The sequence below is a fragment of the Lynx rufus genome, unplaced genomic scaffold (genome assembly GCF_022079265.1).
Source record: "Lynx rufus isolate CCGP_SWC_20201006 ecotype Redwood Valley unplaced genomic scaffold, mLynRuf1.p SCAF_8, whole genome shotgun sequence".
Classification (NCBI taxonomy): Eukaryota; Metazoa; Chordata; class Mammalia; order Carnivora; family Felidae; genus Lynx; species Lynx rufus.
In genome coordinates, this window is record NW_025814896.1 from 133,191,709 (window position 1) to 133,474,313 (window position 282,605).

The 282,605-nt window shown below is 54.7% G+C and overlaps 2 protein-coding genes, 2 long non-coding RNA genes and 1 other non-coding gene across 8 annotated transcripts; 2 read left to right on the forward strand and 3 right to left on the reverse strand.

The window, feature by feature from the left end:
- Positions 1–24,651: 24,651 nt before the first annotated feature.
- Positions 24,652–29,858, reverse strand: LOC124503679 (uncharacterized). Of its 3 annotated transcripts, none has more exons than XR_006960238.1 (6): positions 29,478–29,858; positions 29,181–29,334; positions 28,832–28,942; positions 28,508–28,712; positions 27,552–28,211; positions 24,652–24,729 (listed from the first exon to the last, which is right to left on the reverse strand). It is a non-coding gene; the product is annotated as an uncharacterized LOC124503679 (long non-coding RNA). The 3 variants fall into 3 exon arrangements; XR_006960239.1 differs by lacking the exon at positions 24,652–24,729 and adding an exon at positions 26,560–26,655 and having other exon boundaries at positions 28,893–28,942; XR_006960237.1 differs by lacking the exon at positions 24,652–24,729 and adding an exon at positions 26,560–26,655.
- Positions 29,859–30,527: 669 nt separating this feature from the next.
- Positions 30,528–33,916, reverse strand: LOC124504132 (uncharacterized). Its single transcript, XR_006960312.1, has 3 exons — positions 32,997–33,916; positions 32,506–32,623; positions 30,528–30,624 (listed from the first exon to the last, which is right to left on the reverse strand). It is a non-coding gene; the product is annotated as an uncharacterized LOC124504132 (long non-coding RNA).
- A 66,692-nt stretch (positions 33,917–100,608) lies between these two features.
- Positions 100,609–107,763, forward strand: ODC1 (ornithine decarboxylase 1). The gene is made up of 12 exons (XM_047068678.1): positions 100,609–100,701; positions 103,114–103,239; positions 103,328–103,461; positions 103,746–103,919; positions 104,098–104,270; positions 104,536–104,670; positions 104,788–104,869; positions 105,054–105,137; positions 105,920–106,082; positions 106,163–106,275; positions 106,571–106,785; positions 107,284–107,763. Exons 3-12 carry the CDS (start codon positions 103,360–103,362, stop codon positions 107,426–107,428), a joined length of 1,386 nt encoding a protein of 461 aa, XP_046924634.1. The 5' UTR covers positions 100,609–100,701; positions 103,114–103,239; positions 103,328–103,359; the 3' UTR covers positions 107,429–107,763.
- Positions 102,035–102,169, forward strand: LOC124504478 (small nucleolar RNA SNORA42/SNORA80 family). Its single transcript, XR_006960451.1, has one exon. It is a non-coding gene; the product is annotated as a small nucleolar RNA SNORA42/SNORA80 family (small nucleolar RNA).
- A 9,597-nt stretch (positions 107,764–117,360) lies between the features above and the next one.
- HPCAL1 (hippocalcin like 1) lies at positions 117,361–222,475 on the reverse strand. Of its 2 annotated transcripts, XM_047069537.1 has the most exons (6): positions 198,872–199,182; positions 197,785–197,907; positions 141,752–141,837; positions 123,395–123,790; positions 120,922–121,027; positions 117,361–118,254 (listed from the first exon to the last, which is right to left on the reverse strand). In XM_047069537.1, the coding sequence occupies exons 4-6, from the start codon at positions 123,770–123,772 to the stop codon at positions 118,157–118,159; spliced, it is 582 nt and encodes a 193-aa protein (XP_046925493.1). In that variant the 5' UTR covers positions 123,773–123,790; positions 141,752–141,837; positions 197,785–197,907; positions 198,872–199,182; the 3' UTR covers positions 117,361–118,156. The 2 variants fall into 2 exon arrangements, with proteins under 2 accessions (XP_046925493.1, XP_046925494.1); XM_047069538.1 differs by lacking the exons at positions 197,785–197,907; positions 198,872–199,182 and adding an exon at positions 222,201–222,475.
- Positions 222,476–282,605: the final 60,130 nt, after the last annotated feature.

A 282,605-nucleotide genomic window follows, 5' to 3' on the forward strand; every position in this document is an offset into this window, starting at 1 on the left:
TCTCCAGGCATCCGTGGACGGACACGAGGCTCGCTTTCGATGTGAACGAGCCACGCCGCTGTGAACACGGGGAGCTGTTTGAGTCCCTGCTCTGAGCTCCTTTGAAGTCAACCGAGGGCGGCCGTGGCCCCAGCCGCCGGAGGACAGGGTGTCCCTGCCCTGCTCTGTCCATCACACCCGGGGCTCAGGCTTGCGGCTCAGGAACACCCCCCAGCTCCCTCCCTGAGCGCTCAGGTTGCCTCCTTCACACCTGATCAGCCGCGTCCTGCACCCCGGGTGCCTCCCTTTGCGCTGACTCATCGGTGCCCTTCAGCTCCAGGGTCAGGAACTTTGTCTACTGGATGGGTCCCTGTGGAAGCAGCCGCATCATCCGGGGGAGCAAGCGGCAGGGGGTTTAAATAATACTGACGGAAAAGGAGAGCAAAACCCACGCCAGGATTATGACACAAGGTGTGATGCGTTTGAAGGACACGGTCGACTTGCCCCGCCGAGTCAGACCCGATTTATTTGTCACATTCCTCAAATCGTGCAGACGAGGGGCGCCTGGGTGGCGCAGTCGGTTAAGCGTCCGACCTCAGCCAGGTCACGATCTCGCGGTCCGGGAGTTCGAGCCCCGCGTCGGGCTCTGGGCTGATGGCTCGGAGCCTGGAGCCTGTTTCCGATTCTGTGTCTCCCTCTCTCTCTGCCCCTCCCCCGTTCATGCTCTGTCTCTCTCTGTCCCAAAAATAAATAAACGTTGAAAAAAAAAATTTTTAAATCGTGCAGACGGCCCAATTCCTTGTCTCATGGGCGTTCGCCACCCCCGGCCAGGCTCCAGGGACTCGTGCCCTCCTTGTCACTGCTTGGATTTGAGTTCTTCTGGGAGCGAACACCGCAGACTCCACGGGAGCTGGCGAGCGAGAGGTAGTGAGTGGCGCATCAGACGGAAGGGGCAAGTCAGTCAGGCCCTGCTCCTGATCTGGAGTGCGGAGCTTAACGCAGCTCGGGAGCTGTGATGGAGTGTCCACACCCGCCAGGAGCGATGCCAGTTCCGTCCCTGTGCCCAGCCCTGCTACATCAGCAGGACGGGGCTGGGCCGGGCCCCGAGCCACCAGGCATAGGTGCCAGGACCCCGTTCCCCCTGAGTCTCTGCCTGGTCCTGCTAATTGCCCCTCGTCTAATTGCTGGAGAGTCACGTCGCCTAATTCCCCTGAGATCGACACCATAATTTCGTATCATAGCTGTGGTCGAGCCCGTCTCCTCGGCACACAAGAACTTGGGCCACGTTCTAACCACACCTGACACCGTTTGTTTGGATAACTTTCCTGCCACTATCCCTGGCGGGCTGTTGACCACAAGAGAAAGTCTGGACTTCAAGAACCAAACAGGCTCGGGGGCGCCCGGGTGGCTCAGTTGCTTAAGCGTCTAACTTTGGCTCAGGTCATGATCTCGTGGTTTGTGAGCCTGACCCCCGCGCCGGGCTCTGGGCTGACAGCTCGGGGCCTGGAGCCTGCTTCGGAGTCTGGGTCTCCCTTTCTCCCTGCTCCTCCCCTGCTCGAGCTCTGACTCTCTCTCTCTCTCTCTCTTTCAAAAATAAATAAACATTTATGTGCATATATGTTTAAAAAATAAAGGAGCCAAACAGGCTCGTTACAGGTGCACTTTGCTTTGCCTCTGAGCATCTCAGTGGAGAAATCTCGGAGCACCAGCAGGCTGCGGCCACACCGGCTCCCTGTTCGTGACTGTGGGTACCTGGGTGTGGGGTGGGGGGGCCCAGGTGAGCCTGCCAGGTGCAGGCCCCGGTTCCCCATGCACCGTCCTGCTGAAGGGAGGCTCCGGCCTCCAGCCTCCCATCAGATGGGCTGAGGTCCTCAGCTCTCTCCTCCGAACGAAGGAGACGTGCGCTTCCCCGACGGGACCGAGGCTCAGAGAGTAGGTGACTGGGCCAAGATGGTCCTAGGACCGGGGCTTGCAGAGCACAAGTGGGGGAGGGGCAGAGAGAGAAGGAGACACAGAATCCGAAGCGGGCTCCGGGTTCCGAGCTGTCAGCACAGAGCCCGACGCGGGGCTCGAACTCACAAACCGCGAGATCATGACCTGAGCCCAAGTCGGACGTCCAACGGACGGAGCCACCCAGGCGCCCTGGGATTTGCTATTTAAAGGCATCTCATGATTAATCTTTTCATAAAGAAAAGAACCAGCCCACTTTTCTGTTGGGGGTATCTGAATTTTCATAGGGGGGGTCTGCTTAACATAAGGTTTGCCAGTTGGAAGGAAGGGAGGGAGGGAGGGAGGGAGGGATGACAGGAGGGTATAGGATGCTTTAGTGAGATCTGAATTTCAGATAAACAACATACTTTTTTAATGTGAGTCTGTCCCGACTCCTGTGTGGGACACACTGAAATTCACATGGGACTGGGGACCCGTAGTGCATCTTCTGTTGGGGGTTGTGTCCCCTAAAATCCACACGTGGATGTCCTAACCTGCAGTACCTACGAGTGTGACCGTATTTGGAAATACGGTCACTCAGATGATCCGGTCAACACGAGGCTATTAGGGTGGCCCCAACTGTCCTCGTAAAGAGGGGAGATTGGGACACAGGCACGTACACGGGGCGAGCTCCGTGCGAAGATGAAGGCAGGCAGGCGTCCCCGTGATGCTTCCACGAGCCCAGGACCACCAAGGATTGCCAACAAACCACCAGCGGCGGGGGGAGAGGCCGGAACAGATCCCCGCCTTCGCAGCCTCGGAAGGTACCAAGGCCACTGACTTCCGGCCTCCAGAACCGTGACGATAAATCTCTGTTGTCGAGCCTCTCGGGGTGTGGTGCTGTGTCCTGGCGGCCCTGACGGGAGCCCCCCGCTTTGGAAAAGGGGGGCTTAGGCCCACGAAGGTGCTTCTGCTCCTCTCGTCCCTGCCTCCCTGGGCCCAGGGGGCTCCACCATGGTCCCCCCCCCCCCCCCCGCAGGCTCGCGTGGCTTTTGTGATCTTGCCCGTGGCCCTCGGGGGTAGTGGCAGGAGAGATCGAGTGCCTGAGGGAGGCTTGACTTACAAATCAGGCCGCAATAAGGGGTCCCCGGGCAGGGGGGAGTCCCAACACCTCAAAGCTGGGGTGTGACCAAGGCCGGGCTTCGTTCAAAGGGAAGCCGAGGCCGCCCCGGGGGCCTGCCGCAGGTGTAGTGTGTGGATGCCTCTCTTTCATGGCCTGGAGAATAAAGCGGCCGTGAAATCAGTGATGCCACATTATTGCTTCCTGGTCCCGCGGGTGGGGCTTCCTTCCCGTGACCAGCAGGCTCCCCCCCACCCCCCCCCAACCCCCCGTCACCGAGCCGCAGCTCTGTCGCTGGAAAAAGGCTGCAGACACGTGTATCCTGGACAGCTGGGCTTGGGAGTATTTCCTCTTCATTGTTTGAAGGACACTCAGGAGTAAATATGGAAAAAGCCACAGGGTGCACGCAGGCTGCCTGACCCTGGGGTCGCGGCGAGGCCTTGGGGAACGCGGCCTGCCCGCCACAGGCCCGGGACCCAGCCTCCAGCTTGCAAATGCCTGAGGACTGGCGTCCTACCCACTCGGGCCTTTTTGTCCCCACGGCCTATAGAGCTGTTGTTCCCGATGGAACAAGGGCAGTGTCATTTCAGGGGGCCTGGGGGCTCCCCACTGCCTCTGGTAATGTGGGGGCCTGGGGGACCCAGCTGGGGGGGCGGTCCCTGCCCGTCCACTACCCTCAGGACGGAGCAACCGTGTTGGATTTTTGCACAGCTTACTCTGGGGCTGGAGAAAGGGTTTGATTGCTAACGGTGGTTGGCTCTCTCCTCTCGGGGCGCCCGCCCTGCTCACCCACAGGGCACATAGCCCACCCCCCAGGCCCAGCACTACTGTGCACACATCAGGAGTCCCGTCAGAGGGGTCCCCCCAAACTGGCACAGAACCTGAGCTCCTTTAGGCTGTTGCATTGATCACTACCTCCTACAAGTTGCCAGCGGGTTTAAGTTCAAACGGAAGGAGAACCAGTTAAGTCAAAGAAATGCCAAGCGCCTCGGAAGGTAATGACTGCCTGTCGAGGGGGCCGTTCCAACAGAAAAGGGGCAAATGCATGACAGGAAACTATGTTCGTCATCACCGGGGCCGAAGGTGTGGGAACCAGTGGGCCTCCAGGGCCTTTCGAGCAGAGATTCTAAGAAACTTTATAACTGACTGAAGCACACGGGCCCCACGGGGCGCATTAGACACGGCGTGGAAGGACCTATGAGCCCAGCGTCTCCCCGACACCAGGGATCTCCAAACCACCACTGTTTCCTCTAGGCTTTGGTGTTGCAGACCCCACACCTCTCCTCCCCTTCTCCCAACAGGAATCCTAAATGCTAACACATGACTGCTGGAATAGACTGTACTTCCCAGCCTTCCTGGAGCTAGGTGTGGCCACGTCAGTCGGTTCTGGACAAGGGCAACACGGCAGAAGTGATAAATGCCACTTCTGGGAGTCACTGTTTCTTAAGAAGGGACCGTCCCTTCCAATCTCCTGCCTCTTCCCCAAAGGCTGGAATTTTAGCGCAGTGACCAGATTCCAGCAGCCATTTTGGGCTGTGAGGACAAAGGATACACGCCAGGGATGAGCCTCGGAACGCCCGTTAGAGCGCAGATCTCGGTGATTTTGTGGAGCTCCCAGCTGGTCTGGACTTCCGGAACGTTGGAGGATGCCACTTTGGATCTCTCTGCGTCGTGATGCCAAGTGGAATGACTAATACGTTCGGTCGACAACAATATCCACACCTTTGAATTTCCTTGCAGGGAGAGACTGCGTTGTACATTTCTTTGTATTCTTTTCAGCACGTGGCACATAGAACATGTTTTGATTTGATGTGATTTGATCCGACCTTTTCAAGTCCTGTTAGCCGGGGAGTGACAAAATCCGTGCGGCGACTTCCTGCCTTGTCCGATAACACTTCCCGTGTTCGTGCTAAAAAGTACCTCTTTTAGGCTCCAGACGGGCCCTTTTTGAGGGATGACGCGCTCCCCCTGGACCCAAGTGATGCCCATGACAGGTCTGGCTGATGTCACTTCTTAGATCCAGTCTTTCCAGACAGGAATTTCCCTCCAGTGGCTGCTGAACGAAGCCTTTGACAGAGGCCGAGTGCAGGCCCGAGGACGGGGGAGGAAAAACCTCCAGGAAGGAAGGGCTGGGGTCAGCTGTCCGGCTCAGGGCAGACCCTGGTGGTGGGGTAGGCCTTCCGGTATGTCATCGGGACCCTGGAGCTGGAGGGCCGCACCAGCCGGAAACCACCCTTGCTGGGGACACGTGCAATGGGAGGGGTGGCAGGGGACACAGTGTCAGGAATCGTGAGGCCGGCTGCCGGGGGGTGGGCTCTAGAAGTGGGCGAGAAGCGGTTCTTTTCTGACAGCGACAATTTCTTTCTGGTAGGGGTGGCAGGGGAACATTTGATATCTTCCTTTATGCACATCTGCATTGCTCTTAGGTTCTTACAGCCCGTTTGCTACTTCCGTCATTGAAAAGGAAACATTTAAGGAGCGCCTGGGTGGCTCAGTTAAGCGTCTGACTCTTGATTTCAGCTCAGGTCACGGTCTCCCGGTTCTTGAGATCAAGCCCCTCGTCCAGATGTGCGCGAACAGCACGGAGCCTGCTTGGGATTCCCTCCCTCTCTCTCTGCCTCTGCCCAACTCGCGCTCTCTGTCTCTCTCAAAATAGATCCACACTTTTAAAAAGCAACGGATGAAGAGAAACATTTAAAATCAATTCCTTTTTTTTACGTTTATGTATTTATTTTGAGAGAGGAGGGCGGGGTAGAGAGAGAGGGGGGGAGAGAGAATCCCAAGCAGGCTTCACCCTGTCAGCACAGAGCCCGATGTGAGGCTCGAACTCACGAACCGTGAAATCCCAACCTGGGAGGAGACCAAGAGCCAGACTCTTAACCGACTGAGCCCCCCGGGAGCCCCTAAAATCGATTCTTTAAAAAGAAGCCATTAGCAATGAAAGATAAAACCCAGGAACGCCCATTCGCAGCCTTCGTGGGGAATGGGACTCTTTGCCGACCGTGGGGTCAGCCGGACGAGGGGTCACGGGTGAGAGAAGCTTCGGGAATTCCAGATGCCGTGAGGGCACGGCTCTCGGGAGAATGTCAGAACGGAAGCAGGCAGCCAACGCTTCTGACTGAAAGGCGTTGGGACACCCCAGTCCTCCGGGGCTCCCGGTGGGTCCCCGGTGCCAGCACGCTCCCTTATCCCCCCGTGACCAGGAGCCCAGCCCCGCACTCAATCTGGTTTCCAGTTCTTTACTTCTCCAAAATAAAGAGTCTGGCAGCAGTGGTGGGCATGTGGTTTGGCTGGGGATGATGCCAGGTAGTGACAATGGTCAGGGAGCCCGGGAAGAGCTACGGGGACATCTAACGGAGAAAGCACTCGAGAGAATATCTCGATTTCCACACTCAGTGTGTTACTGGAACCGCTGAGCTGGGCTCCCATAAGAAGAGGCTGAAACCACAGAGCTTTGGGGCTGGCTTCGTGGGAAGGACCCCAAGTCAGGGTGGGGAGGGGGAGGGTGCCCCCGGGCCTTGAGACGGTACCCGGGTACCTCACCCAGGGTGTACTTCGCAGCTTTAAGAGCTAGATACCGTGTAAGACGCGACTCACACTGACCCTGGTGAGCCCCCGTAGCGTCTGCCCATTTCATAGATGAAGAAACTGAGGCTGACCAAGGTCCCACAGCCCACGAGTGGCCCAGCTGGGAACGGGCACCTCTGGGTCTCCAAAGCTGAGCCGTGTCTACCCCACCGGAAGTGCCTACTGAACTGATCCCAAAGTGCAGGGGATACTTAGGACAAATTATACTACGCTTCACGCATTTTCATTTACTTCTCCGGCACCCGCTAGGCGCCTGGCCTGGTGTGGAGCTCGTCAGAGGGGCCAGGGAAACGTCATGCCAAGTCTTCGTTCAGGAGCCGGCTGTCTGAGAAGCGAGGTGCACACGGAAGACGATGCCCAGAAGTGCTTCCGGAAGCAAGTCGGATTTGAGCTGAGCTTCCAGGCATGAGCAGGGCGGGAGTAGGGAAGACCAAAGGAAGAACTCTCCAGAAGGGAGAAATGGAATGAGCAACAAATCAGAGAGCGGCAAGCGTCGGGCATAACTGGGAGACAATAGCCCTGCCTGGCTGGAACAGCAAAGCTTGTGGTGGGGTCGGGAGGAGGCTCAATTTGGAAGCTGTAGTTACCCACGCGCAGCACAAATGAATCTTGAAGACGTTATTTCTTCACTAAGCAATGAAATACAGAAACGATAAGAAAAAACAAATGATACGTGAACGAAGAGCCTCATTGTTTACTCAGACAAAATCGTGTTTCTCCTTGAAATCCACCAATTAGGCAAAGATTTCTGTTGTTGTTAAAAGCTGGCTAGTAGCTCTCCATCTTCCCTGTTGTCATCTATTTGTGCAAACTAACCAGAAGATTCTATTTTTTTTTAATTTTTTTTAATGTTTATTTATTTTTGAGAGAGACAGAGACAGAATGCGAGTGGGTTAGGGACAGAGAGAGAGGGAGACACAGAATCCGAAGCAGGCTCCAGGCTCTGAGCTGTCAGCACCGAGCCCGACGCAGGGCTCGAACTCACGAGCTGTGAGATCGTGACCTGAGCTGAAGTTGGACGCTCGCTCAACCGACTGAGCCACCCAGGCGCCCCAAAGATTCTATATTTTTAATGACTGTGTTCAGACCTCTTCACTGGTACAGTTTTTAAATAGGTTAAAGAACTATGTTCCCCCAAGTTTTGATTTATTTTAATTAATTAATAAATCAATTAATTTTTATTTTAGAGAGAGAGAGAGACCATGAGCACAAGAGGGGCAGAGGGGGAGAGAGAATCTTAAGCAGGCTCCATGCTCGGTGCAGAGGCGGACATGGGGCTCGATCCCACGACCCTGGGATCATGACCTGAGCTGAAATCCAGAGTCAATGCACGACCGGCTGAGCCACTCAGGTTTTTAAAGCACTCGGATACGAAAGCTCTGTAGACACATTGCCAGGGGACCCTCCACCAAAAAAATCACACGACAGTCTCCTTTTCAAACGTAGTTTCCGAAATGCTCAACGGGACAACATGAAGCAATTTCTTCGAATTATTGGAACGCCACTTCTGCCCCGAAGGCCCAGAGGGTGTGCACGCCCGGGTGCGTGTGCCTGTGCAGCCGCGTCTTAGACACCTACCAGGCAAGTGCATCAGACAAAGGGGCAATAAATTGGGACACTTGTTTTTTGTTTGTTTTCAGCTCAATGGGCCTTTTAACTGTTCTGTCACAAGATCACGCTTAGATCTTCGGGGAACAAAAGATTTTCTGCACTCTTGTCATCGCAAAAGCTGGACGAGATCCTACTCTGTTTAAAGGTTTTATCTTTATCAAAGTAACCACCTGTATCTGCGTGCGTTTCTTTGCATTAACCTCGTTGCCTTCCTCAAGGACAAAAGGAGTGAGTTCCCTGCCTCACTCTCTTTGTAACCTGATCCCGAATTCTTTCTTTAAAAGCAAAATTCCAAGCCGAAGGCAGCTCCAGTAGCTCTCAGAGTTTTTCAATAAACACATTGTTTCAAAGAGGTCACTTACGGTTGAGAAAATGCCTTCCTTTAGGGGCTCATAAAAAAAAAAAAAAAGTAGTTCTTTGTGTAAGTCATTTATTGAAATGTGATCTTTTCCAGATATAGTAACAGTATCTGTGGTTTTATTCAATTGTACAGCATGCTTCCCACTGAATAAATGGTTTCATGATCGCTCAAATCTCCACTAGTGTTTTCTAGGCATTTTCCTGTTGGAAAATGTATTTGTTGGCGAAGGAATATATTTGTGTTGGTTGTCACCTGCTATTCCATTTTGTAGCCCATTTAAGTGTTTGCCTGCTGGTGATACCTCTTAGGCTTTTTTTCTTTAATGTTTTTATTTCTCTTTGAGAGAGAGAGAGAGAGACAGAGCACGAGCGGGGGAGGAGCAGAGACAGAGGGAGACACAGAACCTGAAGCAGGCTCCAGGCTCCGAGCCATCAGCACAGAGCCCGATGTGGGACTCGAACCCACCGACTGTGAGATCATGACCTGGGCCGAAGTCGGACACTTAACTCCAGGTCTGGAGGGGCCTGAAGCTTGGAAGCCTTCTTCCCATGACACGGAAGTGTGCCACCCTCCCGGAACGTGAATGTATTCATCAAGCCCCATCATTTAGGGGTTTTTAATGGAGGCTTCATTACATAGGTATGATTGATCGAATTGTTGGCCACCGGGACTGGAACTTAATCTCCAGCCCCTCTCCCTTCTCTGGAGGGATTGAAAGTTCAAACCCCCTAATAGTGGCTGGATCTTTCTGTTGACCAGAACCCACCTTGGAACTTTCTAGCACTTTTGAGACCCCTCACTAGCATATACACAAAACACACTCTTATCGCCCCAGAGATACCAGGGTTTTAGGAGATCTTTGCCAGGAACTGGGGACAAATACAGTACTTGGGCTTATGTATTAGGATTATTTTCAACTGTAAGATTTTTTTCCTGAATCATTTTAAAGTCGCTTCTCCATTTGAAGACAGTTACTTTGATTTTTTTTAACGTTTATTTATTTTTGAGAGACAGAGAGAGACAGAGTGCGAGCGGGGGAGGGGCAGAGAGAGAGGGAGCCACAGAATCCGAAGCAGGCTCCAGGCTCCGAGCTGCCGGCACAGAGCCCGACGCGGAGCTTGAACCCACGGACCGTGAGATCATGACCTGAGCTGACGTCAGATGCTCAACCGACTGAGCCACCCAGGCGCCCCTGAAGACAGTTACGTTAGTTAAAATCAGACGATGTGTAATCCATATATCCATAATGACTCTTCTGACTACGAGTGATCCGCAAAGGTCACACAATGCTAAAAAGAGACAAAATGTGATGCACAATGTGGGTGAGGGTTCCCTGGACTTTGCACGCAGGAATAACCTCCCAACAGTGTCAATTTGAGAAATGAATATTTGTAAATCTTACTCTCCTGGGATAACTGAGTCAGTGAGGATTCTCGAGGCTGAGTGATTCATCCCACAAGCATGGACGGGGAGCTTCCTGGGTTTCCGAGGCTATAAGAAGTGCAAAGAGACAGTTGCTCTGAAAGCACACAGTTCAGTCCTCAGCCCACCAGGGCAGACAATTCTACTCTCAGGTGTAAGTATCACAGGGTGATGGCCGATGTCAGGGCACCTACGTTAGTGGTGAGTCTCGGGAAAAGGGTCAAAGATAAACTTTGAGGAGGAGGTGATATGTGAGCTGAGTTCTGAAGGTCAAAGTGGAGATGACCAATGTTAGGACAAAAAGCTTCAGGAAATTCGAAGGAGTTGGGTGAGGCCCAGAAAGAAATTTCCTGAGGTTGAGCTGGGCGAAAGCGAAGTCAGCAGGAGGCCAGGTCACAGGTCTTGTGTGGGGGCCACGGCCTCTTGACTCTCCTCCTGGTGTATAATGGGAGCCAGTGAAGGGCTGAAGGGAGGTGTCAGGTAACATTTGAGTTTTAGGGGGATCTCTGTGACAGCAATCTGTAGGAAGATCTGGAGAGAAGACGACACCGGAGGCAGGGAGCCAGCCCGGGGGCGGGGGGGTGGGCACTGTAACTGTGGGGACAGCACCTCTGGAACGGGAGCTCCCTGGGGTCAGCCAAACTCAAGGTTGAGGGCCCGTCCTCCACAAGATGGACCTCACCTAAGACACCAACCACAAGCTCAGGGATCCCTAGGACCACCAACATTTTAGAGCCACTGGCTACAAATTTGGCAGTCCCCGTAGATCCCCTCGGGTTTGATAATTCCCTACAATGACTCACAGAACTCAGGCAAGGGTTATACTTTATGGTTACAGTTGTATTATAGCTAAAGATAAAAATTAAACCTGGCCAAAGGAAGAGGGTAGAGGGTATAGAAGTCCAGAGGGTTCGGAGTAAGGAGCCCCCACGGTCACTGGGGTTGTGGCATTCGACTGTGACATTGTCCACTGGGGACGCTCACTCGAGCTTTGGGGTCCGGCATTTTTACTGGGATCTAATTACCTAGGCACAATTGCTTGAACCATTGGCTTTGGGATTGACCTCAACCTCCGATTCCTCATCCTGCCCCTCAGGGCGGCTCTGATACCGTGTGGCTTAAGCCCCAACACTCTAATCACTCGGTTGGCCTTTGTGGTGTGGCCAGGCCCCCTCCTGAGTCATCTGTTACCATGAACTTTCAGGACTCCCTCATCACCATGAATAACAAGACACTCTCTTACTCAGAATCTCGAGGGCTTTGAGGCTCGTCCCAGGAGGTGGGACACAGCCACCGGTGCACAGGACACTGTGGGGATGTGTGGAGTCCGGGGCTGGGAGATGGGACGTGCCCGAAAAGGAAGGTGTCTGAGCGGTGGGGGGGTGGGGAGGATGGGGGGGGGGTTTGGTAAAAGGTGTCTATGGTCAGCAGAGGGGGTGGGACTCGGGAAACAGAATCCTTTTATCATTTTTTCCCTTATAGTCTGTGCTTTGGGGGTCTTGTTTAGGAAGCGTTTTCCAATCTCTAGGTTACATAGCTTTCCTATGACATTTTCCTTCTGCACGCATATCTCAGAAATACTGTGGGTTCAGTTCCACATTATTGCAAAAAAGCCAATATTGCAATAAAGTGAGTCAAACGAATTTTTTTGGCCTCCCAGTGAATATAAAAGTTATGTGTACCTTTTACTATGGTCTCTTCAGCATACAATAGCACTGTGTCTAAAAAACCAAAACAAAACAAAACAACGTGCAGACCTTAATTAAAAAGTACTCTATTGCCAAAATATGCTGGCCGTCATATGAGCTCCCAGTGAGTCATAACCACTGACCGCATAAACAGATCACTGATCGCCATACCGAATAGACTAATGGCGAGAAAGTCTGAAATATTTACCAACTATTTCGCGACCGGTATGTGACACAAAGGCACAACGCGAACAAATGTTGTTGGGAAAGTGGAGCCCAGAGACTCGACGCAGGGTTAACACCAAACTCCGATTCGTGAAGAACACGGTGTCTGCACAATAAAACGAGGTACGCCTGCATCAGGTTCGTAATTAAAGTGATTACTTCATCATGGAGTCTGCTATTTAAGACGTGCTCTGAGGTGCAAGAGCCCGCTTCATTTTACACGTATGAGGAGTCAGTTTCCCCTGGTTTCCACGGGGCCATCTTTACTGGACGGCGAGTGCCCGAGTGAGTATACCCGGAACCGTTTATGAACTCTCCATTCTGCTTATTCGTTTCCTCATCTATTCCTAACCTAGTATCAGACTGATTTTATTTCTGACTCTCTACTAAGACTAACAGAATCTGTTATGCTGAACTTGCACCGGCTGTGGGGCTGATGCCTCCAAGCTGGCTTTGCCCGGGACGGCCGGGTGGGAGGGGAAGAGGGGCCCCTGAGCCGTGTCCTTGGGGCAAGCCACCCACCTGCTCTGAGCTCCCTGAGCCCCTCTCTGCAGGCTATAGGCCTGGAGTGACTGGGGGACTTTGGTGCTAAAATGGCCCCAGGCAAACCAACACCAACTCCATCAGGAAACGAAGGAAGGAGGTCACTGTCGTTCCAAGAATCCCCTTCCCCAAGTTCCGGCTGGCCTGCGTGGCCTCTCTTCTCAAATACTCTGCCCGAGCTCCAGGGTAAGGAGTAAAGGTTTTTCCAGATGCAAGATCAAAGCTAAAAGCCAAAAGAGTATTAGGTTCCAGGGCAAGGACTTTCCAAACAATGAGGCTCCATTGTTTGCGTGTCTTCCAAGGTTGTGATAGCGAAGGCCCTTTTCTTTTTTCTCTGGACTGCCAGTCGAAACAGGACTAAGCAAAGAGCAGCACGAAGTACCCAGCAAATATGGATTCATGAACGAGCCATCGCGGGGACTGGACTGGGGTTGGGGGGGTGGGGGAGGCCAGCTCTGCCTTTAATGGCCGAGGAGGAGTCGGGCCCGAGGCGCCTCTCTATCTAGGTCCCAGGGTGCAGCGGTGCCAGATATAAGATGCCAGCCCAGACCGCTGACGAGAGGGCACGCTTGGAGGCCTGGGTGCCGTGGCCCGGCCCAGCCCCGTCCAGCCCAGCCCGCGCCCGCTCTGGGAGCCACTTTCCCACATGGGGAAGATCGCATGTGCAAGATGACAATCATAAACACAAAAAAATCAGGTGATCAGGCTTCTTGTGTTTATGAACCCGGGCAGAGGGCTGGTGAGCGCTCAGGAGACCCGGCCTGTCATCCCTCCCGCTGGGTGCCCAGTGGTGGTCTCTCAGTGCGCTCGCCAGACGACTCGTGTCCCTGGGCCGAGGTTCAAAGTGCCAGGAGGGTCACCCCAGGCCCCGGGGTCTCCTGCCTGGAGCGCAGCCCCCGTGGTGGAGAAGCAAAGCCGCGGGCAGATGCTCTGATGTTGCGTCGGCCTCCTCCCCCTGGAAACCAGCCAGCAGCCTCGGTCCGACCCTCAGGGTTGAGTGTCCTTCGAGAAGCCAGATCGTTCATTTTCTCTGCCAGCCCTCCGGATGTTTGACGGCCACTTCCTTCTCTATGTGTGTCCCATGTCCTCCACGTTAACACACCAGCCAGGCAGCAGGTGCTGGCGTTGACGAGGGCACTCACCCCCCTGCTTGGGACCAGTTGTGTAATTTGGAGAGATTTTAATAATTTAGGAAATCCCCCTCCCGATCCTCCTGTGTCTCCTCCTTGCACACTGCTGCTACCCCCAACATTCTGACACCAGAGGTGTGGGGTTCGTCCCGCATCGGGTGATTCCTCGACACCAGCCGGATGTCCTAGGATTGAACTCAAGTCTGACACCATCCACCTGGAGACAGCGTCAGATCCCACAGGTTAGGGGTCCAGTCCCACGGGACAGCCCCCGACCTCCCCCCAGCCAACTTCAGACGTCCATGGCAAGTCCCGATGGGCATCTGTGCTTCCGACCGTCTGGCTGTGAATTGCAGGTTCCCACGACCTCCTCCTTTGATTAATTTACTCGAGAGGCTCTCAGAACTCACGAAAACAGGGGCGCCTGGGTGTCTCTGTCGGTTGGGCGTCCGGCTTCGGCTCAGGTCACGATCTCATGGTCCGTGAGTTCGAGCCCCGCGTCGGGCTCTGTGCTGATGGCTCAGAGCCTGGAGCCCGCTTCGGATTCTGTGTCTCCCTCTCTCTCTGCCCCTCCCCTGCTCACACACACACATACACACACACACTCTCTCTCTCTCTCAAATGAATAAAAAAATTATTTAAAAAAAAGAACTCACGAAAACAGATGATTTACTGTTTACTCATTTTTTTCTAAAAGGATCGGACAAAGGAGACAGGTGAACTTCCAGTCGGAAGAGGTGGACAGGGCAGGGTTATGTGGGAAGGGGCTTCACTCCGTGCCCAGTGCACCCCCAGCACCTCCACGAGCCACCAGCCTGGAAGCCCTGGGTCCCCCGCACTTGAGGGCTTTTTAGAGAGGCTTCATCACCTAGGCATGACGGATCATTAACTCCATCCCAGCGCCTGTCCTCTCTACGGAGAACGGAGGGTGAGGTTGGAAATTCCAGCCTTTTAATCACGGCTTGGTCCTCTGGTGACCAGTCCCCTCCCGCAGCCCGCCGGGACTCAACTCGTTAGAACAAAGACACTGCTATTACCCAGGAAATTCCGAGGGATTTAGGAGCTCTGTGTCAGACTGCGGTCAAAGAGCAAATATTGGAACAGAAATGCTCCTAAATGCTCTTATCACTCAGGGCATCGCAAAGGTTTTAGGAGCTCTGGGCCGAGAACCAGGGGCAGAGACCAATATACGTATTTTCTATTATCTATGACGGGTGCAAAATAAAAACGTAGGGCCCTTGTTCAGAAATCATTACGTGTTTCAGAACGGCAGCAGCAGAGCGTTAAACCGACTCCGGGCCCTGTGTGACGGCCCATGACGACAGCCTCGTTGTGGTCACTCCCTCCCGGGTGGCCTCTGGGCTGTCAGTGCCCTCTCTAAAGGGCAGGGGTCAGGCTCACTGGGCCTGGGCAGGGTGGGCATCAGACCTGGTCAGGTCTCTCCCTTGTCCAGTGTTGCAGCCTCTGTGGTCAGAGATGAGCCACTGTCCCCAAGCCCTGCGGGCTGCCCAGAAATGCAGATTCCAGGCCCCCCCCCCCCAGTCCCCTGGGTCAGCATCTCTGGGTACGAGCTGAGGCCTCTGCCTTCTGAACCTTCTCCCCGGCTCGAGCTGCCGCAGTCAGGAGGGCTGAAAGTCACTGAGTCACTGCTGGCCCCGGGCCTTTTTCTGCAGCCTCTGGGAGGTGGGGTGGGGGTGGGGGGCGGGTGCGGGAGGCTGGACTGTTCGCAGAGTTGACTGTTAGCTAAATTTCTCATTCTTTTCCAGCCCCGTCGCCCCATCCTTGGCGCGAGCAAGCTCTTTCCGACCTTCTCCTTGCAAAAGCAGGCCTGACCTTACATCGCCCACCAGGAGGGAAGGAGAAGTGACAGGCGGGAACACTGCCCAGCTGCCCGAGGTAGGAGACGGAGGGGACTGGGGCTCCCTCAGAGCTCCTGCCACGGGTCCGGGGGGCCAGCGAATGAGCAAGGCCACCAAGGTCCAGGACAGCTAGCAAGGAGGCGTGGATTCCGGAACGTGCCTTGGAGGGAGGGCCCGGAGGGAGGAGACACCTGTTTGCAGCCGTAGCCATGAAGCTGGGCAGGGCCCCCCGACGACCGTGGCCTGTGACCGAGTCAGCTGCCGTCTGGCCTTCCTGCCAGGCCCTTCTCTTTTCTGGACCCCCCTCCCCATCCTGGTTCTCATTCTTAGTCCCCCACGCCAGCTTTCCTTTCGGCTTCAGCAGCTCAGGGCATGAAATCTGTCTCCTGGGGGCTCCTGGCGCTCACGGGCCACCCCCCCCCCCACCAGGAGGTCAGAGCCCGGTGCTCAGAGTTGAACCGAGGTCCATCCGGGGCCAAAGTGCAGAGTCAGAGGTGAGAGAGGTGCCTCAGGTGGCCGCAAATGCTGGCCTGTCTGCCTTGTTGGGAACGTTTGAGGAAGGACGCCGGTGGCTGCGACCCATGTCGCAGTATGATGTCATCGCACCCGGTTGTCTGGGGGGCATCGTTTCCAGTCTTTCGGGAGCAGAAACTGAGTCTTCCCACAGCAGGGGGTAAAGCATTTATAAGGCAGGAGGGGGACGTGCCCGAATTTCTGGGAGGAATGTTGCCTACGTACCTGTGAATGACTACAAAGCAAACCTTTAGGAACAGACGTTGTGGGGGGCAGTGGGGGGACGGAATGGCGCCGGGGACCAAGCCAGGAGGTCTGTGCCCCAAGGGGCTCTGCAGAGGGGGATGAGGTTCGTGTTTCCGGCTGTCCTCGGGGCCAGAGGTCTACACCCAGCACTTTAATCTGCCTCTGGTGACTGGGCCAGGCCGGGGACTCGCCCTTCCCAGAACAGGGGAGGTTGACAGGTGGCTCTCGGCCCTGAAGATGTGCAGGGAGTGACCCCAGCGGAGGCAGACAGCTCCGGACCCTGCGCGGACCGCCAGTAAGGCCACAGATGTGCTCCATGAAAGTGCCACGGGCCCGGGAGCCTGCAGGGCGCAACTCAGGGGTTCTCTGCGGACCCCAGACGACAGTCGAGCGGTGACACCCTGCCTGAACCCCAAACTCCTCGGCGAGCACCTGGGTAGTCAGGCAGCAAGGACCCAGGGAGCCTCCTTGGGCCTGACATTCATCACTTGTATGCGAAGGAGGCCCCAGCGTAGGTGTTAGCACACAGACCAGAGCAAGGGCGACAGAAAGCCTGCCTGCGTCCAGAACATTCCTGCTGAAACAGCAACAGCACGAGGCAAGGAGACGCATTCCAGAAATAGGAACCCCCCCCCCCCCACCACGGCCCCAGGGCTGCTGTTGGAGCAAAAGCGCACACAGCAGGCTCAGTCTGGATGCTTTTTGCTTTTTCCCTTTTTCGGTTGTTGTTTCTTGTATAAATATTCCGGTTCTTCATCAAAGCCCTGAGCGCTTATGTGTCTTGTCTTGCTCGGCCGTTTCTGAGCTGGCGAGACAGAGCCCGGTGTCCCCAGGTGAACTCAGGATTTCAAAACGATCTCCAGCCCTGATTTTTTCCCCGGTTCTTCCAGAGACGTCCTCCACTCGCACAATGTGTTCCTAAATCTTCATGATGGTGGGTGATTCGGGGGAAAGCCGCCCCACCCCCCCACCCCCCCGGCCACAGCAAGAATGGCAGTGGCCATGACGGAGGCCGCACACGGGAACCCCCTGGGTATTGAAAAAGCAACTGCAGGGCATGGGCCCCACCCCGGAGACCCTGATCTAGTGGGTGTGCAATCTGTTCCCTGGTGATTCCAACACAAGGCCTGGGCGGGGAAGCGCGCCCCGTCTTGCCACCAGATGCCAGCTGACCGGCGAGAGGCAGGAAGGGCCCTAGGTTCTTGCCAGCGGAGTGACTTTGGCAGAGGCCTTGGGTTCCCCACGTGTGAGCTGGGATAGCATCCTGCCCTGTCTCCCGGGGCCGTAGAGCACGTCAACTGATTTAAAGGCCGGGCCGACTGCCGGGCAGCCGCCAGGAAATGCCCTGCCTCTCCGAGGCGGTGCATCGCGGCTGGGCGTCTAAGGCCTTGGGAAGGACACCAAGCCCCCGTGGGCTGCAGACGCCAAGTGCGGCGTGGGCTCTGTGACCGCGCAGAGGATCCGCCAGGAGGCGGTGGGGGCCCTCGTTCCCGGGCTTCCGCGGGGAGCAAGGGCCGGCCCAGGTGGAACAGGGCAGGGACCGGGGACGGTTTGCAGGTGTTGGCCGCACGATGCCAGGAGGGACCCCAACGCGCTTCTGCGATTGGAGGTTTCCCCTGGGTCTGGAAAGAAAAGAAGTTACAGGGTGGTAGTTTGAGCGGAGGCCCCGGGGCCACACCGCCTGCATCAGAGTCCAAGCTTCCCCCTGGAGAAGCCACTTGAGCCTCAGTGTCTCCATCAGCGCAGAGGGCCTAGAGCCACTCCGGGGACCGGATGAGACAATCCAACCCGGTGCTGGCCTTTGACGTGTTATTATTATTGCTGCTGCCGGAGCCATGGTTGGGCCGCGACTGGCCCGTGACTTCAGGGGTGCAGCTCATTTCTTGTTCACAGCCGTCCTACGGTAGGTATTATACTCGCCCCTTTCCTAGGTGAGGCGACTGGGACTCGGGTTGAGTCACTCGCCTGAGGTGACAGAGCCCGTGGGCGGAGACAGAGCCAGAATTTGAACCCGCGTGTGTCTAACCCCGGAGACGCTGTTGCAGGTGCCTGGCCTCGTCCAAACAAGCACTTTTGAAGCCGTGCGAAAATGGGAGGGAAGAGAGGGCCCTGGGCAGCTGGGGGCGAGCAAGCAGCAGCTTGTCTGACAGAAGCCCCTGGGTCCCCCCTGCCCCAACAGGAGCACAGGGGACACCTGTGGGTGGGGGGCAAGGGAATGGGAGGCTCAGAGAAGCAGCGGCAGGGGATGAGGCTCTGGGGTCTCCTGAGCTCGTACCACGTGCTCAAAGGGCGAGTAAGGCGTTTGCTGAATCCTGAATCCGCACCCTCGGTGCGACTCTCCTGGAGACAGTCTACGATCTGTGACGGACGAGGGAACGACCAGGCCCTGTGTCCAGTCACCGGGAAAGACACAGAGGATTGCAACAGACAGAAGGGTTAGGAGGACGTGGGCTCTGGGACGGCTGGGTGCTTTCCGCCGTGGAGAGGCCCCAAGGGCACCCAGCACGCCCGCCCGCGTGCGACCCGGTCCCCAGGCCTCCGCAGGGCTGGGTCCCCGCTGGAAGCTCTCTCTCTCTCTGCATCGTCGCATGTCCAACACAGCTCTCCACGTCCCATCCACATTCTCCTCCGTGGTCCCCAGCTGGGATGGGGTCCGCCCCCCCGACCTTCCAGGGCTATCCGACCGCTTCGAGGGCCCGTCCGGGTCTGCGTCTTTGCCCTCCCGCTGACGAGACTGGAAAGGCAGCCGGAGGAACACGCGAGAGCAGCCATGTTCTGGGCCTCGCCTCCTGGGACTTGGGCGTTGGGTTGGGGCCATGGCCTGTGCCTACGTTATGAACGGGGGTGACAAGCAGGGCTGCAGGGGGGTTTCTGGAAACCCTTAAGTGTCTCTCCCAAGTGTGTTATTCCTGGTCAGTGGCATTGAACCTGGCTGTCCGTTCCTCTCGGAAGCTCCAAGCCTCACAGCCTGAGCTACCGTGGGCCCTCTTGTCTGCAACCGGGCACCCCAAGGAGACCCTCAAGAAGAGAGGGACTGGCGGTGGTTACCCTTGCCATCAGGGTCCCAGGCAGGGCAGACCCCGTTGGCATTTCAAGAGGGAAGCGTGACCCACAGAGGAGACACGGTGACCGAGCTCACGTCCTGGGCTCACCTGGAATGGAGGCCTCCGGAGCCCAGGGGAGGCCGGCCACGCGGCCACTGGGGTGAACCGTGTTGAAGCTGTGTGGGCCAGCGGCTCCTAATTGTGCCAAGAGTTGGAAGAAAGAAAGGACGGGCTCGAGACATGTTAACAGAATCAGAGAGCTTGTCTCTGTAGCCTTGGCTAATGTGACTCAAAACTGAGCACAGGCCGGAGGCACCTGGGTGGCTCAGCGGGTTGAGCGTCGGACCCTCGACTTCGGCTCAGGTCATGATCTCACGGCTCGTGAGTTCAAGTCCCACATCGGGCTCGGTGCTGACAGTGCAGAGCCTGCCTGGGATTCTCTCTCTCTCTCTCTCTCTCTCTCTCTCTCAAAATAAACTTAAAAAAAAAAAACAACTGAACAGAGTCTGACTTGAACACAGAGTGATTTCGTAGCCCTCCGGACGTCTTGAGGGAAAGTGTGGGAACCTTGGGAATTGCACGGGCACTTTTGGGAATGTTTGCTTTGCTGGGATGCCCAAGCCCCCAGAGCCCGAGAATCACCCCCCTCCCCCTGCCCCAGCTGATAAAGCTCCACCTTCTGTCTCCTCCTCACCCGCCCACTCTTGCTGCCTTTAGACAGCAAGAGGGTCACCAGGCAAGATGAGGGAGACCAGTCTTCAGGACACAGAAAGGGTACCAAACTCCTACCAAACCCCCCAACATGTGCCAATGTATTTAATCCCAGTCTCGAGGAGTATACGCGAGAACGGATTTGAGAATATTTAGACTAGGAAGAAAGAAATCGAATGCTAGATTGGGTTGATCTCATTAAATATAGTTGCACTTAGCAAAAATCTGGAGTCCGGGTGAGCCGGGTGAGGCTGTTGGCTCAGTGGTTGGCTGTTAACCTGGACCCGGTGTTGGCCCAAGATAAAGGACGTTGAGTTTTCCCACTAATGTGAAGCAAAGAGTCCAAACACATCAGGGGAATAAATGGTGGGCAGACTTGTCCTGTGCAGCCCCTCCCCCGCCCCCGCCATTCCCCCGAGGACACAGTCCCTTTACCTGAGTCTAGCTGTCAAAGTTAGCGGACCAGCATCTTTGAAGAGAGAGGAAGTCAATATCCCTCCTCCCGCCCCCTCCCCGGGGCTGCCGAGATAGCCCGGGATCTGTCCCCACTGAGATGGGCTCTCTGATTTCAGAGGGAATGTTGGGGTCCCTGAAGGGGCCAGGTGGGTGTGTCCCTGAGACAGGCAGCAGGACCCACATGGTCCTCAAAGGCTCTGCCCTGCAGAGGTCTTCAACCGATCACAGGGTTCCTGGGACCTAAGAAAGACTGTCGCTAATGTCCTCGTCGATTTGTACGACCAAAGAAACGTCCAGCTTGACAAGCAGAGACCTGGCCTGATTCATCATGGTGGAAAGTCAGGTGTTTCACCCGCTGCCCAGACCCGAGAGCCCTTGGAATCACCGAGGGGAGGTTCCCCGAGATGACACTACAGGTAAATGCCGCAAACTGCCCACACCCCCCTTCCCCAAGGGGGCCTATGGCCATAATGAGCAACCGTGGAGTGGACCAAGAAGAACCAAGACTTGGGGGGCATTGCCAGACGCTGGTCCTGAACTCTAACGACCAAGGACTAGTTAGTAGGGTCTGGTGACTATGGCGCACCGGTCCGGACACTGGTTCATGGGGGTCAGTAATAAAACAAATTTTTGAATGGTTCCGTTATACATGGACCAGCGGATCCAAGGCTCACAGGACAAGGATTGTCACAGCGGAAACCAGCTGAGTGGATGTCTCCTCTCCTCCTCTCCTCCTCCTCCTCCAAAGCTCCCTCTCCTTATAAAAAGTATCAAAGCCCTACCACGTGCCTACTGAACTCAGAGACACCGTTTTTATCATCAAGCCTCAAAAAAAGAGACAGTGATTTAAATTCTAGCACCCTGGGCTTTGCAGAGACCTAAGGGTCCTGGAGGATGACGGGATTCGTGTGAGCTCGATCAGGTGGTGACTCCAACGACCCCCCGCTCCTGTTCCCCGCCCCCCACCCCTGGGGCCTCTTTGCTGGAGCAAATAGCCAGCAGCGGCACCTTTGGGCAGTTATCGATGTGGGAAAGGCCCTCCTCCAACCCAGCAGGCAGAGGGCACGTTGTCACCTGGGGGGTCTGCGGTTTCCTGTCGCCGCAGGGTTGCTCCTTGGCTCCTTGCCATAGTTTAGTCCCCGAAGACTTGAATCCCTCGTTGTTGCAGACGACATCGGGCGGGACCATGACAATGAGGGCATCACCGACGATCGGGGAGCACAGAGTACCATCTGTACATGTCCGGAAGTCACCTGTGTGCCCGAGGGTATGACAACCCCCCCCCCCCCCCGCCTGAGCAAAGTCCCCTGTAAGATGAACTTTGTGCTCTACGGAGAAAGGGGCACAGAGCATGGTGAGTCCCTGCGGAGTTTGGAGACATCAGATACTGCATTCCCATGGGCTGCTCTGTTGCACTCAGTGAATGGCCACACCGTAGGCTTTGTGGCGAGGGCCAGCGAGGTCTTTCTAGCCGGTTCAGGCCTCAGTGCGGGGAGCTTGGGCCCTGATGGAGCCAGCGTGCCCTAAGTGTCCGTGACGGACCCGGAGGACCCAGGCCAGCCCCGATGAAGGAACCACAGCGCAGACGCCCCACTCCAGAGCAGAGCCCCACTTCGAACAGCAAATAACGGCTCTTCGTTGCAAAAGCAGATCCTAGGCTGACTGTGGCCATGGAAGACACCAAGTAATGGTGAACTTCAGCTAGACCCCTTGGACTGAATGTGGTCTCAGCCATCAAGCCAGAGACTGGGTGCGGCCATTCAATCGCCAGGGGAGGTCGTGTTTATGAGACCTGCCTTGGGAAGGTCCCAAAGGCACAGGTAAGTTGAACAAGCAGATGGTTCTTGTTCCTGTGCTCTGACTCCTGCTGCGTGACTGCCTGTGGCCGAGATGACGCCACGTCCTACAGGGGGGACGCCCTACGGCCAGTTGCGTCATTTCCCAGGGCCGCGGTACCAAGTACCTCAAACGAGGTGACTCAGAACAACCAGATTTATCATCTCACGGTTCTGGAGGGCAGAAGTCTGATGTCAAGAGGTTGGCAGAGCCGTGCTCCCTCTGAATCCTGTAGGGGGCGTCCTCCCTGGCCTCTACCGGCTTCTGGGGGCTGCTGGCAATCCTTGGCGATCCTTGACTTCCAGATGCATCCCTCCGGTCCCTGCCTCTGTCGTCGCGTGATGTGTGGATTATGGGTCACCTCCCATACTACTCCAGGGTGACCTCATCTTCCCTGACTACGTCAGTAATGACCTTATTTCCAAATGAGGTCACGTTCTGAAGCACCGGGCGTTGGAACGTCAATGTAGCTTTGGGGGGGAGGGGGACACAGTTCGGCCCAGGCCCCAGAGGACTCAGGAGGAGAAGTCTGAGCCCGGTTTAAGACTCGCTCTGCGTGGCCGGTGGGCTGTCCGCCGTAGGCCCGGCCCCGAAGGCAGCGAGACGGGGAAGTCCCAAGCAGCCTGGTGGGCCTCATCCACGGTGAGGCTGGCTGGATCCATCCAAGCTTGGCTCACTGGCCATCCGGAAACTGGGTATCCTGGCTAACGCTCCATGATAAATACCTTTCTGTTCAAACTAGCAAGAAGGGCCCGATCTGCTGCCTCAAAGAACACTATGATGCAAATACTCCTTTTGTGATTAGAGAAAAGCAATAAAAATGCAAACGATAGGCTTCCCAGGGGAAATGTGGCCAGGAGGCAGGGGACTCCTGTGGGGTCCTGGGGGAGGGTAAAGACAGCCATCTGTGAGCTGGTTTGTGCCTTGGCCCCACCGGGTCCAACCAAGCCCTGTATTTGGAGGGAGGGAAGGAGGGAGGGGAAGAGAGAGAGGACAAAACACACCCTTAGTACAGGCCTGGTTCTCTGAGCCTCTGGGAAGCTCAGCCCCTTACCTGTAGCACAGGGCAGTGAAACGGAGTTGAGATATTGGTCAACAGAACCCTCCCCAGGCGATGTTCTTGAAATTCACACACACACACACACACACACACACACACACACGACAGGGCAGATCTGGGTGTTGTGGTGTCTGAAACTTAATTTGGGGAGCCCCATTTCAGAAAAAAAAACCGCACATTAGGGGCATACCCCCGATGACTTCGTTAGCTTCCTGGGAAACGACGGGGTCAGGGGCCGTCCCGAAGGCAGAGAAGCACAGGGAAACACCCCTGTGTTTGGAAAGAGACCGCTGGGAAAATGCAGGATGGACCAGCAGGGCTCGGGGCAGCTGGAGACCAGGGACGGCCGAGAGGGCAGGACGGGGCCCAGAACGCGGGGCAGCACGGCCAGGAGGGGCTGGGCCAGGAAAGGCTGGACTGTGCGTCTGAGGGAGCCAGCCCGCTGGGTGAGCACAGGAGAAAATGATTGTGGCAGGAACGTCGTGAGTAAATTAGAGGGAAGACAGGCAGTGAGGCTGAGGGACGTTCCTAGCTGCACGGGAGGAGGTGAGCGCAGGTAGAGGCTGCATAATGTAGCCATTATATCCCTGGGAGGAGGGGAGGCTGGCCGTGGCCCCAGCGTTCTGGGCTGGAGAGTCGGGGAAGAAGGGACTTTGACCTGAGGGGGGACAGGTGGCATCAGAGAGTCTGCAGGAGGAGAGGAGAGGAGAGGGAGGGGGCAGGACCAAGGGGAGGAGGGTGTGCGCAGGAGAGAGGAGGGCGAGCCAGAAGAGCGTGCACACGCAGGTCAGGGTGTGGGGAGACCCCCGGGCCCACCCTGCCCTAACCAAGCCGTCGCAGACGCATCCACAAGCCCGTGAGGACCTTGACGTTATCCTACACCGTGTTGCAGATCTAAGAGGCTTAGGAGCTTGGAGCTTACGATTTACGACCACGAAGCCGTCAGGTGGCCTCCCTACTCCCAAATGCCTTCTCCCCCACCCTGCACGGCAGGGGTGGGCGTGGGGGGGCTCGTGCCCTCGGCTCGCTTTTTCAGAAGTGTCGTTTTGTCCTTATCATCCCCTTTCCCCGTCCATGTCCGTGCATCAGCGGTTATGGCCACAGAGCAGAGGACGCTTCCTGAGGCCTGGGCCGCCCAGCTGTGCCCCTGCTGGAGAAGGACGTCTCTCCCTCCTGGTGGCAAGGAGCCGTCTACACCCTGAGCTGGCCACGGGGCGTGGGCCGCCCGCTTCACAGGCTGGGCGGCCCAGCCTCACTCCGCGCTCCGGCCCTGTGGGATCTCTGTGATCGGTCCCTCCTCCCCCTCCACGCCCTCCGGGCCCCCCTGACTCACCAAGCTCCAGTGGGGTCCCCCTCTGTCCTGCCGTGCTGTCCTCAGGTGTGTGGAGACCCAGACCCCGGGAATTGGCTGTGGGGAAGGAAGTGTGTTCTTTGAAGTTGGAGGGAGGTTAGTAAGAAGGGATTAAGGGGAGGCGACTGGCCACCCCGCAGCGAACCTGGCCAGTGGATCTGTGTCTGAACCTAGTGACTCTGATCCTAGTGACAGGCCGGCCAGTGTCTGCGCGGGCTCAGCAGGAAGAACCGGGCGGCACAGCCCCGCCCTTCCATGATGCAGGTGGGGAGACTGAGGCCCGGAGCTGGAACCAGAACCCAGGGGGTTCTGGAACCCAGGGGGTTCCACCCCCCGGGGTCAGGCTGCCCAGCAGATCTGCCCCCGAGGTCCTGTGCCAAGAGTAAAGGAGAAGCCATACCCACACAGCTGAGAGACAGCAGAGCACAGCCCTGTGATCTCGAAAAATGGAGAAATCACTTACAGCAACGTTTTGCTTGCTAAGGGTCCACCTCTGAGATATCTGAGACTTCAGTTGGCTTACGGGTGCATAACCCCGGGGGAGGGCTCTTTCGTGAGAACCTGGCAGAGGGACGCTCTCCCCGCGCCCGGCCTCCCATGACCCGAGCCGCTGTGTTCTTTGTCCAGCTGGCACAAGGCACAGTTGGGTCCCTTGGGGTTTGCCCCAAGCCTGAAAGTCAGCCCAGGGCAAGAAGTACAAGCTTCCTCCTCCTGTCCCAGCCGCCCCACCTGGCCATGGCCTGGATACCATTACTTGAACGCTAATATAAGTGTGTTGTTTTAAGTTTATTTTGAGAGAGAGAGAGCGGAGGAGGAGGAGAGAGAGAGGGAGAGAGAATCCCAAGCAGGCTACAGGCTCAGCTCAGAGCCCAATGCGGGGCTCAAACTCATGAACCTTGAGATCCTGACCTGAGCCAAAACCAAGAATCAGACGCTTAACCGGCTGAGCTACCCAGGCGCCCCTGCTGGGTTGGGCGTTTTGGTTTGTTTTTTGTTTTTTGTTTTAATTTTTCTCCGGTCTCCCACCCGCTCTCTGTTTTTTTTTTTTTTTTTAACTGCATATAATATTCTGGGGACTCTCCCACAGCAATATACATTACCCAAAAGCAAAATTATTAATTCACTTGATTTAAGCCTAAATTTCTAGAGACGCTAAATTATCCATGGTGTCCGACACATGGTGAATCCCCATTGCTAGCTGAACATGTGCATAAAAATGCCACTTTGTCCCCGCATTTCACTACTTTCCGCCTCTCAGCCGTCTGGTCTCACGCCTCTGGCCTGGGCCAAGCAAGTCAGGCGGAAGAGATTTGGAGGCACTGGCCTGTAATGGAGAAGAGATCCTTCCAGGTGACAGTCCTATTTTCTAGTAGAGAGAGCAGGTGAGAGCCGGCTCTGCCCTGACACAGTGTAGACGCTGTTGGGAGTTTTATGTGCATTATTCCAGCAACCTACGTGATAAAGGCCTGACCGGGCAGAGGTGGCCTATTTTCCCCTATTTTCTCCACCTTCTTCCTTAGCAAAAAGACCCTGATTCTATCTGGACACATGGGTGCTGGAATAAAAACTACATTCTTCAGAATTCCTTGTTGCCGGGTGGGGCTGTGTGACAAATTCTGTCTGAAGGTCTATAAGCTAAAGCGTTGTGTGTAACTCCAAGAAGCGCCCTTTAAAGAGAGGCAGAGGACCCCACTGTGCTCCTTTTTTCTTTTTAATGTTTATTTGTTTCTGAGAGAGAGAGAGAGAGAGAGAGAGTGAGCAGGGGAGGGGCAGAGAGAGGGAGACACAGAATCCGAAGCAGGCTTCAGGCTCTGAGCCGTCAGCACAGAGCCCGACGTGGGGCTCGAACCCACGGACCGTGAGACCGTGACCTGAGCCGAAGCCGGACGCTTAACCGACGGAGCCACCCAGGCGCCCCTAAGCTGGAAATAAGACATGTGGCTGGAGCTTGGCAGCCATGTTGGGCCAGGAGGTGAGCACATCCTGCAAGGGTGGCGGAGATGGTAAGAAAGATAGGGACTATATCCCTACAGATTGTGACATCACTCAGTCAGCCCAGGACTGCTTACCTGTAGAACTTTACATGACAGAAAAAGAAATTTTTATCTTGTTAAAAAACCCAAAAGGCCATGGCAGGCCTTTTAGAGCCCTGGGCTCTTTCCATGGATAGCTCCCTACTATTAGGGAAGACTGTTAACATTTATTGAGTGCCCACCACTTGCCAGACGTATTATATACCTTCTTTAATTAAATTTAATGTAATTTAGCTTAATTTAATTTCCCCAACAACCCTGGAGTGTTAGTATTATTATCCCGTTCTACAGATGAAGAAACTAAGGCTCAAAGAGGCTGAGGGACTGGTTAAGTCACACAGCTAGTAAATGATAGGGTCTGACTACCCCGTTGCGTACCTCCCTGCCTCCCAAACTCGGGGTTCATTGGCCTGCGCCTTCGTCAAGAGGAATCCACCCGAGGAAGTGAAGTCACCGAAGGTGGCTTTGTCTTGTTTTCGGCCACCCTCACATTTGAGCTGAAGTTCCAGAAACCATACCATTCCCCAGGGGTGTGAAGGAAAACTGAAATCATGTTTTAATATCAGTAAATTATTTTCTTCACTTGCGGGGGGGAAAAAAAAATCCCGTCGTCAGCTATAATAAATCCAACTCAATTACCCTTATTATAGTGATTACTGTTCCTGCCACTCTAATTGGCTTCTCTCTGCGTTTTCATTAAGAACCTGCATCTTCAAAGGTTTATAGCTCAGACACATTTTGACTCGGAGCTGAAAGCCAGATGGGGAACCCAGGCGCCACGAGAGGGAAGAAAGCCCAGCCCCCACCCCTGGAGCCAGCCCTCTGGGCCTCGGACGGTGCCCTCACCTTTGCACGACTGGTCACTGCAGCCGTCTCGGCACGGACCTGAGTCGCGTTGGGATGGGTCCCTGGGCTTGTCGGGTGGCAGTGTGGCCACAGCCCGGCCAAGGCTGCGCTCCAGCTGGGATTCCGGAAGCTCATTTTGTTGGGACACCACTCCCCAGGGGACCCACCCGGGGCTGGGGGCGTAGGGTGGAAGGAGGTCAGGACGAGAAGTCAGACCTGGGTCATCGTCCTCCTTGCTGTCCTGTGGTGTTGGGCCAGGTGCTTGGCCTTTAGAACGCCTCATCTTCAAAGTGGATAATGGTTGACCTGAGGCTCAAATGAGATCGACCGTGGAAAGCACTTAGGGAAAAGTGCTGGGTGCGTGTGAATGTCTATGGTGGACCCTCAGAGCACCAGTCGCCTTCTCGCTTAGGTGGGGAGCTCGGACAGGCTGGTTTTCTGGACCGGGGAGGGGGAGACACACACTCAAGTCCTGCCCGCGCGTGTCAGGCCAGCGACACTGGCAGGGTGCCCCCTCGGGTGTACGGGCTCTCGGGTGGCCGAGGGACGACCGCGTGGCAGAGGGGAAGGGCGCTTTCCTTGGACGGCCCTGGGTTCCGATCCTGATGGCTCCACTGGCTCTCCAGGTGACTCCGGGCAAGTCCCCCGGTTTTCGCCGGTCTGAAATGCAGGTGATGACTGTGCGAGGTGCAGGCCAGCACAGGTTGGCCCTCCGCACAGCAGACCTACTGTTATTAGCAGTGGGTAAACTGGCAAGAGTCACAGAAACGGAGGAGCGGAGGGGACCTGGCTGGCAGTCTCATTGCGCAACGTTCCCCCGGCCCTGGTGACTGTTCCCGAGGGAAGAATAAACGCTATCCCGCTCGAGGGGAACAAGGCCCATCCAAGGGCGGCGTTTGGGGAGCTCACCTGGAGGCCCCTGCCTAGGGATCTCGACCGGGACCCCCAGTTCTCACCTCTGCCGGCCCCACCTGCCGCGTTCCCGCCGCTCACCCCCCAGCCAGCGTCACAGGGGTCATTATTGCTTTATTTCTTGCAGCAAGACAGAGCCAGCCTCGATTCGGGGGGCGCGCGGGGACAGGGGGCAGGGGGGTGGCCCCCGCAGAAGGCCCGGGTGAACGTCTGGGGAGGGCTCCTTCATGTGGCCAAGATGCGGGGTGACTGTGGGAGCAGGGAAGCCTGAACTCACTCTTGGTTCTCCCTTGGGCCCCATAACCCCTGCCCTGCTGTCCCTCCCCGTGACTGTGTCTCCCGCATGCTGAGGCCCGACCACGACAGACCGGGCTGCGGTACGCGGAGGGTGGGCCCAGGCTCAGCAGGTTGAATGCTGGCTTCACTCACTTGCGGGCGGGAGCAACTTCCTGGGCCTCTCCGGGCCTCAGTTTCCTCATCTGTAAAACGGTAACAAAACGAGGCCGTGCACCCGGGGGCCTGGCATGCGGCAGGTTCTCAACAAACACGGCAGCCTCCCAGGACCCGGTGACCACCCGCCCCTTTATCTAACAGGCCCGCGGGCCAGGCATCTGGGGCGAGGGGAGAGCCACAGCTCGCCGCCTTGCACCCCTCCCACCAGACCGGCTGCACCCACCCCTCCCACTCCAGTGCGTCCCCCGTCAAGGCTCTTGTCACCTGCACTGTCCGGCAAGCTCCTAATCAGTCTCTCTGCCTCCAGCTTCTCCCTTTCCCGTCCCTTCTATGGCCCACTGCCCCAGCCGCCCTCCGAAAATCTCTCCATTCAGAAGTCCTCAATGGTACTACTGTATGATTCCAAGTATGTGACATTCTGGAAAGTGCAGAACCACGGAAACAGAAAAAAGGTCAGTGGGTGCCAGGGGGTGGGGCGGGGCGGGACGAACGGAGCACAGAGGAGCTTTAGGGCAGTGAATACTCCGTAGGATGCTGTCGTGGTGGGTACGTGATACATACCCGGCTGCCAGATGCCTGGAAGGCACGACACCAAGAGTGGCTCTAAGCTTGACCTGTGCACTTGAGTTAATAATGCATCAACACTAGTTCATCAGTTGCAACAAACGTACGGTGCCAACGCCCTGCATTAATCAGAGGAGAAATCGGTGGGGCGGGGGGCGGCGGGAATTTGGGAACTCTACTCTTTGGGCCATGTTTTCGGTACGCTCAAGACCGCTCCAAAAAAAAAAAAGAAAAAAGACCACTCAGAAAAAAAATATATATTCTTTAAAAAAAAAAAAAAAAAAGAAACCTCCGTAGTTCTACACCCCTTAATTTCAACCCCTCGATTTGACATGGAGGCCCTCTGGGAATGGACTTCACCGCTACTCCAGGCTCCCACCACCCCATACAAACACCCCCTCAGTGTAGGGGTCTGTCTCCCCTGCGCCTTTGTTTCCACCCCCCCCTTCTGCCCACTCCCCCCGCGCTCCCCCTGCCGGCCCCTGTGGTCTCAAAGCCCCCTTCCCAGTTCCCCTGCAGCCTCTGCCCGGCCCCCACACCCCTTCCTCCCCGCCCCTCAGCCCCATTAGCTCACTCCCTCATCATTCATTTCTTCACCGACTCTTCGGTCAACAAACCTCAGTGGGGCACCCACGGGTGCCAGGCCACGTCTGCGGGCTGGGGACACAGCATAAACAAAACAGAAACATCCTTGCCTTGGTGGGTTCCATTCCAGGGGCCAGGCCCCCATGAAACACTGAGAAAGTGCCGCAGGGGAGAGACCGGGCAGAGCAGGGCAGGGGGCGGGTGCTGGGGACTGCCGGAGGGTGTGGCACTGAACAGACGGGTGAGGTGTGTGGGGGGGGGGGCGCCCCTGGCAGAGGGAGAGGCGTGGGGGCCCCAAGGCTGGCACGTCCCGGCCCCGCACCAACTCTCCCTGCCTCAAAACAAACGGAAGATGAGAAAACAGGCAACATGTTAACGATCCTGCCCCACCCACCCCCACGCATCCCTCCCTTTCCTCTCCCTTCCTAATTTCTAGAAGAGCCATCTACATTCTTGGTCGTCACCTCCCACCTCCCGACCCCCAACTCACCTCAGAACCTGTGCGCAAAGGTCCCTTCTAACTGGCAGGTCACGGCCGGTTAAGGAACAACCCCAAACCCTGCGGGGAATCGTGAATGTGTGAGATGGGGACCCTCCCCCCCCACCACCGAGGGGAAAGGATGCGGTCAGCAGAATGGGGGCGGGGGGGCTTGGGGGTTACAGGCCCGACCTCTGCCGGGCATTGTGGACCCAAATGGGAAATGGACAGGAGGTCCCTTCCCGCCACCTTCCAGGCCCCATCAGCAGAGCCCCACAGAGTGTGGACAAGACGGTTTGCAGGGTCCCCCTCCAGCATCACTGGAGCTGAGCGGAGCCGGGAGGGGCGGGGCTGGAGGGAGCCTAGAGACGACAGGTGCATCCCGGGCGCACCTGCTGGCACCTTTCACACCGACAGTGCTGATGGCCGACTTCTAAGAGCTGCCTGGGGCCGACAGCACCCTGAACACGCCCCCTCCCCCCACCCGACCATCTTACATCATCACCTGCTCCTCCCAGTCCGCCTCCTAAATTTCCGGGGGGGGGGATCCTTTCCTCCCCCTTTCTCACCTCCGGCTCCCCCTACCCAGGTCATTGCCACAGCGTAGTCTCTGTTCTGCCTCCACACCACCGCCCGGGGGGCCCAGTCACGTTGCAAAGCCATCAACGTGGACCCTTCTGGAAGGCCCCCTCAGCCCCAGTGCCCCGGCCCCACCGAGACAAAGCCCCTGCTCCTTCTCGGGGTGCGTGTGGCCGCCTGATGGGGCCCTGTGCGTCCCTCGGCCTCAGCTCTGGCCTTTCTCCAACAAGAGCACTTGCTCCTGGCTGCATCTCCGTCACGCTGTTCTTGCACGTGGGCCTTCGTTCCAGAAGCCCCTCGGTGCCCGGTCCGGCACCTCCTCCCCCCGCTCGGCTAAACGCCTACGCAGCGTTTAAGACTCGGACCCGGAGCGTCCCTCCAGCAGGGCCCGACCTCCCGCCTCCCTTCCCAGGTGCTCCAAGATGTGCCCTTTCACAGGAAGCAGAGTGGGGGGCAACCCTGATGGGGGCAGGTGTTCGTGGCTCTACACAGGAGGCGCCTGGGTGGGCCTCGTTCTTCTCCCCTCTGCTGAGCGCCCGCTGCCGGCCAGGCTTTGTGTGGTGCTGGGTTCAAACACTCGCTAGGAGACGGACACAGAGAACAACCCAAAGAGCGAGTCCCCCCTTCTCCAGCCCTTCCTTCTCTGGGCTCCCAGAGGGCGCTTTCCAAAGTCATTCGGACCAGGGACCTCCCCGCTCGAAGGAGCAATCCACTGCTCTCCGAGCCAGAGGCTCGGCGTTCAGGGCCCCTCATTATCTGGTTCTGCTCCTGTGTCCCAGCCTTGCCTCTGTGTGCCCATTGATGCGTGAGGCTGTTTCTCAAGCCAGGACTGCTCTGTCTCCCTCCCCCACCCACCGTGGGGGTCCTCGTGTGCCCTCAGGCCCCGAGGAAGGCGGCGGGGGGTGGGGGCGGGGGGGGGGTGGGCAGTAAAATGATGACCAGGATATGGCCCTGCTCTGGGGCCTCACAATCTAGGACCACAGCATTTCCCCTTATATTATCTTTTACTCAATGAACGAATGAGTGAGTTAATGAACGGGGTAAGCTGATGACTGAACTCAAAGACAGTGTCCCGGGAAGACAGGCAGGAAGACGTTAATGAGTCTGTAGGTCATGTACTGGGAGGTATTCCTGTCTGGGGGGGTGGATGGCATCCACCCATGAGATTTCTCCTGCAGGGAAGGTACGAATGCAGGTTGTAATGGATGGGATGTTGTGTCCCCCCACCCCCACCCCCCCCACCAAATTCATATGTGGGAGCCCTAGACCCCGATGTGACGGTATTAGGAGGTAGAACCTTTGGGAGTAATTAGGTTTAGAGAAGTCATGAGGGCGGGCCCCCCATGATGGGATTAGTGCCTTTAGGAGAAGAGGAAGACGGACCGTGGTTCTCGCTCCGCCATGTGAGGACAGCAAGAAGGCGGCCGGCCGTCGGCAAGCCAGGAAGAGGGCTCTCACTGCACCTGCTGGGACCTTGACTTTGGACTTGCCGCCATCGGCGCTGTGGGAAATAAACGTCTGCTGCCTAAGCCGTCCCGTCCGTGGCGTCTTGTTCTAACACGCCGAAAACACACGCGAAAGACCGAAATCACATCTGCGGTGCACCTGCGTGGCTAGTGGACAGAAGGCTCTGGGGGAGACAGCCCGCCTTGGGTGTGCCCCGTGCTTGCCGGTGCAGGCCTCGGCTCTGGGCCCTGGCCAGAAGTGACCGCGTGGGGCCTGCTGTCGAGAAGAGTCTCTGTGACCCGGGGACCAGAGACGTCACTGCGGCCACCACTCGGGCTCCCGGCTCTCCTCCCACACCCTCGCTGACCGATGCCCCCCCGGCCAGAGCAGCTCTGACCTCGAGCAAATCCTTCCCAAGGTTAACTCACATCTTCTTGGAGTCTGTCTGTTGAAGGACTTACATCTTTTTCATTTGGGAGGCAGAAAGGTACATGTCAGGGAATTTGGGGATTGTGGAGAGTTCCCCACGTAGCCAAGAATTCAGAGTTCGTCGCGGTTAACATCTTATGGTAGCTCTTTCCATTTTGTTCCCAGGATTTTCCTAAGGGCATTTGCCCCTAAAACGGTCCCATGTTGCCCATATAATTTTGTACGGCTTCATCTATTTGTTGGTTGTTTCTCTAACAGGCGGGTGTTTTCACATGTCATTAACTATCCCTCCGCTTGTGGATTTTGATTTTTCATTCATTCATCCAACAAACGTATGCTCAGAGTCCACCACATGCATTTCGGGCGCTGATAATGCAACAGGAAATAGAACAGATGCCCTTGAACGGGATGCCACCCGATGAGAAAGCTGGGTAGTAAATACGGCATTGGAAGGGAGACAAGTGTTCCGAAGGAGAAGTGCAAGGTGTTCTCTCGATGCAAACAGGAGGAACTGAGGTTAACACCGAGATCTGAAGCCTTTGTGGACGTATCTAAATCAAGCTGTGCTGGGAGGTAACATTTAAGGCAGAGTAGCATGTGCAAAGGTCCTGGGTCTGGGGAGTGTGTGAGACGTAAGGGAAACAAAAAGAAAAGCGTGGCCGGCACAGAAAAAGCCTGCACCCTCCTCCCCAGAATATCCCCGAAGGGATGGGTTTCTGCTCTTCTACACTCTCCTCCTACGACGCACCCACCCCAGGAAGCCCTGTCTGTCTACTCACCAGCCCCTCCTGGGACTGAAGACCAGAGATCTTTAGCCCACGTTGGGAAAATGGAAACAGGAAGACGTTGTTGGATATCCTCCCAGTGGGCTTCAGATTTAGGTCTCTGAGGAGTGGTCGAGCTGTAAATTCTGTACAAGACAGGCCAGGTCTTCTGTCTACCCGGAAGAGGAAGACAGCCCCGGATGCCTATCAGACTTCACCTTCAAAGTGTGGCAAACGCGCCCCCTTGGATCCTTGCCCGATCTGATGTTTATGTGAGGAGAGGAAATGCTTGGGTGTAACTTGCCAGAGGGATTGTGAAGTAGGAGGCAGCTCCCCGGGTTCCAGTGTCACTGTCTACACTTCCTTCTGGCACCAAAAGGGCAACCCCTGATGGGTTTCGTCACCCAGAGGGCCTGGCTTGGAAATCGCATGCTTTCTCCACATTAGCCACATCTGGACTCCCCTGACCCGCCTTTAACTGCATCCAAGCGGAAATTTTTTTTCAAGGACAGTCATCTCTCCCAGACGTTTTGGGGATTTAAAAAACAACAGCTGCGATCAGGATATCTGCCCTCCAGCTTAGAAGCCACTTCTGGGGGCTCCCCCCGCCCACACACAGCAGGCTCTCGGATCAGCGGGTTGACTTTGTGCTGTTTTGCTGGAAGGTGGGCGGTGGACACAGTGAGCTCCAAGCATGACGAGCCCTAGATTGTCCCTCCCACCCCCGTCCCCTGGCCTCCCCTTCTTCCTGTCTAATATAGTCCTGATTGTCTTCAGAGCAAGAGGGTGCTCCGTCCAACGAGAGAACCAAGGTTGGTTTAAGTAATCATGATAATCTGATTCCATTTGGATGCTTGGTTGGTTAAGGCTCCTCATAGCTAGGGCACGTCACGTGACCGCATCTTGGACAGTGAGATGCACAGAGTGGGTGGGGTGTCTGCTGGGAAACTTCGGTCTCCCTGATAAAACAGGCAGATATGACTTCACCTCTTCCCTCTTTTCTTGCCTTAAATATGGGTATGATGTCTAGAGTTATGGCAGCCATTTTATGACAATGAGATGATCAACATGAAGAAAAGTTGACACACATGAGGGGATATATAGAAAGAGCTTGGACTGTCCCCCTACCCCAAGGTCAGTCTTTGTAAATATTTATTTATTTTTGAGAGAGAGAGAGAGAGAGAGAGAGAGACAGAGTGTGAGTGGGGGAGGGGCAGAGAGAGAGGGAGACCCAGAATCCAAAGCGGCCTCCAGGCTCCAGGCTGTCAGCGCAGAGCCCCACGCGGGGCTCGAATCCACAAACCATGAGAACGTGACCTGAGCTGAAGTCAGACGCTAAACCGACTGAGCCACCCAGGTGCCCCCCGCAAAGGCATTCTTGAGCAGATGACCCAATACCCCCAACTGTCTACCCCTAGACTTCTGTTATATAAGAAAAATAAGTCCCTGTCTGTTAGGTCTCTACTATTTGCAGCTGAAAGCATCCCTAACTGATTCACTTGTATGTCTCACATCCCCTCAAATTCTCTAAAGCTGGTTCTGTAGCCGTTCCAGTTCTAGGATCTTTAACCCAAGCAAGTACGATATCTGTTGCGGCAGAAAGAATGCCATATGGTTCATTTCAAGGAGTTTTGTCTCCTTTTATAATTTTCTGAGATTTAGTGTAATACCAGTCGATTCATCTCTATACTTAGAAGAAGAAAATTTACCTAGAGTTCAAAATTCAAAGCCCAGAATCCATGTAAGGTAGGGACCCTACTAGCAGATCGCGAGCCCATCATCCTAGAACTCTAAAGGACCACCCACCGAGGATTAGTGTGAACCAGAAGAAAATCTTCCCCTCTTCCGCACTGTAGAGACTACAAGGAACGGTTTCTTGGCACTGAGGATATTGCGGGGCGGGGTGGTGGGGGGGGAAGCTCAGTTGTGGGAAGTTATAACCACATGCTAACCCTCGCGCAGATGGGTGGCCCAAACTCACATTACCTGAAAGGTCCAAAAAACTTCAAGAAGCAAGTGTACATGAAGGTGATTCTGGAGAGTGTTCTTAGTGTGTGGCAGAAGCAAGTGTAAACCCTTTCCAGAAGAAGTCATGTTCATCCCAATCTCAAAAAATTCCCACTAAGTGGTTTCCCAAAAACAGTAAGCACACTAAATAAAATAGAAAAAGCATGAAAGGATGGGAATGCAAGCTGGTGCAGCCACTCTGGAAAACAGGATGGAGGTTCCTCAAAAAACTAAAAATAGAACTACCCTACGACCCAGCAATTGCACTACTAGGAATTTATCCAAGGGATACAAGTGTGTTGTTTCGAAGGGACACATGCATCCCCATGTTTGTAGCAGCACTATCGACAATAGCCAAAGTACGGAAAGAGCCCAAATGTCCATCGATGGATGAATGGATAAAGAAGATGTGGTATATATATGCAATGGAGTATTACTCAGCAATCAAAAAGAATGAAATCTTGCCATTTGCAACTATGTGGATGGAACTGGAGGGTATTATGCTAAGCGAAATTAGCCAGTCAGAGAAAGACAAAAATCATATGACTTCACTCATGTGAGGACTTTAAGAGACAAAACAGAGGAACATAAGGGAAGGGAAACAAAAATAATATAAAAACAGGGAGGGGGACAAAACAGAAGAGACTCATAAATATGGAGGCCAAACAGAGGGTTACAGGAGGGGTCGTGGGAGGGGGAATGGACTAAATGGGTCAGGGGCATTACGGAATCTACTCCTGAAATCATTGTTGCACTATATGCTAACTAATTTGGATGTAAATTTTAAAAAATAAAAAATAAAATAAACTAAAAGCCTGAAAGGAAATAAGGCAACAAGAGCAAGAATAAGCAGAAAAAATAGCTAAGCTGACCCCCAAATACTTCATATATCGGAATAATAGGAAACAAATCATAAATCTGTTTATTATGTTATAAGAAATAAAATATAAGCTGAAAAATATCTGCAGGAAACAAAACTATATAAAAAAAACTGACCTGGCTGATTAAAAAAAAAATCAAATAGATCTTTTTTATAGACATGAAAACTGCAATAACTGAAATATAAAATTCAGGAAATGGATTTAATAGATTAAATATAGATAAAGAGAGAATCAGTGAACTGGAATATGGGTCAGAAGAAATGGTTGAATGAGAGCACAGAGAACCAAAAAGATGAAAATCATGAAAAAGAGGTTCAGGGATGGGCAGGACAGAGTGAGAATGTCCAGCCACATTTAGTTGTTAATTCCCAAAGGAAAAGCAAGAGAGAAGGGGGCTAGACTATTATTTGAAGAGATAATGTCTCAGAATTATTCGGAACCGATGAAAGATGTCAATCCACAGGTTTAAGAAGCCCTACAAATGCCAAGGAGGAAAAATAAAGAGTGAGGATGTTTGGACTCTGAGTGCTCGGCACAGCCCTGTCTCTTACAGGGTAGCCCAAAGACATGTCCAAAGGGCTGATCTCAGCCCACCCTGGGACACGGTAGGGGGTGAACCAAGCAAGTGCATGTGCAATAATGGCCTCTGTGAAGTTCATTCCTTCTTTTCTGGCACAGGTGTGCTGAGCACCAGGATCAGAATGACAGATGAGGTGTTATCCCTCCTGATCTGCCTTCTGTTTGTTATGTACTGTACAAGAGAGATGCAGGAAATGATGGAAACCCCATTCCTCCAAGGCTGGATTGATTTATTATTAAGAATTCTAGCATAAATTCCTTGTTTACCCCACCCGGCCCTTTAGCTTAGTCCCCACGTCCTCCTGTGTAGTGTCTTGCACTTAGGATCTGATAGCAAACACTCTGGGAACTCTCGTCCAGCAAAGCGCATGGAAAAAAATTCCATCTTGTAAATTTTGGAATATCAACACTTATGTCTCATTTTCAGGTGGGGAATCTGAGGCCAGAGAAGGTCAAGGACACACAAGGGAGGTCTGAGGTAAGGCCAACCTGGGCCAGGGTCACCCGACGCCCAGTTCAAGGTCCCATCCGCCATTTGCCTGCCCACTTCTTGGAGAACACGGAGGCAGGTTATTTCATTCTCGGGGATGGCACTCAACAACTGTTCGTGATAGCATGTGACAGAGCGTGTGAAAAAGAACGTTCTTAAAGCTTCCCATGGTGACATAGAAATATAGATGCGGGCACCCTAAATCAAAACAACCCAGTTACATAACTGCGACAGCAAATGGTGAATCATTGCCGTGTAATGGAAAAATCAGATTGGTCACTAGGAAAAGTAAAAGGATCACTGTGGTGAGTCACCGGGCCCACCCTCCCGTTGAGTCTCCAAAACGCTACACCTACCGGTTGATTCAGAGTCTGGGCTTTGTCTTCCTTTCTTCCACATCAATGTTTCGATATTTCACAATGGAACTTTGCAAGTGATGTGAATTTCTAAAGAAGGCTGGGCCGAAGTCCCACACACTGTCTCTGGACTGTTCTAACGGGTGGGCTCCACACCTACACCCAGGAGAGATGACAGCCTAAAATGGAATAATAACTAATATTATCAAGTGCCTGCCATGTTCCAAAATGGCACTTGGGCTCTTGAAATTCGTTATACTGATTCATCCTCGTTACAACTCTTTGAGATAGGCATCATCCCCATTTCACAGATGAGAGAGCTGAGGCTAGGGATTAGGAACATGCCCAGAGTCTCGTAGTTAGCAGGAAATGACAGAGGGAAGAATCATCCCAGGAAAATCCTTTCTAAGACCTACCCACTTTCTACCAGAATAGAACGTCTCCTCTGGGCTTTTGTGACCTAAGAGAAAGGTGGGCCCCCAGGTGGTGGGAGAGGAGACAATGAATGGAATGACCCTACTCTCCTGCTGCCCCCAGTGACTATGCACTGGGTAGGATCTTCCCCTTTTTAGTAGATCATAAGAGTTGACGTGGGACAAGGGCAAATACAGCTCTTGGAAGAAGCCTTTTGTTCAAAGGAGAGCAAGGCTTCAATTTCTCGGTCACTTCCTTGGTAGACCATGTGGAAAGTTCTGGAAGGCAGCCTTTTACTCAACACTGACAAGGAGCACTTTGAGGGAGGTCTGGCCTGTGCTGCGTAGTGGAAACTCGCCCAGAATAGCATTTTCCAAAGCACTGTTCACTCGATAGGCCGGGCGTGGAGAATGCCTCTTCTGCCGAAGTTCCGGCTAAGCTGCATGAAAACACGCTATTTGGATGGCCTGAAAAAATGATTCACTTATTTGTGTATGTTACTGCTGTGACCCACTTCCTCAGCCACTTCTCCTTTCAGTATTTAAATTAGTCAGCTGAGCAGTTGCCCCAGAGCCTCAGGGACTCAGTGCAAAAGGGCCAGACCTTCTGCCTCCAGCTGTAGAGAAGTCTCTCCCACCCTCGGAGGGTCTGGGGATGTTGAACGTCCCTGGCCTCATCCCACACACTTCCAGAAATCGATTCCAGGTGGACTGGAGACTAAATAGGAAAGGGGAAACAACAAAGCCTCTAGAAGAGAGAATAGGGGGGCATCCTCACGGTCTTGGGATTAGCAAAGATTTCTTTCTTTTTTTAAAAAAATTTATTTACATCCAAGTTAGTTCACGTATGATGTGATATTGGTTTCAGGAGCAGAATTTAGTGATTCATCACTTACATACAACACCCAGCGCTCATCCCGACAAGTGTCCTCCTTAATGCCCATCTCCTTTCTAGCCCATCCCCCCCCCACCTCCCTCCAGCAACCCTCAGTTTGTTCTCCGTATTTAAGAGTCTCTTATGGTTTGCCTCTCTCTTTGTTTTTATCTTATTTTTCCTTCCCTTCTCCCCTATGTTTATCTGTCTTATTTCTTAAGTTCTACATGTGAGTGAAATCATATGATATTTATCTTTCTCTGACTTATTTCGCTTAGCGTAATATGCTCTAGTCCCACCCATGTTGTTGCAAGTGGCAAGATTTCATTCTTTGTGATCACTGAGTAATATTTCACTGTGTATATACACCATATGTTCTTTTTTTTTTAATTTTTTTTCAACGTTTATTTATTTTTGGGACAGAGAGAGACAGAGCATGAACGGGGGAGGCGCAGAGAGAGAGGGAGACACAGAATCGGAAGCAGGCTCCAGGCTCTGAGCCATCAGCCCAGAGCCCGACGCGGGGCTCGAACTCACGGACCGCGAGATCGTGACCTGGCTGAGGTCGGACGCTTAACCGACTGCGCCACCCAGGCGCCCCAACACCATATGTTCTTTATCCACCCATCCGTTGATGGACATTCGGGCTCTTTCCATACTTTGGCTATTGTCGATAGTGCTGCTATAAACATTGGGGTGCATGTGCCCCTTTGAATCAGCATTTTTGGATCCTTTGGATAAATACCTAGATTAACAAAGATTTCTTAGGCAAAGCACAGAAAGTGCTAACCATAAAGAGAAGAAACTAGTGAGTAGGACTTTACGAAAATTAAGAACTGACATTCATCAGTTAAGTTGCCATTCACCATTGTGAGAGGGTAAAGGCCAGCCACAGGGTAGAAGTTACCGGCCATACATACTTCTGAGAAAATACATGTACTCGGAATATATTTTTTAAATCCTCACAAACCACTAATAATCAGACAAGCCAACAGAAAAATGGTCAAAGGACTTGAACGGGGTCTTCACCAAAGACTAAATCCAATGGCCAGTAGGCAAATGAAATTGTGTTCTACTTCATCAGCCATGGGCACATGCAACAAAACCAGAATGTGGGGGGCGCCTGGGTGGCTCGGTAAGTTAAGCATCAGACTCAAGAGCTCATGGTTGATGAGTTTGAGCCCTGCATCAGGCTCCATGCTGACAGTGTGGAGCCTGCTTGGGATTCTTTCTCTCTCCCTCTCTTTTTCTGCCTCTCCCCTGCTCTCTCTCTCTCTCTCTCTCTCTCTCAAAAATAAACATTAAAAAAAACCCCACAATATGGCACTGCACACCCAACATGGCGGCTACTTGGCTAAGACAGACAATACCTGGTGTTGGCAACAAGGCAGGACGGCCAGAACTGTCATCACTGCTGGTGGGAGGTGAAAATGGGCACGATCACTCTGGGGAGTGGTTTAGCCCCATCTACTGACGCTAAACAGAAGCTGGCCACTGGTCCGGCAATTCCGCTCCAAGGACATGCCCACAGCAGCGTACCCACATGTCCACAGAAGGGAGGAAGAGTACTCACCGGAGTCAAGCTGCAAGTCACCCCAACGTCTGCCCCAGAGCTGAAGTGTATTCCAGTGATGCAATAGGGCACGCAATCAGACCAAATTGCCGATTCTCCTACTGGTGTGTGCGAGGACACGAGTGTGCAGCTGGGCCCCGGACAGCGTAGTGCGTGTTGTTAACACATACGGAGTTCGGAGACAATGAGGAGGGCTCTGCCACGTAAGAAGTCAGAAGGCAGGTTACCCTTGGGGGAGTTAGTGACTGGACGGGGCACAAGGTGGCTTCTGGAATATTCTGTCTCTTGCTCCAGGCGTCAGTTTCACCTTGTGAAAGTGCATTGAGTTGTTCACTTGGAATTTGTGCTTTTGTGATACAGGGTACAGTCGGTGAAACTTTTTCTTAAAAAATGTGAAAGCGAAGAGGTCAAGGCCTCTCTTTTCTTCCAGGAGACTTCTCCCGCTGTTTATGAATTTGCCCACCCCCTCACCTCTGCCACGACCCTTGCACTCTGGGTTTCAAGGATTACATCCAGGAATGGCCTGTGACTCCTCTGTGCGTGTAACTGTGCAGGCTGACTCTGGGGCCTCTGCCCAGAATACAGGACACGTGCTTGCTTTTCCTGCTGGAGAAGGATCTGGTGACAGTAAAATGACAGCTTCTCTCACCAAAGCAAACAGCAAGTTTTGCCTCACATTGGATTACACACACACACACACACACACACACACACACACACACTTGCTGATTAAGCAAGAGCTGCGGGCCCATTCTAGAACTTTTAGAAAATACAGAAAAGAATAAAGGAGGAAATACAAATCATTTGTGATTGAAAAAAATTTTTTAGAAAGGGGGGGCCTGGGTGGCTCAGTCGATTGGGTGTCCAGCTTCAGCTCAGGTCGTGATCTCACGGTTTGTGGGTTCAAGCCCCCCGTCAGGCTCTGTGCTGATGGCTCGGAGCCTGGAGCCTGCTTCGGGTTCTCTGTCTCCCTCTCTCTCTGGCCCTCCCCGGCTCATGCTCTGTCTCTGTCTCTCAAAAATAAATAAACATTGAAAAACAAAATTTTTTAAATTATCTATTGGATTATCTATTTAATTATCTATTGGACCCTATTGCCCAAACACAAAAGAACTTATCATTTTGGTACGTACTCTTTCAGTCTTTCTCTTCTTTTCTTTTTTTTTAGGTTTATTTATTTTGAAAGGGAGGGAGGGGCAGAGAGAGAGAGAGAGAGGGAGAGAGAGAGACGCCCAAGCAGGCTCTGAGCTGTCAGCACAGAGCCCAGCATGGGGCTCAATCTCATGAACCATGAGATCATGACCGGAGCCGAAATCAAGAGTCAGATGCTCAACCGACGGAGCCACCCAGGTGCTCCTCGTGACTACATTTTTTAACAGCTTCATTGAGATATAATTCACATACGATGAAAGTCACCTGCCCTCACTGCACAATTCAAAACTTTTCAGTAAACTTACAGAGCTGTGCAACCACCAAGCATAGGGCATTTCCATCACCTCAAAGGATCTCTCGTGTCCGTTTGCTATCACTCCCCCCTTCTACTCCTGTCCCCCAGGCAGCCGCGATCTGCTTACCGTCTTTTCCGGACATTTCGTATAAATGGAATTATACCGTCTGGCGTCTTCTGAATCTGGTGTATTGCACTTAGCATAACGTTTTGAGGTTCACCCATGTTGTAAGCAGGAATCAGCAGTTCGTTCCCTTTTATTGTTGAATATTATCACCCCCACGTATGGACAGAGAACGTTGGGGTTCGAAGAGCATTTAGATTTTCTCCATTTGGGCCATTGTGAATAACGCCGCCGTGAACATTCATGTAACACTTTTGGTACAGCCGTATCTTTTCATTTCTCTCGAGCACATTTTCACGGGGGAAATCCTGGGCTGTGTGGGAAAATTGTGTGTAACTTTTTAAGAGACCAACAAGCAGTTCTTTTGAGGAAGCGTTTCCAGTTTATGGTCCCAGCGGCCACATACACTTGTATTTACCGCAGGTTTTGAAAACTGTAGCCATTCTAGTCATCGTGAAGTGATATCTCAGCGTGAAGCAGTTTTAATCCGCGTTCCCCTAACGCCTCACGAGCTGTTTGTGTATCTTTTTTGGTGAAGCGTCTCCTCAAATATTTTGCCGATTTTCAAATTGGGTTGTTTCGTCTTTTTGTTGAGTTGGGAGACTTCCTTTATGTGTTCCGGGTCCGCGCCCCATGTCAGGTGTAGGATTGACAAACGCTTTCTCCCAGCCTGTGGCTTGTCTTTTCATCTTCCTAGTGGCATCTTTTGAAGCACAAAAGTTTTTGATTTTGAGGAAGTCAGTCCAGCAGGTTTTTTCTTTGGCTACCTGTGCTTTTTGGTGTTGTATCTAAGAACTATTTGCCCAGCCCAAGATCACAAAGGTTTTATCCTATGTTTATTCCTAAAAAATTGTTTTAGAATTTTTTTTAGTGTTTATTTTTGAGATAGAGAGAAAGACAGAGTGTGAGCAGGGGAGGGGCAGGGAGAGAGGGAGACACGGAATCCGAAGCAGGCTCCAGGCTCCGAGCTGTCAGCACAGAGCCCGACTCGGGGCTCGAACTCACAAACTGTGCGATCATGACCTGAGCGGAAGTTAGACGCGTAACTGACTGAGCCACCCAGGTGCCCCTATTCCTAAAATTTTTATAGTTGAAGCTCTTATACTTATGTCTAGGATCTATTTTGAATTATTTTCTGTGCATGATGTGAAGTAAGGATCTAAATTCATCTTTTGGCACGTGGATATACCATTTTTCCAGCGCCATTTGTTGAAAAACCGATCTTTCCCACCATTGAATTTCTTTAGCATCTTCGCTGAAAATCAATTGACCACAAATGTAAGAGTTTATTTCTGGGTTCCTGGTTCCGTTCCACTGTTCTCTCTATGTATGTGTGCAAGTCCTATACCGTCTTAATCATCGTAACTTATTTGTAATAAGTTTTAAAATCAGGAAGCGTGAGTCCTCCGAACTTTTCTTTTTCAAAACAGTTTTGGCTAGTCTGGGCTCTTTCCAGAATATAAACTTTAGGATTAGCTTGTCAATTTCTGCAAAACTGGCCTGCTGGGATTTTGATAGGGACTGCATTGTGCATACAGTTCCCTTCGAAGAGAATTGCCAACTTACCAACACTGGGCCCTCCAACCTGTGAACATAGACCATCTTCCCGTTCATTGAAATCTTTAGTTTCTTTCAGGGGTGTGTTTGGTGTATAGGACTTGTGCGTCTTTTGTTTGATTTATTCCCAAATATTTTATGATTTTTGATGCCATTGTGAGTCACATTGCTTTTGTAGATTTATTTATTTATTTATTTATTTATTTATTTATTTTCTACATTTTATTTATTTTTGAGAGACAGAGAGAGACAGAGCATAAGTGGGGGATGGGCAGAGAGAGGAGGCACAGAATCCAAAGCAGACTCCAGACTCTGAACTGTCAGCACAGAGCCCGACGCAGGGCTCGAATCCACGAGCAGTGAGATCGTGACCTGAGCCGAAGTCGGACGCTCAACTGACTGAGCCACTCAAGCGCCCCTGGAATTTTTCTATTTTCTAAAGTTTATTTATTTATTTTGAGAGAGAGTGTGTGAGAGGGGCAGAGAGAGAGGGAGAGAGAGAGAGAATCCCAAGCGGGCCCCACACTGTCAGCGCAGAGCCCCTTGTGGGGCTCGAACTCCCAAACCATGAGATCATGACCTGAGCTGAAACCAACAGTCGGATGCTTAACCAATGAGCCATCCAGGCACCCTACTTTTATAATTTTATTGTTGGATTGTTTATATTTATTTATTATTTTGAGTGTGTGTGTGTGTGTGTGAGAGAGAGAGAGAGAGAGAGAGAGAGAGAAAGTGCACACACACACACGCCTGAGTAGGGAAAGGGCAGAGAGAATCCCAAGCAGGCTCCACACTGTCAGCACAGAGCCCAACACGGGGCTCAAACTTGCAAACCGTGAGATCATGACCTGAGCTGAAACCAAGAGCCGGACTCCTAATCGACTGAGCCACCCAGGCATCCCTCATTATTGGATTGTTAATGGATCTTTGTCATTGAGCTTTAAGCTGTCACCTTGCTTGTTTATAACTTCTAGTAGTGTGCGTGAGCGTGTGTATGTGCTTTTGTTAGGATTTTCTGTCTTCACAGTCGTGTTGTCTGCTTATGCAGACAGTTTTGCTTTTCTCCTTCTGATCTAGATGCCTTTTGTTTCATTTTCTTGCTTGATTGCACTGGACAAAACCTCCAGTAGAAAGATGAATACAATGGTGAGAGTGAGCATTCTTGCCTTGTTACCAACCTCAGGGAGAAAGCCTTTGACCATGAATCATCATGTTAGCTATAGGCTTTGGTAAAGTAGGTTGAGAGCGTTTCCTTCTGTTACTACTTGCTGAGAGCTTTTATCATGAATGAGTATTAGATTTTTTCAAATACATTTCTCTGTTCCTACTGATTGTGTGGTTTTAGTTTTTATTCTACTGATACAATGTGTTACATTAATTGATTTTTTCTTGCATTCCTGCGATACATCCCAGTCGGTCATGGTGTATAATTCTTTTTATACGTTGTTGGGTTAAGTTTACTAGAACTTTTTTTGAGAATTTTTGTACCTGTATTCATAAGAAATATTGGTCTGTAGTTTTATTTTCTTGTGATGTCCTTGTCTGGTTTTGACATCAGGGTTAATTCTGGCCTCACAGAATAAGTTGTTAAATCTTCCCTCCTCTTCTATTTTCTGGAAGAGTTTGTGGCAGATGGGTGTTATTTCTTCTTTAAATGTGAAGCCCTCTGGGCCTGGCCTTTTCTTCGTGGGAGGTTTTTCAAATTACAAATTCACTTTCTTTGCTGGTACAAGTCTATTTAGGTGATCTCTTTCTTCTTGAGTCAGTTTTGGTCGTTTGTGTTTCTAGAAATTTGTGTTTGTCCTTTCCCTCTTAACTGTCTGTTGGCATAACATTTTCCATGGTATTCCCTTACACTATTATAATTTTGGTGGAGTCTGTAGTGATGTCCCCTCTTTCATTCTTGATTCTGGTAAGTTGTAACACTTCCCTTTTTCTCTTGGTCGGCTCAGCAAATGATCAATGTTGTCGACCGTTTCAAAGATTAAGTGTTGGTTTCATATCTGTTCCTTTTGTCTTTATTTCATAGAGTCCACTTTAATCCTCACTTGATGTATATACAAATATATATTTTTCTTTTTCTTTTTAAAGTAAGCTCCTTACCCAGTGCAGAGCTCAACACAGGGCCAGACTCACAACCCCAAGATCAAGACTTGAGCCGAGATCTAGAGTTAGATGCTTAACCGACTGAGCCACCCAGGTGCCCCTGATGTGTGTGTGTGTGTGTGTGTGTGTGTGTGTGTGTGTATGTACACATATATATATATATATGTGTGTGTGTATTTGCATTAATATATTAATGTATATTTATACAGACATTTATATATATATGAAGTTTATTTTTGAGAGAGAGAGCTAGCATGTGCACGCGTAAGCACTCGAGTGGGGCAGGAGCAGAGAGAGAGAGGGAGAGAAAGAATCTCAAGCAGGCTTCAAGCTGTCAGTGCAGACCCAGACTTGGGGCTCGATCCCGTGAACCATGAGATCATGACCTGAGCCAAAATCAGGAGTCGGATGCTTAACTGACTGAGCCACCCAGACATCCCACTGATGCACGTATTTGTAAATGTAGTTTGATTTGTACAGTTTTGTTTCCCGTTCTTTTCCTTAACATTGTCACAAATCTTTGCCCATCATTAAACATTCCTTGAAACTCAGTTTTTGTGGGTGCTTAATATTATACTGTGCTAGTCAGTGATTGCCCTACTGCTGGACATTTGAACGCTTTTCTAGTTTCTCGTGACCTTGAACAAGGCCTAGATGAACATCTTTCCACTTCCATCTAATTATTATTTTTTAATGTTTATTTATTTTTGAGAGAGAGAGAAAGAGAGAGCCAGAGCACAAGCGAGGGAGGGGCAGGGAGAGAGCAGGCTCCAGGCTCCGAGCTGTCAGCACAGAGCCCGATGAGGGGCTCAAACTCACGGACCACCAGATCATGACCTGAGCCAAAATTGGCACACCCAGGTGCCGCAACATCTAAATATTTTATGAGGGTAGTTTCTCAGGAGTAGATTTCCTGGGTCAAAGCAGGTGACTACTAATTCCTTTCTGGAAGGTCTTCACCAAGTTATGCTCTCTTGTCTGCGACGAGAGCATTTACGTGACTGCACTTCTGTTAACAAGTGTTTAAGTAGGAGTCCCGGCCCTGGTTTTCTGGGGGCTCAGTGACAGTGGGGACCCTGAGGGCTGCAGCAGGCCTGAATCTGAGCATAGCCTCCTCAAGCCGCTTTAGGTTGGGGGTGAGTGGAGAGAAGGAGAAAGCCGTCCTCTCCCAGGTCTGGTCTCAGGGCCTGCAGACCGGTGCTTGCTGGCCACGCTGAATCAGCACTTCCCAGAGATTTTTCTACCTCGGTTTCTGCAGTGGGAATCTGGAGCTGGTTCGTGACTCCTAAAAGCCACGTGGCTCCCTCAGGGTCAGGGCCTGGGTCAGCCATTCAGATCAGCACACGCTTGGTAAGCACCACACATCGGCCACCAGAGCGATTTGAGCACGATGAGGTTGGTTCACCCCACACCCGGCAAGTCGCCATTGGTCTGCAAGGAAGGAACAAACCAGAAATTCTTTAGCCTGGTGTTCCACGGCCGTCCGTAGACGGCCCCAACTGAACTTTCCAGCTCTGTTCTTTTTTCATTCATTTAGGCAACAAATAGGAGTACCTACTATGTGCCAGGCACTTTTCTAAGTACTGGGACACAGCAGTGGTGAAAACACGAAGCCTGCCCTCGGGGGGGTTCCGGTGCCCTTGGCCCTCCCAGCACCTGGCTCTCCCCCACACACCTGTGCCGTAACCACGCCAGCCGTCGGCTCGTACAGAACGCGGAGAGGCATTCTCTCGCCACAGCTCCACCCCGCCTTGCTAGAACGTCTCCTGCCGCCTTGTTGTAAAGCTCTGCCCACCCAACCAGGCCCTTCAGACTCACCTCTTCAAGAGCAGCTCTCCCCGGGGCGCCTGGGAGGCTCAGTCGCTCACGCATCCGACTCTTGATTTCGGCTCAGGTCACGACGTCATGGTTCGTGCGTTCAAGCCCCACGTCAGGCTCTGTGCTGACAGCACGAAGCCTGCTTGGGATTCTCTCTCTCCTTCTCTCTCTGCCCCTCCCCTGCTCACGCTCACTCTCTCTCTCTCTCTCTCAACAACAAATAAATAAACTTAGAAAAAAAAAGAAAGAGCCACCTTCCCTGGCTGTGTCTGGGCCCAGTCCTTGGCTTGCACTAGGTCATTAATAATGTTTATGAATTCAAGAGTGCTAGGTTGTGGGCCAGCTCCCGACGGTGCCGTGGACCTCCTGAACACAGGGCTGCCTTCATCCGTCCCCTGTCTTTGGTGCCTCCTCACTGTCCGAGGGGGCCCAGCAGGAGGGGTGCAGGTGGGTAGGTCACAGGGGCCAGCGTGGGACAGCAGGAGCCTTGCTGGACATCAGCTGTGTGCCTCCCGCAGGGCTATGCATCCTCTTGGGGCTTTGGGGTGCTGCTCTGTAAGACAGAGGGCTCAGGCTAGATGGCGAGTCCCCAGAGAGTAGCGACGGTCCCTCCTCTGAGAATTTTGTTACAGGTCGGATTCCGGGTTCTAGCCCCGGAGGCCCTGATCCGGGGGGCTGTGGCAGGGCCCAGGAATCTGTGTTCTCAGTGGACTGGGAAAGCACTGGGCGAAGTGAGCGGCGAGGGCTCCACAGCTCCCCGAGTCTCTTGGATCTAAATTCGGTAACTCAACTCGGAGGTTCTGGGAAAGTCCCCGGTTAAATCTGCTCCTCGGGACTTCTGCCATTTTTCTTCCTTTGAAGACGGGGCCCACTGCTGGGCTGGGCAGGTGACCGGCTTGCCCAGGTGTGGGGGAACCAGGCCAGCCAGAGGCTGTGTGCAGCCCTCCGCTTCACCAGACCTAGTGCCCGTGTGTGACAACGGTCCCTCAGAGTCCTGCCGTGCCCAGAGTCCCAGCCTGGGAATCTCTTCTGCGGTGGCCCCTCAGCTCTGGCGGCCACAGAGGTCTACGAGCCACAGGCACCGTGCAGGGGTGGACGATGGGCAGCCACCACACCTGACGTGCCGCCTCACTGAGCCTCGGTTTCCTCTTCTGTTCCGCGGGGTCCCCTGCCGGCCTGCCTCGTAGGTGATGCTCATGGGAGGGTCTTAGGGGGCCCTGGGGGAACAATATTCTGCATCAGCCCTGGAGCTGAGCCTACAGGGAGAAAGGCAAGGGGAGCGGGGGCAGGAATCGGGGGCGGGGGCAAGTAGAGGTTGCATCCCCAGCAGCCATGAGGCCAAGGCCTGAGCCAGGAGCCGGGCCCGGCGGTGGGCATGCAGGGACGGGGCTGGTAGCAGCGGTCCTCGGTGCCCGTCCCTGACGCCCGGCCCTGGGTAAGGCTGCCTGCTTCCACGGCTGCTGAAGGCCCAGGGCCCATCCAGGGCAGTGGCTCCTAGAGGCCAGGTTTCCTCCCTCTTCCAGAGCCCTGGGGAATCTAGGGACCCACCTGGGAACACGACGCCTTAGGAAACCCGCGCTGGCCAGAAAGGGGGCTCAAAATGGGCAAGGCCACCCCGGGACTCTGGCCAGCTTCCTCTGATCAGCTGCAGGTTTATGCAAACTGCTGGGTGAACCTGTACATCGTCGCGTCCATTTTACAGAGAAGCAAACGGAGGCAAAGGTGGGAAGAGCCCAGAGTCACAGAGCCTGTCAGTGCATGTCGGGGATTTGAACCCTGGCTCGAGAAAGAGAAGAGCTCTAGAAAGAGAAGAGAGAACTCTAAACTGGAGTCACTGTTGGGGCGCCTGGGGGGCTCGGTCGGTTGAGCGTCCGACTTCGGCTCAGGTCACGATCTCACAGTCCGGGAGCTCGAGCCCCGCGTCGGGCTCTGTGCTGACAGCTCGGAGCCTGGAACCCGCTTCGGATTCTGTGTCTCCCTCTCTCTGACCCTCCCCCGTTCATGCTCTGTCTCTCTCTGTCTCAAAAATAAATAAACGTTAAAAAAAATGAAATAAAATGGAGTCACTATTTCAAGCTTGAAGGGCGAGACAGCAAGCAAACCCTCCTAACTGGCCTGCCCTGCACAGCTTTCCAGGTGCTTCCGTATCTAATCTTCATTTCTTAGCTACAACAGTCCTATGAGGGGGACGTTAGTATCCCCATCTGGCAGATGAGGAAACTGAGGCTCAGGGGAGCACGTGTCCTGCCTGGGGTCACCTAGCTGGGGAGGTTGGAGGCAGAACTGGAGCCTCGAGCTTTCGGACACCATCTCCACTGCCTCCGTTCAGAACCTTCCAGTGACTGAGTAGGGGCGAGGGTGGTGTGGGTGCCGGAGTTGCCTGTGCCCTTCCACTTTACAGGCAGGGAAACTGAGGCTCGGAAGTACATGCCAACCCGCCCAAGGTCGCTCAACCAGCCGGTCGGCCCAAGCCCAGCAGTTCTTCCTAGACCCGGGCCCCCCTGCGAGTCGCCTTCTCCACTTGGCCCAGCGGGTCCTGAGGCGTCCCGAGGTCTACCCGCCAGCCAACCGGGGGACGGGGGACCAGACCCCTGGCGAGTGCGGAGCAGCGCGCGTTCCGGCCGGGAGGGCGGCCGCTGAGCCCGGCACAGAGCACAGCCATTTGGTACTTTCGGTTTTTCGCAAATCCTGAAACATCACCTTCTAATTGCTTAATTTTCTGCATTCGTTCATTTATTTAGACTAGCCTGGGGCTCTCCCGCCTGGCGTATTAGAGAACTTCTTACTTTTTAATAATAATACTTAGCATTTATATAGTGCGTTTCATGTTCAAAGTGCTTTACAGAGTTCACTAATTAATCGGAACGCTAACTGCCGCCCTGGGCAGGTTTGACCAAGTTCTCAGGCTCCTAATTGCGAAGGGAGGGTAACTCTTCCTGCCGCCCGACCCCCGGTTCCCTCTCTGGACCTCCACTTCCAGCCGCAGCCGCGATTCTGGACCTCTGGTCACAGCTCGGCCCCCGCGTGCTGGGCCGGGCCTGGGCTGGGGACACAGAGCGGGGTCAGACACGCCGCCCCCTCTGGGAGCCCTCCGACAGGGAAGGACACAGACTGTGTGCAGGTGACCTAGTGCTGGGGTGGACGCCACAGGGGAGAGAAGCCAAGAGACCCCTGGAGGGGGGCCCAAAGGACACACAGTGCCTCACTGGGCCTCCCAGAGCGGGGGTCCTGCAAGGAGGGGGGCTTGAAGAAAGACAAGGAGAGCTCCGTGCAGGCGGGGCAGGAAGGACATCCGAGGCAGAGGGAATAGCCTATGCAAAGAGGTGGCGTGGAGAAGCAGGGGTTCCGTGTGGACACGGGAGGGGAGGGGCAGGTGGGCCCGGAGGCCAGGGGCCCGGCTGCAGAGGCATTCGGAAGAGCTGTGGTCTTATGCACAGATAGTGAGCTCTCGCTGTGATTCGGCTCTTTCTGGGTTATTCCACGGTTTGCAGTGAAGCTGAGTCAAGGACAGGAGCCACATGGAGAGGCCTGCCCTGGGGCAGATGGGAGGAAGGGCAGGCCCAAGGGCGGTGTGGGGGGAGGGGGCCAGGAAGGGGTGCCTGCAGGTTTCCTCCCAGCGTAGCAATAGTGAGTTGAGATGTTGCCTGGGAAGCAATCTGTGGGTCCAGGGCTTGGGGAAGATTAGGAGAGAGGTCTGAAAAAAGGCCAGACTTGGAAGTCACTGGGGTCCAGGTGGCATCTGAGACCTGGGGGTATCTGGGCTCTCTGGGAACACCGGTCTTTCAGGGGCGCATCGAGGAGAAGGGCTGGCGTGGGCGGCCGGACAGAGAGGTGCCGCTGAAGCCCGAGGGGGAGAATCTCAGGCCAGCAATGGTGCGGCAAGGCCAGAGAGTAGGCCTGGGGACCGGGGGAGCCCTGTGTCGGGGGGGCGGAGCACGCAGATGAGGAAGGGCCGGCAGGTGCGTGTGCGGGGGGTGTGAAGGGAAGGGGTGGCCGCGCAGTGGCCGATGGGAGAAAGGGCCACAGGAGGTCTCCGGACTGGGGAAACTGATGACGTGAGAGTGTCCAGAAAAGACGAAGGAGGCTGGCTGACGAGGGGGACAGCCCAGAGGGGTGTCTGTCTTCACCTTGCCGGGCCGTGTGAGGACGCATGCCGGGCGGGCGCGCAGGAGCGGAGGGGGTTCCTCGGTGGAGGACGGGACGGATCTCTCCATGTGGCAGAAGGACCCGGCCCTGGCCTCGAGGCCGCGGCCACCTCTCCGGACCTGTCCCAGCCCTCTTCCTGCAGAACTGGCGGGAGCTCAGGGTGGGGGACGGGTTTGCCCCCCTGGGGAGCCTTGGGCATCTTGGGGACTGCTGTGCCCATGGAGGGCTCCAGCGTTCCTCCTGGGGGTGCCGTGACAGCCCATCTGTGGCTCCTGCCCTCCCCAGAGTCTCCCACATGGACAGGGCCCAGTGTGGGCTCACGTTCCGTCCCGGCCTGGCCCAGTGCCAGGGACCTCACTTTTCAGGAGTCTTCGAAGGAGGCGGACCCGGCCCTACTCCTCCTGGTCAACTCTTCGGGTGCATCAAGCAACAGGGCTCAGGGGGCCTGCCCTTATTCCCACTTCCCCGTCCACATCCAGCACGAGGGTCAGAGACCAGGCCTGGACCCCAAATCTGTGGGCCCAGAGGGGTGCGGCGCCCCAGACCCCACTTCCCGCTAGCCACAAGGCGCCCACAGTTGGATGCACCCGCGCCTGAAGCAGGCTCGGGCGTCTCATCCGAGAAGACCAGGGAGAGAGCAGAGAAGCGTGAGGGCAGGCCAGACAGCAGGGCCCGGGAGCTGGAGGCGAAGTCTCACACGGTGGGGGCAAAGGCAGGGCCTCTGCCCCGCGTCGTGTCTCCGTCTGATGGTCTGTCTTCGCCGACAGCGAAGTGGGGCCGGGAAGGAGGAGGCACTGTCTCCTGCGGCCTGGGGTGCTGCCAGGTCTGCGGCAACCGGGAGACGTTACTGCCCCGGAGGGAGGGAGGAGCGCGCCGGTTCTCAGTCTCCACTCAGGGTTCTGACTAAGGGGGTGCTCAGCGCCCGGGCCCGGCAGCCTCCTGGGTTCGCAAGTCCTCGGGGCTGGGAAGGAGAGGAAAGTTAATTGAACAGCTAATAGGTAACAGGCCCCGTGCCAAATAATAATAATTAACTTTTACTGAGCGCTGTGCTCGGCGCTCCCCGAAGCTCTTCACACGAATGATCTCAGTTAAGGTTCACCGCAGCCCCGGGAGGGAGGTGTCCCTGGTGTTGCCCCCACTTTACAGATGGGAAAACTGAGGCAGACCGAAGTTCAGGCACGTTGGCAGCCGCAGCACCGGGACCAAAGCCAGCACCAGGCACCGTGCTGGGTGACCCCCTTGCCGGCCCTGCTCTTGGATGCTATTGTCCACCCGTGCAGATGGGGCACCGAGTCTTGGGGTGCCCAGAGGATATGGTGTGTGTGTGTGTGTGTGTGCAGTGTGTGTGGTTGTGCGATGTGGGGGACGGTGTGTGCCTGGTGTGTGCGTGTGATATGCACGGTGTGGGTGTGTGTATGCTTGTGGCCAGAGAACTTTCTCCTCCCGCAGTTGTGGCTTCTTCATTAGCAAAACGAGCACCTATTGCAGAGAAATCTGTCGCGTCCACGACTAAGTACGACCCCCTTCCAACACGAAGAGCTCTACTGGCCAGAAAAGAGAAAGAGTCACCGTAGAGCGTTGTGAGCGAGCGATCCGTACACGTGCGAACTCGATAGGAGTTAGCCCAGCTCAAAAAGTTAACTGTATCTGCAGTATAAAGATATCCAAATTAAATCATCGTGACCTAGTGATTTTTTTTTTTTTTTACCTTACCGTTGGCAGCCTTTCCCAAAATGTAAACTGAAATCCACACCACTTTATAGAAAAAAGGCACCAGCGCCATATTTGGCGATTCTCTCCACGAAGTCCCTGGGGCCCAGCTCCCACCCCTGCTGGTGTAAGAGACTTCGGGGGAGGGCCTGGCCATTTTGAGTGACTCTGAGACCGAGGCGCCCCAGGGCATAGCAGTGCTGTGCGTGATTTTCATTTATTCACGTTATGATGCGTACGAATTCAATCCGCATACACCGGGCACTTTCTGCCCGGCCGTGTTGGGCGCTCAGAATCTTGGGGGGCCAGGATGGTGTAGAAGAGCATCCCTATTGTAGTGACCAGTGTAGACCGGCTGGGGCGCTTGGGCCTCACTCGGGCGCCCCTGGTCTCCCGATTCTGCCCCCACTGGCAGTGCTGAGGACCTTCTCCGGGCGCCCAGAGAAACGTGCAAACCAGGCAGCTTGGGGGAACAGCTAGGAGGGACAGTCCCGGGGCCCCGGTTTCCCCATATGCACCTGCAGCCACACCTCCCTCCAGCCGTCCTTCCCTTCCTTCTCCAGGCGCCTGGCCCTGATCTCCAGGCTCCCGGCTGGGCCGGATTCTCACTTGTATAGTAAGGAATTCTGGCACAATGACTAAATGCTGTCGCCTAAATGGGTTTGTCAAACAAATCAGAATCCTTGAGTTTTGCCCTCGGAAAGTCCCCTTGACGTTATGCAATCCACGCTAAGGTGGTCTGAACAGGTGGCTAGCCTGCCCTTGCTTGAACGCCTCCCATGATGGGGACCTCACTACAGGTAAGGCAGCCCCTTCTACTTCTCAATGGCTCTTATTGGAGACTTCTTAAATTTTCCCCTTAGTGGTTGATACACGTACATCTTCGGGGCAGCCCGGACAATCTCTATCCTTTTCTACGGAACTTTCCAGCTGCCCGAAAACTAGGACTCACGTGGGCCGACCAGAGCTGCAGTCACTTCTACGTGGAGTGTCATTCATGCCCCCGCCTGCGTGGGCCCAGAACCCGTCGTCTACGCCTGTCCCTTCCACCGAGGGCGCCCAGGCCCCCGCTCCAGCCCCCAGCCCTCCTGGGCTCAAAGCCTGCTCACTGCTCCACAAGAGGTCTTCTGTCTCCTCTTTAAGACCAGACACATCTTTTTTAGTTCATAGAGTTTGCCAGAGGGTCCATTAAGGTGACCACCGCTGTGAGCCCTTTGCTGGCAGAGGGAGGTGGTGGGGCTCAAGAGAGTGAGAGATGAGATCCCAGCGCTGTCCCGCCCACCGGCCAAGGGATCTTAGGCGCAGATCCAGGGGTTCCTGGCCAAGGGGTCGACTCGCCAGGCCGAGTGCCTGATGGAGGCCGCATCTTCCCGGAGACGCGCTCCCTCCCGTAGCCCAGGGGACGCGGCCCTCACACCAGCTCCAGCCTCGCGTGGGGACTCAGAGCATCTCTGAGCCTCACTTCCCTCGTCTGTAAGACCGCGTGAACGGTGACCCCGAGGAGGTACCCCGAAATGTTTGAGCGAATGAACCAAGGAACAAACGGTACCCATCGCACCAGGCCATTGTGAAGACTCACGGGGACAGTACAGGTGCTTACGTCGCACTAGGCACCCGGTCGGTACTCAGTATATGATCATTTCCTTCCCTCGCCTCCTTCTCTAGGTCAAAACCAGGAAACCCTGCTGCCTCTCCGGCCCGTTACACGCACACGCTCTGCTTTTCGGGTCTGCCTAGCGTTTCTTTCTCTTTCTACGCCGCGCTGGGGGCCAGGACCCACCCAGCCGCGCGGCCGGTCCAAGGCTAAGGTGAGCGGCGGCTGCACGGGGGGGGGGGGGGGAGGCTGATGGGTGGCGTGGCTGAGGTTCCGCGCCCGCCCGGCCGGCTGTCTGGGCGACGGGCCCCGCCCCTCCCACCCTCTCTCTCAGGGGAGGCGATTACAGGCCGTCGATAGAAGAGGAAAGTTAGTCAGTCGCCCTGCCAGCCAGCAGCCGCAGCAGCCCTGTTACATCACAGCCCGCTCAGCCGCCTGCCTGTCACCCACCCAGCACGCTGGACAACGCCCCAGCCCCGGCCCCGGCCCGTGAGGCATCATGACGGTAACTCCCTCCTGCCTCCCTACACAGCTGGCGGGCCCCGTCTTGCCTTGGCATCGTCGGCTCCTATTCTCACCACCATCATTATGGGGAGTGTGGCATGAGCAGCCTCTGTGTCTCCTGGGGTGAGGCGGCTCAGAATGCTTGCCCAGGGCTCTGTGGGATCCGGGCTTCGGTCCCAACTCACCGACCAGGGGACAGCTTCAGATGGCCGTTGGCCTAAATGATGCCAAAGGACCGCGGAGGGATTGCAATTGGGTTTGGGAGTCCGCTCGGCCACTGACCAGCTGTAACCCTGAGCGCATCTCTGAGTCTGTTTCCTGAGCTGTGAAACCGGGATAGTGATGTAAGGGCACCTGCTTCACACGGCGTTTCAAGTTAAATGAGAGAACGCTATGGAGCCCTTGTCACCGTGCGCCCGAGGCAGAACCAGGGCTTGTTTATGAAACGGGTCCCAGGACTGCTGAAATAACACTCGATATTCTTTTCTTCTGCTATTCGCCGAGTGGCCAAACGTAAATGCTCTTTCCCATGGCATACGGTCATGTGGAGAACAGATAGAAAAAAAAAAAAAGGCGTAATTTTGAATTAAAAAAAATAATCAAGTTGAGGGGGGGACAGTTGGTGGCAAGAAGGATAAAACAAAGATGGCACCTGTTCAAGCGAGGCGAGGGGCACGCGGGGGTCCTTACTCCCTTCTGTTGACTTGGTGTGGGGTTTGGTATTTTTTCATAACAAAACGGTTAAATAAAAATCAGTCTGTGAGTCCGGCCGACGCTTGGGTTGCTTCAGCACACTCACGTCGACTGAGACGGGACAGATTGAGTGACGGTTTTTCTACTGAGGACTGATTCTGTGGCCGGCTGGGGAGTCGAAGATGAGGAACGGAGGCCCCACCCCCCCCCCCCGGTGTTCCCGCGTGATGGAAGAAAGACACGTCGGCAGGTCATTTATTCGAGATGAGCATGCAAGGGGGCCTTCCTAAGGAATGAGGTCTGCTGTAGGCCTGAGGCCAAGCTCAAGGCAAGGAAGAGCGTTTCAGCAGCGAGGACAGCCTGAGCGAACATGCAGGGTGCACAGTGGGGCCCAAGCAGTTCTGGGGAGAGTGTCTTGTGACGCCATGCGCAACAGATAACAAAACCAGGCAGGTGGCGGGCAGCAGGCGATAGCTGTGGCCGGCTGTGTCTCTGGGCACTCGTCTGGAGACAGAAGAGCCTTGGGGCTTCTGCCAGGTAGGAGAAGGACTTGGAGCAAGAGGTGTTTCAGAAAGTTCATTTCACAAGCATGAGGAGAAGATTCAGGGGACCCAGGGACCGGCCGGGAGGCTCCTGCGAGGGGCTGATAACACACGAGCGGAAAATCAGCAGGGCTAGGCTTTGATCGGAAGGAGGTGGGGGTGTCGCTCTGGACCCCCGCCCCCCTTGATTCTGGCCAGGATGATTTGCAGAATCTGAACACTGGGGAGGAAGGCATGGGGGGGGGGGTGGACCACAGGCCCAAATTCAGCTCCCGAGGGACCTACCATTGATATTTCCTAGTGCGTCAAGTTCAGCCATGGCTGGAAACGGAGGCCGGCAACGTGAGCGGGGAGGTGACGGCCAAGGCTGCTGGGTCCCTCAAGAGGAATCTCGCAAGTGGGAAGGGTGTGGGTCACGTCAAGGGCATCTCAACATAAAGGGTGAGTGGGACAGGAAGGAGGGTCATGGGAACCAAGAGGGAGAGAGGGTCTGGGAGCAGTCTCCGTGTTGGATGGGGGTCAGCAAGACACGACATTTGCTCGTCGCCGGAGACTTCCGCCGGGGTCGAGCAGGCACTACAGCCGAAGCACCACGGATCGAGTAGCACGCAGCAGGCCAGGTCCTAGACATCCTGATGGAGTAAGTGAATCGTGCAAAGAAGGAGGAAGTGGGAGGGAGCTGGGATATTTGGGGTGGGCTAAGTTTCTCGGATACAGCCTCATCCTCCTGCAGGGGACTCGTCCTGACCACAGGCACGCCCACGAGGCCAATGCCAGCCTGGACCCAATCGCACAGCCTTGGACTGTTCACACCACAGACCCCCGTGACCCAGAGGAGGCGCGTAGAAAGTGTCCGAAGACCCGGCTTCTGATCAGAGCTCCGCCAGTCCTCAGTTTTCTCCTCAGTGAAATGGGCACAAACGTGTTGGGTCATTCCCACGCTCGGGCAAGGTCACACACGTGGGTATTTCTGCATATGGTAGAATACGTGTGTGAGTAAGGGGAGCGTGACTCTCACTTGACGGTGCTGGCCTCCGTCCATGCGGGGTTCTGCCGTACTTCCTCCCCTGAGTAAGTCTTAGTGCGTCAAGGGCCAGTCCCCGTGATCCCACCGCGAAAAGCCACCGTGGTCTGCCTGGGGTTGTAGCTCACCACCAGCTCCCGGGGCCTCGTTTGCCACGCGGGTGTCCTCAGAGCTCGCCCGAGTCCGCGGCTCTGTCCCACGTTCTGCAAAGGTAAACACGGCTTAGCCTTGACGGTGCCCTGAATGGCTTCCAGGTGAATCAGTGGGACGATGAACACATCCTGTTAAGTAATCACCCTCTCTCCCGGGGGTTCCCCTCTTTCCAGGATGTGATCTATAGAAAGCCTGCTGTCTCTGCATGCGCCCTTTCTCAGCGTCATCGCCTGGGTTGCGCAAATAGCCCGTGAGCAGTGCAGACACGGGCCAGCTGCTGAGGTAGATGCTTCCAGTGAGGGCTGATGTGGGGCCCGGCGCAGGTCGGACACAGGTTCCCGAAGCTGCCGCTGGTGGCTGTCACCCAGGGCCCGCGTTCGGCAAGCAAACATTCTTCTATGGTTATTTGGGTCTCGAAGGGCCAGCCCAGGGGAAAGGAAGACGCTGTCTCTTAACCGAAGAGTCAGGCTGTTTCCAGGATGAGACCACCTGCTTCCTTGCAATTGAAGGGTTTAGCACAAGCCTTAGGGTCTTAGGAGGGTGACTCCTGATGAGCTGGATCCGGCAGACAGATGCAGACGGATCCTCTGAGCACCTACTGTATGCTCACGAGGGGTTCTCTTACCCCGTCGTGAAATGATAGTGTCTTAGGGTCAGAAAGGACTTGTACAGCCATCGGGTCCGAGCTGCCCTCCTAACGTGCTTGAATAATCTCTCTAGCGGTTCAGCCAGGAAGGGGATCAACCCCTGCTTTGTTAAATCCTTTAGGGCTAGGGGGCTCCCTGCCTTAGGAAGCGGTCAGTACCGTCTTAACAACAGCTCGCACCGATAGGTTTTCTTCTTGTAAGGATTTTAGCAAATCCTTAGTAAATCACCCAGGATTTAGTAAATCACCCCAGGAGGTCCGACCGGTCTTGCGTTGAGCCCTCACCCACCCGCCAGCCCTCCAGATATTTAAACACAAACCTGTGCCTGCTGCTTTCTAGCGTCTATCTATTAAATTATGGCCATCCTAGTGGGTGTGAAGCGGTATGTATGACATTGTGGTTTCGATTTCCACTTACCCAGTGGCTAATTATGCTGAACCTCTTTTCATGCGCTTACTAGCCATTCATGTATCTTCTGCAGAGAAACGGCTATTCAAAGCATTGGCCAATTTTTAAAATTCGATTATTTATCTTTCTATTGTCGAGCCGTAAGAACTCTTTATATATTCTGGGCACTAGACCCTTATAAAATATATGATTTGCGAATATTTTCTGTCCTTCTGTGGGTTTTTTTTTTTTTTTTAACTTTCTTTTTTTTTTTTTAATGTTTATTTTATTTTTGGGACAGAGAGAGACAGAGCATGAACGGGGGAGGGGCAGAGAGAGAGGGAGACACAGAATCGGAAGCAGGCTCCAGGCTCTGAGCTGTCAGCCCAGAGCCCGACGCGGGGCTCGAACTCACGGACCACGAGATCGTGACCTGGCTGAAGTCGGACGCTTAACCGACTGCGCCACCCAGGCGCCCCTTTTTTTACTTTCTTGATAGTATCCTTGGACACACAAAAATCCTACTTTATTTTTCCAGCTCTATTGATGTATGGTCGGCAATTAAATCGTAAGATATTTAAAGAGTACAACATGATGATTTGAAAAAGAAATTTTAATTTTTTAGTGCTGTATTTTTTTTTAAAGTAATCTCTACTCCCAATGTGGGCCTTGAACTCACAACCCTGAGATCAAGAGCTACACGCTCCACCAAGTGAGCCAGCCAGGAACCTCCCCCCGGCAAATTTTAATTTTGACGAAATTTAATTAATTAATTAATTTATTTATTTATTTTTGCCTCGTGTTTTGGTGTTACGTTTAAGAAGCCATTGCCTAATCTAAGCTCACGAAGATTTATATCTTTTTTTAGAAGAGTTTTTAAAAGAGTTTTATAGCTTCAACTCTTACATTTAAAAAGCTTTGATCGTTTTGAGTGATTTTCTGTATGTGGTGTGAGATAGGGGTCCAACTTCTTGCTTTCACATTAGCTATCCATCTGTGTCAGCACCATTTGTTGAAAAGACTATTCCTTCCCCCATGGAATTGTCTCGGAACCATTATTAAAAACCAATTGCTGGGGCACCTGGGTGGCTCAGTCGGTTGAGCGTCCAACTTCAGCTCAGGTCATGATCTCACGGTTTGTGACTTCGAGCCCTGCATGGGGCTCTGTGCTGATGGCTCAGAGCCTGGAGCCTGCTTTGGATTCTGTGTCTCCCTCTCTGTCTGGCCCTCTCCTGCTTGCACTCTGTCTCTCTCTTTCAAAAATAAACATTAAAACAAATTAAAAAAAAAAGAACGTCAATTGCTAATGTACATAAGTTTATTTCTAGATTCTCAGTTTTATTCCATTGATACATCTGTCCTTATGCTAGAGCCACACTAGTAGCTTTGTGGTAAGCTTTGAAATTGGGAAGCATGGGAGCACCCGGGTGGCTCAGTCGGTGGAGCGTCCGACTTCGGCTCAGGTCATGATCTCCCAGTTTGCGGGTTCGAGCCCTGCATCAGGCTCTGGGCTGACTGCTTGCTCAGAGCCTGGAGCCTGCTTCAGATCCTGTGTCTCCTTCTCTCTCTGCCCCTGCCTCGCTCACACTGTCTCACTTTGTTTCTCAGAAATAAATAAATGTAAAAAAAAAAAAATTAAAAAAAAAAAAAGAAAGAAATTGGGAAGTGTGAGTCCTCCAACTTTGTTCTTCCCTATCAATATCGTTTTGGCCCATTCTGGGTCCCTGGAATTTCCATATGAGTTTGAGGATCAGCTTATCAATTTCTTCCCCCCCCCCACAAAAAAAACCCCATCTGGCATTCTGATAGGGATTGTATTGAATCTATAGATCAATGTGGGAAGAAGTGTTGCCTTCTTAACAATATTAAATCTTCCAGTCCACCAACTGGCAATGCCTTTCCAGTTATTTAGGTTTGCTTTAATTTCTTTCAACAATGTTCTCCCTCTACCTCTGGCCCCATTCAACCTTCCCTTCCTGCCGAAAAACTGCAGTCCTTCCAGGTCACACATAAGACACGGTTATAAGCCCCTCGGCCTCCTCACTGGTTGTCTGAAAGTGTTCCCGTTAGCCCAGGTCTCTCTGACGGTGTGGGACCAAGAACCCTGAGCACAGGGCCCGTGTGGCAGGGAAAGAGGACCGTTCCTCCCGGGACCCCCTCGGCCCCCTAGAATACCATTGCTGACCTCCAGCAGCTCCCCTGTTTCTAGGTGTCCAGCGTGTTGATCCTCACTATGGACTCATCTGCCTCCTCCGGGACACTGAGAACGGGTTGGGGGCAGTAACCCAGGCTCAGCCAGCTCTCTGTCTCCGGGGTCTGACTCCAGGCTTCTGTTAATGTTTGCAGAACAAGGAGGCTCCCTTGTTCCGGAACTAGACAGCTATGAATGCCACCAAAGAGTGCAATTGGGGAAGCTCCTGGACACCGCGGACCCTATGGCACGTCTGTGAGTTAAAATCCCTCTGTCTTTGGAAACCAAGCGTTCTGAGCATTATTGGAGATCCCCATCCCTCCTCTCTGATTCCATAGCCCGCCTCAAACTGACGACTCAGGACATTTAGCTCTAACTAGGGTGCCTAAATAGGAGCATTGTTCACTTTATGAGTACCCAGCGGCTCAGAGATGGAACACTTTAAATGTGATAAATAATAATAATAATAATACTCTCTTCTCCTGGGGGTTAAGTCTTTAAATTAAATGCTTGGTGTGAGTGGCGCCTTCCAACGCCTGCAGGCAACATGTAGCATCTTCGGATAGGAATTGCAAATAGAAAGAACCATGACTCAGCCTCAGGAGAGACTCAGGAGGATATTAAGAGCGCGGTTTCTGAGATACAGCATCTCGGGGGGCAGAAGTCATCGGAAGTTTCCCGGTAGGGCAGAAACAAGGCCAGTCAGAACAGAAGACCCTGGAGAGGCTGTAAACTAGCCCCAGAGCCCGAATGAATGAAAGATTCCTTGGGGAATCAAGCGGTGAATCGTCTGAGCTTCTGCCCACGCTCCTCACTCGGGAGGTTCTCACTGAGTTAGGCCATCTAGAGAAACCCCACTGGCCGGGTCGCCAACACCCGGTCGGGGTCGACACTGGATGGATACGGCACATCCTCTTTTGACTGAGAGAAGAGCCTGGATCCTCACCCTATGTTGCTGGGGTGATTTTACTCACCCAACGGAAATTCCACAGTAGGTGCAGTTGGCATACTTGATCTGGTCCTACGTTCTGGGGTATCTGTCTTTCCGAGAGCACTATGGAAATTGGAATTTTATAAACTGATCGTGTTTTGTGTGAATCTGCTCTCCCATGTTCAATGAAGGACTGGCTGGGGCTCACCCAGGTCACTGCCATACCCAGCAGCGGTCACGATAGCCGCTCCCCGCACTCCCCCGTGACCACTTTGGACTGGCTGGGGGTCACCCAGCCCTGCCTCTCACCCACGGTGGGGGCTGCTTTTCCCGCTTCTGTATCCAGAGACTCAGGCCCTCCTCCCTGAGGTGGAAGGTCGGACTCAGTGAGCTCCAGGCCTTCAGGCCCTGACGCCCCAGGATCCCTTCTGCCCTGACCGTGTCCCGGCCACAAGCAGAGCCTTAGGAAACCAGGAGCCCCTCCCCAGTGCCACTCGGCCAGCGGCAGGCGCCCGGGTACAGTCCCACGGCCCGAACATTCAGGCTTCTCTCAGGGGTGGCAGATCTGAGAAAACCTAACACGGTTTCCTGTTGGATTAGCTCTTTAAAAATAAAAATTACTGGGGCACCTGGGTGGCTCAGTCGGTTGAGCGTCCGACTTCAGCTCAGGTCATGATCTCCCGGTTTGTGGGTTCGAGCCCCGCGTCGGGCTCCATGCTGACAGCTCGGAGCCTGGAGCCTGCTTTGGATTCTGAGTCTCCCTCTCTCTCTGCCCCTCCCCCACTGGCACTCTGTCCCTGTCTCTCTCTCAAAAATTAATAAACATTAAGAAAACTAAAAGAAAAAAAAAGAGCCGTTATACAACAACATCTAAGGTTTAAACGAGTTCTACAATACCAGCCCCCACCTTTCTCTCTCTCCTTCACCTGTGGGCCCCTCTTTGTTCTTTTAGGCTCACCTGCTGAATCTTAATTGGTTGTGAGACAGTCTTCCCCGGTCACACTCAAGGTCTTGGTCAGCCGGATGCTAGAAGCTTCTCTTGGACTTGGCCTTTCTCTGCCCCAGCCGCGAGCAGGCTGGGTGGCCTGGCCCGCCCTCCACGGCACGGAGCGAAGCCAGCCTGTGCCCGGAGCCCTCGACCGGGTCCCCACAGGGGCTGGCAGGGGCGAGGCGGCGTTGAGGCTGTGAAGTACCTTGAGGAGGTGGGTTGGGGAGAGGGTCGTTCAGCAAGAGCAGGGAGGCCCGTGAGGAGAGGGGGGAGCACGTCCTCCTCGCCAGAGGGGGGTCCTGGGTCAGCGTTGCCAGAAGCACCCTAAGAATGTCCCCCACATTGAGGCTGGTGTGCAGGCCACACAACACTGCCCCGAAGCAGCCTCAGCCGGGGGCGTCCGGGCCACCACACTTCTTAGACCTGGTGTCCTGGGCCACCGCCTACAAGGCAAGTCCTGCTGTCCCTTATGTCTCCTCACTAGACAGTGTGACCCTGCGGCCATGCTCTCAAATGGAAGAAGTTAGTGGAAAAACCCAATTATATCTTCATACCTGGCTGCCTTTTGGAATTTCTATCAGCGCCAAAATAAAGACCTAAAGATACAGACATGTTGGGCACACCGTCCCCCCAAGAAAGGCCTAGGGCAATGACCCTATAGCCCTGCCTACGTGCCCAGCATTTCTAATTGCCATTTCAGCACTTTAGACAGCCAAGGACCCGGGACCTGGATCTACAGAGACACCAGCAAATAAGCCAGAAAACACAGTGTATGTAAGGAGAAGAAAAAAATCATTCATATTGAAATCCTGAAAGGAATATTAATTCCACTCATGAAGGAAGCAGTAATAAAATGCTCGATAGAAGGACTGGAAAATTCAGTTGAGGAACTCTCCCAGGAAGTAAAGCGAAACAGTACGTGAAGGTTGCGGAGAAGAAAAACAAGAAAACGAACAGTCTTGTGCAGGAGGCCCAATTAAAATAGAAGAGACTAGAATACCCTCCAGAAAGAGAAAAAGAGGAGAGGAAGCAGTTGACAAAATAATTCAAGAAAAAGTTTCCCAAGCTAAAGGCCAGAGTGTCCAGAATGGCAGGGTCCCTGAGTTCCAGCACAATGGGTGAAAATGGGCCAATGACCAAGGCTTCCCTGGGAAGGTGGCTTGATTTCATTTCTCTGAAAAGTTGTAAGCAGTCATTTTCCTCTTGAAATATAGGAGAAGAGAGGCCTCTACCAGTTGTTCTCAGTTCTGGTGGGCGAGAAGGCTTCGCAGACGGAACTAAAGGGAGGGCCGCTCGAGCACAGCACCAGGGCCTGCCCTCTGTGGGCCCCTGACCCCCCCTGAAGCACGCTCCCTCCTTGCCCCCTTGGGGACCAGCTGAGATTTCCCTTGGAACCAAATGTCACAGGATGAAATGTTGGACTGGAGCGGGGTCTCATCAGTGGCGAGGCTTACTAAAGGGGAGTGAGGCCCAGACTGGGTGCAGGAGCTCCATTAGGGGTCCAGGACCCTCTCTACCCACCCCCACCCCACCACTGACTCCCTGGGGAGCTGGAGAAAAGAACCAGGTTCGGGAACAGGGGCATCAGGGACTGTGGTGGAAAGGGATCTCTGAGGGCTCCCCGGGGTGAATCTGCGTTGGGTGGGGGAGGGGTGCTTTAAACGCACTTTGGCTGAAAGAACAGATGACACCATGACATCATTCGCCACTTTGGCCTTCTTAAAACCCCTCATCTGCATGGAAAGCAGTGACAATATGCGTTTCAAAGCAGGTTGAGCAATCCGCTCATACTTACTTTGTGGTTGGGTGTGAAGAGACCAAAGCAAGGATGACAAGGCTGAGAGCCTTTCTCCAAGCACAGGATTGATCTGGGATCCCTGAGTCACAAGTAGGTGAATGGGAGAGGCTTTCAAATCGGGGCGTTGGAGAGAAGCTCAGCTTATGTAATAGAAGCATGGTGAGCTGTTCTTGATATGATTACCACTCTCAGTAATTATTATTATTATTTGACCTACTCAGATAAATCCAATTAGGTAGAATTGTTTTGCAATCAGGTTGTTCACGATGGCAAAGAGCTCTCTCTGTGGAGGCAAGAACAATCCCCTGGGCTTGTGCTACACTGGATGGTAGTCCCACCTGTAGAGTCTCTTTTGGATTTTGGTCCACGCAACCAACTGTATGAGGAATCAGGTATGATTGTCCCCATCTTATGGGCGAGGAGCTATTTTATGGCTCCGAGACACTGAGCGACTTTTCCAAGGTCACACAGCAGGAAAAGGGCAGAGACAAGACAAGACTGGGCTGGTCTCCTGGACCCCATTTCAGACTTGGCCCCGCCACTCCAGGCTGGGTGGCAGAAAGCCTCTTATCAAGTGGCACTGTCCTGGGTTAGAGGGCCAACAAGTGCTGGAAGGAGCAGGAACTTTGGATTAAATAAAATATTGTAACATAGGTCTCTATAAGGAAACCATTGGGAGGTAATGAGGCATGCGTGGTATGCCCCTGAACCATGCAGAATGTGTGAGCCTCAATCCTTCACTGAGCTCCAACAAGGCTGTACTGTGAGCACCCTGGGTGCTGTTTTCATCTAAGGAGACATAAAGTCTTGCCATTGTCACCTCAAAATTAAAACGTGGTCTTCCTCCTGATTATAACAGCATGTCAAATGTACGTAGAAAATCTTGAGCGGACAGAGAACTACCAGGAACGATATAAAAACCATCCATATTTCTACCAACATCATGTGTTTCTTTCCTGAATTTCTTCTTGTATTGATAGGTGTTTCTTTTAAGGAACAGGGAACGTGCTGTATAGGGTTTTGCATCCTAGATTTTTCTCCACTTTAACTCATTTCACAATTTTCTTCCCATGACGATAGTCTTTGAAAATGATGTTTTTGCTTGATTTTTGTCTTTGTTAAACCATAGAAATGAATTGAAACGGAAAGAATGAGAAACAGACTATATGCCTGTGTAAATTTCTAAGCACGAAAGTCTCTTCCTGAAAAACAAAGTTTGAGCAATTTAAAGAATAAAAATCACACACACACACGCACACACACATTAATTGAGCCTAAAAAGCATTTGACAAGCATCCTTTCCTTAAAAATTCTAAACAATAGACATGGAAACTTTAGAAAAAATACCATTCACCAAGAACCAACAGAGAATAGCTTTCTAAAATGGAGAACAGTTTTCTAAACCTTTAGAACCATGTTCAATTAAATCAGGAACTAAGCAATGATGATACTACCACCATTATTATTTTTGAACATGGTCTTGGTGGTTCCAGCCTGTGCAATAAGATAACAACACTATCAAACTGATTTGAATGTCAGAAAACAAGGAATGAATTTGTCTATTGTTGTTGACGATACGACTATATACTTAGAAACCCCCAAATTAGCAAAGTGACTAGAATTAAAAATACTTGCTAACATGGCTAGATACAAGATAAATATACAAACATTGATAGTGTCTATTCTACCTTTAAGTAACTAGAAATGGAAAAAAAGATATCACAATAACACATAAAACTTTTGAATATTTAGAAATACAATATGCTAAAAAGAAAATTATTTTATGGGCTCCCGGGTGGCTCAGTCAGTTGAGCATCCGACTTCAGCTCAGGTCATGATCTCACAGTTGGTGAGTTCGAGCCCCGCGTCAGGCTCTGTGCTGACAGCTCAGAGCCTGGAGCCTGCTTCGGATTCTGTGTCCCTCTCTCTCTCTATGCCCCTCCCTCGCTCATGCTCTGTCTCTCTCTCTCTCTCTCTCAAGAATAAATAAAACATTTTAAAACATTTTAAAAAAAGAAAAGAAAAATATTTTACATAAAAACAATAAAATATTATCAAATCACATAAACCAGGACAAGAACAAAAGGAAAGCCATATCCTATTCCTGGATGAGAAGATATAATATATATTTAAGTTTAATTAATGTATATTAATTCAATTCCAAATAGACTCCCAACAGAGTTATGGTTTTTTCTTTTTAAGGACAGAGAGTTGTATAAAATAATTATAAGGTTTATTTGGGAAAATAAAGTCTTCAGAATACCAATTTTTTTTAAGAATAATTAGAGGAATTTGCATTACCAGACCAAGACATACCAGAAAGCCACTCAATTCAAATCAATATAGTATTGGCATAGGAAGAGAAAATTACATCTAGAACAAAATAGAGAAAGTAGAAATAGAAAGCAGAAAGCAGTAAGTTTAAAAATATACTACATGGAGGGGTGCCTGGGTGGCTCAGTCAGTTAAATGTCCGACTTTGGCTCAGGTCGTGATCTCACAGTTCGTAGATTTGAGCCCTGCATTGGGCTCTGGGCTGACAGCTCAGAGCCTGGAGCCTGCTTTGGATTCTGTGTCTCCCTCTCTCTCTACCCCTTCCCCCTTACACTCTGTCTCTCTCTCTCCCAAAAATAAACATTAAAAAATTTCAAAAATATGTACTACATGGAAAAATCATCTTTTACTGATGGGAAAAGATAAACTGATCTTCAATCTTATAACTTATACAACAATCAATTTCAGCCAAAGACTTAAATATAAAAAGAAAGGGGCGCCTGGGTGGCTCTCAGTCTCCGTTGAGTGTCTGTCTTCAGATCAGGTCATGATCTCATGGTTTGTGAGCTCAAGCCCCACATCAGGTTCTCTGCTGTCAGCACAAAGCCTGCTTCAGATCCTCTGTCCCCCCACCAAACCTCCCCTTTTTGCACGCTCTCTCTTTCTCAAAAATAATTAAACATTTAAATGTGTGTGTATATGTGTGTGTATATATATATATATATATATGACAATAAAAATCTCAGAAGAAAGATTTTATATATTTTCTTTTTTTAGGAGACTACATAATAATTTAGCAGTAAGAAAACTTTTCCAAGAATAGAAACTCAGAAGCTATTAAAAGGGGGGGGGGAGACTCATTTGTCAATATTAAACCATTTAAATTGTTTATAGCAAAAGATATCTTAAACAATTTGCTAATTATATATATATTTGCAATTCAGAGAACAGACAGGGGCTTAGTATCTATTATATAGAAAGAGTTCTTACAAACTGATGACAGACAATTGCCCAGTAAAGAAATGGATCAAGAAGATAAAGAAGCAATTCATTGATGAACAAATCCAAATGACTAACACATTTTTTTTTAAAGATTCTCAAACCTCTGGGCACCTGGGGGGGCTCAGTCGGTTAAGCGTCCGACTTTGGCTCAGGTCATGCTCTCTCGTTTATGAGTTCGAGCCCTGCATCGGGCTCTGTGCTGACAGCTCAAAGCCTGGAACCTGCTTCGGATTCTGTGTCTCCCCTCTCTCGGCCCTTCCCCTGCTCACGCTCTTTCTCTGTCTCTGAATAATAAATAATCGTTAAAAAAGTGTAAAAAAAAAAAAAAAAGAAGATTCTCAAACCTCTAATAGTATAGGATGTGCAATTTTTATTAACTGAGATAACTCTTCACAATGACAAAGCTAGCAAAGAGAATATGTACTAGGTTGTTAGCATAGACATCCTGGAGAGTTGTTATAGGTGGAGTTGGAAGGGGCATGGAGGGCTGGCAGGAAAAAAGGAAAAGGAGAAAAATTACTACCCCAAAAGAAAAATAAACCAAAGGGTGGGGATGGTGTGTTTTGGGCCTTTTCCCTTGGCCTGGGCACAGGGGAAGTCCAGTGAGATTTGCCACATCTGACACGAAAGACCCAGCATGGAAGCTTTTCCTCTAATACTTAGCAAGCGGAAACTGGGAGGTATAAGCTTATCAGCTTACGCTTAATATGACTCAGAGCCGGTCAGTATATTCCTCTCATAGCTTCTTTGGCAATAAAGCAGTGATGAGAAATCTCACCTTGTCTCTCCCTCTGACGCATGATGAAATGCAATATTTGTCCCACCATGAACCCCTTCTTGGACCACCTCCCTCCCTACAATGCCTGCTGCCCGCAAGGACCCGCTGACATGGGGAGCTTATCCATTGGCAGGTGAGCCGGGCCAGCTGGGTTCAAGGTGGGTGTGAGCTGAGAAGACACCAGGACCAGTCATTCGGTGAGTGCAGGCTTTTGCACTGAGGGGTCACGTTGCACCGGGGCTGGGGTGGCCATCTGGGGCTGAGGAGGCAGGATTGCCGAGAGCGATAGAAGAGAATGAGTAGGTGTGCAGTAAGAGTCACCACATACACCTGGAGAGATCGAGAGAATAGCTTCCAGCCCCAGCTTCAGCTCCCATGAACTGGGTTTTGCATCCATGAGCTTGCCCTATGCACCAGTTACCTATTGCTGTGTAACAAATATCCCCAAGGTGGACCGGCTTAAGACAACGATTTTATTTAGCTCATGATTCTGTGTGCCAGTGATTTGAGCTGGGCTCAGTGAGGTTGTCCTTCTGGGCCGAGCTGAGCTTGGCTGTTCTGGCTCGGGGTCACTCATGTGTCTGGGCCTCTGTCCACATGTCTCTTGTCCTCCAGCAAGCTACCTCAGTCGTGGTGGCAGAAGGGTTCCCAGCTCAAGAGCAGAAGCTGTAAAAGCCTCTTGAGGTCCAGGCACAGAACTCACCACGTTGCTTCTACCGAGGCCGGCCCGGGTTCAAGGAGGGAAGAAGGGGCTCCATCTCTTCATGGAAGGAGCTTGGAAGAACTGTGGCCCTTTTGCACACCCTGGATCGTTTCAGCAACTACCGTCATTCCGTTACGTGACTAAATTTCTGACTCCGGGAGCCAGAGAGTTTTGGCTAAAATGCAGGCACAGACACAGAACGCTGAACAGAGATCAAGTCCTCCTTCTCTATACACCTTGAATGGTAAAAAATAATAATAATGGTCCCCATCTGTCAGTCCTCAGAGGGAGCAGGGGACTCGGAGGAGACTTTGGAGCCACTGGGCAAGATCTGGGAGGAAAGGCAGGAGTTCTCCCAGCTGAGGCGAGGGGCCGGGAGAGCGTGTGAGGGAATCAAATCGGTGTGGGGGGGCCGTTGAGGGGGCAAGTGAAAAGCTCTTACCTGGGAAGGAGGTGTGAGGAGTGTTGTGTAGCCCTCGTTCTCCTGGCCCCTTCCTATCTGGGCTGAGTGAGAACCTGACTCCAGTCCCCCGTGGATTCTGGAAGAGCAACAGCCATGTGCCTCTGCTGTCTCCTTCCTCAAAGAACGTCTGTGCAGAACAGAGTCCTCCTGGCGCTGAACACAGGAACAGCCCGTTTGCCAGGCACCGCTCCCACGCTCTCCCGGGAGCGCACCCCTTGCGGACATGTTCCGCTAGGTTCCCATCTCAGCTTTGTGGCTTATGAGCTGGGTAAGCCCAGGCGGTGCTTCATGGCACTTTCTCATTTGTTAGCCGGTGATCGGGACACACCCCTCATGGGTGTCTGCCGAGGGAGTTATCTCAGGTACTTAGCACAGGGCGTGGTACTTCGCAAGTACTCGGCGAACGTTGTAGTTGTTGAAAACCACGTCAGTGCTCATTGGTTGACCAAACCAAGGGATGGATTTGTTGCCACGACACTGTACATTTGTGTCTATCTCTCTTTCTCGGCTCTCCCATAACCTTCACAGGGACTGATAGGCTTTAGATCGCTTTATGCTACTAAAGGGTTATCATGATTGGCCATAGGCATTATTTGTGGGCCATTTTGCCATCTTGAAACTGCCTGTAAATGTTTTCTTTTTCTTTTTTTTCTAAGTTTATTTATTTATTTTGAGGGAGAGAGAGAATGAGCGGGGGAGGGCCGAAAGAAAGGGGGACAGAGGATCTGAAGCAGGCTCTGTGCCGACAGCACAGAGCCCGACGTGGGGCTCGAACTCACGAGCCGTGAGATCGTGACCGGAGCCAAAGTTGGACGCTCAACCGACTGAGCCCCCCAGGTGCCCCACTGATAAATGTTTTCAAGTGAACACATCTACTGATGCTACAGTGACTAGAGTTACAGGCCCCAGAACTACTTAGTAATGATTGTTCTTCTTCAAAAATTCAAATATCAACTTTAATCAAGAGGAGGTTCAAAATCTATATGAAGGAGTTTATGTGGCCGTCACTGTTAGCTCTAAATCCAACTTGCCTACAACCAGACAAACTTATTTCTACTATCTTGAAGAGAAGAGAATCTCCATTTTTCTGTTTACAAAAAAATTGTCATCTTTTTTTTAATGGAAAGTTCCAGGAGACTATTCCACAGGCACACAGTTTATGACCTTTACGTAGTGGTAACTCGGGTTTTTTGTCTTATAATAGCGCATGTATTCACATTTAATAAACATTTCCCTTTCATCTCGCCTGATTTCCCACCTCGTCTTTATTTTCCCGCCATTACAGAGTGGTGAGGTCAGACCGAGGTCAACGGCCATCATGAGAAGGGAGAGGGGAACACTCCCCATGTCTTGCTAACAGGAAGACACAGGCAAACACGTTATGGTTTCTGGTGGGGTTGATGTGTGGGGCACACACCCACACACTGCTGTGTGGACTTGTTCCCACAAAATGAGTCTTTCATGGTGGAAAGGGAATATTAATTTATTTGATTGGATGCCTGTCAGCATTGTTCTAGAGGGAAAATACCAGAACCACAGCAGCAGTCATGACAAAGCATCAGCTACAAAGCTTTCCTTTCTCTACCTCAGCATTACCTCACCCTTACTTTTTTTTTAAGTTTTAGTTATTTATTTTTGAGAGAGAGAGAGAGAGAGAGCATGAGCAAGGGAGGAACAGAGAGAAAGGGAGACAGAAAATCCCAAGTAGGCTCCTCACAGACAGCGCAGAGCCCGATGCGGGGCTCGAACTCATGCACAGTGAGATCGTGACCGGAACCGAAATCAAGAGTCGGCTGCTTCTCTTGCACTGCTGGTGGGAATGCAAACTGGTGCAGCCGCTCTGGAAAACAGTGTGGAGGTTCCTCAAAAAATTAAAAATAGACCTACCCTATGACCCAGCAATAGCACTGCTAGGAACTTACTCAAGGGATACAGGAGTGCTGGTTCATAGAGGCACAAGTACCCCAATATTTATAGCAGCACTTTCAACAATAGCCAACTTACAGAAAGAGCCTAAATGTCCATCAACTGTCGAGTGGATAAAGAAGATGTGGTTTATATATACAATGGAATACTACTTGGCAATGAGAAGGAATGAAATCTGGCCATTTGCAGCAACGTTGATGGAACTGGAGGGTATTATGCTGAGTGAAAGAAGTCAGAGAAAGACAGATACCATATGTTTTCACTCATATGTGGATCTTGAGAAACTTAACAGAAGACCATGGGGGAGGGGAGAGGGAAAAAAAGTTACAGAGAGGGAGGGAGGCAAACCATAAGAGACCCTTAAGGACTGAGAAGGACTGAGAACAAACTGAGGGCTGATGGGGGGGAAGCAAGGGAGAGGGGAAAGTGGGCGATGGGCGTCGAGGAGGGCACTTGTTGGGATGAGCACTGGGTGTTGTATGGAAACCGATTTGACAATAAATTATATTTTTTAAAAAACTAAAAAAAAAAAAAAGTCGGATGCTTAACCGACTGAGCCACCCAGGTGTCCCCACTTCGCCATTATTTCTTGTTGCCCTTGTGCCTACATCCACCAACTTCATTCATTCATTCATTCATTCATTCAATACTTATCCAATATCTTCCATGCATTGAAGATACACAAAGAACCTAGGGTTCCAGCTGAAGATGCTCACACTTGAGGGGAGAGAGTAGGGAGAGAAAAGCAAACAAAGGCCCAGTGCCCTGGTAGAGAGAAGCCCAGGGAGCCTGGGCAGTTTGGTGGCTCAACTTGGGACGGAGGAGGCTTCTTGGGTGAGTTACACTGCCATTGGGTCTGGAAGGATGAGTAGATCTCACCAGGAAAAGAACCAGCAGGTACAGATGTTCAGAAGAGGAGGGAAGGCAGGAGGTTCAGACCCATCCAGCAGTGGGGTGGGCCTACAGCACATAGAGACACAAAGGCACCATAATTGTTTGTTGGGTTTTGTGTCATGCCCACTGGACTGTGAACTTGAGGGCACAGATGGAACTTCCTTCCTTCATGGCAGCCCCAGTACCCGGCAATGGGCTTGACAACAGGTGGGGCCGCTCAGTGAATAGAAAGTCATTCACACAAAGGCCATCAACCAGCCAGCCCTGCGGTGGGCTCCATTTTGTCCTGGCCCAGAAGGGACTTGGCATCTTTTCTCCTTTGCCGGAGCCTGGGACTTGGGGATTCTGCTCCTCGAGTGCTTCCCGGGTCCCTCAAAACCCCAAGATTCTCCCTCTCTCTGTACCTACTCACAGAAACAACAGTGAAAAATACAGCATTTTCAACCTGACTCTGAAACACCGACGCCATCTTCAAAAATGGGACTTTTTTTTTTTTCCTCCTCCTTCTTGGTCTATCAATTAATGTCAAGAGAAAACACATGGGTAGAGGATCATACCCTTTGAAAAAAATAAATTCTTTGATCAAAGAAGAATGTTTGGTAAACTTGCCCAGAGTTAAACTAATTGGTTTGGGGGCTGATAGAATCTTCCCGAGGTGCGTTGCCACTCAATTAGTATTGGTCAAGATGTTTGAAGTTCAGAGGAGAGCAGATTCTCAGAGGAGAAGCCCATTTCAATAATTGGCCTCACATGTTTTCTTTCCAAACACCGGCTTCCAGCATCCAACCCTCTTGGAGAGACGAAAGAGACGGGTCCCCTGTCACTGACCTGGCTCCTGCCAACGGAGACGCTCTGGAAACTTTGAAGAGCAGCTCGGCTTCCCTGCCCTTGAAAACGAAGGGTTCTGGAACGCTAACAAGCAGGAAGAGAAACGATCTTGGCCACAGCAGGTTTCTCAACCTCCGCGACCTCTCAGTGGGGTTCGTACCCGAAGAACTGAGCGCCGAATGCCACGGTATTTTATATATTTTCTAACTTCTTTGTCTCCCATATATGGTAACACACAAACACACAGTCTGATTAAGTGGCCTCGATACTCGGGGCCACCATGGTGGCTCAGTCGGTTAAGCGTCCGACTTCGGCTCAGGTCACGATCTCGCAGTTTGTGGGTTCGAACCTCGCATTGGGCTCTGTGCTGACGGCTCGGACTTGGAGCCTGCCTTGTATTCTGTGTCTCCCTCTCTCTCTGCCCCTCCCCCACTTGTGCTCTGTCTCTCTCTGTCTCTCAAAAATAAATAAACATTAAAAAAAAAGTTTAGAGCGGTCTCATGTTACAAGGTCATGAGGGATGTTGTCACGAATGCGCATCGCCAGGTTACCTTGAGGGTTTTTTGTTTTTTGTTTTTTGTCTTCCTGAGGGAGGGGACCCTACCACGGTAGGGTTAAGACAGAGATTGAAATTAGAAATCTCAGCAGCCCGACGGCAGGGTTGCAGCCTAATCTGGAGTTGTGTCTCCTCATTCCCATGCAGAGCCTCAGTTTCCCCCTCTGGTAGAGTTCAGAGAAGCCCTATCCCATTTGTATGGTGGAGATACACTGAGCTAACGGGGCTTAATAAATGGCCACTATTATTAAGCGGGGCTTAATAAATGGCCACCAATCTTACTGTGTCTACGCTTCTCTCTTCTGCCACCGTAGGACAGGGCCATTCTCAGGACAGGAGATTCCAACCCGTTACTAAGTCCTTTTGCTGTTGGCTGAAGTCATTCACAGCCCGTCTTGTACATTTAGAAAGAGCGGGGAGACTATTGTCTCTGTGACAGGCACTCAGGGCTCAGGCACTCATGGGCCTTGGGGTCAGCGGGGCCAGACTCGGTCTCTGGCCGCGCCATTGCCTGGCTGGGTCCAGGGCGGGGTCACTCAGCGCCCTCGCGCTCCCCCAGGTCCCCTGGGAAAACTGAGTCAAGAATCCCTACTTCACGAGGTCTTGGCACGGAGAAAGTGGGGAGACATCGTAAACGTTCCCAACACAAAGCAGGTTCGTGGACATCGTAAATGATCAAGTCCGGTGCAGTCAGCACGACAAGCCCAAGCCACAGACGGCCGAGATCAGAGCATGAAAACAATGCTGTTCGGGGGACCGTCGACCAAGGCAGCTCTTTGCTGGAATGTGTCGGAACGGTTTCACCTCAGGTGTGGCTTCCGTGCAGCATTAACCTAAGGACAAGCTCAGTGTAAGTCTGCTAGTTGAGCACCTTCAGGTTCTAGACCACCAAGTGTCAGCACCAAAGGGACAGTTAATGATCACCTCCTGAAGGGTTCCAGTTGGTTTTCTCAGAACAAGAAAACAGTTCCAAACCAAGCCATCTGTCCCCCCTGCGAGTGTAGAGCTGGCCAAGGCAGTGACAAAGAGCCAGGGGCTGGTGGGGAGCGGAGTTGGGCCAAATCCTCTGGAGTCTCCCCGGGGGACACAAGTCCAGAAACATTTGTGCCGCGGTCTTAAGAAGCATGCAATCGGAGTCTCCTTTTTCTTACTCTGAGAACTACCCACGTTGATCCTACCACACATGGTCCCACAGGCAATCGTTTCAGAGTAACAGTGTCTCCCGGAGCCCTATGGGGGCGGCCCCCAAATGCAGTCTAGACCCCTGGGTGGGTCCTTTGGGTGAGTATTGTCACCAGCACGGGAGTGTCCATGGAAATCATTCTTCTCTGGGCCTTTATGTCACCGAGCTGGCGTGCAAATGTTTATTTAACCGGCGTGCTTTATGTTCTCTGGATGGTTTTGCTGTTCTTTGTCACTTAGTTGGTTTTTTAAAATTATAGACATCTGTGCAGTTTCCAAAATTAGCACAGGGATGCAAGGCGCATTTGGAGAGGTCTGGCCTCCACACCTGTCTCCTCTCTGGCCCTGGCCTCGCCCTCGGCTAACAGGGCACCCCTTTAAAATGAATACCTGGCTCACTCTTGTATTGATTCTTTGGGAAAAATAAGGGAATATATCTTTTGAGTCTATATACTGAATGGGCGTCTATATCATATCGTGTATATGTGTATATAGATGTATCATATATATACACATAATATTTATTTTGTTTTATTATTTATACATATAACTTTTAAACTGGGATCTGCTTCTGTATCATGCTTCTATTTCTAAATACATCTGTTTAAAAAAAATTTTAGGGGCGCCTGGGTGGCGCAGTCGGTTAAGCGTCCGACTTCAGCCAGGTCACGATCTCGCGGTCCGTGAGTTCGAGCCCCGCGTCGGGCTCTGTGCTGACGGCTCAGAGCCTGGAGCCTGTTTCCGATTCTGTGTCTCCCTCTCTCTCTGCCCCTCCCCCGTTCATGCTCTGTCTCTCTCTGTCCCAAAAATAAATAAACGTTGAAAAAAAAAATTAAAAAAAAATTTTAATGTTTATTTAGGTTTTTTTTAAATCTCTTTTATGTTTATATTTATTTTTGAGACAGAGAGAGACAGAGCATGAGCAGGGGAGGAGCAGAGAGAGAGGGAGACAGAATCCGAAGCAGGTTTCAGGCTCCGAGCTGTCATCACAGAGCCCGACGCGGGGCTCGAACTCGTCAACCGCCAGATCATGACCTGAGCCGAAGCCGGACGCTTAACCGACTGAGCCGTCCCGGCGCCCCTATTTCTCAGCGCATGTTGAGGATCTCTTCCTTAGCAGAATATGAAGGATGTTTTCATTTCCAAAATCAGCATCTACAACCCTTTCATTCTGACAGATAAGGACGCTCGTCTTGTCCCCTGAGCCCAGCATGTAGGGGTCTGAGACACCGAAGGCTCTGCCGTTCCGGGCTGTGTGGCCTTAGGTGAGTCACCTGACAGCACCGAGCTTCAGTGCCCTCATCTGTCAAACGGGGATCCCCTCTACAGGTGCCATGGCAGGACTGGGTGAGGTCGCTAAAGCTTGGGGTGAACATTTCCCCGCACACGATGGGCGGGCGCACTATGAACTTCATCTTCTAATATGGCCTTTAGGAGGCAGCCACCCAAAGGTGGGACACCAGCCAATCGAAAGCCAGTGTGGGGGGGTGGGAGGGGGAGTGGGTGCGGGTCAGGGAGCAGGGTTACCTCCCCGACCTGCTTCCTCATCAGGAACAGGGCCTGTGTCGTCGGCTCAGGGCGGGGTGGCCGCCTGGATTCAGCCTGGGGAATGAAGGAGAACCTTCAGCAGAGATGAGAGAAAGGTGACAAAACCCTGACAAGGCCCCAGCAGCCCTTCTCTGGCCATTTCTCCAAAAGCAGGCCCAGAAACGCCAGAGGCCCCAAAGCCTGGCCTCCAGCCCCTCTCTCTGCTGATCGATAATTTCCTGCAGCCCTCACTGCCCTCAGTGGCTTCACCAGCCGTAATTTCTATTCTCGTGACCGATCTGGCCTCTCCACAATCCTGCGGGACAGTCACGGGAGCTGCTGGGATCCCAGCTTTGCAGATGGGAAAGCCAAGGCCCGGGAGGCCACCTGAATTATAGAGTCTGTGAGAAATGGAACAGGGGACCCTGACCTTGCCTGTCCAGGAAGAGCGTGAACCCCACTTGGGTAGCTCAGGAAAGTCCCCGGGGCCTCTCTAAGTCCCAGCTTCCTTATCTGTAAATTAGACTATCTCAAAAGTCCCTCCAGTGCTTAGTTAACTCCTCAACTTCCAAGAATCAGGGGAAAGGATTTCCTTTCTCACCCATCTGGGCCAACCCTGCCTTGGGGGTCTGAACCTGCAGAGACCGTGGCCGACTCTGAGTGCCCATATTTGGTGGGATTGCCGCCCCATTGGCCAGCTCTCCAGGTGTCTGTCCCTCCCCGACTCTTAGTCACCTGCCCGGGAATGCCAGCACTTGTGGGAGATGACAGAGCGTCTCCAAGGTTCCGATTGCCAGGTATTCTCTAAGGCCATGCTTCCTGCTCAAATCCTGGCCGGAAGGGCTGCTCTGAGCACTTTGGATACCAGGCAAGGGGTTTCATCTCTGTCCCATTACATCTCAGATTTTATCTCGCTCTCTTTTTTCGCAAGAAGGAAATTATTTCTGGAAGGTAAACTGAAGATGTTAACCCTTCACCTCATAGATTCCCTGAAGGGAGCCAAGGAAGGAAGATTATTAAAAGTACATTTAGCAAGGAGCTGGCCCAGGCTGGGGCGTGGCTGGTGGCCAGGCACCTCTGTGTGGGCACTGAGCTCCCTTGTGTGGTCACGACACTCTGTAGGGAGGGGGGAGGGTCCCTGTTTTCCAGATAAGGAAACACCCAGAGAAATCCAAGGACTCCTGAAGTCACAGAGAATGAGTGGCGAAGCTGACATTTGAAAAGAGTAACACGAAATGACTGGCCCCTTCACCACCTGTTGCCCAGAGGAAGCAGCTTGGGTAAGCTGTGACCTCAACGCCTGCTTCAGAGGTCTGCCCCCAGTGGGGCAGGGTCCCATTTTACAATGTCCCTCCTTGTCCTTTATCAGACAGCTCCCCCCTGCCCAGCAGAGACCTCGCCCCAGACATACAGGACCTGGAATGAGCAAAGCAGATACATCCTTGTTTTTCCTACGGATGCCCGTTCCTTTTATAATGATCGGGCCTCAATTAATACACCAGAGAAGCGGTTAAATTCTATGACGATTCTGCCCACCTTGCAATCTCCCATGTCTCTGCGCCTCTAATGTACAAAAGAATAATACTTTCTTTTTCGGTATCGGGTGCTTTACATGCACTGACTGATAAACCGGGGGCTCAGCTCTCTTCCCAGATCTCACAGCACATGGGGGCCACGCCGGAATCAATCTAGGGCTCCTCAGACCCCAGGCCCATGGCTACCCCACTCTGCCTCCACTTCCCCGAGTGGAGAACCAGCCCGGGGTCCTGGGGTGGCCCGCCTGTCCGCTCCAGGGCTCGCCAGCCTGGGGCTTAATTGCACACGTGGAAAGGCTTCAAGTCGAGATGAAAGAACCAGCCATATAGAACTCTCCACACACAGGCCTCTCATCTGAAAGCCCTATCTATCTATTTATCATCTATTAATGTTTTTAAAAGAAGGTAATTGACTCTTCCCGACACAGCTCAGAGGCAAGAGGAGACGGTCTTTTCTTTTTTTCTTAGGAAGAAAGAAGCCTAGAGGTGCGGGCTGGGTGGCTTTCGCCGGGGATGGGCGTTTGAACATGAACTAGACTGCAGACTGGCAACAGCTCTGTTTTCCCGTCAGAGAACCGGATCCGGGCCTGCCTCAGTTTCCCTTTGTGGTTACATCTCAGATCCGCCTGAGTTCCAACCACCAAGGGGAATCAGAATGTCACCAAGCCCTCTTCAGAGCTCAAGCATCAGGAGCAGTGGCCAAGGCCAGGAGAGGGTTCCGGAGTTTGTCCTGGAGTTCTCGCCAACGTGTCAAACTAGGGTGATGCGATTCACCTCGTGGGGTTGTCGTGGGATGCCAGGAGAGAATCCCCAACCCAAGGCCCAGCACACGCATCAGAGACACTTACTGTCGTTATTTGCTGGCCTCTGACTGAAATCTGTAATTATCGTGCTGCATTGATTATTGGCAGGGAGCAGACGTGTTATAATTTTTAAAAATTATATAAATTATCTTCTAGGCTTTTTTTTTTTTTTTTTTACTTTCTGTGACTATATCTGCCTTTGTTTCTGCTTGTATGGAAATTAAAATTTTGCCTTTTCCTGCAAAATTATCTTTTATAGTCTACTAGATTACGATAATAATACTTTGTACTTTTGTAGGGCCTTTTATCCGGGAATCTCAAAGCCCTTCATAAACTTTAATTAATTCTTGCAACAAGCCCCGTGAGGTAGGTAAGTATTATTATCCCCATTTTACAGATAAGGAGAGCTGAGACACTGAGAAGTTAAGTAATTTGCCGAAGGCCCCAAAGCATTTAGTAGCTAAGTCTGAGCAAGACCACAAAACGGCTGTCTCAGGCCTTACTTGGCCCACTGGGGGCTGCCCCGCTGGTCTCCCTGGGCCCCAGGGCGTGATTGATGGGGGGACCTCAAGCGATTGTCGCACCCGCGTTAAATACATGTTGTTCGCCTTACAGGCGTTATGGGGAATTATTGAGGCTGACTCATGTGTCACCCCTGGGTACTGGCCTATCTTCGGTACTGGGCACAGCCGGCTAACCCCCTTCCCCGATCGGAACCCTCCTGCCACAAAATTGTCTCTGCCAGGAGACTCACATTTCCCTCACGTTTGGACTCAACCAAGCGCACGCCGTGTCCCGGGCACGATCCTCCCCGTCCGTGCCAACTCCTCTATATCTTACGGCGATCCGATGCGTGATGTGGTCACCCCCCACTTCACGGATGAGGACAGCCGAGGCTCAGATGGTGAAATGGGAGAGCCAAGGTCACGCAGGAGGACCGGAAGGCCAGCCGGGTTCTGGCTCAAAGACGGATGACGTTGTCACTCAACCAGCTGACGGCTGATGTCCAGCTGGGTCGCAGGGAAAGCTGTCGATCCTACAACGGACTCCGTAGGCGGGTGGAGAGCTTCTGTGTTGTTGTCAGCCAGGTCAAACTGGCGGCTTCTCTTCTTGGATGCGGGGATTAATAGGGAAGGACCGGCTAGACGCAAGATTTCACCAAGGGCACGGTTCCTCCGGAGACCCTTTCCAGAGGGTGCCCAGCAGAAGGCTTCCGTTGTCTTCCTGCCTCAATGGCCCCTCGCCACGGCCGCAAAACTCCTTCCCTCGGGCTCGAGACACTGAGAACGGCTCGGGATACTTCACTTTCCTCCAACGCGACTGCTGAAGTTGGACAAGCCTGGATTTGAATTCCGGTTCTGTACTCACTTATGGTTAATCTTGGGCAAGTCCCAACCCCGGCACATCTCGGTTTCCTCATCAGGAGAAGGAGCCGTTGCACCCGGCCTGGCATATAGCAGGTGCTCACTAATGTCCCCTCTCCCCTCCTCTTCTTGCCTGGCCACTGCCGACATTCCACCGTCGTGGAGCCGCCTGACTCACGCCAGTGCCACCCCGTTCTTTTCCTTGTTGGCTTTGCCAACATCCTGGTTCAGACTCTTGAGGGCCCGGCATACCTCACCCAGGTCACTGCCATACCCAGCAGCGGTCACGATAGCCGCTCCCCGCACTCCCCCGTGACCACTTTGGACTCTCACCCACGGTGGGGGCTGCTTTTCCCGCTTCCGGATCCGGAGACTCACGCCCTCCTCCCTGAGGTGGAAGGTCGGACTCAGTGAGCTCCAGGCCTTCAGGCCCTGACGCCCCAGGATCCCTTCTGCCCTGACCGTGTCCCGGCCACAAGCAGAGCCTTGGGAAACCAGGAGCCCCTCCCCAGCGCCACTCGGCCAGCGGCAGGCGCCCGGGTACAGTCCCACGGCCCGAACATTCAGGCTTCTCTCAGGGGTGGCAGATCTGAGAAAACCTAACACGGTTTCCTGTTGGATTAGCTCTTTAAAAATAAAAATTACTGGGGCACCTGGGTGGCTCAGTCGGTTGAGCGTCCGACTTCAGCTCAGGTCATGATCTCCCGGTTTGTGGGTTCGAGCCCCGCGTCGGGCTCCGTGCTGACAGCTCGGAGCTTGGAGCCTGCTTCGGATTTTGAGTCTCCCTCCCTCTCTGCCCCTCCCCCACTTGCACTCTGTCCCTGTCTCTCTCTCTCAAAAATTAATAAACATTAAGAAAACTAAAAGAAAAAAAAAAAGCCTTTATACAACAACATCTAAGGTTTAAACGAATTCTATAATACCAGCCCCTACCTCTCTCTCTCTCCTTCACCTGTGGGCCCCTCTTTGTTCTTTTAGGCTCACCTGCTGAATCTTAATTGGTCATGAGACAGTCTTCCCCGGTCACACTCAAGGTCTTGGTCAGCTGGACGCTAAAAGCTCCAGAGAAATATGAAGGGAAAAATTAAGATCATCTGGAACCCCTCCACCCTGGGGTTATGATGGTAACACATACTGAGTTCTCCGGGCTTGAGTCTCTAGGACTCATGTTCCTAGGAGCAGGGACGGCGGGTGAGGGGGGTGTGTGGTTTAGAACTGAGGGACCAGGACACCTGGGGGGGGTGGCAGGCTCAGAGCCCCCTCCGGCCTGACCTGGCCCAGGCTGCCCCTTCCCGGGGTCTAAGCCATTTTGCACCCACTGACCGGTGAGCCGGAGGGGTGGCCGCGGTTGGCTGGGAGAGGTTTGTAGCCGTGAGCCCGGGACTCCCTGGTCTCTTGTCACAGGTAATTCTCATTACGTCTGCCAGGCTGCCTAGTGGTTGTCGGGTTTCCTGTAGGGCAGATGAGAAAGTTCTGGAAAATAGTGGTGTTGGTAGTGCAACACTGCAAATGTACTGAATGCTGTCGACTTGTAACCCTAAGATGGTAAATGTTGTTAGGTGTACTTTACCAGACGTCTTTAAACAACAACAACAAACCCTTGAACCGGAATGGTCACTGTGCTTGCTGCTGGGGCCAAAGCCCAGGGCCCTCTGTCCTTGTCCTTTCCACCCCGGGGTTGTGCACAGCTTACCTCCCCTGCTAGATGGCAGCACTTCTGAAGCAGAGGCTTTGCGCCATTCCAGGGACGCCCCTGCCCCCGTCATCACGCAGGACTCATTTCTCCATCACACGTGAGGGGACACTTAGCAAGGTGCCGAGGGCGCAGCAGTGCACCCTGTCCCCCCCTCAAAGAGGCGTCCTTCCCGTTAGACGTGCAGAGGCCCTCAGTACAGAAGTGTGATGTTCCTCCACGGATAGGAATGGCCAGGCGATCACCGCCAAGGAGATGTGCCGGTGATGTAGGTTAGGAGGAAATGGGGCCCACGTCCGAGGACAGGTGGTGCCCTTTGCAGCCTGCGGGCGGCCCGTCTACTGTTTTTCCCTCCGGCGCAGGACCCTCACTTCGGGACCTTAGGAGAGGAGGCTGTGGGGCGCCTGGGTGGCTCAGTCGGTTCAGCGTCTGACTTCGGCTCAGGTCATGATCTCACGGTTTGCGGGTTCAAGCCCTGAGTCGGGCTCGGCGCTGACAGTGCAGAGCGGGCTTGGGATTCTCTCTCTCTCTCTCTGCACCCACCCTCTCTCTCTCTCTCTCTCTCAAAAATAAATAAACGTTAAACCAAAAGAAGAAGAAGAAGAAGAAGGGGCTGTATGCTAAGATTTTACTTGGCGGTTAGAGCAACCCGTGCCCTGCATCTCTCTCTCTCTGGCAGACCGTCGCTGTGGGTCGTTACACGCAAGACAGCCGAGGGCCCTGAGCCACGAGCCTCCCGCCTGGGGCCCTGGAGCAGCCTTGCCTCGGCACCACCATCTCGAACCTCACGGGCCCTCAGCCCCTAGACTGACTCTCACCCTTGGCCCCAGGCGGGGCTGGTGGGGCGGGCAGGTGCAGTGAAGCCTTTTGACAGCCCATCCCGGCAGACTGCGGCCAGATCTGAAAGCTGGCCCGCGTTCACTGACGGGGTGGATAAAGGTGGGGGTCACCGGAGGCAAAAGATGCCTTGGTGCCTGGTCATTTCTGCTGCTACCATTCATCGCAAGAACCTTCCCGAACTCAGGACCGGGGAACCGGAGAGCAGCTTCCCCTACCCTGAATTCAGCCCCATGCATATTTACCGGGCCTCCACCGTGTGCTTCAGCCGCAGATCTAAAGAAGCACGTCTGTTGGCAGTTCCCGAGACCAGGAGGCCCGGATTCACGGCCTGCTACGAAGCGTGGGACTTCCCTGAGCTTTTGTTTCCTTATCTCAAACCGGGCTCTCGCCTCGCTGAGCTGGGACAAGAGTTAAAGAAGATCAAGCCCACGAGAGCAACTGTTTCCTTTAATGTTTATTTATCGTTGAGAGAGAAAGACAGAGCCCAAGAGCAGGGGAGGGACAGAGAGAGGGGGAGACACAGAATCCGAAGCAGGCTCCAGGCCCTGAGCTGGCAGCACAGAGCCCAACAGAGGGCTCGAACCCACGAGCCATGAGATGGCGACCCGAGCAGAAGTTGACGCTTAACCAACTGAGCTCTCTGGTGCCCCAGCCCATGAAAGCATTTTATGAACTGGAAGCACTAGGTAAATGTCAAGTAACTGAGTAAACAGAGGGTGCAGCCAGATGGCTTCAGGGTGCAGGCTCTTCCGGGGTCTTACTGTTTTCTTGATGACAAAATTAATAAGCATGCAAATGCTTAGATCTTCTGCTGCTGAATGGTGCCCCTCTCCATCTAAACAAGGTGAACTCAAAAAGATGAGTCAGGGACACCTCGGGGGGGGGGGGTGGTTCACTCGGTTAAGCGTCCCACTTTGGCTCAGGTCATGATCTCACGACTCGTGGGTTCGAGTCCCGCTTGGGGCTCTGTGCTAACAGCTGGGAGCCTGGAGCCTGCTTTGGATTTTGTGTCTCCCTCTCTCTCTGCCGCTCCCCAGCTCACTCTCTCTGTCTCTCTCTCTCTCTCCCAAAAATAAGTAAACATTTTTATTAGGGGCGCCTGGGTGGCGCAGTCGGTTAAGCGTCCGACTTCAGCCAGGTCACGATCTCGCGGTCCGGGAGTTCGAGCCCCGCGTCGGGCTCTGGGCTGATGGCTCAGAGCCTGGAGCCTGTTTCCGATTCTGTGTCTCCCTCTCTCTCTGCCCCTCCCCCATTCATGCTCTGTCTCTCTCTGTCTTAAAAATAAAATAAACGTTGGAAGAAAAAAAAAATTTAAAAAAAAAAAGTAAACATTTTTAAAAAAGATGGGTCAAGAAAAATAAAAGTAAGACAAGCTTCTCATAATTTTTTTTAAATTCAAAAATATGCTCTTTCTGTGCAAGTATACATGTAGCTGCATACAGAGATGATATCATAGCACATGTAATTTTTTCATGTAGACCTTGGACAATTTTTAAGCGTTCAAACATGTAGACCTAAAGCAGAGGCTCATTACCCATCCTATGGGTGGGTTACGAGGGGTGGGAAGGCCCTGATTTGTAGGAAGGGTCACATGACCTCACTCATCATATTCACACAGGAGCCTATCTTCCAAAAGGCCAAGAATCCTCCCTAGATCTTTGCTTCTCCAACATCTGTGTGCCCACAGATCACCTGCGTCTTGTTAAAACACAGGTTCTGAGGGGAGCCTGGGTGGCTCAGTTGGTTAAGCGTCTGACTTTGGCTCAGGTCATGATTTCATGCTTTAGGTTTGAGCCCTGCATCGGGGTCTGTGCTGATGGCTCGGAGCCTGGAGCCTGCTTCAGATTCTGTGCCTCCCTCTCTCTTTGCCCCTCCCCTGCTCATGCTCCGTCTCTCTGTCTCAAAAATAAATAAACATAAAAAAATGAAAAAAAAAAACCAAACCCCACAGGTTCTGATTCACTATTCTCTAGGTCCAGGGTGGGGACCCGAGAGTCTGAATTTCTACCAAGGCCCCAGTGCCCCTGCGGGACTTCAGGCCTCCATCTGAAGGGCAGGGCTGGGAAGCAGTAATCCTTGTCCCTGGCTGCACATTAGGATCACCTCAGGGCTTTAAGAGTCATGTTTGGGCACCGCTCCCCTCAAAACTTTCCGCTTTAATAGTCGAGGTTGGGGTCTGGGCATTGGCGTATTTTGAAAGCTCCCCAGATAATTCTAATGTTCAACTCCATTTTATGCCAGCAGACTTGTCAAACAAAGAACATTTTTATCTTCCCTTTTTTTAATGTTCTTATTAGTTTTATTTTCAAGAGAGAGACAGAGAGAGAGAGAAGAGAGTGTGAGCAGAATGGGGTCAGAGAGAGAGAAGGACAGAATCCAAAGCAGGCTCCAGGCTCTGAGCTGTCAGCACAGAGGCCCACACGGGGCTCGAATTCACGGACCGCAAGATCATGACCTGAGCCGAAGTCAGATGCTTAACTGACTGAGCCACCCAGGCGCCCCTCTTCTCTTTTTGATTAAAATAAAACATGGGGCTGGGGCGCCTGGGTGGCGCAGTCGGTTAAGCGTCCGACTTCAGCCAGGTCACGATCTCGCGGTCCGTGAGTTCAAGCCCCGCGTCGGGCTCTGGGCTGATGGCTCAGAGCCTGGAGCCTGTTTCCGATTCTGTGTCTCCCTCTCTCTCTGCCCCTCCCCCGTTCATGCTCTGTCTCTCTCTGTCCCAAAAATAAATAAACGTTGAAAAAAAATTAAAAAAAAAAAAAAAACATGGGGAGTCAATGAGGATGTGTGGAAAGCACCCATAAGAGTGAGCGTCTGGCATGCATCTGCCCACGAAGCTTTGCCCAGCGTTGACACTGAGGGCGACGTTAAAAATAGTTAACAGCCGCTCAACGTAAGAAGTGAGCCCTAATGTAGACAATGGACTTGAGTTAACGATAACGTAGTGATTGGTCAATACGGATTCATCAGTTATAACAAACATACCTCATCCGCGCAAGATGTTAATGACAGAGGGAGAGGGGCAGGTATATGAAAACTCTGTATTTTAGGCTCGATTTTTCTGTAAACCTAAAACCGTTCTGAACAATAAAGTCTTCTTAATTAAAAAAAAAAAAAATGGACAACCGGTATGACACAGACAGTGAGCAATCAGAGGACAGCAGAGTCAGGAGGGACAGGCATCGGCTCCTTCTTTGCTGAATCATGGAGGGAAGGTGGGGGGAAGGGAAGGTCCCCAGGGAGGGGCTGAGCAGTCAGAAGGCTCCGAACTGCAGAATTATTTCGATACAGAAACACTGGCGTGGTCTCAGCACCCGAACATCAACTATGGCTGATGCTCACGCTATCAGTCGTCGTCTGTGAATTAAAGGCAGAGATTAAGGAAGCGAAGAGGGATAAGCCTGTACGATAGATCTTGTTATCCTCACTTTAGACGCAAGGAAGCAGAGGCACAGAGAATTTGTGACTTGCCCAAGGTCACACAACTATTCAGTGGCGAGTCTGGTCGCAGAACCCAAGCTTGTCTGCCTCACAACCTTCTTCTCCGGCTAAGGTTGCGGGCGTTCCGTTCACCTAATCTACGTTTGCTGGTTTACTTCTCCGTGAAGGTGGGTCGGGAAGCTGGCGTTTGCAAAGGGCGGAAAGTACTTTTGTGCACAAAAGGCTGGAGCTCCTGCTCAACTTGGCCACTCACTTCCCCGGGCGGATCTTTTTCCTCCCTCCGCTTCACTCTAGACCTGGAGAAAGTCAGCATTCTAAAGACCTTGGGGCTCGTCGGCCAGTCATCCCCCGCTCCCATTTGATAGACCGGAAGAGTGAGGCTGGGAACAGGGAGGCAACTTGGCTAACCCTAACTCGGCAGGGTGCGGGTCAGGGTGCTGTAATGCTCCCTCCCCAGGCCCAAGCGCACACGTGCAATTAAGCCGTAAGAGCCATCTCCCCGCGCAGTCAGCGGGCCACAGGGCTGCTCTGTGAGCGTCATTCAGTGATGTCACTGGGAGTTGTCCATGTGTGACTTCACAAAGGTGTGACGGTGACACATACACTTCCCCTGTGCTTCAAATCTGCAACCCAGCATCCTTCCGGACCCTTCATCCAGGCCAGCGTGTGTTTCACAAAAGTAGTGGTTAGATGAGAGTCAATTTAGTGTAATAAGGGGTTTGGTTTTATAAGCAGGAAGAATTGCCTTTGTCCAGCAGCACGAAAAAAGTGGTTTTAAAGTTAAAATTATGTCATGGGGTGGCTCTCAGGCTCCGGCAATGTATGACACCTCACCAGAGAGTCACAGGGGTGCTTTCTTCCAAAGGAAGGTCAGAAAGGAGGATGCCCAGCTTGTGGCTTGGGGAGCCGTTCCCACTTGCTTCTGAAGTGCTGAGTTGACAGACTTTCCAAGGAATGTCCTGTCCTAGGCCAGAGTCCCGTCCTGAGAACACAGTTCCTGGAGAGACAGGATGAAAGGGGGTCATGGGCCTGGTAGGTTCGGGTGGTCTTCCAAATGCAAATGCTGTTGGCTCTGTTGCTATTTGTCCATCTCAAATCACCATTTATAGCTTTCGCCTGGAGCGTCAGGGTCCAACATGGCAGCCGCCAGCCGGGCATGGCCGTTTAAGAGCGTAAGCTAACTAAAATGAAATACACTTACAACTTTCATTTCTCAGTCACTCCAGCCACGTTTCAAGAGCCACAGGTGACAAGTGGCCGCCCTCCCGGACAGCAGAACCACGGAACACTTCCATCACTGCGCCATCAACGGTACGGGCCTAGAAAGTGGGCATCGTTGGCGGGAGTGGATGCGGAGAGCAGATCACACAGACCCAGGGAAGCAATCAGAAGGACCTGAACCCCACGAGCACGTGAGAGAGTCTGGAGGTCTAGATGTGGTTAGAAAATCTGGACCTGAGGACAGGGATGCCATCCTAGCGGGAGAAATTTGCCAGGTACATCACAGTGCCAAAGCGGTTCTGCACAGAACAAGTTCTAGTGCAGACCTCACATAGGGAGGACACTCTGGGACACGAACGAATTACAGGCAGTCTCTTATTTCGCACTTGGTGTGTCTCTTCGGGCCTAGAAATGTAACCATGAAGAGATCGGTATTAAGTCATATCGTGTTCTTCCAAGAAAATGTTCCTGTTTATTTCTAGGGCAGGGTGGCTGTCAAGGACCCAAGCTGACCTTGACGAAGCAGGGGAGGTTTATTCTAAGAATTCGGGGAAGTCACATGAAACCCGGAGGAGGCAGTTCTGCCCTGATGGGGCTGGGAGTGGCCACATGCCAGGCCGGGTGGTCCCAGTTCCCCTCCCATGTTCCCTTCACCCTGACTTCTCAGCCACGAGGTCGTTCTTCTGCGCATGTGGACTTGAGTGAGTCCCACAGTTGATCCTCGCCGACCAGACTCAGGGCCCTATTGCTCTGGTGCACGGGACATGCGTCAGTGCTCCAGGCAGAGGGAATCTGGCCCGGCAGGTTTGGGTCAGGTATCCACCGCCTGAGCCCGAGGGTGGATTTATTCCAAGACTGTGGAAGGCACGGGGCGCTCTGGAGACGGTGGAGCAGGAGGGGGTAGCTGCCTCTCTGGTACAAGCTGGTGCGAGATAACTTGGATCACTTGGAACATCCTCAAGACAGTCAGAAGAGAGAAAACAGCGAACATCTCTATGATCTTTTAAGGGATCAAAGTCAGCTGGAAGTTCGAGACCTGAACCCAGATTTATAGCGTCCAAGTGTCTAGAATAGGGTCTGCTGCACAAAGTGCTCGGTGAATATTTGTACAATGAACGGGTCCGCTGAACTACGGAGAGTCACAGAGTATAGGACTTTTGATTTAAAAAGAAAAAAAGAAACAAAACCAAAAACGGGCGCCTGGGTGTCTCAGTCATTTAAGCATCTTACTGGTTTTCCGCTCAGATCGGGATCTCTTGGTTCACGGGATCGAGCCCCGCGTCAGGCTAAAAAGCCTCACTTCCGTGCCTAAAGTGGACATAAAGTTTCCAGTATCCTCCTTTCAACAGACATTTACTAAAACTAGACCCTGCTCACCATGCTGGGAATACAGCATACGAGCCGCAAACCCGCTCTCCAGGCTCAGTCTGGCGGGGAAGACGCAAAGTAAACAGGCAACCGTACTCAAATACGTGCACATGTCCTAAGGATGATGGAGGAGATCTAAACTTACGCTTCTTTACTCTCGATCAATTTCACCGTAGCAAGTATCCAAAAATCATTCCAAGCATTGTAGGCAGCCCTTAATAATGTTATTTTGAAGATAAAAATGGTGTCGTTCCCAGTAGACAGCATTTTAAATATGTTTTAAACCAACAAGGTAATTCGCTTATTGACTAAAAGTTTGATTACACAGAACAACATAAAAAAAAAAAGAATAAAGATCCCATCTATTCACATGTATTTACATAAAATGGCTGTTTTATTTGGGACGGTGAAAAAGTTCTGGAAATGGAGAACAGCGATGGTCGTACAACCTTGCGACTATGCGTAATGCCACCGGACTGTCCACTTAAAAATGGTTAGAATGGTGGGCCTTGTGATGTATATTCTTTACCACGATACAAAACGAAAAAAAATTCATCCTGGACACACAATTTTGTAGATCTGTTCTCACTTTATAAACACAGCACTTTTCTCCAAATCGTTAGAAAACGTGCATAAATATAATTGTAAAGCTTGAGTACTTTTTTGTCCTATGGCTACAGCCTAATTTTATCACCGTTCCGTTTATGTTGGATCTTTGAAGCGTTTCCAGTGTTGGGTATTATAAATGACATTTCCGTGAATACCTTTGTGAATAAAACTTCATCTGCTTTTGAGAGTGTATCCGTGGATAGATGGAGTCCTACAAGTGGGTTCATTAGACGAAAGGGGACAACACGTTGAAGGCTTCTCACAGTTATTGAGAGATTGCATTCAGTAAGGGTGGTAACCGGTTTGTACTTCTCGCTATGTGAGACAGCCTCTGTCACACCCGCAGCCTGAATCAGTTCAGAAGGTCTCAGCAGCCGGTGGCATCTCCCCTCCTCCTGCTCGTGTCTTGCTTTCACCCTCGAAGTGCTGCTGTGGGTTGAAAGCCCAGCAACAGTGCCCAGGCCATTGGCTCAGACTCATCAGAAAGGACACTGGCAACAAGTGTCCCCGAATTGCAGAGACGGGTATATAGCCCGGCCCTGAGGTCCATGCAGGTGCCTTCTGGAGAGAGACGGTAAAAGAGGAAATTGTGCCAACAGAAGGGGCTGGGAGACAAGGCGACGAGGCCACCTGGAGGGAGGAGACGATGAGACTTCTCAGCCAAACCAGGACCCGCTGAGAGTGAAGGGGATGCTATCACTCATCACATGGGAACAACTGTCTCAGGCAAACCAGGATTTCCACCCAACTTACATGTCACCTGGGACCGCATGTCTATCCTAAACTCAGCGCCAAGAATCTGTATGGAATGGGACCCCAAACATTGGGAATGAGGACCTTATTAGGGCGTTTGGTTTCTAAATGGACGCAGCAAAGGGAACACGTGGCCTCATTGTCCAAGGAGCATGCAATTTCATGGGGTGACAGGACAGCACACCCACCTGAATGCCGATACTCTACCTTGTCCAAGAAGCGGACACCAGACGAGATCAGATGTGGCCGAGAGACCCAGGAGACGGCAGGAGCAAACAGATCTGCAGGAATGTAGCGACTGAGGGCTTCACCCATTTGAGATGAGGCAAGTTTCAATCAGCCAAGATCTAAGGGTAAGGCATTCCAGAAGAGGGAACGGGGTAGATACGGAGGCAGATAGGAGAGTTTTCAACTGTTTGTCGTTGAGCCCCTCCCAAATGTCAGGGCTGAGCGAGGCACCTTGTAATTTATGGAATAATCCTGTAACCAACAACCATGCAAATTCCTATGTCCGACAACCCTACAAAATAACAGAGGTGGAAAGACTTCCCCGAGAGCCCAGGGCTAGCTGTAATGAGACCTAACGTTTCTGCTCACCAGGCACTGTGGTTTGAGACAGGCGGGACGACCCAGCGACTGCCCCAGGTACAGGCAGTAAGGACCTGCATTGTCTCTGCAGGTGATTTGAAAACGATAATAAAACCAACCGGAAGCTGCTCTGCTTGTCATTATCACCCAGCCCATCAACTCTATACAATGTCCCAGATGAAACACTCCTCCCCGAAAAAAATCCTTTGTTCTAAACGATTGCTTGCGGTTATGATTGAATTTTAACAACGCGTACGTGAAACTCCATGATGTCACTGCTTGCCCGTTCACAGCACCCTCTTCTGCACCCAGATTAATTCAGAAAATTCTTAGTTCTCCAGCTGGTTCCTGATTCACACAGACTCGGCTGCATGTGTTTGTTCTGTTCCTTATGGTTTGCAGCCCTTCGGTAGGTAGCCTAACCAACTGGTCCCCGATCGCCAGGGACTTTTCTGCTTTGGACACTCTAAGTCCCAGCCAGTTGCCACCCTGCCTTTGAGTTCGGCCGGGGAAAAATTCATGTCTCCAGCTCTCATGACAGATTTGAAACCAACAATATCACAAGTGTGTGAATGCAAAGGGACAGAGCTCCACTGAATTCAATGCTGTCATCCCCTTCGTAGTTCCGACGTGGAAAGTTTAAGCCATGGAAATGCTAACTGCAAGATAAAACATTTGCATTTGGTAGGTAACAATTTTAGTTCATACGCGAGATGCTTAATTTGAATAATATCTGTAGAACTGAAGTTTCTTCTTTTAAAACTATTTGTGGGGGCAGGGAGGGGTGGGGTGCCTGGGTGGCTCAGTCAGCTAAGTGTCCAACTCTCAGTTTCAGTTCAGGTGGTGATCTCACGGTTTCATGAGTTCAAGCTCCGCGTCGAGTTCTGGTGCTGGCACCGTGGAGCCTGCTTGGGATTGTCTCTCTCCCTCGCTCTCTGCCCCTCCGCCACTCACGCTTTCTCTGTCTCTCTCAAAAAATAAAAAATAAAATAAAAATAAAATAGAAAGTAAAATGTTTAAAGATAAAAATAAAAAAATAAACTTAATTAAAAAATTTAAGATATATCTTTTTGTTTTAAGCCTAAAGAACAAATCGAGAAAATAATAATTACTGGTGGTTTTTTACAGAAGTGATAAACGGAAAACAATTTTGTTGTAGGGGGGGGTGTTGAAGTTTTCCGTTTCAGGCGTCAAATACAATAGATTGGTGCTACGTGTAAATTATCTCACTTAACCTCCGTGGCAACCCCAAGGGGTGCCTTCTATTATTTTCCCCATTTCGAGAAGAAAAAAAACTGAGATTCAGGGAGATGAACTGACTTGCCAGGGAGGGCTGAGATTCAGACCCATTGCACTCTGTCTCCAGAGCTCACTCTCTGACCCCTGTGTTATGTCGTATTTAATCCCACAGCTGGGCTCTTCCGGAGAGTGCTGCCGGCCAGGGTATACAGGCCCCGCTCAGAACTTTTTCGGTAAGAATATTATAGCTGATGGGGCGCCTGGGTGGCTCAATCAGTTAAGCATCCGACTTGGGCTCAGGTCATGATCTCGTGGTTCGTGGGTTCAAGCCCGGCGTCTGTGTTGACAGCTCCGAGATGGGAGTCTGCCTCAGATTTTCTCTCTCTGCCCCTCCCCTGTTCATGATCTGTCTCTGTCTCTCAAATAAATGTTAAAAAATTTTAAAAAAAGAATATTATAGCTGCTTCTTTTAGTTTAATCTGGCTAGGTAACACAGTATCCCAAACTTTAGCGGGCTAAAACAACCATTTATTACACCTGCAGATTCGATGGGTCATGGGCGGTGGGGATGGGTTTGCCTCTGCTTCGTGATGTCTGGGGTCCTCAACGGGGAAGTTTTGGTGGCTGAGTGACTCCCTGGCTTGGGGCCGGACTGTAGGTGTTGGCGTTAGCTTTCCGCGCGCTGGGAGCTCAGCTTGGCTGTGAGCAGAACACCTGCGTGGGGACTCTTCAGCTGGCCTGGGGTTCCCGCAGCATGGTGGCCTCGGGGAAGCCTCCCATCTTACAAGGTGACCTAGGGCTCCAAAGGCCAGCATCCCAGCTCGCCAGATAGAAGCTGCCCGGCCTCCGTCACATTCCGTGGGCTGAAAATAAGCCACCGGGAAGCCCAGATTCCACTTCACGTCTTGCAAGGTGGTTCTGCCACGTTGGAACAGCTGCCTTGGTAAAATCCGCTCTGTGCCGCTTCTCTTTTTTTCTTGTCCAGCTGGTTCTGACTCTTCCAGGCTCGGCTCCCAGCTGGGCCCTTCCGGGGCCTTCCGGCCTCCTCCGGACCCGGGTCCCTCAGGCGGCCCCAACCCAGAGAGCGTTTTCAGGTGCGCCCGGGGAGAGGCAGCAGATGAGAGGAGCATCGCTTTCCCATGAGCCTTTGCTTTATCTGCGTCTGATTTCTAGAGCCAGGGCAGCCCACACCCCGGGCACGGAAGTGAGACAGACCGACAGAACCTGGTCTTCAGTGCTGTTTGTGAGTTTCTGAGGGAATGAGACTGCAGCCTCCTTTCCTGGAGAATTCTTGGTAGGTGAGACGATTAGTTTTCTCTGTGGCTCAGGCCAATAGGAAACGTGACCCTGTGCTTTACTGGAACTCTTCTTAGGAAACGTCCCCCAGGCCAGCAGGAGGAAGATTTTGACAGGCGTTTGGGGAGGGAGGTGTGCCTGTCATCAGCCTGCTTGATCTCACACCCTCTCACCCGGCAGGGGCCTGGCTCTGTTTTGCAGGTGGATAGGGATGTGGGCTGAGCCCTGAAAAATCACCGGCCAGCTCCAGTTGGGAGGCCCCAGTGAGAGAGTGGAGGGCGGAAGGAGCTGGATCCTTCTACTCTCATCTCTCTGCTTCGAGCAACGTCTCCAGCATTGGCTGCTTCCCCTCTGGTCATGCCCCTCTGGGGTTCCATTTCCCACTGGACGGCCCCCCAGGTGGCCACAGCTCCGCTGGGGGCCCTTCCTCCCTTTGATGCCCAGCCCTACGGGTGTTGCTGTTTCTACAGCTCGTAGATATTCTGTCATCTCTGTAACTAGCTCCCGTGTTAAATTCACCCCACTGAACTGCCTGTTGGGACCCCGAAAGACGCAGGGCCTGGTGTGCCAAAGGGGAAGGCTCAATGCCTGCACGTGGGCGGCTAGCCTGCCCTCCTGCCCTCCCCCCTCCTAGATCACTGGGTCCTGATGTCAGCAAGGGTTTGGTCGGGCTGATGGGAACCGCAGATTGAGGCCGGTGCTGAACTATCTGCACAACAAAGGAGTGAGGAGTGGCCCTGGGCTGGGGGGGGGTGGGGGTCAGAGGCTGTCCCCAGAGTGAGCCTTATCATAGCCCGTGGTTCTCTCCCCAAGTGAAGCTGGGCACACGGAACATGGATGGCTGCCTCTCTACACGCTCTTGCCCAGGGTGCCCTTGGCCCCTCCCCAGCTCAGTCCAGCCCTGGACCAGCCTTTCCGAGCCCAGGCTCCTCTGTCCCTCATACCCAGAGCCAGCTCATGCCTTTGTCCTTGGGTGCCCATGGTGGTGCCTCGTGTGGCTACTAGCCTGGTGACCAGAGATGCATAGCACCAGCCTGGGACGTGACCTTCCCTCTGGACTGCGAGCTCCTTGGCTCATCTCCTCCTTGGCAGCAGGAGGGGGCCTGGCCTCGGATGAGGGCTCCCAGGTTGCTTGAAGGGGGAAAACACGCAGCCCCTTCAGGTGCCCCTGCAGCCTCTCCTGATGAGCCCAGAAATGGGCTGCCTTACGCCCGGGGCCCCCGGGCCCGGTCCAGCGTGATATTGTTGGCCCTTCGGTCTGGGGCCTGACTTGGCAGGGATGTGGAGCTCACACCGCCTCCAGGCAGAGCGCACACTTTCCAGAAGGCCTACCTTGGGCAAGGGCCCCCCACATGCTGTTCCCTGCCAAAAGAGGGAGAACTCTTGCGGGCTCTGGGGCGTCGCAGAGGTGCGGCAGTGGCAAAACCCAGCAGACGTGCCGTGACGGGTGGGGTCAGAGGCAGTCAGCAGGAGCCCAGGAGGAAATCAGACAGAAGAGGTGGTGGGTGGAACAGGCCCTTGGTAGTTCCCCGCTGGTCCCCGAGACCCCAGGCAGCCCAGAGCTGCAGCCAGAGGCTTCTCCCTCACCCAGTACATCAACTGCATGCAGGAGACACTCGATGTAAACACGCACTGAATGAATGAATGAATGAATGAATGACCAAAGGAAGAATATTCAGAATCTTTTCTCCCTCTGACTTCAGAGAGCACACGGGGAGAACTTCCCATGAGCGTATCAGTCACGTGGCCACAAGTCACAGATTTCTCAGGGCACCCCTCCTTCCAACCTAACAATATGGAGTGACTTTTGTGTGCCGGGTACTTGGCTAGAAACCGGACGTATGAAGATAATTGTGGCCCTGACTTCAAAGGGAGTAGGAAGAGACGGGGGGACAAGACCGAGGTGCCCATACTGTGGGATGCATGCTGTGATGACAGGCAGGCAGGGTCCGTGGAACAAGGTGGGTTAGGAGGGCTGGAGTGCAGGAGATGGGACTGGGAAGGTGAGCAGGGCAGAGCCCAGAGGGTCCCCGGAGCCAGGCTAAGGCGGTCGGACTTTACCCACTGGGCCAAAGGCCACCAGCAAAGAATTTTAGATAAACGAAGGGAAGCTTTTAGATGAAGCTTCTGTTCTGCTGTCAGTCCCCGTGTCAGGGAGGCCGCACATCTGAACGCTGGCTCAGGGCACAGGTACTGGGGCTCTGTCTCCAGGCCACTCAAAAGGCAGGCTGTGGGAAGCAAAGCATTGCTAAAGTCACTCGGCCAGTTTCAGTCGGTTAAGTGTCCGACTCTTGATCTCAGGGTCATGAGTTCAAGCCCCATGCTGCGCACGGAGCCTACTTAAAAAACTTTTTTTAAAATAAACATTTCTAAAATCAATTTGCCAGTCGAGTGAACGCCTGCTTTTAACATCTGGACGGAGGCCACCTTTTCTCTGCAATGTACTGTGCGGTTACCGACTTACCTTCTGGGCTCCAGAAGGCCCTGGCCCAGTTCCCGCCAGATGGCCTCTGTCCTGGCAACTTCCCAAGGGAGCCACACCAGGGCGGGGGCAAGGTGGGGCCGTGATGCAACCCTTATAAAACAGACGTCCTGGGACTTCCGCATGGGTGTCTTTGGCTCCTGACAGATACCTTTGGAGATGCCCCCCTTCTCTGATGAGAAGCTCTGATGAGCCTGTTGCTCACAGCGAGGAGGGCCATCCGGAAGCTCTCTGCGCCTGAGGCACATCATTTGGATATTGGCAAAGGCAGCGCGCTTTCCACCTCGGAGGGCGGACTGGGATTTTGGAAACACCTAAAACAATTCCAGGGCACGGCCGGAGTGTTGCTGAGTGCCTGAGCTTCAGAAAATTATTTTTGGTCAAACAACCCACATGGGAAGAGTGCCCCATGACCGGTTCCCAGGTGTCCTGAGTTATGGCACCCTAGCAGGACAGGTCCTAACCTCTCAAAGTCCACATGTCCTCATGGATGTCCTGGGCCTCCCTCCATGGTCTGACTGTGCTTCTGGGAGAAATTTGGTGCAATGGCATACCACCTTGGACACGTGGACAGAACACAAACCCATTTTCCAGGAAGTTTTCACTGTCTAATATTCCAATATCGACCACATGGATACATAAATCTTTGCGGAGTGTTGTCTTTTAATGTCACTTAATTATCTCCAGCGAAGGTTACTGTTTATATTTGTAATCACTGTATGACTATATAAGCCCTTTCATGTAAATAACTAAGGAAAAAATACCTCCTTCTTCGGACGCGTCCTCATTTTTGGTTCAAAAATTGTGTACAGTGTATTTATACATAGGCCTCACTGTAAGAGAAGTCAGAAATTCTTAGAACATCAGGGTGCAAGAGTTTGCATGTCTATTTCAGTCCAGCCACAGAGTGTTTTACAGAAAGAGTCTGAGACCCGGAGGGAAGGGAAGCCCAGGGCTCCAGAATGAGCTCAGTGGGGAGGGTAGCTACAAAATTGGAATGGACCCTGGAACTCGGGTGGGATGACTAAAGACACACATCTTACTGGCGCGTCCAACGTGGTTTTTGCTGTCTGTTTGCTTCCATGACCGCTTCTGCGCCAAACACAAAAACCTCACCTTCACGTTAGTGTAACTTTTACTAGTTGGCCATCACATAGTTTACGAGGATCTTTGGCTTTTTGTCTAAGGAAAGAAATGGCGGGGGAGGGGTGGGGGGAGAGGACAGTCTACTGAAAATATGCAAAGACATTAATGGCACGCATATGAATAAGGCCAGGTTTAGTCACCATCGATTTATCTTCTCAAATCCAGGTTAGTAGCCGGGTGTCATGACTCAGTCCCTGCTGACTCCCAGACCCAGGGCCAAGGCCCTCTCCAAGAGTTTGCCTGCAGCCAGCTGGGCCAGCCCTCAAGGAAGCAGCACGGCCTCCTTCCCTTGCTTCTGTTTCCCTATCTGGGTCAGATGGATCATCTGGGAAAGACGTGGCCTCCCCAGAGGAAAGTACAGCACGTTGGCAGGAGTTTGCATGTTTGGAGGGGGCTAGCCCACACGATGGGCGACCTGGGTGTGAGCGGCACATATGAACAGCAGAGGGACAGGCTACCCTCCTTCTTCAGTCAAGAACTTGCCTCTATGTTTCAGTGAATACCTCGAAATCTAAAATACAATCACACAAGGGGCGCCTGGGTGGCGCAGTCGGTTAAGCGTCCGACTTCAGCCAGGTCACCATCTCGCGGTCCGTGAGTTCGAGCCCCGCGTCGGGCTCTGGGCTGATGGCTCAGAGCCTGGAGCCTGTTTCCGATTCTGTGTCTCCCTCTCTCTCTGCCCCTCCCCTGTTCATGCTCTGTCTCTCTCTGTCCCAAAAATAAATAAACGTTGAAAAAAAAAATTAAAAAAAAATAAAATACAATCACACAACTAAGCTGACACGGGACCCTAGATCTGGCCCCAAGCTGGAGAATCAGAAGCTCAGAGCCGCAGGGAAGTGGCAAGACGTGGGCGGACTGCCCTTCCCTCCAGGCTGTTACCGGGATCCCAGGTGTGGAGACATCCCGTGCCCTCAGCCTGGAGGAGGCGAGAGAGCCAGCACAATGTTCGCCTGGCAATGACTGGCTGACTGACGGGTCAAGGAAAGCTGGGAGTGTGGACACTGTTCCCCTCTTGGCCTTGGCATTGGAGACTTGTGGAATGTGAGGAGAACTCTGGCATTGGGAGAAAATGTTTCTTCACAGAGGGGGGACAAATGTTCATCATGATTCCGAAGTGTCTGGGCTGGAATGTTCTCTGAAGGGGGAGTAATCTCATCGCTCCATAGGAATTAAGCTTGTTAGGGTGGAGATAAACCCCCTCCTCCCTTCTCTAGTCCAATTTGCCAGGCACCCTCCCAGTGGCTGCTCAAGGACCATACGGAAATAAAGTTGAGCGAGGTGGGTCCCAGGCCTAGGGGACAGGACAAAGGTTTTCAAAATGCCTCAGGGTTTTGCAGCTATAAATATCTTTGGGTCATCTAGTCAAACCTCCTGCCCAGAGAAGGGACGGAATTTACCCAAGATCACACAGCAAGTTGGGGCCAGGAACAGGCTAGAGCACTGAGCTCCTCCAGGGTCCCTCTGCACCAACTGTGACCTGGGCTATTTTCAATGTTTTTTATATCCTCACTGGCAACCCTCTGGTACCCCCAATTCCTTCCTCTCCCTGGGGCCAGCGGTGTGGGGTGTCCCACAATGGAGAGGCACAGTCCTCCACCAGAGGCCACGTGCGCTCTAAAGGACAACCAATTTCCTAAGCCTTTTGCCTTTACGTATTCACTGTGGAGACTTTAATGCGAGGCAATCGCAGCTGCCCTCGGAGATGTCTAGTCATTAACGAGTGCCATCCAATATGGTAAGGGGCAGCGCGGGGGGGGGGGGGGGACTCGGTGACTTCCGGACCCTCTACCTCCTCCCCCTTCCCCTTCGGCCCTTAGACAAGCCTCTAGCTGAACACTGAACAAGGGTCTTGGCGTGGCCATTGCTCCCCGCCACCTAGTCGAACACACCTGGATAGGTCAGGCACGGTTTATTGGCTCAGGAAGGGCCTGAAGCGGCGCCACCAACTTGCCAGGTGACCCTCGGCATGCACCTTGCCCCTGTCTGCGTCTGTGTCCCGTTCTTGGAGCGGAGCCAGGATCGTTACAGGTCCCGTCCCTAGAACTGGAGGGGCCCCGGCAGAAGGGGCCAGAGTCCGCCCGGCGGGGTCCACGTGGCCCGCTCGCGCCCGCGAGCTCCTTTCTCTGCTCTAGGGCGCACGGCATTTATAAAGGGCCAAGTGGAAGAACAGTTCCGTCCCGCGCAGATGCTGAAAGTCGGCGTCGGTCAGCAGCAGGTCTCGCAATTGCGCGGGGCAGGCTCCCGCCCCCGAGGTTGAGACCCAGGCGGACGGCGGGCGCCAGGAGAGATCCCGGGACCTGCGGCGTGGTGCGCGTGCGCGGTCCCGCCGCAGGGCCGGGGAGGGCGCGGGGCCGCCGGGGGCGCCCCGCGGCGGCGTGCGCGTGCGCGTGCGCGTGCCTCCCTCAGGGCCGGGAGGGGTGCGAGGCCGCTGGAGTCTTCCTGCGGCGTAATGCGCGTGCGCAAGTCCGCCGCAGGGCCGGGAGGGGCGCGAGGCCGGGGGCGGGCCGGGTGGCGCTCGGAGCTGCTGACGTACAACTGCCCGCGCCCCCCGCCCCTCCGTCCGGCCGCGGGTTGGCCGCAGCCACCGCGCTCCGCCCCCTTCCTCGGGGGACGCCCGGACGGAACCGATCGCGGCTGGTTTGAGCTGGTGCGTCTCCATGACGACACGCGCGGCGCTATAAATAGCGGAGCGGCGGCCCGTCGGCTTTGTCAGTCCCCTCAGCCTCCGCCGCCGCCGCCCCTCTGCCAGAGCTCCGGCGCCACCTCGGGCCGGCGGTCCTCCGCGGGAGGGAGCGAGGCGGCGGGCGGGCGGCTGACGGGGGCGGCCGGCGGTCCTGCGCGCTCGGCGGCGGCATCTCCATGGGGCTGGCCCGCGGCGCCGGTGCGCTCTAAGGTGAGAGGGGCGCGTCTGGGCGCTTGGGAGGCAGGAGGGGGGACGGCCACGTGTCCCTGCGCGCCGGGCCGGAGGCCGGGGGACCGACCCTGCGCCTGAATCTGTGAGGGACACGTGGTCGCAGAGCCGGCTGCGGGTCCCTGAGCCTGGTGGTCGCTGCCCTCCGGGGCCTGGTTTCCCCCGTGAAGGGGGGCGCCGACCCCCTGGCCCTGTGCGGCCACCCTCGCCGCGGCCCGTCCTGCCCGCGATGGCCCCGGCTTAGGGCAGCCTGGGCTGGAGGGGACTGCGTTTCACCTCTTCCGAACCACGTCAGTGAGTGTTCAGAGCCGGAAGCTGATAGGAAGGCCCGGGGTTCCTTCAACCGCTATTCTTTTTTAAGACGCGCGTGGCAAGCCCGGCAGCAGGTGCAGGAGAGAGATGAGCGAGCCCGTGCAGGTCTCGGGCTCCTATCGCTCCTCTCACTTTTATTAGGATGAGGCAAACCGTTTTGCCTCGTTGTCCTGGAGTTTTGTATCCCTTAGTTTTCGCGTGCAGAGGAAATGACCCGATCTCGAAATTCGCCGGAGTTGCTGGAGCCAAGAGAGCCTTGTAGTAACTGTGGCGATAAAGTCTCCATTCGCCGTGAGTTGCGATTGTCCGTTTAAGGAATCTTGGACTTCGCGATTGAAGAAAAGCCTAGAATGTATAAGATCGCAGGTCAGGCGAGCAGACATGCAGTTAGGAGGCAGCCCTCCGGTTTTCAGAAGAAAGCTGATGGCGGTTGTTTGAGAATCCCAAGTAATTGGGGAACGTATGGAGAGCACAGCCTCTTGAAATGTCTGGGGAGGACAAAGAATGTGTTGACTTCACGTAAACCCGAAATTGGGCAGAATTTAGTTGACTTGTGAAACGTTTTCCGTTCCTTTAAATCAGTCTCTGTCTCTTGTAATACTTCCCAGTTGGCAGCAAAGAGTTTCGTAGCAGAAAAGTGCGATCTTGTGCTAATTGACTCATCATTTTAAGGAGCTTAGCTATACAAACACCGGAAGGTGGGATTTCTTTATGTTGCAAGTTACTAAAGTAAACCTTTAGAAGGTCCTTAATAGTGACATAGTGCAAAGTAATGAAAACTTCCCAGGTGTAGGCTTGAACGTTGCCTTAAAGATAGGCCCTAACTGAATAACCCTGTCTGCCCCTGAGTGGCCTACGCTGTGTGTTATTTACACAGCCGAGAAGGGTTTGCTGTCCCCTTAGTCCCCTGCCTGCCTCTAGGGGTGCTTTGGGCAACGTAGGAGGCTGATAGTGCCAGAAAGTCACGTTACATTAGGTCAAGTCTTAAAACAAGTCCTACCATGCATGGGTTTGGATTTATGGCAGGCTCGTCCCCCTGGGCCTCTCATAGTGCCCCATGCCAGAGCCAACCGTGGCCCCGAACCATTGCCTGGCCTCCCTGCTGTAGGCTGCAGGCACTGAAGCGGGTCGCACAGTGAAAACAAAGTCCCCTGCCTAGCAGCAATTAAATAGGTTAAAATCGGTAATTTTAAGATCCCTCCTTTACCAGTGTCCCATTTCGTGAAGGCCAAGGACAGTGGCTCAGATTGTGACGAGCTTTAGTTTTGCTTGTTCATAATTCACGTACGCTTCTTTATTTTTGTTATTTGTAAAGTTAGCCAAAAATTAACTTCCATGTGATTATTGTCGGTAGCTAAGCAAGTGTTAGGGTGCCTGTGAGGACAGAAGAGGTTGCCAGAGTTGTGCTCGCTGGACAAGAGCCAACCCTGACTCCAGAATGCTGATTTCTGATCAGATACAGCAGCCATGGTGCATCTTCTTGATAGGAAGATTGTACTTTTTAAAAAAAAAACACATGCCCGGTATGAAAATAAAATAGCATAAAAATTCATAACATTTTTAGGAAACTTAAGAGCACTCAGTAAGTTGAGCCTTAGACACTTCCACGATGCCTTTTAGTCACTAAGTTACTCTGGTGCAAGACTTAGTGAAAATAGGAAATACAAGATGTTTCTAGGGTGCCTTTCCGTAATTAGCGTAACGCTGTTTTAAGCTTCTAAAAAGCTAAAGCATCTCTGAAATCAAGTAAACTGACCACTCTAAAATTTTGTCCACGTTTGTGAACTAAGTGAAGATTCTGAAACCGGCTTTCTGTAGGTTTTTTAGCATAAATACTTGAAATGCTTATTTTGGGATGTGCAGTACTGCGTATGGAATTTTAGCGTGGGGCTTGAAAAAGGCTAGTGTCGAATCTGGTGTCCACTTGGATGGTGTAGAGGTTTGTGGGGTCATGTGACTTCCACCTGGAATAATGCGATTCCCGAATCCAGGGAGCGAGCTGTCTGCGGGGGTGCTGGAGTAGCCCGGCTTCCTGTGTGTGCGCAGTCCGCGTCTGATGTTTCAATTTGATGTGTTCCCAAGGGAGACGGCGAATTCTGTGTTCATCAGAACTTCTCCACTGCTGCACCGAGGGCACGCCCTCCCGGAGAATTGCCTTTGTGAAAAGCTGGCGATAATTTCTTTAAATTCCGTCTCTTAGTTTTCCACGTAAGTATCCGTGGTTGCCGCAGGTTATTGTTAAGCATCATTAGGTGTCGCAGTGAATTCTGAGTGAATTTCTCCACCCCGTTTGCAGTTTGTTACGTTTCGGAGGAACATCAAGAAACCATGAACAGCTTTAGTAATGCAGAGTTTGACTGCCATTTCCTCGATGAAGGCTTTACTGCCAAGGACATTCTGGACCAAAAGATCAATGAAGTTTCCTCTTCTGTAAGTAGATCAAGTCCATGCTGGCAGTGCAGCTTTGAAAATGCTGGGCAGATGAGTGGGGAACTTGAGCGGGAACCTTAAGGAAATGTAATGGAACTCAAATGTCTTGTTAGGGAATTTGGGATTTATTAGCTGTGGATCACCCAGTGGTAATGGTGATATTCGTGTCAGTGACGGGAGTAAAAAGATGAGGGCTCACTGAGAACGATGGGAGAGAAGAGGGGCCGCATGTGGGATGTATTACTAGGCTGCTGCTGAGTCCCCTGCAAACACTCTTTCTGCAGGATGATAAGGATGCCTTCTATGTCGCGGATCTGGGAGACATTCTAAAGAAACATCTGAGATGGTTAAAAGCTCTTCCTCGGGTCACCCCCTTTTATGCAGTTAAATGCAATGATAGCAGAACCATAGTGAAGACCCTAGCTGCCATTGGGACAGGATTCGACTGTGCCAGCAAGGTAAGCAAAAGCGGCAGGGCTCCAGAGTCCTTCTATAAAATGGCGCTGGTGTTCCCAGCAGGACAGATCAAAGTTGTGTGTTTCTTGGGCAGCAGATCGTAGTGCGCAAGCTGCCGTGTTTTTTGTTTCTTTCGTCGATTAGCCGTGTGTACATAATGCACGATCTATTCTTTTTCAGACTGAAATCCAACTGGTGCAGAGTCTCGGGGTGCCTCCGGAGAGGATCATCTATGCAAATCCTTGTAAACAAGTGTCTCAGATTAAGTATGCTGCCAATAACGGAGTCCAGATGATGACTTTCGACAGTGAAGTGGAGTTGATGAAAGTTGCCAGAGCTCACCCAAAGGCAAAGTGAGTTACTCCGTTTTGAGGGCAGGGTCAGGTATAGGGTCTGCAGGTTGTCAAACTCAGATTTCCGGTTTTGAGATTTCTGTACCTTAGTAAAGTATAAAAGTGTGCTGGGTCGGGCACAGTCGAAAATCGGAAAACTTCTTGAGTGAAACCGTGTGAAGCTCAAGCCGCAGGATATCCGAGCCACAGAGCCTTGTTGTTTTAACCGTGGCTGTAAGCGGTCTTCTGTCATGGGAAATTTTTCATACGATCTTCCTGCTTCTAGGTTGGTTTTGCGGATTGCCACCGATGATTCCAAGGCAGTCTGTCGCCTCAGTGTTAAATTTGGTGCCACACTCAAAACCAGCAGGCTTCTTTTGGAACGGGCGAGGGAGCTAAATATTGATGTCATCGGTGTCAGGTGAGCTCTTGGTGGTGGCATACACGCTAAGATCTTCGTGCGCCTTTCATAGGTCTTCTGTAAATGGTTCTTTTCAGAAATAGCAGGAAATCATATATTCTCCTTTCTTTGCCCCAGCTTCCACGTGGGAAGTGGCTGTACCGATCCCGAGACCTTCGTGCAGGCCATCTCCGACGCCCGCTGTGTCTTTGACATGGGGGTAAGTATATGTAAACCCAAGTGTGGGGGTGGGAGGAGGGGGCAGGGCTAACAGTGACTAGACTTCATTCTAGAATTAACCTGGGGAAGTACCCCATATTCCAGAGGCTTAAATCCATCTGCATAGAATTTTAAGACTTGGTACCAATCTGACTACTCGATTGACCGAATGTTCTCGACTCTAGGCTGAGGTTGGTTTCAACATGTGTCTGCTCGATATCGGTGGCGGCTTTCCTGGGTCTGAGGATGTAAAGCTTAAATTTGAAGAGGTAATTATAATAAAACTAATATTCATAGCTATTTTCACAAGTTCCATTTTGGAGTATTTTGAAACTTCTTTAAGTGTTTTAACTAATATCAAAAGAAATTGTACAAACAAAAACAATGTTTTGGTATTAGTATTTTCAGTAAGTTCTGTGCTATTTAAAATTGTATTTAATATCCTTTGGTTTTGTGAGCTAAAATGAGTCCGTTCCCCCCAAAATCTTGGAAAATAGTTGATTATGTTAGGAAATGTTGGTGTGGAAAGTGAGCACACAGACTTTGGTACATCATTACCCCAAATGTGCTTTTTCTCGGTTTTGTATTTCTCTTTAGACATTTTAATTGTTTAGTCACTCAGGAAGTTAAAGTGGACGTACTGTTAATTGGACCATTACAGGGTGGTTGAATTTGTGAAATAGGCCCACCTTGTAAAAATCTTACGAGACAGGCAGGATGGCTTTATCCTATTGGATAGATTAAAAGTATTCAGGCCCCTTGAAACCTTAGTAAGCGGTAATAAATTTATACTATCACTTGATAGACTCATAACCCATAACGTCTTCTAAAGGATAGGGGAGTGTCCGGAGGGGAATCCAGATGAAACCACGGGACACGCAGGCTGGTTTTTAGGGAGATGTTTGTTCTCTTGCCGTTGTTGCTCGATCCTAAACCTCCCTGCTGGTGGCTGCTTTCACCTCTTTTTATTCTGTTACTTCCCAGAGCGCTGGTTTTTGCTCTTCCATGCGAGTTCCCCTTGATGATGACCGTTCTTGTCTCTCTCTCCTAGATCACCAGTGTTATCAACCCCGCCCTGGACAAGTACTTCCCGGCAGACTCGGGGGTGCGAGTCATAGCTGAGCCCGGCAGATACTACGTCGCGTCCGCTTTCACGCTTGCAGTTAATATCATTGCCAAAAAGCTCGTAGTAAAGGAACAGACGGGCTCTGATGGTGCGTATAAAGGTTGAATGCTTGCATGCGTAACTGCGTTGGTACAAAACGTGGTAATTGAGACCAGTCTGCCTTTCCAGATGAAGATGAATCGAGTGAACAAACCTTTATGTATTACGTGAATGACGGAGTGTATGGATCATTTAATTGCATCCTTTATGATCATGCACACGTGAAGCCCCTTTTGCAGAAGGTACCTTTTTTTTTTTAAGTTTCTTTTACTCGTCTTGAGAGAGGGCGTGTGGGGAAGGGGCAGGGAGGGAGGGAGAGAATCCCAAGCAGTCTCTGCGGTGTCTTTGCAGAGCCCAGCGTGGGGCTTGAGCCCACGGACCCGCGAGATCATGACCTGAGCCAAAATCAAGAGTCGGACGCTTAACCGACTGAGCCACCCAGGCGCCCCCGTACCTTTTGAATATAACACATACACCAGTGAAAGATGTTTGGTCCTAACAAGTGTAACTAGGTATATTTTTCTGTCTTAAACGCAGAGACCCAAACCAGATGAGAAATACTACTCAACCAGCATATGGGGACCAACATGTGACGGCCTTGATCGCATCGTTGAGCGCTGTGACTTGCCCGAGATGCACGTGGGCGATTGGATGCTCTTTGAAAACATGGGTGCTTACACTGTTGCTGCTGCTTCTACTTTCAACGGGTTCCAGAGGCCAACCATCTACTACGTGATGTCGGGGCCGACATGGTTAGTGACCAGAGTCTCCGTGCACGTATGTGGGTCTCGTAAGAATAGATTTCTTCTTGGGTTTTTACTGGCCCTTGTCTGGTTGAGTAAGAAATCATTCTATTTAGATTTAAATACAGTGTTTTTAGAAACAAGTTTATTTTCTGCCTGTATTAAGAATATGTGCTTTCCCGAATTTGGAAAATACAAACGGAAAGAAAATCTTCCTAATACCGATCTGTATTTCCTTTCAGATTTTTGCAAAGGTGTAACTATTTCAAAAAAGAGCCATTAGGGTATTTCTGTGTGACTAGAATATTTTGACAGGTGTGTACGGCCTGTGGTTTCCCTGTTACCAAAAGAATGGTTGTGAAGAAATGCTTGCCTTAGAAATACGTTGACTTGCCTCCTGATGACATAGTAACCGAGGAAGTAATTGGGCTCGTAAAGAAGTTATTCTCGTGGCGAGGCTGCCCGGGTCGGTGATCAGGGTTTCTGACTGTGCCACTTCTGTCTCAGGCAACGGATGCAGCAGATCCAGAACCACGACTTCCCGCCCGAAGCGGAGGAGCAGGACGCGAGCGCGCTGCCCGTGTCCTGCGCCCGGGAGAGTGGGATGAAGCGCCCCCCGGCCGCCTGCGCCTCGGCCAGCATTAACGTGTAGGTGCCGCTCCTGGAGCCGCTCACTCGGGAGTTTAGCTTGAATTCTGGGATTGAGGGGGACCGTCTAACTTAATTACCGCTAGTTTCGAAATGTCTTTGCAAGTAGGGTTGGCACGGATGCAACAATACGGAAGACTAGGAGTTGGGGTCACTTATCTGTGTTCCTATGGAAACTATTTGAATATTTGTTTTATACGGATTTTTATTCACTTTTCAAACATGCTACTAAAGAGTGCCCCTCAGCTGCTGAGCAAGCGTTTGTAGCTTGTGCGTCGGCAGAACGGGCCGAAAGCTTAGTGCTGTGACCGGTTTTAAAAATAAAGTATCTTGAAATAATCGGGCATTGGGGAATTTTTACACCGTGTCCATTCCAAACGGCTCATCCCGAGTGTGTGTTGTGAGGGGGGGACCGATGTTTTGCCCCACTGCCGAGAAGGTTGTCGCCGAGGACTTGGGAACCGAACCCGTGGTTTTCAGTATTTTGAAAAGCCATCAAAATTCCCTTCGTCCTGTTGAGTGTTTTTCTTTCAAGTACGTGAGTTTTGTAGAAAGCTGGCCGCGCGTTTGCATAAAGAACAGTGGACCCGGCCCACGTGCAGGCGGAAGGAGAAGCGTGGACGAGACAGGCCGTGCCCTCTGCTGCTGGCCCGGGTCAGACCCCCGAGTGTCCACAGAAGTGGCTGGTGAAGGAGGGCCCAGAGCCCCTGGTTGACTGACTGTCGCGTCAGGGCTTGTGCCCAGGGAAGGAGGGGAGGGCCCGTGAAACCCCTTGCGTGCTGCCTTCGGGCCCCACCTTTCCTTCCCGCCCGTCTTCTCTCCCAGGACCAGCTGTGTAGCTACGCGTTAGGAGAGTGGTACAACGTTTGGCAACTTACTTTAATAAATGCGACGACCATTATCCCGCGTTGTAGAGTTCTGCCTTCTTTGACCTCGTCCGCCGGCTTTTATGTTCTCTTCCTCAACTCCGACCCCTCCTGCCCAAAACAGGACAGCAGGTAACCCCCAAGATGGGAGCGTCGAATCCCTGCAGTAGCTGTACGTGGGGAGGGGAGGCCTGGCTCTGGTAAGCCGCCGGCCCCCGCCGGTCCCCGAGCGGCGCGGCGTGTCTGGAGGCGCACAGGAAGTCCAGACGGGAAGGCTGCGGCTCCTCTCGGGGAGAAAAGGAAGCCGGGCCCGCCAGCTCCTGCCGTGCGAGTACATCTGCCAAAGGATTTGAGGGGAATGGCTTCTGTTTGCTAAAAAGCCAGCTTCCCCCAACACCCGAGTTGCACACGGACACTGCGTCGCTGTGATTGCCGTTGCCTCTTCCTCGGCTGCTCGGCCAGACTTGGGCTGGGCTCGTCCCCAGCTCTCATCTCCCCTCTTGGGCCCGCGAACGTATTTCAGTCGTCAGATGGGAGTGATACCTCTCAGGAGCTGTGTACGAGATACACGTCTGGCTGGAGTTGGGGCCGCGGGGAGGGAGAAGCCTCTTCCGTCGACACTTTGTCCCGCTTCTGTGAGCGCATCCTCTCGTGATTCTTCAGGGTGTTCGTGGCAGAGAGTTGGCGTTGAGAAGTGGGACTAGTCACCGAGCCTGGGAGCTCGGGACATCAGGTCTTTCTACTTCAGCAGGAAGGAAGGATGACCTTGTAGGGGTAGCAGTGAACTTGGACGGAAGAGAGAAAGGGGGAGAGTGTACTTCCTCACTCAAAGTATGCCAGGGACTTGGAAACTGCTCTTAGCAGCGAGGTAAAATGCAGTCCAGCCAACTGGCCGGTGGGGACAGAAGCGGGCACGGGTCGCCCGTTCCGCCCACACAGCAGCCTCAGCCCGACTCCTGGCAGCCTGCTGAAGCTGCTCGTGACCCCCCGAGTTCCTGGGCTCTGCCAGGGCCGCACTCGGGTCTGGAGGGTGACGGGGCCTGGCCCCGGGCCCAACGGTCTTCACTCGTCCTTACACCCGGGAGGAGGCAAGTGAGTTTAGTCAGGACGGAACTCTCAGGTGCCGGGTGTGTGTGAACACTCCTCCAGAGACCCTCTCGGGTCCCGGTTCGCCGTGCAGGGCTTAAAGGTGGCACTAGCTAGTCATTCACAGAAACCGGATGTTTCTAGACTTGTAGCGTGAGGTCAGTGAGGACAGTGGCTCTGGGCCTCCACCAAGGCAACAGGTGAATTTTCCCTCCTGAAGGTGCTGGAGACCAGACGGGCCTCTCGTGGGGAGGGACCCAGGGGTTTCCAGCTGTTGGTCTAAAGTCCAAGGTCCAAGGCAATGGTCTCTGGCTCTGCATTCTGTTCATTGAGGGAGCATCTAAGAAATACGGATCGCCGGGCCCGCCGCACACTCCGGAAACGGGGCACCCACCTGAAAAAAGCAAGAGTCTCCCCGACTCCTTCCACGGCACATCCTAGGTGACCATCGTAGCGGGTTAGACCGCCAAGCGAGAAGACATTTGAAGTCAAAGAGGTACGGGACCGACGGGAACCACAGGAACGGGGCTACCTTTCTTCGTACCGGAAGAGCTGCGGTAAATAAAGGAACGAGACGACAGGACGTAGGCAAGACACGAACCTGGGTCCACAGAAAAGAAAAGCCTTTGGGCATGGGGTCCCCAAGCGCGAGAGATGACGTTAATGTGCCGGATGAGCCTGGGTCGCCGGCTTAGGTGCACTGACACGCTAGACGGAAGGGGGATCGTGAGAAGGCAATTTGGCAAATGTGAAAAACAAGCCACGCTATCTCACCCGGCAATTCTAAGAATTTTCCGACAAGCCCTCTTACAGGTTTTTCACTGTGCGTTGTAACAGCACGTGTGGGACATGACCTGCGTGTCCAGGAGGGCACCGAAGATCAGTGGAACGGGCCGGTGGCTGCCGGGAGGACGCAGGCCTACAGGGGCCCATCTCCCAGCTAGAGTGTGAGAGGGAGCGGGGTGGGGGGCAGCGGGCAGCGGGCAGCGTGCCGCCGTTGAAAGCCATCCCAAAGCACACCCCCACCCAACTCTGTGTGTGGCCGCACACACGCGGATGGGCACAGAGGCACTCCAGAAGAGCCCACAAACTGGTGGTAGGAGAATCGGGGCCTGAGGAGCGGGGTGGAGACTGCATAGTGGCCTTCACACGTGTCTGCGCTGATCTTAAAGAAATCACAAGTCTCCCAGGTGAGGAAAGGGGCTCAGAAATGAGTGGCTCCAGTCCCACGGCTGTGGACAGAGGCAGGACGTGTGACTCCCGCATCCGCTTGGGGCGCTTTTCCTAGCCTACACATACGTTGCTGAATTTGAAGCCCAGAGAGGCCAAGTGACTCGTCCAAGGGAAGCCAGCGAGTCCAGAGGATCTAAGAGTAAATAGGTCTCTGCTTCCCTGGCCAGTCTGGCTCCTGGTCACTTACTGGAAAGAGCCATGGCAGGAACGATCCTCTCTCCCTGCAGCGGTGGGGACACCGCTGTCCCTGTCGCCCGCTGCCTCGGTCTCCTTCCCCGCCTAGGGCAGCAGCGCCTCTGGCTCTAGAGCCCTGCTCAGGTGGGCACCCGGAGCTGCACGGACGCGGCCCCACCGTGGCCTCTCCCCGGGAAAGGGAGGCTTTTGAGTCCCTCACCGGCCCTTCTTACAAAGCCCAGAATTTAGCGCACGGACGGAAAACCTCTGAGAAATCCTTGCTGCTGTTTCTGGGGGAGGATTTTTTTTTCCACCCTCACTGCTAACCCTAGAATGGGGAGGGTCACGACCAGAGGTGGCCGGGCCCCCGAAGCTTCCGACCCGCCCCCCGGGGACTGTGCACACTCTGCTCCTCGGCTGGACCAGTAGCGTCACCAGACTCAGCAAATAAACATGGAAGCTGATGCGTGGGGCGTGTGTTTATCTGAAATTCAGATTTAACTGGGCCTCCCGAGTCCTGGGTATCAGGAGCCCGGCCTCAGCCTCTGTACGCTGTGTGGCCCACGCAGAAAGGTGCTCCTCTGAGCCTGTGTCCCCTTACCTGTCCAGTGGAACGGGGACGGAAAGCGGTGTAAAGCAGGCCCAAGCGGCTCTGAAACCAGGCTGGGAGGCCTTGGGGATCCGCACGCCCGAGCCGGAGACAGCCCTCCCGGCCGCAGCCAGCAGGGGGCAGCAGCGCCTTGTGTTGGAGGTTCCTCGGCCCACTTGGGCACTGAGACCAAGCTGTCAGGTCGTTCAGTCACTCAACAAACGCTGGGGAAAGGGGCTCCAGCCAGCCTTGTCCACAGCCACTGCCCCAGTATGTGAAGCCCGTCTCCCGGCCCAGCCACCGCCCCTCCTGCCTCGGTCGCGCCAGCCCGGTGAACAGCCCACGGGGCCCTGCAGCCTGTCCTTGCTGGCCCGGCCTGTCCGGGGTGGGTTACACCCCCAGCCACCTACCGAGGTGCCCTGGTGATGCCGCCCCCTGCCCCTCCTGCCCTAGCCCTCCGGGCCATACAGGTGGGTGTGGGAAGAGGCGGGGCAATGTTCTCTGGGGCCCCCACGCACTGAGCTGTCCTCGAAGCCAGGATCCAGGTCCCGTGGGTCTCCACGCATCAGTGTCACCCCCTCCGCGTCTTCGCACGGTCCCAGGTCCGTGTCCTTCCCACGCCAGAGCTGCCCCCTTGGGGGTGTCTCGTCCTAACCTCGGCCCTGGCCTCACGGCCCCACATCTGCGGGATCAAGGAGACACTGGCGGCCACTGCTCTGAGCTGGGGAGTCGAGAGTAGATAGCTGCCCCCTGCCCCAGGGCCCCTCCTCCTGCCGACACGCAGGGTCCAGGTCACCCTGTGTTACAGGAGAGGACAGGGAGGACCTTGTCTGGCGTCACATGGCTCATTGGTGGCCACGCTGGGACTTGAACCTCGGCCTCTGTGACCAGGGCCCTCGTGGTGCAGCTGCAGGGGGTCGGAGGGGCCACGGGCTGATTCCCGTTGGTCTCCTCCTGGGCAGCTAATCCTGTGCTGGGCATCCGGGGCAAAGATGACCGGAAGGAAATGAAGTGACAATATAAGGGGAACGGCGCTGTGAGTGAGGGGAGTACGGGGGGGGGGGGCTGTAGGGACTATCTGGGGAGAGGCGGGGTGGCTTTCGGGAGGAAGGGACATTTGCATGTAGTCAGAGGAAGGGCCTGGTGTGTGGGTGGGCGTGAAATTCCAGGAGGAGGAGGAGGCAGGGAGGCCGCTGTCACCGGACCTGGGGACAGGAGCAGTGGCAGAGCTGAGCCAGGCTGAGGGCCACGGACAAGGTGGATCGCCCCCCCCCCCCCCCCCGAATGAGCTGCCGGGGCTTCCACACGGCCTCCCCCACCTCTTCAGGAGCCACCCGCTTGCCAACACAGTCCCAGGCCAGACGGACCGGACCCTGGATGCCACGTCTCTGCCCGGGACGTGCCTGGATGTGTGTCCACGACCCCTCCACAGAGGACAGACACTCCAAACTGGACCTCGCCAAATCCCCATGGGCAGACAGGCACAGGCCACGTCACTGGTCCTTCCCCAGACACGCACACAGTGCAGGGGGCGCCGTCGGGGGCCGGGATCTAGCTAGTTCTGATTCTGCTACTGACGTCCTGGGACCCCACGGGCTGAGGGGCCTGGCTGTTGCTGCTAGTAGAGTCTTGGGAGCCCGTGGGGGGTCTGTGGGGCCTGTCCGTTCCCTTCCCGGGGTCTCGTCTCGCGGGCAGGTGGGGCAGGAGCGCGAGAGAGGCCCTTGTAAACAGAACGGCGCTGTGAGAGCGGGACAGCGGTGCCGGGACCTGGCCACGCGTGCAGTGTGTGTGTGTGTGTGTGTGTGTGTGTGCGCGCGCGCGCGCTCGAGCTGTGAGCTGTGGGGACACCCAGCCCAGAGGCCAGGATGGGCCCTAGCGTGCCCTTTCGTGAACCGCAGGAGTCAGGTGGCCTGGCCATCCTCAGAGTCTGAGCCCAGGGAGCCCCCCAGCCCCCAAGGCAGTCTTAGAAGCTGCTAGAAAGAGCCCAGAGGTGACAGAGGGGGAGAGCCCTACTCTTTACCCTCCAGGGGCGGCGGACTTTCCTTCCCAGGACCCTGCGCTAGTCAGACTGCACTCACCCCGGCCCCGCGCGGCTCCTGTGGACCCTGGCCCTGGCGGTGTCCTGCCGGGCCGTGTCCCCAGCTCACCCTTGGGCGTGTCTGCTCCTTAAACACACCTCCCTCCAGGCCCAGCTCGCAGTGTTCCTGCACCACTGTGTCTCCAACATCTACTCCGCCCTCACCCCTTCTCCTCTGAGAGGCCTTCTGGGTGTCCCCCAGGCCCAGGAGAGGGCTGCACCAAGGCACCAGGACTCCATGAAGATGCCCCAGTGCATGTAGCCTGAGGGCTCTCCTCTTGGATGCCGGAGTCTCCCCTCTGGCCAGTGAGCTCCTCCGGGCAGACTGGGCTTTGTTCACTGCTGGCCCTCAGCCCAGGGCAGGGGGGCTCTGGGGAAGGTCAGGGACAGGAAGAACTCACGCACAAACTCCCCTTCCCCCAGAATACCTTCCGTGGGCCTGCGGTCTCCCTGTCAGAAGGCTGATGGCTTCTGTCCCCTCCTCAGGGAGCTGCGATCAGACTGGAAGCCAGTGTTGGCCGTCCAGCGCGGGCCCGCCAAGTGTCGGGAACGAAGCTGATGGCCCCCGGCGGTGCCCAGTACAGGGCCAGGCCCTGAGAACAGGCCCGCTGGGAGGACACAGGCCGTGGCGGGGATCGGCCACAAATGTGGCCCCCTTAGGGACCCAGGGACTTTTCCCCAGATGCTTGGGGCCCTGAAGGTGGCTGCAGAGGGCTGACAAGGAAGCACGGACCAGTCAGCTACCTGATGGCCATTCTCTAACTGGGAGGAGATACACACAACTTGGGCCCTCGGGAGCTTCACCTGGGTTCCGGTCCCGAATCCACCACCCCCTTTCTGGACCAGGTCACTTCTCTAAACCCCAGGTGGCCCGTTTGTACCATGTGGGCGGTAATGCTACGTTGCATGTGGATGGGAGGTTGAAATCAATACACTGAGCAGTCTCTGTCCTAGGAAGCCCTCGGCAAACGGGGCTCATGGTTTGGCGACTTAATGCCGGTTTGCACAGAGGAGGCCAGCCTACCCAAAGAGATAAAGTCTGAGCTAAAAAACCCAGGGTTCGGAGTGAGGGGGTGATAGTACCACCCTCATGGGGGTTGATCACGACCTGCCCAGATGAGCAGCCTCGGACACGGCTCCCCCCACCCCGCCCCACCATCCCCTCCACACCCCAGGGCTTCCTTCCTTAGATTCTAAACATTTTCCTGTATCAGGAGTTGTTCCTATCGCTGTATTTAATCCGCGAGCACAGGACACTGAGCCGGGGTGTCAGAACAACTGGAAAAGTTCCACGGAGGTATCACCCTGGGCCAGGGGTGCTCGGTCCACACGAAGGATGGATGGCTGAGCCACACCCTTCACGCAGCCTCTGGGGCACATTGGGATCCTGTGTTTTCCGGGCGGGACCACAGGGGTCCCACAGAGTCATGGAAAACGCAGACTAGCCCGGGGCCATTTTCTCGAAGGCCTGCTTTAGACACATAACGTTATTAGCTCTGCAGTCTAGAGTCTAAGGGATACAGAAGAAACTCCGGAGGAGCTTTAACCAACGTGAGGTGCCCATGCAGGAGGGCAGAGGGTCTGGGCTCCCCCGGGGCAAGGAGAAGGCAGGACGAGACCCTTGTAGGAGGGTGGGGTGCAGGGAAGAAGGGGGCAGGCCCAGGCCTATAATTTGCAATGTAGGGAGGGGCAGGAGGAGGAACCTTCTAGCAAGCAGCTCTGGAAGAGCTTGCTCCAAGCCAGAGGATTCCTGCTGGGGAGGTGGCTCGGACCAGCCAGCTTTAAATTCAGTTCTGGGTTCTCTCCCCCTCCGATGAGCTGAGCTCCCTGGCATCTGGATACCATCTCTGGGGCGACTCCCCTTGCCCACAGAACTGCCCCACTGACTTCTGCGAGCTCCTGCTGGAGCAGGGTCCACTAGGACCCCCAGAACCACATCGTCCACATTTGGACAGAAGCCCTTGGGACGGTTAATTTTCTGTGCCAGTGGGACCGGGTCATGGGTACCCAGATATTTGCTTAAACACTATTCTGGCCGTGTCTACGTGGGCCTTTCTGCATGAGATAGACATTTCAGGTAGGAGACCGAACAAAGCGGATGGCCCTTCCCAACGTGGGTGGGCCTCGCCCAGTTCGTTGAAGGGCTGACTGACGCAAAAGACTCCGTAAGGGAAATTTCGCTCTGAAAGTCTTGAGCTGGGATGTCCCGCTTACACCTCCCGGGGCTCTTCTGTGAGCCAATTCCTTATCATAAATCCGTGCGTGTGCACGTGCGCGTGCGCGCGCAGCTCTCCTGTGGGTTCTACTTCTCTGGACGATCCCGCTACGGCAATCCTTCCCATTATGTCACCCTAGCGCGGAAACTCTCCCCAACAAGCAGTTACCGACTTAACCTTTTTTGTAAAATCCAAGCCCCTCACTGGGAGGGGAGATTCCCCTGGGCCCGGCAGAGTCATCAAGGCACCACCTTGCCCTTGGGCAGCAAGCTGGACCCATCCCAAGTCACCTGGCCTCCCTCCCTCCACCCCCACCCCTGGAGAGTGCCGCCCACCGAGGTCCAGAGCTGCGGGCACATAGGGAGATTCACCACGAACTGGGATCTGGTAATGCCACCGGCCCAGAAGGCACCTTACAGGCAGCTCATGGTTTCTACACGGAGGCACGTATCTTAAAAGATGACTAAAGCCGGGGCGCCTGGGTGGCGCAGTCGGTTAAGCGTCCGACCTCAGCCAGGTCACGATCTCGCGGCCCGGGAGTTTGAGCCCCGCGTCGGGCTCTGGGCTGATGGCTCAGAGCCTGGAGCCTGTTTCCGATTCTGTGTCTCCCTCTCTCTCTGCCCCTCCCCCGTTCATGCTCTGTCTCTCTCTGTCCCAAAAATAAATAAAAACGTTGAAAAAAAAATTAAAAAAAAAAAAAAAAGATGACTAAAGCCAACAAAACAGCCCCGGTCCCCGACAGCCTGTGAGGCAGGCTCCGAGCTACTACCCCCTTCTCCATTTCGCCCCTTCCACAGGGGGAGACGCTGAGCCTCGGAGAGGCCCCGCAGCCCACGGGCAGGTGTGACGGACACTGTGGGTGCCCATCTTGGAGACAGAACTCCGGTCCTTTTCCTGAAGGACACGGTGGGCCCTCCTCTGAGAGCCAAGGGTGTATCCTGCCTGGCCGGTCACGGTCCCTTCATGCCCCCTGCCAAGGCACGGACCTGGGTTTCAGCCAATGAGAGGCGAAGCTGGTGAGAAGGGGAGGGGTGGCGGGGAGGATTCTGGAAAGTTCTCCTCCCTCTCCAGGAAGAAGAGAAGACAGGCCTGCTTCTCCTCCTGCCTGTGGGATGCTGTGTGAGCCGTACCGTGGGGACCCCAAAGAGACAAGTGCGAGGACAAACGCGAGTGTGAGACTGGGAGGCGGGGTGGTGGGGAAGGTGGAGGGAACGTGGGGGGCCCAGGCTGCTGAAATTAGACAAGCCTACAGCCTTTGGACTTCTCGACCCGTGAGTCGGGTGGAATCACCTTCGGCTCGGTTTTCTCCTGCTGGGACCACATGTGTCCCTCTGGTCATAGGCTGAGAAGGCAGGTCTCCCTCACGGCCGGTGCCGATGCCCCTGGTCCCCTCTGTGCCCTCGCCGGGACTGTGTTGATTAAACGGGGGTGGGAGACGCCAGGGCGGGGCGAGGAGGGGAAGGCGGTCAACCCCGCCGGGACCAGTCCTCTTGTATTTCCACGGATATTTCTTGGCATTGGGCAGATATTGAACAGGCTGCACAGGATTTACAGACACAGTGGCAGCTGCGGGGACACCAGCGGGGCCCAGTTTACCAACGGCAGCTGCACCCGCTGAATCTACCTGGAGCCGAGTGCGGAGCGCCGCGGGCAGCCAAGGGGGGGCTCTCGGGGGCCGACAGACAACTCCAAGGATTCCGTTTATTTGATCATTTTAATACAGGAAATGCCAGACCAATCAACGGGAGGACAGCCCTTGCACAGACGCCTGTGTTCACTACGTGGACGGGAGGGTCTCCACGGCACGGGGCACGCATGCATTTCCTTTGACACGGGCGGATGGAGAGCGCATAAATACCACAAGATAACCAGGTTCGGGGCCGGGGGCGGGAGGGGAGATCACAGGCCACGAGGGAACCACGCTTCACAGGCAACGGAGGCATGAAATACGGGACCTACATGGGACATTGCACCTCACCATGGGCATAATTTATATATCAAAAGAAAGGAGGCCATAGTATGCGTACGTGCGAGCAGCTCTGATCGGAGGCCACGGACGAGCGAGGTGGAGCCATGCACGGGGGAGGGCTTGCCCGTCTCCTCTCCCTCCGTTCTTGTCCCCGGCTTTCCCACGGTCACCCGCGATCGCGAGATGGATGAGCCCGCCTTGTCTCCATCTTGGGAAGTCCCATCAGTGTCCTCAGCCGCGTGCCCTGGGCTCCCCGGGGCGGGGAGGCACCCCGGAATCGAGACCTATGAGCCCCGCGTGTAAACACCTGCCCGGGCGGCGCCCTGGGGGCCGGGCCGGGGCAGGAGGAGGCCGGGGGGAGGGGGGAGGCGCAGCCGCCAGGCCGGGCAGGTGCCGCGTGTCGCCCGGGGCCCCGGCCGGGAGAGCAGGAGCGGTGGAGGAGAGGCATCCACTTTTGCAAGCAAAGCTGAAACGGCGAGGCAGAGCCTGTGTTTCTCTGCAGCCTTCCGGACGCCGGGTCCCTCAGAACTGACTGGCGCTGCTGGGGTCACACTGTAACAAGCGGACGATGGAGGGGTCGCTCTTGGCACCTTTAATGAACTCTTCCAGGGACAGTTTGCCTGTGGGACGGCAGAGAGGAGATACGGGGCGGGGGTGAGCCAGTGCCCGGTGCCCCTCGCGCTTCCAGAGGTCACGGAGACGGCTCCCGGGTCCGGGACGCCCCCTCTGGTCTAAGTCTCGCACCTTCTCGAAGCGGGGCCCAAGGGAGGCTCCGCTCCCTTCGCAGGCGCTCCTGGAAACTCCCGTTTTGCTGTCACCGCTCGCTGCAAAGCACGGGGCAGCTTAAGGGGCATATCCAGTAAGACGGGAGCTGTGGCTTGTGGGGCAATTTAAATCCTTCTAGCAGTCACCCCAGGCTTTACGTAAGCAAGCCGTGAGCTGTCCAGAAAGAACACGGTCTCTGCCTCTCACCCATAACTACCGCAGAGCCGAGGGGAGCACGGCTGGGTGGGTGGGTGGGCGGAGGGCAGCCGGGGGCCCCCGGGCACTGCCCGGCCTCCGCTTGGCTGGCAGACCGGCTGTACTGTCACCCTTTGGGGTGGGGGACTCGAGGACACCCGCCTTGCCAAGCGTCCAGCCGGCCCTCCCCCACCCTCTGTCCCTCCCGCACCGCCGAACCTGCCACTGTTGGGACGAAGAGATAGGAACGTGGGTTTGACAACCTCAGTGAGTTCCGGAGAGACCGTGACCCACACGGTCACTGCCCCCCTCTCCCAGGACGCACATGGGCAAGGACGTCGGGGTGAAGCTGGCTGTGCTCTGCCAGCTGATGCTTGGGCAATCTGCGGCTGTGAGGCCGTGATATGTACCCCGCAGGACAGCAGTAAAGGGAGTAAGGAGCTCGTGGCCCGTGCCATGCCACCACGGGCAGGGATCTCCAGCCCCGACCTGACCCAGAGGACACGCTCCGCGAGCGGCTTCCGGGAAGCCAAGTGAGGGGTCCGGAGGCGAGGATCCAGCCTCCCGGGCCGAGACCACCTGCCAGCCCCCCGCCGGAGAGGAACACCCCCTCTTGCGGGTCCCCAGTAGGGGGCAGGCAGACAGGCCCCTCGGGGAGACTAACCAGCCTCTAGGCCCCAGGCTGCGCTGGGAAGCACCCCCTTCAGAGGAGGAGAAACCGTCCGGGACCCTCTGCTTACACGGAGGACGACTGTGTTGTCTCACTCTCCTGATGGCTGGTGGGGACTTTTACCGGCCACTCCCCCACCATCTGATGGCTCCGGGGTAGGGGTGGGGGTGGGGGGGCGGGGAAGCTTCTAAAAGCACAGCCCCTTCCTCCTGGCAGACAGCAGGGCGGGTGAGGGGCTGAGGGGGGCCCTCGGGGGCTCTGGGGTTCCTGAGCATGATCTGCGTCTCTGGGTCCGTCTGGCAGTGGTCAGGGCGCTCCTGGCACGCGGCCAGTCTCAGTTCACACGTATGGCTGGGTGGGGGGTGTGGACAAGAGAGGGTGGTGCTGGAGAAAACCCATGGGCACCACTGACCCCCCGGGGTGGCCGGAAAATAAGACAGAGTGCAGGGCCCCCCAGCTCAAGGGCTGGGCACCCCTGCTTTCGCCCTGATCCCTCCAACACCCACTCTTCCTTCCCTCCCCAGGCCCCAGGGACAGACGGACAGGGGCTCACAGAGGTGCCCGGCCCCACGGCGCACGGACTCAGGTTCACCAACAAGCAGGGAAGGCGCACGGTGCGGGCCCAGCTGGGCCCGGAACGGGTGCGTGGGTCCCGGCAGGGGAGGGGGGCCCAAGGGCGACACTAAGAGCTCCCTGGGCATCGTCCCAATGAATCCTCACCACCGCCCGAGCCTGAATTTATCAACCCCATTTCCCAGAGGAGAAAACCAAGGCTCGGGCGAGCCCAAGACTCCGTGCAGGTCTGTGGGCATCTGGAGCCTGTGCCTTGCTACCCTGGAGGGTGAAAGACGGGTTTTAAGTGAGCACAAGGGCAGTGCCAGACACAAGGCGGTCTTGTTTGACATGTGGACGCGTTTGGGAAACTTCCCTTGCTGTCCGATGTGTCCAGGGTGCCCTCTGCCGCCTGCGGTCACACCGTAAACGTCATGCCCGGGCTGGCTCAGTCCTCTGACTCATGTGCCAAAAGTGCTTGAGAGTTTACCGAGCACCCCTTCACGTATTCACTGATTTTTAACCTCCAGGATGACAGGGCCGGCAAGAGGCACGGACCCGCCCTTGCAGGGCTGCCTCCCCCTGCGTGGATCCTACCGAACCTCAGTGCTGAGGCAGAGGACGACACGTGGAGCATGTCCTCCCCGTACGGCCACCACCACTGCCCATCTGTCCCCACCAGTCCTGCTGCAGTATGGCCCCAGGGACCCTGCCACGGCTGTTGCAGGCCACGGGGCACCGGGGAGCTTGGCAGCCAGGATGACAGCAAAGCAAAGGTTTCCCACCATCCGGGCCCCTTGATGCACCTGCCCCCCGGGTGCCTCCCCCTCCCTGGGACACGCCGATGGGGCTGGCGGTCTCCCTCATTTTAGAAGTGAGGGCACTACGGCTCGGGGGCGGGGGGACAGGACACGCCTTGAGGACAGAGCCAGGATGCAGGACCGGGTCTCTCTGACTCTGAATCCTGCCTCTTCCCTCAGTACAGCTGCACGAGGCCAGGGGTGGGCTGGGAGAGGCCCGGGAAGCCGCAGAAGGGGCCAACCACATCTTTGCCCTCAGCCGCCCTGCACAGACACACGCGCACACACACGCACCCACTCCTTACCGTCATTGTTGGTGTCCATCTGCCGGAAGATCTTGTCCGTTCGTTTCTCCGGGGTGGACTCGTCCTCGGGCATTTTCATCACAGAGGACACCATCTTGTAGATAGCCTACAAAGAGACACGCGGAAGATGTGCTCGGAGAGTCTGGAATGTTTCCGGGCACATGGGGCCGGCGTGAGCTTCCACGCAGCTCACGGCAAGGCGCGAAGAGGTCGGGATGTAGCAGCCTTCGGGACCCTTCCTCAGCCTTCCAGAGGAACGTTTCTAGAATGTTCCACGGTGACTATCGCAGACGGCATGCTGAGCAAAGGAAGCCAGACCCATTTGTGCGAAGTTCCAGGGCAGGCAAAACAACTCCACGGTGACAGGGGGCTGAGACTGGGGGGCTGTCTAGGGTGGGAGGTGGGACAGTGCCCGGGGAGGCCCTTGAGGGAGCCTTCTGGGGGGCTGGGAATGTCCGTAACTCACCGAGGGTGGTGGGCACACAGACATATATGTACTACCTCAGTCTAGAACAGGAAAGATTTAGTCCCTGAAACCCATAGGGAGAAAACCAGCCCCAGAAAGGGGCAGCAGCGAGGTGGCACGGGTCTCTCCAGAAGGATAGAAGCCCTTCTCTTTAGAGCACTGCCATCCGCGGGCTCACCACCACCACGGGCCATCCCTGTGTGTCTCTGTCCCGGGGGCCCAGCCTGGACACGCGTCCCCGTGCCGTGGTGGGCACAGGCGTGCGTGTGGAGGGGCCGCGAGGAGGCCAGCGACCATCAGAGTAACATGCAAGGAGGAAGGGGCTTCCGTGCAAGTGGCCTGACTGATACCCCCATTCCTGAAACAACAGACCAAGAACAGCAAAAGTCTGAGACTTATTATAACTTAAAAAAGCAGGGCATGAAAAACACAAAAACAAAACCCAAAAAAGAGTGGTCCTGAGTGAGTTTTCCCATATGTATTATGTTCCCCTGCTCCTTGCCCCCTCTCTGTTTTCAGGGCAGGGGCAGGCCTGGCCTGGTCCCGTCTCCCACCAGCCTCACGGCCCAGGGGAGCTGTGCCACGCGGGTGTGCATCTTCCTGAGACAGGACACCCTCCCGGGCCCGGGCCAACCCTCCTGCCCAAGTGCAGAGCCAAAGGCAGCACCAAGCCCCTGCAAGGACTTGGTAGGTAGGCTTCTGAAGGACTTAAAACAGCAGTCCATTCTGGGGCGCCTGGGAGGCTCAGCCGGTTAAGCATCCGCCTTCGGCTCAGGTCAGGATCTCGCAGTTCGTGGGTTCCAGCCCCTCGTCGGGCCCTGTGCTGACAGCTCAGAGCCCGGAGCCTGCTTCGGATTCTGCGTCTCCCTCGCTCTCCGCCCCTCCCCTGCTGACACTCTGTCTCCCGCTTTCTCTCTCTCAAAAATAAATAAACATGAAACAAAAATTTTTTTTCTTAAATTCAAACACCAGTCCGTTCTGCGAAAGGTGTAGGGATGGGTAGCCCACCTGGCAAGCTGAGGAGCTATGCGAGGGGACAGGGGAAGGGCATGCCTGGTTGCCAAAGGGCTGACGGGTAGGGCAGGATGAAGACATTCCAGGGAGGCAGATTTCTTACTTCTCCCACCCCGTATAGCTACGGACCGGAAGCGACGAATGGACCACAGAGTTCCCCAAACCTGTGTCGATTTATTCTTTGTGAAGACCACCTATTTGAGACATGGGTTGATCAGGCCACTCGTGGCCGGTTTGATGCTCTTTGCTCAAGACTTCGTTCCTGAGCCAAGAAGCTGCTTCCTTCCATGTAGAGAACGCCTCTTCTGAGGAATTCTAGAACCGGCTCCCCCAGGCTCCAGGAGAGGGGGCACAGGGGGGCACCAGGAAGGAGCAGCTCCGGGGTCCCTCTGGCGAAGTGAACAAAACTTGGTTTCTTTCTGGAAAACAGCCTCACCTGCCAGAGCTCCTGACAGGCGCGAAGGTGAGGCGAGAAGGTCTCATGAAGAGGTGTCCCTCCTGCGTCTGACTTATTCCAGGGCCACTAACGCTTCGGTTCTGCTTTACAACCGCGCGTTCCCGGGGACATTACAAGCTGCCGGCTGCATTCTCGAATACGGGGATTCGAAAAGGTCTCCTAGCAGGCGCCTTCCGCAAGCATCAAGGGACCCCTCAATTGTTAATTTTCAGCTCTGTTCTTTCTTAGGGCATCACCTCTCCGAGGCTCAGATTTTGTGAAATGCAGAGAAGGGCGCTGGCGCACAGGGTCGTGAAGAAACAGATCAGAGCCCTTAGGCCCCGGGCCTGACGCGGACAAGCAAGTGATCGAGAAACCCGGGCTCTTATCATTCCTATTGCAAGGCCCCGCTCGGTTAGGTGCCAGCCGGGCACCTTCAAAAGCGCACGGTGCGGGGTGGGGGAGGGGGCGCCCCGGCCGAGAATGACCCGACGCCGCGGCGACCGCCACACGCGTCCGGGGAGGGGGGCGGGGCCCGGCGTGGCGCGGAGCCGTACCTGCACGATCTCCAGCATCTCGCTGCGGCTGATGTAGCCGTTGCCGTCCAGGTCGTACATGCTGAAGGCCCACTTGAGCTTCTGCTCCAGCTTGCCCCGCGAGGTGACGCTCAGCGCGATGATGAACTCCCGGAAGTCGATGGTGCCGTCCCCGTTGGTGTCGAAGGTGCGGAAGACGTGCTCGGCGAACTTGGAGGCGTCGCCGTAGGGGAAGAAGTTGGCGTAGATCTTCTTGAACTCGTCCACGGTCAGGTGGCCGGTGGGGCAGTCCTTGAGGAAGCCCTTGTACCACTCCTGCAGCTCGTGGTCGGTGAACTCCGTGTTCTCACGCAGGTCCTGCAGCACCTCGGGCCGCAGCTTGCTGTTCTGTTTGCCCATGGTGGCCGGCGGCTACACCTGCAAGACAGGGCCATCAGCCGGGGGCACCCGGGGCCCGTCCCCCACCCCACCCCCCGCCGCCTGCAGCCTCCGTGGGGCGGCCGAGAAACTCCCCCTGCGTGTTGCGCTCGGAGGGCTGGAGAGGCCACCGCCGTGCGTGGGAGGTCTCGGCCCGCCCAGGACACCCTGCAGGAAGGTGGGCCATGAGTCCCGCACCCCTGGCAAAGCCGAGCTGCCCCATGCTTGCAGCGAAAGACACATTCTGACTTCCGGAATGGGGAAATGACTCTGTGTGTGTGTGTGTGTGTGTGTGTGTGTGTGTGTGTGTGTGTGTGTAGGGGGGGAACGCAACTTAAAATCAGCGGAATGAGGCGCCTATCAGCTGTCCACTGGGTCTGTACAAGAGTTGAGGATTCGGTCCTCACCCTCCTGACGAAGGTCCTGCCACGTGGAGCGCACCCCGGGACCCTGGGGTCTGAATAGTTCTTTCTTTCCTCTCTCAGGCACCACCTTCCGGCTTTCCCCTCAGAACAGGTGTCCAGAAACTTTTCAGGAGTCCCCTCTCTGTTTTGCCTCTGAGAAACTCCCAGGGACAGGGGGCGGGGGGCGGGGTGGAACCAGAAGGGGCCCGGGACAGTCCTCGATTCTCAAATGTCACCCGTAAGCGACCAGGCACCCGTGGGAGCACAGAACCTGCTCCCCACAGCGGTTTCCCACCCAGCCTACACAGAAGACTGGTCCTGGGGTGGTGTCACTATTAGACACGGACACAGCTGTCTGCCTCTGGCAGTAACACATGAACATGGCCTCATCATTTTTCGAGCACGTAGGAAAACACAGTGAGAGGAAGATGTCTCCTGCCCCAGTCCCAGAGGGGACCACTCTGAACGGCGTGTGTGTTTGTAAGCTCTAAAGAGTACGCACCGAATCCCCATCAGGAAGGGTAACAGATGTGGTTCATCTCATCTCCCCGGCATTTCCTCCTTCGTCCCCTCCTGGGCTTTATTGGTTTTATGACACATATCCCTGTTTTTACTTGTTATCTTTATAACTCTAAATTACACACTTCAAGTTCCCTTCCTAACTCCTATGGAGGGCGGTTTGGCAATGTCTTTCAAAACTGCAAACGCCCAGCGATCCCATTTTGAGGAACGTCGCTAAAGATACTTCGACCTGTGCGAACAGCCCGTGCACGCTGTTGCTTCCTGAGCCGCTGTCTGTAACACTAACCCAGGCGTCCGTCATCACGTACTGAGAAGCAGCGATCAAGATGCGTTAAAAAAATTTTTTTTTTAATGTTTATTTATTTTTGAAACAGAGAGAGACAGGGAGTGAGCGGGGCAAGGGGCAGAGAGAGAGGGAGACGCAGAATCCGAAGCAGGCTCCAGGCTCCGAGCTGTCGGCACAGAGCCCGACGTGGGCTCGAATTCACAAACCATGAGATCGTGACCTGAGCCGAAGTCGGACGCTTCACTGACTGAGCCGCCCAGGCGCCCCTCAAGATGCATTTTTAAGTGAAAGGAGAAAGTTCGGAGCAGCTACGTAGTTTGCTACCATTTGTGAAAAAAGAAAACACTATTTGTGAGCATGTTTCTGCGTCTGGAAGGACCTATTTAGGACATAACACTGGCCAGAGAGAGACGGCTGACGGCCAAGAGTCGGACGGGGAGTTTTTACCGTAAATCCTTTTGCAGAAATTTTTCAATCCCAAACTCTGTGCATGTGTTTTCTATCCGAAAGCTAAATATACAAAAATAAAAATAACCAAACCTCTATTTCTTGGTCAAGCACCTTGACTCTTGGTTCTCTCTCCACAAGATCAAGCTATCAGCCCCGCCGCTCCTTCCTTCCTTATCAGCTTCTGTCGTGGGCACTGGTATTTTGACAGAGTCAGGGTTTACAGTGTCTGTTTTCTTACCTATAGGTTGGCCCTAAAAAGTGGACACCGGCAAGTGCCTGAGTAAGTTGGCTGTCTGTTTCCTGGTTAGGAGAACCAATGTCAAGGGCAGGACCAATGCAGGGGGATCTGCTTCTGCCCCACCCGAGTCCACCATGAGGTCACCTCGCCAATTGCAGTGTGTTCTAGAACGAGGCCACGGGGTCCAGATGGGGGATCTCCCGTGCCTCCACTGGCCAGCTCTCTGACCCACCCCAGGGATTGGGGTGGCGTGGGCCTCCTAGCATGCTCTGGGGGGCCCCCAAAAGTTCGGGTGTTAACATATAGCTGATTCAACTTCCGGTCCTTTTGGAAATTCAGATGTTTTCCACGACCACTGTGGTTTCTACGTTAAAAAAAAAAAAAAACCAAAAAAGTGAAAATCGAAACATCAGACACCAAAATGTCTCACAGAAGAAGACAGACAGTCAAGACATCCGTTAACATCTCTGTCCTGTTGGAAAAAGCTCTAAGCCAGCTTTGGAGATGGGGGCTCCCTCTGGATTCTGCATTTTTTACGATCGCTCTTGGGGCCCCAGCCACACGAGCTGCCGGGTCCTTCCAAGTGTCACCCTGGAGGGCCTGATGACGGCACACCAGGATGGCTCTGTCCCCAGAGAGCCCTGCCGGGCGGGCAGGGCCCCGTGCCCCAGAACTGTGAGCGCAGGATGCCCGGGACGGTTCAGCGTGGCAGGTCTGTCTCCTCAGGCGCCCTCACGTTACGGTTGACTCCCCCAACAAAACAAACAAACAAACAAACCAAAAAAGATGTTGAGGTTTTAAGCCCTGTGAATATAACATTATTTGGAAACGGGAACGTAGGAAGTTAGGATGAGGTTATTGGGGTGTCCTTAGAAAAAGGTGACAGTTGGATACAGACAGTACAGAAGGAAGCCATGTGGAGAAGACAGAGCCATCCACAAGCCCAGGAACACCAGAGGTTTCCAGAAGCCAGAACAGATGCTTCCCTACAGCCTCCAGAGACCCCTGCCCACACCTTGACCCCCAGCCTCCTGGGCTGTGAGGGAATACGTTCCTGCTGTTTCAGTTGCTTGATCTGTGGGACGTTGTTAGGGCAGCCCGAGCTGACAGACACCGGGCGGGGGGGGGGGGGGCGCATGTGCATGGCTCTGCTGGGTCAGGCGCCCCTCAGCCCCACAGATGAAGCCCCTTGCCCACCAGACCCAAGGATGGGAGCTGAGGGCACAGGAGAAGCCGCCTGGGCCTCGGGCCAGGTGCCCATCCTTCTCTGCCCGTCCATCTGTCCATCCACGGGCTCGCCTGTGCGGGGACCAGATCCAGGCAGCCCCGGGTGTGACCCCGACACCCGTCCCCTGAGGCTGGTCCCCTCACTGAGGCGCCTCTTGCCCACGCCGGCCTCCTGGGTGCCGTGTTCTCGCACACGCACGCGCACACACACGGGGGGAACTCGAGTCCGGGAGGCCCCTGGTGCCGCGTGGGGGCCCCCGAGGGTGACTCTGATGAAGCTACACCAGCCACCGAGCGGGCAAACCGGGCAGCAGGCAGGGCCCTCGGAGCTCAGAGCCACGGACGCCCTCTGTGCTGTCCCCAGCGAATTCTCCCTGCTCCCGTCAGGATCCCTTTAGTAACCTGCTCACCGCACGCCTGCCTCTGTCCGTTCTGTTTGTTTTTTTAATTAAAAACAAAATTTTTTTAACGTTTATTTATTTTTGAGACAGAGAGAGACAGGGCATGAAGGGGGGAGGGTCAGAGAGAGAGAGGGAGACCCAGAATCCGAAGAAGCAGGCTCCGGGCTCCGAGCTGTCAGCACAGAGCCCGACACGGGGCTCGAACTCACAGACCGCGAGATCGTGACCTGAGCCGAAGTCAGACGCTTAACCGACTGAGCCGCCCAGGCGCCCCTGTCCATTCTGTTTAAACAGCCTCCCGGCCTCCTCCATATCCTGTCACTCAGGACTTCTGAACGGCAAACTCTGGACTGCAGAACTTTTAGGCCGGTGGCCCGGCAGGTCGCCTGGGACTCCCAGGGTGGGGTGACTCACTGGGTGGCTTCTCCAAGGCAGCCCCACCTCTCTGTGTCTGCAGAGCAAGGAGGTGGGTGATGGGCCTCGGAGCAGCACCCGACCCAGGGCTCCCAGACGTGACCTACCCCCACCCCCCGGCCAAGACTTCACACACTTCCGGCCCGGTGTTACCTGTGCTTGAAAAAGGGCTCATCTTTCATTTCCCTCATCAGTTCAGCTGCTGTTAAACCTTCTTTTCCATGCTCCTCGTGAACTGGGGAGGTCTCCCGGCCAGCGTCCGGAAGGTGGAGAACACGGGCCTCCCCACCACGCGCACAGCGGGCGGCACCTCGGGTGGCTTCGTCTGCACCTGCTTCCCTCGCTTCCCCCGCCCCTGACGTCCTCACAGGGGACGGCGTAATGCGGTGTGTGGCCAGGGAGGACCAGCGCGAGCAGGACGGGACAGCCGCTGCTCTAGACCCGTGTGACCCGAATTCACCTGGGAATGTGACTGTATTCCGAGACCGGGCCTTTAAGAGATAATTAAGGTAAAATGAGGTCACTGGGGTGCGTCCTAATCCAATCTGCCCGGTGTCCTTACAAGAGGGGCTTGGGACACAGACGGAGGGAAGGCCGCGTGAGGTCACAGCAAGACAGCCGTCTCCAAACCAAGGAGAGGCCTCGGAAGGAACTGAACCTTCTGACACCTTGATCTCAGACTTCTGGCCTCTGGGGCCGTGAGAAAACCAATTCCTGCTCTTGAAGCTGCCCGGTCCTTGTTACTTTGTTACGAAAGCCCTGGGACACTAAGACAGCTGTCCCTGGGCACTGACCTGAGCAACAACAGTGGGGCAGAACCCCGTGCCGGGCACCGTGCGGTTCCCCCAACCTCACTCCTGAGCACCAGCAGCAGGGACAACCAGAAGGTCCACGGACTGTGGGACAATTGGCTTACTGTCAGACCCTTCTCGTAGATCAGTCCCACCTTATCAGCGGGGAACCAGCCCTAGCGGCCCGGGAGGCGAAGGCAGCACTCGGCTCAGGCCCCACATCTTGCTGCGGGCAGCCCGGGGGAGGCGGGTCCAGGGCAGGGCAACACGGTCACAAACAGCCACCTTGGGTCATTAGTGGCACATCCTTTGCCCTGATTAGCAACCCTGCCCTTTTCGCCAGGGAAACAAGCGGGCTTCTGTGAAGTGCTAGGCTCTGAGGGCTCAGGATCGGTCCCTTTAGGACCCACTCACCTCCCGGAACACCAAATCGCCCCTCCGAACAATGCTATCAGTTTGCCTCAGAACGCGTGTGTGATGTATACACTCACAGACCCCACAGAAATGCCAAATTCCTCGCACCTCCTCTGCCCGAGGTAACAGGTGTTTCTGGAAAGGAAGGTACCAGATCCGGGAGAGGGACGAGGCCGGTCAACCCAAAGCTAGAAGGTCACAGGCAGAGGGCACGGTGATGTGCCTGGGGAGCAACTTCGTGCTTGGCCAGACCCTTCCCCAGTGTGTCACCTTCGGGTGACACACAAGACTGAGAATCCGGACTCCCAGCCCCTCCTTCTCCATGTGCTTCCTGAGTATCACGACAGTGTGGTGTGAGGGGGGCCTCCTTCCAGGACTAGGGCTGCTTCCCGCTCTGATAGTCTAAGACCCCTGGGTCTAGAGGTCCAGGCCGAAGATTCCTGTGCCTGGAGCTGAGGTAGGGAAGGCTCTCCTCCCAAGAGGTGACCCTCTCTGAAGAAAGGCGTCGAGTCCGGGAAGGTGGTAGGTACAGGATTCCCTGGAGGAATCTGGAAACGTGTGGTCTACAGATCTGTGTGCCTCATCACACCCCACACCGTGTCCTGAGCCATTTAATTGCGGGGATGCTTGCCCACACGTGTCCACCAGCCGGCGCTCTGCTCCCCCAAATCCCAAGCCCAGGAGTGCGGGGCGCCCCGGCTCTCAGCCTGTTCTCGGGGCCTGGTGCCAGGCTGGGTGCAAGGGGGGGTGGGGTGTGTGCGTGCGGTCTGTTCCAGCCCATCCGGCCCTCTGAATGTGCACCCTGGTTCTCAGCGCTCTGGGCTGCTTACGGCACAGGCACCTATGGATGGGGCACAAGATGTAACATGACGGGGCGGGGGGGGGGGGAAGACAGCATGTGGAATCAAAACTTAGGCCACCTCGGGGCACCTGGGCGGCTCAGTCAGTCAAGCGGCCGACTCTTGATTTCGGCTCAGGTCATGACCTGACGGTTCGTGAGTTCAAGCCCCGTGTCGGGCTCTGCACGCACAGCGAGGAACCTGCTTTGGATCCTCTGTCTCCTTCTCTCTGCCCTTCCCCTGCTTGCATTCTCCTCTCTCTCTCTCTCTCAAAAATAAATAAATGTAAACAAACAAACTCAGGCCACCTCTAGGGAGCACACACCAGATACCAGGGCACTGGGAAGGTGGGGGTCATGCTTGGCCAGGCCGGGAGAAGGCAACGTCATCTCCGTCTTAGAGACAAAGAAGTGAGGCTTCCATGGGGCATGTGCTTGTCTGTGACCTTCCCCGGGCCCTTTCATTGCCCAGGTCCATGGGCGGTGATGGAGGCCGCCACGGTGCCCCCGGCTGGCATCCACTCCGCCATGAAGTAAGCCCATGAATACGAAATAAATCTCCCCGTGCACTGCCAGTCCCTCACTGGACCGGCTCACATGTGCTTACCAAAGACTCAGACGAAACGGTTAATACCAAGAGCCTCGTTTTAGCTCTCTCCTGGAGGCTCTCGGCCCAAAGCAACCGGCCTCGCAGGGACCAGGGACAGCGGAACCCTGCATGCACGGTGACCTCTCTCTTACCAATTAAGCCAAGGCACCAACCTTATTGACGACTGGCCGGCTGGAAAGACAGACGACAAAAAGCCAGCGTTTCTGCAAAGACAAAGCCTTCACCCCCATTTCCCAGCAGCAACGTCCCCTCCCTCCCCCGGCCCCGGTGGCCAGGCAAACAAACACCCAACCCTCATCGGTAGACCAGAAAATCTCACTCTGCTCTCCACTGACGGACGGGGCGAAGAACGGACGTGCCAGGAAGGGTGATCAATTTGGGATCAGAGCCACCTCTCACTTGCCTTGAAAAGCCTCGTGGCCACGCAGGGCTTGGATCAGACAGGCAACGGCCTTTCGAGCATGTCAAAGATGACATTTTCATTCACAGTAATGAAGGAACGGGGAGGGGGTTAATATAGCGCTTACGCCCATCTCTCTGGCTCTCGGTGACTCTGCTATTGTTTTTAATGTGCTAAATTAAAAAAAAAAAAAAAAGCACGCATGTAGCTGGGGAACCCTAGGAAAATATTTAACCCGAAGTAGGTCCTGCCAGCAAATTAAAGCCTTTTTAACGGCAGAGTTCTACCAACCGCCTGGTGAGGCTCTTGGGAACCAAGGGCTCGAATGTGCCATTAATCACAGCTCCATGCTGGCTGGTGGCGTGGGTCACATTTCATCCATTGCTTTAAAATGCTTTCATCAAGTGAGATCTCCAGAGCTCACTGGGCCACGCAGATTTACAAACACTTGGAGAGAGACAGACGGGGAAAGGCTGGAGGAACCAAGTCCTTACAAAAGGCCAACGCTCCGGGTGAGGCTGGGAGGGCGTCTGCTGCGAATCTGAACTTCAAGGGACCAGAGGGCTTTTGGGGATGACTGCTTCCTCTGTCTGGGGTAGAGCAGGAAAGCAGGGGCTGGAGGGACAAGCAGAAAACAGGCGATTTGTGCCGTTTCCCATGCAGCGTAAGACCTGGTTCTTTCTCCTGGTGACCCATTAACAAATGGACTAATGCCGAGAATCCGTCCTTCTTGTCTCCAAGTAAGCGGGTCAGAGGCAAGCCGCATGCGGCCTTGGCTTCTAGCGCAGCTGCTCTGGGGAGGGGCCAGTCCTGTCCCAAGGGGTCTGTGACCGCTGTCAGAACCAAAGCAAGGGAACGGCGCGCTTTGGGGCGGCCCAGGCTGCAACGCGGCCGGGCGGACGCTAGAGGGCGCAGGCAGGCAGGATCCTCGGACCGAAATGGAGACCCCGCCTTCCCGACCCCGCCCCCCACACCAAGCCACCTCCACGTCGCGGGGGGGGGGGGGGGGGGTCTCAGTCTCTCTGTCTATAAGCTTGACACGTCCAACAAAGTAACCACCAGCCACATGTGCCTATTGAGCACGTAAGATGTGGCCCGTCTGAATTCGTAAATGTGCCCTAAGAGTATCAAATACACACTGGGTTCTGACAACTTAATACATAAAAAATAATGTAAAATATCTCAGAGTCATTTTCCTATCCCGATTACATGTGGAATGATAAACGAGACCGTCTGAGATATCGTGAGTTAAATGAATCATGTTGGTAACGTGAATCTCATCTGTTCCTTTTTACGTTTTTAACGTGGCCTACCAGGAACGTTAACATCACACATGAATGTGGCCGATTCTGTATTTCTAGTGGCTGCCATCACTGGGTAGCTCCTTGGGACAGTAGATCTGGGGCCACCAAACAAGAACCCTTGAAGCCCGTCAGCACCCTGTTTACAGGCCCATTGCAAACTGCCACCCAGCTGGGAGGGGTCTGTTTGTTTCACTCCTAGGTGCCCACAAAAGAAAGGGCGCCCACGGCATTCACATCTCACTCACAAGGACACAAGCGAGTCCCACAAGTTTCAAGACCTCTGCTAGAGGCCAGCTGCAATGACGGCCTACCTAGGTCCTTCAGAAAGGGGGTGGTCCTCCTCCACTTCTGGGAGAACAGAAGCCCCTGGGCCACATCTGGGGGAAGAGGCGGTCAGTGACAGACACCCTTGGGAGCGGTTAACAGGGTGTGCCCAGATCCAGATTGAGCTCACTGACTTCCAGGAGCTCATTTTCAGAGGACTTCCTGAAAACCTGCTGCATCCAGTTTTACCAGCTGGATGGGCTCCAGACCTGTGACCTTGATTGAGAACTGAACTTGATTGAGAACCAAAAACCCTCCTGACTTCTGTACCCATCGCCAGCAGCTTAACTCCCCAGGACTTCCTAAAGCTTTAAAAAATAAAAGGAGGGAGGGAGGGAGCTGGCCAAGGCAGAGAACTCCCCTTCCGGTCCTGAACCTTCCTTTCCACTTAGCCGAGATTGGAATGCCCTAAATGTGGGCTGGGAGATGGGGCGGGGTGGGGGTTGGGGGGGAGAAATGGGGGAAAGGAGAGAAAAATCCCCAAGAGAATGTTCTGTCCCTCGAAGAAGCTGCTAATGCAACAGGAAGAGGAACTGTGTGTGTCCCTCCCTATATACCGTGTGCCTCCGAAAACACTGCTTCATGGCCTCGGCTGCCCAGCAAACTTCTACTCAACCAGCAAAGCCCAACTCAGACGCTCCTTATTCAGGGATGTATGTCCTGGGCCCCGAAAATTGCTCTTCCCTCTGCACCCCCTTCCCATTTTTTAACCTATTTCTAATATGACCTCAGCGTGTGCAACATCGTTTCCTTGTGTCCTTCCTTCATTAGATTGTGAGCTTATTGAGGAAAGAGAAGACTTCGCTCATGCCAAACCATGTTCTGGCCCCAAGGCCTTTGCCTTTGCTGTTCCCTACGCCTGGTCTCAAGGCGCACCCCCTCAACGTCCACGTCTTTGCATCTTCTTGGGGGTGCCTCCTCCAAGGAACCCATCTCAAATACATTGGCCCCCCACCCCCTGTTCCGTTGCCCAGAACAGGGCCTGGCACGATGCCCGAGTGAATGAGCCGACGAGTGAGTGAATGGGTTTCTTCTAGGACCCTCTTGCTCTAATATTTTGTGACTTCGCCAGTATCCGGGATTCGGGAACATATCATGGAACAGGGTGGTAAAGTGCTCTCTTGCTTAGGCCTCAAGCTCCAAGAAGGGACATTCCATAATTCAGACTTGGTATCTCGGAAGTTCCATTTACTGGCACAGGCACAGCCACAGCAGAGTAGAGGGCCCGCCTTGGGTGTGTCAGGCCGGGGGCTCCCTTCACCAACCCGGTGCCCATCTCCTCCCTCCCCCGTGAACGTGCCCCCAGCTCCGTAGGTGGCCCAGGGGCCTTACTGCCGCCCTCCAGCGGGGGTCACCTGAGTGGCGGCGCCCCTGCCTCGACCCAACATCACTGCCACTTGAGTCTCCCGGGGAGGAGCCCTTTGAACTGCTTGCCCAGCGGAGGAAGGTAGGTTAGTGGAACAGACAGAAATGAGCCTCTGGGGAAAGAAGGAAGAGGGGAGAAGGAAGAGGAAATGCCCAAGAGAACAATCCTCCCCCTTGTAGAATCTGCTAACAACAGGAAAAGGACTCTAGGCAGGATCCACAAGACCGTGTGATTTTTCTGAAGCCAAAACTGCCACGTATGACCATCCCTGTGTGAGTTTTGAGGCTTATGGGGACAGACCGCTCACCGCCGGGCTGGCGTGGGCGGTGAAATTTCTGGATTGGTTCCCTCACCCCGGCAGACGTTTCCGTTTCCCCTCTGTGCCAGGTGTCGGAACACCGGGGCGGACAACACCCCCCAGGAGGGAAACGGATCCTAGGGGGCAGTGTCCGCACACCCGGGTCAGCGGCGCAGCTCTTGGGAGGCAGAGGGCGCCCTGGGCCAGGCCCAGTCTCCGTGCGCTCCTCTGGCCACGGGACCAGAATGCCCGGTGGGAGGTGGCCGTGCACAAAAGGGCCACGCCGGGCAGCAGGTGCGCAGAAAATAGCCAGCCTGGGCTCCTGCCGGACTCCCCTGCCTCCCTTACGGCCTCCGCTGTTCTCATAACTTCTCTGGGCCTCAGTTTCCTGAGGAACAGTCCGTACCGGCTGCTGTGGTAGCCGTGAAGATAATGGGAAACCGAAGGGTGTAAAAGGACCGACAACTGGAAAGCACCCGACAAATACCGGGAGGTAACGTCACAGCTTGGAGGAGAAAAGAAACGGGTGACGCGCTTAATGAGCTTAATTGCAGTATCGAACAGAAGCGGGCTGGAGGCCGAGGCCAAGGCCGGCCGGGGCTCGTGGGCGGCCTGCACTTCTCACGGCCACTTCTCGCCCGCGGGCCCAGCACCGAGCGTGAAAACCCGGGATCCCAGCGGCGCAGACACAACCGGTGCAGGTCCGGGTCAGTGAAATTCCAACTCCTGTTCTTCAGAGAAAATGAGAAGAAAAGGACAGGCCTATGACGGCAGGGCAGAGCCCCAGTGGGGTGTGCTCCTTCCCTGCCGGCCGTGGGACACTGTGAGCCCCCTGGGGGGAGGGGGAGCCCCTGAGGGAGAGGCTGGGCTCTTCTCTACGGGCCAGGTGTCTCCCGGGGACTCAGTTGTGGCTTCTGCCTGGTTCGGGCCCGTGGTGCATGGAGGAGACGGTTTCTGCACAGGACGCACCCCTCAAGGACGGGGAAGCAGCAGGTGCGGAAGGAGAGTTCTGGAATTCGCCCAGAGCAAGCCCCAGTGTTCCGAGGAGGCTGGGCGGCCCAGATCTGCACAGGACAGGGTGTGCACTCCCAACACACCCCCACACCCCCACACACCGCACCCCTCCACACCCCACGGCGCATACATTATGTATATACCACGCCCCCCCCCCCGCCATCCATACTGGTGTGCCCCCCCCCCCCCCCCCACTGATTGTCCAAAGCCTCAGTCTGTTCGCCGGCTCCCAGTGGAGGAGAACACAGGCCTGGTTGGGCAGGGGTGGGGGGTGCTGACGACGGCCTTTCCAGCACATCAGTGTTTGGGACCACGAGGGTTTCCCTCCTGGGCTCGTTCTTATCTTACAGAAAAGAGCATGGGCCGCGTTTACCATTCACTCACTCACTCCCTCCACCACGTCTGGACCCTCACCCGGTTTAGACTGCACACCGGGACTTCACTGCACACGGGAACCTGAGGACGTCAACAGGGAGCCGCCGTGAGCCTCCCGGGAAGAACATGCCAGAGCCGCGCTCTGCCAGGGCAGGCCGGGGACAGGCCTCCAGAGCCGTGAGGCCCCTTCATGAGCAGTGACATAATAACCATATAACATATGGCACCAATAACATCACAGTACTGAACAGTGCAGAACAATATGGAACCAGTGGATAGATTAACAAAGGTAGGGTGTGGGGAGGTGGGGCAGCTCGGGGGCAGAAGAAAAAAAATGCCATCAAATCCTAGGAATTCAGACTACTGACTCGAAGGGCAGTTCAAATTTGTCAAGTCCGGGTCAAAAAACGTCTGAAAAGGTGCCTCTGAATTCGTTTTCGGGAAAAGGGTAAGGCCCGACCCAGCGCTGTGAGGGAGGCAAGCTGGCATGTGTATGAGCAGAGAAGTTAATTGTTACTAGCACGGCGCTCACTCCCAGCCTCGGAGCGGAGTCAGAGGCCCGGAAGGTCATGTGTCTCACAGCCTTGCTTTCCTGTCTGGGAATCCTGTCTGGGGCCGTGTGGACCCCGAGGCATGTGTGAGCCCCAGTGGACGCGTCTGCAGCAGCTGGGAGGTCCGCTCGCTTCGCTGGGATGTAGGTCCCTCCCCACGGCAGAGCTCCTGGGGACACGGCTGCCACCAAATGCTGGTTTGATACTACTCGGGGCTCAGCTCACTACACCAAAAATTTTTTTCTTTTTCTTTTTCTTTTTTTTGTTTTTAAACTTGGAAGGAATCTGCCAGTGAATCATCATCTCATATGCTATTTGATCCGTGTTTAATGTCTTTGGGAAGAAATAAAAACAGTAAGTCATTCTCAACATCAATGGCATCAGCCCGGCTCACACACGAGGCTCACAAATGGTGACGGGCCCGGCTGCCCCTCGGTGGCCACGGCGGCTGCAGCCTTCGGTTGTCATTGGAGAGTGTGTGTATAATCAGGAGTGCAGACAGCTCACAGAAGCTGCCCTTTGCCATTTTTACTCTTTAAAAGAAAAGGGTTTTTTTTTTAGATTTATTCACTTTTTTTTTTTAATTTTTTTTTCAACGTTTATTTATTTTTGGGACAGAGAGAGACAGAGCATGAACAGGGGAGGGGCAGAGAGAGAGGGAGACACAGAATCGGAAACAGGCTCCAGGCTCCGAGCCATCAGCCCAGAGCCCGACGCGGGGCTCGAACTCCCGGACCGCGAGATCGTGACCTGGCTGAAGTCGGACGCTTAACCGACTGCGCCACCCAGGCGCCCCTAGATTTATTCACTTTTGAGAGAGAGAGAGACAGAGCATGAGCAGGGGAGGGGCGGAGAGAGAGAGGGAGGCACAGAATCCGAAAAGCAGGCTCCAGGCTCCGCGCTGTCAGCACCGAGCCCGACGCGGGGCTTGAACTCACGGACTGTGAGATCACGACCTGAGCTGAAGTCGGACGCTCAACCGACAGCCACCCAAGTGCCCCTGCCGGTTTTACTCTTTAAATCACAGCACCAGAAGCCATAGATTGGGCAGGGAGAGTTGAGACCAAGGTACAAACTCACACACAGCCAGTGTCGATCAGCCCGCATTCACAGGGCACGCAGCAGGTGAAAGACACAGCGCTAAGCGCTGGAGATACGCAGAAGGAGAAGAGGCTTTCGTGCTGCTTATTGTCCGGTTGGGAAGGCAAGGCACGAATGCCTTCCCTCTTTTCTAGGCCGAGTCAGCTCCTACACTAGCCGGACACCGAGCTCCCGTGCCGGACGGATAAGGGGGCGCAAAAGAAGGCAGCGTTCCGGGAGGAATCGACAGACTTGAGTGTTCGGGCCTGCGGCCCACGTCCTTTCCTGCCCTCAACCCCCGGGGACACAGCGTTGAATTCCATTCACCCAGGGCACGGCTGGGAATAAGCCCACAACCGATTAGCACGGTGCGCAAAACACAGGAAGGACAGGGTGCTTGGCACTTGGGGAGAAGAAGCAAGTCAGGGAGGGAGGTCAGAAGGTCCGGCTGAGACCGCGCCCCCCGCCCCCAGGTCCTCCCCAGGCCCAGCCCCAGCCCTTCCACAGTGATCTGCGGCCCACGGAGTCCATCATCCTGGCATTCCAGGCCTCCAAATTTCCCGTCCGTGACTTTCCGACCCAGATAGTCTCTAACTTCAGAGAAAGAGCCAGTCTCCTGGACACGCTATGAGGCCCCAGACACAGCCACCAGAGCAGACCTTTGTTAAGTATGTTCCCAGGCCGTCCTTCTCAGCTAGAAACCCGCACATACGGCCTGTCAGGTCCAGGAATGTCAAGGGGGCCACAGGACAGAACACGTGCAGTCTGGGCTGGTCCGGAAATCTGGGCCTTGGGAAGAGAGGATCGGTGCGGGCCGCCCTGAGACGCCTGTGTCGCGGAGAAGGGAGGCCCTGTGTGGGCTCAGACCGGGCTCAGGGGGCCCCAGCCCAGGTGCCAGCAAGCGGCGAGATCGTGGGGACACGGCTCGATCACCCATCCGTTCATTCACTGCGGAGGCTCCCTCTGTGTCCCGCCCTTTGGGCGCTGAGCACAGACTCACTGGCAGGGACGGCTCCCTTCCTATTTGTCTCTGCCTTTCATCTCCGAGACGCAACGAGAGACCCACCTGAGGCAGAGGCTCAGAGATGCCGACGGGCAGTGAGTTCCTGCCCGATGCTGGCAGTGCTGATTCGGGTCAGGACAACAGCCGCCCCCATCACACCCCCCGCCCCCGCCGCCCCCATCAGAATGCCAAGCCAAGTCTGCAGGCTCACGATGTGTGTGTGCGTGTGTGTGTGTGTGTGTGTGTGTCTGTGCAGGTGCATGCACCGTCGCCGGCATTTGCCCACAACGCTTGTGATGCAGGGTCTGCCCCTGTGGTTGAGGGGTGAAGGGGACGCCCACGGGAAGTGATATTGCAAAGTCATCCCAAGTCCCTGTAAAAATAACCCTCAACTGGCAACACAGGAAGGATTTCCCCTTTCCTAGCGTCCTGCCTCCAAACTGCAGCGGCCACTACCTCAGAAAGGCCTGGAGAACGGCTCTCCGCGGGACCCAGCTGGAACCCGCAGACTAGGCAACACTTTAGGGGGGCGACAAGCCCAACACCCAGAGGGGAGGTTAGCCCGGGATCACGCTCTCCCGTCCTCTTCTGCAAAATCCCAAATCTCCATGCCCCAGTCAACCTAACATCTTCCAGAAGAACTGTGGTGAACCAAATCTCTGTGAGCAGCAACCATGAAATTTTCGTGGGGGCGGGGGGGGGGGCCGTGTCACTACTTAAAGGACAAACTGCTTCCTTATTATGATATTTGTTACGGTGATCTGTGATCACTGATTACAACTCCCCGAAAGCTTAGAGGATGATTAGCATTTTTTTAGCAATATTTTCTTGTTTTTTTGTTTTGTTTTGTTTTGGTTTTTTTTAGAGAGGCATCTCCAGCAGGCTCTGTGCTGATAGCAGAGCTCACGCAGGGCTCAATCTCACGACCCGTGAGATCATGACCTGAGCTGAAATCAAGAGCCGGACACTTAACCGACTGAGTCACCCAGGGGCTCCAGTAATGAAGTAGTCTTTTAATTTTTTTGAACGTTTATTTATTTCTGAAAGAGAAAGAGAGCACGTGGGGGAGGGTCAGAGAGAGGGCGAGACACAGACTCCGAAGCAGGCGCCAGGCTCTGAGCTGTCAGCACAGAGCCCGACGCGGGGCTCGAACTCACAGACCTCGAGATCATGACCTGAGCCGAAGTCGGACGCTTAACCGACTGAGCCACCCAGGTGCCCCGGTATTTTTAAATTAAGGTATATACACTGGTGGGTTTTTTTAGACTTAATGCTATTTCACACTCAGTAGACTACAGTATTGTATAAACATAACTTTTATATGCACTGGGAAACCACAACATTCATTGACTCGCTTTATTGGGATATTTGCCTGACTGCGGTGCTCTGGAACCGAATCTGCAGGGTCTCCGAGGCGTGCCTGCACACAGGCAACGTCCAGGGAGCACAGAGCCAGATTTTCCCCCTCCCATCTTGCAGCTCCCATAGAGCCGAGGAAGGAAGGAGGGGAAGCTGGTGAAGGCAGCACCTTCCACACTAATCTATCCCCTGAGGCAGAGGCCCCGCCTGGGGCTCCGGTCCCAACCCCGGGAGCACGGTCCCAATCCCAGGGAGCACGGTCCCAATCCCAGGGAGCACGGTCCCAACCCCCAGGAGCATGGTCCCAACCCTGGGAGCACGTTCACAAGGGGGAACAGGACGGATGAGAGAAGGAAGGGCAGGGTGGTGGGAGAAACACTCCTCCCTCAGGAAGACCAAGGCAGAGGGCACACCCCCAACATCCACACAAGCGAGGCGGGCCCCCCCCCCCACCCGGGGGATGCGGGCTTCCTCGGGGGACAGTCAGCAAGGAGAAGTGCGGGGGTGTCTGGGCCTGGTCTGAAAGCGACGACGTTTGGGGGCTGCTGGGAGTCTGCCGGTCTGACCTGCTAACGCTCACGTCCGCTCAAAGGGAAGCAGCAGCCTGGCACCTGCCTCCCGGCCTTGCTGCCCCCTCGGGCACGCCGGCTCTCGTGCTGGGCACCCAGCAACCTTAAGGGGCTTTATTAGGGTGGAAATACACACACTTCAATAGGTCTGGGGTGCAAATCTTAGCCTCGCGGCTGAGCGTTAAAGGGGATTCCTTCCGGGTGGGAAGGTGAGAATTACATGCTTCTAGGATCTAGAAGGTGGGCTCTCCCGGGCTGGGCCTGGCCCCTCCCCCGTGCTGCCTCCTTCTGTCTTTGGCAACAGACCCCACACCCCTGGCCTCAACTGGTGCTCACAGCACTGGGGTGGGCAGGGCAGGGCAGGGCAGGGCAGGGCTGATGACTAATGACAGACACTGTCCTAATTACCAGAAGCCGGGGAGGAGGAAGAGGAAGAAGGGCCGTGAGGCTGAGGCTGAGGCTCCCCCCCAACCCCCACCCCCGCGGCCTCCACTCTTACAACCACCCCAAGAGGGACGTGTGACTAATCCTCTTACAGAGGAGACTTGGACTTGGGGAGGCTGTTAAGTGCACCCAGTAGGATCTGGAGGACACAAACCCAAAGCCAGAGGCCTTTCTCCCACTCACCACCTACTTCCTCACTCGGGAACAGAGCCGAACACGGAGCCCGGCAAGAACGACAGACGCCACAGCAGAGGCAGCGGGGACCTGGGCCCCCAGGAGGGCTTGTTCAGTGCCCAGCCAGCACCTCCTGGCGGGGGAGCCAACAGGTAGCACAGAGGCCCTCCAGAGTGCCTCTAGAGGACAGAGGACAGGTAACAGGTGCAGCCCTGGGGTCAGGACGGCGTTCGAACATCACAGGCATTTCGCTTCCCCGGGATCCTGCCTAGAACCCAAAGCGGGCGGTGGCCTGAGAGGGGGCCAGGAGGGTGGTGGATTCAAAGAGACCAAGAGTTGGCAGGGCATGCTAATTACTGTGGACTTGACCCCCTGACCGAGGGGAGAGCAGCTGGGCTCCGGGTCTGGGGGGCCGGGCCTGGTCAGGGCCTTGCCGTGCTGGTGGACAAGAGGATCACGGGGCTGTGAGCGAGAAAGGGGTTCCCGTGGTCAGTCTTTTGGGGAGGCGGGAAGGGCGGCAGAGTGGAGGGGCTGGGGGAAGTCCACGAGAGGGCAGAGAAAAGCCTGGAAGGACACAGGTGGGGCCAGAGAAGGGGGCAGCGTTTGCACCAAGCTTTCAGAGGCCCCAGTGGGACCATGGGGAGGGCTGGGGGCGAAGGGAGGTGGGGGTGGGGAGGCTCGGCCCCGGGGCCCTGGGAAGGCAGCTCTTTCCCCTCTGTGGGAGGGGGAGGTGGGCAGGACCTAGGAGGTGGGAGCTTTCGGGAATGCCCTATTCCCGTCACTGGATACATTCCCAAATCAAAGCACCCGAGGTCAAAGGACCTACGAGAAAGACGGGCCAGCTTAGGGCGAGAGCCGAGCTGATCACGGGACCTGGGTGGGTTCTTTCCATCTCAGAGCCTCAGGTTCCTGACCACCTCAGGTGTCCTGGGCAGGCTGTCCCCTGCTCCCCGACTTCTGGTCTTCCCTGCTCTTCCCACTGAGCTGGGTGAAATCCCCGTCCACCAGCCGCAGGCAAGACCCCACAGAGTGGTAGAAGCCCCCCCTCCCCGCCCGCCCGTCCTCACCTGCTTCCAGACCCACGTGGCCTCCCAAAGTGACTTACCCAAGGCCAAGCGGAGGCGGAGACAGCCGGGACCAGAAACTCCGGGGGCTGGTTCCACGTCCTTGTCTGGGCCGCTAGACCATGCCCTGGAAGGGAGGAACAACAGGTCACTTAGGGTGCAGACACCCCTGGCCCAGAGCCCACTGCCTTTCCGGTTGCTTCTGTGCACTTACCGGGGGGAAGTATAGCTTTTCCAAGCCCCACACTAAGCACAGGAAAGCCCTGGGTTCCTGGGAGCCACTGAGGCCGGGGCCATGAGCACTGGGAGGGAGGAAAGTCCCCACCATACTGATGGGACGAGTCTCCCAGTGGGACCCCGGCCACCCCTTGGGTGAGGTCACCGGCTATCGCAAGCTGGCGCAAACGCCGGGTGTGGCCCTTGGCCACGGCCTCTGTGGTCTGCACACCCGGGGCTCGGGCTCTGGCTGCATCACTGAGTCACTGCGGCCCGTCACCACGCCGCCTGCGGCCCGACCCGACGCTCTGGCCCACAGGGTCACCGTAAGGGCCCTGAGGGTTGTGCACGGGGCGGGCTCACGGGGGCTCCACCAGCCAAGCTCCCGTCCTGCCCGCAAGAAAGGTCAGATGGCATCGCCAACCTCTAGCCAACGGTTCCCGGAGTCACAGGGTCACGACGGGAAGACACGCCCACGCACCACGGGCATCCTGGGTGCCCCGACCAATCCCCGCCTTCCACCACCACCACCAGTTTCTGGCACATTCCAAACACCCTGCATGCGTGGCTCACTGACGGCCGACCTCCTCCTTCACCCCTTTCGGCTACACCCTGTACATGACGATGAAGTGTAATTATAACATCCTCGTGGCCACCAACTGCCCGTTGCCAGGTGCCGTACGAAAAGCTTTCTGTGCATCATCTATTTGCGCTAACCTATTTAATCCTCCCATCAACCTATGAGGTGGGCATCACCTTAGTACAGATGGGGAAACTGTGGCAGAGCGAGAACGGAGCCCGGGCAGTCCTGGGCTCTCACACCCGGGGCCACACGGCCTCCCCCCACCGGCTGGCTCCTTTTCGATCTCCAGTGCCCTCTCACGCTGTCTCCGCACCTGCCAGCCCATTTGTCTTCCGGATCCAAACACGTTTCTCGGCTATTTTCTCAGAACACACGGTCATCTCCTACAATGGTCACCGTTTATACGCCCTCACTGCAGTGGTCCCGAGGACCGGGGCCAAGTAGCTCCTTCACCCCCAGAGAACAGGGCCCCCGGGCCGTGCAGGTACCCGGGGGGCCCCCCTCGCTCCTTTGCTCCTGCGAAATAAAGGGCTGGATCTGCTCCCCATGGACCGTGAGCTCCAGGAGGGCGGGAAGGCACTGTCTTCACTTCTGTGCTGCCGGTACGCAACAGGCGCTCAATAAATAATCGGTGTTTGACCAGTGAGTGCCCCCAAACTCATCACATGGACATTATTGAAAGCAGAGTGCACTTCGCTCCGTTAAAATTCTACCCTGTCGCAGCAATACAGAACGTACGTGCCGATTACATTATTTAAGTTCAGGGCTGGGATTTAAGACACGGAAGAGAAAAGCCATACATCGTCTTCCCATCAGAAATTCTCACTGGAAGGTCACTGTGCTTTGAGAGAGAACCACACACACACACACACACACACACACACACACACGGTACTTTGTGTATATACTTTATTTCATTATATAATGTGAATTTGTTAAAAGAGACTTTATTTTTTTTATTTTTAAAAAATTTTTTTAACGTTTTTTTATTTATTTTTGAGACAGAGAGAGACAGAGCATGAACGGGGGAGGGGCAGAGAGAGAGGGAGACACGGAATCGGAAGCAGGCTCCAGGCTCTGAGCCGTCAGCCCAGAGCCCGACGTGGGGCTCGAACTCACGGACCTCGAGATCGTGACCTGAGCTGAAGTCGGACGCTTAACCGACTGAGCCACCCAGGCACCCCAAAAGAGACTTTATTTTATTTTTAGAGCAGTCTCATGTTCACAGCAAATCGGAGCAGAAAGCACAGAGTTCCGGCACCCCTGTGCCCCCCACGCACAGCCTTCCCCGCGATCAACACGCCCCACTACAGACGGGGCATGTTTATTACAGATGGTGAACGCACACAAACACACGTTATCACTCCCAATCCACAGTTTGCATTAGGGTTCACTCTTGGCGGTGGACGCTCTGGGGGTCTCGACAAGGATATAATGACGTATACCCACCATTACAGCATCATACAGAGATGTTTTACTGCCCTAAAAGTCCTCTGAGCTTGCCTCGCCCCATATTTTTAAATTCTTTATTTATTTTTGAGATTGAGACAGCGTGTGAGCAGGGAAGGGGCAGAGAAAGAGGGAGACAGAATCCGAAGCAGGCTCCAGGCTCCGAGCTGTCAGCACAGAGCCCGCCGCGGGGCTCGAACCCACGAACCGTGAGATCGTGACCGGAGACGAAGTCGGACGCTCAACCGACTGAGCCACCCAGGCGCCCCACGTCCCATAGTTTTAAATTTTTTTTTTTTCAACGTTTATTTATTTTTGGGACAGAGAGAGACAGAGCACGAATGGGGGAGGGGCAGGGAGAGAGGGAGACACAGAATCGGAAACAGGCCCCAGGCTCTGAGCCATCAGCCCAGAGCCCGACGCGGGGCTCGAACTCCCGGACCGCGAGATCGTGACCTGGCTGAAGTCGGACGCTTAACCGACTGTGCCACCCAGGCTCCCCTTTTTTTTTTTTTTTTTAAATTTTTTTTTTTTCAACCACGTCCCATAGTTTTAAAAGACACTTTCAAATCGACGATCTTAGCGAAGTTATCTTGTGCTCGGTAAGCCGGCTTTGACACTCAAGGAGGTCAAGCCCCAGATAGGGTCAAAGGTCCTCCCCAAGGTCACCTTTGTGAAACCCGGTAAACGGCTGGCAGCAGGATGTGCTAGAAGCTTTGTGTCCAGTCATCATTTTATGATCCTGCCCTTTCAACGGTCCTAGCAGGGAAAGCCCATTCTAACCCTCAGTTGACAAGAGGAGCAAACACACTCAGGGACCCTGGCCACGGTTCCACGAGCCGAAGCAAGATGGCTGCCCAAAACGCCAATCCCTAAACCCATGCTCTGTGCTTTCCAGACGCCCTCATGAATTACAGGGGCTTATAGGAGACTGTGGGAATGCAGTGAGCGAGCCCCCGCCGGTCAGGGGGGCTCTGGAGCCCGAGTAGGCGCTCCCCCGGCCCACGCCCCTCTCCGCGGGTCCCTGCCCTCCAGGACACACACCACGGCCACACCGCATGATCAATGCCACCACACCTCGCCTGGGTGCAGGTCAGCTGGCTACAAAGGCCCCGCCATTTCCAGCCTCCCAGGGTCAGTCCTGAGCAGCCAACGCGCTCGGTGACCAGCCCCGTGCCCCGAATGCCAGGCGAGAACATCTCCAGTCCACACAGACGCCTTCTACCACAGTTCCTCCTGTCTCACTGGGACACGCGCCAGCTCTCCTGGGGAAAGTACTGGGTGGCAGGAGAGCAGGGAAGAAGTCTGGTCCCGGCGGGCCTCTGCCGCTGAGCGGCCCTGTGACTTGGCCACGCCCTGTCATCTCTGCCGTTCCGTTTCCCCAAGCCGTGACAAAAGCCTGGGGCCACGATCCCCCGGCTCCAAACTCGTGCCGGGTGGGGCACCAGCATCCTGGGTTAAGGTTCTCTGGGAGGCCCTTCCGCTGAGCACTTGGGAGAGAGGAGACATAGAACTTCCCCAACCCCTTGCTCACGTCAGACATAAGATACCTCCTTCTCGTAGGTTGGGGTCTCTGGGCGGTGACTTGGGCAATGACCAGGCCTGACCTATTCTTGTCCTCCCAGCTTCTAGCACACAGAAGGGCCTCGGGAGAGCAGGGAGAGGGACAGCATAGACGGCTGTGTGGCCAGACCACCCGGGCTCCAATCCTTTTTTTTTTTTTGATGTCTATTTATTTTTGAGACAGAGAGAGACAGAGCATGAATGGGGGAGGGTCAGAGAGAGAGGGAGACGCAGAATCGGAAGCCGGCTCCAGGCTCTGAGCTGTCAGCACAGAGCCCGACGCGGGGCTCGAACCCACAGACCGCGAGATCGTGACCTGAGCCGAAGTCGGACGCTTAACCGACCGAGCCACCCAGGCGCCCCGACCCGGGCTCCAATCCTAGCTCTACTGTTCCCTCTACTGCCTGGCTGTGTGACCCTGACCCACCAGTGAACTTCTCTCTGCCTCAGTTTCTAGGTATGTGGAGTGGAGATGGTAATAACGCTACCTAGTTGATCAACGGTGTCTAAAAACTGCATGAGCTAATGCACAGAAAGATGCCTGGCACGTAGGGAGAACTCAGTCAATGCCAACAAGGACTGAAAGGCCACAAAGAACATGGTCATCAGGATCTAAGCCACTAGAGAGACACACGCTACCAAAACCTACTCCAGAAAGATCTGGAAGATCTGAAAGAAAGAGACAATCCGAAATGCCTATAAGCAGGCAAGAGCTTGAATTCGTAATCAAAATATTACTCGCGCACAGGAAAACCCAGACCCAGATGGCTTCACTGCCCACTTCTATAAACATTTCAAGAATCAATACCAATTCTCACAAACTCATCCAAAAAAACAGAAGAAGAGGGAACACTTCCCGACTTGTCCTATAAAGCAGGTACTGGCCCGGACATCAAAAGCAGACAAACTTCACAAGAGAAGAAAGATAGAGATCAGCGGCCCTAATGGACATGAATGCAACCCCCTCCCCTCAAAAACAACAAGATACTAGCTAACCAAATCCAGCAACATAAAGAATAAAAAGAATTATACGTCATGACCAAGTGGGATTTATCTCAGGAATGCAAGGTTGGTTTACCATCTGAAAATCAACGCCTGTAGCACATCATATCAATAAAATAAAAAGCAAAAATCAGGCTTTTCTCAAGTGACACAGAAAAAGTACTTGACAAAATCCAACACGCTTTCATAACAGAAACACTAAAGAATCCAGGAGTAGAAGGGAACTAGAGTTATCTGTTAAAAAAAAAAAAAAAAAAACCTCACAGCTAGGGTGCCTGGGTGGCTCAGTGGTTAAGCACCTGACTTTTGATCTCGGCTCAGGTCATGATCTCACGGTTCATGGGTTTGAGCCCCATGTGGGGCTCTGTGCTGACCGTGCAGAGTCTGCTTGGAATTGTGTCTCTCTCCCTCTCTCTCTCTCTGCCCCTTCCCTGCTCGCTCTCTCTCAAAAATAAAACAAAGTAAACATTAAAAAAAAAAAACAACAAAAAAAACCCTCACAGCTAACATCATAGTCAATGGTAAAGGACTGGATGCTTTCTCCCTACGATCAGGACTGAGACAACGATGCCCACCGTGACCATTGCTATTCAGCAGTATATTAGAGGCTCTAAACAGGGCAATAAGGCGAGAGAAAGAAGTGTGAGATTAGAAAAGAAGACAGAAAACTATCTCTATTTGCAGATGTCATTACCTTATATATAGAAGATCCTAAGGGTTCCACTAAAAAAATGAACAGTTCAGCAAGATTGCTGATTTTTGCTTTTCATTTTATTGATATGATGTACTACATTAATAAGATAAGATCAATATACAAAACTCAGCTGTATTTCCATACATTTGCAATGAAAAATCCAAAAATGAAATTAAGAAAACAATTCCAGGGGCGCCTGGGTGGCTCAGTCGTTTAAGCATCCGACTTCGGCACAGGTCGTGATCTCACGGTCTGTGAGTTCGAGCCCCGCGTTGGACTCTGTGCTGACAGCTCAGGGCCTGGAGCCTGGTTTGGATTCTGTGTCTCCCTCTCTCTGCCCCTCCCCTGCTTGCTCTCTCTCTTTCTCTCACTCAAAAATAAATAAACATTTAAATTTTTTTAAAAAAGAAAACAATTCCATTAGCAAGAGCACCAAAAAGAATAGAACAGGAACGAATTTAACAAAAGAAGGACAGAACTTATACTTGGAAAGCTACAAAATACTGTAGAAAAAAAAAGAAAATCTAAATATTGGGGAAATATCCCATGTTCATGGATCAGAAGACTTAACGTCGTTAAAATGGCAACACTCCCCGAACTTATCTAGAGATTCAGTACATCCCCCCATCAGAATCCCAGCTTACTTCTTTGCAGAAATTGACAAGCTGATTCTAAATTTCACATGGGTGGGGGGGGGTGCCTGGGTGGCTCTGTTGGTTAAGTGTCCAACTCTTGGGTTTCAGATCAGGTCATGATCTCACGGTTAGGGGGTTTGAGCCCCACATTGGGCTCCACACTGACAGCATGGGGCCTGCTTGGAATTCTCTCTTTCTACCTGCTGGTCCCCATTTGTGCACCTGTCTCTCTCTAAATAAAAATTTAAAAAAATAATAAATTTCATATGGAATGGCAGAGGACCCAGGATAGCCAGAACAATCCTGAAGGAGGACAACATAAGGACTCACATCTCAATTTCAAAACTTACTACAAATCAATAATAACCAAGACCGTGTGGTACTGGCCCAAGGACAGACATACAGATCAATGAAACAGAACCAGGAATCCATAAATAAACTCACACATCTTTGGTCAACTGATGTTGAATAAGTGTGCCAAGATAGGGAAAGAATATCTTCTCAACAAATGGTGCTGGGACAAAACTGGATAAGCCACACGCAAAAGAATGAAGCTGGGCCCCCACCTCACATCGTATACAAAAATTAACTCAAAATGGGTCAGAGAACTAAATGTAAAAGCTAAATCTATAAAGCTCTTAGGAAAAAAAAAAACACACAGGGCTAAATCTTCATTAATTTTGGATTTGGCAAAGGATTCTTAGCCAGGACACCAAAAGCCCAAACAACCAGATAAGATAAATTGGACGACTTGTCCTTCGGGGACACAGACAAGAAAACGAAAAGACAACCCACAAAATGGGTGAAAATATTTGCAAATAAGTTTACTGATAAAGCATTTGTATCTAGAATATATAAAGAACTCTTCCAATTCAATAGAAAGACATATAACCCAACTAAAGTATGGGCAAAGGATGCGAATACACATGTATCTGAAGAAGATATATAAAGGACCAATAAAACACACGAAAAGATGCTCAACATCATTAGTTATTGGAGAAATACAAATCAAAAGCACAGTAAGATACCGCTTGGTACCCGCTAAGATTTCTGGAATCAAAAAGTCAGACCGATACAAGTGCCGACAAGGATTTGGAGAATCAAAACCCACATTGCTGTTGGGAATTCAGTGCTTTGGAAAGCAGTCTGGCCGTTTCTCAAATGATTAAACATACGGTTATCATATGTTTATCACATGGTTTATCATATGTTCCGGTAACCCGGAAACTCAGTTCCTGAGTATACATACGCCCAAGAGCTATGAAAACATACGGCCACACACAGACTCTTACGCAACGTTCTCAGCAGCACTGTTCATAATAACCAAAAGGTGGGAACAACACCAATGTCCGTCAACACATGCATGAGAACAAAATGTGGTTATATTTCTACGGTAGAGTATAATTCAGCCATGAAAAGAAACAAAGTATTGGCACATGTCACAACACAGATGAACCTCGAACTACTACGCTAAGCGAAGAGACCAGACACAAAAGGATAAATATGGCCTGATTCCATTATATAAGATGTCCAGAACAAGAAATCTATAGAGACAGAAGGTGGATTTGTGGTTTCTTAGGGCTGGGGGATGGGAGGATAGGAAGGGAGTAGCTGAAGGGTATGGGGTTTCCTTTCAGGATGATAGAAATATTCTAAAATTGTGATGGTTGCACATATGTGTAAATGTACCAAAAACCACTGCATTGCATTTTTTTTAAACGTGTATTCATTTTTGAGGGACAGAGTATGAGGGGGGAGGGGCAGAGAGACAGAGAGAGGGAAAGAGAGAGAGAGAGAGAGAGAGAGAGAGAGAGAGAATCTGAAGCAGGCTCCAGGCTCTGAGCTGCCCAGCACAGAGCCCGATGCGGGGCTCAAACCCACAAATTATGAGGCTATGACCGGAGCTGAAGTCAGATGCTTAACTGACTGAGCCACCCAGGCGCCCCTGCATTGCATACTTTAAATGGGTGAATTACATGGCATGTGAGTTACATCTCAATAAAGCTGTTGACATTTAAAATTGTTTTTAAACATTTATTTATTTTTGAGAGAGAGAGACAGAGCGTGAGCGGGGGAGGGGCAGGGAGAGAGCGAGACGCAGAATCTGAAGCAGCTCCAGGCTCTGAGCCATCAGCACCGACCCCGACGCCGGGCCGAACCCACGCGCTGGGAGATCGTGACCTGAGCGGAAGTCGGACGCTTCACCACCTGAGCCGAGCCGCCCAGGGGCCCCTCCCTAGCTGTTAACATTTTTAAAAAAGGACCCTAAGTCAGTGTCTCGGTACTTCCGTACCCCCGAGAGCAGCAGGGTAAAGAGCAGACCCACGGGAGCACACTTCCCACTGCTGGTGCCTCAGCTCCCCTCACCCCCCCACACCAGAACCCGGCGGCCTCCAATCTGGGGACACGGCCCCCAGGAATACGCTGCACAACGGCCTCGGAGGCCCCCACCCCCAACACAGCATGCACTCGACTCGCATGCTGAGTGCCCCACACGAGTGTCAGGTGCAGGGACGACAGTCCCACTTCTGAGGAGCCCACGGCCCCGTGGGGGACGCTCAGGTGTATGCCAGATTGCGGTGGGGGGGACGCGTGGACACAAGCTCTCTGGATCTCTCTGGAGTCAGGGGGGAGATCCAACCCACTGCAGGGAGCGGGGGGCAGCCCCCCAGGATGTGCACGCGGTCCAGTCTGGGGGAGGCTCCATTGAACACTCCGTGCGGGACCGGTCACTTGCGGAACAACGGGAAGAGAGCAGGCCACTTCAGGCCCTGACCTCCGCCAGGCTGGCCAACCTCTCGGCACCTCATCTTCCCCACCCGATCACGTCCGCGGAGGCCCCCGGCGACGTGAATTTTCACAGGATAAGGACCCTGCGTCTCCAGCGCCCAGCCTGCATGCCCCACGATTCCAGCCACTCAGCAACTAGACTGAACGTCACAAGGGGCGACTCTGTGCCGGGCACTGGGGACACCCGACTGTTGTCAAGCACCCTGCCTCCCAAGGGCTTACTTTCCGGTCACAAAACACAAATGGCGGGGTGGGGGTGGGTGGGGGAGCTGGGAGAATGGATGAAGGGGGTCAGGGTTAAAAAAGGAATTGACACGCACAGATCGAGGCTGCATGCCACGACTGCTGTGGGTGGGGAGAATTGGAGGCACTGGGACGACCACCTCGGACTATGTGCCACCTCTCAGCCGGCACCAGAAATAAGGAGCATCTTAGGACCAAGCCACAGAGGCCAGGGGTCGTGTGATCATGTGTAGACACAGAGATTCTCAGAGAGCTGGAAGGAGAAGAAGGAGGGCTGGGGTCGCCCTCAGGGGGTTCCCACTCATGCCAATGACCAAGGCCACATTCCAACCCAAGGGGGTTCAGCAGCCAGACATACTCTTTCTTCTAAGAGCCTCGGCCTTCCTGTCCGCCCGCCAACAATGGGTCTCTCTCGAACTTGTCCGGTGCAGTAGGGGAACCCGGCCAACACCCCCCCACTCCTCCTGTCTGCCTCTCTCAGGGTCAGCGTTCAGATCTTTAGCTCATGTTCTAAGAGTTGGTTCCCCACCCCTGACTCCCAGCACCCCCAGCACAAAGGAAAACGGACCAGGGAAACGCCCTAGAGATCATTCTGGCATTTTGGTTGTGTGTCCCCGTCCCCCAGCATCCATTCTGTCTTCTAACAGCAACATTCTTCAGTTCCTCTTAAGGGTCCACGCTGCCCCCATTCCCAACTCGCTGGACCCAAAGCGGGGCCCCCTCGTCTTTCCACCACAGAGGGAGCTCTCTCCCTCTCTCCCACGGCCATCTGTCCCGACAACAGGAATGGCTGGAGATTCCCACCGCCATCAGCTGCCCTGCCCCAGGGGATGAGCTTCCAGACAGCACACGGGGCTCCCCGAGAACAGGGGGCAGCATGGGGGTGCAGGTACCTTGGCAGTGTCCTAACCCGGTCCACCCCGGACTCTTCGGTGTTGTGAAATATTAAATTCCCTTCTTTGCTTTTGGGGCGCCTGGGTGGCTCAGCCGGTTAAGCGTCCGACTTCGGCTCAGGTCATGATCGCACAATTCATGGGTTCGAGCCCCACGTCGGGCTCTGTGCAGACAGCTCAGAGCCTGGAGCCTGCTTCGGATTCTGTCTCCCTTCTCTCAGCCCCTCCCCCGCTCTCTCTCTCTCTCTCTCTCTCTAGCTCTCTCTCAAAAATAAACATCAAAAAATTTTAAATTCCCTTCTGTGCTTTAACCCACTTTGAAACCGTTTTTCTAGCCCTTTCGACAGAGTCTGAACTGATGGAAGATGCTTGCTCTTCTTCAGAAAGTAAGACGGAATCTCATCTTCCTCCAGGTTTCACTGTTCTGCTGAAGGACCTTTAAATGTCCTCATCTTCCTTCTTTCATTAGAGACAGCCTTCCCAAAACTGTCTTCCAAGGAAAATTCGTCTGGGGTGCTGTGCCTTACAAAATGTAACAGGTAAGAGATGCCCCGCGGTCACGTAAATGTGCAAATGACTTCCTTTCACAAAGTTAAATTGGTTTCCTGACTGCAGGATTCCTTTAACATACGACTGATTTATTTAACTGCAATATTTGTGACTAAGATTTCTGTGCTAAATCTTTAAGGGAGGATAACAATACGCCTGACTCCCCCCGGTGTGTGCAGCTGGGGAAATCTTATTCTCACTGTGTAACCGTGGGGCGAGATTACACGAAATACATTTCAGAAAATGGATCCAGCTGGAATTTCAGACTTTTTCCTATTCCAAACTGCTTAGCATTTAGGGGTCTTTTGATTTTCCTACCTGAGCCTTTTGGTAAAAAAAAAAAAAAAAAAAAAAAAAAAAAAAAAGAAAGAAAGAAAAAATTGCATTTCATTTTAAGCACAGTTGTTGCAGAAGAATTTTGAAAACCAGAGGTACCAGGCACGGGGGAAAAGGAGGTGATAAGAACCTTGGACTAAGAGGCAGCAGAGAAGTGAGGTCTCTGAGATTCTCCAGCCCTCCAACGTGCTGCATTGTCCTAAGACATGAAATTCAGGTTGGTTTGCTCCTGACTCTCCCGGAAAGAAAATAAAATGGCTCACTGCCCATTCACAAAATGCTTGGAACCTCCTGAGTCCTGGCCGCTGCCACCTGCCTCCCCCAGGCCTCCCCTCCCCCGCCCCCCTCCGATGCCACCGACCCCTGGACCAGAGGCCATAGAAATGCTCTCAGCGTCTGAGGCGCATCCTGTTCCGGACAGAGAAGGAAGCAAAAGCAAGCCTTTGCCAACATCACAACAATGAGGCAGCCGCAGGGGAAACGCAGGAGAAACACAAGTGGGCCCCAGGGAGGTGGAGAGCAGAAACCCGAACTCCATCCACAGTTTCTATTTGGGGGCCCATTGTGCCCACAGACACACCCACTGTCCGCTGTCTCAGCCCGGGAACAAGCCTTGCATCTCTGCAGCAGAGGGGCCCCTAGAAAGCCTGGGCCCCAGCAGCCAGGCCTCCCTCCACCCTGCAGGGCCACCTCGCCTGCCCCGTGCATCGACCTCCGCCCACGATTTCACTCGGGAGGGAAAAGGTTCAGCTGCAGAGAAGAATAACAAAGAAAAAGAAGAGGGAAACCCATGCATCTTGTCGATTCCGCAGTTGGGCAAGTAGGGCCTCGCCCCAGAGCACGGCGCCAGGGAGGAGCCAGCCCAACCTCCCAGGGGGACTCAGGTTCCAGGTGCTCAGGCTGTGTGTCCCCTTGCTGGTCACCCGTCTCCTGAGCTGGGCCACAGGACTCTCTCCCTTAAATGTTCTGAGTGCTCCGTTAATAATGATGTTGGTAGGGGGCGCCTGGGTGGCTCAGTCAGTTTAGCATCTGACTCCTGATTTCGGCTCAGGTCATGATCTCGCGGTTCACGGGTTCGAGCCCCACGTTGGGCTCTGTGTTGACAGTGCAGAGCCTGCTTGGGATCTTCTCTCTCTCTCTCTCTCTCTCTCTCTCTCTCTCTCTCTCAAAATAAATACGTAAAACTTAAAAAAAAAAAAAAGAATGATGTTGGAGGAAATAGAAAAGGTTTGGGACAAGCTGTCAATATCGCCCTTGTCCTCGAAAGCCGGTGGGGCAGGAGAGCATAGGAATTGCACAGTGGGCGAACGGCAAACGGCGGCCAAGGGCTCAGGCTTTCCCCACTTCATGCATGAGGACACCGAGGCCCAGAGAAGTTGAGGGTCTTGCCTGGAGCCACAGGGCCAGGAAGAGGAGGAGAGCATGGGCTACCGACCCCAACTCGGGACAGTAACTGCCCCACTTGCTGTCCGACCATGGCTGCCCACTCAAGGCAGCCGTTCCTTCCAGGAAGGAGCCTGGTCTTCGACTGGAGGTGGGAGCAGCCTCTGTCCAGGCCACCTGCCTCTCTGCCATGTGTCCCTCCGTCCACTCACCCAGCGGCCTGGGAGCCGACGGCCACCCAGGTGCAGAGAGCTCACAGACCCAGAGCCCTGCCCTTGTGCGTGGATCATGCCACGTACTTTAAGTGAGGTAGGGCGAGGGGAAGGGGGCGTGTCACTGTAAGCAGGATCCAAGGAAGGTGTCACCAGGTGACACATGGGCTGTGCCTTGTAGCACAGGTGCACCTTGGCTCAAGTGGGGGGGGGGCGTGAGGGGCACCCTTATTGCACCTGCCACCCTAAAGGCCCCTCTTCTCTCAACCACTGTGGCCACGGCTGGGCGGCAGAGGACAGGAGACCTCCTCCCTGACAGGGTGTCCCTGGGCCCGCCTGGAGGCCACCAGGACAGCAGATTCTCAGAGCACCAGGGGCAGTGGAGTGGAGGGGTACTGAGCACCCCTTCACGGGCAAGTGGCCCAAAGCATGTCACATTCGGACTCTGATGTGCCGCTGTGTGGCCCTGGGCACGTCATCTCCTTCTGGGCCTGCTTCCTGCTCTTGAGCGTCGAGAACCACAGAAAGCAATGAATCACATGGGCGCTCTTCAAGGCCGTACGCGTGAACTTGGAGTCTAAACGCAGCATGCAAGGCTCTGCCTCAGGACCTCTGGGCACATCCTCACCTCGTCCCACTCTTGGGGGACGACAGATGGGGAAACTGAGGCTCAGAAACCAACAGCAAGCCACGTTCCCCAGGTCCCACGGCCAGGCAGCGCGGGCACCCACTGAGGCCACCTGGCCTGCAGGCTCTGCTTCCCCATCCCCCACATGGAGCCCAGAGACCAAACTTTGCCCTCGGGGATCGATAAAGGAGCAAGGAAAGCCGCACAATCAAGTATCTGAGCGCAATTAAGCAATGAAACTGGAAGGCAGTGCAAAGGGCGGGGCCCGAGGTGGGGTCGGTGCCGAGGCAGGAAGGGTGGGTGGACAGAGGGGCTCCGGGCCAGGCTGCCTGCCTGCAGAGGGCTCTCCTCAGGCCGGGCTCCGGATGCCGGCTTCTCCCCGCTCAACTGAAGCCCCCGGTGATCCCACGGCCCCCAGACCCTCGTGGTTTGGCATTCAAGGCCTGACAGTCGGGCCCCAGTCCCGCCAGGTGCGGCGGGTTAAAGATGCCAGAAATTCTGAGACTCCCTCCCACAAAGCCTCCCTGCTCCCCACCGCTCCTGGGGCCCCGGAGGTCTGTGTGGCCTGCCTGTAACCCACCTGCTGGGGCTCCTGGCCCCTCTAGACGCAAGGCCCAGCCGTGCTCCGCCTCCCAGCAATCCACCTGCACAGCGCCAGGAGTGCTGTGGGCTCTCAGTCGACGTTTCCTGAAGCATCTGGGGGCTGGCAGTTCAGAGGAGGGAGAGGTGTGAGGTGTGGCTGCAGAGGAATGCCAGAGCCGGGCCACGGAGGGCTTTGAACATCGGGCTTCCCCTTGCTTTGGGCAGTAGGGAGCCATGGTGGGCTCTCTGGCAATGGATTGGAGGAAGAACAGCTTGGACAGGCTGGGCAGGAAGGAAGGCAGTGTGAAGGCTGGGGTCCGGGAGACACCTCCGGGGGCAGCGGGGGTGAACGACCCGGGCCCAGGCACTTGTGACAACCGGACCTTTTCCAGGGGGGTTGTGACCACACACAGCTTGCAGCCGGCCACACCAGGAAACCGGAAACGAAGCCCCACCGAGACAGAACTCCACTGCCCTGTGGGTATCAGTGTCCTAGTTTCCGGTGGACCCGAGACCCCAAGGCCAGGAGAGAGTGTCATTTCCCCACGGACAGAAAAGAAAGTGTCCGGAGAGGGGGAAGGTCTGGCTCTCCTGAAACGCAGTCTGCCACCAACAGCCTGGAAACAGGTGCCCAGGGCCACGGGGACTAAGGCAAGTTCTCCCGCTAAAGCCGCTCACTCAGGAGCCCACGGAGCACGACGAGCTTGGCTGCCGTATCTGCGGTGAAGGGATGAGTCCTCCGAAAACGCAAATTAATTATTCATTCCCCACAAACGAGCAGCCCCCGGGGTCCTGCAACAGCCACCGCGCGGCGAGCACCCCAAAGGCTCAGTGAACCCTATTAGGGACACTGCTCCGCAGACCAGACACCGGATTCTGCCGTCACCCCCTGCAGACAGCTCTCGCCCGAGACCAGCCCACGCTGCTGCTTTCCATTCTGCAGCCACGAGTGACATCAGCCCAGCATCAGATGGAAAATCACAGCCCGGCCCGGCCCGGCCCGGGCGACGCAGGGCTGCTGTGCAGAGCGCGTCTGCGCCCAAGGACTGGCCTTTTACCCACAGCCTCATGACTGCTCCCCTCCGGGGCCTGAGTCACCGTCCCCGGCAGGGACACAAGCCTAGAGTCGGCCTGCTTGCTAGCGTGCAGATTCCCGGGTCCACACGGTCTCCAGGGCTCAGCCTGGGACACTGCATTTCTGAGCCGAGGCCACCGGGAGGAGTCACCGGGATCAATCACAACTCGGCTAGCTTCTAGCTTCTAGCTTCTAGCTTCTAGCTTCTAGCTTCTAGCTTCTAGCTTCTAGCTTCTAGCTTCGCGCGGCTGGGCAGCCCCAGGTCAGGTTCTCGCCTCTGGGGCCCCAGGTGCTCTGCTGGGTTTTTGGGGGATGGCAACAAAGAACATTTGCAAAGCACTTTCACGCACTGGTGCTCGGCAGAGGCCGCTCACAGCTGGGTCTTTGCATACCTCTTGCCTCCGATTTTATACCTTTGATTCCAGTCCGCTCAGCTCGCGTCACATTTGGGAAGGAGAGCCCGTGAGGTTTGTCTGAGTCCCAGGCTGTGGCCCACCGACAAGCCATTTGCTTGCCGTTCTAGAACGCCCCCTGGGTGCCCAGAGAACCCGCCTCCCTTGGCGGGGGGGAGCCCCAGCCTGGGCCCTCCCTCAGGGAGGCCCCGAACTCCAGACGGTGCCGGCTTTTACAGCCCTCCAGGTTGCTGGGATCTGCTGATCTGCGTCTGGGGCCCACAAGGGAAGGGACAGTAGAGGGACTGAGATCTTCCTCCCCACCGCCCCCACCCGCCGACCTGGGGCCCAGCCTGGCCCAGAGCCTCAAGGTCTGCGTGAGGTGTGAAAGCTTTCTCTTGGCAGAGTTAGTTGTCCCGTGTGATATGAGTAGGCGGCCTTCGTCCCTCTGTCCCTGTCCTTCCATAACCGGGTCTGTACAAGGTTTCCAGCTCTTTGCGGGGAACGAAGTGGGGACCCCCTCCTCTCCTCTCCTCTGCCCTCTGAGAGTAGAGGTCAGTGGTCGCCCATCTGGCTGTTTATGGAAGGGAAATTCGTTTTTAGGTGTGTGGGCAAGTAACAGGAAGCTGATACTGGCCCTCGAGCAGGCTTGCTCATCCAGAACAACTCACAAAAAGGCATGCACGTGTGTGTGTGTGTGTGTGTGTGTGTGCGTGCACACGTACACACATAATTCAGGGGTTCTCAACTGGCGGGGATTTTGCTCCCCTGGGACAACCAGAAGGGTCGGCGGATTTTTTATTACAGCGGGGGCGCGGGGGGTCGTCCCCTGGCACCCAGGACGTTGCAAACCCTCCAAGACTGAGCCCTCCCCACCTCAACAAAGAATTACGCAGCCAGACTGTCAACAGTACCGAGGGCAAAGCCCCTGACACAAATGCATCCCCCTGTTGGTCACGTCTTTGTTTGCCTCACAACTGGTGACACAGCGAGCGAGAAGCTCCCTGAAGGCAGCACCCGCCCTTCCTTCCCAAATAAGGGACCAGAGTCCGGCAGGGCGCAGAGCCACCCCGCGCTCCCACCGCTCCCGAACGTCTTGCACAGGCCAGCCCACACCCCCCTCGCTTCTCTTCAACAGGGAGGGGCTCTAGGAAACCCCGAGTTTCGGTTGTTCAGGACGAGCCTCGAGTGTCAAGGGGCCTGCTGTGTGGCCGGGGAAGAAGCAGCAAGATGTACAGCCTTTGCGGCTGGCTGGTGGAGACCGCCCTCGGCAGGGACAGCAGGCACCCACAGGCTACACTCGACCCTCGCGGGACAAGGAATGCCACCCGGGGCCTCTGCTCTAGCTGACCCTTGGCTTGGGGCCGTTTACTTCTGGGAACCGCCCCCCCCCCCCTTTTTTTTTAAGATCCCACAAGATGGGGTCTTTTCTGCAGACGGAAGTCACAAATGTTCTATCAGAGAGCTCTGCTGACCTTAGGTTTCGTTGGCACAGGGAACCTCGAAGTGTCAGCCCACCCCCCCCCACCCCCCGCCAAGTTCCGCGGAGGAGGGGCAGGCTGACAAATGCAGACCCTTAGCCCTGCCCGGCAGGATGAGTCTACACCGGGTGGCAAACCATGAGGGGGACGGAACAATCCACTCCCTACAGTGCGCAATACGGTCTGGAGAGACTGTCACATCCGCGGTGTCACTTTACCCTCCCTACCCGGAAACTTGGGCTGGGGAAGGTGGGAGGCTGGTGTGAGCGAGAAGGAAGATTCGAGAACCCTGGGGGAGACTTCTCCCGGGGCTCAGCCGACTCAGGCCTGCGTTGCTGTTCAAAGGGCAACATTCAACCTTCAAGGAATCTTTTAAGGAGCCACAAGGGGCTCTTTGCTTGGGTCGGGGGTCTACCTGGTATTTCATAGTTAGATGCACCTCCCAGGTAGGGCCTACCTCAGGGGCCCCAGACACCTCAGACAGACGCAGCAGACGCCCCGCCTGGCCTTCCCATTGGCCCGTTAGCCCCCACGCGGACGGGGGCTGCCTCTGTCTTGCACATACAGTGACGCAGGTGACCTGGGCCAAGCAAGACGCCGAGTGGCTCCCACATTTGACCTGCTTGTCAGGGTAATGGTCTCTGAGCTGGAACCAAAGTGCTATTTGGGCATCCGTTCACTTACTCGGAACACATTTAACTGAACTCTTAGCAGACGGCGGGCACTGTCTTATGTGTTCCGGAACAATTCCTGCCTTCGAGGAGGTCACATAAGTGCCCCAGGTTACAGGCCAATGCGACACATGCCATGAGAAAAGCGAGTGCAGGATGCTGGCAGGCATGTGCGCTGAGAGGCCTACAGCCCTACCTAAGGATCCGGGAAGACTTCTCGGAGGAGGTGACATTTAAACAGAGACAGATGCAAATGAGTTAGACACGCAGAGGGAGACAGAGACAGAGGAAATGCAGAGGGGTGGGCTGTGAGGAGCAGCCTTGCCGGGGACTTTCCGAGAAGCTCCCTCACCCAGGCAGTGGGGGCCTCAGGCCCTAGGCCCCAGGCACTCCCCTGACACAACACAGTCAGTGGGCAGCTGCGGGCAGAGCCCCCAGCTCCCGTGTGAAAGGCCCCCGGGTAGATCACGGTCAGAGAGGCCTGCAGCCAGGTGCCCACGGGCTTGTCCCAGCAGGGCTGGCGCGGCTGGAAACGGCCTGGGGGCTGGTCGTACTGAGGACGCAAACAGCAAACACCCATCCACCCCCCGCCCTGCCCACGGCAGCGCCCCCGCACAGACACTCCGGTGACACCTTCTTCCGGGACTTTGCCGTGGGCAAGGCAGGTGCGGCGCTCACACTGGAATCTGCCGGGGAATTCAGACAACCGCATCCACCCGCAGGATCCCGCCAGGTCACAAACCATCACGGAGAGCCCTGGACCCAAACAAGTTACCCCCAAAAGAGCCAGTGTCATCCTGGCCCCCAACAGCCCAGCTGACACGAGGCCACGGGCCAGGAAATGACCAGCTGGCTCAGCGAAGGCCTTGGGCCCAAAGCGAGGAGGCCTGCTGGGCCTGTGTCTCCTCTCCAGCGGCCCCCTCCTCCCCTGCAAGCTGCTCGGACACTCTCTCCCCTGCACGCTGCCCTCCAGGAGGGACTTGGGATGCTCTCTGCACGATCTGGTTATCTTCCACGACCGGGCTGACAGCTCTCCAGAACAGAGCTTCCGCAGAATCCCTTTGGTGCCTCGGTGCCCAACCCGGCGCTTGGGCTGAACGGGGGAAGGGAGAGAGGTGGGCGTCTGCCCGATACCGTCCAAGCACCACGTCCTGGGAGGCTGGAGGGATGATGCGAGCCGAGCCGGAGGGAAGCTTCCAGCAGGCGGGCTGGGACGTGGGCCAGGAGGACTGCAGAGATTCCAGAGTGGCACGCGACAGGACCGGAAGGGGACGTGCCCGCCGAGGGGGAGCGGGATCTAGCGTGGCGGGCACTCGGGCGCCAGAATCCTCGGTGTCGGGAAACACACCGCCCTGGGAGCAGCACGGCAGTGACAGTCTCAAGTGCTATCCTTACACCTGCCTGGGGGAAGTGCAAAGGCAGCGGGAAAGACAGAATAAATCCCAAGTGCCCAGCGCGTCTGGACCCACGGGCACCATGCTTTTAGCTGTGGCTCAGCTCGGCCGCATCTCGCCGGCCACGCAGGGTGGGTGGGTACAACCTATGCTGTCCAGCTCACCCCACCTCTCCACAGTGCCTTCTAGAAGGACCCAGCGGTGAACAGCAGGGTGTCGGTTCAATGAGTAGTGCACGCCCAAGAATGAAACGAGGGCCAAAGCCCGCAAAATCGGGCCACAAAGGATAATTTTAATAAAGTGGTGGGATGTATTCAGTAAGTTACATTACACAGGTTACAACAGCACATATAAAAAAAATACAGTCTCGTTATAGCAAACTGGAACGAGACAGGCATTTTCTGTAAGTGCACGAGACTAGAAACTGTAAGAAGGTGGGATCCGGGCTGCCCTGCCCAGCGAGGAGGGTTTGTTTCCAAAATTGGTCTCCAAGCCCCTCCTGGCGCCTGCCAGGCCCACTCCTATCTTGGGTCTTGTGTTGGCTCTGGCCGGACCACCCTCCCTGACAGCTGTCCCCACACTGGCTCAAATGTCACCTTTTTTTTTTCCTTTTTGAACATTTATTTATTTTTGAGAGAGAGACAGAGACAGAGAGACAAAGACAGAGACAGAGATAGAGTGTGAGTGAGGGAGGAGCAGAGAGAGAGGGAGACCCCGAATCTGAAGCAGGTTCCAGGCTCCGAGCTGTCGGCACAGAGCCCGACGCGGGGCTCGAGCTCACAGACGGAGAGATCCTGGCCTGAGCCGAAGCCGGCCGCTTAACCGACTGAGCCACCCAGGCGCCCCTCAAATGTCACCTTAATGAGGTCTGCCACCACTGACTTATCTCAAATTGAAAGCCCCTCCCTCCAACACCGCCACTCCCCCATTACCCTGCTCAACTCCTTCCCAACGTGAAGGAATTTGCTTGATTATCATATTTATTATCTGTCCCCCACTAAAGGCCTTCTCCTTGAAGGAGGAGGGTCTTTTTTTTCCCCCCCTGGGAGCCTAAAACAATGCCTGGCACGTAGTGGGCATTCATGAGACACCCGCTGAATTCACATGTATATCTTTTGCAATAAGGAGAAAAATACCAATAGCAAAATATTTAAATGACGGGTTTTTTCCTTCATCTACATCGGGCACATTTCCCCTTAATGCTAGGCCTGGGTATTTTCATACGCTTTATCAGCATTAAGAATGGGATCTTTTCTTGTAAAGGCAAGTTCTTTAAGGTGCAATTTACATATGCTAAAATTAATCCTTTTTATGTATACAGTTCAGTGAATTTGGACAAAGGTATATCGTTGTGAACCGACCAATGTGACATTTCCAGCAGAAGAAGGGGACATTTGAAAATTATATATTAATAAGCAGTCGTGGCTAATATGAATACTTATCTTTTCTCTAACTACTCTCTTGATTATTTTACTAAATGACAGTTTTGCCACGGATTCTTCTGTTTTTCCCCCAGATACAAAAGAAGGGCAGAAAGGAAGCCAACGTTTGCTGACCATAAGGTGTTATCACAGAGATGGGTTCCTGTGTCTCATTTTCTCCTCAAACCCTCCAAGGGAGGTGCTGTGTCCGGGGCACGAGTGAGGAAATTATAGTCTGAAAGTTATCCAACGTGCCCCAGGTCACATAGCTGGGGAGAGGACAATCTGGGACTTCCGTCCCGGCAGATTCTGACTCCAAACTCATGTTCGTCCCAGCAAACAACGATGGAGTTACTGGGTTGTATTTTTTTTTTAAGTTTATTTCTTTTGAGATAGAGCACACATGCACAGAAGAGGCAGAGAGAGAGAGAGAGAGAGAGAGAGAGAGAGAGAGAGAGGGAATCCCAAGAGGGTTCCACGCTGTCAGCACAGAGCCCAACATGGGGCTCGAACTCACAAACCATGAGATCATGACTTGAGCCAAATTCAAGAGTCAGACGCTTAACCGACGGAGCCACCCAGGCGCCCCGATGGAGTTATTACAGCCGTGAAAGACGAGGGGGTGGTTGTAATCTGTGTTCTTTCTGCATCTTGTGTGACAGCCTTGCCTTGAGTGCCCTGCACGCTATGAAACACGGTGGCTGTCATTGCCATTCCCACTGCCCAGCTTGCTTCTGCACTTCCTTCTTCACCCGGACGGCTGTGACACAATTTCCGGGCACGAGAGAAGCCCCCGAGACCCCCAGCCCTAGGACGAGCACCAGAATGTCCAGGCAGGAGAAGCTCCTTGTTGATTGCATACAGCCTGGTGAATTCTACAGAGGACAGAGTGTTGCTGCGTGAACAGAACAGGCCCCCGAACAGGAGATCGGGAAGGACCTCACGTGTGAAATGACATCTCTAGGAATATGTACCTGCAGGGCGTCCCATCACCTCTTCGTTCTGGTCGGATTTTCTTCCCTAAAGACAGCTAACGAGGGAAGAGATCCTGATTTCCCGTGGGGCCCAGATCTCCCCCAAAGGCCACCCTTGCGCAGTTAGCCCATGAATCTCTTCTGTTACATAGACACCTGCCTGTGCGCACATCCTCCCATTCAACACTTCAAGGCAACTTATTCTGTGTGGGGAGCGGACCAACAAAGCCCCCGTCCCACGAAGCTTCCGCTCCCGTGGAGGAGACGCGGTCAGGACGTCACCTCTGTGCCATCGGACAGGAAAGGTCTGCCCGCCTCCTCGCTGTCCAAATCCTCCTGCAAGGGACACTCGGTTCCCAGTCCCTTCCAAGAGGCTGTTCCAAGAAGCCTTCTCAGAACCACCCAGTCAAAAGCGTTCTTTCCCTTTCTGCCCAACACCCACGTGCCTCAACGCTCTGCTCCTGCCTCTACTTGAACTCCTGTCCTACGTTTCGTCTTTGAATTAAACACCCGTGTCCCTCTCCCCGCGCGCCCCTTCGGGGCAGGTCTGCTTCAAAGCCACACTTCACCCACACCCAGCACAGACCCGCCTGCCGGCCGCGCCAGAAGCTGCGCTCAATTCCAAGTGTGCCCGCGGTCTGGGTGGTCGGCCCCCTGAGGGCAGCGCAGGTTTCCACTTCTGCATCCTGCACCCCGTAAAAATGTGAGTGAGCTCCCGGATGTAATCGGAAAGACTGAAAGAACAGTCAGCAGGCACCCCGGAAGCCAGGGGCCACCCTTTGTGACAAAGACCAAAAGACCCGAAGGGAACACGCAGAGGTGAGCGCCTGTATTGGAAGGCCACGATCAGGGTTGTTTTTGTTTGGGTTTTTTTTGTCCTATATCTCGCCAACTTTCTGATATATTGTTACATAACTTTTCTAATTAAAGTAAGGGTTTTATGCCGTCCAGTGTCCCCTGGGCTCCGGTGTTCTGCCCCACTGACCTCAAAGTCATGGCCCAGTGAGCCAGGGGGGAGATCTAGGGCACCCTGAAAGAGGGAAGGACGGGAAGGAGGGAGGGAGGGAAGGTGGGAAGGAAGAGAAGAAGGAAGGGAAAGAAGGGAGGGAGGCCTGGAATCCTGGGGAACAGGCAGGTTTGCTAGGCCAACCTGGCTGCCCCAAGCTCCTGTAATAGCCAGTTAGGAGACTTGGGGACTTAAGGACCCGTCCAAGCTGGATTCTGCTAGAGGCCCAAGGGGAAAGCACAGACCTTGAGGCTAAAATGGACACAGAGTCAATTCCAAAAGAGCCCAGGTAAGCTGGGTCTGGACTATGAGGTCCCGAGGTTTGACTCAGATAAGCAGCTTGGGGACAAAACAGAGCGGCCCCGAGTGCAGTGGCCGGGTCTCCCAGAGTAAGGGCATCCCAGATCTCTGGGGTGGTGCCGACAGGCCAGGCCAGGGCTGCCGGCTTGCCCAAGGACGCAGACACACCGGCCTAGGAGGCCCTCCTGGTTCCAGAAGGCCAAGGGCCAGCGGGGGAGGAGAGCCAGTGTCCCACGGCGGCCCGAAATGTTCTGAAACATCCAAAACCCACCAGCTCCGGGGGATTTTGTGATGATCCTCATCTACACCGAGATCCGCTCCTACCTACACCCAATCTCCGGTTTCTGGGAGCACTCCCGTCACCCGTCACTTGAGATCACTTTAAACTTTAATTTTTCTACTATCAGTCAGATGATGACGACGATGCTTCCAGGCCCCCGCCCACCACAATGTCTTATACATGGAGACGCTTGAACGGAGAACTTGCTCGGGGGCCCCGCTCTGCCCCTTCCTGGACAAGCCCCTCCATCCTGGGCCTCAGTTTCCTCATCTGCCTCCCTTTCCAGCCCCCCTCCACCCCCAGGGCCTGCTACCCCACTGGCCCACAGGCGATTCTCCTTCCCGGGGCATCCTTGGCCACTCAGGCCTGGCTCGTGGCTGTTGCTCTGGGGCGTCCTCTGTCACACCTGTTCAAGACCTTCTTCCTGGAGGGTTAAGCACTCCTGTTCTGGGGGAGCCCCTGTAGCACTGTTTTCTGCTCACCGAGGAGGGCACTGAAGAGTTGTAGGGCAGGGAGGGGGGCACCCAGGGGGCCTCCAGAGGCAGGGCAGGGAACCCTGGAGTTGGCCGCCTTCTTCCAGGACCAGCCTTGGCTTCTGGGCCGGGGGGGGCGGAGCCCCTGCCGTCCCAGCCACCTGTCTTTCCGCCTCCAAACTGGAGGCTCCCCGGGCATCAGGCCTTACCCGTCACGTACGCCCCACGGTGGACACAGTGCCTGGAACACAACAGGTGCTTAACAGTGGATGAAGGACGTGGAATGGGCTCTCGGCACCCTCAAGTGGCATCCGACTGCCCCCGATGACGTGCCTCTCACGAGCTTCCTCCTCCCCCCTCGGCCAGCAGCACGCACGGCGTCACCCCGCTCTCCTGTGTGGCTCACACGGAGGAGATGTGGTTTCGCTGATCTTTGGCGAATGACCAGAAACGGACATAAAGCAGAAGTAAACTCACAACCGCTGGTGGCGCTAGACTGAGGCCATCCACCGTCCCCCCGACACGTCAGCAGCTTTCGGGTAAGAGAAGGAAGACGGCCACGGTGCAGTCCTTCGTCTTGAAAGCTCATCGGGCAGAGGAAACCAAGAAGGTGAGGCAGGAAGAGAGAAAGGTCCAAAGCGCCCGCAGACCCAGTCTCGGCCCGAGGAGGGGGCGGCCGGCCTGTGCACCGAGGTCTCCAGGGGGGACCAGGATCAAACCTGGGCACGGGGCCACAGGGGCAGTAAAGCGGCACCGTGGGAAGCCAGGCCCCTGCCCTACAGGGCACGGCGCCCCCTTGGGAGTGAGACCTCCCCTCCCCCAGGCCTGACAGAGGGGACTTCCCGGGCACCTCACCTGGCCGCCCAGGTGGTCTCTGGATGAACAGAGAGACCCTACAGGGGAGCATGGAGTGGAAGCCTGTCCGGAAACGAAGGCTAATACCCAGCGGCCATAGGAAGACAAACGTGGCTTCTCCACGGTTCCCTCTCCCTGCTGAGCCCTGGGCTGGGGCTGAGGGCAGTGGCGTGGGGGGGGGAGGTCGGAACCCCAGGACTGCCTTCCCCAGCGAGGCCATCCCGCCCAAGACCACCCCTGCCTGCACCAAAACCAGTGAGCTACACGGGGCCTCAAGGCCCAGGGGAAACTGCATTCAGAGGTCACAGAGCCACAAAGTGAACAAGGTGAATGGTTTGCTAAGAAAAGCTTGACCCCGAGGAGAACCATAACACGGGTCGGGCTCGGGGCAGACGTGGACAGCGGCTCTGCCTGTCTGCCCAGCTCCAGGGGCTGATAGGTACTCAGACTGGTTTTCCTGCCCCACCCGGGAGCCCGCCATACCCACAACCCCCCCGAATGCAAACAGCGGGGCCACACGCGCCTCATGCAATCGCCTAACCCTGCCTTACCAGTTCCAGGCCGCCAGTGGGGCCATCCAGGGCCCTGGGTAACACCCCTTCCTCGGATCCTCTCGTTGGCTCACCACCGGGTCCCTAGAGGTACCAGCTGGAGTCCCCACCGGCAAAGGGGTCAGCCCCGTAACGCAGCCTCAGATGGGCCCCTTCGCCTTACGGGTGGGGAAACCGAGGACCACAGGGACGAAGACCGAAGCTAGCGGCAAGGTCAGAACTGGAACCCAATCCTCCCTCGACGTGGCCGCCACCTGTGAGCCCGCCCTTCCAGGCCCCCGGGAGCAGGGTGCCCCCTGACAGAGGAATGCACCCTTGGGATCCTTCGGTAGCCGAGGGGGCATCGGCGGGCCTTTTCGGGTGCCCCTGGATCACATCCCCAGGCAGACCCCTGTGCCCGGCTCAAGGCCAGCGCCAGTGGTCACCTCACGTCCCGACCCCAGCATCCAGGCGTCACAGGCTGCCTGTCGAAGGGCCACTCACAGTCAACCCCTCCGTCCTACGTGTGGGACCCTGCTTGGACCCGCCCCGAGGCCAGCGCCTCCCACGCTCCTTGGAGCCCCTACCTGTCAGCATCAGACTAACTTCCTCCCGAGACAGTCCAGCTCTGCCCACGGGCCTAGAGCTTCCACAGATGGGGAACAATATACAAGACGGGCCAGAAACACGCCAGGCCGAAATCCTAACCCCAAGGACCGCCCCCGCCAAGCATCTGTGGGCACACGGGGACGCACGCATGCTGGCCCTCTATCCTCCACTGGGCTCTACGGAGTCACCAGGGGCGTTGTTTGGAAAGGGAAAGTGGTCACGTCTAAGGGGAAGGAGAAATTCGGGAATGGAAGTGGGAGAGGGTTCCCAGCGATCTCCACCAAGGGCCCAAAGCCCAGTGTTTAGCTCCACGTGGGCAGAATGCCAAAGCCAATACCTGAGTCCCCACCACCCCCGGGGCCCAACCCAGCAGTTTGCTGAAGACAAGGGGACCAGTCTGTGCCTGCACCTCCAGATAAGGGCTATATATAGCAGGAGAAAGTTGTTTTCTTCCAAAAGGTTAAGAAGCACATTTCAAGGAGCGAAAAGGTTTCAAGGACACGCTGGGGGTGGCCTGATGAGGCCAGAGGCTTTTCTTCCTTCAAAACCATCAGCTGAACTTCTCACGGGAGAAGTCATCCTGGCCTGGTTGAATTCGCGTTTCCTTCTAGCTCTCTTTCAACTCTCCCTGGCGGATCCAAACACAGCATATTCATTATTACTTGATTTTAATAAGGAACAGCTTCCGATGACAAAATTCCTCCCACAAGGCGTCAGGGACCTCTCCGAGGGTTCCCGCCACACCAGAGCCCTACTGCCCTGCCCTGTGAGCTCCTCCCGGGGGGCTGGGGGGGGGGGGCGGGGCGCCTGCAGTTCTGGAACCGTCTCCAGCACCAGGCGGTGCTCGCGAATTGGAATTCAAGTCAAGCGGAGCTGAACTCTAAGGCAACCAGAGGCCCAAGGGCACACGCCTCTAGAACTACTTGTCAAAACAACCACACGCCGAAGCACCTTTTCATCAACTCTCTGACTTCTGTGTTTGGCCTGATTCCCATTTCCTGGGGAAGAAGCCTGGTTGTCCCCAGGCAGCTCCATGCCCAACACGGGGGCCGGAGCCCTAGCGGGAGATGAAATCCGGAGACCCGGCCATCGGCCTGGGCGGACGGAGCGGGCGGAGAGAGAAGGACCAGGCTAGAGCAGGGGTGGGCGGGGTGGACAGGGAGAGCCCGAGGGGGCTGACAGCTGGCTTCCTGGAGCAGCCGTTCCTTAGGAAAATTCACTTGTTTCTGCAAGTAGCAGGGGAAGGAAGCACGCTGGGGTTGGAACCCACTCCCTGCCCCTTGCTGGATGGGGACCCACGGTCCTCACCTCTCTGCAGTCTCCATTCACACCACAAAGAACCCAAATGGGAGCACAGGGCAAGTGGCCGCCCTCACCCAGCCCCCAGCCTCCTGGCCCTGCAACCACTAAGCACTCGGCCGGCAGGAAGGCAGACGCCCAGCAGGAAGGGCATCCGGAGATTTCTAGAAGATTCTCCCGATACCGTGAGGCTGGGAAAGCCAGAGAGAAATTCCGGATGGGTCGAGGGAAGAGTAGCTAGCCACGGCTGCTGACGCCTGGGCAAAGAGTGAGCCCCTCGGAGGAGACACACCCCTCAAAGGCCAGAGGGGGCATGGAAATGAGGCACGGGCACTACATGACTTTCCCAGGCAGACGAGACGGCTCCCTCCCCCGACCCCACAGGGCTGGGGAAAGCTCTCCCAGCAGCCGCCGCCCGGCAGTGGCATCTTCAGCAGGCCGCGGGGACAGGCAGGACACCCACGCACCGAGTGGCAGTGCCGCTCTGGGTCCTGCCCGGAGGCGGCCTCCAGTGCCAGCCTCCCCCAGCCTGGGGGGAAAGCACGGGCCGCCGCCAGCTCGGGAGACACGCTTGGGGGAAAATCCAGTCCGTGATGGCATTCCTCTGCCATCGCTCCCCACTCGGGAGAGATGTTGGCTAAGAAAATGAAGCCGGTTGCGGCCGTGACTTCCAACAGACACAATCAAATGATCTATTCCTGGATTCCGCAAGAACCGAAATGTAATTCAATTCCTGAAATGTCATTCGGAGCCGCTGGGGCAGGCGGTGGCGAAGCTCAGTAAACACATCGTCGTTCAAGCCCAGACGCGCAGCCACTGACCCCGAGCCCTGGAGCCTGGCGTTGCGGGGGAGGCCGCGGCCGGCGGGAGGCAGCCCACGGCCACAAGTAGCCACCGACAATACCACGGGAGGCGCGCTACGCGAGAAATGCGAACAAACCGCACTGGGCTCGAGGAAGGAAGGCTCGCTGCATCTGGGGGGCGTCAGGAGGCTCCCAAGTGAGGCCGCCAGTGTCGCCGAAGCTCACGGACCCCTTGAGAGGAGGAGGACCAGAGAACCCGCCCCCCACTCGGGTCAACGTGGACGCCCGTCTGTCATCACACCCACATGCACACGCTGACACGCATGTGTGCACGCACACGCACACGCGCACACTTACGCAAGCACGCACACAGATATATGCATGCCCCCCACGGGCACTTACGTACATACACGCACTGATACGCATGCGTGCACACGGATACACACGCACCTGCACGCACAGACGCCCGCGTGCACACACGTGCACATGCAGTGCGTGTACACAGTCCCACGGTAGAGAGGGTAAAGGCCATCCGAGGCTTGAGGATCCCACGCAGCACGCGGTCCCGGGTGAGAGGCGGAGGGCTGCTCCAGCTCACGGAAGGCCGTGCAGACACCCCCCACCCAACACAGGGCTCACTGGGACGACAGCGCCACGGTTTTCTGAGGGGGCTTCAGCTGGGGGACTGCGGTATGGGACAGGGGCTTTTCTGGTGCTCTGACTCCTTTGCGCCAGGAAGCCTAACTTTTATACCAGAACTGACGCGTGGGATTATGGGGGTTATTATGGTTGCCTTACTGGTTTCTTTCTAAAGTTTATGAATTTTCCATAAGGGATACTAAAATTTTAGCTTACACTATTTTTTTTTTTAACGTTTTTTTATTTTTGAGATGGAGAGAGCCAGCGCGTGAGCAGGGGAGGGGCAGAGAGAGAGGGAGACACAGAATCCGAAGCAGGTTCCAGGCTCCGAGCTGTCAGCACAGAGCCCGACGCGGGGCTGGAACTCGTGAATCGGGAGATCACGACCTGAGCCGAAGTCGGACGCTCAACCGACCGAGTCACCCAGGCACCCTCTAAAATTTTAGTTTACATTGTGACAACAAAGCGCCCCCTGAGAATGACACTCCTATCTGCCCGCCCCCCGTGGATTAAATATCTCCTATAATGAATGAGTGCAGCACAGGCAGGGACAAATTCCCCTCAAGGCCCCAGCAGATGACAGGAAAACCAGAGAAACAACTGGAAAGAGCCAGGCAGAATCGTCTCCTTCGGACTCCCCATTGCGACTCGGGGGCCCCAGAGCCAGAAATGCTCTGCGTGGCCCCGGGCACCCCTTGCCTGGCTGAACACCCCATCCTCCCACACTGAGGGACCCGGCGTCTGCCCTGTCCCAGGCCGATGCATCCCCCTTCAAACAAGGGCACTGTGTGAGATATATACTCGGGGCTCCCGCGGCCTCCAACGTCCTCCGTCTGACAACCAAACCACGGTGTTCGCACCAAGGCCAAGGATGCTCAGAGGTGCACACGGTGGTGTCCACACCAGGGAGCGGAAACCAGGCCAGCGGCCAGTGAGGGGAGCCCGAAGCAGGCGGGGCGGGCATCGGAGGCTTCCAGAGGCGACCCCTGAGCCCGGAGGTGAGAGAACGCGGCTGCGGATGGGCCGGGGAGGAGGGCACCAGGAGGGGCCCTCTCCGCGAGCCTGGCATGGCCAGTTCTCCTGGTGCCGGACAGTCCCTGCCCGGTCCACGTTCCAGTCTGGCTTGGGCTCCGTGGCCGGGCTGCAGGACACAGAGGGTGGGGACTGGCATGCAGCAGGCGAGCCACTTCTACAGGGAGACTGTTCTTCCAGAAAGCAGAAGACTCGGGGGGCTGGTCCAGACGGACCGCTCCGTATTCTCCTCCCACTCCACCTTCCGGGGGCTTGTTTGTGAGGCGGGGACAAGAGGCCACTCAGATGAGCGGGAGCCTGATGAGGGTCGGGGGGTGTGACCCGCACAGCGCGGCAGGGGCAGCGGGGGAGGCAGGTGAAGACTGGGGGGCGGGGTGGGGCACACCGTGAGATGCAGGAGGGCCGAAGAACCACCCAGATCAGGTGGGAAGAGAAGCAGTGGCTCCTGGTTGCAACCCCCAGAAACAGCCGTCCCTGAGGAACCTGCCTGTCCCTCCCCAGGCCCGCATCAGCTCTGCCCCACCCCCCTGCGTGGACCACAGGCTGTCTGTTCACATGGCAGACACCCCCCACCCCACCCCAGGCATCTTGGCACCGGAGGGTGCATTTATTTCCAAGCACATGCCCAGAGTTGGGCTCAGTCGCTCATAAGTACCCCCCCCACACACACACACACGGTCCCGGAGCAGGTGCACAGGAGGTAGGGTAGCCCGCTGAGATAGCCCGGATCCTGCTGTCCTGGAACAGCATCTGAGAGGAGCCAGCGCAGGGCTCGGGGACGTGAGTTCTAGTTCCGAGACCTCAGTTTCCTCGCCTGTAAACCACGTGGATGACCAAGTCCTGGAGGATGGGGGCAGCTCTGTCCATGACTGCCTCTGGGGGCTGGGCCTGTGAGTGTGTGTGTGTGTGTGTGTGTGTGTGTGTGTGTGTGCTGTGGGGGAAGGGGGCACAAATCCCTCACATCCAGCTCCCGGGGACTCGGGGTCATTTTCAGGCCGCTGGTCGGAGGAGAAGCAGCATGCACGCGCCCAGTGACAGCCGGGGGGCCTCCCGTAGGGCGTCTGGCTCAGGATATGGCTGGCTTTCCTGTGTCCAGGCCCCAGCTACAAAGAGACAAGCACTGGGAACACGTGAGGGGGCAGGAAGGGCCCTGCGTCCCTCAAACGGCTCCTCTTTCAAGGGGGTGCTGCACCTGCTGGGGGGCGGGGCAGACGGCAGCAAGGGGAGGCAGAACCGGCCTGGTAGGAAGAGACCCGTCTGCAAGAAGTCAGGGGAGGGAAAGGAAGTTCCTTAAAAACCAGTCAACAGGAAAGAGGATCAGCGGATGGCCCCGCGGGTGCCTCCCGCGGGACTTATCTGAGCCGTCTCCCCAGTGTCCCCCCAGCCCCCGCACACACACACCCCCGGCCTCTGTCTCCCTGGCGACCCCCCCCTTCCAGGTCACCGGCCCCTCCTCCCCCGTGCTCAGAGTGCCGGGCCACCGTCACCGCTCGGGAAAACGGCAACAGTCTTCTAGGGGAGCCCGGGCTCAAAGGCAAGCACGTGGGCCTGGGCCCAGCTTGGACACCCGTCCCGGGCGCCCCCTGGAGCCTGTGCGTCTGGGCCAAAGGCAAAGAAGGCGCCATTTCTAAGTCTCACCACAGTCTCTTCCCCAAACTGCAGCCTTGAGGCCCTAAGCGCAGTCTCCTCCTCACTCCCAGAGGCCCACGCTCCTGCAGGAGGCCCCTGCCAATCCCGGCCGGACACCGGCACCCGCTCGGGGCCCCGAGTCACCCCCTGCCCTGCCCGCTGCTTGGCAGACCCAGTAAAGGCCACCACTTGTTGGGCACTAACACTGTCCCCGTGTCGGGCGACTGTGACCTAAAACGGCAGGGGTGGCATATCCACCTTTCAGACCAGAAACCCGAGGCTCGGGGGGGCGGGGGAGGAAACAGCTCACTGGAGGTCAGGCCGCCCAGGGAGGCTGGCTCCAGATCTGAACCACATCCTGGCTCTGGGCCGGGGGGGTGCAGGGGGGTCAGCGCATAATGCCGCTGACCTCAGAGCCTGTTTAAAATGCAGATTCTGGGGCGCCTGGGTGGCTCAGGGGGTTAAGCGTCCGGCTTCGGCTCAGGTCATGATCTCGCAGGTTGTGGGTTCGAGCTCCGCGTCAGACTCTGTGCTGACAGCTCAGAGCCTGGAGCCTCCTTTGGATTCTGTGTCTCCCTCTCTCTCTGCCCCTTCCCCGCTCATGCTCTGTCTCTCTCTGTCTCAGAAATAAACATTAAAAAAAAATTTTTTTTAATGCAGATTCCCGGTCCCGCCCTGGAGATTCTGATCAGTAGGCCTGGGAGAACCCGGAATGTGCATCACAGCCTGCCAGCTGTTTCGTGGTTCCGATGGCAGGTGGGCCATACCTTCCAGAAACATCAGGACGCCCCTGCACGTGTCACACAACTGGAATGCCCCACGTAGGGGTCTTGCATATGGGCCGCGCCTCCTAAAAGTCCCTCCCACACTCCCCTGTAAACTTCTAAGCTCCTAAGCACAGCCAAAAAAAAGTCCCAAGTCTCTCTAGCACCACCCAAATTTGGGGGGCAGCAGGAAAGGGGCTGCTGGGGTGCAAACCTCCAGCCGCCCACACTTGCTTGCTTCACACTGCAGGTCTCCAGGATCAGAAATACTCCTCGCCGCGGTGTCACAGTGACCTCAGGAGAACAGCTGTAGAAGAAACCTATTTCTCTGCTGCTCCGCTCGCCGCTGCTTTTATAAAAAATAAACACCTTCTCGTCTTCAAGTCTATTTCAGCAAAAACAATTAGGCACAGCACAGGATAGAACGAGCCTGGGGCTGTGTGACTCTGGGAAAACCGCTTGCCCTCTCTGAGCCTGAGATTCCCCAGCCATACTGCCCTTAAAGATTCTCCTCTGCTCAGCAATCATCTGGCCGTATCTTCTCTGATACAGGCCACGGCTGGGCAAAAGCCACGGTTCAAACCAGTCCCATTATTGGGCACTTCCTTCTGACGCAGGACCAACTTCAGAGTCCAGGCCGGGGAAAGGAACACGCCAGTCCCTCTGCACGCAGCGTGCAGTCCGCACGGCCTCAGGGCCTGCCCTCCCTCCTCTCCCACGGGGGCAGGAATGGGATCCCGTGTCTGCAGATACGTCCCTCGTCAGGCCGCCAGCTGGCAGAACGTCATGGTGAAGGCCTCGGCCTCCCTCCATCCCCACGGCTCACCTTTCTTTCCTGCAGGGACGAAGACTCGTCTAGGTAAGGAGACAGAGGGACAAGCAGAAACGGTCCTTCCCTGTCCTCTCCACGACTCGGTGCTCCGACCATCACACTCAGCCCACAATGTCGACCTAAGCCCCCGCGGATGCCATGCTCCCTCCCGCCACCCAAGCACTACCTGCTCCTGCCTATCCCGCCCCTGCACCTGCTCTCTTCCAGAAGGCCAGCACACAGCAAACACTCCAGAAAGACTCCTTGGTTGAGCAACTCAAATTCGGGGAAAACAGGTCACACCAGCACTAGGACCCCGCTCTACCACTTACTAGCTGTGTGACCTTGAACACATCCCCTAACCTCTCTGAGCCTCGGTTTCCTCATTATAAGAGAGACGTCGTAACCCCAGTTCATAGGACTCTCATGAGAATCGAGTTAGCTAAAGTATACGAAGGCACTCGGCAAGCTTTCGAGAGGTTCTCAATGTCAACCAATGTTATTGATAACAACGTTTCAATTGCTATCAATGTTATTGCGAAAAGGCAACAGTCACCGTCAGAGAAATCCTACCCTGCCAATGCGCTAGAGTGACCGTTACAGAATGGGAAGGGCTTTAGTCACAGTGTCAGTGCTGTGTATACAGCTTAGGGAATTCGTTTAAAATAATCGGGGAGTCGGTCATCCCAGGTCCCCGAACGTGACAGCTTCGCTGCACCAATGAGGACACAAGACAAACCCCCAGACAGCTGGGGCTGGTCAAGGACTTTGGTTAGAGATTCCCTCTTCTGATAAGTTGAAGGCAATTAGTTAGGGAAACTGATTCAAATTTCAGGGAGATGTGACAGGGCCCTGGGGTGGCCAGACCGGGTTTTCCGGGGGGAGTCCCACAGATAGTATTCTAGAAATAGAGTCCCGGTTCACACATATCCCCAGCACTTAGCAAACGCACAGCACGTTACAGGCTCCCGGACATCTCTACTGTGGGGATGCTGGCGGACAGGGGAATTAATTACATGCTGATGAAAAGTACAATTAAGAAAGTTCAAAGGCAAGGGCGCGTGGGTGTCTCAGTCGGTTAAGCATCTGACAAGTGATTTCAGCTCAGGTCATGATCTCACAGTTTGCGCGTTTGAGCCCCGCATCGGGCTCCCTGCTGGCCTCTTAGGGCCTGCTTGAGATCCTCTGTCTCCCTCTCTCTCTGCCCCTTTCCCTGCTCTCTTTCTCTCTCTCTCTCTCTCTCAAAATAAACATTAAAAAAAAAGAAATCTCAAAGGTAGAAAGAGAGAGAGAGAAAAGAAGGGAGGAAGGGGGGAAGAGGAGAGGAGAGGAAAAGGAAGAGAGAGGAGGTGGGGGGAGGAGGGGAAAGGATCCCAAAGAACTCTTCTGGAATGTGCTCGGGCCTCAGCTCTGGTACTAGGAAGACGGCTGGTCTCCTGTCACATAATATTTGTTTTCCAAAGGCAAGTTCAGTGAAAGGATAGTGTTTTATTTTTGGTTTTGCTTTCCATTGTTTAGTCTTCCATAGCTGGCCACTCAGTAGCTTTGTGAAAAAGTCTCTCATGAAACAGGGCAGTCAGGTCATCTCCAAAGCCCTTGGCTCACGGGTCCGGCTCCCCGATCCTGGGCGTGTGGGGAACTCAACCCCCTGGATGAGGCTGCCTAAGCCCGAAGCCCCTTCCGGCCCACACACTCCTCCCTGGTGGCTCCCAGGGTTCCTTCCAGGGACGCCTCCCCAACACTGTCCCCCCGCCCCCCCAGGTGGGGAATTAGGGCCTCTCCCCTCACCCCACGCCTCCTCCATCAATGCACCCACCCTTTAGGGGTCTGACCGCCCTCTGGAGACCGGGAGCCCTTGCTGGTGTCCCACACCCCCCAGCACGAGACCGGGTGGGATGTCAGATAAAGAAGGAACAATGAGTAAGTGAAAGGTGGGGCCACTCGGCCCACAGTGCAAACTCACGGGCAGTGAGGAAGCGGGTAAAAGGCAAATTCAGGGTCTCCCAAGCTGGGTGAAGGCGGCAGGCAACCCAGTCTTCTTGGAAGAGGAGCATTCCCGCGTGTGTTAATGCATCGATACACATGGAGATAAAACCGCCCACCGCTGCTGCGGGTGCTGGACTCCGGGAAAGGGGGCACCTTACTCAGAGCAGAGAGGAGCCGGCTTGACCATCCGCCCCTCAGGCAGTGATGTGAAAGTCAGGGTCACGGGAGGCAGGGAACGAGAGCTGTGGTTTGTCTGGGTTTGGAGGCCGAAGCCCCAGCCACCCAGCGGGCCTGGAAGATGGGGTCGGGGTTCACGGTCTAGAACCATCCTCCCATGCCCCAGGGCTAGAGGTGAGAGGCTCCACCAGAGAAGAGGGCCAGGGAGACACGGCCCCGCTCGCCAAGGCTTAGTGGCTCCCCGAGAGGCAGAGGACAGGAGAAAAGTCCCCCGTGCCAGCTCTCTGACCTCGCCACTGCCATGCCGGCCATCGGGACGGGGACAGGAGGCACTGGGACAATGGTTTCAGCTTCTCAGCCACTGCTCTGCAGTACCTCGCCCGCAGGGGCTACAAAGGAAAACAGACGTGGGAGAAGCCAGGTAAGAAGGAGCCCAGTGACTCTGTGCAGGCAGGAGGCCAGGGGCACCAGATCGCCTTGGACGCTGGACTCCACGCTGAGGGCCGCCTGGAGCCCCTCGTCAGCCAGTCTGCACCTTTGCCGCTATCTGGCCTCTCCCCGGGTCCCCCGGAATTTCCCAAGACCATAGGAGAAGGCTCTTGCGATGGTTGCCGTACTGATTCATTCCTGTTTCTCTCCTCCTACTTTCTACTTAAAAAAAAAAATAGGGGGGCACCTGGGTGGCTCAGTCGGTTAAGCGTCCGACTTCAGCTCAGGTCACGATCTCGCAATCTCGCGGTCCGTGAGTTCAAGCCCCGCGTCGGGCTCTGGGCTGATGGCTCAGAGCCTGGAGCCTGCTTCTGATTCTGTGTCTCCCTCTCTCTCTGCTCCTCCCCCGTTCATGCTCTGTCTCTCTCTCTCTGTCTCAAAAATAAATAAACGTTAAAAAAAAAAATTAAAAAAAAAATAGGGCTCAACCCAGCGATCCCGACAGCCTGGCATCACATCTGTCCCCCGTTTACGAAGTGCGACCAGGGTCATCGCCATCGGGGCCACACTGAGCCAGAAACTGGAGCCAAACACTCTTCTATTCTTGCTGCAAATCCCTGTGGCCCCGGAGAGAGGTTCCTTCCATCAGAGCCGCACACAGCAAGCCGCTGACAGGTAGCCTGCGCCTGAAGCGTGAAAGGAGGACAGCTCTGTCGCTTGTCCTGGTGGGGCTGGGCCTGCGCGGAGGAGAAAAACACGGTTGCTTGACTTTCCTCTCAACACCGCAGGTGGGGGAAACAACGGGAGTAAATGCAATTGCTCTGCAGACGCCACGTGGGGAGGGAAGGTCGCGACGCTTGAAGAGAGCATCCTGGTTCTGGGGGTGATCTCGTAAAGACGCCAAGAGGCATCTCTGCTCTTCCTAAAACACTCCCCTTGGAGGAAACGCAGCGCGAGCCGAGCGGGGGTGTGAAACCGATCAGGGCCAGAACCGTGCGGCGCTGAGCCTCCCTCCCCCACCCGTCTGGGGTCATTTATCGGCACAGACGCGGCCTCCCGGCCACAGCAGCATCACAGAAGGGCTGAGACTCGGGCTCCCGCCGCAGAGGAAGAAAGAAGGAAGAGAAGGAAACGCCGCGACGTCATAAGGAGGATGCCTGTATGTACGAGAAGGAGCCGAGCCAAAGACCGGGCGCGACTGCGGGCTACACTGGGAGCTGTGAATTTCACCACGCGGCCATCGGCTGCCGAGGCGCTCGCCTCCCCCCTCCCCTCCCCCCTCCCCCGAGCTGCCTGGGCTCGTGTGTTCCCAGCACCCCTCCTCCCGTCCCGATCCACCACCCTAGACCTTCGGACGCGGCTCCCAGGGTGGATGGCACGGGCACCTCGAGGGAGCACGGGCCGCCCAGCCCACAAGTCAAGAGACCACTGTTTTAAACCGCTTTGCGGATGAGGATGCCCCGCTAGGGTCCGTGGGATGGTAGCCAGCGCCGGTGTGAAGCTGTGAACGTGCTCAGGCTGGAGGGGTGCGCAGGGAGAGGCCCACACGAGTGCAGGGCAGGAGCCGGAGCTGGGGGAAGGCGGAGGGGGGGGGCCAGAACCCCGTGGGAGATGCCGAAAGAACAATGGTGAGGGTTTTCCGGTACAGCAGCCACTGCCCGCTTTGTGCCACCGACCCCGGGGTGCCCCCGCCCGCTGGCCAAGCCCCGGGGTGGTGTGGCGTTGAGGGCACGCACGTGCTGTGGAGCCACACAGAGCTGGGTCCCCGTCCTGCCTTCACACCTTGGACCAGTTACTTGGCCTTTCCAACGGGCTGTGGGACAAAAGAGACAGTATGCGACGCGGCTTCTGGGTGCTGGGCACAGGGCAGTCCTTCCCGCTGCCCTCCACTGTCCTGGCGTGCCCCTCCCTCCCTCAAGCTTCTCCTCGGCTGTCCTTCCAGGCCCTAATCCAAGCCGTCCCCCCAGACCCCTCAGGCTAGAGGGGTATCCCACCATGAACTTAGGAGCTGTGTGTCTCTAGGGAAGTTACTGAACCTTGCTGGGCATCAATTTACGTACAAAACAAAGACAGCAACAATACCTGTCTCACGGGGCTGTTGCCGGAATCAGAAGGGCAAGTGAGTGAATGAATAAACAAAGAAAAGGGCTTGGTGCAGACTGAGCATGTCAAAGGTGTGAGCAACGTCAGGACTGACCCCCCCCCCACACCAGCCGGGGGCACACTGATGCACGCGCACACCGAGGTGCGTTTTCTTCCGCAGCACCTGTCACAGGGTTTGGGGCCGGATGAATGAATGCTCGCTAACGCTGGGCGGCGCGGAGGGAGGGCAGGAGGGAGCCCTCCACGCACGCGATTTAACCAACTGGGCCAGGGAGGGGGGAGCGGGCTTCCAGACCCTGCAGGAGCCTCCGTCATCAGAGCTGGAACTCTGGCCGGGGAGCCCCACGCGGGAGAGAGAGGGCTGAGCCCCTGCACCTGCGAGACCCGTGTCCCTTCACAGATGCGAGGCAGGGGTCCTCGGGATCCCAGGCCAGGGGGCCGGACCCCCAAGGATGCTTCCCAAGGAGAGAAAAAGGCCAGGTACGCACCGGCCCGTCTCCCTCCCTCCCCTGTTCCCTCCCCACCTTCTTTCTCTCTGTCTCTCTCTCTCTCTATGTATCTCCCGCACCACCCCCCCTCCAGCCCATAGCCCTCTCTCCAGCTCTCCCCCCCCCCCATTCGGAGAGCAGGGCAGGACCTCATCTGGGACCACACAGTCACGCTTCGCCCAGAACGTCTTCAGGCTGCTTCTCTGACCAGTTGTGAACGAGTACGTTTTGCCAAAAGGCCCACAAATCAATATCATCCCACTCTGTGCGATTCCTGCGGTAAATTACTGTTTCGTGACTAATGCTCTGCGGGGAAGAGAACTCTCCAAGACGGCTCAGCACCTCAGCCAGAGGCTCCTGTCCAAATAAGAGAAAACAGACGCCGATTTCTGAGACCCTGCTAGCAATGGGCTGCGGGCCCCCGACACAGAGCCAAAAGAAACCTTAATAAGGTCATTATTTATCTACTTAGCAAAAATGTGTACGTCTAACGTGGAATTAAATCTTCCCGTGCCTTTGCAACACTAGCTTCTCGATCTCCTTGAGCCCCGGGCAGGAAGCAGATAACAAAGGGAGTCGGAGAGAGTTATTGATTTTTCGCAGCCAATCCTGCAGTGTTTCTGCACATACTAACAAAGTCGCAGACAGTCTCCAGGAAAAGCTGTCATGACTGAACCCCCATTATTGCTCCTTACTTAATTTTTTTTTTAAGTTTTTTTTTTTTTTTTTTTTTTATTCTGAGAGAGAGAGAGGAAGAGAGCATGAGCAGGAGAAAGGGAGAGAGAATCCCAAGCAGGCTCCACACTGCCAGGACAGAGCCCGATGCGGGGCTCGAACCCACCATCGACTGTGAGATCATGACCTGAGCCAAAATCAAGAGTCAGATGCCTAACCGACTGAGCCACCCAGGCGCCCCCACTCCTCACTTACTTTTTAGTGATCAGTCCATTGTGTGGCTGCCCTGCGAACTCTTATGCACCCTTCAAAGCCCAATCCAAATGCCCTCTCCCTTTGTCGCCACCACCCAGGCCAGGAAGGTCCCACCGCTTGCTGCCCCGGGCTTTCAGAAGGCTGGGTGCACATGCCCATCTGCCTCCTGACCTTCTACTAGTCTGTGAGCTCCTGGGGCACAAGGTCACTGTCTTCCTCATCGTGTTCTCCGGAGCAATTAACACCGTGCCTGGTACATGGGGGAGACTCAGCGGGTTCGTCGGCTGAAGGAGCTGTAAGGAGGTGACAAGAGTTCGCAAAACACACACCGCGTCACAAGTTCCCATACCAGGGCTGGGCGTGAAGCTGCACATTTAGGATCAGAAGCTCTTGGAAAACCTAGGGCTCCTGGACGCCAAGCCCCCGTCCACATTCTCCAGCCCCTGGAGCCATGCGAGAACCCAGAGAGAGGCACAAGGGGGTTCTGACTAGTGAGAAGCCCGTCCCCGCCTTGACAGTGCGAGGCCACGGAAACGGCCAGAGGCTCGCAGCCAAGACCTGGCGTGGAGCCGCGGTGCCTTGGCCTCCGGCCGCGCAGGGAGCCGGCGAGCCTCAGTTTCCTCCTCCGCACAAGGAGGACAGTGATGCCTCCAGGACACCGTGGCAAGGGAACCTGTAAGGCGGCCCGACCCTGACCGGGACTTAACTTGGCAAGCTCGTCCTCAGAATCTCTGAGAAGGTCGGAGAGTGGAGTAGTGGAGTGGTGGCTTCCAGTGAAGGGGAGGACGAAGGCGCTGGGAGGTTCGGGGAGGTTCCCAAGAGGGCTTTCACTGCCTGGCAGTGGGAGGCCCACAGAAAACATCTGTGGACCGATGGAGGGAAGCGATGAGAACCAGACTGAGTGCAGGGCTGAAGGGCTACGCATGGGGAGAAGGAGCAGAAGCCCACTGAGCCTGAGGGGGTGCACACAAAGATCTGTGAGCTGAAGCTCGGGGACAGAAGGCCGCAGAGCAATAAGGAAAAGAACTGCGTGACGTTGGAAGGCGCTGCTGCTGGGGTAGGGGGCGAGCACCCCGTCGCTGGCAGAATGCAAGCCGAGAGCAGATGAAAGATCGCTTCACAAAACCACAGTAAAAGGAATCCAAGCATTGGGTGGGTGCTTAGACTAAAAACTCTCGGGGCGCCCGGGTGGCTCAGTCGGTTGAGCGTCCGACTTCGGCTCAGGTCATGATCTCGCAGGTTGTGGGTTCGAGCCCCGCGTCGGGCTCTGTGCTGACAGCTCGGAGCCTGGAGCCTGCTTTGGATTCTGTGTCTCCCTCTCTCTCTCTGCTCCTCCCCCGCTTGCACTCTCTCTCTCAAAAATAAATAAACATTTAAAACAATTTTTAAACGTCCCTTCTATCATCAAATAATAATAATGGAGACGAGAAGGTTTTATGTCCTTATTTGACCAAAGTTAAAGGAAGCAACCTTATATTGGCCCTGATTTCTTTTTAAGCCAGTTCACAGAATCCTAAAGTCCGGGAGCCCCTACCCTTCTTTGGGTCCGAAAAACTGACTTTCCCTCAGGCTTCTTTTCACCCCCCCGCCCCCAGCCTCACCCCTCTAAGCCTCTGCCTCCCACATGAAGCACCAGGGTGACACCCCCAGGTCCTCGGCTACCCCTGAGGGTGACCCGGAGGTGGCTGCAGCCCCAGGACGCCCATGGCGAAGGCAAGGGAATGCGGGGCGCCAGACGGGCCATGGGAGGTGACCCTGACCTCACGGTCTCATGCCCGACACACGTGCACAGGCCTCTGTTGGTTCTCAAACAAACCTTTGAGGCTGGCGGGGCAGAAAAAGTCCCCATTTGACGGATGAGGAAACTGAGGTTGAAGAAAGGCGAAGTGACCTTTCCACCGTCTCCCAGCAAACCAACTGCAAGGCAGAGGAATGTGTCCTCACTCACTTCCTCCCGGCCCAGGGTAGTGGGCTCACGATCTCGGCCTTCATCTTAACCTGGTCAGCCACACATGCAACCACCCCTCTGTCTGCAGAAATGACGAAACAGAATCTTCCTGAAGTCTTTGTTTTCAGGGACCAGTTCAGATCAGAAAGGGTTAAGTGTCTATCTAACCTGCTCACAATTTTTTTTTTTTTTTTTTTTTTTAAGGTCAAGAATGGCACCTGCCTTTCAAGAACGTCCTAGCTGGTCAGACAGACTAGCAGATTCTTTTCATTCTGCTCCGGAGAGTGCAGAAAGCTGGAACGTTCCATATCTGGGCAGAAGGCCCGGCAGAGCGGGGAGACTCCAACGGTGTTCCCGCGGGGAACGCCAGGCCTCGAGCTCCTTCCCCACCTCTCCGTGGAGGCCTGAGCTCTCATGACCCCTGGATACTGAAACCAGATCCCGGACGTCCCCAGAGGACCAGAGAGGAAGGGGCAGGCCCAGGTCCTGCCCCAGCATGCATGAACCGTGCCAATGGAACCACCTGATGGGGGATGAAGTCAATTGCTTCCAGGATAATTAATTTAGAATCAGACACAAACCTAGTGGGAAATCAGCCCATTAAGAAAGAGAAAGAGATGTGGGGCGCCTGGGTGGCTCAGTCAGTTGAGCGTCTGACGTCGGCTCAGGTCATCATCTCACAGCTCGTGAGTTCGAGCCCCGCATCGGGCTCTGCGCTGACAGCTCGGAACCTGAAGCCTGCTTCTGCTTCTGTGTCTCCCTCTCTCTCTGCCCCTAACCCACTCGCATTCTGTCTCTGTCTCTCTCAAAAATAAATAAACTTTAAAAAAATTTAAAAAAAAAGAAAAAAGAAAATAACAGCTTTATGGAGCTAGAATTCACACGCAACTCACAGATCTCAAGTATTCAACGCCGTAGTTGCACAAAGTTGTGCAATCACCACCATTGATTTTAGAACACTTCCATCGCCCCCAAGAGAAGCCCCACACCTACTAACAGTCACTCCCCATCTCCCCCCCCCAAGCCCCCAGCCCCAGCCCCAGCAAGCCCCGGGCAACCACGAATCCACTTTCTGACTGCACAGATTTGCCATTCTGGACCCTTCATATAAATGAAATCCCACAATCCGTGGTCTTTCGTGGCTCACTTCATCCACTCAGCATATTGTTTTCAAGCTGCTTCTGTATTGTAGCGTGTGGCAGTCTTCCCTGTTCATCGCCAAATAATATTCCATTGTACGGATTCATCACATTTTGTTTCCTCGGTCATCAGTTGACGGACATTTGGGTTCTTTCCACATTTACGTACAAGTTTCACATGGATGTAAGTTTTCTTTTTCTTGGGGTACATATACCCAGGAGCAGAATTACTGTGTCCTATCGTAGCTTTCTGTTTAAGCTTGTGAGAAACTGCCCGACTATTTTCCAAAGGAGCCGCACCATTGACATTCCTACCAGCTGTGTTCAAGGGTTCCAATTTCTCTGATTCCTCACCAACACTTTCATTTATCTGACTTGTTGATTCTAGAAATCGTAGTGGGTGTGAAGTTCTATCTTGTGGTTTTGATTTGCATCTCCCTGATGACTGGTGATGTTGAGCATCTTTTCATGTGCTTACTGGCCCCTTGGAGATCTTCTTTTTAAATTTACATCCAAGTTAGTTGGCATGTAGTGTGATAATGATTTCAGAAGTAGATTCCAGGAGTAGATTTATCCCAACAAGTGTCTTCCTTAATGCCCCTGACCCATTCAGCCCATCCCCCCCTCCCACAACCCCTCCAGTAACCCTCAGTTTGTTCTCCATATTTATGAGTCTCTTCTGTCTTGTCCCCCTCCCTGTTTTTATATTATTTTTGTTTCCCTTTCCTTGTGTTCATCTGTTCTGTGCCTCAAAGTCCTCATATGAGTGAAGTCATACAATATTTGTCTTTCTCTGACTAATTTCGCTTAGCATGATGCCCTCTAGTTCCATCCACGTGGTTGTAAATGGCAAGATTTCATTCTTTTTGATTGCTGAGTAATACTCCATTGTATATACAGACCACATCTTCTTTATTCATTCGTCCACTGATGGACATCTGGGCTCTTTCCACACTTTGGCTATTGTCGATCGTGCTGCTATAAACATTGGGGTGCATGTGTCCCTTCAAAACAGCACACCTGTATCCTTTGGATAAATACCCAGTAGTGCAGTTGCTGGGTCATAGGGTAGTTCTATTTTTAATTTTTTGAAGATACTCCATACTGTTTTCCAGAGTGGCTGCCAGACCAGTTTGCATTCCCACCAGCAAAAGAGATCCTCTCTCTCCACATCCTCGCCAACATCTGCCTGAGTTGTTCATGTGAGCCATTCTGACAGGTGTGAGGTGGTATCTCATTGTGGTTTTGATTTGTATTTCCCTGATGATGAGTGATGTGGAGCATTTCTTCATGTGTCGGTTGGCCATCTGGATGTCTTCTTTGGAGAAGTGTCTATTCAAGTCTTTGCCCATTTCTTCACCGGATTATTTGTTTTTTGGGTGTTGAGCTGGGTAAGTTCTTTATAGATTTTGGATACTAACCCTTTATCTGATGCGTCGTTTGCAAATTATCTTCCCTCATTCCGTAGGTTGCCTTTTAGTTTTGCTGATTGTTTCCTTCGCTGTGCAGAAGCTTTTTATCTTGATTGAGGTCCCAACAGTTCATTTTTGGTTTTGTTTCCCTTGCCTCTGGAGACATGTTGAGTAAGAAGTTGCTGCAGCCGAGGTCGAAGAGGTTTTTGCCTGCTTTCTCCTCTAGGATTTTGATGGCTTCCTGTCTTACATTGAGGTCTTTCATCCATTTTGAGTTTATCTTTGGTATGGTGTAAGAAAGTGGTCCAGCTTCATTCTTCTGCATGTCGCTGTCCAGTTTTCCCAGCACCATTTGCTGAAGAGATTGTCTTTATTCCATTAGATATTCTTTCCTGCTTTGTCAAAGATTAGTTGGTCATACGTTTGTGGGTCCATTTCTGGGTTCTCTATTCTGTTCCATTGATCTGAGTGTCTGTTTTTGTGCCAATACCATACTGCCCTGATGACTACAGCCTTGTAATACATCTGGGATTGTGATGCTTCCAGCTTTGGTTTTCTTTTTCAGGATTGCTTTGGCTATTTGGGGTCTTTTAGGATTGTTTGTTCTAACCCTGTGAAGAATGCTGGTGTTATTTCAATAGGGATGGCATTGAATGTGTAGATTGCCTTGGGTAGTATCGACATTTTAACAATATTTGTTCTTCCTATCCAGGAGCATGGAATCTTTTTCCATTTTTTTGTGTGTCTTCTTCAATTCCTTTCATAAGCTTTCTATAGTTTTCAGTGACCTCTTGGATATCTTCTTTGGAGAATGTCTATTCAAGGCCTTTATCCATCTTTTAATTGGTTGTTTTTTTAATACTGAGTTCTAAGAGCTCTTTATTCTAGATACAAGCATAGAATACATATGACTTGCAAATATTGTGTTCCATTTTGTGGGCCGTCTTTTCACTTTCTTGATGGTGTCCTAGGAAGCACAAAACTTTCTGATTTTGATGAAGTCCAATTTACTTATTTTTTCCTTTGGTCATTTATGCTTTTGGTATCACATTCAAGAAACAATTGCCAATTCAAGGAAAAGATTTACACCTATTTTTCTTCTAAGAGTTTTATAGCTTTAGCTCTTACATTTAGGTTTTTGATCTACTTTGAGTTAATGTTTATAAATGGTGTGAGGTAGGGGTCCAACTTCATTCCTTTACATGGGACTATTCAGTTGTACCAGTACCATTTGTTGAAAAGGCTATTCTTTCTCTACTGAATTATTTGCTACTTTTGTGAATCAATTGACTGGAAATGTGAGGGTTTATTTCTGGACTTTGAATTCTATTCCACTGATCTGTATGACTATCTTTGTGCCAGTACCACACTGCATTGACTACTATTGCTTTGTAGTAAGTTCTGAAATCAGGAAGTATAAGCCCTGCTACTTGGTGTCTCTTTTTCAAGACTCTTTTGGCTGTTCCAGGTTCCTTGAGGTTCCATATGAGTTTTAGAATCAGCTTGTCAATTTCTGCGAAGAATTCAGCTGGAATTTTCAAAGGGAGTTGTGTGGAATCTGTAAATTAATTTGGGAGCAAAGCCATCTTAACAGTATGAAGCCTTCTGATACATGAACATGGGATGTCTTTCCATTTACTTAGGTTGTTAATTTCTTTCAAGTACGTTGTCATTTTCAGAGGAGAAGTCTTGCACTTTGTTAAATTCATTCCTAAGCATTCTATTCTTTCCTGATGCTACTGCAAATGGATTTCTTTTCTTAATTTCATTTTCACTGCAAGTATATAGAAATGCAGAAGTATACAGAAATGTAATTCATTTTTTCTATCGGCCTTGTATCCCACAACCTTACTGAAATTGTTCATAAGCTCTGCTATTCCTTCGCATGGTCTCTATGTAAGATCATCTCATCGGCAAACAGTTTTAATTCTTACGTCCCAATCTCGATGTCCTTTATTTACTCGTGGGTGTTTGTGGGTTTTGTTTGAGATTTGTCCGTTTGCATTGTTTGCCTTACTGCCGGCTGTGGCTAGGATCTCCACTGCAATGTTGAATCAAAGTGGCAATGACGGCCAACCTAGTCTCATTCCTGATCTTAGAGAGAAACTGTTGAGCACCTCACCCTTAAGTCGAACATTAGCTGTCGTGCGTTTAAGTTCAAACTGTTCAGTCTGGAGTTGGTAACATTACGAGACTTCTCTAAGTAGTGAAGAATCACACAAACTGTTCTAGATGCAAAACGAGCACAGGTGCCTTCCCTGAAGGGCCCCCGGACTAAGGGACAGGCTCAGCCTTCCCTGTGAGAAACAGGGCCTTCCCTAACCGTTGGATGGACTGCTCTGTGAGTTCACGAAGATTCAGCTGTGCTTGTCCTCAAACCTGCCTACACAGGTTGTACTTACGTAATTACACAACTTAATTAAAGTTTATGTAAACCACTGGAAGAGGAGTCAAAAAGGAATTGTTTTTATGAAACAAGCGTTGGACGTTTAGGGAAGATCACTGTTAAACTAGGCGTGGACAAAAATCACCGTATGATATTAGGGGTACATGGCAATCTGCAAAGTAGTGGGTTCTCAGTCCCTGTTTCTTTTTTTTTAAAAAAATTTTTTTTTTCAACGTTTATTTATTTTTGGGACAGAGAGAGACAGAGCATGAACGGGGGAGGGGCAGAGAGAGAGGGAGACACAGAATCAGAAACAGGCTCCAGGCTCCGAGCCATCAACCCAGAGCCCGACGCGGGGCTCGAACTCACGGACCGCGAGATCGTGACCTGGCTGAAGTCGGAAGCTTAACCGACTGCGCCACCCAGGCACCCCTCTCAGTCCCTGTTTCACTCGATAGAAACAGAAACTGAGAATCGGGGGGGGGGGGCTGGTTGCATTAAAGGGTCATACAAAAAAGATAACGTGGACATCCAGTAGATCTGTAAACCAAGAAAGGCCGTGGCTTTAAACCTGGAGACAGGGCGGGGGGAATGACTGTATGTTTTAGGTTAAAATGTTCAAGGTATGTCTGCATCACTTTCACGATCTCCTCTTTACTAATCTTTTCTTCAGCCAAGCAAGTCACGGCCAGGGCTGATGGCACCAGAAGGAGGCTTCTTCTGGTACACAGATACAATGGTGGTTACCTGGGCAGGTGTGATGAGGTGTCATTTTTGTTGTCGTTGTTGTTGTTATCTCCTTTTTACCGTGTAGTTTTTTCAAGACGCCCTAACGAGAACGTATTGCTTTTACAGCGGAGAAAGTGTGTACTAAAATGTCCTTTTCAAGATTCAGATTCTACTACTCCCTGCTGACGAAGGGAAAGGATCCAGAAACGCCACACGGCCCCGGCCGGCAGTGCTGTCTCTGGGGCCCGCGAAGTGCCCCAAGGCTACGAAGGTAAACGAGAAATATGGAAAAGGAACGATACAGGACGCCAGACTAATCAGAACTCCCTGGCTCGAGTGTGTTGCCATTTTCTTTGAGAGTTAATAAACGCTGATATCGACTCCTTAATTTGGCTGAAGCTGAGACAGGCCCCTCCACGGAGCTCTTTGGTTCACCTGCTGAAAAGGCTGGCTTGCTTTTGGAAGAAGGTTCAAGCAACCTTACACCAGGCAAATCTCGGTTTCCTGGGAGAAGGCCAGTGTTCAGAGCAGTTTTAAAGAAACGCAGTGTTTCTGCTTTGCTACACACAGGAGAAGAGGGCTAAGAGGTGCGACTCTAGACCTAAATTCCTCCACCACCACCCTGGCTTTTCCATCCCAGCACTGCACCAGGTTGACAGTAGGCATCTAATAATGGAATGAATGGTGCCCTTAAGAGCAGTTTATCAGGACGCTGGTCCTTCTCTTATAGCCCAGGGCTTCCGGAAGGGCAGAGGCTGCTGAAATGGGCAACCCCCCCCCCAATGCCCACACCCCACATTCTCATGATTACTTACTCTGTTTGAAATATAGTTTGCTAAGCTGGACCCCATCTGCAACCACGGGGACACAGACATGAAGGGATTGGGAGCTGAAAGCAAGTGGATGTGGCCAGTGCTCTGGGTTTCAGGCACACGGTGGATCCCAGGGGTCCCGAGGCAGGGGTTCAAGAAACTTCTGAAAATGAATTCCAGCAATGCAATACTCGGGCTTCTCTGCGAGGGCTCTGTTTCTCTCAGGATGAAAAAAGTTTGCACCACTTTACAAACAAATATAAATCCCTTTAGAAAATGGCCTGGGTGGGGCGCCTGGGTGGCTCAGTCGGTTGAGCGTCCGACTTCGGCTCAGGTCATGATCTCACAGTTCGTGGGTTCGAGCCCTGCATCAGGCTCTGTGCTGAATGCTTGCTCAGAGCCTGGAGGCTGCTTCAGATTCTGTGTCTCCTCTCTCTGCCCCTCACCTGCTCACGCTTTGTCTCACTCTGTTTCTCAAAAATAAATAAATGTTAAAAAAAAAAATTAAAAAAAAAAAGAAAATGGTCTGGGTGGGTGGGTGGGGGTCGTGGAGAGGGGGAGAGAAACAAAGGTTTAAAGTCAAATGTCATCGGAGTGGCCCTGTCTCCAATGAGGAGAGAAAAAGGGAGGGGGGCAGGGACGGTGCCTGTGGATGTATTGGGTGGGGATGAAGGGACTTAATAGGATTGCCGTGTTCTCATTTTTACATGATCCTGCTGGAAATACAGGACAGATGTCCCCTGAAAAATGCAGGGGTTAGCAGTGCTGACCCCCACCTCCCAAGAGTCAAAAATCTGTGTAAAACTTTTGACGCCCCCAAAACGCAACTATTAATTGCCTACTGGAAAACCTACTCTACCATAAACAGTCAATTAACACATATTTTGTATGCTGTATGTATCATATACTATATTATTTTAAGCTTATTTATTTTGGAGGGGGAGAGAGAGAGGGAGAGCGTGCGTGTGCATGCATGAGTGGGGCAGAAGCAGAGAGAGAGAGAGAGAGAGAGAGAGAGAGAGAGAGAGAGAGAGAGAATATCCCTAGCAGGCTCCACGCTGTCAGCACAGTGTCAAAGCCTGACGGGGAGGGGGGCTTGGGCTCGAACTCACGAACCGCGAGATCATGACCTGAGCCACAATCAAGATCAGACGCCTAACCAACCGAGCCACCCAGGTGCCTGCCCCTTACGTACTGGATTCTTACAATCAAGTAAGCTAGAGAAAAAGCAAATGTTATGAAGAAAATCACAAGAGAACGTACATTTGACATTGCTGTCCTGTATTTATGAAGAAAACCCGCCCACAAGCGTACCGGCCCGTGAGCAGTCCAAACCCGTTTTGTTCAAGGCTCAACCACACACACACTTGTGCTTGAGACGCTCAACACTCTCCCCACACCTAATCGATGCAAAGAAACACCCATCTGGGGGGCTGTGGTTCTCGGCTCGGTTTCCCCCGTTACCCCAACGCGTTTCTACCTTATTTTCTAAATAGCCTACGGCAGACGTGCGTATAACCGCATTTATATTCCGGAAAAGTTCAAGTACGCGACTTTTTGAAAGTCTAACGCAAGCAGCGGGTACAGCCTCGTGGTAGGACACACGTATCAGTGTCACTTCGAGTCGCCTAACGGCCCTGAGCACAAGTGCCTCCATGTTACGAAGGGACAGACCAAGGTCGCCCGGCCAGGACGCGGCCAACGCTGAGCCCGTGGGCGTCCTCACACCCGGGAAAAGGCTTCTCTAGCGTTTGCCAAAGACAGCAGAGAACGCGCCCTGGGAGGAGAGGGAAGGGGGGAGGCGGGCCGCAGACGCATGGCAAGCGAGATGCTTGTCCGTCTTACTCATTTGATTATAAAATATTTCTGAGCCGCCAGATGGTAGAATAGCGGCTGCGGATGCCCTGATACTTTCCTTAATGTCTTTGCGCACGGCTCCGTTTCAGGGCCCTGAAGAGTGATACCCAGGAAGCTATTCTGGGGTTCCGTAAAGACAATAACGGTAGAATTTAAGAAACGCCGTTCAGTGCACCCGCTGAGCAGATGTGCGTTTGTTCGCGCTTCCCAGATAAACGGGCCTTAGGCTAATCCCCAGGCACCTGGGGGCACTCGGGCAGAGCCTTCCAGGCCCCCTTCCTGGCGCGGCGATCTGAGCTCTGTTACATAATTAATCCCCCCGGCTCGGAGGCGCAGCACAGCGACGGCCCTGGAGGGAGCGAACATCAAAGATCATGTCTTCCTCATCCTCCAAGATCAAAGCCGCGGGGTTGATGAGTTCACCGCAACACTCGGTCTTCTGCTTGACTTGTTCTGCCTTCTTTGTCTCTTGTTTACTTTTTAATAAGAGACCCTTCATCCCTGGTCCTTCAACAGCTCAATAATAACCTAGTTAAAAAAAAAACCCCGGCAGGTCAGGGCGCTCTGCAGTTGCTGGGTTTGCACTTCAAAGGGCTGGCTGGCTGATGTTCTCAATACCCCAGAGCCGAGGAGCCCGGGGCTTCCTGAGCCCAGGCTTGCTCTCAAATTACTCGCTCAGGAAGAGTGCGGCCCACGGCCGTTTGACCAGCCCGCACTGGTGACACAGACAGGCTGCAGACTGACCCTTTTCCTCTCTTCTCTGGTCCCTCCCCTCCCCATCGACCCCTTCCCCGCCTCCCAACAAGAGAAGAGCCATCCGGGGCCAAGCCGGACACCCCTCGGCAAGGATGTTTAACTGGATCTCTCTGAGCCAGCAGTGGCCTCGCTCAGTCCGGGGTCCACGGCCAAAGGCAACTGCAGCTTGCGAGCCCATTCATCAGATCCCCCTACCCAAGGCCACCGCTCACCCTGAAAATGCTACAGACTTCAAGAAACCTCCAAATCCGGAAGCAAAAGAAAGAACCACCTTGGGGACAGCAGGAATGGCTTACGCGGAAGTCAGCGGGCAGACGCTAGGAGGGCTCGCCCACCACCCAGGAGTCCTCGGGGGGAGATATGGTGCCATCAGTCCTTCACACACTAGTGAGAATTGCCAGCGGGTTGCATTCAACTTGCTCCAGAAGAGAGCCACTACTCTGAGGACGGGCCTTCTCAGTGGAGGGGCAAGGGAAGGGGGTGTTGAGTAATGAGCGTAGCATGTTTTAGGGAGTCAGACAGACCTCTGTGGTTGCTGGAGTGGGTTCCTCCACTCCAGGGAGAACAGTCTTTGGAAGGATGGACACACTAGGGGAGAGGGTGCAAAGAGGAATTAAAATTTTTTTTTTTTTAATTTGTCCTAAAACTCTGCCATCCTCAACCCTGACCTTAGGAGGGAGAAGGACACAGTTCCCTGATCGGGAACCCTGATCGGGAGCTGGCCGTCACCAAAGCCTGTGTTGCCGCTGCGTGGCTCAGCCACGCCCTGGCTCGAGCACCGGCCCGCCCGTAAGGGGGCTGGAGGACATCGAGAGGAGAAATGACACGGCCACTTACACTCCACAGCCTTGGATTCAGGCCACAGGACAGACAGACAGCATCGTCAGAGGCGGGCCAGAACGTTCTGGCCCAGCCTCTGGAGGGCAGCCGGCCCAGCCCAGGAACAGATTGTGCCTCTCCTTGACCGGTGACAAAACAAAACTCAACTAGAAAAAGAAGGAGAGGGGCGCCTGGGTGGCGCAGTCGGTTAAGCGTCCGACTTCATCCAGGTCACGATCTCGCGGTCCGTGAGTTCGAGCCCCGCGTCGGGCTCTGGGCTGATGGCTCAGAGCCTGGAGCCTGTTTCCAATTCTGTGTCTCCCTCTCTCTCAGCCCCTCCCCCGTTCATGCTCTTTCTCTCTCTGTCCCAAGAAAAATAAATAAATGTTGAAAAAAAAAATTTAAAAAAAAAAAAAAAAAAAAAAAAGAAAAAGAAGGAGAGCCACAGAAAGGAGCTTATCGAGTGGCTTAAACATATGCGGCTCTTTACAGCCCAGACGCCTTAGCACATGCTGTTCCTTATGCCTGGAATGTACTCACCCCGATTTCTTCCCATGCCAAAAGTCTAGCATCCTTAAAAGCCCAGGCAAGCATACCTCCCTGTGAGGCCTCCCGTAACTGCCTCTCAGGCCAGGTTAATTAGTCCCTTCTGGAACTCTCTGGGCACTTATCCCTGCGGACAGGGTGATTTATGGTCAGGCTCCAGGATCCCAGGCTAGAGGCCAGGGACTGCGTTCTTTACCGCCTTATCCGGTGACCCAGAGCTCTGGGTCTGGCCTTGCACACGGGATGTAGGACCCTAGCATTCCAGGGAGCCAGGAGAGAATGCAGTGAGCCCCCTGGGGCAACGCAGCACGGACCTGCCCGCCCACCCACCCCCCATACTCATTCAATGTGAAGTTAGGGACTCCTCACCAGCAATGAAATCCCATCTTTTTGGTTTGTTTAATTTTTAAAATGTATGTATCTATTTTGAGACAGTGAGAGAGAGAGAGCGCGTGCACATGGGTGGGGCAGGGGCAAAGGGAGAGGGAGAGAGAATTCCAAGCAGGCACTGACACAGCGGAGAGCGCGACGCGGGGCTCGAACTCACAAACCGCGAGACCACGTCCCGAGCTGAAATCAAGAGTCAGACGCTTAACCGACGGAGCCACCCAGGCGTCCCTGAAATCCCATCTTCAATCTTCTAAGCTGCCATCTGAGTGAAACGGCACCACTTTGAAATGAAGGACCCCTTCCTTAAACTCCAAGCTTCCGGCTCTTTTCAAAATATCTGAATTTTCTCCGGGGTAATTGGGAAGGTACAGCCTCTAAGACGGTGTGGCAGCTGTCAGGAAGCGCCGGGCCCCGCCAGCCCCTGCTGTCTCTCCGCCGGGCCCCACCCTCCCTCAGAAGTCGTAACACCACCGAGGCAGCCGCAGAATCACTTCCCGATTTTAACAAAGCCAACGGCTCCCGTTCAGGTTTCTGGAGACTTTGGGCAACTGCCAGTGTATCTAGGAGAGTCCCTGTTGAAAGACCCCGGGCCGCACAAGCCCTCACTCCCCAATCACAACCAAGCCCAAGAGAGAGGGCCTGACAGCATGCATATGGTTCAGTGTCTGCCATAATTTCCATTATAAACCCGGACCCCTGGGTCGTCAACCCAGGCCATAAGAAAAATGGCCCAGGACATTCCATTTAAAGCATAACTCTGCTGAAAACCTGCCTCTAGGTGCATTATAGTTTAGTGGGGCATCACATGTAATTGATTCAAAGTTTATTACATACCCAATATAGCATCTAGAATTTCGAACAGATGTTTGGGGTGGCTGGGTCGGGGGGGAGATGATTTAGCCCAGAGAACAGAAGTCTGAAGGTTAATGTAGTACAATCATCATGATTATAAAAGCTCTTTCTTGCCCAGAGGACAGTAAATAGGACAGGCACACAGGTACGGAGGAGGAAAAGGGCCGGCAGGGTGGAATCAGGGGCAGGTGTAATCTTGCAGGGCCCTGCAGGCCTCAGAAGTTTCTTCTCAAACAGACCAAGTCCCAAAGGAGCCTCCCCGGGCATCTGGAGCGAGAGCGTAAAAGCAAAGCCTTGGGAGCAGCAGCATGGGCCCGGCGAACTCAGTCCTCTCTGAGCGAGCGCCTCTGCGGGACACATGGGGTGTCGTCCCTGCTGGGGCGTCCCGTGCCCACCTACGGCTGGCCTCTCAAATCGGCCTCCCTTACGTTGCAAGCGATATTCTGAGTTATCCAGTATTAAAGACACCCTAACCACCAGAACGTTTCTCTGCCAGCCCCTGGAAAACATTATCCTTTACAGAGATTGTGCGGTTTTTAGCGACAGGCCCTACAACATAACAGCTACTCTTTTTTTTTTTTTTAACATTTATTTATTTTTGAGAGAGAGAGAGAGAGAGAGAGAGAGAGAGAGAGCGCACAAGTGGGGGAGGGGCAGAGAGAGAAGGAGACGTGGAATCCGAAGCAGGCTCCAGGCTCCGAGCTGTCAGCACAGAGCCCGACGCGGGGCTCGAACTCACGAACCGTGAGATCATGACCAGAGCTGAAGTCAAGCGCTTAACCCACTGAGCCACCCAGGGGCCCCAGATCAACATAATCTAATGAATGAGCCCCCAACATCATGGAGCCCAGAACAACCAAGTATCCCCCCTCCGCCGCATTTAGGGGCACAGGGAACCAGCAGCCTTTCAGCTCTCCAGCCCCTCCCCCACACCTATCAGGCCTAGATCTCCTGCGACAGGAAAGAGGGGTATCAGGCTGGGGACACAGGAGCCCTGGCCCTCAAGGGTTCTGGCAGGAGAAAGAACCGGTCTCAAGTAACCCCCAGAGGACCACTGGCTCAGGGGAGAGCCTGGTTGCTAAGCCTCACCTTCCAGAAGGGTGTAGTGAGCTCTCTCAGGCTTGCGGTGTAAACCCGCACGCTGTTGTCTCCATTCCCCCCCTTCCTGTAAAACGAAGATAACCGTGCCTTACCGCACTGCCTTGGTTTCTCACCTTTTTCTTTTTAAAAAAAAAAAAAAATTTTTTTTTTAACGTTTATTTATTTTTGAGACAGAGAGAGCCAGAGCATGAACGGGGGAGGAGCAGAGAGAGAAGGAGACACAGAATCGGAAGCAGGCTCCAGGCTCTGAGCCGTCAGCCCAGAGCCCGACGCGGGGCTCGAACTCACGGACCGCGAGATCGTGACCTGAGCCGAAGTCGGACGCTTCACCGACTGAGCCACCCAGGCGCCCCTCTCACCTTTTTCTTATAAAAAATTCCCAGTACATACCCAACAGAGAAACCAGCACGGTGAATGGCAGGTAGCCGTCACCCAGCTTCGGACGCCCCGCGCGTGGCACATCTTGTTCCCGCCACGCTCCCTGCTCACACCCAGTGTTTCCTGGGACACACCCCCTCGGTCCGGCCCTAGCCGTTTCGGCAGGCCGCGGGGCTGCCGTGAGAATTAAAGCGAGGGCATCTCAGACACCAGCGGCTGGCACGTAGTAAGTGCTCAATAAACAGCAGCTTTTGTCTTCCTCGCTATTCTCAGATGAACGAGCAAACACGGGCGCTTCACCGCGGCGGCCACACTTCAGGCCGCCTCTGCTACTACCCCTGCGCATCGCTGTTTTCTCCGTCCAGCGGCGACACCGTTCCCTGCCCCGGCCACCTCGTGGGTACGCTGCGCAGCTGGAATACAGACGGTCCCCGACTTCCCACGACACAGCTAACAACCTCCGACTTCGCAGCGGGGCGAGAGCGAGAAGCGTTCCGTAGACACCGTACCTCGGATCTTGAATTTGGATCTTTTCCGGGGCTGGCGACGGGCAGGATGTGACTCTCGTGATGCTGGGCCGCGGCCGCAGCTCCCGGGGCGGCCCCGCGGTCGCGAGGGTAGACAGTCGATACCCCGACAACCGTTCTGCACCCATACGGCCGTTCTGTTTCTCACTCTCAGGACAGCATTCCGTAAACTACGTGAGAGGGCCAACCCCTGATTACACAAGAGGCTTTGTGTTAGATGATTTTACCAACTAGAAGCTAATGGAAGCATTCTGAGCACCTTCAAGGCAGGTGAGGCTAAGCCAGGATGTTTGGTAGGTTAGGCGGGTTAAGTGCATTTTCGACGCTCAATATTTTCAGCTTGCGACGGGTTTATTGGAGACACAACCGTATCGTAAGTAGAGGGAGATCGGTATGGGGGGGGCTCTCCGAACGGTACCCCCAAGTATACGGTGTCAGGCAGTCTTGCAAGAGGACCCAGTGCCTGGCTCTGCCCCACGGTCGACCGTCGTCATACCCCCGCACAGAGCTGGGCATAGAGAGGGCGAGCGAACAACCACAGGTATCGCTCCATGAACACCTGCGAGTGCCGAGTGATCCAAACAAACATCGCCTCGCCGAGCCGGTCCTCCGCCCCAAAGTGGGAACTCCCCTGCTTCACAAATGGGCAGACCGAGGCTCAAAAAGAGGAAAGTCACAGGGGCGCCGGAGTGGTGGCTCAGTCACTGAAGTCTCCCACTCTTGACGCTGGCTCAGGTCACGATCTCACAGTTTCATGAGTTCAAGCCCCGCGCCGGGCTCTGTGCTGACAGCTCAGAGCCTGCTTGGGATTCTCCCTCTCTTTCTGCCCCTCCCCTGCTGGCCATCTGTGTCTTTCTCATGTTTCATTCCAAAGTTCACATTCTGTGTCCCCGTGTTGCCCCTAACAACTCATCAAAACACTGTCCGTTATCATGTCCTTTGTTTTGTTTTCAAAGTACACAATCCTGTGGTTCCTAGCAGCTTCCCAAGGTTGTGCAAACGTCACCACTGTCTGATTCGGTGCATTTTCACCACTGCCAAAAAAAAAAAAACACCCCACGTCTTGTGCCCACCTCTCCTATCCCTCCTCACCTCCGGCCCTGGCGACCACTAACCCATTTTCTGCCACTTTAGACTTGCCTCCTTGGCCATTTCATATACACGAAAGCACACAACATGTCGCCTTTTGCGTCTGGCATCTTTCATGCAGCATGATACTTTCAAGGCTCATCCGGTTGAAGCGTGAATCCGCACCTCATTCCTTTTTTACGGCTGAATAATATTCCATCGCACGGGTAGACCACGCTCTTTTGTCCGTTCACCCACCAGACACGTGGGTTGTTTCCGTTCTCGGCTATTATGAATACTGCCGCCGCGGACGTTCGCAGACGCGTTTTGTGGGCACACGCGTTTTCTGTTCTCTCGGGCACATACCTGAGAAGGCAGGTCGTGCGGTGACTCTGTGTTTAATTGTTTGAGGAGCGCAGCCAGATTGTTTTTCCAAAGCGGCTGCGCCGCTCCCCACACATTCCCACCACCGAGAGTTCGGATTTCTCCCCATCTTCACCAACACTTGTTACCGTCCGTCTTTTGGGCTCTAAGCCATCGCCATCCCAGCAGGATGTATCCATTTATAGTCTAGGCGTCTACGAATCACACTGCACTTCTGCGAAATCTCACGGGCTCCTGCAGCGAGCGCGGAAAGCAGGCGGGGAAGAATTTTCCATTTTACAGATGAGCAAACTACAGGCCCGGGGACGATGAGATGACAGCCTGACGCCTCGATCTCCGCGAAATCAAGAGCACAAGGCACTATTCCTGGTCCCGCTTCTCCTCTGGCCCAGAGGCGGAGTGGACACTCGCAGAGGGACCGAGGAAGGAATCCCGTCATCCAGTTTGGCCCCACTGTGAGGTTTACCTAGATTTCAGCACTTTACCATCACACAGACTGACCCATCTGGTCTCAAATCGACGGCTCCTAAGAAAGAGTCACCGTCCTCCATAAATACACACACCTCTTCAGTTCCACCAACTAACAGGATTTAAAACGCTCCCTTACATTTCTCTAAAAATAGTAAATCCCCTCCCCAAGTCCAAAGATGGTCAGCGATACCTTAATGCAGATTAAGCACTGCAGCCGAGGCCGGCTCGTCCTCAGAGGGCAGGCTCTTATGGGCCTCTCCAGCGTTGGGCCTGCTGCTTCTCTGAGAACCACACCAACAGCCACGCGGCTTATCTGGAAAGGGAGCACAGGAGCAGGGGGTTGGGGGGAGCAGAGAACAAAGGGCCTGGGGAGATTTTAGTCACAGGCTCTGAAGACCAGAGTGGCAGAGAGAGAGTCCGGGCCCGGGCAGGCATCAGTCAGGGTCTCTCCTCGCCACCGGCTGTGCAATCCTAGGCAAATTTCTCAACTTCTCTGAGCCTCAAGCTACCCACTTATAAAACAGTGATAAAACGCCTGTTCCATCGGGGCGCCTGGGTGGCTCGGTGGGTTAAGAGTCCAACTTTGTCTTAGGTCACGATCTCACGGTTCGTGTGTTCGAGCCCCACGTCGGGCTCCGTGCCGGCAGCTCAGAGCCTGGAACCTGCTTCGGATTCTGTGTCTCCCCCTCTCTCCAGCCCTCCCCTGCTCATGCTCTGTCTCTCTCTCTCTCTCTGTCTCAAAAATAAATAAACATTAAAAAAATTAAAAAACAAAAACCAACAACCTGCCCCACCAAACCTCACAAAGCAACTTACAAGAAGAAGTAAATAAAATTGTTACAGTCATAGCGGGGCGCAGGGTGCAGAGGAGTAGTTCCATAGAACAGTATTTTTTCCCTTTAAAAATCAGTCAAGACTAATAATTATTTACAATTTCACAGCAGAAATGCAGTCACAGCAAAAACCTAACATAAGAAATTGCAAAAGCCTTACAAACGTGCATATTCCTAACCCAGCAATTCTACTTCTAAGAATTAATCCGGGGGGCGCCTGGGTGGCTCAGTCGGTCGAGCGTCCGACTTCGGCTCAGGTCACGATCTCACAGCTCGTGGGTTCGAGCCCCGCGTCGGGCTCTGTGCTGATGGCTCGGAACCTGGAGTCTGCCTCGGATTCTGCGTCTCCCTCTCTCTCTGCCCCTCCCCTGATCACGCTCTGTGTCTCTCGCTGCAAAATAAACATTTAAAAGGAAGACGAGACACGGGCCCAGGGAAGCTCACCCTCGGTGGTGCCCTGCCCCGAGGGGGGTGGGGGTGGGGGGGCGGCCGGTGAAGTTGCACCTGATGGCAGGGTCCCAGGGAGCTGTGCGGCCAGCGCCCGTCCCCGGAGGGAAGGGCTTCCTGCTGCCAGTGCTGGAGGCCAGAGGCTGCTGAGGCCGACGTGAGGCTCCCGGGCCCTCGGCACAGCCCAATGCCCCCCACACCCCGAGGCTTCACACATTAGCGGAGGTCAAGAGGAGAACGGCCAACGCAATTCCCGTGAGCACAGACCCGAGCGGCCGCAACTGGTTTTGACCCCCTGATCTACGCCTCTCTCCACTTCCTGCGACGACAGTGAAAACACGCTGCTTTTATCAGAGGGGAACAAAGAACTTTGAAAAAGAGACATATCTCTGTCTCCACCCACAAGGCCCAAGAGGCTCATTAGAGCCCAAGCCCAGTGTGACCCGGCTCGTGCAGGGGCCCCGCACCCCACGGGCCTGTCACTGCCCAGCCTCCGGCGACAGGTTAGGGGGAGCCCCCCTCCCCCAACCTCGACGTCTAGACCCGCGGTCCCTGGCCACCTTCCCCTTTTCCGACCTTTGACGTATCAGTCCTTGACCTGCCTTGAGCAACAACCTCGGTGAGGATCCCCCCGCCCTTGAGGTGCCGATGAGTAACTTTCCACCACCCCCCCATCCCCCAGCTCCTTGGCTGTAGTCCCCACTCGTCCTTGCTGTGTTCTCCGTCCTGCTGCGACAGAGGTCAGCCCCGTGCACTAGTCCTGAGTCAAGCCCCCCCACTGCTTGGGACCTGTCGAGATGGTTTCTTCCTCAGCCCACAGCCTGGCCTGGTGAGCACAGGGGGTCACTCACTGTACACGACCCCCCCCCCCGCCCCCACCCCGCCACCTGCCCAAAGTGGGGTGGGGGTGGGGTCAAAGAGAGAGTTCCCGAGAGCACTGGGTGGAGGCAGGGAGGGGGCAGGAAGAAAGAAAGAGAAGCAAAGAGAGTGTCAGCTGGAGGAGGAGAGTGGGGAGAAGCAGTGACGGGACAGGGGACAGGGATCTGGTCCCCGTGCTGCCTCAACTCTGGGTGACCTCCGGCACGGCACTTCCCTCCCCCCATCCCCCGAATCGCCCTTTGTCATCCTCCACGCAAGGAGGAAGGGAGAGGACACGAGATAAGGAACCGCGGTCTCCGCAAAACAAGCAGTTCCGCCCTCCCATCTGTCTGTCCGTCCATCCATCCGTCTGCTCTGGGAGGAGGGACACGCTCAGGATACTCGCCCCACGACACGGGAAGTCCACGTACGGCAGCCTGTCTCGTCCACGCGCTGCTGGGCAAATCCACGCCCAAAGCTGAACTGTGAGCTCAACAGGGGTTATGAGACGTAGGACACTTTTAGCCACAGCTCGCTGGCGGGCTGCGATGTGTCTCTCGGGTTCGGTGGGCAGGATGACGGCGGTGCCTTCTCTCCTGCCGGGCGCCCTTTCCGACCCACCACAGGAGCCCAGGGCGCTCAGCCTCCAGCACCTGCCATCGCCCATCGGCTCGGGAGTGGACCCCCAAACGTCACGCTGCTCCCCAAAGCTGTGCTCGTGCCCCTCAGGCTTAGTCTACACTCGCCAGGCCACGGCCCAAGGCTCAGTCGTCTGGCCTGGAAGTGACCAGCAGGGGAACCCGGGGCATGCCCGAGAGGAGGACAAACGCCGGGCCCCCCACAACCTCAGGGAGGCCCCCCCACACCCCACGACACCTCACCTGCCCTTTCCTGGCGGCGATGACAGCTCGTAGGGACAGCCAGGACAGGCCTACCTGACCTTAGTGACCTCTAGGGAATACACCTGCAGTCACAAAGGGACTTGTTCCAAAGCCCAAGCAGGTTAGCCCTGGAAGGGCCTTAGAGGTCAGACACTGTGGCTAAGGATTTTAAAGTGAAACGTCACCCAGAACCTCCATAAAATGCAGACACGGGGTGGCGGTGGGGGGTGGGGTAGATAGTAGGTAAAGCCCCTCACCTTCCCCCCGTCACGCCCCTCCCTCTCGCCTCCGCAGGAGCAGTTACCTATGGTTCCACCGGACCTCACACCCACCCGGAGCAGGACTCCCACTAAGGCCCCAGCTGGGAGCCCAGGTGTGCAGCGGGTAACAGAACAGCCAAGGCCTGAGGGCGCGAAATGACAACAGGTGTCACGGGGCTCCCTCCTGAGAGGGCACAGGTGACACAGAGCTCCCTCCTGAAATGGCAACAGGTGACACGGGGCTCCCTCCTGAAATGACAACAGGTGTCACGGGGCTCCCTCCTGAGAGGGCACAGGTGACACGGGGCTCCCTCGTGAGTTGACAACAGGTGACACACGGCCCCCGAGCCAAGCCCTGCCAAGGGCACTGCACCACCACGGCAGCAAGCTCCGCCAGGGCCACCACCGTGTGGCCAGTGTGGCCGAGCAGCTGACGGAAGAGCTGGCTCCCAAGCCCACAGAAGCAACAGCGACACATCAGACGGGGAGGGAGAGGCAGCCGGAGAGAAGGCAGGGCCCTGGACAAAGAAGGAGACAGAAACGGCGCAAGGTATGTGAACTCACAAAGGTCCGGGGACGTTCGGTGAGAGGCAAGCACAGCCCGGCCTGAAGAACACCCCTAAGAAGGGAGGACGCCCGTCTCAGCCTGGCCGCTGGCCGCGAGGCGGCCTCGAAAGAGTCACCGGGAGTTCGTCTCCCGCCCTGGAAAACCCTGGAAAATCACTTCTTACATCCGCTCGGCCAACACACGCTTCCGGAGTGTCTCCGGGTTCGGAAACGGTGCTCCGTGCCAACCAGGACAAGAAGGAGCAGGAGGAAATGCCCAGCCCGGCCCACAGGAGTCGGCTGAGGAAGAGCGAAGATAAGGACGAGACGGCAGGAGCGAGGGCCGTGGACGGGAGCATACGGTCGAGGCAGAAGCGACAAGGCTTGGCGTAGCGGTTCTGCCACGGTACCTGGGGTGCTTGGAGTACTTACTTAGGGTGCAAATTCCCGGGCCCTGACCCAGCAGCTTGGGACTCCAAACGCCTGGCCTGCGGCCCAGGGATCTACAGTCTCCGCGAGACGACCAGGGTCCACATTTTGGGAGAAGCACGACGCAGACAGCGACACATGAAAGCAAGTTGACATCTAGCAAGAACCCAGACTGTCACGTGCCAGGCACTCAAGAAAAATTCCCCCACGTGTTCCCCGGTTAGTGCTGGCTGCCACCTCCTGAGTGTGCTAAGCACTTAAATACACCGTCATTTAAATTAATCCCTTACCAGCCTTATTAGGGGAGCCCTCTAAATCCCACGTGAATGGGAATTCAACTGCGGACTGACTGGTACGGCCCCCAAATCCATACGCAGACGCCCTAACCCCAGGACCTCAGAATGTGACCGTACGTGGAGACAGGTTCTTCACAGAAGTGATTAAAATGAGGTCATACGGGTAGACCGAATCCAGTCTGACTGGTGTCCTTATAAGAGGAGGAAATCAGGGCACCGACACACACACAGAGGGACGGCCATGCGAGGCCACAGCAAGACAGCCGTCTACGAGCCAAGGAGAGAGGCTTCAGAAGAAACGAACCTGGCTGTGACACCCTCATCTCAGACTTCAGCCCCCAGGACCGCGAGAAGACACGTTTCTGTGGCTTAAGACCCCCCAGTCAGAGACTGGCATGATTAAATAACCCACCAGTAAGAGGCCAGGAGGGATAGCATGGGGCCCAAGTCCCCCAGGCCCCTCCAAAGCTAATGCTCTCAACCACTGTCCTTAAAGGACTAAGGACATTCCGGTGAGAGCATTCAAGTTCAAGACTGATCACCTTTCCTCCTCATCGGTCACGTCTACACTGGGACCGCCAAGCGGGCCTCACCGACTCCCGTTACAAGGCCCTCGTCCCACATTCAGAGATGACTGGGCCACTCGGAAAAATAAAACATGTCTAGCTCACCACAAAACGCGTACAAAGTCAAGTCTTGGGTTTAAAAGGAAAAAAATCAAAAGGACCAAGATGTAAATAACAGGAAATGTTCTGAGGGCTGCAGACCGTGTGCGTGCAGGCAGAAGGAGACGGCGAGCGAGAGAGAAGGAGCCCGACTCTCAGAACCCTGCGCTGCTCGGCATAGCCGCGGCCCGCACCCCCGCGTGGACAGACCCCTTCATTCAGAAAAAGCGCGACACGTCAAGTCTAAGGCCGAGAGGGTGGGACCAGCCCCGCTTCCAATTCACTTTGTTAGCCGGATCTTTCACACACAGTTCCTGCAGCCGGGAACCACGCCGCCCCAAGGCCCACCTGAAGCCCGGGAATCTGGGGCCTGGGCAGGGCTGGGCCCAAGGGGCCGGGGCGGTGGGAAGGGGGGACGTGCCGGAGAGAAAGTACGAAGCAACGAGGAAGAGACCGGTCTCACTGGGACGGAGGAGCCACAGGGCTGCGTCTGTTCTGGAGGCTCCAAGGGAGAATCCGTTGCCTTGCCTTTCCCAGCTTACACGGGCCGCCCACATCTCTTGGCCGGTGGCCCTGTCCTCCTCTGCAAAGCCAGCCGCAGCGTTGGGCTGCATCTCTCTGCTGGTTCTTAGTCATATCGCCATCAGACTGCAGCTGGAGGAGGCTCCTCCCCCAGGACTCACGTGACCACACTGGGTCCAGCTGGATAATCGGGGATACTGGCCGGGAGTCGTGATCCCCAATCTTCATCGCGTTCAAGGCCCCTTACCACGCGCCCCTATTTGTCCCTGATGCCGGAGAGGCGGGCTGAGACCAGCAGGTTGCATTTTAATAATCTTCCCCAACAACCCCTCCCCGCTAGAGGCCCTAACATCTGGGGTAGAGAGTGTTCAGGTGGGCGAGTAAACCAGATCTGGGACGATACATTTAGCTGCGCGCCCGCTCTATGCTAAGGCACTGTTCCAGGCCGGAGTCAGACCCGCCTGAGTTCCAAGGCCTGTTGTCACTTCGGAGCTATGAACCCTCGGAGAAGGCACTTAACCTCTCTGGGCCTGAGTGTCCTCGTTATGAGATGGGATCCTCGCCACGGCCTGCCCACTGCGGAGATGCACACGCAAAGAGCCCCCCCACACACACAGCCGAGCGCACGGGGCGGCCCCTCGGCCATGCCCCGTGGGGCCAGGCAGCTCCAGAAGCACACGAACAGCTCGCAGACAGAAACGGGCCTCAACTTCGGTTTTTTTACACTTCTTGCATCTTACAGGCCACTACAAATGACGCTTCTGATACATCAGCATCCGTCAGGAAATGAAAAGTTACGGGTCTGGTGTTAACCATAAATCACCCACTTGTGAATACATATATAGTAAGTCATTAGTGTTCGCACCATCTGCAGAGAGAGAATGCTACCCAGAGAAGTAAGTCCCGTATCCTTTGGCTCTGAATAGCACCATTCTCTAAGCAGAACGAGACGAGGCTCTTGGCCAAAATTAGGCCCTGGCTGAAGGTGAGAGTGCCTCCACCCACAGATGACGAGCAAACTCGTTCCTGTTCGGTCTTAAAAGCACTTCAGAAGAAAAAGAAAAGAGAAACCCATAGAGCCCTGATGTTAATAAGCTAAAAACGAATGCCACACTGGCACGTCACCTAGCTCACAGAATCCTCGCGACGGTACAATTTCCACGTGAGGAAACGGAGGCTCCGAGCAGTTAAGGGATCTGTGTGGGGCTCACAGGGCCAAGAAACAGAGCCAGGGTGTAACCCCACCACCAGCCATCGCGAGGCAACCAGCATGGTCTCTCCCGGAGCAGGCCCACGATAGGTACAGCTGCTTTACATATCCTGGGCTTACAGAACCAACGAGATGCACGTTTTTAAAACCCTGACCTAACCTAGAGCAGTGCCCAGTATCCCTCCAGCCCTGAGCCGTGGTTGCAAATCACAGGAGTAATGGGAAGGCGACGCTGGGTTCCAGGTAGACTCGGGTGACAGGAGCCCTTCTACCTGCCGGACGGGGCGCCGGGGCCGCAGGGGGAACGAGTCCCATCCGTGCCCCGGCAGCGCATCTCCTTGGGGACACTGCCGCGGAGAGGCCCTGGCACGACGTCCCTCTACGATACGGGGTCCACGGGCCAAAGTAGGGCTCAGCCCCATGTGCCGCGGCCAGCGGGACCAAAGGCTCGCTCTAGCTGGGCGAGGGAGGGACACGGCAAAGACAAAGAGCCGGAGGCCAGAAGGGCACGCCGATGTGTTTGTGGGATGGCAACTGTCCAGGCCGGCTGGACACAGCGTGGGCACGGGGGTGGACGTGGTGGCCAGCGGCCCGGGCTGAGAGCGGCGAGCCCCGGGCAGCAAGCACCGGCCGACGTCAAAGGGCACGGGAGGGGGAGGGGGGGCGAGCGTTCTCTAAGGGACAGAATGGGTTCTAAGTGACACTGCCCCAATTCTCCCCACAGGGAGAAACGCCGTGTCTCCTATTTATCAGCGTGGCCGCTGAGAAGGAAAGAGAATCCCTTCACACGGGGCACCGCGGGCTGCAAGCCAACATCACACTCTCCCTTTGAGTCACAGCCTAACCCAGAAAGCTGGCAGGGCCGGTGGCCTCGCCTAACTCCCGGGTGGGGACACAGGCTCGGGGCGGGGGGAGGGGGGGCTGCAAAGGGTGACAGGCCAGCGCACCCCGAAGCTGCTAATTCCCGGCCCAGGTGTCCAGCCAGCACTGGCGGGTCCCAAGCCCACACCCTCAAAGAGTGGCTGGTCAAGGCTTTGGAGGTCAAGGGGAAGAGTTTCAAAGGTCACAGTCTGCAAAACAGGACCAGCCACAGGGTCCCCACCGTCTGCTTTAAGAGCCTAAGGATGACAAAGATGACACGCCAGCCTCCTTCAACACGCACTAAAGGGACCTCCCACCTTCCAGGTGACGGGCTCGTGGCCCCACGGCCTGCGGCCCCGTGAGGCTGGGAGAGACCCCTCTGTACTTGGAGAAGCAACTCCAAGAAAATATGGCTGAGTTAATTAAACGGTATTCCCCCCAGGGTGGCTCCATGGGTTAAGCGTCCAACTTCCGCTCAGGTCACCGTCTCGTGCTTCGTGGGTTCGAGCCCCACGTCGGGCTCTGTGCTGACAGCTCGGAGCCTGGAGCCTGCTTCGGATTCTGTGTCTCCCTCTCTTTCTCCGCCCCTCCCCCACTCATGCTCTGTCTCTCTCTCTCTCTCTCTGTGTGTCTCTCTCTCTCTCAGAAATAAACATAAAAAAAAAATACTTCTAGGGGCGACTAGGTGGCTCAGTTTGTTAAGCACTTGACTTCAGCTCGGGTCAGGATCTCAAGGTTCGGTTCCTGAGTTCAAGCCCCACGTCAGGCTCTGTGCCAACAGCTCAGAGCCTGGCGCCTGCTTTGGATTCCGTGTCTCCCTCTCCCTGCCCCCACCCTCTCTCTCTTTCAAAAATAAATAAACATTACAAAAAAAATACTTTTAAAAACTTCACTCCCCCGGGGCAAGGCTGGAAACACACCTGTCCTCTGGAGCAAACTTCTGCCTTCTGGGTCTCTCCCGGCCCGATGCAGTCGGCGAGCACCCAAGGGGCGGTCACACCAGGAGGGAGTCTGGCCACTGCAGAGGGGGGACACGGGGCGGCCCACGGCACCCATTCAACCCTCGATCTCACGGCCCTTGGCATCCTCCAGGGCCTCACGTTCAGCTAAACAGTCAGGCTGCCCTGCGGAGGGTTAAATAATGTCGGTGCCACGACCTATTTCCCATTGAGTTGAAAACTCCCCAATTGCTGTATCATTTCCCAGCAACCAACCTCCAGTGACCCACCGCCCCGTCAAGCGGAAAAAGGTCAGCCCGGTCTCATTGAATGAGGGCAGGCACCGAAGCCCTGCAGAGGCACTAATGAGCCCCAATTTAGCCGGCAAAGCAGGAGCGCGGGGCAGGATGGGGCGTCAGCCAGGTGGCCCATAGCAGGTATTCCCGGGCCCTCGTCCCAGCTAAGAGAGCAGAGGCCTCCTGTACACCTCTGGATCTCAACGTCCTAAAAGCACCACGCCTCGGAAGCTTCTTGGCAGGGACACCCCAAAAGAGACATCACGGCGGCGCTGAGCCCAGTGCTAGGAACTGAGAGGCCTGGTCAGCTGGAGTCTGGAGGAGGGTGCTGGGGCCAGCTCCGAGCAAGGCCTCGGGGAAGCGTGGGCCCCGGGGCCTCCCTGGGGCACAGCCCCGTCTCTGCCCCGCACTCAGGAGCCCACGGCGATCCTGGCCTGCCTGCCTTAGGGCCCCGAGACCTCGGACGAGTAGCTGGCAAATCCCAACAGTCTGTAAATCCCCCGCCTATAAAATAATTGTGGCCCCGGAGGCTGGGGCTCCGGACTAAGCCAGCTTACTGAAACGATGGCTGGAGAGCACGTCTGCGAACTGAAAGCCCCGAGGAGATGTGATCCCGGCAGCCGGTGGCTTAAATCCCAACCCCCTCCCCCCGAAACAAAGCCGGCAGGTCCCAGCTGGCCATTAGCCAAGAGGACAGAGAACTGCACTGTCACCTAAGGCCAGGTAAGACAGGTAAAGCGGGACCTGGGGCAGTCCCTTCCCCTTCCCTCGGCCCTGTCATCCTGGTTTCCCCAAAAGGCAGCCTGAAAGCCAGCGGGCCCGTCAGAAATCTCCAAATTACTGCGGTGATTTCCGAGAAGTGCTGCGTGGCTATGCCACACTCACAGCCGTGGAGTGGCGGTCCCCAAAGGGAGGAAACCGAGGCAGACGGGAAGCGGCTTTCTTCCCAAGGTCACGAAACAGGTGGCCTGGCGGGACTGGGACCTCGCTCCGGAGGACCCCATCCCTTGCCCAGAGAGAAATGCAGTGGCCCGAAAGAAAGCCTGGCCGAGAAGAATTCCCAGGTAACACACTACCCACCGCGGAGCACTGTTGTCATGGCAACCAAAGTCTTAACAACTTTGGCATTTCCACAACCTCCATTGATCCAGTTCTCAAAATTTACAGCACAATGGCACAGTAGTTGCATTTACTTTATTTTAATTGGCTTTTACATAACTCCACATCTTGGGTTCAGCCTTCAGAACAACAGGGTGGGTGGGTTTTTAATACGGGGACCCTTACAACAGCACGAAGAAAGCTAGCAAGTCAGCATTTGCATGGTTGGAAAAATTCTTCACTGACTTTCTGGAAGTACGTTTTGCTTAGTTTTCCTGTTTTGTTTTTTTTTCTTTTCTTCCCTCTGAGAAGACACGAGGACCCTTTGCACGTTGAAGTTCATCCGTTGGCCTCTCCTCGCGTCACAATTAGAAATTAATCTGATTAGAATGCTCTGTGCGTGAGTTCAAGGTGTGTGGGGTAGTAACCCTGGGTGACTTCCAAGAGGAGCTCCAAGAGATTCTTCTTCCCCACTGACCCATCTCCTGTGCCTAGAATCCCGGGCATATAGTAGGCGCTGGCTAACCGTTGAGTGAACGAACGAATGAAGGAATGAGTGGGGGCTAATTCTCACGACCTGAGATAAGGTACCATTTAGGACAGTGCCAGTTACCTGTGCCTTTCCCATCTTCATTCTAAGTGACGTGTGGGACAAGCCCGGAGAAGGTGGTGTACTTCTGGGGCTGGAAGGATAAGGGGTGCACGTGTGGGGGCTCACGTGGGATCCCTCACCTGGAGCTGCCTCGGCCACTCGCCACCAAGTCCACCGGACCTCCATCCAGCGCAAGGGCAAGGGCTAGGCCCAGTGCAAAGCTCAACAGGGACTAGAAAGATGAATGGGAACGTGTTCGGTCTCCACCCTCCAGAGGATCTAGTCTGCTGGGAAGAAAGACTTATTATTTTTTTTAACGCCATTTCGTCGAAAAGACACCCTAACAGTGAGGGCGGGGTACAGGTGCCGAGGGCACAGGCAGGGAAAAGGTATCGACCAGCATAAGAGGCCCGCTGGCTTCTTGAAGGATGTGTGGGTGCTCACTAGGTTGGGGGTGGGGGAGAGTTCCTCTCCTCAAACGAGGGCAAACAGTGAGAGTGGAGGGGAGTGTTCTCTTTCCCCATAACCCAAGGCCCAACACCCAAGAGTTTCCCCAGGGGGAGCCGTAAAGACCCAGCAAGGAAACCTGCTGTTTAGACACTCACGTGTCAGGGGCTGCAGGATGTGAATATAAAAACATCCGTGATGGTGGTGGTGGTGGTGGTCCTTCCACTAATACAGCACTTTGGAGTTTACAAGAGGTCCAACGGCTGGGGCGTCTGGGTGACTCGGTCGGTTAAGTGTCCAGCTTCGGCTCAGGTCATGATCTCGCAGTTGGTGGGTTCGAGCCCCGCATCGGGCCCTCTGCTATCAGCGTGGAGCCCGCTTCGGATCCTCTGTCCCCCCCGTCCCCCCCTCTGTCTCTGCCCCTCTCCCCTGTTTATGCTCTCTCTGTGTGTCTCTCAAAAGTAAATAAATAAAACAAAAACAAGAGGCCCAGTGGCTATTTCTCACAACAGTCCTGGGAGGGGGGTTTTATAATTCCCATTTCGGACGAAGACACAAATGCTCCAGGGCAGCGCTCCCAGCAGACCCTAGGGACCCGCATGGGGACGGCCACGGCGGGTGCTGTTTACAACGCAGGAAGGGGAGCGAGAGAGGGGCCACGCAGGTGCCTTTTCTCCTTTTAAACAGAACAGCCGGTTCACTACGTGTTCGCACAGAAGTCGGTCCAGCGTCAAGAAGAGACATCTCTAGTCTGGGGTCACCCTCTGCAGCTCAACGAGGCAGGAAGCCTCTAAGCCCGGGACATCGGGGGCCCGGAGGCTGTCTTCTTGTTCAGAGGACAGCATCCTCTGCGGCCGAAAGACCAAGCTCGCCGGTCAAATCACCGCGTACACGGAGGCTGGGGTCGGCCGCTTCCTCAACATCGCCAACGTCCAGTCTGCTCCCCGCTCGTGCAGCCTCTTCAGGCTGTGACAAGCCCACAGCGGTCCCTGCCAGTTAACAAGCTTGTGCCAAAAGGGCCATCCGGTGGCGAGGCTGCAGTGCGTTGCAGAAGGGAGGCCAAAGAGCGGACGTGCCTGTCACGTCACCCGTGAAGTGACCACAAAGAAGCATCTGGCAGGGGTGCCCACCATGGGCCTCCGGCCGCTCATGCCGTAGAAGGCTCTTTCTGGCTCTGGGGCTGCCCGAGTGAGCCAGGAGCGGAGGGGTCCAAGGGCCCCCCCTTGGCTTCACGCCGTCATGTTATGGGTCACAACCATGACATGCGCTCGGCGAGGGCAGGGCCCCCCCCCACATCCTGTTCCCTGTCGTCCCCCAGGGCCCAGGGCCCAGAGCCCAGCTTGCCACGCAAAATATAAGCATCGGACTAATCTGCCGAATCGTACAGAGCAACCATCGTTCCCACTAGAGACAGGACCCCTAGCTTTATGAGAAGATTTTGTTCCAGCTGTTTATGGGTAGGTGCTCCCGGGGCGCATTGAAGTGTTTCGTGTTTCTGGCAGGAAAGGCAGGGGGTACGCAGCATTAATAATCAGGCAGCCAGAAAGGAGGGCAAAATTATGTCCGAAATGTCACGAGTGTCGAGTCAATAAAGCGTATGACCTTTGTTTAGAAAAATTTAACTCACACGCACAATTGCAGAAATAGAAGTCAGGCTTATATGTATCCTTTTCCGGGACAACTGGGATACCCAGGAAACCCCAGGGACACGCCCAGTCTCCATGGTTACCTACCTGCTTCCAGTGACTGGAGGGCTTGCTTCCTGCCTCTTTGTGGAATCCTGCAATAAACTGAGGACCCAGCTTTCAAAAATAATAATTTCCGAATACCGTAGCCATCCTAATTTTTAAATATGGTTTCCTTATGGTTAAGATCCTGAAATCGTTTACCAGATGTGTGTGGAATTTTGCTGACAATTATTTTCTTTCTCCAGATCGCAAATATGGACAGCAGACTATAAAGATGTGATTTTTTAAAATTTCTAACCCGAGAAACTGTAAGCGGACCCCGAGCTTGTAGCGAAGGCAACAGCTGACAGCAACATTATTTGCCTGGAGAGACAGCCCAGCTGTCAATGTCTCTCCTTCATTCACCCTGAAATTAATCCTTGATATTGGCCAATTTCTCTGACGATTGGCCTCGACTTCATAACTTTCCACTGCTGACTCAATATCCTGGACTCAGACAGATTAAACCTCTGAAAAATGATGGGAACGACAGCCTGAGAAGCTCTGGAAGGATGCCACCGAAAGTCGGCATGGCCCTAACAAGGGCTGAGAGGGTCCTGCTTCCCAGCCAGTAAATACAGTCAACCCAGTGTCAACCCAACACCAACCCAACGTCAACCCAAGTCAACCCACGGTCCAAGGCAGGAGCAGCACAGGGAGTGGGGAAGGATCACCCCCATGAGTCCTCCAACTGGACGGAGATAAAGACCAGCAGGTTTACTCTTGGGCTGTCATGGGGGGAAGGGCAGGGGTGGGGAACTGAAAAAGCTATTCAGCCCACAGCAGCCGTGGACTGAAGCAGTGGACTGAGCAGCCTGACCCACGAGCAGCAAGGAGATGATCTCCGGAAGAGGTTCCACTGTGCTGAACACCCGTGACGAGAAAAGCAAAGAAACAGCAATGGAAGCTGGGACCAGGCGCAACGGTACGAGGACACCAAACCACCTCATCAAACTACCCCGGGGAAACCCAGCAGGAGCCACATAGGCTCCTTCTCAGTCGAGAAACAAAGTGAACGCCCAAATTCGAGCGAGTGGAAAAGAAGAAACATATTCTAGGCTACAGACTCCACCCTCCGCCATGTTGAAATGGTGGATTTCTAGGAAGACTCAGAACATTTTTCTTCATATTCCAGTTAACAGAGTTACTGAGTATTGAATTTAGATGGCATTAGCAAACTCTAATGATGTATTATGCTAAATTTCCATTAATCCAAATCATCCCAAGTATGGAACTTGTGGGTTCCAGCCAGTCTGACTATAAAAAGAAAGTTTGCTAAGCAAATTAATAGGGTAAACAAGGTTATCAGAGGAATGTGCTCTCGGTGTTCCTTTCGAAACCTTTTCTTCCCCCTCACTCCAAGAGTAATACACACCCACTGGCGAAAAGTCAGAGTGTAGATGAATGTGAAAAAGCAAGAAAGAAAAGCCACTCGTGATCCCATCAGACTCGACTGCTGTTAAGAGCCTGGTGTATTCCCTTCTCGTCTATTTCCTCAGACCTTTTTTTCCCTCCGCAACACAACTGGAATGACACCGTCCAGACGGTTCTATACCTTGCTCCCGGTCTTATATGTAGGAGAAATGTTTAAATTGCTTCTGATTTCCATAGCAAAAACCTACCGACCTATGACCACAAATGTGCTCATCTCCAAGAATTCTTAACAGTTCGTGAACTCAACGAGTTCAGGAGTTTGCACACACAGGTACTTTTGTCCGAAAGTAACCCAATTACTTGTCTTCTATGATACTCCCTTAACTCTGACTTCTCTCTAATTCACGATTAGTCTCAAGGAGAAGTTCAGCCACCAGTTTCTCAGATAATCAGCGGTATGGTACGGGCCTCCCAGAAAGAACTATTACAAAAAGGAGGGCCACCCGCCTCCTCTGGACTGGTTTTCCTTGGGCGTGTCCTTCCTGAAGGGATAAGCAAACAGCTTCTCAATCAGACACGGGACGGAGAGCCTCAGACCACAGCTCTACCGCCAATGGCCAACCTTCTGCACTCCACTGAACTCACTCCTTTGTACTACGAGCTCATTCCTTCGCGTAGAGCGCCGTTCCGGGAACAGGAAGTTCTAAGAAAGTGCTGCATGGACGGATGGATGGATGGGACACACAAGAGTTCACCTCCCCAACTTCAGTATCCTCTGACCCTTCCCCTTCCTTCCAATCTGTGCTCCACAGATCTTTTCCTCAACATCGCCAGCGTCTTCTGAATTCTGGTGCAGGCTGTTAAGGTGGCCCTTGCTAAGATGTCTGTGTATTCTAAGAGGTTCTTTTTTTAATTTTTGCAGTCAGTTGGCCTAGGAAAATTGTCTCTGGGCTTTATGTCGGATCGTAGAGCAGACAGAGACTGTAAAGGTGACCTGGTCCTGAGTCCCATTTGACAAATAACGAAACTGAGATCTGGAGAGGAAAAGCCACTCACGCCAAGGTAAAGCCAGACATCAATGATCAGATGGGGGTCATTCCGCCAGCCCAGAAAGCCTTGATGGCTTCTACACCGCTGTCTCATAATTTTAATGAAGGGGTAAAACACTCGCCAATCAGTGATGAGCACAGAAAGCAGCATGAGTGCGCTGACCTGCTGATCACACATTCAGGCCTGCAAAGCAAGGCCCTTTGGCAAAGGTGTTAAGGTTTAAATACTTCAACTCCCCCCCCCCCATCATCCAACAGGGGAGGGAAGAGAGTGGTGGTCCAGCCACACATCTGGGCATCCGTTGTGTTCCAGGCTCTGTGCCAGGAAGGGGGGGACAAGGAAGAGAAATCCACAAGGTCCTGCATGCAAAGAGGTCCGCTGCCCTGGGAGAGGCAGACAAGCACAGGGCCCAACCAGCAAGGTCAGGCTCCAACCTGCACCGGTGAAGAGGGTAAGCGAAGGGCAATTTATCTTCCCCGGAAGGGCGAAGGGGAGCTCAACAGAACAGGTACCACTGACTCTCTCCCGGGGCCTGCAGAATGGCTGGTGTATCAGTCAAGGTTCTCCAGAAAAACAGAACCAGTAAGAGGTATATACATACGAGGAGACTTACTGGAATTGGCTCACGCGACTTTGGAGGCCGAGAAATCCCACGGTCGGCCACCTGCGAGCTAGAGACCCGGGAAAGCCGGTGTTATTCAGTCCGAGGCCGAAGGCCCGAGAACCAGAAGTGCTGATGTCCAAGGACAAGGACAAGGACTTCCCAGCTCAAACAAAGTAAATCCCACCTCCCTCCGCCTTGCTGTCCTATTCGGGCCCTCGATGGTTGAATGATGCCTGCACACATCGGTGAGGGGGTCTTTTTTGACTCAGTCTACTGACTCAAACGCTAATCTCTCCAAGAATCACCCTCATAGACGCACCCAGAGGTCATGTTTTTATCGGGGCATCCCTTAGCCAAGTCAAACTGACACATACAATCAACCATCCCAGGTGGGATTTTCCAAGGACATTCCAGGCCAGGGAGTCTCACGAGGCCTCTTTTAGAGTAACATCCCATCGCCCACCCGTTTGGGTTCTCCAGGCCTATCATCATCTTGTGCTAACTCCCCTCACTACCCTCCTAACAGTGGGCACCCCTCCCCAACCTGCCAGCAAAGAAGCAAAGAACAGCTAACTCAACGCACATGGGCTACGTGGGAAGCAATCACTCAAAGGCTGGGAAGCAGCGTGGAGACTGGATGGTGATGATGGTGATGGCGGCGGTGATGAGGACAATCGCGTGGACGGCGTGGGAAGCCAGCAAGTGGCCCCGGGACAAAGCGCAAGGGGAAGGAGCACCGGGCCACCGTGAGACCTTCCCAGTGCTTGGGGGCCCCTGGCCGAGGGAACCTGGAATCCCTTACCTGGGCGACATCTTCCCCTCCCCACCCCCACTGGCTCGACCAACGGTGAAAATAGTTCCCAAATGCATAAGCCACCTTCCGCCTCGCTCTCAAAACAATCAGCCGGGCCGTGTTGTTTTCAGGCCAGCTAACAGCGTATCGCCAAGAACGTACGCTCATAGAAGCGGCGGTTCGTGATCCCGTCTTTCTCCCTTTACTTACTGAGAAGAAAGACGCCCAAAGAAGCCAGAGCAGCTGCCCCGTTTTGTCTCCCGCCCCTCGGAAGCTGAACCAGACCATCCAGGCTGCGTCACCGGGCATGCGGCTGGCACTGCATGACTGAGGATCTTTAACACAGCCTTATTGCCGCCACCGCCACCGCCACCGCACGCCTTGGAGAGGGCTGAGAGAGAGCGTGAGCGAGCCGTCGGTCCTGCCCACCCACGGCCCTGCCTCGGGCCCACGGCCGGGGCAGCCTTTTCTAGACATCCCACGCTCACACCGGCAGGCGCGACTCGCCAGCCCCACGTGTGAACCACCTGTAAATACAGAAAATGGTACCATGTTGGAAGCGATTTGTTTTTAACCCCGGGTGACTGGTTTCGAGCGGTGCTCACTTCCCTCCAAGAACGGATGACGGCACAGCAAAGCGAGTATGGGAGTGACGGGGCAGGGTGGGGAGCTGTCGTCAGTTCTGTTGTCTGGAGATGCCTGTCAAATGCACAGGAAGGAAGCAGAGACTTGAGCATTTTGCTGCTGGAGGGGAAGAAAACAAGGGCTGTGAGCCACGCACACGCCGCCGCACAGAATCATAACTCCGCCAGCGTCCCCGAGAGCCCCCAGGCAGCCCATTGGCCCACCAGCACGCAAGCATCCAAACTCAATAAACGCTTCCAACGCTCAAGGAGGCGGGGGATCAAGAGATCGGGGCCTCATCTGCAGGAATATCCTGAAGATCTCTTTGTGCAGCTTCCCCTCGTTCGGGGTCCCCACGAGTGGGTCAGCGACCCTCAGAGATGCTTCTGAGAAGCCGGGCCATCCGAAAGGGCAGCTCCCTCAACTTCAAATCGTGAGCCGCACCAGCTCCCCTCCAGGAGACTGCGCACACATTCACAAGCTCCCACCTCAAATGCTTTGCTACTACGGTCTGGGTCAAAGATGCCTAATAAACCTGAATTAGAAAAGAAATACTGAGTAGCAGAGGAGGCACCACCAGCCACCCAGGAATGTTGAAATAGCAACAGCCACCCGCACTTGCCACAGACACGTGACCGGCCAAAGACTCAACTGGGTCCAATACATCCACGTCCCATGTGATACGGTTCCATGGAACCTCTTTGTGCGCGTGAGCAAACTGGAGCTCCAAAGCGCCACCCAGCTGATGAAGGACAGAGCGGAGCCTGACTCAAACCCAGGTCTGCCAGACCCCAACATCTCCAGTCTCCAGAAAGAGACGAGACACTCTTGCCGTTATCATGCAAGTTCTGTGCATCGGTGGGAGAGAGAGTGAGCATTTGTGACCTGGCGGTCCACACCCCAGACCCCGATCCGCCTGCATACGCTGCGTATACAGCTTCCGTGACTCAGTTTGCAATCTGTAAACTGGGGTCTCCTCCTCCGCTTTTCTTGAAAGGGCAAAAATGACACAAGGAGAGAAGTTCTTCTGAAACGCACAAGCCAGGTAAGTGCACCTCCCGCACTCCTGGGGCCTCTCTCTATCCATCTCCCAGGAGACCTCTCTGCATGCACACACACACACACACACACACACACTCGCACACACACGCGCTTGAGTCACTCCTACCTGGCCAGCCGTGAGCCAAGTAATGGGGCAAATGAAGATGGGCCGCGTAGGGCAAATTCATACCCTACAAGGAGTCTGTTCACATGACTTGGAGGCAATGACAAGAAAAACTGAACGGGACTCCAGGAAAAGCCACAGAAGGTATGCCCTGATTTCCAAACAGGGGTGGGAGAGAAAGTGACCTGGCTTAATTCTTGGTTCTTCTCCTCCCTGCTGATGGCTTTGGGTGAGTTGTTTTCCTCTGGGCATCCTGGATGTTTTCATTTAAAAAATGGGTCTGACCCCGCCTGCCTCACGCGTTCTTGCCCCACATCATAATTGCCTGCCCTGTATTTAGAATTCTAACCCTCTACTGAATTCTAACTCGGGAGCTGACAAAAGAAACACGAGGGAAGCGACTGCACCAAGCACAGACAACATGCCCTGGGTGCACCCCGGGCGCCCAGCGCCGCGCTAGGGGAGGGCTGGGGGCCAGAAGGTCGCAGTCACTGTGCCAGAGAGCAGGCCATCCAGGCGGGGAAGCAAGCACCCGGCCACTTGATCAGCCTGGGGGAGCAATCAACTCTCCCTGGAAAACTCCAGGAAGGCCTCAAGGAAGAGGCCCTTAGGCCAAATCTATAAAACAAGAGGCAGGAAGAAAAGGCAAATCTCCAGACAGAAAGCCCATTGGCGGCTGCCTGGGGGCGGGGGCGGGAACAGAAAATGACAGTAAATGGGCACAAGGGAGCTTTCTGGGGTGATGCAAAGGTTCTAAAACTGGATTGTGGCGACGCTTGCGCAATTCTGTAAATTTACTGAAAAGTAGTGAATTGGACATGTTTGAAATGGGTACGCTTCATGGTATATAAATTATATCTCACTAAAGCTGTTAGTTAAACAAATCTTCCTTTCAAGGATGAGTAGGAGTTTAGCAGATAAAGAAGTCTGGGTGGGAGAGAAGAAAAGCGGGCGCTGGAGCGGCCCGGCCACCCTCCCCCTCACAGTCCCGTCTCCCCCCGACAGACACCTGCACCCCTCCCGCTGCAGCTTAGAAGATCGGACCCCAGAACCTTGACCCCCTTTGCCCTAGTTGGGGTGGGGTGGGGGGAGTGGTGCTTCCCTGGGGCACTCGTCAAGGTCTGAGAAGCCCTCAGATGGGCTCTCAGGAGACAGGGGTGGTCTCCCCAACCCCCAGCCCAAGCCGGGCTGTGGCCGGAAGGAAGCCTGTGTCCAGCTTCCAGAGTCCTGCTCGAGCAAGGCACACGGCAGGTGTCCAGAAGAACACTGACTAAGGAAGAGCGTGAACTGGGGGGGGCGGGGGGGCCCGGAGCACAGAGTTAGATGACAAAATCTGTTTTCAACACCGACCTGATGGCAGCGATGACTGAGGAACTGGAGGCCGGGCTCCAGGATACGGGACGAGAAAGCGCTACTCTGCAGAAGAGGAACCGTGGGGACCGAGAGGAGGGACCCGGGCAACAGAGGACTGACCGATTTACGGACAGAGAAAGAAAGGGAAAGAGCTCAGACACACTCAGGAGATCTCCAGCTGTCATGAACAAGCCGGCTAGAGTCCTTCATCATAACAGGTAAAAAAAGACCGGCTTGGAGGTGGAGGGGAAGTCCGGGGCTCGGTTTTGATGGTGTAGTTGCGTGCAGCCTGCACCACGGCGTGGGGTCCGAGCACTGGGAGAACTCAGGTTTGCTCACCTGATGGGAGCCCAGGTGAAAGGAGAGCGCTTAGAAGGGGGCCTGACTCAGGGACACCTCCCTGGCTGAAAGAGACACAGAGAGAGGGACGATTTCAGCTGCGGCAACAGGGTACTGAGGCAATCATGGAAGACTTCCAGGAGGAGAACCGTGCAGCCCCCCAAAGCCTTCCTCCTGTCTTCAGAATCATGGTAGTTCTATCCATGGAGTACCTTGAACTGTCTCTTGGGCAAGGGTCGCAGACCCATCACTCGCTCTTCAGAAATTTACCCAATGAGGCAGGGACGGCGGATGCCAGCACCCCACCCCGTCTCCTGGTTTCCTGCCAATCTGAGCTGTACCTCAAGAGCTGAAAAGAAACCGATATCTGGAAAACACAGCTGCTGGATTAGCAGGTGCGGGGGGTGGGGGGTGCACTCGGCTTATAAAGAAAAATGAAAAGAGCCCCAAGAAGACATCTCTGCCCACCTGCTGTTGGCAGGGGAGGGTTGCAACAGGGAGAAAGCCTAACATCTCCCCGAAGGTGTCTTTAGTTAGTCATGCCTCATAAATGCAGAGATATGAAGCTCTGCCTCTGAAATTCAATTATACTTGAAAGGACATGGCCAAGGCAGGGTTCTCTTAAAGGATTTACTGTGCTTTTCTGATGATTAAAAAGAAAAAAAAAAAAATTCTCTAGACTGGCTCATCAGCACCTAAGAAATGCTGCACCTGTCAAACTGTATTGATTACCTGAAGTTACATTAAAACCCATGCCACTAGGTTCCACCCTCTTTTTTTTTTTTTTTTTCTGGTGGAAAGTACTTTGAAAGAAACATCTTCCCCCCCCATAGAGCAAGAGTCACGGAGACAGCTCCTGAACCCCCTCTGCTATCTCCGTATACAATTACCTGTCACCCCCTGGTTGGAAACTCGACCCAAAGCAAAGAGCGCGAGAGCTGTATGAGATGCATCGAGGGCACAGCCTCGCATGTGGACGTGAAAACGCCAAAGAAACCCAACGAAGACTGCGGGAGAATGGTGAGGCCCAAAGTAGACAGAGCGTCATTAAAGGCTACAAGTGCCCTCCTCCCGCAAGCACAATGACATTTGGGGCTGACACACTAGCAAAATACGCTTAATCCCCCCCGTCAAGCCTGGGCTGGCGACTCACAAATTGGAAGCATTATCCCGTAACAAACAAGCTTGGTTTAGGGCTTCCTGGAATGCGAAATTCTAACACAAACCTGATCCCGATCTAGATAAAATTTCAGCTGCCAAGCAGCTTACTCTTTGGTGCCAAATACACTCTGGGGCTCCTTAGTCCTATCCAGGATTATCACCGGTTCCTCAGTGACCTGAGCACTTTACCGCTTAGGAGAGGCAATACGAGGTCTTAGAATAAGTTTGAGGGAAGGACCGTAGGCGTGACGGGGAGACAGAGTGCCTAATGCACAGATACACACTAGGGTATTTTATGGGAAAAGGCAACCTTTGTAACCGTGCACGCGGGGCCCTGAAGGTAGCGGGTGTCAGCCGGGGAAGAGAGTACTTCTGCCTTACTAAGAGCAAACTCCGCAACACTTCCAGGTAGAGACAGAGCTCAACAAAGACGAAGCCCACATGGGGGCTGTGCACAAAGGTGAGTCCACTCCTTGGGGTTCAAAAGCTTGCATTCCGAATTCTGCCCGGCCCAGTCAGTGGCCAGAGAGCGGCGTTAGCATAAATTCTGGAAGAATGAGTCCCAGCTCCTTCATATCTCTTAAGAGTTTCCCTCTAGAGGGTTTGTTGGAAATGAATGGATACTGGCCCGAGTTTGGGCAAATCTCTGTTCTTCTGGGGTTTAGACTTGTTCCTGCACAAGTCTGAGCCTCCAGCCTTCTGATTCCCAATGCCAAGTGTCCCCCACGATTATCACACGTTGGCATCTATTTTCCACCTTACAAAAAGCATCAAAGCGGAACCCAAAGGGAGCAAGCAAGGCTAAAACGCACCACGTCGAACCACATCCCACCGCAAGCAAGAGGCAGAGCCCCTGAGCCTTCCCTCCGGCACATTATCCAATAAAACCTCAAGAGCTCAGTAATTACAGGCGCTCTCAAAAGTGAAACAGAAATAGATCTAGGGCCAAAACACTGGTTTGCTTGAGATAAAGGGTGGCCTAAAGCAGAAAATACAAAACAACCACCACAACAACAAACAGGCCAGCTCTCAGTCTATCTTCTGATCTGAGAAAGCCAGCCTGATTTGTTTGTTTTGTTTTGTTTTGTTTTCCAGTATTACTGAATCTGATTACGGGGAAGAGAGCAGGATTCAGATGAAAGGCCCTTTTTTCCCTCTAGGATATAAAATCATTTTAGGAAAACAGAAAAAGCAGGTTGCATTTTATGTGTGCCCCTGACACCAAATCAGATGAAAACTTAGCTTAGCCAGGTCCCCTGGCCTGCGATCACCGCTGAAGCCTCGGCGGTCAGTGCTGGCAAAAGACAGAGCAAACGAGAGGTTTCGGCTCCCGTGTCATAAAAGCCTGCAAGGGATGCCAGCTTCCCGGAGCACACCCACCGAGAGCCGATGATCCCGGGAATTGCATCCCACACCTCCGCACAGCCCGTGATGGTCCCCGTGCCCCCGTCCCCATTCCATGCCACTGCCCCATTTTGAGAGCCTCACGCACCACGAGGCTGGCCGCTCCCCTGGTGAAAGGTTATTTGTTTTCCGGACTGGGGAGGGTCCTGAGAGGAAGAAAGAAACCACGGCGATGGAGGGAAGGAATCACCAGCTCTGGGAGAAGGCAGCAGGGCAGCGCGGGCCAGCTGGCCCTGCTGGGTCTGAGCAAGCGCTGTGCTGCGGTTGGCAGGGCTCTCCCCGAGACTGCACCGTGGTCAGAGGGTGTGCGCATCCACTGCCGTTCAATGTTACACAGTAGTAGGTTTCAAACTGAATATTTGACACATCGTGGCGTGGGACTAGGAGGAAGGGTCCCACGGAGCCTCGGCCTGCTGCGGAAGGCTGATCCAACAGAACCCCAGTTGCATGGGCGGGGGGTAGGGTCGGCTGGAATCCAATGCCGAGGCCCAAGGCGGGACTCGCCGTCCTGGCAAACAGCCTCCTCTAGGGGGACTGGGTGTTGGCCGAGAGTAAAGGGGTATGGCCTTCAGCTTGACGAGGCCAGGCTGGGATGCCCTGGGAGCCCGAGAGTCACGTCTGCGGGGAGCACCACTTTCACGCCCCGGCTGGCAGACTGTGTGAGATGCTACAGCCCCGGGGACTAGGCACTTGTTGAACAAAAAGGCTCCCGACTCCAGCAGCCGCCGCGTTTGGCCAGGAGAGGGACCCCCAGCTCGGGCGCTGGAGACTTCGCTGCGGGGCGCTGCGCGCTCCTGCACACCCGAGGCGGCGCCGCCCGGGAGATGCGGCGAGCAGGCGGCGCACCCAGCAGCCTAAACTTTCTCGAATCTCGGGGCTTCGCGGTTAAGTTAGGGCCGTGAGAGAGGCACGAAACACGCGCGGGGGGCGGGGGATGTAATAGCCCCACCCACGATGAAGGGGAAAAAAGGATTTAAAAAAAGAGAGAGAGACGCTAATTCAATTAACTTAGCACCTACTATGTGCCAAGCACCCGGCCGAGACCTATCTTTAGCGCGTTCTCATTTTAAATGTCATGACATACCCCAAGGGAGGAACTGTCCCCATTTGATACAGAACCAAATCTCAACCAGAGAAGGTGGCGTGTCTGGCCCAGGTCGCAGTGCGGGTCACGGCGATACCAGGGCTCCTAACTCAGGAGCAGGGCTCTCTGTCCGTCGCCCCTCCGCCCGTAAGGAGGGAGCGGATGGCCACCGCGCCAGCCCCCTACCCTGGCCGGAGCTCACCTGCCACCCACGTGGGCCGCGCGCACCTGCCCCCCACCCCCGCGGGGCCAGCCGAGGCTGCCCCAAAGGCCCGCACTACCTCCCTCGGATCCCAGCTGTCTCCCAGGGCCCTGGAGCTCCGCACTGCGCCGGCCGGTGGGGGACAGAGGGCCCCGCACGCAAGGCTGGACGCCCACGCCCACCCCGCCACCCGCGCCCCACGCGCAGCCGCTCACCCAAGCCACCCGCCCCGCACCCGTCCCCACCAGCAACTGCGCCCGGACACACAATTCCACAAACGCAGCCCAAAATGTGCACACCCACTGCACACACGGATCCCCACGAGGACACGCCATTCCAGGGACACGCCACCGTCCTCGGTCACCCACAACTCCACCACGCAGACAAACACAGGCACCCCCAACACACACCACGCGAGCGCGCGCGCACGCACACACACACACACACACACACACACACACACTCACGCACGCAGAGAGCCCGATCGTAGCTCACGCCAGTGCACACGCCGGCACTCTCCGGAGCCCGCAGCCCCTCGCTACCCTACCTGCTCCGCAGCAGGACGCGGTCCGCCGGCTTCCCCAGCCCAAGTTCGGCGCCGCGGGCGCTGGGGCAGGCGCGGGCCGCTGCCCGGGACGAGCGCGCCGAGGCCGGGAGGGTGGCTAGGAGCGCGGGCCTCCGTGCGCCCGCAGCCTCCGCGCCGGCCCTGCGTTCATCGCCTCCCAGAAAAACAAAAGGAAGCCGGCAGCGAGGGAGGGAAAGAGGTGGAGGCGCCCGCCTGTCCGCCGGTCCGCCCGTCCGCCGCCTGCGGTCGCCTCGGCCCGCCTGCCAGCGCCGGGAAGGAAGGGACTCGAAGGCGGGACCCGGAGGCGGGGGCCGGGGGCGGAGCGTGCGGCCGGGGCTGGCGCTCAAGTTTCCAGCGGACCCACCCCCGTCTCGACCACGCCCCCGTCTTGCCCCCGCCCACCTACCCTGCTTGGGTCGCGCCCCCGTCTCTAGCCACGCCCCTTGCTGGCCCTTCGGCCCGGGGCCTCAGAGCTTTCCGCGCCGGCCCCTCGCGGCCCTTCAGCGCACTCTCCGCCCGGCCTAGGCCTTAACCCGGTCCCGTGTCGGCTGGATTTCGGGGCAGGACCGGGGCCGAGCACCAGTTCCGCCTCCCTAACCCTTGGCCTCTGGCCTACGGGTGTGGGAGAGGCGGGGAGGCGGCACCGGGAGGGGCCAGTTCCGCGCCCACTCCCCCGCCTCCCCAGTCCTCTGCAGGAAGTGCAGCCCTTTCTGGTGGCCCAGAAAGGAAAGAGGCTGGAGTCGCCCCAGGCCATCTCCCGGGGCCCTCTGGCATCCTCCCCGCCAGCCCCCCCGGGCAGATAGCACCAGCCTTCCCGCGCCTCTTTCAGGGAAGAACCGAGGACCCCTGAGTTCCAGTTCTGGTTGCCTTTGCCAATTCCGGGCGGGCGGTTCGGGCAAGTCCCTTAGACTCCCGGCCTTGGTTTCCCCACCTAGGAAATGGACGGGAGCCTCCCAGACGTGCTCTGGGCCTTCAGTCTCTGCGGAGGAAGGGACTTGGGGGAAATCTCGTTTTTCAGGGGCCGGTGGCCTGGGTGTCAGGGAGAGACAACCCCATGCGTCCTGCAGACTTCCTCAGTCCCCCTCCGAAGGCACCTGCCTGGGAGAGAGGGAGTGAGGGACTGTGCTTCCCAGAGCCTCTCCTCCCAGTAGCTCCTGAAGATCTGGGCCCTGGAAAAGCAAATATATACACCCACCCACCACCACCCACCCCAAACATCCCCGAAGAAAAGGTAACCACAGAAACAGCCATGAATGCGGAGCTGGGCGTTAGTGTTAGGCTGAGACAGTCTGTCTCTCTCGCGTCTCTAGGGGAAAACGCAAATCCTCCTGCAAATACTCCTCCACAAAAGTGGTGAGTGAACTCCCATCACACAGGAGGCTGCAGAGAGGAATGCTGGTGGGTGGCTTCGGGCCGGGGGAACAGGGTGGGCCGGCAGGCAAGGTGGTCGAAGCCCAGACCTCTCTCTCTCTCTCTCTCTCTCTCTCTCTCTCTCTCTCTCTCTCTCTCTCTCTCTCTCGGCAAGCAAATGGCAAAACCACCCCAGAGGCATTTAGTCTCCTAGGCAGCCCTGCTGTGGGGATTAAATGCGATCATTACTCAGCTGTCAGCAGCAGGGGGCCGGGGTGACGTCACAGGGAGCCACTCTGGTACCTGGGGCACCCTCTTTCCTTCTCAGCAGACCAGCAGCCACGGTGATGCAGTATATCCACGCAGAGGGTAGGGTTACAGGTGAGACGCCTGCGGTCACATGTCAAACCCAGGCCCATCCACCAGGTGGATACTGGGTTTGACGGGGTAAGTCACGTTCTGCTGGGGTCACACGTGAGGCTCACTTCTCACTCAGGTTGCAGTTGGAGGGCTCGGGGAAGGCTGGTCACGAGCATTCGGGAGCTCCAGCCCCTTCCAGCTGGAGATTCCAGCAGAATCTCTTCCAACTGGAGATTCTTCCTTCAGGACTTCTGAGGACTCCGCTGACCCCTTGACTTCCAGCCAGCAACAAGAGAAGAGACAGCGCTAGCTGGGGGTCGGGGGCCGGGGCGGGGGGGAGGCAGTCACTAGGATTCAGGCCTGAAGGAGGCATACGTCACATTGGCCTGCATTCACTGACCAGGGTTAGTCACGAGGTGCTACCTGGATACGGGGCGTCCTGGAATTATAGTCTTCCTCTGTGCCCAGGAGAAAACGGCCATTTTGGTGGGCACATCGTGACGTCTCCTGCCACAGAATCAGAGCACAGTTTTCCAGAGCTCAGTCACAGGACAACAGACAGACACGCACATAAAGCATGAGAGTCGTTGAGATCTGAGCCACAGCTAGCTACCATCACCTGCAAAATCAGCTCGTGGGGAGAGGGCCAGGGGCCTTGAAAGACAAGGAGGCGGGGAAAGCTTCACCCAGGGTGAAGCAGGGTGGAGGGGGAGGAAGCTCGGGGAGAGTGAGAAAGCAGATTTGCTATCAGTGGACCTCCGGGCCTTTGCCTGGGCTGTGTTCTGTCCCCCCCATCTGGAACCTCCCTATCCCCAGATCCAGTTCAGATTTCGCGTCTCAGCTCCTGTGCGCTTCTCCCTTCCCTGAACTTCTAGAGGAGTGTCTCACTTCAAATGAGCTACAGCCTGGTCCTTTCCTTTTGCTCTTTCAGTAACGCCTTATCAAGCTTCATGGAGGGAGGGCATGCAGCAGTTACTTCATAAGTACTTCTGAATTTGATAGACTGGCGTAAAACGAAAAGCAATTTCAGGGTATGGTGCTCTGCCACTTTCCCGAGGCTGCCATCCCAAAGTACCACGGACTGGCTGGCTCAAACCAAAGACATTCCGTCTCAGAGCTCTGGATGCTGGAAGGCCAAGGTCAACATGTCAGCCAAGCTGCGTCCTCCTGAGGGGTCTGAGGGGGAATCTGTTCCGGGCCTCTCCCCTGGCTTCCGTAGCCTCAGGTGTTTTCTTCGCTTGCAGACGGCTGTCTTCTCCCTCTGTCTTCGTATCGTCTTTCCTCTGTGTGTGTCTGCCTCTATGTCCACATTTCCCCTTTTTTATAAGAACACCAGTCATTGGGGCGCCTGGGTGGCGCAGTCGGTTGGGCGTCCGACTTCAGCCAGGTCACGATCTCGCGGTCTGGGAGTTCGAGCCCCGCGTCGGACTCTGGGCTGATGGCTCAGAGCCTGGAGCCTGTTTCCGATTCTGTGTCTCCCTCTCTCTCTGCCCCTCCCCCGTTCATGCTCTGTCTCTCTGTGTCCCCAAAAAAAAATAAACGTTGAAAAAAAAAAGAAAAAAAAATTAAAAAAAAAAAAAAAAAGAACACCAGTCATTGGATTAGAGCCCATTCTAATGACCTTCATTTGATCATGTGCAAAAGACCCCGTTTCCGAATAGAGTTCTATTCACAGGTACCAGAGATTAGGGCTTCAGCATCTTTATGGGGGAACAATTCAGCACATAACAGGTGCACGCTGTATATAATTTGTCTTCCATACCATGGCTGTAAACACTTAAAGTCGGGACTGGTTCTGATTATTCTTAATAATATCTGACATAATCGTGGCACCTGGGTGGCTCAGTCGGTTAAGCGTCAGACTTCAGCTCCGGGCGTGATCTTGCGGTTCATGAGTTCGAGCCTCGCGTCGGGCTCTGTGCTGACAGCTCAGAGCCTGGAGCCTGCTTCCGATTCCGTGTCTCCCTCTCTCTCTTCCCCTCCCCTGATCACACTGTCTCTCTCTCTCTCTCTCTCTCTGTCTCTCTCAAAAATAAGTAAACATTAAAATAATAATAATATCTGGGGCGCCTGGATGGCTCCATCGGTTGAGCGTCCGACTTCAGCTCAGGCCATGATCTCGCGGTTTGTGAGTTCGAGCCCCGCGTCGGGCTCTGTGCCGGCAGCTCGGAGCCTGGAGCCTGCTTCGGATTCTGTGTCTCCTCCTCTCTCTGCCCCTGCCATGCTCATGCTCTATCTCTCTCTGTCTCTTAATAATAAATAAACGTTTAAAAAAAAGTAAATAAAATAATGATATCTGATATAGTTTTATGACGTTACTGTTTTAGAAGCACTTTTAAATATGCTATTTCCAACATTGTTAAGATTATTCCCACATTTTATAGATGAAGACACTTATACTTGGAGAAAGGAAATGTCCAAGGTCACATGTTAGTAACAGTGGCAGCGGGGTCTAAAAGCCGGATTCAGCGTCACTGTGCTGGGCCCACACAGGCTTTGGAAAAAATACTATAAAAACAAATTGTAGTACTTCAATGAACTTGAGTGTGTATCCTCCTGGAGAGGCTCTTTCAGATAAATACGGTTCTAGGTCATAAACCCGGGCTCCTGGAAGCTTGAGGGAGTGAGGCCCCATGGTTTCCAGGTCCTCTTTTGATTGGGTCACTCTGTGTCATTGTAATTACAGAGAGGAGGAGTGGGGCTGCTCCCTTCAGCTAGATGAGGCACCTGGGGCTGCCCACCCCCCTACCCCCCAGCTCCAGAAGCTCAAACCAGGAGAAACGGTCAGAGAACTTATCGGCAGCACCAGCGGCAAGAATGCCTAGAATCGCTGGATCCTGCCTCGGCCAGTATGGATCCGAGGTGGGGACGTTGGATGATTGACCATCTTGCTTACCCCTGGGACCCACGAGTGTTCGTGATGGCCGCCGAGGCAGAGGCTATGACCCGCGGTTACCCAGGGAATGTGACTCAGAGGCACATTCCGACGGATCCCCCTTTCCCCTTCGCCCTTGCAAGCTCCAGAGGGTTCCGATGAACGAGAGGGTCCCTCTCCTCGAGCGACTACCCCGCCATGGACTGAATCGTGTCCCTCCAAAATTCATACATTGAAGCCCCAACACCCCCCATGTGCCTGGATTTGGAGATCGGACTTTATAGGAAGTAATCAAGGTTAACGGGGTCATGGGGCATCTGGGTGGCTCAGTGGGTTAAGCCTCCGACTTCGACTCAGGTCCTGATCGCACGGTTCGTGGGTTCGGGCTCCGCGTCGGGCTCTGTGCTGACAGCTCGGAGCCTGGAGCCTGCTTCGGGTTCTGTGTCTCCCTCTCTGCCCCTTCCCTGCTTGCACTCTATGTCTCGCTCCCTCTCTCTCAAAAATAAATATGTTAAAAAAAATAAACACAAATAACTAGCTGACTAAATAAAAAGAACATACTCTTCAGCAATCACGACTGAGCCCTAACCCAGGGCTCTGATTTCCTAATTTGTAACATGTGGATGTTAATGTCTCCCTTGGATTAAAAGAGGCAATGTATGTAAAGGGCCTATGGCTTGATAGATACGCCATAAATGATCGGGACGTTACCTTCGGTGTCATTGTCAGCAGCACTGCGCTGACGGACTCAGTATAAACGCATAAAGGAAAGCATCCTAACGAATCTCCGGAGACCTGGGTTCCAGTCTCAGTTCTGGCACATTCTAGATGCGTCACCTGAACACGACACCTAAGCTCTGGGAGTCTGTTTCCTCCGGAGTGAGTCGGGCTGCCCTCAGGCGACCGGGGCAGGGAAAGGTCAGACGCACCAGGGATTGGCAAACGGCCTGGAACGCTGTGGAAGTGCCTGCCGGGGACTTGAGTGCTGACCTCGAAGTGGTCGCTCCCCAGGCAGTGGTCAGGGTGCATTGGAAGCAGCCAAGAATCTGTTTGGCGGGGCAGCGCTCCTGCTAAACCGAAAGCCAAACACAAACAGTGGCTTTGACCAAGGTTGCCAACCAATCTGAACCGGAAAAGGCTGCTTGCCTTTCCAGCTCGGTTCCGGATGGCTTCTCTTCTGGGAAACAGAGCTCCTGGTGCCTGAGAAATGGGGACGCGCCAGCCCACACGGACGGTAGGTGAGTGTCTGCCCGAAACAGTGGGGCGGCTAACGAGCAGCGGAAGGAACACCCCTCAGCCCTGCGTGTCTCCGTTTGGCCTTCTAGCCGGCGGTCCAGACCCCAACAGAAAGAAAAGGTGGCCCACGTACCCAGGCACATTTTTCAGTGTAAAAAGGCACAGGCAAAATTAATGTTAATGGCACATGTTTCTTTTTCTTTATTTTCTTAATTTTTTTAAACGTGCGTTTATTTTTGAGAGACAGAGACAGAGTGCGAGTGGGGGAGGGCCAGAGAGAGACAGAGAGAGAGAGAGAGAGAGACAGAATCCGAAGCAGGCTCCAGGCTCCGAGCTGTCAGCACAGAGCCCGACGCGAGGCTCGAACTCACGAACTGCGAGATCATCACCTGAGCTGAAGTCGGACGCTTAACTGAGCCACCCAGGCGCTCCAATGGCACATTTGTAAATTCAATATAGAGGAAATGTTTTTACTTCAACGCGCGGTCACTCTACAAGTTATGAATGAGATGTTTTGCATTCTTTTCTTCATACTAAGTCTCTGACGTTCAACGTGCGTTCTGTATTAATAGCACGTCTCGATTGGGACCGGCACAATTCAGGGGCTTAGTAGCCATATGTGGCCAGTGGCTGTCACCCAGACGGTACAGATATAGAGCAATGGATCCTCAACTTCAGTGTACAACTGAATCCCCTGGGGGCGCCTGGGTGGCTCGGTTGGTTAAGCATCAGACTTCGGCTCAGGTCATGATCTCACAGTTCATGAATTCGAGCCCTGCGTCGGGCTCTGGGCTGACAGCTCAGAGCCTGGAATCTGCTTCGGATTCTGTGTCTCCCTCTCTCTCTGCCCCTCCCCTGCTCACGCTCTGTCTCTCTCTCTCTCTCAAAAATAAACTAAAAAAAAAAAAAAAAAAAAAGGAATCCCTGAAGGGCTTGCAAAAACACAGATTGCGAAGCCCCAACCCCAGAGGTTATGATTCACAAAGTCTGGGCTGTTCCCTGAGAATCTGCATTTCTAACAAGGTTCCAGGCGATGCTGCCGCTGGTCAGGAGTCCGCACTCCGAGTACCACCGGCCTAGACGGTCTTCTGAGGCAGAAGAAAGGTGCTTTATCATTTACATCTGGGAAAGCTATCTCATTACAGTAAATCCACAGTAGTCAAGAGAGTGGGGTACTGGCATAAGGATAGCTATTTGGATGAATGGAATAAGGTTGAAAGTCCAGAAATAAACCCTCACGTCTATACTCAGTTGATTTTTGACAAGGGTGCCGAAACAATTCAACAGGAGAAAGAATAGTCTTCCCAACAAGTCATATTGGAACCACTGGCTGGTCACTTGTACAAGAATGCATTTGAACCCCTACCTCACACCATTTACAAAAATTTCACTCAAAACGCATCCAAGACCTAAATGTAAGAGCTAAAGCTATAACACCTTAGAAGAGGGGTGCCTGGGTGGCTCAGTCAGTTAAGCGTCCGACTTCGGCTCAGGTCATGATCTCGCGGTCTGTGGGTTCGAGCCCCGCGTCGGGCTCTGGGCCGACAGCTCGGAGCCTGGAGCCTGCTTGGGATTCTGAGTCTCCCTCGCTCTCTGCCCCTCCCCCCGCTCATGCTCTGTCTGTCTCTCTCTCAAAAATAAATAAATGTTGATAAAATAAAATCTTGGAAGAAAACATAAGAATAAATCTTTGGGACCTTGGATCAGGCAATGGTTTCTTAAGCATGACACCAAATGCACAGGCAATCAGAGAAAAAGTTGACAAGATGGACTGCATCAAAATTTAAAACTTTTGTGCTTCAATGGGCACCATCAAGAAAGTGAAAAGACAACCCATAGAATGGGAGAAAATATTTGCAAACCGTATATCTAATCAGGAACTTCTATTGCATATATATAATGAACTCTTACAACTCAACAACAAAAAGACAAATAACCCAATTTAAAAATGGAAAGGGAAAGGGGCACCTCGGTGGCTCAGTCAGTTAAACGTCTGACTTCAGCTCAGGTCATGATCTTGTGGTTCATGAGCTCAAGCCCCGCGCTGGGCTCTGTGCTGACAGCTGAGCGCCCAGACCCCGCTTTGGATTCTGTGTCTCCCTCTCTCTCTCTCTGCCCCTCTTCTGCTCATGTGCTGTCTCTCTTTCTCTCTCTCTCAAAAGTAAATAAACATTTTTTTTTAATTTTTCAATTTTTCTTTTAACGTTTATTTATTTTCGAGACAGAGAGGGATAGAGCATGAACGGGGTGGGTCAGAGAGAGAGGGAGACACAGAATCTGAAACAGGCTCCAGGCTCTGAGCTGTCAGCCCAGAGACTGACGCGGGGCCTGAACTCACAAACTGCGAGATCGTGACCTGAGCTGAAGTCGGAGGCTTAGCCGACTGAGCCACCCAGGCGCCCTAAAAAATTTTTAAATAAAAAATAAAAATGGAAAGGGACTGGGGTAGACATCTAAGGAAGATATACACAGGGCCAACAAGGGCATGAAAAGATGACCCACGTCATTCGTTGTCAGGGAGACACAAAGCAAAACCTCTGTGAGATTACTTCACACACTCTGGGGCTGTTGTCATCAAAAAGACGAACAATAACAAGTGTGGGTGGGGATTTGGAGAATCTGGAACCCACCCACATTCATGGCTGGTGGTAACAGAAAATGGTGCGTTGGCTTTGGAGTGCATCTTGGCAGTTCTCCTAAAAGTCAAACATAGACTTACCACGTGACCTGGCGTTTCTACTCCCAGGTACATAGCCGAGAGAATGGAAAACATATACCCACCCCAAGACTTGGGCCTGACTGTGGATAGCAGCCCTGTTCATAAGAGCTACAGAGTAATGAGGAAGACGTGGGGAAAGGGGGTCTCACGGGCACCGAGGGGAGAGCGTGACGGCAACCGTCGCTTTGAACAATTTGCTGATACCTGGTAAAGTTGGAGAGACAGACACCCTTCAGCCCAGCAACTGCCCCTGCAGTTACCCACCCCAAGAAAACGTCTGTGCACAAGCCAAAAAGCCATATGCATGAACACATCACAACATAGGAGGAGAGAAAAGCATCCTCAAGGTCCTGCGTGAGGGGGAGGGGTGCACAAAGTGCTTTATACCCTTACAATGAGTTCCTATAAATGGCAGGAAAATCAACCACCTGGATACATCTGAATCGAGGCGGATAGACCACAAAAACAGCACTGAATGTTTAAAAAGGCAAGGAATGAAAACGAAACGGTATTGTGTAAATACACACAACTATAGCAAAGTATCAAAATGGACTGCAGGAGAGCCCACGGATTCACGTTAGTGATTGCTTCTGGGACAGGGCAGGATGCGAAAAAGATCGTAGCGCTACGAGGGGCTTCCCCTGTCCCTGACATGCACTGTTTCTAAAAATATAAAGCCAATGCGCCCTGGTGGCAACTCTGTTACAGATGCATGTGTGTCCCGTGTATTCCTTTTCTCTGCATTTATCTGCATTTCGCAATATTTCTCATAAAAAGGGGACATGAATCGTATCCCTTGTCCCTCATTTGGTCTGTTGGGAAGCGTCTGGATTCTAATTTATGGGAAGGCCCAGCTAATTTAAAAGGCAAAGTGCCAGGAACATCAACCTTTTGGAACCCAGCAGGGGGAGAAGCTCTTGCTCCCCCCCCCCCACAAGGTTGTTGTGAAGCCCAGGTACTTACGGAATTCTCTAGGAGCCTCAGGCTTTGTTGGTAAAGTAAGGCAGGATCATGGAAAGGGAGAGCTGTTCCCAGAGTGGAGAAAGGTTAAGTGGCTCAGAAGGATGTTAACTTTCATGTCTTTTGAGCAGGGTCAGGGAAGTCCCCGTGAAGTTCAAAGTAAGCCAGGACGCGGAGAGGCATTGCCGAAGTCACTGTGTGCAAAGACAGCCCGGCAAGGGTCAGCCCGGGAGACAGGCAGAGAACGCGTCTGACGCCACAGTGTCCCAGGTGTGAGGAGGCCACGTGCGGAGGGAATCCGGGGGGGACAGAGCTATAGGACCCACCGAGCCGGGCGTCTGCGCCATCAGGGGCATGAGGCCTTCCAGGCAGGTGCGGGAGGCTCCCACGCAGCTAAGTAACCCTCGAGGACAACCCGGGAATTCATGGTCTCGTGGCCGCTGTGACTCTCCTTCCAGATTCCCCATCGGAGCCGAGACAGACGTCCCTCAGCTGCAAGGAGCGTTGGCTGATCCCTCCCTGGGAACTGCCCTTGAGCGAAAGGAGCTGCCTGGTGGCCTAAGGTTCACAGCTCCCCAGGCCCAGCTCCCATCCGGTAACTGGTAACTTGGGGATCAGGCCCAGGACATCTCTGAAGGTCTACGCAGCCTCAGAGCTCCTTGTGGGGATGGCTGAGGCTCTGGTCCAGCTGTCTCCCCCTTGTGCCCCTTATTTACCACAGAGCTGTGTCCCCAAGGGCACTCCCTAATAAACCTCTGGCTCGAAAAATCTCATCTCCAGATCTGTTTCCTAGGGAACAATCTAAGACGTGGATATCTAACGGTGGTCAAGACAATGTTACAATGTATTTAGGGGCCTCTCTTTGAGGCTGCGTGTAATCTCTCTCTATTCACTTCTGCATTAGAACCAGCTGCGAATAATAAAGGCCCCCCCAAATATTGGCTGCAGCAAGACAGAACATTCAGTTCTTGCTCATTTAAAAGTAGCCCAGGGTAAAACTATTCTTACAGGACAAAAAGCAGGTAGGTGGAACCTGGGGCAGGTGTATGGAGGGTGGGGGGATCCGAGATTGACTGTAAAGGGATAAAAACTTTGGGGAGTGATAAAAATATTCTGCATTTGGTTGGAATATGTGACGGGCATATACGTTTGTCAAACCTCAATGAACTGTGCACTTAAAATGGGTGCGTTTTAAGTAAATTGTAGCTCAATAAAGTTGATTTAAAAAATTTATTTTTAAGTAGTCCAGAGACAGGAAGTCCGGGATTAAAATAGTCCCAGATGACAGGAACCCAGTCTGTTTTGTGTTTCTCCTCCTTCCATGATCTTTGGTCTCCAAGTCACCTCATGGCTCAGAATGGCTGCAAAAGCTCCAGCATTTATATCCTTTGTCCAGGCAGAAGGAAGAAGAAGAGGGAAAAGGGCCATCCCTTCCTTTCTAAAGAGGAGGTAAGTGCCACACAACACCTCTGGTCACATCTCATTGGCCAGAACTTAGTCATACGGCTACACCTTTCCATAAGGAAGCTGGAAAATGTGTAGTCTTTAAATGGGGTCTTTGCAGTTCCAAATAAATTTAGGATCCTACTGTTAAGGAACAGGAGGAGAATCACTGTTGGGCCAATGTTCACAATATCTTAGACAGATGTCCATGAAAAAGTGGTTGAAATAAACAAAAAAAATATTGTGTTTGCTTAAAAAAGGAAGCGTCAAGCTAGAAAACCGACCACGCGAAGGTCTCAGGGCTTTCCCAGTGAAGGCGCGAGGTCAGAATGTCAGCGCAGATCTGTGTCTGCACTGCCGAGACAGGTTTAGGATCTGCAAGAGTCAAACATCCAAAGTAAAAATTATGTTCTTTTCTTAGTCAACTCATGGTGGCCTAGGGCCAGAGGCAGTGATCGGAGTGAAATGAGGGGAGGGGGGAGCAGGGGGAGTGGGTGTCTCTGCTAAAGGCGACAGGTTTCTTTTTGGTGTGATGAACACGTTCTAAAATTGATCATGGTGATGGTTGCACAGCTCTGTGAACAGACAGAAACCATTGAATTGTGCACTAACATGGGAGAATTGCATACTATGTGAATTATATCTCAGTAAAGTTGTTACCAAAAAAAAAAGAAGAAAGAAAGAAAAGAAAAGAAAGAGAAGAGAAAAGGGAAGAGAAGAAAAGAAGAGAAGAAAAGAAAAGAAAAGAAAAGAAAAGAAAAGAAAAGAAAAGAAAAGAAAAGAAAAGAAAAAAAGATTTTAGTTTCCTGTATCCTTTTGGCAGGTCAAGTGAATAGCATTCTTGCCTCCGGGCCTTTGCACAGGCTGAGCCCTCTGCCGAGGCCCTGGCTGCCTGTCCTCCACCTCGAAACACGTTTAGCCTTTAGAAGCTACTCAGACATCCTGAGTCACACCGCAGCCCTGGGCCAAAGGGAAAGTGTGGGCCCCTCCAGACACTTTTCAAAATTCCTCCCATTTTTTTAAAATATTTTTTTTTAATGTTTATTTATTTTTGAGAGAGAGACAGCGCTCGAGAGGGGAAGGGCCAGAGAGAGAGAGAGACACAGAATGGGAAGCAGGCTCCAGGCTCCAAGCTGTCAGCCCAGACCCCAACACGGGGCTCGAACCCACAAACTGCGAGATCATGACCTGAGCCGAAGTCGGACGCTTAACTGACTGAGCCACCCAAATCCTCCCATTTCTGAAACCATAGGTGAAGAAGAGCCCTACACCCGAAAGCCCTGGGTCGCCTAATCTGTTCATAGTTAGACATACTTGTTCCCATTGCTCAACAATGCAGTTTCGGGGGCGTCTGAGTGGCTCAGTCAGTTAAGCTCCCGACTCTTGATTTTAACCCTGGTCCTGATCTCACGGTTCATGAGTTCGAGCCCCGCGTCGGGCTCTGTGCTGACAGCTCAGAGCCTGGAGCCTGCTTGGGACTCTCTGTCTCTCTCTCTCTCTCTCTCTCTGCCCCTTCCCTACCTGTGCTCTCCCTCTCCAAATAAATAAATATTTTAAAAAATAATTCCTACAAGAAACAATAGCCTGTCTCTGTTTAAATTTTCATGTTCATCATGGATTTTTTACATTAATTTTGAGTTTGAAAAACGTTACATTAAAATGACATTGTCGATGCCTGACTTTTCGGTGCCTGTTTGCATTTTGTACGTGAGGTCAGTGCCCCCCTCTCCTCGCCCTAGTTCCTGTTCTGTGGAAGCCTTCCCTCTGCACTTGTCCTGCTTCTGTGGGAGTCTGTCCCACAGCTTTGTTATAAGCTCGGTATTTGCCTGTCTCCACCACCAAGCTGGGAGCTCCCTGGGGGCGGGACTTGTCTTATGTATTCATTTCTAAATTTCTTTAATGTTTATTTATTTTGGAGAGGGGGGGAGGGGCAGAGAGAGAGAGAGAGAGCAAGAGGGAAACAGGATCTGAGGCAGGCTCCACGCTGACAGCAGAGAGCCTGATGCAGGGCTCGAACTCATGCACCGTGAGATCATGACCTGAGTTGAAGTGGGACGCTTAACTGACTGAGCCCCCCAGGCGCCCCTATTTTCATTTCTATACCCAGAGTCAAGACAGGCTGTGCCAGAGACGGGCTGTCCCAAACACTCACTGGCGGAATTAATGAACTAGGAACTGAATTAATGAAGTATGGGTAGCTCGCTCTTCCTTCTGCGCTAAAAGAACAGAGCCCAAGGCGCCTGGGTGGCTCAGCCTGTTAAGCGTCCAACTTTGGCCCAGGCCGCGTGTCACAGTTCATGAGTTTCAGCCCCGCATCGGGCGCTCTCCTGTCAGCACAGAGCCCGCTTCAGATCCTCTGTCCCCCTCTCCCTCTGCCCCTGCTCTCTCTCTCTCTCTCTCAAAAATAAATAAACATTCAAAAATTTAAAAAGAAAAGAAAAGAAAGGAACAGAGCCAACAAACCCAGTCACCTGCCTGCCCTCCCCACCTCCTGGAAAGTAAAACAGAGAAGTAACCTGAGTTCATTTTCTCTCCCGGGGAAACCTGCTTGAAGCCGGAGAGGCTTGACCTAACCTGGGCTGGCTGAGCAGCGTCGCGTGTTGGCTCGGGGCGAAGATGGTCCTTTCCAGGCCCACTGTCCCTGGATTCAGGCCGGCCGTCAGCAGGACCCCCGGGCCTGAGATATTATCGTGAACATCTCGGGCAACACGGTCTCCAGGCTCGCAGGAGGCGGCCCCGGGAGCCTGGGTCTGGAATATCCCACCCGAGTCGGTTGTGGGGAAGGACCAAAAGGAACTCGAAAGTTGTGCAGGCGGGAAAGTACCTCGCTTTGCTTCTCTTTTCGGGGCTGCAGCCAGCAAGCGTGCTGGGTCAGCTGGAAGGTTGCCGGGCTCTGCTCTGGGTGAGGGGTGATTTGCTGGTTGGGATTCAGGGGCTGTGCCTCCTTCTAGTGCCTTCCACGGAGGCCCCGACTGTCCTGGTTTGTCAGAGACTGCACCAGCTCAGAGTGAACAGAGCACTGGGCCCACGGACCCTTCAAGCCAAGGGCCTGGCCGCCCCAGCTGAAAGCAGAGACAAGTGGAGGCCGGGCCTGCCCACGGGGAGTCAGGTAACGCCCCATCGGACTACCCATCAGGGTATAGGAACCTTCCCGTGGGATTTGCACCCAAGACCTTCTGTCTCCTGATCTCGGTAAAGATATGGAGACGCTGCAGACCTTTCCAGCTCTGGCTCCCTCCCTGAGCCCCACCGGCCTTCCTGGCCCGAGAACCCACCCAGAACCCGATCAGGGTGGAGTCTGCGGAGAATTCAGGGTCCACCACAAGCCGGAAGGTCCTGGCAGCCAGAAGACGGGCCTCCTCTCTCCCTCGCTCTCCTGCAGGCCCGTCTGCAGAGGCGGACCCTGGAATTCCTTCCGCTTCGCTTCGGCACATGCCAGCCTTACCCACCCCTCCCTGCTGGGAAAGCGCACCTCGCGTTCCGCACTTAGCAGGCACCCGTCCCCCTCCCGAACCGGTCTCAAAGCTCAATGCCACCTCCCTAAGCACCTCTCCGGCAGCCAGCACCAGCGCCCCTCCAGACCCTCCGGCCTGTGCCCCCGGTTTCTGTGTTCCTCTCTCACAGCATTGCGATAACTGGTTACCAGCCTGCACCCCCACCCTGGTCCCGAGAGCACGCTGAGGGGGGCTCCCTCATGGCCACACAGCAGCCCTCGCCCAGTAAGGCAGTTGAGGGAGGGTGAGTGGGTTGATTTTACACAGCCAGACAGACCCACGGGGCTGCTGGACGGCCACCTTCCTGCCGCCCCATCCCAGCCAGGGGGCCGAGGTGACTCAGCACCGGGACGGGCTTCCTGCTGCGAGCCTTGCCACTTCCTCCAGCCGGCCAGCCGGCCAGCGAGGAGCTTTGTGTGCTTTCTAGGGCCCGGGGCCTGTGTTTCTGAGATGCCAGCCCCGGACCGGGCGTCAGGCTTCACGCTTGAGCTTTCAATAGACCACTTGCAGCTGGGTGGCCTTGGGCAGGTTGCACAACCTCCCTGAGCCTGGGCTTGCTTATTTCTGAGAAGTAGGGATTGGGCCTCGCGTTCCTTCTAAAGCTGGCTCAAGAATTAAATAACCATGACCTCTGCCCTGAACGTCCCGCCCCTTATCTGGAGGTACCATGCGGTGTCTCTCACCTCTGCAGGGTGGCTCCCGCTTTGGGTCTCCAGGCAGCCCTTCCCGCTGTGGCCCCTGAGACGCCTCCTCCCCAGCGCCCGTGCCCCATGGGAGGGGATGTGGCCCTCTGTACCCCCTCATTATAGCCCTGGGACACCCCACGGCGCCTCTCTGCGTGTCTGTTCCGCCCCTGCCCTTCGAGGCCCTGCCGTGTCCCCGCGGAGGGCCCTGGAGAGGCCCTCCCGAGTTTTTCTTCTCCCAAGAGGGAAGGCAAGGTGGTGGCAAAGGAAACGCACAGGACTGCCGGTCACTGACTGAAGTTCAAGTACAAATACAAATTCCTGCTTTTGCCCCGAGCCCTGAGGCCGAGCACTCACTCCTGACCGTCTCCTGCTTCCGAAGGCGGCTTTCCTCCCCTGGGGGTGGTGGGGCACGAAGGTGTCCACCGTCAGGAAGCGCTCCGTGGGACGGAAGCTCTCGAAGGCTCGTGGGATGGGACACGTCATTCATGGAGGTCGTAGGTGATCGGCTTCCCCGCCGAGGTCTTGGGGCACAAGCCGGCACGGGGTCTGTGGTTGTATGTTCCAAACCCCGAATCGGGACACCCAGACCGCCGGTGGGAAAAGGTGCCCGTCCTGGAGAATCCGGGGTCTGAGGCTACTGCGGGGGTCGTCCGCCAGACGTGCGTGTGCGTGCGTCTGTCGGGGGCGGTGTGCTCAGACCTCAGGGGGAGGCAAGGCCGCCGAGCCCCTGATGGAGCGTGTGGAAGCATCCGCGCACTCGTGCGAGCCCCGCCTCAGCTCCGTCCTTGCTTTCGGCTGGCCGCACGGAGCCCGTGAGCACCTGTCAGAGGACACAATGTGGCTTTGTACTCAACCCGGTGTCCGGGCCAGGCTCTGACAAAGCACACCCATCGCAGGCCTCAGCTCCCCGCGCCCTAGTGGCAGCAGGGCCTGGATGGTGGCAGGGGACTCCACGGGGCCCCCTCTCCCACCAGGTGTCTCAGAGCCGCAGAGGCGTGGGAGTCCCGGGACTTCCCAAAGGGGAGGGACAGGTGGCATCTTCTATCTCCAAGCTCTCCCTTCTCCACTGAATGCTGAAGCACCACCTGCTTTGTGCCTCAAGGCCAGGGTCATGAAGGTGGGCCACGGAAGGCCTCCCCCGCTCCCTGCCGGGCCAGCCGGCCGTCGCCCCAGATTCACTGGGGCCCAGAGCTTTCCACCAGTGCTACCTCTGCTCTGTGATGCCGGCCTCTGCCCAAGTAGAGCTGAGGGCAGGAACCCGTCTCATTCCCCTCCGTAGCCCCCAGCTTATTGTTAGAGCCCGACAACAAACGTCTGAATGACGTTGAGACAGGAAATAAATGTACAACCTAGTCTGACGTGGAAACTATGAATTTTCCCTACCCCCCCCCTTCGTTTTCTTTGTTGCATCAAAAGGATCCAACACATTTCAGGGTCGAATGCGCCTCCCGGGAGAAAATGGAAAGGTTTCCCCCCATATCCAGGAAGGGTCTGGAAGTTAAGGTATCCCGACGTTTGCAGAGAGGAGACCTAGGCTCCCAGGATCTGAGGTGAGAGTAAAAGAAGAGTGTAGAGCTTTAAGGTGGAAAGATGAGGAAGACAAGGGTGAAAGACAGGTGACAGGTGCCCTGCCCGCAGGTGCACAGACTGGGAGCTGCCCTTGCAAAGAGGCTCCTGTGTCTTGCGGGGGTGAGTGGGGATGAGGAGCTTCCTGGGGGGGGGGCTGCAAGGGGGCCTTGAGATTGGGGGTCCAGCGGCTGGCCATGAAGAACAAGCCTCTCCCTACACACCGGCCCTTATGAAACGCACGGGGAGAAGGCCATGGAAACTTCACTGCACACAGATGGGCTCCTCTCCACCGTTCCGTCTCTGCGGGACCGGCCAGAGACACAACTCGTTCACTCCCTCCTTGGGACGCTTTTGGGCCGATCTCAAGGCCCACTTGCAGCCCCCGCCCCCCCCCCCAAGAAGCTCCTCATCCCCACTCACCCCTGCAAGACGCAGGAGCCTCTTTGCAAGAGCAGCTCCCAGGCAGGGGCTGTTCAGGAAGCAGAGGTGAATTTGACCCCTTGCTCACGGTACCGAGCGCAAACCTGGCCGTGTCTCGGAAAAACTCCTTGGTTCCGTCCACCCACAGAATACTCTGTATCCCAGACGGATGGGTTTTCCCTGCATCGAGCAATTCTACAGCACCGGATCACCGAGTACCCTGCGATTCAATTCTAACGCTACTGACCTGGAGATAGAGGCAGGTCCCACCAGTCTGCCCCCACCCCTTTCAGACTCGAGTCACAAGTCCAGGCTGTCACCTGTGCTTCTGACCGACTGGCTAAAGACTGCAGGTCCCATGACCCTGTCTTATGGTTGATTACTTTGCTAGAGCAGCCCCTGGAACTCAGGGAAACAGTCGACTTACTAGATTATCAGTTCGTTATAAAAGGATACAACTCAGAAACGGCCAGGTGGAAGGGATGCAAAGGGCCGGGTGAGCGGGAAGGGGTGTGGAGGTCCCATGCCGGCTCCAAGGTGCGCACCACCCTCCCGGCACCTCCACACTCTCCCCAACCTGGAACTTTCTGAAGCCTTTCTTTTTGGGTTTTTATGGAGGCTTCACGGGAGAGGCCCGACCGATTAGATTATTGGCCATTGATGATTGAACTCAATCTCCAGCCCCTGTCCCCTCCCAGAGGTCGGGGGTGGGGGAGTGGGGAGGGGACCGAAAATGCTAAGCCTCTAATCACTTGGTTGGTTTCCCTGGCAACCAGCCCCCATCCTCAGGGGCTTTCCCAAAGTCACCTCGATAACATAAACTCAGGTGTGGTCGCAAGAGGCTTTATCTCCCTTATCGCTTTAGGAAATTCCAAGGGTTTAGGAGCTCTGTGCCAGGAAGTAGGGTGCGGTGGGGTAGGAGGAGTGGAGGCCAAATATATAATTCTTATTAAAAATCATAGTATCACAGGTTGCCATAACAAAATACCGCAGCGTGGGTGACTTAAACAGCAGATACTTATTCCTCACAGTTTGGGGGCCGCAAGTCCAAGATCAAGTCGGCAGATTTGGTTTGGGTGAGGAAGCTCTCCCCGGGTAGTAGAAGACACCCTTTCTGCTGTGACCTGGAAGGGAAGGGAGAGAGAAGAGAGAGAGAGAGGGAGAGAGAGGGCTCTCTGGTGTCCCTTCTTATGAGGACACCAGTCCTATCCTATCAGGGCCCCACCCTCACGACCCCACTTAACCCAGATGACCTCCATCAAAGCCTCGTCTCCTGGGAGAAGGCCACGCTGGAGTTGGGGGCCCACCTAGGACTTGAGGCGAGGAGACAAGCGTTCAGCTCAGGGCAGCTGTGCCCTCCAAAGCCCCCCGCCTTCTTTTGGCTTCTCTCCCTTTCCTGGTGCCTACCCACGCCAGAGGCACCCTCGCCTCGGGACTCAGCTGAAGGACCAGCCTGCAGGACTCAGCGTCTGCTTTTCAGGGTGACACGCCCTGGGCCTGGGGAGCTCCCTGTAGGGTGACCTAGACCAGCGGAAACTGGGAGACACCGGCCGGCGTGCACGTGTCTCCCTCCTCTCTCTCCGGCAGGCAGGGTGCCTGCCGAGCGGCTGCTGTGTCTCCCAGGTGCCCACTGGGGAAGCAGCAGCTGGCACAGTCATGGTCACGCACAACGGCATGGTGTCCCCCCCCCCCACTTCCTTGCCTGCTCCTGGTTCCCCCTCACCCTCACGGCCGTGGACTTTCGCTTTCCAAAGAAAGTAGCAGCTCTTTGATCTTTGCCTCATTTCCCTTTCTTTCTTTTTTTTTTTTAATGTTTACTTATTTTTTTTTCAACGTTTTTTTTTTTATTTTTTTATTTTTGGGACAGAGAGAGACAGAGCATGAACGGGGGAGGGGCAGAGAGAGAGGGAGACACAGAATCGGAAACAGGCTCCAGGCTCTGAGCCATCAGCCCAGAGCCCGACGCGGGGCTCGAACTCCCGGACCGCGAGATCGTGACCTGGCTGAAGTCGGACGCTTAACCGACTGCGCCACCCAGGCGCCCCTTACTTATTTTTGACAGAGAGAGAGAGACAGAGCTCGAGCTGGGGAGGGTCAGAGAGAGGGAGGCACAGAATGGGAAGCAGGCTCCAGGCTCCGAGCTGTCAGCACAGAGCCCGACGCGGGGCTCGAACCGGCGAACTGCGAGATCATGACCAGAGCTGAGGTCGGGCACCCAGGCGCCCCTAACCTGTTTTTCTAGTGGACCAACCTCTTATGAGCCGGAGACCCTGTGCTTGTCTCTGACGTAGTCAGCTTGGGCTACTCCGACGGTGCATCACAGCGTGGGTGGCTAAGGTGACTTCTCTCTCACGGTCCTGGAGGCTGGGAAGTCCAAGGTCACGGTATGGGCAGATTTGGCTTTTGGGGAGGGCCCTCTTCCGGGCTGGCAGATCAGGGATTGGGATCCAGCTCTTCTGGCCCCAAGGCGACCGCTCTTGGTGGGTCCTTGGGCCTCGAGAACAGAAAGGGAGGTGATCGATCGGAGGTGAGCAGGGGGGAGAGGAGGCAGAAGCCGCGTGGAGGGCAGCACCACTTGCTGGGAGAAAGCACCGGAAGGGTGAGATGCGGGGAAGGGAGAGGTCGCTGCCCGAGCCGTGGCCACGCGCAAGACGCCCCGCCCAAGGCTGGACACACAGCAGCTGGGTCTTTGGGAGGGAGACACCTGGATGGCAGCCAGGAGGAGGCGGTTGGGCCTGGGGAGGAGCAGCGTGGGGCAGAGGCCAGTGGGAAGCAGAAAGCAGAGAGCCAGTGGCCGCCGGACCCGCCGGGCCCTTTCTCGACCCTCTTTCAGTTCGTGAAAACACAGAGGAAGAAACTCTCCGCGCAGGGCAGGTGGGACGGCGGCACCCGCAGAAAACAGCTTTCTGCAGGAACCTTTCGGGGCCAAGCCTGCTTCTCTGTTTGGGACGGGGACGCAAATGAGGTCAAAGGATTTATTACAAGCCCTTTCTGGGCAAAGCATCCGATGGGATGCTTGAAGTCCCATTCCAATGTTTTGAGTATGATTGACGTACAACCTTGCAGGTCCCTGCACAAAGGGACAGACAGCCACTTGTATCTACAGAATCCCACAGAAACGCCCTCTCCTAAGCTTTCGCGACTGGTGTTGGCTCCGTTCAGCAAAAAGTTGGTTACGGCGGAGAAGTATTTTTAAAAACTCAAACGTATCTCAATTTTTTTTTTAACTTAAATCCCCAAAGAGGACCTTCACCAGTCAACCTTGACTTAGGGGCAAAGGCTTCTCCCAGCAGGGTCCCACCGCTGGACGGTGAGGGGACCCTCTTCCGTCAGCGACCCCCACACTGTACTCCTGACTCCTGCTTCCTAGCCTCTTACCCCACCTCAGAAGACTCGAGGTGCCGCTGACACCGTCCTCTCTGGGGAGTCTACGCGGAGGTGTGAATGCCAAGAGGCGACCAGCTTGGGGGCCAGTGTGGAGAATGGCTGCCCCACCAACCTTCATTCAACAGCAATGTGTGTGTGTATATATATATATACACACACACACATATATTTAAAGTTTATTTATTTTTTTTATTTTGAGACAGAGAGAGAGAGACAAAGAGCATGTAAGCACGAGTGAGGGAGGGGCAGAGAGAGAAGAGAGAGAGAGAGGATCCCAAGCAGGCTCCACACTGTCAACGCAGAGCCTGACTCGGGGCTCGATCCCGCGAACTGTGAGATCGTGACCTGAGCCGAAGTCAAGAGTCAGACGTTTAACTGACTGAGCCCACCCAGGTGCCCCTAGTATTATTATTTTTTTAAATTTTTCAACGTTTAGTTTATTTTTGAGAGCGAGAGAAACAGAGTGCAAGCAAGGAACGGGCAGAGAGAGAGGGAGACACAGAATCAGAAGCAGGCTCCGGGCTCTGTGCTGTCAGCAGCAAGCCTGATGTGGGGCTCGAACTCACGAACCGTGAGATCACGACCTGACCCGAAGTCAGATGCTGAACCAACTGAGCCCCCCGGGCGCCCCAACAGCAACGTTTTTTTTTTAAGTTTTCTTTATGCATTTATTTATTTTGAGAGACAGCACATGAGCAGGGGAAGGACAGAGAGAGGAGAGGGAGAATCCACACGGTCAGCGCAGAGCCTGACGCGAGGCTCGAGCCCACGAACTGTGAGATCGTGACCTGAGCCGAAATCAGGAGTTGGACGCTCAGCTGACTGAGCCACCCACGCGCCCCTCCAACAGCAATATTTTCTTTTCTTTTTTTTTTTTTTTAATTTTTTTTTCAACATTTATTTATTTTTTTTGGGACAGAGAGAGACAGAGCATGAACGGGGGAGGGGCAGAGAGAGAGGGAGACACAGAATCGGAAACAGGCTCCAGGCTCCGAGCCATCAGCCCAGAGCCCGACGCGGGGCTCGAACCCACGGACCGCGAGATCGTGACCTGGCTGACGTCGGACGCGTAACCGACTGCGCCACCCAGGCGCCCCATCCAACAGCAATATTTTCAAAGCAACTCACCTTCATTGAATCTTTTTCAAAGCATTTAATTTAGTGTTCATAGAAAAACCCTCTCTTTGAATTCCTCCTTTATCATTTTATGTGTATTGAATTACACAATGTCATTATAATAACAAGCATAACTAACATAAACGGATTTGGAACATAATCAAGTGGCAGGTGATCATGTACAACCAGCCGTAGCAGCCCAAGGACGCAGGCCTACAGGGGAGCGCAGGAGGCACTCTGTGGGTGTCGTCAGAAATCCATCAGAAGAGCCTAGGGGCACCTAGGTGGCCCAGGCGGTTAAGCATCTGACTTCAGCTCAGGTCACGATCTCACGGTTCGTGGGTTCGAGCCCCGCGTCGGGCTGTGTGCTGACAGCTCGGAGCCTGGAGCCTGCCTCGGATTCTGTCTCTCTCTCTCTCTCTCTCTCTCTCTCTTTGCTCTTCCCCCGCTCGTGTTCTATCTCTGTCTCTCAAAAATAAATAAATGTTAAAAAATTCAAAAAAAAAAAAAAAAGAGCCTAATGTACCATTTGGTGCCCCTGGAACCCTTGAGAGGGTTGAAAAGTCTCCTTACCCGGCTCCACTCTTCACTTCTTGGGTGAACCTAGGAGGTGTACAAAGTTTGTGCGTTTGCACCAAAAAAAAAAAAAAAAAAAAGAGGCGAGTTGAGTCCAAGAAGTGTTTCTCGAACCCCTGAAGATCCAGGCACGGAAGGAACGGAGTTCTCCGGGGAAATGGCCATCCGGTGAGGGAAACGTCAGGGGACTGAGGGTGTATGAACCTGATGCTGGGGCGGAGGAGGGAGGCCTAGACGTGAGAGAAGTTAGGGGGTGTGTTACACTCCGTAACAAAATGCCACGGTGTGTGTGCGGGGGCGGGGGGGCACTTAAACGACAGACATTTATTTTCTCACAGTTCTGCAGGCAGGAAGTCCAAGGTCAAGGCGTCAACGGTCCTGGTTTCTCTGGAGGCCTCTGTCCTTGGCTTGTAGACGGCCCTCTTCTCCCCTGTGTCCGCACATGGTCTTTCCTCTGTGTCCTAATCTCCTCTTATAAGGACACCAGTCAGGTTGGACTGGGGCCCACTCATATGACCTCATTTTACCCTAATTACCTCTTTAAAGGCCCCATCTCCAATGCAGCCATATTCTGAGGTACTGGGCCGGGGGGGAGGGTTGGAGCGTCACCGTATGAATTTGGATGGGACGGAATTCAGCCCTAATGGGAGGCAAGGGCATCCAATGCAAACCGGGAGATCGGTGGGCTTCTAGAGCAAGCGCTGCCCGCCAGGTCCTGAGGGATGATGAGGAGTTTTCTTGGCCAAGAGAGGGTGGGGGTGGGGAGAGGAGCTCTGCGTGACTAGGAGGGAAGCGGGATCCCAGCCCTTCAGCGCGGAATGTGGGCCATGCAGGAGAAGCCCGCCCCCTGCACCCTGCCCTGCCCCTCTCCCCTCTCAGGGCCTCAGCCCCCACCTCTGTGAAAAGGGCTCCAGAGAACCCAGCACCTTGCCCTCAAGGCACGAACCAGTGTTGCTGCTAACTGGGAGTAACCGGGGTGTCATTTGGCCTTGAGCGTGGAAAGTTAAATCAGCTGGAAAGAGTAAAAGGAAGTTGGAAAAACATCTTAACCCAGCCACGACCACAGGAGCGATAAAGAGGTGGTGAGGTCACTAGGACTTTAGGAAAGTATGAATCGGCCAGACAGTCTGAAGGAAAAAGAGAAAAGTAGGGCCCTGGGAGCCCCACCCCTGCCTGTGTGAGCAGCCCGGGGAGGGGCGTGTGTGTGTGTGTGTGTGTGTGTGTGTGTGTGTATGTGTGTGCGCGCGTAGCAGGTGTCCCAAAGGCCGTCAGGCTGGCCGCGTCTATGGAGTCCGGCCCTGGATGTCACCCTTCCAAAGCAACTTCAGTTTGTCTCCGCACACCGGTTCTGCTGCGGGTGTTCGACTCCAGTGTCTGGGACGGAAGAGGTGGGTTCTAAGTGACCCTTCTCAGGAGCTGAACTTCAGAGCGGAAGCACCCACAGGAAGCAGAGGGAGGGTAGCCGTGCGCGCGCGCGCACGCACACACACACACACACACACACGTGCACACGCACACCGAGAATGGGTTCAGGGTCCGGCAGATCCGCTCGGCCTCCAGTCATTCGGGTTCGTGCAGGGCTTCTAAGTGGGGCGGGGACAGACCCTGACGTCACGCAGGACTGCGGGCTTCAGGCAGCGGGTTGAAACGTTCCCGGGCTGGGGGCTCCTGCAGGGGCCCGGAGCTCCTGGCAAAATGCTGACCGGGGGCGGGGGGGGGGGGGTGGCAGGGCACAGCCAGGATATGGGGGCCAGGAGAGGATGACACTGCCAGCCAGGAAGCAAAGCCCGAGTCCCCAGGCAGAATTGGCTCAGGTCCTGAGGCGCCTGGGTGGCTCAGCCTGTTAAGCATCTGACTTCGTCTCAGGTCATGATCTCACAGCTTGTGGGTTCGAGCCCCGCGTCGGGCTCTGTGCCGACAGCTCGGAGCCCAGAGCCTGTTTCAGATTCTGTGTCTCCCTCTCTCTGGCCCCCTCCCCCCCCCCCACTTGTGCTGTTTCTCTCTCTCTCAAAAATCAAATTAAAAAAAAATTAAAAGAATTGGCTCAGGTCCTAAAATGATGGATCTGCCTGGGTGGGGGTAGGGAACAACCCGTGTGAGAAAACACAGCTTCTCTGTATATGATTCACCCTTTAAAACTTCTCTTTAGGGAATGTTTCATAATTTATGTAAATATGTTAGTACAGGAACGCTTGCACACACTTGTGTGTAATATGTAAATGAATAAAGGTGTCCACAGTAGGATGCGCTCAAAACATCTTTTTTTAAGTTTTAATTTTTTGTTTATTTAAAAAAAATTTTGATGTTTATTTTTGAGAGAGAGAGACAGAGTGCGAGTGGGGGAAGGGCAGAGAGCGAGGGAGACACAGAATCGGAAGCAGCCTCCAGGCTCTGAGCCGTCAGCACAGAGCCCGACGCGGGGCTCGAACCTACGGACCGCGAGATCATGACCTGACCTGAAATCCAGCACTTAACCGACTGAGCCACTCAGGTACCCCAATTTTTTTAAATGTAATTTAATTTTTATTTTATTTATTTTTTATTTTTTAATTTACATCCAAGTTAGTTAGCATATAGTGGAACAATGATTTCAGGGATAGATTCCTTAATGCCCCTTACCCATTTAGCCTATTCCCCCCTCCTACAACCCCTCCAGTAATCCTCTGTTCTCCATATTTGAGAGTCTCTTATGTTTTGTCTCCCTTCTTTTTGCTTCCCTTCCCTGGTGTTTGTTCTGTGCCTTGAAGTCCTCATATGAGTGAAGTCATACAATATTTGTCTTTCTCTGACTAATTTCGCTTACATTGATACCCTCTAGTTCCATCCACGTAGTTGCAAATGGCAACACTTCGTTCTTTTTGATTGCCGAGTCATACTCCATTGTATATAGAGACCACATCTTCTTTATCCGTTCATCCATTGATGGACATTTGGGCTCTTTCCATCCTTTGGCTATTGTCGATCGTGCTGCTATAAACATGGGGGTGCACCTGTCCCTTCGAAACAGCGCACCTGTATCCCTTGGATAAATGCCTAGTGGTGCAATTGCTGGGTCGTAGGCGAGTTCTGTTTTTAGTTTTTTGAGGAACCTCCATCGTGTTTTCCAGAGTGGCTGCACCAGCCTGCATTCCCACCAACAATGCAAAAGAGATCCTCTCTCTCCGCATCCTCGCCAACATCTGCCCGAGCTGTTCATGTGAGCCATTCTGACAGGTGCGAGGTGGTATCTCTTTGTGGTTTGGATTTGCATTTCCCTGATGATGAGTGATGTGGAGCATTTTTTCATGTGTTGGTTGGCCATCTGGATGTCTTCTTTAGAAAAGTGTCTATTCATGTCTTCTGCCCATTTCTTCACTGGGTTATTTGTTTTTTGCATGTCGCGTTTGATAAGTTCTTTATAGATTTTGGATACTAACCCTTTATCTGATATGTCGTCTGCAAAGATCTTCTCCCATTTCATTGGTTGCCTTTTAGTTTTGCTGATTGTTTCCTTCGCCGTGTAGCTTTTTATTTTGATGAGGTCCCAATAGTTCAGTTTCGCTTTTGTTTCCCTTGCCTGTGGGTAATTTTTTATTTATTTTAAAGTTTATTTATTTTGAGGGGGAGGGAGTGGGAGAGGGGCAGAGAATGAGGGGGAGAGAGAATCCCAAGCAGGCTCCACACTGTCAGTGCAAAGCCCTATGTGGGGTTCAATCTCCCAAACTGTGAGATCGTGACCTGAGCTAAAATCAAGAGTCGGACGCTTAATTGACTGAGCCCCCCAGGCGGACGTCTAGGTTTTTCCTTGAATTCCGGGTAGTTAACATAGAGTGTCGTATCGGTTTCAGGTGTACAATATAGTAATTCAACACTTTCATACGTCACCCAGTGTTCATCATGACAAGCGCCCACCACCCAATTCACCCAGCTCCCCACCCGCCTCCCCTCTGGTAACTGTCAGTGGGTTCTCTACAATTCAAAATCTGTTTCTTGCTTTGATTCTCTCTCTCACTTTCTCCCTTTGCTTGTTTTGTTTCTTAAACTCCACACATGGGTGAAATTACACGGTATTTGTCTTTCGCGGGCTTATGTTGCTTAGCAAAATACCGTCTAGCTCCGTCCAAGTAATACTCCATTGTATATATAGACCACATCCCCTTTATCCATTCATCGATCGATGGACGCTGGGGCTGCTTCCGTATCGTGGCCGTTATAGATAATGCTGCCGTAAACACAGGGGCGCATGTGTCCCCTCGAATTGGTGTTCCCGTATTCTTTGGGTTCAAAGCCTCTTTACTGTAGGGGAGCATGGGCACAACCCCTATAGCCCACATGCCTGGGGATCAGGCTTCTGAGAAAGAACCTCCCCACCCTCGGAGGGTCTCCCCCGGAAGCAGGAGCTGATGTGTTGGGAGGCCTCTGGCTCTGCCTTTTCCTGAGGTCAAGGAGGCACCAGTTAGAAAAATCCTTCCGGTGTAAACAGAGGCGGGGCATTTGCACGCGCACGCACACACAATGCTTCCCACTCAGCCCGAGATGCTGGGTCTGCGAGCTCTAGGTTAGGTGTCTCGGGCAGGGCCGGCCTGATAAGGCTCCTGTGCTGGCCCGAGGATGGAGACTGGCACCAGGCAGGCCAGCTGGCATGGCTTACAGGGCCCGGCTAACACCCTTGGCCCGTCTGCCAGGTGGAGCTGGGCGGCCCTTATGGGCTTGGTCCCCGGACACCTCCCTCCCGGAGAAGCCCGTAGAAGCCTGGCGAGGCCGAGCAGACTCCCACCCTCTCACTTCACAGCTGGCTGACTGAGGCCATGGAAGGAGGACACGCCCAAGGTCACTCCACTGGCCAGCTGCTGCTCCTTCTGTCCCTGGCCTCCCGAAGTCCCCACCTGCCTCACCGGCCTTTGGGAGGGCTTGGGGGGGCCAGAAACAGGCCAGCACCTGAGCAACCTCCCACAGCAGAGGAGTGTGTGCGTGTGTGTGTGAGAGAGAGAGAGAGAGAGAGAGAGAGAGAGAGAAACGGTTCCCCATCTACACCTTACACAGTTTCCATAGTTGTCCGTGGCTGGGCTTTTGCTGGCCACACACGCTCCTGACCCCCAGGGAAGCACGGGGAGCAGCGTGGAAGGTGATAAAGTTATTATCTGCACACGGCTTTTGGCTCGAAGCCGCGTTCTCCCCCCCCACCCCCACCCCACACACACTCTGATTGTGGACTGGAAGGACCGTCCCCAGGCAGAGGAGAAGCACGTGCAGACAGACGAAGCGATGCGCCCAGAGCCTACAAGCTCCAAGTTCAGAGTCTTCTCTGAAGACGTCGCAACAGCTTTTATTTTAGGGCCGGTTCTAGACCCGCGTTCTTAAGCTAAGTGGTCTTACGACACCTCCGTGCTCTTGAAAATTATTGAGGACCCCAAAGATGCTTCGTGCAGGGGAGTTATAGTTATTGATAGTTACAGTATTAGAAATTAGGACAACAGTGTCAGAAATACTTTTATTAATTCGCTTTAATGTAGGTCCAGGGGCCCCCGGGTGGCTCAGTCGGTTGAGCGTCCGACTCTTGATTTCGGCAAAGGTCGTGATCCCAGGGTCGTGGGATTGAGCCCCTAAGCCCCTGTTTAGGATTCTTCTCTCTCTCTCTCTCTCTGCCCTTCTGCACCTTTCCGTGCTCTCGCTCCCTCTCAAATTACACGTTAGCATAATAACATTTTAAGTGACAAAAGGCCCTAGTTTTCAAAATAAAACATAGTGAGAAAAATGTCCTTCTTTTACATTTTTGAAAATGTCTTTAATGTCTTGCTCATAGAGGATTCTGCATTTAACCTATCACAGTGGTGCACACATCGGGAAAACTCATTCACGACAATGGGAATAAGGCAAGCAAATAATGCCTCACTGTCATTGTGGGAAGAGTGTTGATCTGCACACACCCCTTGAGCCCGTCTTGGAGATCCCCAGGGGTGCCCTGGACCGATCTTGGAGAACCTCGGCCCCACGCTCTCTGGGGTCTGCTTTCCCTCACACCTCATCTTCGGCCACCACGTCTCCTTGATTCCAAACTGCATTCCCCCGCCCCCACCGTGAAACTGTGAAATCCTAACCCTCACCCAGCTCCACTCGAGCTGTCCCTCCCTCCGTGCTGGTTTACAGCTGCAGGCACGTTTTTTGCAAGTGGCCTTTCAGAGTTAGTGTCCGGGACCCTGGCTCGTCATGACCATTGACGGGGGACCCTGCAGACGCTCCCGGCACAAGGGCCGGCACACGTGAGCCGGATCGTAAACGCAGCCAAGGCTGGGACGGGAATGAAGGCGGGGGTGAGGTGGACCCCCGACGAGGCCAGCCTGCGGACCGCAGGAGGATCCGTTCGGCCCCGGCCCCGGGTTCACCGCCTCCTCGGGAAGCCGGGCGTCTCCTCTCTCCTCCTTCTAGCGCACGTGAACTTGTCCAGGGCCAAGCTGTTGCGTCATGTGCCTATGGCTCTGCCCCCCCCAACTTGGCTGTGGCTCCGCGGGACGGGTGTTGTCGGGAAACCCTCCTGCGTAAAGGCGGCTTGGGAAGACTATGGCCGCAAAGACGTCCGGGGAAGCCCTCCATCTGCGAGGCCCCTCGGTGGCCCCGATCCGGCCCCTCCCTGCCCTGGACACGGCCCCCCCCCCCCGCCTGCTTCTAGTTACCAGGGAATCATTCCTCTGCTTCCCTCTCCGGGACCCCCAGGGCCGCACCCGTCGACCCCCAGGGCACCAGGGTACCCGTCACGGCACCTAATAAGGGTCGTGGACCCGAATATTTTACATACACCAGGAAACGGGGGCTGTGGGAAAACACTGCAAGGTGATCGCACTGCCAAATGAAGTTTTAATCCAGGCCGAGAACAGGGGTGCCCTCGCCGACTCGTGTGCCTTTTTCCATATTAGGTTTCCTTAAAAGGGAGCCCACCGGGCACCCAGCGCTGAGGCAGCCGGAATGCTCGGGAATTCTCGCCCAAGTTGAGCGGGGTGTCTTCAGAGGAGGGGAGCTGAATTCTTCCTCCAGAGGAGGTGAGCCCACGAGGAAGGCGGTGGGACCCAGGAGGACAAGCTTCAGGGGCAAAGGACCGCCCAAGAGGCCAGCACCTCTGGCGTCGGGTCGGGGGTCCGTGGCGGCCTCCCTGGGGGAAATCCCGCCTGCAAGTGGCCTTGGACTTGGAGGCGTGAGTGGGGAGCCTCAGGTGGGCTGTGTGGGTCCTGGGCCAGGTCTGCCCTACCGCTGACCCGCTGAACGCTTGCGAGCAAGTCCTACCCACCCTGAGCTTCATGGTGTCCCCTGTGGCCAGCAGGGGAATCAACCCCAGGTCCTTCCTGACCAGAACTAGAAAGGGCAGAGCAGGGTCCCGGAAGCTGTCGGCCTTAAGTCAACCCTAGGGAGTAGCTGCATGGGGCGGGGGCCGAGGACCGCGATACCCTTGCCGTAGGGAGGGACTCTGGACCGCCTGGCCCACTGTCAGGATTTTGTGCAGCCCAGGGCCCCAGCTGAGGAACGGCCCCCCCAAGAGCATGCAAGTCCTCATCCCAGGACCCTGTGAATGTTGTCTGATTCGAAAAAGGGTCTTTGTAGGTGTGGTTAAGGATCTCGAGATGGGGATGTTCTCCTGGATTGTCAGAGTGGGTCCTAAACACAACCCCAAGTGGCCTTATGATGGGGAGGCAGAGGGAGGGTTAGCCAGAGAGGAGAAGGTGGTGCAAAGACAGAGCAGAGAGAGATTTGCAGACGCCCCACGGCCGCCCTTGAAGGTGGAGGAAGGAGCCACGAGACAGGAAACGGAGCCCCCGAGAACCCACAAGGCAAGGAGGCAGACTCTCTCCAGGACCCCCACCAGCACCTCGGATTAAGCTCCGTGAAACTGGCTTCGGACTTCTGACCTCCAGAACCATAACAGAACAAATGTGTGGTGTCTTGGCTTTGATATACTTTATTGTTTGGAACAGTTTTAGATTCACAGCAAAATTAGGAGGGAAGTACAGAGAGTCCCCCTATATCTCCTGCTCCCACACCCGCCTCCCCGTCATCCACATCCCCCACCAGAGTGGGGTGTTTGTTCCAGTCGATGAGCCTAGAGGGACATGGATTTGTATTTCCTCTGTGTCTTGTCACCGGTTGAGAGCTCATTTCCTTTCCGTGCTGAATGATACTCCGTCGTCTGGATGGACCACGGTTTATTCACCGATGCACCTGCTGAAGGCCATCTTGGTTGCTTCCAAATGTTGGCAGTTATGAACGCAGCTGCTACACGCACCCGTGTGCAGGATTCTGTGTGGACGTCGGTTCTCAGCTCCCCGGGGGAAAAGGAGCACGACTGCTGGGTCACACGGGAAGAGTGTGGTTCGTTTTACAAGACACCGCCGATCTGTCCTCCATCCCGCACGCCCACCAGCGACGAGCGAGCGTTCCTGCTGCTCCTCGTCCTCGTCAACATTCGGTGTCATCGGTGTCCTGGACCTTCGCCGCTCTAACAGGCGTGTCGCAGAGTCTCGTCATGGTTTTAACTGGCAACTCACTAGTGACAGAGGACGTAGGGCGTCTTTCCATCTGTGGAGTCGCCGTCTGTGGGTGTCACCAAAGAGGTGAGGTGTCTTTTTTTAATTTTTTTTTAATTTTTTTAATTTTTTTAAATTTTTTTTATTTTTAATTTTTTTTTATTTTTTTTTTAATTTTTTTTAATTTTTTTTAAATTTTTTTTTAATTTTTTTAAAAGGTTTTGTTTATTTTTGAGAGACAGAGAGAGAAACAGAGCGCGAGTCGGGGAGGGGCGGAGGGAGAGGGAAACACAGCCTCCGAAACAGGCTCCAGGTTCTGAGTTCCGCACGGAGCCCCATGCGGGGCTCGAACCCCCGAACCGTGAGGTCGTGCCCTGAGCCAAAGTTGGACGCTTAACCGACCGAGCCACCCAGGCGCCCCTGGCCCGTTTTTTAAGATCAGGTTGTTTGTTTATTAATTTTTTTAGTGTTGAGTTTTAAGAGACTTTTGTGTATCTCGGGTAACAGTCCTTTGTCGGTCATGTGTTTTGCAACTTTCTTCTCCCGGCCGCTTGACCGTGCGTCGTTTGAAGCCGGCGGGTTTGTAGCAGTGTGTGACTTTCGCCGTAGGAGACAAACACACCCTCCACCGCGAAGTTATCCTCAAGCCCGATAAGCCGTGATTAACCAGAGCCGAGCGTCCCCACTCAGCACGCTGCTGAGCCCAAGAAGGTAGGGGCCATGTGACAAGGGTGCCAATGGTCCTCCAACAAAGGCGAGGGCATCACGTGCCTCTGGGGCTGGGGGTGCTGGCGGTGGACGGAGAAGGGCGGGGCCGTGCTCCTCCGGAGGCCGCGGCCGCCCTGCCCCCACCCCTCGCCTCGCACCCCAGAAAGCACCTGACAGCCATCAGGCTTTGGAAGCAGGTCGCGAGGGAGAGAGGACGCAAAGCACAAACGTAGGGATGGCGAGCCTTGGCCTCGGGAAGGGTTTGCGACGGACAAACAAAAGACTCTGAAAATAGAATAAAGGAGGTCTGTGGCAAACGAGGGAGCAAAATGAAAGGGAAAATAGGTTAGGTCTCAATTAGGGAAAAAGAAGATTAATCTCCTGATTTCTTTTTTTTTTTAATCCCTTATTCTCTGCTTTCACTGAAAGCTAAAGCATTATGTTTTGCAGGAAAGGTAAGGAAACCTGAAACAGAAAACCTCCATTAGCTTGAGTCCAGACCAGCCCTCCTCTCTCTCAGCTCTAATGTCTGAAGCTTTCTCTTAACAAAAATTTTCTCGGTGGATTCGGCTTTAATCACGAAACAAAAATAGCTTCGAGAAAAGGAATACGCTTCCGTGCAAGATTAACAAGAAGCAAACCCCTCTCTGTGCCGTGGGCTCAGAGAACACTCCCTTAACCTGGCCCTGGCCCCTAGACCCTCTACCTTCCCTTCCCTGCGGCCCCCTCCCACCCCAGGGGAGGTCTTCCTTTCAAAGGCTTCTGCATAGGTCACTCTCCTGCTCAAAGATTGGCAGTGGCTCCCCATTGCCCCCAGAATAAAGTTCGCGCTCCCCGGACTCAGGCTCCTGGAAGATCTCCTTTCTCCTTCCTCTGTTCAGAGCCCCCGTAGAGATCGCCCTCCTCCAGGTTGCCCACCTGCCACGATGGCACCCCTCCTGCCAGCACGTTCGCTGAGATGCTCACGTAGACGTCCGCCAGGCCCCTCGAGAATTGGGGCAGAAGGCAGATGTGTTTATGGGTCTCTCTGGCCTGGCCCGTAACAACTTTCCCGTCCTCGTCCTCTGTTCTCCTGTTTCCCTCCTAGGGGGCCAGAGGGGAGGCAGGCTGCAGGGTGACCTCGGGGAGACACGTGGCCAAAGGGTCGCTCTGCCACGTGGAAGAAGCCTGGGTCTCCAAGTCTCCGCTTACCTCTAGCTGCCCAGGACGGCTGCCCCCCACTCCCCGGACACCCAAGTCGAACATCGCCTGCGCAGCAAATAAGATTTCGTGCTGGGCTCCTGAGATGCGTGGGGGCCTCTGTTCCGGCAGCAACACTTCCCTGCCCAGGGCACCGGGCATCGCTCTGGACTCCGCACCTCCCCCATCTCCCATCACAGAGAAGCCGTTTCTGGGCCATTTAAGTGCCCGACGGCTCTGGACTGACTCCCTCTCTGCTCTCTCCAAGCCTCAGCACCTCCAGTCTCCCGACCGGTCTGCGGGCCTTACCCCAGCACCCCCACCCCCGTGGATCCCGCCGTTGCTGCCATCGTCACCCCCACGTGCTAGGGGGATCGTGTCACGCCCCTCCTTCAACCCCCACAGGGATCTCCAGTGCCTCCGGGACAAGCGTCAACCCCCTTCCCCTGGCGCCGGCCCTCTGCAGGCTGCCCGCCGCCCGCCTCCCTGTCTCCTTCCCCACTGCCGCCTCTCCCGCATCACCCTGGGCTCCTGCGCGGAGGTGCCCTTCCTGCTTGGGAACACTCGGTTCCCCTGCCGGAATGCCCCTCCTCCCACACTCAAGGCTCAGTTTGAGGGCCTCACTCTAGGGAGGCCTCCCCAGCCAGGCCGGGTTCCCAGAGCCCCATGGCCCACGGAGGCCGTGACTTGCCTTCCTGATCGACGTGGGGTCCTGTCTACCCAGCACCCTCGTCCAGCTGGAGAGCCGTCTGCCCTCTCTCCCTATTCCATGCGGTTCCGGGGGACCTCCATGTGGGTTCACGTCCCAGACGTCACCCATCACAGTGGGATGTCGTGTGTCCATCAGGCCATTCATAACTGTGGTCAGGGTGTGACTGGCTCCCACCCCTCACCTCTCCTATAGTCGTGCTTTTTGCCACGAGACGCCAAAGTCTCTCCTCCCATATTAATCCTTTGGGTTTGGCCGTGTGTCTGTCCATTTGAGCAGCGCTAACAGAAATGCCACAGTTTGAGGGGCTGACAAACAATAGCAATTTACGTCTCACTGTTCTGGAGGCTGGAACAGCCAAGATCAAGGTCCCGGCAGATTTGGGGTCTGGTGAGGGCTTGCTTCCTGGCTCCTAGGTGGCCTCTTTTCTCTGAGCTTTCACAGAGATTACAGAAGGGAGCGGGGTCTTCTTTATAAGGGCACTGATCCCATATGGGGCTCCACCTTCGGGACCTCAGTGCCTCCCAAAGACCCCACCTCCTATCATCACCTTGAGGGTTAGGATTTCAGCACAAGGTGGGGTCGGGGGGCACACGCAGACCATTGCACCATGGGACCAGGCGGGAGAAAGAGGGTGCCAGTTCTGAGACGTGGCTTGAGGCCTTGCGTGTTTCCATTCAAGCTCTTGCACGCCCCCTGCCCCCCAGCGCGAAAAGGGCTTCCCCAGGTGCCCGGCGACCCCTCAGCCTGGCCAGAGAGCGCGCACAGGGAGCTAGCCTGCGCCCACACCTCCCAGACAAGCCGAATGCAAGGACCGAAGAGGCGCCCAGTGGAGCCCAGCCTGGATCAGCTGACCCTCAGCCGACACTTTCAGTCATTCCGTGGACGTCTGCTCAGGACCAACGGCCAACCCTTCTTATGAGGTTGCACACACGCCTGTTGAAAGAGAGGGTCCTTTCTCCTTTGGGTTTGGCGTAGGGCTGGGAGCAGCCATTTTTCCTCCTCAGTCTGAGACACGTCTGAAGCAGGAGAACGTGGGGCTGACACGCCAAGGGCAGCAGAGGCGAGCAGAACCGAGAAGCGGAGACGGAGAGAGCCCAGGCAAGATCATTCAAGGCCCGCGTCACCTCTGCACTCCCTAGCCATGCGGGCCAAAGACGATTCCCTTCGGAACGGTCTAGATTTCTTCCAGAGGCAACTGAAAGGCTCCTGGTTCTTAAGATGTTTCTTGCCTCCCTGTGTCTTTAGCTTCTCAAGGACAATGGCTGAGTTTAATTCACCCTGTATCTCCAAAGCACGGCACGGTGCCGGCCACAGGGCTTGAGTCAATCGGTGTTTCTAGGTCTTCTACAAGTGTCCAATCAGAAAGACTTGTCCAGCGTTGTCTGCTTTAACCCGAAAAGCCACAGGATCCTACCATTGATGGCTGAAGGGTATTTTCTAGAAAACTCCAGGACACCGTAGGGGGGTGGAGGCCTGAGCCTGGTCTCCTGATTCTCATCCTCGTCCAATTTCCTTTCTGGAATGCTATAGCTTTTGATCAAGAAACTCAAGGCCTGCGTTCCTTGCACAGCACTATTCATCGGGGTTTTACTACAAAAGCAACAAAAATGTCCAAGGGCAACGGGGGTGGAGAATGACAAAGGGGAGAGAGGAGACTGGGAATCGGAACCACGGAAAGCGAGTGTGGTATGATTTACCAGCAGCGAGAGTTGCGCGGGGCTCTGCAGAAACGTGGGGCTGGTCGGCCGTGACTGCGGCTCTCTTGGCTGGTGGAAGGTCTGTGTGTTCCCGGGGAAATTTAATAGAGCAATAAAGTTTTGCCGCTCTGTCCCCTCACCCTGCTTCTGCACGCGTGCGCGCGTGCACGCGCTCTCTCTCAAAATAGGTAAATGAAAACCCTTAAAAACAACGCTACAAAAAAAGCCTGGAGTCCTGAAGAATCCCTCTGTCCCGAACACACGACGAGCGTGGATTACTTTGGTCCGCCCAGGACGCAAACACGGTACCCGCCGCACAAATATTTATTGCACGAATAAATACCTTCCATTTAGTTCCGTCTGAGCAACAAACTCGCGCTCGACCGATACACAACAACGTGGCCGGTCTCTTGTTTGAGTTGTAGTTGGCCAAAGTCCCTCGTGTTAGCCGTCTTGCCCGGATCTCCCTGCCCCTGGACGGGGTCGGGAGGATGGAGAGGTAGGTGTAGGTATTGTTCGTAAGGCAGCCAAGGTCACGGAGGCTTACGTCCCAGCTCAGAGAGGCTGAAACCGCATCGCTGCCGAACCACAGCCTCCGCTAGGGTGCAGTCACCCCGAGGCCAGCCTGGTGGCGGCGGCCCCCAGGACGAGGGCGAGGTCTTGAGGGAAGCGGCTGAACTCTTCTCCTTGGCATCTCGTGTCCTTTTTAGAAAGGAGACGCGCGGGCTCCCCTGCCCCCTGACATTTCTTGAAAGCGATTCGGCACGGGGGTTGGGAGCAGGTCCCAGAGACGACGGCAGCCCAGGTGCGGACGGAGCTGGGTGGGAACCCGCGTCTCGCGAGTGTGAGCCCGGACACGCTCACCAGCCGCGTGGGCTCCTGCCCCGGGAGCAGCGCGTTCTTCTGTCGAGGCCAGGAGGGTTCTAAGAGGCGACGTTTGCTGGGTCTGTCAAGGCCCTGGCTGGGCGCAGAAACACAACGTGGGACCTTGAGCCATTTCTGCGCGGGGTTCAAAAACCAGCGGAGGGTAGACCCGGAGCGGGTGAGGACAGGGTGGTCCGCAAAACGCTCTGCAGCAGAACTTTGGCTTCCGGTCTGCACTCCTCCCCACCAGCCTCCTTCGGGCCCCGGACAGCGAGGCCCCTGGGGCTCTCTCCCCTTCCCTCCCCGCACTGTCAGCCCACGGTGTCCCCGTGCGATGTGCCTCCGGTAAGGCTCCAGTCACAGCGTGGGTCACCGGACGTTATCTCGTCACTGTCGTTTGTGGGGTGTGTTTGCCGCTCGGGGCCATATCTGACAAGATCTGGGGGTAGGAGGGTACAAAACGGTGCAAAGCAAACACGGGATGTCCCAAGCGGGTGGTGGCCGAGATGTTGGCCACAAGCGTGGCGTGGGGAGCGTGGGGACGGTGGAGGAGGTGGCGGGGGTGGGGACGGTAATGCTCACCGTGGATGGAGCCGGACACGTCTGCTCTTGGTTTTGCGGGCGTGGGCCTGTGACGACAAGTCCGTCGCAGACTCCAGCACGTTCCTGTACCCCAGCTGTGGAATCAAAGTCACCCTCCAAGCCACGGCCTGGCTCGATCCGTCCCTTGTCAAATGCTACTCGTGATCAGAAAGGCAAAACATTTTCTCTTTGGGCCTTTGGAGTGACCGAGAGGGGAGACGATGACTGCAGAGCGCTAGGCAAGGACAACAGACCCCCGGGATGGGGTGCTGGGGGCAGGCGAGGGACAAGGAGCAGGGCAGCTCTCCTCTGAGTCCTCACCGGGCCCAGGGCCCAGCCCGCCGCCCTGAGTGGCCCTAAAAACCATGAGGCCATCTCCAGAGCCCCATGCGGCCTGTGTCCCCGCCGGCTCCCTCCGCATCCGGACTCGGATGCGTCCCTGCCCACCGGGAGCCCGCCTTGGGACTGCCCCGGGCCCCGGGTTCGCAGACTGACGCCGCAGGTCCTGACTTCGATCTTGGCCCCCTATAGGTGGCTTCAGGGAAAGGAAGGAGCCAGAAGCCGGGTAGAGGGCATCGCCTATGACGGGGGCCGCAGACAGGGCGTGGGGCTCAGGCTTGTGTGGAACAAGTGTGGGCTAGCCTCGGCGGTGGCAGGAGACGGCGTGGGAGGCACTGGGGCGGTTACGAGGCCCCAGACAGCTAACAGCCCCCGGTGAATTCCAGAAGAGCCCCACACGAAGGGGTCCGTTATCACTGTGGCCACGCCCTCCCTTCGGCTCTCAGGGTCCCCCACGATGACGGCCACCCCCTGACGGGTGCATTTCTGCATCGGGCCCATTAGGTTCCCTTTCTGTCGCGTTGCTCTGTCTCCTCTCCGTCAGAGTTCTGTCTCAGAGCAAAGCTACAACCAACTAATGGGTCCGCGAGGGTTGACTTTATGCGTCGAGTCGGCTGGGCCACGGTGCCCGGATATTTGGTCAAACATTCTTCTGGGTGTTTCCGTGAGGGAATTTTGTGTGAGCTTAACGTTTAAATCGGCGAACTTTAATAAAGCAGATTGCCCTCCACCAGGCGGGTGGGCCTCGTTTGATCGGTTGAAGGCCTGAATGAAACAAAGAGTGACCTCTGCTGAGCAAGAGGGAATTCTGCCAGCGGGCAGGCTGCCGATTCCAGCCGAACACTGGCTCTTCCGGCTTCCAACGTACCCGCTCACCTCGCAGGTTCGGGATTTGCCAGTCTCCATAACCACAGGAGCCCATTCCTTACAAGCGCTCTCTCTCCACACGCACACGTGCACACACCCTGCTGCTTCTGTTTCTCCGGAGAACCCTGGCTAACACTGGCCCAAGACACGGTCGCGGGAAGGCTGGGTGTCTGTGCCCTCTGCCGCTATCCCTCCACCTCAGGGCCCAGAGGTGCCTTCATCTCACGGTGGCAAAGCCACAGGCGTCCTCCTTCCAGGACCTGGCTGGATCTTTGCTCTTTCGTTCTAACCTGATTCTGGAATGTTCTGCAAGGGGACCCAGGGCCTGTTCTGTCCCCTCAGCTCCAGGCCCAGCGCCTCCCCTCCGCGGGCTCTTACCTGGGGTGGAGGCGGCCCATCCTCAGCTGCCCTCTCTCACCCCAACAGCTGTTGGGGAACACCGGGTTCCGCCAGCACTCGGTTTTCTCCCATGACCACCGAGAGCGGCGCCCACCCCCTCACCCCCAGCTCTGACCCCACCCCCAGGGCTTCACAATGTGCTGCACACAGGGGACGGCTTTTGAACGAGGAAATGAAGCCTGGGGCGCTTGGGTGGCTCAGTCGGTTAAGCGAGCAGCTCTTGGTTTTGGCTCAGGTCACGATCTCACGGTTCACGAGTTCAAGCCCTGCAGGGGACTCTGTGCTGACAGTGTGGGGCCTGCTTGGAATTCTCTCTCTCTCTCTCTCTCTCTCTCTCTCAAAATAAATACATTAAATTTAAAAGAAAGAAAGAAAGAAAGAAAGAAAGAAAGAAAGAAAGAAGGAGGAAGGAAGGAAGGAAGGAAGGAAGGAAGGAAGGAAGAGAAAGGAAGGAAGGAAGGAAGGAAGGAAGGAAGGAAGAAAGAAAGAGGAAGGAAGGAAGGGAGAAGGAAGGAAGGAAGGAAGGAAGGAAGGAAGAAAGGAGGGAGGAGAAAGGAAGGAAGGAAGGAAGGAAGGAAGAATGAATGGAGGGAGGGAGAAAGAAAGAACGAAAGAAAGAAAGAATGGAGGGAGGGGGAAGGAAGGAAGGAAGGAAGGAAGGGAAAAAGAAAGAAAAAGAAAGAAAGAAAGAAAGAAAGAGAGGGAGGAGAAAGGAAGGAAGGAAGGGAGGAGGAAGGAAGGAAGGAAGGAAGGGAGAAAGAAAGAAAGAAAGAAAGAAAGAAAGAAAGAAAGAAAAGAGGGAGGGGGAAGGAAGGAAGGAAGGAAGGAAGGGAGAAAGAAAAAAAGAAAGAAAGAAAGAAAGAAAGAAAGAAAGAAAGAAAGAGGGAGGAAGGAGGGAGGGAAGGAAGGCGGAAAGAAAGAAAGAAAGAAAGAAAGAAAGAAAGAAAGAAAGAAAGAAAAGGAAGGAAGGAAGGAAGGGAGGAGGAAGGAAGGAAGGAAAGAAGGGAGGGAGGAAGAGAGGCAGGGAGGCCAGGGAGGAAGGAAGGAAGCCTGAGCGAATACAGGACAATCTTGGATCCCAGGCCCTCGTCGGGAACGGTGACCCGTCTGGGCCGGAGCCGCACGGGATGATGGGGGCTTCCTGCCTCAAAGCCTTCCCCACGGGATGGGCCAAGTTCAATGATCAGCGGACCTCCTCCGGCCGCACAGGGACAGAGCGGGTGCCCCGCCAGGCCACCTACCACTCCCGTCCCTCACGGGCACGTGACAGCAGGCCATCCAAAGAGGGGGTCGCCCTGGATGTGCTCTCCCTCCGTCACGCCTCTCCCCTCCCCGGCCCCCTGCCAGTCTGGTGCTCTCTGCCCTTCCCCTGGGGTGGGGGCTCCATCCTGCCCCGTAGAGGGGACACTATTTCTAGGCAAACTGGAGGCTTTCGACCTTGCCCAGAGGCCAACACTCGGCTCCAGAGTGGGGTCTCCTCGGCCCAGGTAGGGCCAGCTTTCCGGCAGGAAAGTGGGCTGTGGTCCCGTGATGTGGGTACTGGCGGAGGCTGCCAGACCGCAGTGTGGCCTGCGGCTGGGGCTCTGTGGTGGCTCAGTCCCCAGTTGTCCAAGGACGTGCTCAGCTGGCTAGGACGAGGGTCCATTTTTTTTTTTTTTTCCTTAGAAGCAAAACAATGCAGCAGCGTTTCCAGAAGGATCCATCCCTCCGGGTAACTGCTCGGACCTGCCCCCTGCACCCACCAACGGTGGCTTGCGCCCCAGGGGGGCCCGACCAGCCGGGACCGGCTGTGCACACCGTCCTCCCCACCGCCCTCCTGCACCCCCGCCCGCGCCCACCCTGGAAACCCACCCGGCGCTTCCCGCCCTCCCGGAGCGCACCTGGTCTGGAGGACTCTGGGAGGAGTCGGAGTCAGAGCCAGACCGTCCTGGACCGGACCCTGCTTCTTTGGCCTCTCGGCGTCACCCTAAGAGTCCTTAACTTGTTCACCTTCCGTTTTCTCCTCCGTAAAGCGGGCTGATCGCAAGGAGGCCTCGGCCAGGGAAGCGCGCCCTCACCGCCGGGTGCGTAGAAGGCGATGGGCACCGAGTAGGAATCTGGATTCTGCAGGAAGCCAGAGAGAAGGGCCAGTTTGGGCCCCGTCCCACAGCACTGGCTCCGAGTGCCACTCAGCGGCCCCTGCCTGCCTGCCCCGAGCCTTCACTTCTTTCCCAGCAAACGATGTCCCAGGGACGACAGGAGCCAGCGAGCGCTGGGGAGGGCTGAAGCGAACGTCACCCCGGCACGGTCCAGAGAACCCGCGCCGTTTGCCAGACAGCCTCCCGCGGTTTCCCTCGGGATGTAGCTCCTGCTCGAGCCCACGTCCCCTCAGGTCCGAAGCGAAGAGGTCCAGGGGGAGCCCCCTTCCCGAAAGAGCCTCTGAGCCCCTGACTCGGGAGCCCTTCCTTCCAGCCGCGGTGCCCTGCGGTCTGGGGAAGGGAAGGAGCCCAGCGGAGCAGGATGTGGGGACCGCGCAGACGCGGGGCATGACTGGGGTGGCTCCTGCCAGGGCGGGAGGACGGACGTGGGGGGCCCAGGGCAGAGGCTGGGAGCAGGGGACGGGGTCCCCGACCTCCGCCCGCACAGCCCCTCCCCCCCACCTCTGGGCTCCACAGGACTGCAGCTCGGGGACCGTGTTCACCATTTATACGGGTGACGCGTGTCCACCAGGAGGTCAACACACGTATGCACGTGCACACGCACAGACGCTTCACACGCACCCACCGCACGCATCACACTCGCCACACACACGCCCCGTGCACACACACTAAATACACACACACACACCCTGCACGTGCACACAGAGCCCGGCAAACAGCTCCTTCCTCGAGAATTTTCAAGGAACACAAGCACTTCTGTACCTCTCCTTCCTGGGTCCGCCTGGTGCCCCCAGCCCGTCCGGTGGGAGGGCCGCTAGCATGTGGCTGGTGGGCACAGGTTCCCCCCCCCCCCCCCCGCCTGCTGGGACTCACCTGACTGCAGTTAGCCGTGACCCCGCCAAAGAAGGGAGAAGACTGGCTTGGCCGAGCACGGAGAGCAGGGGCGAGGGGGGCCAAGAGGCCAGTCTGAGCACCACCCCCCCTCTGCCTTTCAGGGGTAGCACCCAGACCTGAAGGTGCTCGGGGCGGGCCGGCTCATCGGGCTTCAGGGGCTCCGTGACTGCCCCTGCCGAGCTGGAAAAGGGCCCGGAAAGACCTTTTGGAATAGGTTCCAAATGCAGGGCTGGCACCTGAGTCGGGGGGAGAAGGCTCCTCTCAGACCTGAGGGGGTTACAGGTGCCAGGATGACAGGCAGGCCGAGCACGACCGGAAACAGGGATGTAGCCGGGGACAGAAGGAGCGCTCGGCGGGCAGCAGGAAGCAGCCTGGGAGATTTGGGCCTCGCCGGCCACTGCAAGGTGACTCTGTCTCTCCTGGGAGCACTTACACCCCAGTGGCCCGTTAGGGTGAAGACCGTGGACCCCGCGGCCAGGTTCAAGCCCAGCCTGGCGCCCACGGGACGCCTCCTCCCCGGGAACTGGGGTCTCACGATGCCCGCCTGCACCCTCGCCTCCGGCCAGACGACACAGACTCCGGGCCACCCCCTGCATCTCTGGCCACACTTTCCTTCTCCTCATCCTACGCCCCCCTCTCGCGCTCTCTGCCACCCTGCCCCGTCCACGGCTTTGCAGTGACGTCACCTTCTGTGATGCTCCTGTCTGCTCGTGTCCGCAGACCGCTTGGTGCCCGCCAGGCCCGCTCCGTAAACATCCGCGTGAGAAAACAAAGGAAGAAGAAAGAGTCCCTTCCTGGGTCCAGAAGCCACAGGGGTCACGAAGGTGGGAGGAAGGCCTGCTTCGGGAGCCCCAGCTGCTCTCAGAGGGGAGGCCGGCGACGGAGCAGGGCACTCCGGTCGTGCTGTAACGGGGGTGAGCGTGGGCCGGGCTGAGGGCGGCCTGGCCGGGCCGTCTCCTCCCGTGACTTGCTGTGGATGACAGTGACACTTCTCACTCCAAGCACGCAGCTGGCAGACAAGCCTTATCTTCCCCTGGCCGACCGATGTTGCCTCTAAGTCCTTGTCCTGTACTGGCTTGTGGAAGTACCTAACACCCATCTGGCCACCCGTAAAGCGAGCACAAGGCCACCGTGAGGACTGAATGAGATCCAATATCGAAGGCAGGAGTGAGCCTTCTAACAGTACCATACTTCCCGTGTTTCTTTGCTTGAAGCCCTCCTATGGCTCCCACCTCGCTCAGAGCCAAACTCCCCATGGTGACTGACGCTATCTGGGCCCTGCTGTGACCTTGTTCCCTAGCACCAGCCCCTGCTCACTCTGTTCCAGCCTCTCTGCGCCTTTCCTTCTCTCAGAGCAGCCTCCCCAGGACCTTTGCACGTGCTGTTCCTGCTGCCTGCAGCGCATCCCCCAGGTACACCCACCTCCTGCCTATCTCTGCTCTGAGTAGACTTCCTTGTACCCTGTGTAGGCCAGCGACAGAGCCTCCCCCCTTCCTCCAGCAGTCTGCTTTACTTTGTACTTGGCCCTTTTACCTCCTGACGTGATATTTTTATCTGCCTACTTACTTCTTGCCCCCTCCTTCAGCTGCAAGTGCCAGGAGGGCCGACTTGGTGCCTGTTTGGCTCACTACTGAGTTCCTGTCTCTCCCTACAGTGGTCCCAGCCCACCAAAGGTGCCCCATCAATATTTACTAATAGAACAGAGGGCATAGTTGAAGGTGTCTACTCAGCTTTTCGTATATAAAAGGTGCTCAATAGATGCCCTGGCTGGTATCCTGCGCGTAGGGTTGCCAGATTTAGCCGATAAAAATACAGGACGTCCGTGCATTATCTGGGACATAGGCAAAACAATTAGTTGGGGTTTATCTGAAATTCAAAAAAACAAAATTTAAGGTTACTTAAAAAAATTTTTTTCAATGTTTATTTTTGAGAGAGAGAGAGAGAGAGACAGAGACAGAGCGCGAGCAGGTGAGGGGCAGAGAGAGAGAGAGGAAGACACAGAATCCCAAGCAGGCTCCAGGCTCCGAGCTGTCAGTACAGAGCCCGACGCGGGGCTCGACCTCACGCACGAACCGTGACATCACGATCTGAGCCGAAATCAAGAGTCAGACGCTTAACCGACTGAGCACCTACGTGCCCTGGAATTCGAGATTAGCTGGGCATCCTCTATTTTATCTGGCCACCCCAGCCGTGTAGCCCCCCGCCGACCTCTGCCTCCTTGTTTCTCCCACTGTGTCCCCACTGACCCACGTGCTAGTGACCGAGAAGATCTGACGTTCCCCACGCGGGGCAACCTCTGAAGAATATTCTTTCTTGGAGGCGGCGCTGGGAGGCTCTGCTCTGTGGAGCCAGCTCTCTCCCCGGCCTGGGGGCATCGCAGCATTCTGCCTCATTGCTTGCTGGGCTTATGTCCCCCAGTCAGCCCCCCACCCCCAGCTGTGCCAGACCGTCACCTGCTTGAAATGTGGGATGCAAGGGGCACCTGGGTGGCTCAGTCGGTTGAGCGTCCGACTTCGGCTCCGCTCGTGATCTCGCGGTCTGTGGGTTCGAGCCCCGCGTCGGGCTCTGTGCCGACAGCTCGGAGCCCGGAGCCTGCTTCGGGTTCTGTGTCTCCCTCTCTCTCTCTGTGCCCCTCCCTCACTCATGCTCTGTCTCTCTTTCTCTCAAGAATAAATAAAACATTAAAAAAAATTTTTAAATAATTTTTTTAAATGCTTATTTATTTGGGTGGGGGGGGGGAGAGAAAGAGAGAGAGAGAGAAAGAGAGGGTGCATCTCGGGCCAGGCCTGGAATGTCCCAGGTAGGTGGCTGTCACGCACACCCAAGTCTGAGAACCTCCCTCCACGCGGGGGAGTAGCAGCAGGGGAGGGGATGTGAAGCAGGCGGATACTTTCTAGAACTCGCAGGCCCCACCGCCCACAAGGCCGGGCCTTGACCTCCCAGCTCCTTCCAGCTCTGCGCAGTCGGCAAACATGTGCGAATCCCCCTCCGCGTGGCGAGAAACGGATCTCCATCTGGCCCTCCTGCTCAGACAAATGGAAAACCCCTGGGCACCACCGTCTATATGTTTTCTGCCCAAACCGTAAGATTCCTCCCTGTTCCCGGCTCGCCACGTCGGCAAATCTCATTGACTCCACCCCAAGCGCAACGTAGATCCGACCGTTTTTCCGTCTCCGCCACCCCCACCTTCCCCCTGGACCACGGCAGAAACACGGTGTTCTCCCTGCTTCTGCTTTTCTCCGCTCCGACCAGTGCTCCGCACGGGAGCCTAGAAGGTTGTCCCAAAAACCCCTCTTCGTTCCTGGCGGCCCCAAACTGGAAACGACGCGTGCTCTTCCAAGGGCTAATGGTTAAGTAAACTGCCATATGCATACCGTGGAATACCGTGCAGCAAATACATAGAGATGGATCGTGGAAACACAGCAATGTGGACGGGACTCAAGAAAGTCATGCTTGGTGGAAAAAAGCCGATCCCAAGAGGATACACGCTACCTTCCTCCAGTTCCGTAGCGATCGTGAAACAGCAGAATTAGAGGTGGAAAACGGATTGTGACCACAAAGGGCTGTGGGACGGTGCAGGTGAGTATCTTGATGGGGGTCATGGTTATGCAGGGCTGCGCGTGGAACACAATTGCACAGGCCCACGCACACGTGCACGCACACAGGAGGGAGTGAGCGGTAAACTCGGAATGAGCTCCGAGGTTGTACGGTGACCGTTTCTGGGCTTTGGTCAAGCGCGATAATTGTGTGAGACGTTAACACCGGGGGTGTGGGAGAGGGTGCATGGGACCTCCTGGGGCATCTCTGTCCAATAGACCTATTTCTCGTAACTACCCTCCATCAGCCCAAATCTTCCCTACATTCCAGCTTTGTGGCTCCTGTCAAGGAGGGCCTCTCCACGGAGGTGACAGTGACATCTGAGTGATGGGGAAAACCCATCTGCCTAAGGATAAGGCAGATCTGGGCGTCCTGGAGGAAGACGGGGCCGGAACAGGAGAGGAAGCTGGAAGGGGGAGAGTCAGCCCAGGCCCACGCCTCTCAGGAGGTTGGGTTATGAGGTTGGGTTTTCTCTGTGATTGAAGCCACTGGAGGGTTTTAGGCAGAGGAGAGATGCCAATCCACACTCCCACCAACAGGGCACAAGGGTTCCTTCTTCTCCACATCCTCGCCAATACTCGCTACTTCTCGTCTTTTCAATGCTAGCCATTCTGACAGGCGTGAGGTGACGTCTCCTTGTAGTTTTGATTTGTATTTTCTTTTTTTTTTTTATTTTTAAAAAAAAATTTTTTTTTCAACGTTTATTTATTTTTGGGACAGAGACAGAGCATGAACGGGGGAGGGGCAGAGAGAGAGGGAGACACAGAATCGGAAACAGGCTCCAGGCTCTGGGCCATCAGCCCAGAGCCCGACGCGGGGCTCGAACTCACGGACCGCGAGATCGTGACCTGGCTGAAGTCGGACGCTTAACCGACTGCGCCACCCAGGCGCCCCGATTTGTATTTTCTTAGTGATTGGTGATGTTGAACATCTTTCTGCGTGTCTGTTGACCATCTGTGTGTCTTCTTTGAAAAAAAAAATGTCGGGGCCCCTGGGTGGCTCAGTCGGTTAAGCAACCGACTCTTGATTTCAGCTCAGGCCGTGGTCTCACGGTACATGAGATCAAGGCCCACATCAGGCTCTGCACTGACAGCTTGGAGCCTGCTTGGGAGTCTCTCCCTTCCTCTCTCTCTCTGCTCTTCCCCACTGGTGCATGCCTGGGACAACTCTCTCTCTCTCTCTCTCTCTCTGTCTCTGTCTCTCTCTGTCTCTCCCTCTATCTCAAAATAAATAAATACATTTTGAAAAAAAAAAAAGGTCTATTCAGTTCCTCTGCTCATGTTTAATTGGATTATTTGGTGTTTTGGTGTTGAGTTATAGAGGTTCTTTACGTTTTTAAGATATTAACCCATTACCAGACATGTCATTTGCAAATATCTTTTCCCACTCACTAGGCTGCATTTTGTTTTGTTGATGATTTCCTCCACTGTGCAAAAGCTTTTTATTCGGGTGTAGCCTTGGTAATTTATTTTTGCTTTTGTTTCCCTTGCCTGAGGAGACAGACCCATAAATATGTTGCTAAGGTTGGTGTCCAAGAGATTACTGCCTTTGTTTGCTTTTAAGAGTTTTATGGCTTCGGGTCTCGCATTTAGGTCTTTAATCCATTTTGAGTTTATTTTCGTGTAGGGTGTAAGAAAGCGGTCCAGTTTCATTCTTTTGCATGTGGCTGTCCAGTTTTTTTAATGCAATTTATTGAAGGGATCGTCTTTTCTCCATTGGATATTTTTGCCTCCTTTGTTGCAGAGGCACTGACCGTAAAGTACAGGTTCGTCTGTGGGCTCTCTAGCTTCTTTGAGAGCCCAGCCCGGGTTTGATCATCCTTGTCCTTGCCCAGGGGACTGTCCTAGCCTCACACGAGGACCCTGCTCCAAGTCAGGTTGTGGGAAAGCCCCTGGGTCCCCAGAGAGAAAGCAAGGATGCACATATCCCAGCGGCTGAGAGCATCCTTTTGTGACAACACACGGGGAGGACAGAACCCAGAGACCTGCAGAGAAACAGCCAGAACCCCTCTAGCCAGGCCTGGAAATGGCTACGCCTGGGCTTTCTGTAGGTGAGCCACTACCTCTCCTTGGTTGACCTACAAAGCGGTTCATTCCTTTAGCATTCAGTTTTGTGTTTGTATTTGTATCACGAAATATCTCAGCTAGAGACCAGGGTAGCAAACTGACTTTATCACGTAAGTCGGTTCGCGTTGACTCGTGTTGCTTGCGGTGAAAATCACCCCAATACGCCTCCAGGGTGTGTAGGCAAATCAGTTGGGGCCCAGGGAGGGGAGACAGCCCCCCACCTTTCCATTCTTCTCCCCTTTTCTCTTCTGCTCTCTGCCCCCCTGCGTCTCCCCAGAGCCCTGGAGCCAGGCTCTCCAGGTGGGCCTGAACCTACAGGGGCTGGGGTCTTCTGCACCCCATTCCCCTCCTGGTCTCTGTGTTTAGTTACTGGGGGCAAGGAATGTTTCCTCTTTCCCATCCGGCGGGGCCCCAGCCTCTAGAAGAGGCTGTTTTGTGGGGACAGAGGCTGCAGGACATCTGCAGAGTGCCAGAAGGCAATCCTGGGCTCGCTTTGCAGGCGGAGGCATCTAAGGTTGTTTGGGGCTCATTTCACAGATGAAGAAACCGAGGCCCAGAGGGGGCCAGGTGAAGCAGCAGGGCTCTCGCTCCCCAAGGCCTTTGCCCCATGCAAGCTCCTGGGAGGGGGGCCCTGCTCAGAGGCCGTTTGGTGGACACACAAGAGGGAAAGGGCTCCGGGGACGTGAGGGGCTGCTTCAGAAGGCAGATCAGGGACTGGGCTGAGTGTGGGGAGTGTGGGAGGGGCAGGCCGAGTGCTCCAGGGCGGGCTCAGGAACGTGGGGAGTTCTTGTCTGTGTAATGAGGGTGGCGACCCGATGCCGTGACCGTAGGGAACAGAGGAGTGAAAGCCCAGACCAGCACCAGCACCTAGTAGGTGCTCCCTTAGAGGCCACGGCCCCGCTGTGTCTGTGAACCCCCACGTCTCTCTGTCGGCCTCCCTCACCGCCCCACCCGGTGCCCGGCTGGCCCAGCCCTGCTGCTCTCCCCCTACTCAGTCTGCTGGAGGAGAAGTCCATGGTGCTCACGCTGCTACTCCACTCCACTGGGCAATATTAATAATAAAAGTAATAAGCCAAGGTTATTAGGCGCCTGTTACACGATAAGCACTTAGGAGCCAGGAAGGGCTGAGGAGACGATCCTTCCCTCCCTCCCTCCCGGATCCCGTCCCTTCAAAGGACAGAGAGAGGCGGGCTGGGGCCTGAGAGTCCTTCCTACTGGAGGAGTGGCTGGGTCTGCGTGTTGGCCTGGCCTAGTACTGCTTTGTTTGTGACCTCAGACACGTCCCTGCCCTCCATGGGCAGCTTTCCTGTCCTTAGAACAAGAGACACGGAGGGGAGGGTGCTCCCTGGGGCCCTTCCGGCCCCTGCACCTTCTGATTCTGCTCTTAAAATAATGGCAGTCACACCAGCATTTCACTGCCTATTGGAGCCCTGGTTTCATGGCTTCCATTAATATAGACACGTATTTTTAACATCCTCCAGTGCCCTCAATTTGTTTTCTCATTTTTCATGCTCATTTCAGTTGCCCCTCGGGACTTGGGACCTAATTTTAGCGAAGGTCGAATGCGGCGTCTGGGGGCCGCCCCCTTTCTCTACACCCACCTTCACAGAGCAGGGCAGTGACGGATGCTTCGGGCTGCCTCTGCGGCCTGGCCGTGCGGCAGGGGCTCCGGGCTGAGGGCAGGGTCGGGGTGGGACATGATCGCTCGGCTGATGGCCTACGGAGTCCTGGCTAGTGAATGCTGGCCTGGCTGTCCTTTAGAAGGGCCCAGAGCTGTGAGAGGCCAGAGCGGTCTCTACCTTGACCTCGCGGCTTACAATGGAGGAACCAGGCGCGGAGAGGGGCTTGTTGTGAGCCGGCCAAGATTCAGCTTAATCTGACCGTCGATCCCACCGTCCAGCGTGGAGAAGCGTGAAAGGGAATCGAGGCCCCTCCCCCGCCCACGCACATCACAGCATTGAACACACCCCAACACGCACAGCACACCAAATACTCTGTTTAATAACTCAGAGAAATAGCCACCTGGGTGGCTCAGCCGGTTGGGTGTTCAGCTTTAGCTCAGGTCGTAATCTCACAGCTTGTGAGTTCGAGCCCGGCGTCGAGCTGTATGCTGACAGCCCAGGGCCTGCTTGGGATTCTCTCTCTCTCTCCCCTTGTCTCTCTGCCCCTCCCCCACTCGCTCACGCACACACTCTGTCTCTCTCAGAAATAAATAAATAAACTTAAAAAAAAAAATACTTGGGAGAAACAGCAACCCCCTTTGGTTTCTTCACACTATGGCTGGCTTGAGCCGGGCCGGGTGTGGCCATCAGGGTTGACGCGTTCAGCACAGGCATGGGGCCAATCCGTGGCTGGTAAATGCTACCCGGGAATCGGCGTATTTCTTAGAAATACAAGGTTGAGTCAGACCTGGTTTGTAAAATCTCTGTGCCCAAAGAGCCCGCCCGAATGATGCGAAGACACTTGGGGGAGGCTGGGCGCTCGTCGTCGGGGAGGGTTTTGAGGGCACTGGTTTCGTTGAGTGGCCAGTTGGGCTTGAATGTGGATTTGCTCACCTACGGTCTAGCCCCCCACCCCCAGCAGGGCCGTGAGAATCAACCCACAGGCCCAAAGCTCCAGGCCGGGTCCCCACGCTCTTCCTCACCCTCGTCCCAGCCGGTTCCGGGCCCCGTTTGTGCTTAGTGGTGGCCAGCAGCCTGCTCGGGGCCTGCGGACCAGGTCTCCGGCCTTCTGCCCCTGGGAGCAGACTGCCGGCCCCTTGCGGCCTCTGCCTCCTTCCTTCCGGATTGCCAGCAGCGGCGGTTCGTGCCCTGCCACGATCACGACGAGTAGGCAGTGTTTGCAAATAATGATTAAGCTCCAAGGCCACAGCTCTGGAAAATGAAAACTGCAGATATCGGGCCGGGCTTTTGATTAGGGGAGACGCTGAAGAGGGACGAGGCAGCCATCCCGGGAAACGCTCTTGGCTGAGGACAATCCCCCTCCCCGAGACTTGGCACCTCAAGAAGGGGTTTTGCCGGGGTCCACAGCGGCAGGAACCTCCCCGGCCCGGCACTCAGAGACCTAAGGGACAGGGGGGCGGGGCAGTCCGGCTGAGCTCCCCCCTCCCACCCCGGAAGGGACTGGCATCTACAGGTGCCACCCAGGCCGGGTTTTCTCAAACACTGCCTGGTCTGAACCTCCGCTGAGCCTCCCCTGAACCAGGGGCCGGAGAGGTGGGGAGGGCCCAAGGCCAAGGGGAAGCTTGATTATCGCTCCCTCCAGATCTGATACTCCTCACTTGGACGCAGTGGGAGGGTACGTACTCCGGGATGGCTCAGGGGACAGGGACACACAGAGGACAATGGGCTCCGATGGAGGCCTGCGGCCGCAGAGCCTCAGCCTGTCCATGGCGGCTCCTCACCGGGCGGGGCGGGGGCCACGCCACGCTCTCCAGGCCCCCAGCCCTCCTTCCCCACCTCTCAGTCCCTCTCCCCCCACCGACCCCCTCCCCCCCCCCACCAGGAGATGCTGACTCAGGTCCCCAGGTTCATTCTCAGTTTGCCTGGTCTTTCCTGCAAGACCTCTGCTCAGCCCTCTAATTTCCCAGCTCTCGATTCTCTCCTGTGTGTGCACACGCGCGCGTGGGCGAACGCGTGTGTACATGTGTGCAAGTTGCCTTTTCCAGCTCCTTCCAGCTGGGCACCCCCTACCTGCACAGACGGACTTTCCGGGGTGGAGATGGGGCCAGCTTCATTTGACGTGAGGACACTGAGGCTCAGGGAGGTCGGGGAACCTGCCTCAGGCCCCCAGGCCCTGCCCCGCTCCTGCCCCTGCCCCGTGGATGTAGGTTAGGAGCGTGTGAGCCAATGTGTCGCCCTCACTGTTCTCAGCCAGCCCGGGCCGCGGTCTGCTGGAGCGTGCATGGGGCACCGTGACCCAGGGCCTGTGAGTTAAGGGGTACCCAACGGGACGACGCCTCAGCGTGGGCTCTCTGCTTGCTTTAACCCCTTCCCCCCGAGAAAGCGCGGCTCCTCAGGGGCAGGGGGTGCTGCCCCCGGCCCCCCGCCCCCTGCTTCCTGTGGGCAGCACACAGTAGGGCCTCAACAGCTCTGGGGACGGTCTCGGCCCGCGGCACCTGCCACTTCTTGCCAGCATGGTGAGCCCGGCCCACCTGTGATTCACCCCTCTGCGCTGGAATCCCCCTGCTCTCCAGCAGGAAGCAGGGCACGCAGTAGGTGGTTGGGGATCCGCACCACAGAAAACGGAAGCAGGGGCCAAAGGACTCCCAAAGACAGCTTGGCGCGGGGCTTCTTCCTTCTGGGGGAGCCACCGCCATCACCATCACGCCCCGGACGCCCCTGTCTCAAGGGACCCCCCCCCCCCACAGGGACACACTCCATTACGGGAAGAGGCCGTGATGGAAAATTCCGCCAGTGACTCTGAGTCCCTGAGTGCCCTCCCCCCACCACCTCCCCGCTCAGCCAGCCGCCTAAGTGCTCTGAGCAGTGAAAACCTTTTAGAGCTTCTGGGACCTTTCCTTTGCTATTTCTTTGCCTTCCGTTTGAAAGAGAATTAAGTAGGTATTGAAAATGCAGGCGGAGCACCTTGGGGTGGGGGGTTGGGGGGGTGGAAGCCACGACGCCCCCCCAAAACCTTCACACGGGCCCCTGCAGACCCCCGGGCTGCAGAGGAGGGGGGCTTTGCGGCGCTTTATGAGAACCGAGAAAGGACAGCTCCTCTGGGGGACCAAGATATCTCATCAGGCAGCAAGGCCCGGCCGGCACATTGTCCCCTCAGTGGGCGCTGTACCAAGACCTGGCCCCAAGGCCTCTGTGGGGCCTGTGGTACGAGCTGTGCTCTTTCCCGCCTTGCCTGGCACCAGGCCTCCTCCTGGTCCAGAGCTCCAGGCCCTTGCATCTTCCTCTGCATGTTGGGGGTCGGGGGGATGGGAGGGGCTGACCCTCAGGCCTCCTGGGCTCAGGACCAGTGAGGGAGCCTTAGGAAAGCCAAGAGAATGACAGGGAGAACGATAGGCCCTTCGTCGGCACTACTGACCCAGCCACAGATGTACACGAGCAATAAAGAGGTCCGTCCAAGATGGCGAAACTTCTGGGCGGTTCTACCACCAGCTCTGGGACACCCTGGACAAGTCACGACCCACCTGAGCCGCGGTGCCTCGCCGGCACGGAGAGAGGGTGGACTCGGGTGACCCCGCACATCTGTGATGCCCTCACCCACCCTGTGCTCGTAGAGGCAGGAGGAAAGAACGCTCTCCCTTTGGAAGAGGCAGTGGCCATGGCCTTCGCTGCCTCACCTGCCATTCGGGTGTGGCGGCTCCACCTGCTGGCGACCTCAGAGAGCCGGTGAGTGAGGGGGGCGTGGCCAGGCCTCGTCAGCCCTGCCGTGCTTTGCTGATGTGGTTCAGGCCGCTCTGGGGAAATCTCTTCCCCCAAACGACTGGCCGCATGCCTCTCCCAGAGCATCGCAGGACCCTGTGATTGTGGGAGCAGAAGCCAAAGGGCCTGACAGACCATCTCCACCTCTGGGTGCCCTTCTCGCAGAGGGGCCGAGACAAGAGGGGTGCCTCCGGAAGGTCAGAGGCGAGAAGTCTGAGAGTTGGACCTCAGACGAGTTGGCTCCTCCTTCCCAAGGTTCTGCCAAGGACCCCTCAGCATGTCCTGGGGTTCAGGGTTGGCCCTGCGAGGGGCCCAGCCCAGGGAGCAGACATTGGGGGTGGGCCCTGTGTGGGGGCAGGAAGGATAGATGTAACAGTGTCAAGGTCATGTGCTCAGTCAGCATAGAGGGGGGCAGAAGGGATGCGGCCCCAGCTCCGCCCAACACCAGATGGTGACCTTGGGCTTTAAGGAAACACTCTTGCCCATGAAAAGCCAGGAGATGAAAATCTACCCCTTGGGGTGGACGGGATGGCCACCAGAGCCGGGCACAGGGCCGGGCACACAGGGAGAGTGCAGTACGTGTTTCTCTGTGCCCCTCAAAGAGTGTGTCCAGAGCCGAGGGGGGCAGCAAGCTGGTTCCCACACACCCCCTTTGGCCAGGTCTTCTTCGAACAGGTGGCGAGAGGGTATGAGTTTGGGGTGGGGCTCGCAGGACCGACCGCTCCTGTGCTGCTGTGGACGGGGTAGGGGGGGTGCTGGCCCACGGCGGAGCCCCTTCGGCTGAGCAGGCTGGACAGCACTGTGCCCCCCAGGGGGGAGGCTGACGATGCCTCCCACCTCGGCCCGGCCCCATGCCCTGTGCCGTGAAGCAAGGGTCGGGCTGCAGGGAGGCACGTAGCGGCCTGAGCATTTCCAAAGACCTGTGCGTAATGCCGACAGGGACAGGACTCGGCAACCCCGACACGTCGCCTTCAGGAAAGAAAAACCCAAAGACGAGCTGCACCCACTCTTACATCCGCAGGGTCCCCAGTGCCTTGCTCTCCTTTCCCTCTGCTGTCAGCGGATACGGCATCCTCTCTGATCAGATCGCTGTGCAGGCCCCGGCGGGCCGGCAGCATTCCCTACAAAGAGAATCGTCTATGTATTTGGGGAATAAAACTAGAAAGCACTTGATTTGATAAATGTCACCCTCCGGAGGCATCCTGAGAAATGTCTGCGGCAGCAGCCCCATCAACAATCGATGTCAAAGGAAGCTGGCGTCACGCTGCCCTGTAAATAATGGCTTTGTACTTTTCCAGGGCACGCCCGGGGATCCGTCCCGAGCCACGCATGACCTACCCACACCCACGTCAGGCCTCTACCTGAGCGCAGACAGGAGTCACGCGTTCCACAGGACCCTTCCGATGTCTGTGAACATCATGCTCTTTGGATTTGGGACGTATCTTCTACAACAGACGGGGCCCCAGGCTCCGTCACACCCCCCACGGGCTTGGCCTGCATCTGGAGGGGCTCCCTTCCTGCTTTTTCCAGCGCGCCCATCTAGAACATCTGATGGTCCATCGGCACAAAGGATACCATGAGTTAGACGTGACTGGAAAGGAGGGAGGGGGGCGGCACCTGGCCATGTCTGGCTGACTTGGGGGTCCTGGAGCTCTGCATCCGGATGGATGGTTGGGGGGTAGATGAAGGTCGGTCCCCAGGGTTGAGGGTCGGGGGTGGATGAAGGTAGGTCCCCAGTGGTGAGATCTCCCCAGGGGCAGATCAAGATTGGTTGGACCCTATCCACATCTTCAGCGAGAGCTGTCCCTGGAGAATGCCCGGTGGGGCATCTGCTGAGGTGTCTGCCTGTGGACTCCTGGATAGGGTGGGGAGCAGGTGGCTAGAGCTGCAGGGAGCCCTGGGAGGGTGGAGGAGGAGAAGAGTGGAAGGGAGGACCGCAGGTAGGGAAGTGCCCATCCGATGCCAGAAAAGGCCAGACTGGGAACAATCCACCTGAAGCACAGGGCAAGGCGGTAGCTAATTATCTGGAAAGAGGCCCCCTCTTCCCCTTTCCCAACTCCCAATGGCACAGGGTGGGATGTGACCTCCCGTTTAGGCGGGGAAGGAACTGAGGGCCCCCAAGTTGAAGCCCCAGCCCCAGGGTCAAAGGGGGATTAGGACCCTCTTCTGCCTGCTCGGCAGCCCAGGGCCTCCCTCTAAGATGTTCCCGGGGAAGCAGACAGGGTCTGGCCTGGAGCCCAGCAGACGGGAAGTAGCCAGAGGGGCACGCACGTGGAGTCGTGTTTCCTGAGAGGTTGGTAAAGCGGGGTCTGCAGGCCTGCTGGAGGGTCTGAGAATCCACCCCTTCCCTGGTGACCTCGGTGACCTGGTTCCTGCCGGAAGAGAGTAGCTGTGTTGCACCTGTCACGGGAAGGACGTCTCTCCTCCCGGCCGGGCTTCGGCCTTGACTCGGCTCCCACCCCCATCCTGCCCTTCCAGGGGCTCCTGAGCTCCGCCCCACCGGAGGGAGGCCCACGGCCGGGAGCACCGGCGTGGAGCACGGGCGTCCCTGCTCATCGTGCGGAACGAGCTCCAGTCAGAGGCCCGGGTCCAGACTCTCCCTCTCACTTCCTTCCTGGTCTTGCCGAAACCCCAGCTTCTCCTCGAGGCCTGTGAATGTTCCCCGCACGCACTCGGTCCCCTCTATCCTACTCCCCTTCTTCCCCACAGCACTGATCACCCGCTGTCGTGGACACAGCCTCCTCATTTATTATGTCTCTTGTCCAGTCTCCGTCCCCTGTCCCTACACCGTGAGCTCCCGAATGACAGGGAGTCAGGCCCGGCGCTTTGTAGGAACTTCAAGACTCTGGTCCGAGGTCTCTGCAGCAGTCTGGCCTCTGCTATCAGCACCCCTTCTTGGCCTCGGTGGCCTCGACTCCACCCCTAACATTTGCCCACACACACTCACACCTTGACCCTGAGCTCTCATTGCCCTTTGCCCTTGCAGCCTCCTGGGCTGAGCGTGGTCGTATTTGTTTACTGTGCTACTTACTGTTTGCAAAACACCACCTCAACGACCATCCTTCGATCCCCATGCAGAGAAGACATTATCATCGCCCCTCTGGACGGAAGAAAAGCCTGGGCTCAGGAGGTCCACGCATGGCCACGACGCAGATTCCTCCCCAGGGTCCTGACACTTAACTGCAGTGTCCCTCCAAGTTCACAGCTGCTGATGAGCGCTTACCACCCAGGACAGACCTTCCAGGGGCGCCCTGACTTACAGAAAGTGCTTCCTCAGCTTGAGGAAGCAGCGACCAGCTTCCTTGGCGCCTAAACTGCAATGTTTGGGAGAGGGAAGTTGTCTTTCGAGCTGGTTGCTGACTTGAGGGTGTGGGGCCATAGCACTTGCCCACCTCACGTGAGAACCTTTCTGCAGAATAACCTGCAGTGGAGGGAACTGAAGCAGAGAGGCGGGGAGAGAACTCGGAAGCATCTTCTGGGCGCCTGGATACAGCCATACCTGCATGACACCGTGTACGCATATAAATTCCTATCGGTGTATTTACCTATCAGCCAGCTACTTATTTTGTGTAAGCCAGCTGGAAACGGCTTTCTGTCACTTGGCAACCCAAAGCTCTCTGACTGCGGCGGCTTTGTGAACAGAGTAGCTGATCGTGACACCTTAAAAACTGGGTTCCTAATAAGTCTAGGCTTAGAGTAATCGTAAAATAATTATAATCGGGTATATTATGATTCATACTAATTAAGAATATAATTATAAAAGAAGCTAAGCTCTCAATCCAGAGTCGTGGGAAAGGTCCGAGGTTGTGTCTGTCCATGCCCTTGGGAGAAGTTAATACTAATCAGGAGACAAATAAGAAAACAGCTAGTAAGCAGCCTCACTGTCTATGCCGCAGGAACGATGCTAGGCTCTGTGGCGAGCTTTATTTAATCCCCCCAGGGCTAGGAGACCGTGTGTGCTTGGATCGCCCTTTCTGCTCTGACAACACAGCCCGCGGGTAGAATGGCTCGACAGCAACAGGGGTTTATCTCTCGCCCATCTCACGCCCACTTGAGCTGGGCGTTCAGAGAGCCCAACTCCTTTCGTCTTGGGGCTCCACCAGCCACGAGGGCCTCGACGTCCTCTACATTCAGCCGACAGAGGACAACAGAGCTGGGAGAGGGCGCACCTGCTTCTCGGAATCCTTGACACAGAGGTTTCGCCCGTGACGCCCACTCTCGTTTCACGTGAACGCACTGAACGGCCGAGGGGCCGGGAAGCCGACCGGGGCAGGGGTTCTGGGGAACGGTGGGGGGGCGGGTCATCTGCTCTAGGATGAAAACAAGGGGCTCACGTGGCTGAGGGACTGGGTCAGGACTTGGACTCAGGTGTGTCTGAGCTCGCTTACCCTCGCTCCCATGCTGCCTGAATTGGTGCTTTGTAGGACACCAGGTGGCTTTTCTTCCCGTGAGGCTAACAGTCCCATAAGGAAAACCCCAGATCTTGGGAGAATAATTCCAAATGGAATGTAACCATGGAAAAGGGCCAAAGTGTGGGGGCCGAGGGACATCAGAGGGGCCAGGGCTGCTCGGCTGGGACGTGACATAAACACCCAGCAGGTGCCCTAGCCGGACTCCAGCGGTAACTGGAGGTCTCGCGTCTTTGAATAATTGCAGAGGGAGGAAGCAGGAATGAGGGTAGGTCCTGGCATTCGGATGAGTGCGGCTCTTTTCCGGGAGCCAACTGGGAGAACGATTGCCTCTTGGCGGCTAGGTCCCCGCTTCCCCAGCAAGGTCCCCACCTCAAACGCGTCATTTCAAAGGGGAACATGGAGCTGCCCCCACTCAGACCTCAGAGGCTCTGCTAACAAGAGGGGTGAAAACATCCTGAACGGTGGGCCCCTGGAGAGCTCCCCGCCCCCAGCCGTCCAGCTCTCCAGAGCCCCCACCCTTCCTTCCTGTGCATACTTCCCCTCGGTGCCTGCAGTCACCGCCTTGGGCTTCCTGGTGGAGCCTGAAGACAGGGACCCGTGGGGCCCCCACCTCAGAGGCAGCACGGTGTCCAGAGGAGGCCAGGCCGGGCCCACTTCCGCTATCCGGGATCCTAAGGGCTCTGCTCCCCTCTCGGAGTGCACCTGTTGAAAAGGAAAAAGACCATGGGATTCCAGCCCGAGCGGTCTGCAGGGGCAAAGTTGAGGGGCTTCCTGTTGCCCCCTGAGCCCCGATTCACACCCAAGGGCAGAAGCTCAGGGAGGGGCAGGGCTCGCTGAAGTTCACCAGGTAGGTAAACAAACAGGTGTGTTTGTCACCTGGTAAGGTATGCTCGGCCATCCCCCGCCCCCATGGCCGGGTTTCCATGGAGTTTTCTATTGACCAGGAGATAAAGAGCCAGTGAAGTCTGGGGTAAATACCCAGCCTTGGAATCAGCAGCTGGTCTACAGCACAAATACTCTTTCTTCCATGAAGGAACAGCCCCTTCCTGCCTCCCCAGACAGACCAGGCCCTGCTCCGGGAACGAACGATGGGGTCAGAGTTGGCCAATCCAATGAGTCTGTTGTGGGTGAACATCTCTGAAGACAGGTTCCCATCTTGGTTTTCAACTTTGCGCGTTAAAGTCACTGGGGAACTAAAAACACCGACGAACAGACCCCGGTCCCAGAGATTTTGATTTAGATGATTTGGGGTGAGGCCCAGGCGATTCCAATGTGAGTCAGGGCCGAAGCCAGCTGAGCTAAATCAAGAAGGTCCCAGGGTTATAGGAGCCCCTTGGCTGTAAATGGGGCCGGACACCCGGTGTGTAATGTTTCTGAGTTCAGCGGCATAAACACTCCCACCAAGTCACCACATCTGAACTGCCAGCTCCCCCAATTCTTCCCATTCCACGCTGGGTTCTGGCCACACCATCTCCTCCCCTGGAGGGCACTGGTATGCCTTCTCCCTACTGGGCACATAACACAGCTAAAAGGGAAGCTTCCCGGCTGTCAAAACAAAAAAAGTCACAAAGCCCCCGCCCTGATGCCAAGATCCCATTCAAAACAAAAGGGAAACGGAAAGGAAACGCTTTTGGAGGATGAGGGGAGGAACCACAGCAAGAGTCATTTCGCGTAGGGGCAGAAAAGTGCTCAGCTTAAAAGCAGAAGGAAGGCTGAGCACAGCCAGTAACACCACCGGGTCAGTGCCGCTGAGACCAAGGGGGCAAGTTAAGGCGAGGTTAAGGAAAGGATCTCAGGAGACAAAACAACTACATTCTGGAAGATACCAGAGAGGCTTCCAGACTCTCGGGCTAGCAGAGGTCATGGGAGCACATTCCCAGCACACAGGACCTGTGTCTTCAGCTCCCCTTCCCCCCTCCATACTCAGGTGAATGGGTCTCAATGAGTTTCCATTTATGAAGACCGGCGACCTTGACTGGATCTCACAGCTGGGAAGGAGCGTTGGGATCTGATTGAGGGCAAGGCCACGTCACGGGCTGACGCCTCTCCTGGAGCCAGGAAAAAGCCAGTCAGGAGCTGGTTCTGGCTCGGGCGATGCCGTCGGGAAGCTTGACCAGAGGTCCTGCTCCAACCCTGGGAAAGACGGGTTTCTGGTGGCCTGCGACAAAGTAAGAACAATGCTTACGGGCTGAGGTTTTCCTAAAGCTAAGTGCGTCCGCTGCGAAGTTCTGACCTTTGTGCTGCGTCCGCTCTTTTATGAAATGATGGTAGAACGGACGGCGGTTGCTTGTCTTTGTAAATGCCGCCCGCCCCGCTTCTTATAATGGAAAAGTGGTGACTCTCTGTGGGTCCTGTCTGGCCTGGAAAGAGGATGTAATGGTCTGGAATCTGGAAATGATGGGTGTGGTTCAACTCCCTCATTTACAGATGGATGACTGAGGGGCAGAGGACAGGGAGGAGCTTGCCCAAGGTTATATGGAGAACCCGTCCCAATGTGAACTTGGGGTTCAAGAATGCATGGCCTCCTACAGGCTCTGGCTGTTCATCCGAGAGGCCCTTGGTGCCACGGGCATTGTATCCATTTCCACAGGCTTCTGTGACAAATCACCATAAACGTAGTGGCTTAAAACCATAATAAATAAATTTATTCCTGTAGAGTTCTGAAAGGCAGCCGTCTGCAATGGGTCAGCAGGGCTGTGTTCCTTCTGGAGGCTCTGGGGAAGAATCCGTTTCCTTGCCTTTCCAGCTTTTAGCGTTTGCCCTGGATCTTGGCTGGTGCCCTGTGTCACTCTGAACCCTGACTCTGTCCTCACATCTCTTTCTCTGACTCTAAGCCTCCTGCTCCTCTCTTATTTGTATGGATCGTTGTGATTACTTTGGACCCACCTGGTAAATTCCGGATAATCTTCCACACTTAGGACCCTTAATTTGATCACATCTGCAAAGTCCCTTACACGGTGTCAGATAACATATTCACAGGTTTTAGGGATTTTGACACGGACATTGTCGCGGGGTGTTATGGGTTGAATTGTGTCTCCCAAAAAGATGTATTAATTCTACACTAATAGTTGGAGACTTCGGTATCCCGCTCTCATAAGACATAGAAGAACCAGGCAGAAAATAAGTAGTTAGAGGACTTGAACAGCAGCACCATAAACCAAGTAGATCTAACAGACATCACAGAGCACCGTGCCTAACAAGAACTCACGTTCTTCTCTGGGGCACATGGACATTCTCCCGAGCGGACCATATACCAGACTGCAGATGAAGTCCCAGCAGACTTAAAAAAGATAAGCATCACACAAAGTGTCTCTCCTCTGAGCACAACAGGATGAAGTTAGAAATCAAGAACGGCAGGAAAACCGGAAAATCCACACATTTGGGGAAATTAATCAACACAGTCTTAAACTACCAATGAGTCAAAGCAGAAATAATAAGAGAAATCAGAAAATGCTTAGAGAGAAGTGAACATGAAAATGCAACACACCAAAACTTGTGCGAAGCAACAAAAGTAGGGCATATTTGTAGCTGTAAACGCTGACCTTAAATAAGAAGAAAATCTCGGGGCGCCTGGGTGGCTCAGTCGGTTAAGCATCCGGCTTCGGCTCAGGTCATGATCTCATGGTCCGTGAGTTCAAGCCCCGCATCCGGCTCTGTGCTGATGGCTCAGACCCTGGAGCCTGCCTTGAATTCTGTGTCTCCCTCTTTCTCTGCCCCTCCCCTGCTCATGCTCTGTCTCTCTCTGTCTCAAAAATAAATAAAAACATTTTTAAAAAATTAAAAAAAGAAGAAAATCCCAAATCAACAACCTAACTTTACAGCTTAAAAAACTAGAAGAAGAAGAACAAACTAAATCCAAAGCTAGCAGAAAGAAA

Coding starts and splice junctions, on each gene's coding strand:
- ODC1 (XM_047068678.1), top strand. CDS start 103,360: ATGAACAGCTTTAGTAATGCAGAGTTTGACTGCCATTTCCTCGATGAA. Junction 106,083..106,162: donor GGAACAGACGGGCTCTGATG/GTGCGTATAAAG, acceptor CTGCCTTTCCAG/ATGAAGATGAATCGAGTGAA. Junction 106,786..107,283: donor GTGATGTCGGGGCCGACATG/GTTAGTGACCAG, acceptor CTTCTGTCTCAG/GCAACGGATGCAGCAGATCC.
- HPCAL1 (XM_047069538.1), bottom strand. CDS start 123,772: ATGGGCAAACAGAACAGCAAGCTGCGGCCCGAGGTGCTGCAGGACCTG. Junction 121,028..123,394: donor AGATGCTGGAGATCGTGCAG/GTACGGCTCCGC, acceptor GTCTCTTTGTAG/GCTATCTACAAGATGGTGTC. Junction 118,255..120,921: donor GATGGACACCAACAATGACG/GTAAGGAGTGGG, acceptor GCCGTCCCACAG/GCAAACTGTCCCTGGAAGAG.